This window comes from Sturnus vulgaris, chromosome 29, assembly GCF_052056855.1.
Source record: "Sturnus vulgaris isolate bStuVul1 chromosome 29, bStuVul1.hap1, whole genome shotgun sequence".
In the NCBI taxonomy this organism is placed as follows: domain Eukaryota; kingdom Metazoa; phylum Chordata; class Aves; order Passeriformes; family Sturnidae; genus Sturnus; species Sturnus vulgaris.
In genome coordinates, this window is record NC_142271.1 from 2,207,886 (window position 1) to 2,483,884 (window position 275,999).

The window sequence follows — 275,999 nt, forward strand, 5'->3', positions numbered from 1 at the left end:
AGCTCTGTCCTGCACTCAGTCACGGGGGCTTCTCCAGGAGGGCCAAGGTGTCAAATCCCCCCTGCACCCTCCCCAGCTGCCAACACCCCGGCCTGGGACAGCCTCCAGGAGCCATCATCCTGCCTGGCTCAGCTCCACGCTCCCGTGAGATGAAACCTTGTCATCATCCTCTTAGTGACAGCAAGTTTTGCATTAATTGGCTCATTAAGTGCCAGGCTGATTTTCTAAGCTGCCCTCCCCCCCACCCCAGCACTCTAAAGCAGGATTAGAGGGCACTGCCAGCTTTGGAGACACAGGATCCCTGAGCAGCCTGGGATGGTTTGGGGAGAAGCCCCCGGCTCACAGGAGCACTGGGTGGGCTGGGGGCTGTGCAGGGCTGTGCTTTGCCCTGTGTGTTGGGCAGGTCAGAGCCCAGATGGTCACTCTGATCACGATCATGATCCATGATCAGGGATTGTCTTTGCTGGGGGAAGGCACAGCCGGGTGTTGAGGGCAGGATGAAGGTAATGCCAAGAGCTGGAAACAGCTCAACCCTCCAGGACTTACAACTTGCCCTTCTTTAAAACCTTCTTAATATCTTCAGTGGCCACAGGCAATCAGGTCCCAATTTTATAACCCAGTTTTATAATCCAAGATGCTGGAATTGCTCACGGGAAGGGACCTAGGCTCCAGAAGCCACCAGCCCTGGAATGCTGCCCTAAGGCAGATCCTGACCTCATCCCACCATGCTCGGCTGGAGCAGCGTCCCTGCACGCTGGGTTGGGTTTTTTGGGAGCAGGAACCTCTTGTACAAGGGGCTGGGCAGGCCTGGCTCCTTGTTCCCCCAGCCTGGCTGCCCTGGTGGGTGGGAGAAGCTCCAGTGGGCAGAGGAGAGTGTTTGGTTCAGCTGCGCTATTGGGAAGACCACAGGAGGAGGGGATGGGAGTTTTCCTTTCTGATGTTTCACCTGGCAGGTGCACCCCACGTGCTGATGGAAGATGATACCCTCTGGGACAGAGGATATTTGACTTTCCACCAGGAAGTCAGTGAGGAGACAGAGCCCCTTTCTGCTCCATGCAAATCCCAACCCATCCCTGGCACCGCACGAGCTCAGATGCAAAACAAACGGGGGCATCCTGTGACCCTCCAACCCCATCCCCAGAACATCCCCAGCACCAGCTCACCCAGCCCTGGTCCCAGCCTGGTCCCAGCCCAGCTCAGCCCCAGGGGCTCTGGGCAGGGAACAGCAATGTCGGGACTGTTGCAAACAAACGAGGGCGGTTTCAGTTTCCCCCACAGCAAAATCTCCTGGGTTGGTTCCCAAGCAAAATGAATCGTGGTGCTGATGCTACACTGTTGTTGGCAGGACCCAGGAGTGGGATTTAATGTTTTCCACACTCCTAATTACCCCGGGCTGAATTAGATGGAGCCCTGCAAGGTGCCCCCCTCCCTTGGCAGCCGGTGACTCAATCCTGTGTCTGTCAAACACAGCCCCGGAGGCTCTGGGGATGTGGATCTGGGTAGGGAAGGGCTGCTTCCACCCTTCAAGGGCTCTGCTTCCCCATTTTAATTTACTTTGGGTTTTACAAGGACCGGGAAGGTCAGATCCTCCAGGAGAGGAGGTGCTGGGCAGACCTGGGCTGTCACCACGGCTCATGGCAGTGACTCACACCCACACGTTTGTTTGCCACCACTATCGCCTTCAACCCACTGGAACATCCCTCCTGCACAATGCAAACCCCAAAACTTCATCTCCCTCACCCCCAGCCATGTCCAGCCTTGCAGAGGAGATGCTGCTGCTGGTGCCACCACACTGAGCCCTGGCCATTCCCCTGCCAGCCCAGCCCCAAGCTGCCTTAATCCATGGCCCTACTTAGGGTCTGGGCAAAGATTAGCTGGAAACATTCCCAGTGATTAGGGTTTAAATCGCTTTGGCATTTCACATCTTCTTAGAGCTCATAGGTGAGACCCCAGCTGTAAATCCTCGAGGATGTTACAGCTCCTGCACTGCTTGGGAATGAGCTTTACCCAGTTCTTGGTGTCACATCAAGCTGATCTGGGCAGTAAATCTCCTTCTGTGCAAAGGGAAGGCCTATAAATTATAAAAATGGCAGGACAACACTGTGTATCTGCTCTCTTGGAATTTGGCTGGAAAGGAGCAGCCCTCAGCAGCTGGAGCACAGCAAACATTACTCCATCTATAACAACTCCCAGCAGACAAGCCTGGCTGGCATTTAGGCACCAATTTATTTGAGTTCTAGATTTTTTTCCAAACTGGATTCTTGGCTGGTAGCAGAAACTACAAAAATTATGTTGTACATTCACAAATACATTTAGAAAAGCAGGTAAATAAATACTTATGTACAAACAGCAACAACCCCTGAGGTTCAACATGAGCACTTGGTGGGAGCTAAAATACAAATACAGGGTGAAATCTGGGCTCTGATTTTCAGACTCTTCGTCCCCAGCCAGCTGGGGTTCAAGCATTTCACACTGCTGGCACTGTCATGGGGGTTTTCCTTCAAAGATTTTAAATCCACAGCTCGGAAGTTCACCCCCACATCCAGGTCACCGTCAGGGATTGTTTTCCCACCACTAAGTGTTCATCCTTGGGTTCCCAGGCACCACAGGCCCCTTGCAGCAGCTGCTGTCAGTCTGGGCTGTCACAGTGGTCTGTCCTGAGCTTTTCTCTCGTCTGCTGAGACAAAAGGAAACATTCTTAGAATCATGGAATATTTAGATTGGAAAGGGATGTTTAAAGCTCATCCTGTCAGGGGCAGGGACACCTTCCACTACCCCAGGTTGCTCCAAGCCCCATCCAACCTGTCCTGGAACACTTCCACAGATGGGCAGCCACAGCTTCCTGGGCCACTTGTCCTAACTTGCTGCTGGGAGCTCATCCCAGGCTCATCTTCCTCCTTACCTGGAGAATTTTGCCGTAGGGTGCCAAGGAATCGTCCAGGTAGCGAGTGCCAAAGCCCATGATCCTGTTCACTGCCTGGCTGCAGATCCCTGCCACCGTGGCTGTCAGATGGACTGTGTAGGCAAACTGGATCTCCTGGGGGCTGGCATTGGGCCTGCTGGCTGTCAGCTCCCTCTGCACGTAGGCATCAGCCAGGCTCTTGAAGGAGCTGTAGGACATGTCCCTGAAGAACAGCTGCAGCCGGGCATCCTCCCTCACCTGGGTGGGACACGAGTGACTGAGTGAGTGAGTGAGTGAGTGAGTGCATGTCCCGAGGGAATGGCTCTGAGTGCCACCCTTCACCCTTCACTGCAGCTGGCAGAGGACAGACAGCCAGGCACGATCACACCCAGGCAAGGAATTAAAAGTTGCCATTTCCTTGATTTTCCCGAGTGTTTTCCTGCCCCAGGGAAGTGGTTGGTGTTGCCGTATTTATTTTACAGCAGTGCAGAGCCCAGATTCCCCCAGCCCCATCCAGCTGTCCCCAGCTCCCTCACCTGCCTGTCCAGCTCATCTCCTGCAGTCCGGAGCAGGGCAACGATTCTCTTGATGGCTTCATCTGCAGAGAGAGACACCAGGTTATGTCCAGCCCTTCCTCCAAGCCTCACACATCCAGATGCCCTGTTTAGTCCCCAGGAAAAACTCCTTGAGCAATGTTTACCCACCTCCATCCTTCCAAAACCCATTCCAGCCTATTGCCAAGCGCCTTGTTACCCTTATTACCCTCGGCCAGCAAAAACACTCTCTGACCTCTGAATTTTGTCTTTTGTGTGGTCTAGTGGAAGGTGTCTCTGCCCATGGCAGGGGGCTGGAATGAAGTATTCTTTAAAGTCCTTCCCGACCCAAAAACCATTCTGGGATTGAATCTCCCTCTCCCCCAGTCAAACCCTGATGCTGAAAATCTCCCACAAAGTCTTCGTCCAGCTCTCGGGATCATGAAAGCCCCGGGACCAGGAGGGAAGCAGGGATGGATCCCGTGCAGGCTCTGCAGGACACAAGTCCCGTTTGTTCCCAGCACTCACCGACCCCGTCGGTGCCGGGGGGCTCCGGGGGCTCCCCGCCTTCTCCGGCCCCGCTCCCCCGGCTCTCGCTGCCCTGCCCGATCTCCTGGGACGCGGGTGTGTAAAATCCATCGGGCTCCGCCTCTGCCGGACACAAACACACACCCTGGAGTGAGGATTGGCTTCGGCAGCGCTGACTGATGGAGCAAAGCCGGGGTGCCCAGCCCGGATCAGCGCGTTCCGAAGGTGAAGGAAGGAGCGGAGCAGTTGTGACCTGCCCCAAATGCACCAAAACTGCTCAGAACTCAGAACCCCCTCGGCAGAGCTCGGGCATGGCAAGGGCTGGGCTGGGACCGGAGTCCTGTCCCCAAGGCGAGTGTAAAGCAGCTTTAAATCAGCCCTAGAGCGGCTCAGGATCTAATCTCAGCTCTCAAATACAGGTTTTAACTAAACCACCGTGACCCTTGGTTGCCAGAAGGGGAAAGCTCCTGCTTGGGTGACAACACCGACAGCTGCCTTGGGGTGGCTGTGCCCAAAGCAGGGGCACAACGACCCCTCCTGGGGCAGCAGGTTGGGACTGGAGTCTCCAAAACCCACCCCAGACCCTACAAAACCCTGCGAGGGGGTTAGAAACCAGCACTGAACAGGGTGGCTTTCCCCAGAGCAGCCCAGCAGGGGTGGGTCGGGGTTTTTGGGGGTCCCACCTGGCTGTGCCGGGGCCAGGACGTGCCGCAGGGGGAGGCAGCTCGGGCGTTTGCTCCTGGCCCCGGATCCCGGCTCTCCCCGCTCCTCCTCCCCGTGCTTCTTCATGGAGAAAACCTTCTTGAGGCTGGGCTTCTTCTTCAGGGCTCTGCCCAGCGTTGGGGACGTGCTTGAGTCTACTCTGTGTTTTTTGGCTCCTTCTGATTTGGAGCCCTGAGGAGCTTTGACATCTTTCTCCTTTGCTTTTTGTGCTGTGTTTTCTTTCTGGTCCTCAGGGCTCTTCTTGAGGACGAGATTTAAGAAACTTTTCAGCCAGGCTGGTTTTGAGTGCGAGTGTTGTGTTTTGCCCTGGGAAGAGTTCTTTGTGCTTTTCTTCTTGGCCTTCAGCCCCTCTTTAGGCACTTCCTGGGAAGTTTTGCTGTCTTCACTCAAAGCCTCCTCCAGGTCTGGTGCTCTGAGTCTCTCCTCCTGGTCCTTCCTAGGGCTGGCTTTGGCACATGAGTACCTGCAGAAATCACTTTCTGACCGCTGTAGCCCATCCACTTTCTTCCCTCGCCCTCTGTCTTTCTCCAGAAAGGTTTTTTTAGCCACCAGTGAGTTCTCATGGCAGCTCAGTGAGCGTTTCACATAAATCTCCAGCACTTTCTTGGCCTCTCGCCTGTCCAGGGAGAGGATCTTGCCCAAGGGCTGCCCCCCCACATCTGACTGAGGCATCTCCTCAGCTGCAGCCCACGTGTTGCTGTGGAGAAAAAAAACAACACTTTCAGTCTGGTTTTTGCCTTCCCCAGGCCACTGCACAGTTGGGTTGGGCCAGATGGAGACCTCCTTCATGCTGGCACCCAGGGATGCCGTGGGTGTCTGGGCTTGTTTATGCTCCTGGTTAATGATCAGTCAGTTTTTTATGGTCCTTATCTGAGTGCTCCTCATGCCCACATGGGGTTTTACAGCCACAGACTCGTGATAAAGGAACTGAAACTGTGGAGAGGGGGGAGAGGGGCTGGGCATATCCTGGAGGAGGAGCCTGATCATCACCCAGGGGGTTTTATCCAGCAAGGACAACACCCAGACACCATCCCATTATCCCATGGCAATGTGTTCCCACAGCATGATGAAAAACAACACCCCAGGAGCACCCAGTGAGTCCTGGAACAGAACCCAGAATTTAGAGTATTTCCCCTTCAAGTATTGGCTGCTAAAAATCATTGCAGCCCCTGGAGAGGCCAAGGGATGTGGGCTCTTGCAAATGGCCTTGGTCACCTTGTGGTGACACAGCCCTTCTGTGAGCTCCCAGCAGCACAGGGATGGAACAGAGCTCAGAGCACCAGTCCCTGCCTTTCCCACCACCCTTCTCCTCTACATTCACGAGCAAAATTCAACAAAGATGCTGCTGTTGGAAAACCAGAGAGCCATGGTGGTGCCTCATGCTGGTTTTACCTCCAAAACCAATTTCACCCTTCAAAGAACCAGACCCAAACCAGACTTCTCCACCCCTGAGCAGCACACGGGGAACCTGCACCGAAATCTGGCACACTGGGCTGTACAAAGCACCTTGGAGTTGGGAATCAGCCTCTGCTCAGACCCAAAGATCATCATCACAACACACAGCATGCCCACCCCACCTCAGCCTGCTTTTGGGATCAGAAAGGCAAGTTCCTTTCATCCAAGCCAACACCAAAGCCCACCAAACACTCAACAAAAAATCATTCCACTAAATTTCATCATGGCAAAGCCACAACTCCCATCCTACTTTGATTCCAATGCATTGACTTCAACATTGGTTATTTGCTGGTTTGGTTTTTACCTTTTCATGGGAATTTCTGCTCCTTTGGACATAGTTCAAGAGGAGTCCTGGGCCACAGGCGCTGAGGGATCTCAGGCTCTCCTGGGAGGTGCCTTTATATACCCAAGCTGGTGGCTGAGTAAAGTCCTATTTTTAGCAGCCATTCAGGTGAGAGCAGCCAAGGTTTCCGCCTGGGATCCCTGCTATCACCACCCTCGTGGTGGAGATCAATGGGCGTGAGTTTCACTGGAGGAGAAAACAATTTCCTTATGGCAAGTAGCAGCAAAACAACATAAAATCACCTGTCAGCTGCTGTAAGCACTGCCCTTTGAGACCAGCTATCTCCGGCAGCTGTTTGGCTTTGGGTTTGGTTTGTCACTTTTTACTGGGTGTGATGCCTCAGATGGGCTCTTCTGGGTTGTTTCTGTGAGGGGAAGTCACAGCTTTCTCGGGTGAGTGGGGTTTCAGTGCAGGAAGTTCTGATGTCATCCCTGGAGCTCCCAGGCGGATCCTGTGGGACCACAGTCACTCTGGGACATGGCACTGCCAGGTTCTTGCACAACTCTGGGCACAGCTGGGCTGAAACGTCCCTGGAAACCACCCTGGGGTCCTTCAGACACCCTGTGCTTCCACCCTAAAACATGAACCAGCTCTTGCTCCAAATCCTTCCCACTCCCGTGGCTCCCACTCAGCCTCACCCAGGGATGGAAAATCTCCCAGCAGGCAGATCTGCCCTACCCAACACCTGTAAACTGCACCCGGGCCGAGCAAATCTGACACCAAAGGTGCTTTTGGCCCCACGGCCACCCCAGTGCCCCCTCCCGTGGGTGTGGCATCCTCGGGCAGGTGCTTCCCGCTATTCCCCATCGCTGCTTTGCCATCTGATGGCAAAATTCCGCACTGCAGCTCGCAGGGATGGGGCCGGAGCTGCAGACACGCAGGCTTTGGAAAATCCCTTTTTGGAAAACCCCTCGGGAAGATTTCCACCGGAGCAGCGCTGCTTGCAGCTGATGTTCAAGGTGTCTCCTGGATAAAAATGTTCTTTTCCTGATACGGAGTTCAGCTTGCAAACAGAACACTTCAGGACTGTTTTGTTTCTCTTACTATAAATTCTCCATGCCATAATTTCCTGTGATTAGGAGAGATCCAGACCACATCCCTCCATTTCTCCTGAGCCCACTCGGCTGAATCAGAGTCTGGTATTGATTAGGAATTACCTGGCTCAGTTTTTCAGCATCCTCATCTACTGATAAATGGATGAGGAGCTTCCAGGCTGCTTCCAGCTCTTGTCCACACCCTTCCACAAGCAAGCTGATTCCAGGGGGTGAGGAGGAGTTTCACAATCTATTTTATTCCATAAAACAAAAAAGCCACATCCACTCTGGCCATGCAGTTTGGCCATCTCCAGTTTGGAGATCTTTCTATTGGAAATTACCCAAGGCTGGGTCCAAACACCATCTCTGCTCACGATTCAGTTGTGAATCAGTGTTGATGTGTGGCCTCTTGCAGGCACAGCTCTGGGAATTTCACACATCTCTTTGGGAGGTTGCTCCCTGTGTGCCCAATAAACACATCACTTTCTAACTTTCATAGCTGGAGAGTTCTTTCTGCTCATCACAGCCAGAAGATGGAAGAGCCAAACTCCAGGAAAAATCTTCACCTGAAATGTGATTCAGGATCAAGACTTTTATCCAAGCTCTGATCCTTCCTGGGATTTGGGGCATGTTCAAACCTAATGGGAGAGAGGCACAAGAAAAAGATGCAGGAGACTGAGATTAACCAAAATCCCATTACCAGAGTGGGGGCAAGAGATCTGGACCCAAATTTTTCATCCACCTTTCTTATCAGTGCTGGGAGAGAACGAGGAAGCTGGCAGGAAATGCAGTCATGGTGGGGGAGCACCCAGTGCTGGGGTTGGCATCTTCAGGCCAGTGATGTTGGGGAGAAAAGCAGAACTAAACCCATGAGAACACAGCAGGGGACAAGTGGCTTCTGCAGTGGAAATTTCTTTGTAAGATGGGAAAAAACCAAGGGAGAGGCATTCCCCATGTGAAACTGCAAGGTGCAGAGGGCAACAACAGGTTCAGAAGGCAGGGGGCAAAGCACTTTGGGAAGACACAGGCTGAGATTGGACATCAGGAAAACTCTCCTGTGCACGAGGCTGGGACAATCTCAAATGGGTGTCAGGAGGGGTTGGGAATCACCCTCTTGGAGGGGCTTGGCCAGCCAAAGCCACAGCCAGCCTGACCTGTGTTTTATGTCAACCACAAAGGTCCCTGTGAGCCATCAACCAGCCATGAGCCATCAACCTGGGCACCAAAACACAGCAGCTGCAGGTCTGAGCCATGGTGGGGTGGAGGGGAACACCTGGACAGTGGTGGGGGTGTAGAAAGGAACATCTGGACCGTGGTGGGGTGTGGAGGGGAATATCTGGACCATGGTGGGGTGTTGGGGGCAGCCACTGCTCCCTGCCCCAGCCAACACAGGGCCTCAGTGGAAACCTCTCAGCCCAGTTCTGCAGTTCCTCTGATCCAAGAGCATGGTGTGCACCAGCCCGCAGAGCAAATCCTCTTTTCCTCCAGCCCTGGGTGTGGTTTTAGCTGCTTCCCCCAGCAGATGAGCCATATGCAATGCCCCAAACACCAGCAGATGTGGGGCTGATGTTCTCCAGGGAATGAAGCACCTGGATACCTCTGGGAAAGCCCACATGAGGCACCTGGCTGTGTTTCACAGCCCCTGAACTCCAGCCATGCCAAAAGCCACCAGCAGCCACGTGCTGTCCTTCCCCACAGCCCCAGACCAAACTCCCGGCACAAGCAGAGGTCACTGCATTGTTTGCCGACAGGGATGGGTTCCTGTTCCAGGAAAGCTGCAGCTTTACAGCCCTCCTGCCTCTCTTTGTCACAGGGTATTTCTCCAGGAGGTACACAAATGCTTCCTTGGAGCATGGACAAAGCTCATCCTTCCAACCCATCCTTGCAAAGGTGCCCTTGGATTGTCACCCCTTCCCCGACCCCTCTGGAGCTGCTCAGGGAGGCACAAGGGGTTTGAGGGCTTTTGGCAGCTTCCCAGCCAGGAAAGGAAATCCCCAGCCGAGCCCAGAGTGATCTTTAGTCATGACGGGTAAAAGAGGAGAGGTCACTCCCTGCACGCACAGCACAACCAGGGCCACCAACTGCCACCTGCTCCAACAGAACACACAGATGGAAGGAGCAGTGGGAGCCTCAGGAGCCATCAGGGCTGGTTCTGTTGCAAGAAAGTGGAGTGGAAAGAGAAGATCAGGAAAAATGCACCCATGGGTGCATATCCCAGGAGTGGCACAGGAGTTACAGTTCCCAAGGAAGGAGATCTGTCCCACCAAAACTGAAGGATTTCACCCCAAGAAAGATTTGATTAGACTCTTCCCTGGGACAAAAACATCCTTTGTGGCAGGAAGGATGAGGTTTGGGGGCTTCAGTGCACCTTCCTGCTGTGGGCATTCCCAGGCTGCAGCTGGGTGGGTGTTGGGGAACCTTGAGCCCCCTCTCTTAGCAGGGATTGTGGGGATTCTCTCATCAGGGATCCTAGCCAGGATCTGCCCCAGGCTGTGACCTCACACTCATTTGCCCCACTAGAGCTCCTCGTTTCCTTCTCCCCCACCACTCAAATTTTCAAGCACCTCTGTTCTGGTAGTGAATCTCCTCAGCCATTTTTCCAGAGATGTTTTACTGCTGTTTGCCAACCACCACCCACCCCACCACTGTCTCTTACTGGCATCTCCAGGCTGCAGCTGTAAAGGACTTTTGCAGGACCAAGACCAGTTGCAGCCAAAGGTGCTGCAGTTTCAGGCTGGCACGAAGCACTTTGGGTGGAAACCTCGTGGTGTTTGTGCTGTGCTCAGCCATCAGCTGCTGAGCAGCTCAGACTGGTGACTTCTGGCTTAGGAGCTGCCATAAGATGGGGAGGAGATCTGGGTGCACACAGGAGCTGTTTTTAAATGAGGAAAACTTGGATTTCCCAGTTTCAAACAGCAAGAAGTGGTATTTTCAACCTTACAGTCACAGCATTTTATTTCCTCTGTGGAAAGCAAAGTGAAAATAGTAGTGGGTACTTCCTGTTTTCACACACACACACACACACACACACACACACAGACACTCTGTTCACTTCAAGCATTCCTGCTTCAAACTCAAAGCAAATAATCACATATCTGACCATGGGTGGGGTCGTATTTGTTACTAGCTTTGTTTCTTTTCACATTATTTAATCACAAAAGTAATTACAAAAAAAAAATTACCTGGAGGGAAAGGAGTTAAAGTGAATACCAGCTATGGGCAACCATGGAGCCTGGAGCTTGTGCCAGGCCTAAACCAGGCAGGTATTTCAGCTCACTCCTAACCTTAATTCCCAGAGCAATCTCACAGGAGACAGTGGGATTCCAGCATGCACCATATTTACAATACCAGTCCATGTTGAGCTGGGGAAATGGCTCAGGTTCAGAGCAGGACACTCCCAGCTGGGGACAGCCCTCGCTGCCAAAGCAGAGCAGCAGCTGCTCAGCTCAGCCCAGAGCTCTGCTCAGCACATCTCACTGGAAGAACAGAGGCATCTTTTCCACAGGTTTAGACCTTAAAGACAAGCATCAAAATTTCAGAGCAAAAATATCACATTCCCTTCCAAAGGGCAGGAGAGGAACCAGCAGAAGACCAGCTCACACATCCTCCTGCACTTTTGGGGCTGGGGAACAACTTCTGGGTGTGTTTTGCTAATGACACCCCAGAGATGTCCCAGATTTGGCTCACAGCAGGGTTTGGAATCCAGGCCAGCTCTGTGGCCTTCTGTACAGGAGAGGCAAGAGACACCAGCAGTGCTCAGCAAAGCACAAGGCTCTCTGTCATGCACTGAAGTGAAGCCTCCAAAGATTTACTATGGTGAAACCTCCAGTGGGTCTTCCTTCAAATCCTCATGGTCCTCACTCTCCATCTGCTCCAGTCTGCTGGATTTCTCATGGACAACCTCCCCAGGAGTCTTCAAAAACCTGAAATACATTTTTGTGATGACTTTAGGGCACATCCAAACCCAGCCCCAAACCAAGCTGTAAATGCTGGAGCCTTTGCCCTCAACAAGGCCAGGCTGGACAGGGCTTGGAGCAACCTGGGATAGCTGCAGGTGTCCCTGCCCGTGGCAGGGGGTGGAATGGGATGATCTTTAAGGGACCTTCCAACCCAAACCCTTCCATGATTCTGTGATCAGCTGAGCTCTGGAGCTCAGAGGGGATTTGCCATCCTTGGGCTTTGCTGAGGATCCCAGGAAGCACTGAGGTCCCAGCTGGCACAGGACAGAGCCTGGACACAAAGCCACTGGGGCATGTGCAGGGGAGGATGCTGCTGGATGAAGCAGCTGCCAACATCTGGAGCTCAGCACCTTTCCATGCCCCATCCATGCTGCCCCAGGTAGCTCATTTCCCTGTTCTGCTTCACCTCACCTGAACAACAGCTTCTGCCCTGGCTCCTTTTTGATGATGTTGAGTTTGTAGTAGTGTCTGAGTGCTCGTGACATCTTCTCATAGGTCATGTTCATCCTGTTCTGGAAGGAGAAAAGAATTGTGGGGTGTTGAGCAAAAGCAAGCAACAACACTTGGTGTGGGTCTGTGTGCATTTGAGGTGGTTTGGGGCACTGTGGGTCTGCAGTGTGGCTCCCTAACCCAGACTGCCTTCATGGTTTGCTTTCCAGGGGATAAGAAAGTCCCTCTTTAACCACCAGGCTGGCATCTCTCACCAACCCTGCACCCCCTGGGCCAGCAGCTCTAGGGAACAGGTCATGGAAGGGACATGCAGAAACCCAGGTATGAAAAATTCACTCTCAAGGATGACAAATTCACTCAAAACTGCAATTACCTTGTGGTTGCCCCAGAGCTGGGCGAGCCCGTTTGGGTTGACAACACGGAACACTTTGGCTTCCCTGTCCTCCCAGCGGATGTAGGGCTCGTAGCGGCGGTCGGACAGGAGCTGGTACACGTATTCCCAGAGCAGCCTGCAGTCTGAGCACGGGGGAATTGCTGCTCACAGAGCTCCCTCTGGGCCCCAGCGAGGCTGGCTCAGCAGCAGGATTGCACGTTTAGCAGCGACAATAAATATGAGAAGAACCCAGAGCTCACACATGGCATTTTTACTGTGAGATCTCAGAGCAATTACAATTTTTCAGGTGGGGAAATTGAGGTGGAAAAGCATGGAATGAGGGGAAAGGAGACAGATGGGCAGACAGGACAAAGCACCATCTCATTTCCCCAAGGAACAAGGCTATAAATTCATAATTACCTGCAATTTTCCCATCCACTGGGGCTGACAGGGTAGCAGGAAAAGAGCAGATGGCACCTGGTCTGCAGCTACTCTCTGAGCTGTGCTGGGAGAGGTTCAGTGGCTGCGTGTGCCCGTGGAACAGGGGCTGCTCTGCACAGCCCAGCCACGAGGAAACAACTGGGGCAGCCTCAGAACTGCAGTCTGCACCTGCAAAAAAAACCCTAATAAGCACCCCGTGGTTCACTAGGGCAGGTCCTAGACCTTGCAAAGCCCTGAAACAGGAGGGGAGGGACAGCCCGGGGTGGTTATGAGCCTGGGACCAGCCCAGGCAGAGCAGGAGGGTGCTGAGGAAAGCCTGAGATTTTCCTAAGGCTGGAGCAGCAAAAAGTCCAAGGGGGTTAGAGGAGATGTCAGGTAGGGTAAGGGTCAGATACAGAAGAAAAACTGGAATAGGAAAATGACCCAGAGCACAGGCACCCCCTGGTGAATTGTTGTGGGCACTTAATATGTTAATATGTTAATTACCTTGCACATGAACCAGCAGAAGAGCCCAGGCAAGTACTCCCACATCCACCTCCATACACATCCAGCCTCTGACACCAATCCAACCCCACCCTAACTCCTACCTGGGTCCCCCAAGGGCACGGAGAAGCCTCACTGGCCCCCACCACCCTCACCTGGGCCCTCTCCCCACCCCACCCACTGACCCAGAAGCTCTGTATAAGCTCAGCCCTGGCTCCTCAGTCCTTTCTTTCCCAGCTATGTTGCAGGATTAGTCTCCAGCAGGGCTGTGCCTCCCTGATCCAAATCCCAAACTTCTTAGGCGAGGCCTTGCCAGTTTGCCATGGACCCCCTGGTGCTGCCTGGCTGGTTCTGACCTGCTGCATCTCTACAAACATCCCAGATGACCCGGACTTTGCTGGGCCTGGCTGCCTCTCTCAGGTGTGGGATGGTTTCAGCAGGCTGAGCTCCAAGCCCCAGCTGTGTGCAACCCACTGGGGCTGCAGGCAGGTTCTGCCTGCTGGACACTGCTGTTCTCCCAGGGTATTTTTCTGCCATCATACCTTTCTCCATGCTCCTGGCTTTCCTGAAGGGTGAGTTCAGCAAGGGGCTGCACACCAGAGCTCTTCTCTGAGTCTTAATGAACTGGAGTATTTCATAAAGCACATCCCCTGCAGGGAAGGAAACTGCTCAGAAGCTTTTAGATAATGGTCCCTCTTAGGTGATGTTGCTGAGATTCTGAACTACACAGTGTGAGGTTATTCCCCATTCCAAAGGATTTGCAGTTCAGATGGACCAGAGAAAGGAAGAGTTGTCCTCATCTCCAGCACAAGACCTGGTCTGCTGGGACCCATGGAGCCCTCTCAGCAGAGCACACCTCGTGCTGGGATGATGCTCACAAACCCCTTGTCCTGGGTCTAACCTGAGCTGGGAGCTCGGTGTCTGAAGTCCTCCTTGGTGAGGATGCACAAGGCTTTGCCGTTCATCTCGAACTTGCTCTCGTCACTGGCCCGCAGGGAATATTCCTTCTCAGCCCATCGCAGCCAGTGGATCACATCCTCCTTGCTCCACAGTGAGGGCTGGATTCCTGAAACCAGCAGCAGCCTCTGAAACAACTCTGTCTCCATCCTGAAACTGCTGAGTGGCAGGGTGAGGCTTCTTCTCCATCACCAAGCTTTCCCTCTATATTAAGCACTCAGGAGAAAATGAACCTTGATAAAGCCCTGTCCCCCTCGCCAGCAGGGAATGGTCCCTGGGTGGGACACCATGGCTGTACCCACCCTGTCCCACCCCATGGGAACTCCTTTTTGAGCAGCATTGACTTGCTTAACCTCTACTCACTCAGCCTGCCTGGAAGCCTGAAGATCTCCCCAGTGCTGATGGGTGAGGGTCTGGCCTGGGATGGGGGTGGTAATGGCACTGCCACCACAGGGCTGGAAGAGCTGATGGCCACTTTGCCCTGGGGAAGAGATCAGATACATCAGTGGGGGGAAATTCCCAGCTCTGGTCTTGCCTTTGCTTTGGAGATTCCTCCACCTGCTCCAGTATTTATTTCCTAACTGATTTCTCATAGCAGTGTGATGTGATGTGATGTGATGTGATGTGATGTGATGTGATGTGCTGTCTGCACCTCTTCCTCACACTTTTCCTCACCCTAGCCCCAGGATGAGTCCCTGGTTGCCTAAGTCAGCATTAGTAGCCAGAGATCCCTCTCTTTCTTCAGCTTTTAGCAGAGGAACCTGCCCTCATTCAGGCTCTGGATGGGGATTATCCATCCCCACTCCCCATGGCTGCAGGGAAGTAGAAGATGGAGCTAAGACTGACAGAGCCTGCAGTGCCTGTGCTGGCTCCCTGCTCCTGCAGGACCCTCTGATGCTCAATGGATGCTCAAGGTTTTAGGAGAGCACTTCAATTCTTTAGAGCTGTGAAAATAAAGCTGCCCATAGTGCTTTGATTTTTGTCTTGAAAACACCATATGGAGAGAGATCTCTCTATCTGCACTGATCATTTGGGCATAAGTGGAAATGGCCATCCCATGGTTCAGGGAGATGCAAGATCCTCTTGCTCACTGTCCATGGAGTTCTGGCCCCTCGAGAATTACTTTTGCCCCTCAGCCATGGCATGTGAGCCAGAAGGGAGCTCGGATGCTGCTTCCAGCTACATCTAGATCTTGAAATATTACTGGCAGCCAAGCAGATAATGTTTCTCCTTAAAAACCTATTAATGTGGATCCCAGCCATTTCTCAGCTTCACTCACTGGAAAATTAACAATTTCGCTGTCAAATGGTATTTTCTGAAGCAGTTACCAACTCTGAGCACTTCAGGCTCAGGCAGGCTTTTGCAGGTGATTTAGAGCAGCCACCCCTCGACTGTGTGTGCAGGCAGAGGAGTTGAGCCCTCTGAAAATGCGGGGTGAGGAGATGGGAGTTGGACACATCTTAAATGCAAAGCTGAAGCTCCCAAATTCAGGAGAACAGGAGACAGGAGCAGTCTCAGTCTCTTTCCCTGCATCACCCCAGGGAAAAATGCTTCCCTGGGAGTCAGAGCAGGAGGAAGGCAGCAGGTGGTGAGGGGGTTTCCTCAGCAGAAAGACAATTTGGTGGTCACTGGCTGTCACTGGGTTGGATTTAGCAAAGCAGACAGCTACGTGACACTGCATGAGGAGAACGGTGAAACTCCTGAATAAACTCTGAGCAGACTTGGCAGCAATGCAAACTGTCTTTCAGATTCGCTCTAAGCAATAAGCTATAGGGAAAATAAAAGTGAAAGAAATTATCAGTATATTTTGTCTAGAACTATCTAAAAGTTATTTTAACTTTCTCCCATTGGTCTGACTCTCTTACAAACCAGAACAAATCTGGTATTTTTCTTGCTCTTAAAGATTTTTAAGCCTTGAGATACATTCCAAATTTTTATTATGTTATACTAATTTTATGTTCTTGCTTTTATCCCTGGTTAGCTGCTTTCAGACTTTCCTGAGATGGCTTTTCTTTGCTTCAAGAGGAAATACTGTCCTTGGTTCACGCGTGAATGTGAGGAAAAAGGGGGTAAAAAGGAAAAGGAGCCCCCCCAGATGTGTGAGAGCAGCTTTCTGCTCAGAACCAAACGTGGGGAAGGAACAGAGGCTGCCGGCTGCTCCGGGCTTTGTGAAGCCGTTTGGAGGTGGGGTAGGGGTTCACCCCCCAGGGCATGAACTCCCAGCCCTAAGTGAGGAGGAGAAATCCCGAGGGGGCCGGGGAGGAGGGAGGACAAGGGCCCGGGCCGGGCGGCTCCTACCTGCATGGCCGGGGGAGCCGGAGCCCGGCGCTGCCGCCGTGTCCGGAGCGCTCAGGTCCCGTCCCCGCGGCCGCTGCGCCGCGATCCTCGCGAAAAACGAAATCGAAACGAGCCGGAGCCCCGGGAGGCCGGAGAGAGCCGGGGGCAGCGCCCGGGGCCGGGCCGGGCTCCCCCCGCCCCTGCCGGGACCGTGACCCGCGGCTCGCCCGGTACCGGGACAGCACCGGGAAACCTCCTTGTCCCGGGGCCCCGGGGGCGGATACGCGGCCGAGGGATCCCGGGACACGCCGGGAGCAGCTCCAGGACCGGGGTTCAGCCTTTTTCTCCACCAGGACAGCGGGGGACCCGGGGGAGAGGGGGGAAGGGGGGAAGCTGCGCGCCGGGACGGGAGCGACCGGAGGTAGGAGCGCACCTGGGGGTGCCCACGACCGGAGGTAGGAGCGCACCTGGAGGTGCCCACGACCGGGGGTGGGAGCTCACCTGGAGGTGCCCACGACGGGAGGTGGGAGCGCACCTGGGGGTGCCCATGACGGGAGGTGAGAGCTCACCTGGAGGTGCCCACCTGCCCCCTGCACACGCTGTGATGTGAGACACACACGTTGTGGGGTTCTACGGGTAAGTGGGAGGGGGTTAGATGGGACTGGGAAGGATAAAATGTACACTTTTAGGAACAAAAGAGGCACTGGAAGGGGACTGTGAGTGACTGAGGGGGGTAATGGGATAGACTGGGATGGACTGGAATAGACTTGGAGGGCACTGAGACAGACTGGGATGAGGTGAGAGTGACTGGAATAGATTTGGAGGAGATTGAATAGGATTTGGGAGGGATTGAATAGGACTGGGAAGGACTGTGAGGCAATTTTAGAGACTAAAACGGCACCGAGAGTGGACTGTTAAGGCACTGGCATAGACTGGGAGGCGCTAGGACAGGGTTGGATGGGAGTGGGAGGGACAAGAAGAATACTTTTAGGAACAAAAGGGGCACTAGACGGGCTCTGGGAACCACTGGAGAGAACTGCCATAGACTGGGATATACGGAGATGGACTGGGAGGAGACTGGGATAAACTTGGAAGGGACTGGGACGCACTTTTAGGGACAAAAAGAGGCTGCGGGAGGAGATGAGGCCGGACTGGGAGGAGACTGGGCCGGACTGGGAGGGCTCCGCTCCCCGAAGGCACCGCCCCCTCACGCCCCGTCCCCCCTCACGCTTTCTCGGTACCCATTGGCCAATCGGAAAAGCCAATCACGGAGCTGGTCCAATCACCTGGCGGCGCGGGTGGTGGGCGGGGCTAAGCGGCGGGGCCCCGCCCCCCCGCCCGCCTGAGGGAGCGGCCGCGGCGGGGACGCGGTGAGTGAGGCCTCGGAGGGCGGGAGGGCGGCTTGGGACCCTGCGGGGCTTTGGGGGCCTCTTCCCGTTCTCCCCTTGGTTTCTGGGGTTCTTCTCCGTCTTCTCTGTGCTTTGAGGGCTGTTACGGGCCTGGGGGCGCCCGCAGTGCGCTGTGTGTCCGGAAAAGGGGGTTGGGTGGCGGCCTTTCCCGGCCCAGCGGGCATAGAGGAGGGTGCGGGGCCGAGAGGGGCTTGGGGCTCACAGGAAACGTGGGGGAGGGTGCCGGGGGGCACGCTGGGGGTCACAGGGGGCTCTGTTGTTGTGAATGGGCTCGGAGGGTATCTGGGGATCACAGGGGATATGGATGAGTGGGCTGGGAGGTGTCCGGCCATCACAATGGATGTGGGGCTGAGGGGGTGTCTGGGGGTCACAGGGGATGTGGGGCTGAGGGGGTGTCTGGGGGTCATAGGGGATGTGAGGCTCAGGGGATGTCTGGGGGTCACAGGGGATGTGGGGCTCAGGGGGTGTCTGGGGGTCACAGCAGGCTCTGTTGTTGTGACTGTGGTTTGGAGGGGCCTGGGGAGTTTTGGGGGCTGCTCTGAGGGTGTTTGGGGACAGCACTGTGTGTGCACTGACAGGGGACATGTGTGGGGATGGGCGTGCTGCCACCTTCTTAGTGTTAATTTGCAAAGGGGGTCTTTGGAGTGTCTCCTACACTCTGTGTTTGGCAGGGGGCTGGGACTGTTCTCCCTAGGTTAGCACTGCATCCTCGTGTCCCTGGCACGGTCACATTTTTCTGGGCTGTGCCCTGTGGAGAGGCTGCTGCTGTGCCCACCGCCCCCAGAATGGAACCAGCCTCTCCTTGGGGTGCTGGTTGGTCACACACCACCCTCCTACGCGTGTTCTGGGGCTGTAGGCTGGTGCAGTGTTATTCTTAAACCTGTTTTTAGGTTAACCTTCCTTTTCCTCCCTCCTTTCTGGCCCCACTGTGCTTTGAAAGGAGCAGGAGTTTCTAAGGGGTTTTCCCCTAAATGGGGACCTCAGCCCACCTCTGTTCACATTGTTGTATCAGTTGTGATCCTGCCTGTCACTGTACTGCCTCAGTGACCTGAGGCTCTTCAGGGAAGGGATGATAATAATGCAAACAGTCTTGGGTATGAGGTTTAATAAGACCAAGGTCCAGGTGCTGCATCAGAGTTAATCCAGGCTGGGAATGAAGAGCTGGAGAACAGCCCTGGGAGAAGGACTTGGCCATGAGTTGCCCTGCTCACGTGTGTTGGACCCAGAGCCCTGGGCTGAGCTCCCAGTGTGGGTAGCAGGGGAGGGGGGATTCTCCCCCTGTGCCCTGCTGCTGAGACCCCTGCAGAGCTGCCTCCAGCCCTGGGGAACAGCACAGGAAGGACATGAGGCTGTTGGAGGAGACCACCAAGATGATCAGAGGGATGGAGCAGCTCTGCTGTGAGCAAAGGCTGAGATTTGGGATTCAGGCTGGAAAAGAGAAGGTTTGGGGTGACCTTATTGTTGGCCTTCCAGGAGCTGTAGGGAGCCTGTAGAAAGACCAAGGGAAACTTTTCAAGGGCCTGGCATGACAGGACAAGGGGGAAGGGCTTCACCCTGACAGTAGATTTGGATGGGATATTGGGAAGGAATTGTTCCCTGTGAGGGCGGGGAGGCCCTGGCACAGAGTGCCCAGAGCAGCTGTGGCTGCCCCTGGATCCCTGGAAGTGTCCAAGGCCAGGCTGGACAGGGTTTGGGGCAACCTGGGACAGTGGAAGGTGTCCCTGCCATGGCAGGGGATGGAACAGGATGAGCTTTAAGGTCTCTTCCCACCCAAACCATTCTGGGATTCTGTAAACCTGGGAGGTTGAGAACGTCTGTAAAGGAGAGTGTTCTGAATTGTTTTGCCAGGGTTAGTGTAACCCAAATCCTGTTGTAGCTGTAGATTATGGCTTCAAGGCAGAAAGGTCACCTGTGGTCCCTGTGAGAGCCCTGTCCTCACCTCTGTCCCAGTCCTTCCTGCTGGCATTAGCAGCAGTCACAAACAGCTCGTTGGAAGGAAGTTGTGTCTGGGAATCAACAGGAAGGCTGAGCCTTCCCTGTTCACGTGTGTTCTTGTTTACCCTGTGCAGGGGCTGTGAGGCTGCACTGCTCACGGTCACCAGGCTTTGAGGGTTATAAATACCTCCTGCTCAGTTTTCAGAAGTGTTTTCAGTGATCTGAGCATCAAAACAGTGAATTATTGGGGTCAAGAACTGTAGGTTAGTGTGCTGCTTGTGAGAGTTATTATCCTCCAGACTGGATTTCCATGTGCCTTTATTATTATTCCCCCGTTTAGGGAAGCAGTCACCTTTTGCTAAAATAAATACACTTCATAGCATGACTCTGTATTTACATCACTAACAAATGCTCTTCTGCAAAGCAGCCTGTACAGCAGCTGTCTTTATTTTCCATAATAACATCCATGTTCTGATCTTAGGGCTGAAATGCAACAGCTTATGTAAACCAAGTGAAGCCTGTGCAGACAACTGTGTCTAGACTTACTTCAGCTTATCTTAAAGCAGTTAAAGGTTAAAGTAAGTTCTGTTGTCATGAAAATAGGTGTGTGCTGATTTATTGGTGTTCCTTTCAAGACAGACTAATTTGCAGCACATGAAATGCTTTTTGATATCTTTTGATGCTGTCTTTTGCTGCCAGAATTAAAGGGGATGAATTTTGTGTTTGATTTGGGCTTGAAAGGAGTGCTCTTTCTGGTAGAGAGTTCATTACATCATTTTATTTTGGGGGAGCTCTCTGTTTTGTTGTTTCTCTCTATAAATGAGTGGAGTTCAGTGAACTCAGTCAAGCTGCAGGGGCAGCTGGAAGAAGCTGTAGATGAAAGAACCAAAGTGATTATTTCTATCTTTCTTAACAGTGGTGAGAACCAAGTAGCAAAATCATTTGAGCTGTTTGATGTAAAGTGCATATACCTACAGGCAGAGAAAGTGAATATGGGGTTGTTTATTTTCTGGAAAGGTTTTGAGAGAATTCTTGGAGTGTCAGATAAGATAGTAATTCCAGAAGCCTCATCACTGGTTTTGCTAACAGAAATGTATCATCTAAGATCCATGCAGGGCTGTTGGATGTGTCCAGTATAAAATCACTCACAGTTACTCTTTGTTTTCCTGTGCTCCAGAGGTGGCCTGACCTGAGCTCTGCACACCAGTAATTGATATTTGCATCTCCAAAGTATTTTTAACCAACAAACTTGAGAAACTCTCTTACTTCAACTGATTTGGTCATAAATCTGATCTTAGCTCAGTCTCTTTGAAGTACCTTCATGTTTTGGCATGCTCAGTCCTGCCTTCTCAGAATCCAAGAGGTTTCATAACCACTTGCTTGGAGTTTTCTGTTCAGAACATTGTAACATTTTTTATGTGGTGACTTCATCTTTACAGGTCATGAGAAGTAAAAATCATCATCTCCTTTTATTAGTTGGTGCTTTCAGCCCTGAGTTTGGGCAATGCCAAGATGTGTTTGTCACTTGACCTTGTCTCGAACTTGTTCTGTGTGCCCACAATAGGCAGCCAAGTGTTCAGTTCACAGTGTAACAGTGCAGCCAGGAGACTCAAAGTATAATATTGTACCTGACAACCCATAAGCAGAAAATTGGGGTGTAGAGAAAAATAAATAACATTTCACCCTGTAAATGAATTTGCTATAAGGCTCTAGTGCTGTAGTTAACAACACCTTTGTCCCTCTTTGCCAAAAGCTGTGATCACCAAGGGACATTGGCCAGGCAGTGGGACTGGATTAATAATTGCATCACAGAGTTGCTGAGTCTGTTTGGAAAGTCACTGCATAATGAGAGGCCAACTCATCCAAATAACTGGGGAAAGGAGCCTTGCAGCACTCCTGAAATAGCACCTGTGTGATCTCTCTTTGGTGCCTCTGCTTTCCAAAGCCACTGTTGGGAACTCTTCCTCCTTCTAGAAAAGTCAAATCCTGCTTAATAAATGCAAAATGAGTCTCCTGAAAGCTTCAGCTGGGGATGGACTCTGGAGCTGCTGTGTTCTGCTTGGAGATCCCAGAGGAGTGTGTGGATAATGAGCTCTTTCTTTACAAGAAAAATGCTGAGTTGGTGCCTGCTGATAAAGGTCACTTGAGCTGTCTAAAGGATCTCCTGATTTTTAAATGAGTTTCTTAATAAAAAGGGAATTTAGCCAGAGGATCAGTGCATTCCTGGCTAATTTAACCCCCATCTAGACAAGCAGCACAATAAACACCTTTTCTGTGGGGGAAGATGCCAAAGGATGGGGAGCCATCAGCATTTTTTTCTTCACTTTATTCATAAATAGCATAACCAGAGGTAACATAAAGTTTAGAAATTACCCATTTGGTGTCATTAACATTTTTGTAGAAACAGTGTGATTGCAGTATCTGGTTTTTGGGGAGGCCTGGCCAGGCTGCTGATGAAAGCCACTCTGATTTCAGGTTTCTGATCCCAGTGTCCCCTCCGATTCCACCATGACAGTCGGGTAGCACTGCTGGAACATCTTTGCCAAGGTTGGTAGAATTTTGTGTCTCTGGCTTTTGGATGGCCTTGCCATGTGAATTGTTCACTGAACAGCCTCCCTGCTCTGAGCCATGACAGTGCAGAGGAGCTGGGGCTGCTAATGCAGGTACTGGGGAGGGGATGTGTTTTGGGAGTGTTACAGGGCAATAATTACAGGCACTGAAGTAGCTGAAATCCTGGAACCTGCCTTCCCTGTGTTAGTCCATCCCTTTTCACAACCATTTCTCCTCCTGTGTCTTGCTCCAGTTCTAATTTGCAGTCACAATGTGTCCTCCAGCCTCAGCAGAGATTTCAGACTGGCCCCTGTGGGCTTTGGATCCACTTTTTGGAGTACAGAAGAGGAGTAAGGACTTTTGAAGGGCAGCTGGTCCATAAGCATGGGCCTGAAATTGAGAGGGAAAATCAATGTCTGTTAATCTTGGAAGCAGCATTGAACATGGGCTGTAGTTGCTGAAGCTCAACATTCAGTAATTTCTTCTGCAACTTGTGATTGGTTTTTTTTTTCTTGTTGCCCTCAGAACAACCTCATATGTGTTATGTGCAGCTATTAAAAATTGTGTTAATCCATGGATTGCTCCTGGGAGCAGGAATGTTCAGCCTTTGCTTTGGTTTTGCTGCTGAGCACACAAAATATAGAAATACCCTTGTGAACTATAAAATGTAACAGTCATGTATCCCACTGTCAGAGTGACCGAGAATTACTCAGCTTTTTACTGCGAGAATAAAAAGCTGACTGAAATTCAATACAGAAATAGCCAAAAGAAGCAATAAAGAGGTGATGGAAATGGACTAAAGATAGAGAAATGAAAGTACAGCTCTGTGTCAGGTCTGCCTCTGCAATTTGTGGACAAATAGTCTAGATTAGGTTGTATTAATCAGTCCTGCTTTCAGTGGCAGCAGCATGTGTTCCAAGAACTGGGAAATGAATGCATTTCCCAACCTGCTCCCATAAAACAGTGCTGAGTCCTTGACCTGTGTTGGGTGTCAGAGTTGAGTCCACTGAATCAGGAAGTTTTCAGAAGGAAGCAGATCTTGGCAGCCATAAAAACAGGAGAAGTGACCCTTGTGACAGCAGTGAGAAGTGCTGTGTAACAGTTAATGATTGCTGCTGCCACCTGGTTTGTATGCAAAGTTTTGGCCACGTAGCTTTGCAAAACAGATGAGGAAGATGTAAATAACAAGGCAATGTTCAATAAAAGAGGGGTTTTCAATAAATGTAATTCCTGGACTAGAAATCATAGCTGAGTTCCTTGGAGCCCAGCCCTGTGGCTCGCTGTGCTGGGACAGCAGCTGGTCACGTTCCCTGTGAGTCCACGTGATGCCACTGGATGTCCTGTAAACTGTCAGGATTAAGCATCTGCCCCAGTTTGAGTGATATGCTCAGTTTAATAACCATTCACATTATTTTTCTCTGAGTGATGCCTGTTTTGTAACTGAATGACTGCAGTTCTCAGGTTATTCTGGTAATTCGGATAAATTGGAGTGAGAGGTCCACAAAAGATGTGAGTAGGGAAAAGGCAGAGGGAAGAGAGAAACTGATGGCAGCAGAGTTTCTGGATGGGCTGGAGATGAGCAAGGTGGATTTTCCAAGTCCCTCAGTTCATGTGCTCAGTATCATCTGCTAGTTCAACATGACTGCATCAAACAACAGAGAAAAACGGAATAAGGAAGCTTTAACCTCCATGAAAGTGAGCTCATTTCTCCTTCCTCTGGGCAAGTGGATTAAAAATCGTGGTGTTACATAATCTCTACCCACAGAAAAGCTTCCGTCTGTCTGGAATGTTATCTGCTGTGGCAGTTGCTGTTTATGAATGAGTTCCCTAATCCATTGACACAAACGTTCCGGCAGGCACTTGCAGACTTCCCTGTAGTCTAATGCTTGCTGAGGAGCCCTTGGTCAGATGTCAGGGGCTGATACAGCCTCAGGAAATGGACATGTACATAGCAAAGGCCTTTAAACTGATAAGGGTTTTGGGAAAAAAAAGTCTTTACTGCCTGTATTGGGAAAGGAATCCAACTAAGAAACAGAAAAGAAAGAAATTATTAAAATCTCACGTTTTTATTCGCTGTTAAAATTTGATTTCTTAAATCCATGGAGTTCCTCTCATATACATATGGGCACAACCTTTTTCTATAGGGTCTAATTTCTCTTTTTCCTTTCACACTGAAGTTACAAATACGAAAAATCCTGAGATTATTCAGTCACGTGCAAATCAGATGATTTAGGTATATTTGAAAAGTGGTTCAGCTTTAATGTAAATAAGGTTTTGTCCATATGCAGGCCTTGCTGAGATCCATCCTAATCATGTGTAAATTAGCTGATGTTTGAGTCCTTGGGACAGGCAGGTTTTAGCTCTAAATGCTGCTGATCTCTGGACTCAGCTGTGCTGCCCAGCGGTTTCACAGCTCCCTCGGAGTGCAGTCGAAGGCATCGATTTGGATGCTGCACTAATGGAGAACAATATTGATCCTGAGCATTTCCTGGGCACGTGGGAGTGGAGCGTTCTCATTCCCAGCACTCTGTCCTGTTTCACATCCAGTAATCGGGCTGCAGCCTGCCTGTCCCTGTCCCTGTGGTGACACGTGCTGGCTGGGGTGGGGAGGGCCTGGGACAGCCCTGTCCCTGCTCCCGGTGTTCTGGGGGTGGAAATCTCTTTGAAGCCTCACAGGGCTGAACAAGGTGGCTCTCAGCAAGACCAGATCGAGTGTGTTTGATGGAAGGAGCTGTGTTCACGTGCAGTTTTGCTGTCAGCCCAAGGAGTGATAAACAGCTGGGTTAGAGGAGGTCAGCTGGGGATCTCTGCACAAGATACTGAAGTGAAACCAGTCTAATGATTTCTGTTACCTTGTGCTGGCCAAGCAAGGGAGAAACTAGGTTTGTTTATTGATAATTATAAAGCTGTGAAGAGCTTTGTGCATTAGCACTGTGCTATATTTAAATGGTGTCCTGTCTGTCAAATGTCCCTTTTAGAAAATGTTCTTTGCCAAGATCATGGGTCTCTCCTTTTTTAAAGCTGGTTTTGAAAATCTTTTTTCTTTTTTTTTTTTTTTTTCCCAGAAAATTGGTTAATATGCCAGGGCTGTAGTACCTCTTATGTGTCTTGGCTTTTAAGTCATTCCAAGAGCATTTTAAAGGTGTTATGAGCAGCTCTGGGAAATGCCACTTTACCACTTGGAGAGTGGAATTATTGCATTTCTGAGAGATGAAACAATTCTTAATGCAGAAAATAGAGTGTTCTCCAGCCTCTCACCCTGTGTGCAGCAGACACTTAGTGCTATCTTTAATTACAAGGCTGTCACAGCTGAAGTAAAAATAACAAAACAAAACCTCCTGTGAACCAGAGCGAGAACCATGAGCCTTAAAGGTTTTCCCTCTGGAGCAGCTGGAGCCCTGGCAAGGAGCACTCCAGCCCCCCGTGCTGCCCCTTGTGGCACATGGGACTGGAGGAAATGTTCCCTGCTGGCAGAGGTGCTCCAGGTTTAGCAGCAAGAGCTGATTGATGCATTGTGCCTTCAGCCAGGCTGACAAAAGCCACCTCATTTCATGCGAAGAGCTCTGAAATGTCACCATGTGGTCACCTCTGGTCAGGACTGAGTTGAAGTGCTCAGGTTAGAGGGAGCTGCTTTTGGGACATTTTTAGACTCTTTAATTAGCAGGCTCTGCAGGAAAACCTATCTTCTTGGTAAGTATTTATTAAAGTCACACATCAGCTCTACTGCTGCAAGATGCTAATTAATTTGAGAATCTCTTGGATTACTCAGCAGAAGAGTGACTATTCCTCACAAAGACAGGCTTTGAAGATCATTTCCTTAAAATAAGTAACTTTTAAAAAGTCCTGGCATTTCTTTTGCATGTTATCTTTGAGACAGACACAAAACCAGCTACAGTTTTGGCTGGAATATTGCTGGGTTCTTGCTTGTCGAGGTAAAAACAAGCCAGAGAGGCCTGGAGCTCTGGAGTACACTTCAATTTTAGAACCTTCCCCTTTCGAGAGTGACCTTATCCAATACCCAAATGGGCACCTTCCCTCAGCATGAACACCTCATTATGTCTGTTGAAATAGACATTTTCTCTGCTTTTTCAATTTCATATATTTTTTGTGGTATTTTCCTTTTTTTCCTTCCTCAAAATACGGCTCCAGTGCCTGACTAATTTTGCTGTAATGCAGCACCAGCCAAATATTTTTGTGGAAGAATTATTAGTCATAGAAGAAAGAATGTAATGGAATATTCTTAGAAAGTGTTATAACTATGCTTGACATGTAAAATATTTACCCAAGCATGTAAACAAAGGAAGAGGTGTCTTGCCAATGTCCCCTTGTAAACCTTGGCTGGTTTGAAATCATGAACTGTTTTTCAGTTCTTGAAAATAAGGTATCAGGTTCTCTGCTGACATGAATTGCCAGAGTGCTAATGGTTGGCCTCACCTAGATGAAATTGTAGCCCCTGCTCTTGCCTTCCTCAAAATAAACCAGGAGGTGTTTTCCAAAGAGCTGTAATTGTGCTAAATAAAACTCCTATGTTTATTTTGGTTTCAGATTACTCAGTACTACTTGCAGTTACTAATGTGTGGAAGGAACCTTATGTTTGTTTTGCTTTTTCTTATTGTTTGTATCTTAATGAGAATTATGATTCGGAGAGCTCTGTTCTTTCTTAAGGACAGCACTGATAATGTTCCCTCTGTGCCTCACTCAGGGACCACCTCTGCCCTTCCTTAGGGAAATTCAGCTGTGGCTTTATCAGAACAGGCTTCCAGCACGTGTTGTGTGAGATAGGGCAGTGCCCCTGGGGATGGCAGATAGTGCCCCTGGCAGGGACCCTGTGCCAGCCTGAGCCATCCCAGCCGTGGGGCAGGAGCCCCAGTGCTGGCTGAGGACACCTGGCCTTGCCAAGCCTGCTCCTGCTTCTAGAAGAAGGATGATGAACACTGAAAGAGACACCACCCAAAATCCTCCATCTTGTCCCATACCTGTTACTGGAATATAAAAACTTCAGATTTAAAACCCTTCACCATATGAAAGCACACACTTCTATTTAACTACACACTTGTGATTTTAACTCCATCACTCAAATTTGGAAGCTTTCTCCAAGGCCTCAGGTTAAAAGCAGTGTTCTCCAGGGGCTCAGTGCCAGAAAGCACAGAAAACTCAAAGCCCCCAGGTTTGTGGGATCCAACACACTGGACACAAACTGCTGCTCAACCTCTTTCTCAACGTGGCAATAGTTCATTGCAGATTTAATTGCGTGCCACTGCAGCCTCCCTGGGTTTGTTTCTTGGGTTTGCTTTGAGTTTTGTCATTGTTATTATTTTGAAAGCTCCTGTAACTGCATCCAACTTTCAAAAATGTGCCACCTATTGTTAGTTTGGAGCTGTTGCCGTGTAATTGGTTAGAAATGAATGGCAGCTGGAGTTGTGGCAGATGAGCTGGGAATGAGTGAGCAGTTCCTTGTTGGGATCCCTTCCAGAGAAGGAAGGTGGAGTTTGGAGCTGCTCACAGCCTCTCTAAAATAAGAGTCAGAACAAGTAGGTGCTTTTTGCCGTGGCTGGAATGTCAGATAACTTTTTGTAGCAAAAAGCTCTGTAAATGAGGAGAGGAATTTTGGTTTAGGATATGGTCTCTGCTGAATTTTTCATTTTTACTTAAATTAATTAAAACACATAGTTCAAAACACACAGATAATACGGCAATGCTCATCTCAAGAGATCCACAGTGGACAGGTGCTGTGCTAAAAAAAATTAGGGTAATGATAAAAGCTAATTTATAAATTATACATATACAAATTATATTATATATAAAAATATCTAAGTCTATTCTTTCTCCTGATGGTGGCCACCAGCCCCACCTGGTGTGGGACAGCACCTCTTGGTGATTAGAGGTTCTTGCTGTTTACATTCCCCCAGCCTCTTGACCAGGCCACGGGTGCTTTATTGCACCTGTATCTAGACAAATGAGAGAACTGGACATTGAAGAAATAAAATCTTACCTCCAAACTAAAAGTAGTAACAAGTTTTTGCATACAAAAGTTAATAAATTAGTGACTTGGGGTTTTTTTTCTATGTTGTATTGCTTGGTTTGTTTTTAATGGAGAGCTCTCTAAAGGCATCTTTCATTCAGACTTAGCAGGACATGTGCTTTATCACTGGTATGAGGAAAATAGTTACCTGCCTGTTTAGACTCTCTTTGCATTAAAAATTATATATTATGGATGATATGTGATATATTTAATTCTGTTGTTTTGTGAAATTGTGTTTGGAGCAGTCTCTGAGCAATCCAGCCGTGTCTTAGAGGAAAGCAGTATGAAATAGAATTGATTGGTTTAATATTTGAGCTGACAGAGGGTGACATTTCCAAGTGATATAAACATGTATTGCCTTGACCATGGTGCCAGAGCACTCGAGGGAAAGTGGTGGTTCTTATTGAGGCTCTTCAGCAATGCACTGATAAAATAACTCAGTTACTGTAAATTTGTTTGGGTCCAAGTCCAAAGGTTCCTGGGCTTGGGAATCCGTGTGCACATATTTATGTACATAACCAAAAATTCTGGTGGCTAATTCCTCTCTGCTGTGTGTGGCAGGAGGTGTTTTACCAAATAGCATCAAGGGTTTAATATTTAATAGAATCGAGCCTTTTCTACCACACAATTCCTGCAAAAACTGAATGAGGAATCTGGAGAGAGAGAGAGATATTGAGGAGGCTTTTACTGAAAAGAGACTCAAGGCTGTTACAGCACAGATAATATTCAGACTTTCCATGAATCAGCTGCAGGGACTTTTAACCTGAAATATTTACATGAATCAGCCGCCCAGGCTTTGGGGGAGTGACCAGGGCTGCTCCAAGGGTTTAAACTGCGATGCTTTGCTGTGCCCTGGTGCTTCCCTGTGCTCCAGCAGGATTTCGGATCGGGAGCACCGAGCACGGATGAGCCGGCAGTAAGTGAGGGGTGCTTGGCAGAGGGTTACACCACAGTTACACCAGAGTTACACCAGAGTTACACCAGGACGTGGGGGTGAGCAGTTCTGGTGCTTGCAGGTGGATCAGATTCTCTGATACAACTCCCTCAGAAATGCTCTTGTCCTTATGCTGTTTGCTGCAGTTTATAACTGGAAAACTGGACTTCTCATAATATAAATGCAGGAATTAAGATCCTGGGAATTCAGAACCAAGTTTGATTTAACTGCCTAAGAACAAAAGTTGAGAAAGAAAAGCTTTTTTTTTAGATCCAAAGGGATAAGGCAGCTCTTGCTTTTATGCTTTGCTGAAGTGTGTGGGATTTTCTGAAAGCTTTATAAGTATTTTTGCAGCAAAGGTTGAACAGAGAATACAGCAAAACTGTTGTCTGCAGCACTTACTCCTGTTGCAGGCTTTCACCTGAGTATTTGTAGCTCAGTTTAACACAGGTGAAGAGAAAGTGTAACTCACAGGTGTCACCTGCCTCAAAACTTTATTTAGCTCAGTGTTGTTTATTTCAGCAGGGAACGTTTGTTTTTCCTGTCTCTAGACAAAAATATCCTGCTTATATTTACAACAGCTCATCTTTTGCCACAGTTGTTTTTCCTTCTTCCTGATCAGATCTGCACACTCCAACCTTCTGCCAAAGAAGGAGGTGTGTATTCTACATGGGCATGGCCAGCTTTATTAAAAGTGCTGAATTTAATCAGATAGCACTGGCAAAGCTGCCATTGCCATAGTGTTAAGGAGCTCTTTATGAGGATCAACTATAATTTTTCAGATGACTGACTGTGAGGAAATACCCTTTACAGTTTACTTGGGTTTGCTCTCTAACATGAATACCCTGGGCCTCAGAGGGAGGGAAAGAAAAAAGCAGGAACTTGCAGTGTGAGGAATTTTGCTCCCGTGGTGGAACATTGCTGGATGCATTTCATCTCTTCTGTTGATGAGGCTGCCACGGTGTGACCTTCCTATTTTGGGAAAGTCTGGAGTAGGTTACATCCAGTTAATAAATCTCCATTATTTTTCTGCAGGTGATTGTAAGTTGGCAAAAGAAAAGCTGCTGTGAGCTTGGGGCACTGGTGAGGGGTCAGCTCAGTGCATGAACTGAGCACTGGTGGTGACAGAAGGACCTGGTGACCCCCAGGTTGTAAATCAAGGTGTGCAAGTGCAGTGTTAAACCCTTAAACCCATATTGCCAACTGTAGTTTTGAATTGCATTTGTAGAAACAGTGGATTTTTGTTGAGCCTCAAGTTAATGAGTAAGTCAGTAAACTTTGCTAACAGTGCAGCACTATGCACAGAATAGGAGAAACAATCAAGCATTTCATCAGCCTCCTTGCTGTCTCTTGCCAGCATTTTCAGGCTGTCCTGCATTGCATCAGGCCTGCTGGACATTATTTTCCATCTCTCATTTGAAGCCAGATGGAAAATGAATCCTCTGTATATTGATAGAGTTATTTCATAACAAGGGAAAAGCTTTTTGTCATGTGCCTGTGCTGGTCCAGCCTATAAATCAGCTTTTACTGTCTGCTTGTGTTTGTGTTGGGAAAATGAAATAGGATCAGTAGGAGGTTTGTGAAAGGCTGCAGTTCGATGTTTTCTCTGTGGTGCTGCCCTGGTGAATGCACTTCCGTGTTGTTCTCCAGTGCTCCAGGTGTATCTACAGGTGCCAGGGAGTGGCAACCCCACACCTGCCAAGTCTCAGCTTGTCCTGAGCATCTCTGTGGGTTCAGGTGCACAGGGCAGTGTCTGGGGCTCAGCCTGGAAATGCTGATTTCCCTGGCTGGGAGAGACCTGAGGAGCCAGGCTGGGAGAGTTGGGAATGTCCAACCTGGACGAGAAGGCTCCAGGGAGATCTTAGACCCCCTTCCAGTGCCTAAAGGGACCCTAAGAGAGCTGGAGAGGGGCTTGGGACAAGAGCCTGAAGTGACAGGAAAAGGAGAATGGCTTCCCACTGCCAGAGGGACAGATGGGATATTGGGCAGGAATTGTTCCCTGGGAGGGTGGGCAGGCCCTGGCACAGGGTGCCCAGAGCAGCTGTGGCTGTTCCATCCCTGGGAGTGCCCAAGGCCGGGCTGGACAGGGCTTGGAGCAGCCTGGGACAGTGGAAGGTGTCCCTGCCCATGGCATTGGGTGGGGGCTTTAAGGTCCTTCATAGTTACAGAATGAGCCATCAGGTCTGGTCTAACTTTTAAATAGAGGAGAACATTTCCCTTTTTGCCTTTTTTTCTACTGGATGAGTTCCTGTCACTGCACAGCCCTTTGGAATGCCTCCCTGCAACTGGGAGGTTTTTATTGCAGGTGAACTGAGCTGGCAGTCAGAATCGTTTGTTTTTCTCTCTGGGAAAGTCTTCATCTGATGATCAGAACCAAAGTTATTATGAAAATTAGAAGTTGGATTGCTGCCTACATGCCAATATTATAATTTCTCGTATCAAGTTTGATGGCTGCTTTTTTACTTAACCAGTGTTACCCAGCCCAGGGGAGATCATTGTCTCTGAGCTGCATTCCCTGCTGTGGTTTCCACCTTACAGTGATTCCCCTAATCCTTACAGGAAATCCTTACAGCTACAGGAAACACTTCTTATTTATCTGAAACCCATGAGATTGCCCTTTTTCTCTCCAAAGTAGAAAGTCAATCATTGCTAATTTACTTCTCTGCTTTTATGTTTAGAGAAACTTCTGGCATATTCTAAGGAGACCTTTTAAGAATTTATGCTGGGTTTGGCTGATGTAAAGTTTGTTTTCTTCCTAGTAGCTTACAGGGGGCTGTGGTTTGGGTTTTTTCTGGAAAAAAGAGGTTGATAACAGATGTTTTAGTTACTGCTGAGCAGGGCTCACATAGAGCCAAGGCTGTGGATTTTGCTCCCCACCCACCTGGGGGTGCACAGGAGCTGGGGGGACACAGCCAGGCCGGCTGCCCCAGGGATGGATATTCCTCTCCTTATGGCATCATGCTCAGCATCTAGAGCTGGGGGAAGAAGGAACAGAGGGGGATGTTAGGAATGATGGTGCTTTTCTTCCCAGGTGATAGAGCCCTGCTGAACACATTCCTGCCCATGGAAAGTGGGGAATGAATTCCTTTTTTGCTTTACTTGCATGCACAGCTTTTATGGAGTCACAGAATGCCAAACTGGCTTGGTTTAGAAGGAACCTTAAAATTCATCATATTCCACCCCTGCCATGGCCAGGGACACCTTCCACTGTCCCAGGCTGCTCCAAGCCCCATCCTGGCCTTGGACACTTCCAGGGATGGGGCAGCCACAGGTGCTCTGGACACCCTGTGCCAGGGCCTGCCCACCCTCATAGGGAACAATTCCTTCCCAATATCCCATTTGTCCCTGCCCCCTGGCAGTGGGAAGCCATTCCCTGTGTCCTGTCACTCCAGTTCATTATGAGCAGTCCCTCTCTGGCTTTCTTGGAGCCCCTTCAGATCCTGGAAGGTGCTCTGAGATCTCCACACAACCTTACACAACCTTCTCTTTTCCTTTACCTATTAAAATATCTGGATCTCAACCCATGTGTTTCTCTCCCCATCCCACGGGCAGCAGTGAGCACGTGGCTGTTTGGGGCTCAGTTGCCATCTGGGGTTAAAGCAGGACACAAATTAAAGCCAGGCTTTAGGCACAGTGGAAGGACGTGCAGTTCCATCAGAAATCCATCTTGTTCTCATGCAGGACTGTGGAATTAGGTCAGGCACACCCTGCCAACGCGTGTTTCCTGCTTGCTCATATTTCTGAGAATAATTGTACTTAGCAATGTTTTTTGTAGACTTAAAGGAGTGTTGTCACCTTAAAAATGAGTTGTTTGGAGTTTTATTTCAGTCGTGATGGTTAGGCTGTGGTTTAGGAAGAGGGGAGCATTGTTCACCAGCTGATTCACTCACTGCTGGTCCTTCCTCACCGTTTGCAAACCAAAGGATGAAGTAAAGCCACTCATTTCTACTATTTTTACTCTCTTACACCCTCTCTCTTGCCATGCCAGACTACAGTGAGACCCTGTATGAACTGTCAGGTTTTATAGCAAGGGCTTTACTCAACAATGGATTCTGGCAGCTAGGCTTTTCATGATTTTTCTTTGAAATTTCTATAAAGTTCTTCATACCTATAATTCTCTATAATGGCTCTTTTTAAAAATTCCAATTATAAGGAGTATATATTTATAAGTATAATAAAATATTGTATGTATGTAATACAGTAAATAAAAAGTAGCAACCAGCACATTTGTACTGATAGTTTTGTTTTCTCTTGCTTAGTAAATGTGCTGTATCTAAATGGGTTTTGTCTGCTGGCAACGTTGCAGTATTTGAGTTCCTTTTCATGGCAAGTGAAGCCATTCAGCTCCTCCAGGAATTGGGGGAGAGCTGTATGTTTTGGGAAGTGGCTTTGGATGTGTTTTAGGCTCCTCAGGGTGGGGAAGGATAATGTGCTGAAGATGCCACAGCCTCTTTACATTCCAAAGCACTTCCTTAAGGATTGCAAAGAGCAGGGATCAGCCTCTTTATCTCTGCAAAGCATTTGCAGCCTGAATTGTTTGTACCACTTTGTGATTAAAAACAATTTAAATATGACTTCCATGTTTTTGCCTCAACAACAGACAAAGCTCCAGAGGAGTTCAAATAGAGATGATTTCAGTGGGACCACCAGCACAGAGTCTGGAGAACAGAGTGTTTGTGCAGTTCTTGACATTGTTGTGTTCCAGAGGAAGGAGGGGCCCACACGTTCCAAGTATGGCAAAACCAGAGCCAGATGGGAATTCTGATTTTTGATTCTGATACTTACTCCCTTTAAAAAAAAATTAAATCCTAGCCTTTCTCTGGCTGGGGGAGCTCTTTCTCTGATCTTTAGTGCTGAATGTGACACGGGGCTTTTGCTGCTCCAGATGCAGCTGTGAGGCTTCAGCTCCTGTGTGGACTGGTCCTTACCTGATCCTTCAGGTGCAAACAAGTCACAGCGAAGGGAGGAAAGACATCAGGGTGCCTGTTCACTGCTCCTGAGCCTTTCTGTGGTACCAGGCAATTGACACTTCCCAGAGGGTGGAAGGAAACGTGCATGGAAGGAGCCTCTGAGGAGGGTGGAACCCTTGGGAGTGTTTGTCCTGCTTGCAGAGGGGAAGTGTAGGGCCAGGGAGCTGAGCAGTGAACGTGCTCCAAGTCAGAGTAACACCTGAGTAGGCATCGGGGCTGCTGCTCTGATCCTGAGCATTGGGTCTCTGCCTCTGTGTCCCTGTTTTCTCTCATAAAACACTTCCCTGCAGTGCTTCCCAGGGCTCTCAGGAGCAATGAGCACTTAATATTTGTAAAAAGCTTTGAAGCTGAATGGTGCTAATTATTATTTATAGGCATTCGTTCTCACCACGGGTAGTTCTCCTTGATCCTGGGCATGAAAGGAAACCAGGACATTTGTAAGCTGGTCAGGCAGGAGTTTGTCCTTGAAGTCTTTATGTATTTGTTTCCCCACTGGGTTCTGGGTGTGTTTGCAATATATTTATCACGTTAAACGACTCGTTTGGGGATTTATTTTACCAGCCAGATGTGCCAGAAGATCTTTTCTCATTTCCCTCAATTCTGCTGACACATACATGCAGGATTTGGGCATGCCAAGAGGAGACAGGGAAATGCCATCAGCCTGAGCTGGGTCAGATGATCAGGACTGGATGTTCCACTTCCAGGAAAGAGGAAAGTCACATCTTATGCTTGGGAGAGCCACCACATTGCAAAGAGCAGCTGTTTTCAGCAGGTTTTCGTGGTGCTCAGTTTCATGTAGCAGAGAAGGAGGAGAAAGGTGTCAAACAGCTGGGGCATTTTCCCCTGACAATCCTGCTTAGCAGATTAAGCAGCAGAAGGAGAGGAAGGACAAGGGAAAATTGGTGTATTGTAGTTCCTGTGTAACTGGTGATAGTTCTGGAAATAATTTCTGAGTTGCTGTAGTTAAGGACTCTGCTGAAGGGTGTGCAGGGTCTCTGCATTTAATTCAGAGCTTGAGGTGATGAGCAAAGGTTTCAACATTCACCCAACGCAGTTTGGTTATTGTGAAATTCACTCCGATGGTGTTTCGTGCTATTTGACATCACTTAAATGGGGCTTGTAAGGCAGAGCTCTGGGGAAGTTATGGAGTCTAAGTGTCCCTGAATAAAGCTGCTCTTTGCCTTCATATACTCTGCTTATTGATCTGATTCCCTGCCTAATTTTCCTCTCTGCTGAGTAATGCATTCAATAAGCAAGAGATTGCTCAGGCACTGCAAGGGGAGGTTGTTGGCAGAGCTGCAGAAATTGAGCACTCCTGGAAGAAAGAGGCCCAAGAAGTAAATTTTATGCTTATCTTGTTTTCTTAATGGAGTTCTTGTCAGCTCACAGAGCAAATTCTGTTCCCTGGTGAGTGTGGTAGCATCAGCTTTGTCAGGGATATTGTTTCAATATAGGAAAGTTAATGTGGGGGGGAAAGAGTTCCTGAGCCACAACCCAGGGTGGTGTCTGCTCCTCTGGGCAGCCTGGGCTGGTGGGAAGTGTCCCTTGAGGTGCTGTAGGGTCCCTCCAACCCAGAGCATTCTGGGGGTTCCTCCTGACAGCCAGCAAGTTTCAGGAATGACCCCCTCAAAGGCTTTCCCTTAGGCTTGGGGTTACTATTTATTATATATCTGTTCAACCAGGGTATTCTTTTCTCCATCTCAAAATACTTTTCCCGATGTAAATCAAACTGCATTTTAAAAAACAGGTTTTGGCTTTCAGTGCAGTTACCAAATTTTAAAGCATTTTGGTTTAGATTACAGATTGTAGAATGTCCTGAGTTGAAAGGGGACCCACAAGGATTATTAAGTCCAACTCTTCAGTGAATGGCCCATGCAGGGATTGAATGTACAACCTTGGTGTTATCAGCATCATGCTCCAGCCAACTGAGCTAATCTCAGGGTCAAAACATACAATGTAATAATTCAGTGAATGTGTTTGAAATCACAATATTAGTTGTATAATTACCTTAACATTTGCAGTCTTGAAAAATTCCATTTCCTCAATAATTACAGTGCTGTGAAAGAGGGGAATAGTTCACTTTTTGTTCTACTGGACATATTGTCAATTCTGGAATTGATTTAAAGGCTTTGGGGGGGTGTTGGGCTTTTTTTCCCCCTCCAAGGTGTTTTAGAGTACGTGGGTTTTCATATTTAGATTTCCCTCCACACCCCTGTGTCCCACTGCCCAGCACTGCTGGACTTTGTACCACCCCTTTGCTGCTGTGACACACGAGAGAAGAGGGCAGAGGATTGCTCAGGTTGTCCACACAGACTTTGTGTTACCTTTGTTCAGGTAAAAGATTTGTTCGTGTGTGACCAGGTCCATTCCACTTCAGATATCAGGGAAAGGTTCTTCCCCCAGAGGGTGCTGGGCACTGCCCAGGCTCCCCAGGGAATGGGCACAGCCCCGAGGCTGCCAGAGCTCCTGGGACAGGGTGGGATTGTTGGGCTGGCTGTGCTGGACCCAATGATCCCTTTGGGGCCCTTCCAGCTCAGGATATTCCGTGATTCTCCCTGCAGGGTGCTTGGTCACACAGTTTGGTTGTGGGTGGTCCTGCAAGCACAGGGAGGTGGACTGATACTGATGTTCTCCTCCAGCTCAGGATATTCCCTGAGCTATTCCCAGGTACAAGGCAGCATTCACAGGGGTTTCTGCTGGGACTGCTGAGAGGTTTCTCCAGGGTTAGGCAGCCAGGTCAGGAAAGCAGCCTGGAAGGTGTGGGGAGAGGGAGTTTTCCCACCCTGGGTGTTTTGGTGAGAGCAGAGGGGGAGGCAGTGCTCTGGGTGCTCTTCAGGTTGCTGGGACTGAGATGACCCTTGAGGGCTCCTTGTGTCACTGTGCTGCCAGCCAGAGCCTTTAAAGAAAGAAATGGTTTGGTTGTTGCCAAAAATCTTCCTTTGGATGACCATCACATAATGTGTAAGCAGCAGATTTTCTAAAAATATACAGATATAATAATGCTGGCAACTTAGAATTGGATTTACAGAACAAAAGGAATGCATTTTTATTCCTTTTTTAAATTCTCATTAAGAACAAAATGCTTAATTCAGACTGCCAGTAACGATGGGCTTGGAACCCACCACTGAACTTCTCATTAAGGCCTTCACCCTCAGCAGGTGCTAGAAAACTCAACAACTCTGACTTGGCATTTTGCTGTTTTCTTTGTGCTGTGTTTTATCTGCTTTGTCTCTGCCAGGCGTCAGAGATGGCACCCGCAGGTCCTGCAGTCTTCACTCAGCCAAGGGAAAGACACAGGACAATTGTTCTGCAGGGGGGAAAGTGGAAAAATTCATTAATGAGGAAATTGGTGTTTTATGTTTGAGAGAGTGAAAGGAAACCACTTGAAGCCAAGAAGGGAGAGCTGGTTCTTGTCCCGGGCAAAACAAATGCCAGAGAGAATGAGGGAAAGAGACAGCAAAGAGGTCTGATCTGTTAGGAGATACAAAGGAGGGAAGTGGGTCTTAAAGACAGCAGGAAGAAATTTTACTTGGGGGAGAAAAGAAAGCTGTGTCTCTGCATATTCTGGAAGAGCATTCCAGATGTGAGTGGCAGTGGTTGAAGCATCGTGGGGCTGCTCCAGCCATGGCTGTTCTGCACCATGCAAGTGTTTGTTGTGGGACTGCAGTGGGTTAAATACTAGGGGGAGCACGGTGTGACAGCACAGTATAAATCAAGAAGAACCAAAACCAAGCAATGATTGGGAGCAGGGAACCTCCTGGTCAGACCTCAGAGTGGTTAAGAGGCAATGCCTGAGCTGTTAACTGGGAAAATGTTATATTTCAGGCTGTAACCATGTTACAGAGCTCATTTGGCCAGGACTGAGAGTCAAGAATATAAACATTTTTGAAGGACTGTAGAGATCTGCAGGAGTTGCCAGGAAGGCATTTGCAGGAACACACGTGTGATCTAAAGACATCAGTGGTTTTAGACTTACCTTTAAAAAAGTGAAGATCTATAGATTAAATAGATTTAATAGATCCCTGATTACTTCAAAATCTTTTTTTTCCCCTCTTCCCAGGTGAAAGTAGGGGCATAACTAGCACCATAAGCCTCTGAAACAGTTAAATCCCTGAAGAAATGCCTTTTGAGCCTGAGGGACCTTGTTTGTGGTACCAGATACAGGCATTTGAACTTCATTGCTTGGGAGTTTCTTCCAAAACTAACAACGTGGATTTTCTCTCCAGCTCTTCTCTTAGGAAACGCCACCAACTCCTCACAGCACGGAGGCCCAGCATGAATGGGAACTGTGCTGGGGGCACAGACTGGGTGAGAAATCTGGAGTCCAGTTGTCCTGTGGAAAACAGAACTGTAGCAGCCCATGAGTCAGAAGAAAGTTCTGTGGTGTTAGGAAGTCACAGCCCTGCAGTTCCCAGGACTGAGGGTAAGGATAATGCCCTCAACCTTGTAATCTCTAAGGGAGATTACTTTTTGGGCTTTAAGGGGTGTTCTGTTTTGGAAAAGGGCAGTTTGCACTGGGGAGTATGTGCCCTGCCTGTGCCAGGGCTGCTCTAAAGGACAGAAGTTCACAGCAGAGTTCAGCATCTTGGCAAGCCCATCCCACAGCAATGCCCTGGCCAGCCCGGAGCTGGCCCTGATCAGATTCTCTGCAGCCATCTGGACAGTCCTGTGTGCCCACCAGGGCTGGCACTGGGCACTGCTGCCTTACACCACTCTGGTGAGGTGTGTGCTGCTGCTCAGCTTCCTGTGGGAGTCCTTCCAGCAGCCTGGATCTGTAGTTCTGGCCTTGTTTAATTCCTGTGTTCCTGCTCGTCAGATAAATCTGAATCTGTCTTGCTCTCACAGGGAACATTAAGCCCCATGGCTCACCAAAACATCCAGCTGCTGGTTCAGTTCAATAACAGCCTAGTTTTATGTCATATAACATCACCCTGACAGTTATGGCATCCTTAATTATTGCATGACTCAGTTTTCTCATTTCAGTAGGAAGTGTTACTATGAAATGATGTTTTTCAATTAATTCTCTCCTCCAAAAAAAATGTTTGTTTGTCCCTCAGGTTTGGATTCTGAATGCCGACACAACACTTGCCCAGTAAGTCCCCAGATCAGTGGCATGCTGTCTGCTCCTGAAGAACCTCACAACTGCCATATCCCAGATGGAAATAAAAGACAGCTGGAATATTTTAATACCCAGGAACGCCATGGATGTTGTGCAGTGTCTTCAAGCAGCAGTTCCCAGACAGTAGCTCCAGAGAAAGTGACCCTGGTGGTGGATGGCACCCGCTTTGCAGTGAACCCCCAGATCTTCACTGCTCACCCTGACACCATGCTGGGAAGGTGAGTCACTTCTGGTTACCTTCAAGTCAGTCTAAATGTTTTTTTTAATGGAATAAACATGTAATGTTTGTATTGTGATGTCATCTGTACACACGGTGACCTCAGTCAGAATTTGGCTGTGAGTGAGGCCCAGATGGAGAGTTGGTAGTTCTCTAGATAAGTCTCCCTTTGGTCCATGTCCATGAAAAAATGAACACTTTTAGCCGAAGATCTCCTTTTGCCTTCTCCCCAAGTGTTTGCTTGGTCTGTCAGCTGTACATCTGTCCCCAGCTGATAACCTTGCTCCTGAATGGGGAATGTGATAATGTTCCATCCCCTCCTGCTGTCACCTCTCCATACTCTCCCAAAACAGAAGGCACTCAGCTCCTGCTGAGAGGTTGGAACCTGTTGCTGCACCAAGAAATCCTCGTGTGCTGTATTGCCAGCACTCTCCCCATCTCTGACCAAAGGGTACTGTTGGGCCACTGACCCTTGCATGGGTTATTGTGTAAAACAAGGCATCTAAAGCCATGTGGAGTTATCTGGTGTAAGTCAGTGCAAAGGCTTTATTGACAGGGGATTTTCTGCCCCAGGACTGAATGATCTGTTCCTTTGGCCTGTTCCTTAGAGTGCAGTGGCCACAGAAACAGAGGCCAGGCCTCCCTGAGCCAGCTCTTTCCTTATTTACTGAGGAAGGGGTTGAAGTGGAAGTTTAAGTTACTGTATCTCTGTGTCACTGCTGGGCTTCCTCACAGAATCATGGAATGGCCTCAGCTACAAGGGACCTTAAAGCTCAGTTCATTTCACTCCCTGCCATGGGCAGGGACACCTTCCACTACCCCAGGTTACTCCAAACCCCATCCAGCCTGGCCTTGGACACTTCCAGGACTGGAGCAACCACAGCCTCTGCCAGGACCTGCTCACCCTCACAGGAAAGAATTTTTTTTTAACTCCAGTGCATCAGTTTGTCTCTGGAATAAATGCATTTCCATGTTCTTGTGCACTTACATGCTTCTTCACCTCTTCAGGATGTTTGGGCCAGGCAGAGAATACAATTTCACCCGGCCTAATGAGAAGGGCGAGTACGAGATCGCAGAGGGGATCAGCTCAGCCGTGTTCCGCACCGTGCTGGTAAGGGCAGCTCTGCTCGTGGGGAGAAAAGAAACAAACAATCTGTTTGTCACATTGCACAGCTGAGCCATCTCCAGGCAGCTGCACTCCCTGGGACATCCTAGTTTTACATTTTGCATTGTGATTTCTAAAGAAAAAATATAGCAGGCTTTGGTATTTCACATTTCAGATATTTGCTTGTGTCCTGCTTTTCTGTGTCCTGCTGTTGCAATTCCTGAGCTCTATCCTGATCTTGTGGTTGTACTATAAATACATATTGCATATGAGATGTTAAGAAAGCCTGTGCTATGGAAAAGTTTTAATTGGAGCTCATAATTTATCAGACCCTAGAGGATCTGCAAAATGATGTAGATTCTCGGACCAGCAGGGCTGTTTTACTGTACACACTGAGCTATAAATAGTTTCAGTATCTCTCCAATATTAGTAAACAAAATAAAGGACTAATTAGGAATTATCATAGTCCAAGATGTTCTTAATTCTTCTCTCCAAAAACTGTCCTTTTATTCACAGGATTATTACAAAACCGGAATCATTAACTGCCCTGATGGGATTTCCATCCCAGACCTTCGAGACACATGTGATTACCTCTGCATAAACTTTGATTTCAACACAATTAAATGTCAAGATTTAAGTAAGTATGGAGAGAAATCTGCTCCTAGGAGATCATCTGCAGGGCGTTCAGCACTCTGATCCTGATTCAGTGCAGTTCTTAATCCTGTGCTTTAGTTTAAGCATGAACATGTTGATTTCACTGGGGCTTAAGTTGCATTTAAACAGCTTATTTTTGGCTGCTTCAATCCAAAGTGAAGTGACTGAATCCTTCAGAACACAGGTACTTTGCTCCAAAAGCAAATTATAAACATTTTAGTCTCTTTTTCTAACAGAGGCTGAGCAGAATTTGCTGTTACTGCCAACAAAATGAAGGCTAAAAGCAGGATTATAACCCCTATCCAAAGTGTACCAGAGAATCATGAATAATTTAAGCTAAAGGCTGATGGGCAGAGCACGAGCCAAGGATACCAAATCTGGAGAGTAATAGAATTCCTGGTCATGGAGGGATTTGATTTGGAGCAGCTTTTTGGTGGGCATGCTGGCAAAAAGAAGTACTTTTAACACAGACAAATCTGTGAAAGGCACTCTACTAAAATGGGGTGTGTGGTATGATAACACAGGCTGTGGGTGGAATTTCCTGCCCTGTGCTCTGATGAGTGATCACAGAGAAGGCAGCAAAATGTAGTTTCAAGGGCAGAGGTTGTTGCTGGAAATTCGAGTTAAGTGTCATAATGAATTAATTATTCAGTCTGTTACTGTTTCACTGTATTGATTGGAGCTTGGTGGGTTTTTAATGGGAATGGAGTGGTTCTGCAGTGAAATTTGCATCCCATTTGAAATGCAGTCTGCACTTCTGACTTTGCCAGTTCTGGATCTGGAGGCTGCCAATGTGTCTGAACATATGTTGAGCATTTTGTCTGAAGAGGAATTGTGGCTGTGCTCGTGGATGGATCTGGGAAGTGCAGAGCTGAGCTATTTCCATGCTGTAGCAAAGCTCCTGTGATGTGTGTCTCCTCAGGTGCTCTGTTACACGAGCTGTCCAATGATGGGGCTCACAAGCAGTTTGACAGCTACCTGGAGGAGCTCATCCTGCCCATCATGGTGGACAGCGCGAGGAAGGGCGAGCGCGAGTGTCACATCGTCGTGCTGACTGATGAGGACACCGTGGACTGGGATGAGGATCATCCACCTCCCATGGGAGAGGAGTATTCACAAAGTAAGGGCTCTGCACTCTGTTCCACACACACCCAGCTACTGCAGTTATTGTGTGGAGATGGACACGACTGCCATCATCACCAGTCCTTTATTAGAAAACTTTCCATGCCTTCTTTCGATGGACTCTTTTCAGGCAACCCGAACTCCTTCCCTCATAGGCAGCTCCACACAGCACTGACTCCTTTCCTTACAGGCAGCTCCACAGAGCTCTGTCTCCTGTCCTCTCTGCAAGTTTCCTTCTTCCTTCTGCACAACTGACTAACCCCAAGCTATCCCTTCCCTAACCTAACCCTGACTGTCCCTCACAACATCTTGCCCTCTCTGTCCCTTACATGACTGCATGTCCCTTACCTCCTCACAGCACAGCCAGCAGACTCCATCCCAAACTGCATCAGACTCTCAGTCTTAAGCTCTAACTTGTGGCCAGCTAACCCACTCTTTTATAAAGCCCAAACTCATTGGGCAGGCAGAGATGTTTCCACCATCAGTAATCAATACAGCTCTAATTCACTGAAAGGAATTGCCTTCTGTACTATCCTTTGAACCTATCTTCCCACACCCAGCCATAAGGAAAGGACACGTTCCCAAACTGGCTTCCTCCAGGAGGAAATGCTGGCATGTGGAACCCTGATTTGTGTGCTCTGTATGAGCTGGTGCTGCTGGAGACAGCACCTGGCTAGTTAGACCTGATCCCAGCACTCACTGCACTTGTCCTTCTGTTTCTACCTCCCCCTCAGCCTTTTCCTGGCTCCTTAGTAAGGGAATATTCTTTGTTTTCCACTCCCATCACCACCCAGTCTATCAAGACTGTGATGTGCATCTCTGCCCTCCCACAAGGAAGTGCAGTTAATAGCAGTGAGGAAAACAGGGACCTGAAGTAATTCTTGGAATCCACACCTGGCTTTTGGCATCAGCAGGGCATGTCAGAAGCAGGGAGAAGATTCCTCTTTGTAGATTCTAATCACCCTTTTTATTTCTCAAGTCCTTTACAGTTCCAAGCTGTACAGATTCTTCAAGTACATCGAGAACCGGGACGTGGCCAAAGCCGTGTTAAAGGAGCGGGGCCTGAAGAACATTCGCATTGGCATCGAAGGTAAAGTGCTGCTTCAGGCAGGGAAATGAAAAACCAGGTGACTCCACAGTCAGCAAAGCCTGATTTCTTCTAGACTCCAGGCATTTCCTTGTTTACTCTGTGTTTTACATTTATCTTTATGAAACCAGTTAAAACTCAGCATGTTTTTCCTTTACCTCTACCATGTTCCATTGAAATTGGCCAGGGGGCTTAAAAGTTAAAGGCAAGTAAAAGGTACATAACATGTACGAGAAAGACTTGTCTCCTGAGGAATGAGTAAACAGGAAACAGAGTCAAATGCTTCCACCTGCTGATCCAAGTATTTCCTTTGGGAGCTTAGAGAATGCTGGGCTCTGTCCTGGGAGACTTATTTTTATAGTAGCTGTGTTTGCTCACAGAATGGCTGGTGCTGTGCAGCACCTGCAGTCTGACTACACACACTGCTGCACCCTCTTGTCAGAGAATCATGGAATTATTTAGGTTGGAAAAACCCCCTGAGATGATTGAGTCCAACCATTAACCCAGCACTGCTAAACCCACCACATCCCAAGTGCCACATCCACACATCTTTTAAATCCCTCCAGGATGGTGACTCCACCGCTGCCCTGGACAGCCTGTGCCAGGGCTGGAAAACCCTGGGGAAGGAATTTTCCCTGATAGCCAATCTAAACCACTCCAGCACAATTTGAGGCTCTTTCCTCTTGTCCTGTCCCTGTTCCCTGGGAGCAGAGCCCAACCCCCACCTGGCTGCCCCCTCCTGTCCGGGAGCTGTGCAGATCCACAAGGTTCCCCCTGGGCCTCCTTTTCTCCAGGCTGAGCCCCTTCCCAGCTCCCTCAGCTGCTCCTGATGCTCCAGACCCTCCCCCAGCTCCTTTCCCTTCTCTGGACACGCTCCAGTCCCTCAATGTCTTTATCGTTGTGAGGGACCCAAAACTGAACTCGGTACTCAAGGTGCCTCAGCAGTGCCCAGCACAGGGGGACAGTCACTGCCCTGGGCCTACTGGACAGACTATGGCTGGTACAGCCCAGGTGCCCTTGGCCTTGTTGCCCACCTGGGCTCATGTTAAGCCTTGGCTCCTCCTTTTCTCCTCACATAACCTACGACACCCTCATAGTCTTCCTGATTTATCTGCCCATTTTTCCTTCTCATCCTCACTGGCTCATCTTTTGGTACATGGGGATGACCTGCCCTGGAGCTTTAAGTTTTCCTTCTTGAAGGACATTCAGCCTTTCAGGACTCCTTTGCAGGGGAAAAGAGAACAGTCTTTTGCAAGCCAGTAATGCTAAATGTGAAATCTGAGCATTTGTGTACTGAGCTGTGTGTGTGTCCCACCCTGACCCCTCAGTGACCTCTACCTGGATGTTCTGGAACACTGTTGTCCCTTTGTGAGGTGCAGTGAAAGTGAGTGGCTGTCTGTGTTTCCAGGGTACCCCACGTGCAAGGAGAAGGTGAAGAGGAGGCCTGGTGGCCGCTCTGAGGTGATTTATAACTACGTGCAGAGGCCATTCATCCAGATGTCCTGGGAGAAGGAGGAGGGCAAGAGCCGCCACGTGGATTTCCAGTGTGTTCGCAGCAAATCCCTGACAAACCTGGTCACGGTGGGGGATGATGTGTCAGAGGACCACGAGGTTATCATGCATCACCCCCCACAAGTGGATGAACTGGACAGGCTGAACGCCCCCTTCTCCCACATGGTTGTGAACGATCTGCCGGATTAGTGGGGCTCAGGGTGGAGAATCCTGAGAATGTGGGAACCTCTCACCGTGCTTTCATCCCACTGATGGGACACAGACTCCTGCAAGGTGCTTCATCCTCGTTCGTGCTCTTATTACCTTGTCATATTTCAAGCATGTTAATAAAGAGCCACACTCCATAGTCTTAATTGTGCAATCAAAAGCAACATCTCCTCAGACAAAAAGAAGTGACCTGTTGTTTCTACTACAAAGGCTTCCGGATTGTGGGTGCTGAATATTTTATCTAAACTTCTGAAAGAAGAGCACAAGTGTGTAGGAACGTCTTGTTTGACACGAGAGGAAAATCTGGGCCTGTCAAGACAAAGTTTTCCTTTACAATTAGGCACAGCTTTGTTTTTGTGAGTTACAGAGGAGTGAACGTCAAAGCAGGACAGATGATATTCTATATCAACCAGCAGAAATGTAGCACAGTGTGACAGCAAAACCCTGAGCGTGGAGGAATCTGCTTGCACTGCCACCTGGCTTTGGATCCAGCGTGGTGTACTGCTGCCCTAGGGAAGGAGGAACCAGTTCCATAGGAAGCACATGCCTGTTCACAGGAATTCCCCATCTGTACTTCTCCATGAGATGGAATCTTTGTTTTTAGGGATGTGTTCTGTTAAGTTCAGTAAAATGAGTTGATTATGCTGAAGGAAAACCCAAAAGAGACTGTAGCTAATATTTTACCAATAAAATAAATCTGTTAATAGCCAGATAGATGTAAGAAGCTTTCTAGAGGTGACTGTGCATGCTGAAGACTTTGACCTGTCTTCTCCATCCCCTTACTAAGACAAATAAAGCCAGTGGAGGAGCTCCTCCCAGTTTACTACCTGAGTAAAATCCTTGGTCTCATCAACCTTAGTCAGTCAGAATTGCTGTAGACTCTCCAAGGAGCTGCTGCTGCAGCTTTAAAAAGCCAGCTACTTTCTTCCCAATTTGGAAATGACTGGACCATTCTGCTGTCAGGCAGGTAAGAAATACCAATAGTAAACCAGCCCTCAGAAAAATGCACAAACCTGGGAAAAATTGTCCTTTGCTGCTCTGAGTGTATTGTCCTGATCTGGCAAGTTGGGTTCAGGGCCAACAAAGCTGTGACTAAGGAAAAGCACACTCCAGGCTGCTTTAGCTCAGGTGGATTGGAGCCTCACTGGTCCTGCTCCTGCAGCACTGAATTCCCTGTGGGAGTTCCCTGTAGGAGCTGACTTAACCCTGGTGAGCACACAGTGAGTTCTGCACTGCCCCAGCCGAGCTGAGGGCACCAGAGCAGGGCTGCCTCACAAAGCCATCCCTTCTGATGGCTCTGTACAGGCTCTGTGTACCCAAACCAGAGTTTTTAAACGTGGTGCTGGTGCAAAGAAAAGTTGAAACCATTCAAGAAGAAAGAGAAGGACAGCTCCTCACAAAGCTGGGCAGGTCAGTGCTGCTCTGGCAGAGGTATTGAAATCTGGATTGTGTGGATGTTGAGTTACCTGGTCAGACTGGGCAAAACTGAGGTGTAGGTATCAGTCTGGCTCTAGAAAGTTTAATCCTTTTCTTTGGCAGGGCTGCAGCATCAGGAAAATTTGTATTGTTGTCCTCCTGACTGCCAAGAGCATGGTGGATTGAGCAGTGAAGTTTGCTGCTGGTTGCTGCTAAGGTGTTTGTGGTTTTCAGTGCAACATAACAAAATCAAGTTGAAATTTTTTGTTGCAAGCAACAAATCTCTGCCAAGGCACATTTTAGTTTCCATTAGTATGGATACAAGTTTCATTCTTCCAGTGTTTCTGTTCTTAGCTTCTTTCCCAAGTGCAGCAAATGGATTTCTTCTAAAAAGAAGTGCCTGTGGGAAGATTTCAGGACCTCCTAAGAGTCCCAGGTGTTCAGATGCCCAAATTCCACTTGACTGCTTTTGAAAACTCCTCCCTGTGTGTCATTGGGTCAGTGGAGAGAAGTGTCCTTTGGTGCCTGCACAGAGCTGAGGTGATGTGCAGACACTCCATTATTGCTCCAGAGGAATTGCTGTTCATGTGGTGGAGGAAGGAAGACACATGGGCCATGAACCTCCACCAGGGGCCAGACCAACCCCACTCCCTGCCTTGGTGATGAGCTGTTCCTCAGCACAAACAGAAGCACTGGTGGCCCCAGCAGTGGTGGAATGTGTCCCTAGGCCCTGGGTGCCCAGCAGTGATGGCCTCCAGGCTCTGTGTTTGTTTTCCAGTGTGTATTTATTTCCCCAGCAGTGTCAGGATTAAGTAAATGAGTGTTGGTATTGCCTAGCTGAGCTGGAATTGGAGGTTCCACACATTCTGCTCTAAGGAGTGAAGTGTGGGTGTTGTTCAGAGATCCTCAGGACTGTGTCAAGCATCAGGTGCTGAGATTTGCACCTCAACAGCACCTCTGGGGATCTGACAGCTGAAGTACCATGTCCAGCCAAACCAAATCCCACCCAGTGTGTCCCTGAGCCCAGGGTTAGCTCAGCCTCTGGAAGGATTCAGGAAGTTTATTAAACTGCACCAGGCCCTCTTGGGAGTTACAGACTGCCAGTTCTGTAGGAGCTTGTGATTCCCTGTGCAATCAACTGGAGCTTCAGTATGGAATGGACATTATCCAGATCCAATGATTTCCACTTACCCACGGTAGCTTATTGGCTTTCCCAAGTAATTATTCATTTTGGATTTTAAATTTTGTTAGTAGAGTGAGTTCCACTGGAACTCTGAACCAGATTTTAAAAGTGTTTGCTTTTCCTCCTCTCACAGTCACCTACTTCAAGTACAAGGTCAACTTTTGTCTTACTCTAGATGTACTGAAGTGCTCCTGTGCTCTGTATGAACCCCAGATGTGTGGTTTCTTTTCTCTATTAAAGTATAAATTATATGTGACTCGTTTGGCTCCTTTAAAAATTGTTTTAAATGTGGAGTAAAGAACAAGCAGGACATAGAGAGCTACAAGGTTTTGTTTCCTTGCTTCATGAAGTAAGCGTGGGTTGGGATTCTGGAGTCTTAGGAGTAGTTTGGCATCAGAGCCTGCTTTGGCAGGGAAGTGTTCCCACCATTTGTGCTGAGAGCACCTCAGAGTTCATTTATCCCTACAGCTCATTGCAGTGATGTTCTAAAGGCAGCACAGACAACACTCCTTGACCACAAACTGCAGCATCTCCAACAAGCCCCAGTATTTTTGTGAAAAGTGCTCTCCACTTCTACCTACTTGTCTTCAGAAGAAAACAGCTTTGGAGCAGGTCTGGCTTTGATTTCCATCTTCAGCCTTGGATGTACTTCCAGGCTTCTCCTGATGAAGTTTGTGAAGGGCACTCAGAGTTTGAACAAGTTGGGATTTGTGTGAAGAACTCAGAGCACCTCCCACTATCTGGAGAGGCTACAAGAAAAGTGGAGAAGGACTCTTCGTCAGGAGCTGGACAAGGAGAGTGGCAGGGATGGATGGGATATTGGGAAGGAATTCCTCCCTGTGAGGGTGGGCAGGCTCTGGAACAGGGTGCCCAGAGCAGCTGTGGCTGCCCCTGGATCCCTGGAAATGTCCCAAGCCAGGTTGGATGGGACTTGGAACAACCTGGGATAGTGGAAGGTGCCCCTGGCCATGGCAGGGGGTGGAATGGGATGAGCTTTAAAGTCCTTTCCAACCCAAACCATTCCAGGATTCCCTGATTCCTGTTTGTAAAACACAACATACCAACAGGAATGTGTTTACTAAGAGGATTTTATTTACACAACACAATGAGATCGCTCCATAAAAAGGTGACTATACCTGCCAAATTGTACAGTGCAATTTTGTAACAGCTTTTAAATATTTACAGAACACTTTTTCAACTTAGAGGTTAAGGCAGAGTCAGGGCACAGTGATAAGAAACACTTAGTGCAGCTTTTTGCTAGGCATGATACAGAGATGAACTGGCAGCATAAGATGTTCAGATCCATTGGAAATTCAGATTGGAATTACTTCTACAAATCCAGCAACTGCAGCTTTACAAAAAAAAAAAAAAGAGGTAAAAGATACTAACAACCTCAAAACACAAAAAAATGTACAAATGTTTGGCTACTGTGGGAGATGTAACAGGCATACAGAATCTTTACTGTTAGCAGTGAAGTGTGGATCCTGGGAAGGAGACACTGTAGGAGACATTTTTTTCCCCAACGTTGGTAAAAACCTGGAACAGGATGCAAGCTTGCACTGCACCTGAGATACAGAACCTCCCACTGCAAAGGTGTGTCCAACAGGACTGGGTTCAAAAACGTCCAACTTTTGCTGGAAGACAACAGGAATGAGGTACCCAACTCCTCCTCGTGCCTTTGAAAACTTCACCTTGGACTCCAGTGACACAGCTGAGAGGTCCCACTTCAAACACAGCACTAAAAATGCACAATACACAGTACTAGAGAGTTGGTTTTTCACAGCAACTTATCACAACTTAAAATTGTTTAGCTTTTTCATCTTTGGTATTTACAAATAAAAATGCTGGTCCCTTTCAGTAAAGGGCTAAGAATGCAGCTATTATCTCAAAATCGTTTGTTCCTAATCCACAGCAGCTTCAAAGGATTTTGATTTTAATTTTAAGGCAGTAACTAAGCTGGTAGGAATTGAAAAAAAAAATGGTGTTACATTAATTCCAATGGTTTATAAGGCAACATTTTCAAATGGCTAGAAGAAACTGGATAAGGATGGAACAGTTTGAGAAGCTGGTATCAGTCCTTCATGTAAAGTCATAAAAAGGGAGCAGAATGTGACCTAGGGATGAGTTGATGAAAGCCTGATCCTACAATCATTCCTTCTGATAGTCCTTATTCATCTGAGTGAGCCCTTCTGACCACACAGATCCTGGGACTTCTCATTAAGGCTGGATTTGCATTTCAGCTCAGTAGGATCCAACTGCTTATGGCAAGTCATAAACTCGTAGGACATGTACAAAAAGCACAGGGGTGGTGAGGGGAGGACCCTGACGAGTTCTGTACAGTACTGGCAGTCCCCCACCAGTCCTGCAGGATGGCACTCGAGTCAAGAGACATCTAGGTAAACATTCCCTACAAGCACCTATGTAAAAAACAAGTTCCACTACAAATCCATTTTGTTTCATTTTCTAATCAAGAAAGTCAGGACTAAACAGACCTGGAAGCCTTTTTTTTTCCTGTGAGACATCACTGGAGCTTTGTCTCATCTGTACTCCAGAGTTAGTGTTCAGCACCAAGAGAAACTGGCAAGAATCCAAGACAATTTGTATTGAGACATGCTTTTAGAAACCTCATTGAACTGTGTTTTTAATATCTGATTGTAAATTCCAGACTGGAACCATGCAGGCCCGAGGGTCAATGCCTCTGCCCCTGGAAGTGCAGGGTTAACTACAAATGGACACAAAGTGGAGCTCGTGGCTAGAAAAAGGAATTAGGAAAAGCTCAGCTGAGGCAGAATCCTCCCTCCCAAAATGCTCTCATGTTCTGAGAGAGGCTTAAACAAGGAAAGGCACTTTGGGGCTCACCTGGAGAGACCCTGCTCAGAACTGAATTTACTTTTTATAAATTAGAATAGGCAACAATCAAAGAGTGGACACGGTGGGTTCCAGTGCCCCAAAAGTGAGCCCATGAGGCACCATCCATGGAACACTGTGGGTACAGATGGTACAGCCAGGACAGCAAGAGCAGCTCTGTGAGGGAACACCAGGCAGGCTCCATCAGCAATATTCTGACCCTGTTCTGCTCCAAACCAACAGCAAAAAGGCCACAGAAGATGAGTTTTGGCCTTTAAACCACTGCAGATGCAGCAGAGCTCAGAGGTGGGTAAGAAACAGCAGCAGCCAGCCTGGGGAGCCTCAGGGCTGGCCCAGCTGTGCACAACTTGCCCACCAAGGATCAGGTTCCTGGAATTTCCCTCCCTCTGCTCTAACTCCAGACCCACTTATGTGACCAGCTGTAGTTTATCTGCATTGTTTATAGATCCATCCTGACTTACAGTAACCAAAAACGCAGCGCTTAGTGGAGGAAATGGCCCATTTCTCCTCTATTTAGGAAAGCAAAAAAGTGTTGCAAACTCTTTTAATTTAGAAAAAATATTAAATGGCTTGAGGGTCACTTAGTACCAAAAGTAAAGTGCACCAGAACTGGGGGCCACAGCGACAGAGCTGAGAAATGCTATTGAAGAGGCTTCCATGGAACATTATAAAAACAGCACTACAAAGTAAGGTTAAGGCAATCCAAGTTGTGTCCTTCTGCTAGACAGTTTCCTGGGGAGTTGTTTGTCTCAAGCTTCAATTATTGCTTTGTTTCCTCTGTCCTGGAGTCCTCAGCTACTGGGCAAACAGTGCTGGCAGAATTGGCAGATTGAGTTTGTCACTTAATGCAGGACTGGATGCAGTCCTATAGAATCCCATGCTTTGCAATGCCAAAGGGAGAGCTTGCTCTCATCTCCCGATGGACTGGACAGTCTGGCAAAGAATACAAAAAAAAAAAACCTCTTGCTCCTGAAGCAGCAAAAGGTGCTGGCAGCAGAGATGATGCAAACCTGTGGAATTTTTCAATGGCACAGGAAAAAAAAAATCCTTAATAACAACCAGGTGTGTAACAAAACAGGGTCCTGAAGTCTTCTCCAAGAGCTGACAGCCCTCAAGTTTTCTTAAAAAAAAAAACAAAAACAAGTTCTTTTATGAGTATAAACCCAAAGTACAGCAACAGAATTCCATGGCTCAGCAGTCCCAGGTAAAGCTGTGTTACTTCCCTCCTTTCATGTAGGATGGAATTGCTCCTCGGGCTGTCAGGCCCTCGAAACGCTTGTAGGTGTAATTGATAAAAACCCAGTCCTTGTTCTTGTAGTCAGTCTCTGGGTGGTTGCTTGTTGCCACTGGGAAGACATAGAAGTAACAGAATTATCCTTTGGAACTGCAGAGTTTATTTTCATACAAAACACTAGATGAATGTTTCTAAAGGAAAAAAAAATATCCTAAATGCAGGATGCAGTTTTGGTGCTTCAACCAGCAGGAAAGAACTGCTGGGACACAGGACATGGCACAGGCATTTTAAAATAAAAGAGGGTAGATTCAGACCACACAGAAGAAGTTTTTTATAATATGAGCTATGGAACACTGGCACAGGTTGCCCAGAGAGGTGGTGGATGCCCCAATCCCTGGAAGTGTTCCAGGCCAGGTTGGACAGGGCTTGGAGCAACCTGGGATAGTGGAAGGTGTCCCTGCCCATGGCAGGGGTTGGAATGGGATGAACTTTAAGATCCCTTCCAACCCAAACCAGTCTGGGATTCTGTTTTTAAACTCATGGGGCAAATGTGTGACTATGCTGTGATCCCTCAGAGATTCACACCAAAACATCCCCTTCAGTTCCACCCTTCCCTACCCCTGCTCCAGCAGGAATCAGCACCAAGGGGAACTTGCAGCATTGGGCTCTCAGGCCCTGCTGAGATTTGAACTTTCTGGAAGCTCTACTGCCCTTTCTCAGGCAACTCCCACATCATTTACAAGCCTGCATCTCCTGGAACCCAAATTCCAGCTTGCACCCCCTGCACCACAAAGTGCATGATAAAAAAAAAAAATCAGCATCTAGTAAGATCTGATTAACAGGGAGGATTATTCTACAGGAGAGGAGGGAGGTTTACACAGAGAATCAAACAATCATTTTACCTGTTGGTTTAAGGATATCAGATTCTGGAAATTCATCAAAGTTTGAGGTATCATCAATGCTTTTAATTTCTATTGAAATCGCAGCAGGTCTCTCTCTGCCAAGAAGAGCAGATGGAGCATTGAGATTTCAAAGGCAGACAAAGCAGGATTCAGCCAACTTCTATTTCTTAACAGAATCAAGACTGAAGGTACCTAAACCTCAGCAAGCTTCAGGTAGAGAACAAAATGCTCTCACCCACAGCTGGATATGAGAAATGCCAGGCAGCTGCTCCCTGCTGCAGACCAGGGCTGGCCTGAGCAGTCCCTAGAGAAGAGCAGTTGCTTTTCTGCAAAGCCTCTTACCTGATGTGCTCCCAATCAACCCCTTCAAAGAATGGGTTACTCTTTATTTCCTCCACACCAGATGCACCAATTCTGTGCTCCCATTCACAGCAAAATCTGGGATGGAAGGAAGAATGAAAATGAAGGGAGAATGAAAACGAAAGCACATTCCATCCAGAAATGGAACAGCTTTCTGAACTGATACTGCTGCAGTTTCTTAACATTTAAATGGAGCAGACTAAGAACTTCCACAGCAAAACCAACACACACAGTTATGTATAGGAATGTCATGTCCAATGCCACAGTTAAGATGTGCTATTCCTTCACAACAGGATAACGTGACCTTTCTATTTCAGGAGCAGAGTAGAACAGGAGAACATTTAAAGCTTAAAAAGCCAGACATTTATATTTCTGTCCTGAGAACAGATACTGAAGTACAAATGAGTCAGCAAGCACTGACATAACATTTGTATGCTCCAGTGCTTACAAAGGCAAAATCATTGCTATTGCAAGAAGTCAGCTCTGTCAAAAGGATTGAACTTGTGTCCTTCCATGAGAAGCTTGCAGGCAACATAAGGAACAGAACCATTTTCCCAGAGTAGTAGCACTTCCATGAGAGCTACTTTTTAGCACATTTTAGACAAGGAACCACTAAATGGCTTGAGAGACAGAAGTATTTGACAAGGGAGGTCAGCATTTGATGCATGTGTGTAACAGTTTGTAGCATCAGGGTTTTTCCATGTGAAACAAGCCATGACAGGCACAGAATACAGAGACAAGACAAAAAAAAATCAGAGCTGTATTAACTGGCAAACCATGGGGCTGGCACCTTAAAATAAGATCCTTTGCTTTATCAGAGATTGGAACCTCTGGAGGAAATGTCAGGGTCTCCTTCCAGTTCATCACTTTCTTATATGTCTCTTGAGGAGTCTCAGAACAGAACGGTGGATAACCTGAAAAAAATCAAAAATACAATATTGGATCAAGTAAAACTAATTCCTAAAGTCAGAACACACCTCAGAGACCAGGCAAGGAGTGGATGCTCTGAGATCTTGACCCCAAGCACAGACATAGGCTGCCCAGAGCAGCTGTGGCTGCCCCAGTCCCTGCAAATGTCCAAGGCCAGGTTGGGCAGGGCTTGGAGCAACCTGGGATAGTGGAGTGTCCCACCCAGGGGGTGGCACTGGATGAGCTTTAAGGTCCCTTCCAACCCAAACCATTCTGGAATTCTGGGATTCTATGAATACAGCTGATGTCCTGCTCCACCATTCCCACCTCCAGCCCTGGCCTGCCTGCTCCTTACCAATCAACATCTCGTACATGATGACCCCCAGGGACCACCAGTCACACAGCTTGTTGTATCCAGTCTGCATGAAAACCTCAGGTGCAATGTAATCTGGAGTTCCCACCGTAGAAAAAGCCTGCAACAAACACCAGCACTTATCAGCATCACCATCAGCATCTGCAGGGAAACCTGCCTGACATGGACATCAGAACTGCCACAACAGTGGCTGGTTATTTTGAGGAAGACACCAGATTGTCTCTGAGATCCTGTAGCAAAGGTGTGTAAAGCCTTTCTTCCAAGATTCATAGAGACAAAATCAACATCTTCATGTGAAAGAGTCTTAAAATCAGGAAAACAAGGAAGGGTATCACTGTCTTGGAATGGGTCACCTTGGAATGGGTCAGCAGCCCTTTGTGAGACTGGAAGTGGCAAGAACTGATAATTTTGGCTGGGAGACTTCAGATATCCATGTAAATAATTATGGCAGGGCTGTCTCTAGCACATATGTCACCAGCTGTTCAGCAGATGGATGAAGGACAAACTAGAGTCATTCCTCTTCTTTTTAAAAATGCCTGAATCTTTTCCTTTCAGGATTGTCCAGGACTCAGATGCATTAAAAACTTCCATGTAAATCCATGTTCCATTGGGGTGCAACACCTCAGCAGGAACATTTCCAAGCAGGTGGAACCTACTCACCAACTGCCGGCGATTCCTCTTCCAAGTCTCTGCTTTCCTTTTGGAATTCATGTTCTGGAAAGCTGAAGGAGATTCAATAGCTGTGACTGAATCCTGCTGGCCACCCAACATATTTTTACCCCCAAAACATTACACTAAAGATCTCATTTAAGATGTGTGTCAATACCCCAAACCTAAATCTCTCAGCAACTTCCAAACCTATGAAATATGGGCAACATCTCATCAAGTCTTTCATTAGCAAACCATCCTTGCAGGGTTGATGTAACTCCCTGATCCAAGTTATTCCCCTCGAGAATAATCCTGGATACTCAGAGACTGTGCTGGTTAATTAATTTCAGTAACACTTGAGATCCAGCCAGCAGCTACCAACTCACTGAGTTCTCATTTTATTACACATGCAAAGGGCTACAGCAGAGCCTGTTTCAGAGACAAACTCCTGGAAATGAAAATGGGTTTAAAGTAACTGAAATTAATATTCAACTTTACATCTTGAGGTGGATTTTCATTTTCTGTAAAATAAAAATAGACTCCCCACTGCAGCCACACCCTCACACTGAAATGAGTTGTGTCAGGACCCAAGAGCAACCAATCAGTTACCCTTTGGAGCCAAAGAACTTACTGAAGTCACTGGGAAGACTGTGATTCAAGTTCCTGTAAAATTCTGTCCTGTGGGCTTTCTTCAGTCCAGTACACAGACCAAAATCTGAGAGTTTCACATGGCCCTAGAAATAAAAAAATCCAAAACCAATATAAGACATTATCATAGTAAATCACAGCATCAGCAAGGCTGGAAGAGAACCCAACACCACCATCAACATCTCTAAATGATGTCCCCAAGTGCCACATCCAGATGCCTCTTGAACTTCCAGACACTGTGACTCCACCACCTCCCTGGGCAACTTATTCCAATGCCTGACCACTCCTGCAGTGAAAAAAAAGAAATCTAATATCTCTGAACCTCCCCAGCACAACTTAAAGCCAGGTCCTCAGAAGAGCCTGACCCCCACCTGGCTATCAGGGAGAGCAAGAAGGTCCCCCTGAGTCTCCTTTTCTCCAGGGCTGAGCCCCCTCAGGTCTCTCAGCTGCTCCTGGTGCTCCAGACCCTTCCCCAGCTCCTTTCCCTTCTCTGGACACGCTCCAGCCTCTCAATATTCTTCACCTTCCTTATTTAAACCCAGCACTGGATGTGTACAGGGAATGAAGGCATCAATACTTCCATTGCTACTCCACAGTGAAAGCCCAGTGAGAGTTTACTTCAGGAAACCTCTGCTCTGCAAGTTCCCAACCACTTCAGGGTGAAAGGAAACCACTCCAGAGGCAGCTGCAGTCCCTGGGCTGTGTATTGGCCCCAAGAGATAAAAAACACTCTCAGTTCAGTGACTGAATCTGTCCTGGTGCATAACGTGACCACACTGACTATGTGCAATATATATATATATAAAATACATCTCCTTTTCAAAGTCCTAAATGTATTCATGTCTAGATTCTGAATTGGGCACAATGCTTGGAGAAGCTGTGGCTGCCCCTGGATCCCTGGAAGTGTTCAAGGCCAGGCTGGACAGGGCATGGGGCAGCCTGGGACAGCAGAAAGTGTCCCTGCCATGGCAGGGGATGAACAGGATGAATTTCAAGGTCTCTTCTAACCCAAACCATTCTGGGATTCTGCAGTAATTCCAACAGTGCATTACACAGTAGTGGGAAAGTCATTGTCATTATTTACTGCTGGCAAACTCTTTCCAAGGAATCTTAATTTCAGGCAAACTTGGAGTGAGCAGTAGGAGGACACTGAAACAACTGGGCTTTCAGCAAAGTGCCTGCAATACCCAGGTAGCCTGGCCAGCCCTCAGGACTACACCCTGATCCTCAGGGAGATTCTCCACTCTCAGCCTGGCTACTGCAACAGCCATGTCCTTCACATTTGGTACAACCAAGTGAGAGTGTAACAGATGTGAGAGGAAAGGGAAACAGCTTTGCCTGAGAGGGAACTGAAACCACGTGCTTTAAACTGCATCTGAAATAGCCAAAAATAGTTTAAACAGCTGTCAGAAGAGCTCCAGGTCTGAGTGGAGCTGGGGTCTTTCCTTTGGGGATTTTCCCCTGCAATCTGGCAGATTCCTCAAAAGCTGGAAGGAACAGGGCTAAATAAAGAAGCACCATCTTCTTCCACAAGTGTCAACACCCCTTCAGGTCAGTAAGAACAATCACAAGGCCTCTCTGCCAGCCCAAACCTTGCTGTCCAGGAGGAGGTTGTCTGGTTTGATGTCCCGATGGATGAACCCCAGCTGGTGGATGGAGTCAATGGCGAGCACGGTCTCAGCAATGTAGAATTGTGTCTCCTCTTCTGTCAGAGTGTCCTTCTTCATCAACAGTGTCATCATGTCACCTGCAAACCCCCCAGAGGTGAACACACAGCCTCCACTCTCACTAAGTTTGGAGACATTTATAGAAGAAAGCGATTTCTGCTGCATTCAGGTTAGAGGTTGCCAAACCTGGATATGCTGTGGCTCTATAGACAGCCAGGGCATAGCAAGGGTAGGAACTACAACTAGAAGCATGTTAAAGCTCAGTTTAAATACCTGCAGCCTGAAAACCCAAACAGGAAACCTCAAGCCTGCCCAAACACCTCAGTAGCCTAAAAAGCAGAAATCTGCTTCCCTCCCAGATGTACAAACAGGGCACCCATGTGCACTCTAGTCCCAGACTGCATTTGTAATGAAGAAATTACCAATCCCCCAAACAAAAGGAGAGCAGCCCTTGCATTCCAGAGAGTTACCTCCAGGCAGGAACTCCATGATCAGGTAGAGGTTTAGCTTGTCCTGGAAACTATAGAACATCTTCACAACCCACAGACTGTCTGCCTCCACCAGGATGTCCCGCTCTGCACGGATGTGGCCAACCTGGACACACACAGTGCATTGGATCTGGTTTATTACATGCATTTATTTCACACACAATTCAATTATTATTCTGAACAGCATCGAGTATTGAGAAGACAAAAGTCAAACTTCTGCACAAAGGCAGAAACACTATCAGAACTTCAACATGTGATTGATTATATACACATATTTTATATCAATTATATATACACCTAGTAAACCTATACCTTATATAAACCCTACATAGAAAAATCTCTTTTTTTACAAATATACCTAATCATTAGATCTCTTTTTGAAAACACAAGAGCTTCATCCAAGTGCTGAACATGTGACTGTCTCAGTTCATTATATATCCAGAAGTACTAGCAAAGGAAAGGCTTAAAGATGTTAAATGCTGCTGTTTTATGTCTCTGAGTCTGAATTCCAGCAGTTGTATCTCTGATATTTATATCTAATCCTGTAAGTCAGAAATGCAGTAAAACACTGCCCTTGCAGTCTGCATTGAATCATTTGCACAGGACTTTGTGTTGAAAGAAAACAAGTCCTTGTGAATTCAGAGATTTTTCTGACTTATTTCCTCTATAAGAAAAGAGGTAAAAAACCCAGAATTTTTAGCTACTAAACTAAAGCCCAGATGCCTATTCCTTCTCTGCACACACCACAGTGACCTCCCAGAGTGAGCCATGGTACAATTCCTGCTCAGGGTGTTCCTCACCTGCTCCTTCTCAAGCATATCAGCTTTGCGTAGGATTTTCATGGCATACACGTGCCCCGTGTCCTTCTTCTGGACCAGGCGCACCTGGGGGCACACAAAGGTGGCATCAAATCCAGCATTCCCAGCACAGCTCCTGGCAAAGTTGGCTGTCAAGCCCTTGGCTTCCATTTCATGAAATCCTCTCAGATTATAAACCACAAGAACAGTGCACAGTAAAGGCACGAAGTCCTGTCAATGCTAAGAGCTGCAGTTATTTTAAGTGAGAGGACTCTGAGCTATTCCCACCTAAAGCAGATGGTCCAAAGCCCCTTCTCTGAAGGCCACCAGACTTTGCAAGGGCCCTCCACCTCTCCTTTAGTCCAGTCTCAGAAGTTCACCTTTAAAACCCACTGCCACCCTGCATTTAGCTGCCCATCAGCTCCTTTTCAACATCACTCGTTTCCTTTAAAGCACAGGATTGAACCAGCATTTCTTAGGTAAAAACCAGCTGCACCTGACTGTTCACTAAAGTCAGTCTGTGGTGTTACCTTTTGTTTGTATAAACTGAGCAAGTCTTTAACAAACACCAGAGCCAGTTAAAAACACATGAACTCATTTTTTTTCTGGACTCACCTCTCCAAATGCTCCTCTGCCAATTACTTTTAAAGATTCAAAGTCCTCCAGTCCAAGCCTGGTTCTCTTCAGGCGAAGGAACTCTGTCTCCTTCTGTGCATGTGCCGACCTCCTGAGTCTTTTCTAGAGTTTAAGAGACCCCAGTGAGAGTTCTGCAGGTGGGTTCCACAGGAACCACAGCAATTCCAAGGAAAGATCCCAGATCTCCATTTAGAAAAGAAAATTTCTCATATTTAACCATTAAGATAGTTTTTCTGTATTCATTACCTCTTCATCTTTAAGGCCTTCTTCTTCCATCATTTGTTCTAGTTTCTTTTGTCTAGAGCAGAGACAAATTAGAAAAATAAAGGTTGAATCATTAACCTTACTTTTTAAATCAAATTAGAAAAAAACTCAGGTTGAATCATTAACATTGTTTCTTAAGGTGCACATACCCACCCCTCTGCCCTGTGCCAGCAAGTTACGAATGTAAAATATGAACAGGAGAGACTCAGACAGGAAATTAATTTTGAAGAATCTACAGTCCAGTTTTATAATTCCAACCTTGTCCTCTCTGGTTTTAATAAACTAAACCTGCCTTGAGTTTCACAAGTTCTTCAAATGTACATTTTTGCTGTACACAAATACAAATGGAGAGATCTGGGTTCTGTTCTTGTCTGTCTCTGACAGCTGGGCAAGTCACTTCAGGCCAGAGCCATAAGAAGCATTTAAACACCAAAATTTCCCTTATTCCAGGGAGAATTGGTATTCAAACACATTTAAAATTACTCTGCATCTCAATTCACATGCAAGATGAGGAAAGTTATTTTAGATTTCCTAATCGCTGAGATACTCAAAATATTTGGGAAGAGGAAACTTGTCTGTACATGTTCTCTGCCTTAAAGAATCAGAAATATCTACAGCCTTAGTACAAAATGATTATTTGGGAGAAAAGAAAGGAGGAAGCAAGACTTTATAAGGAGAATGACTTCAGGGGACATTTGTAATTATTATCCTCTTGGAACATTTTCCCAGTCGTATTAACAGCTGGCTGAACTGGGACTGGTGGTTTGGGACATTACAAATGTACTAAAAAATTCCTTCTCTTTCTGCAAGTCATTCTATGCAAGATCCTCTTCCTGTCTCCTGGGGCTCTGCAGCTGCTATGACATGATAATATTTGGGGATATCCCTTCAGAATCAGGCACAATGAAAATGTCCTTGCTCAAGTACCAGTGAGCCCTGCCCAGTCATCCCAATCCACACTCAAACCAGCAACTCCAGTAGCAAATACACAGAATTAAATGGCTCAGCAGGACTGAGTGATGCCAAAGCCATGCTGAAATTCTCCCAACTATCCCTAATAGGCTCAATCTGCACTTCAGGGTACAGTATCAACACCATTTAAACTCCAAATTACACACCCACAGACATCTGTTGTTACAAAAAACATGTAACTTATAAAGTCCAGTCTGTTTGTTCAGACAAGGTCTTGATCCTAAACAGGAAAAAAACATTTGAGATTTTGGGAATACACAACAGTGCTCATAATAAGTAAATAAATTCTAAAGGCAAGAGTTGTGTGAAGAGAAAGAAACTATTTTAATCAATGATATTTTCTGCCTGAATTAGACCTCAGTCTCTCTTTACTCATTTGAAGCTTTGAAGAAAATATCTTTGCATATTAGTATTTATTTCTAAATTGCTTCCTCATTTCTGCAGCCCTTGTAGTGAGCAGGCATTGGGGAGCTCCTCAGGGAGCTCATTACAGCTTTGGCAGCAAAGCCAAACCAACCTTGAACCATTTTCCAAATTCTGGTTATAGACTCCATGGCAAGCTGGGAGAACAGCAGAAATCCAAGTGTTACAACTTGAGGACATTGAGCAAATTAGAGGGTTCCAGCTGAAGAAAAGTCCCACAGCTCAGACCAGTTCATTGCTGGTTTGGACTGGGGAAATTAAAGAGGTGCCACAGGTTCAGGCCAGTCACAGGCAGCACTGAGTGACCCTCACAGCTCCCCCCCTTGGCTCCTGGCATTGTCTCCCTGTACATCTGCACATGGATGGGGGCAACCCCAGCACAAATACAGAGAAGGGACTGGGAGCAGCCCTGGGAGAAGGAGCTGGGGCAGAGCTGGACCTGCCCCAGTCCAGACCCCACCGAGCCCTGGGCTGAGCCCCCAGCGTGGGCAGGGGGGGATTCTGCCCCTCTGCCCTGCTCAGGTGAGACCCCACCTGCAGAGCTGCCTCCAACCCTGGGATCCAGCACAGGAGGGACCTGGAGCTGCTGGAGAGAGTCCAGAGGAAGCTCCAGGATGATCAGAGGGATGGAGCAGCTCTGCTGGGAGGAAAGGCTGGGAGAGCTGGGATTGTCCAGCCTGGAGAGGAGAAAACTCCAGGTAAACCTCAGAGCCCCTTCCAGAGCCTAAAGGAGCTCCAGGAGAGCTGGAGAGGGACTGGGGACAAGGGATGGGGACAGGACACAGGGAATGGCTTCCACTGCCAGAGGGCAGGGATGGATGGAATATTGGGAAGGAATTGTTTCCTGGAGGGTGGGCAGGCCCTGGCACAAGGTGCCCAGAGCAGCTGTGGCTGCCCCTGGATCCCTGGAAGTGTCCAAGGCCAGGTGTGGGGCTTGGAGCAGCCTGGGACAGTGGAAGGTGTCCCTGCCATGGCAGGGGTGGCACTGGATGAGCTTTAAGATCCTTTCCAACACAAAGCAATCTGTGATTTTATTATTTTTGCTTTGGCTCAAAAAAACGAAATTCCTTCAATCTAAATGTTGGCTCTTATCCAGTATGGAAGGGAAACAAGAAGGATTTTTACCTCATCTCTCGCTCCTCGTGCTGGGCAATGAGGTTGCTGTAGAAGTTTTCCAATGTCACCTTTGTCATCGTGACTCTCTCCTTGGTGTGGTTACTCATGGACGAGCACGGCGTGGGGCCTGTCATGGCCATGGCTGCCAGAAAAGGAGAAGGGAGGAACATCAAACATTATAAATGACAAATAATCTTAAAACAAGAGCCCAAACCCATTAAGTGATGCTTAATCAGAGAGCTCAGATTTTAACAACAAATATCACCAGTCTGAGCTAAGCAAGGAAAAGTCTTACAAAATAAAAGGTACAAGTCAAACTTCCTGTTTTGAACATTTTTGATCTGAAATTAGAGGGAAGGAAACTTAAGAAACTTTGTGCCTCAAAAACCACAATTTCAGCCAGTACTGCAAATGTTTATTGCTTCCACCTATCTTTATTCTATCTTTAATGAATGTTCAAAAGTCAGGAATATCACACTGAAACATCTAATCCAGAAGTTATTCTTCCCATAAACTCTGCAAAAATAATTCCAGCAGTTGCCTACTGGCTGTTCTGCTGTGAAATTTAGCTAAATCCCAAAAGTCATCCCAATAAGAGAGCAACTGAGGAATGAGCAAAAAGGGCATTTAGTTGTCCTTAACCACTTTTACTAGATGTTTTCTCAAAGAAATTTGGCCAAATCCTGAGGATCACTGCCTTCGAGCAAGTTGTAGTTTAAAAAATAGCCAAAAAACCCAAACCCTAGTGTAAGTATCTGACATACTTATTTCTAAGAAAGATATATGTATTTTGATATCCTATTTCTGAGAATACAGTATATAAATATTAGAGTGTGGCACCCCCAACCAATAGCAGTTTTAGTATATTTAACACCCCAGCTCCATTTCCTGATACACATCAAAAACCCAAAGATTTCATATATACAACTATGCCTTACCCTGGTTCTCCTGGGCACCACTGAACTCACAGTAAGGTAACAAGAGTTTTGCAACTATTACTAGAAATTGCAGACAAAATAGGTGAGACACTTCCCATTTTTATAACCCTGGGTGCTGCCAACACACTCGAATAACCCTTTCTGTTCACTTTTTACAGATCTTTACAAGGCATCACCACGGGGCCCTGCAAACCAACTCCTTCCCAGGCAGCAGCTACCTGTGTGCTGCCTTTACAGCTTCCTCGTGGGACAGGAGCTGGTGAGGATCTCCAGCTGGGTGACTTCTGAGATGGAATTATGTCTTTATGTAAGATGGAATCAGGGCTTTATGGAAGAGCAGCTCAGAGGGGACACACACGAGGAGGGGGTGACACTCTGTGAGTACCCCTGGATGTGTGAGAGGTTACACTCCCAGCAATGCGGGATTGCACACCCGGAGACTGGGGGGTTACAGGGTTAAACACTCTGTGTTTGTGAGCACGAGGTGTAAAAGCCATGGGTAGTCTTCACTTCCTAGACACCAAACCAGGAAAATTATCTAACAGAAGGGGGTGCAGGGAAACAAAACAAAAAATACAAAAAAAATAAAAATTTAAAAAAAAAAGAAGGGGAAGAAAAGAGAAAGTAAGCACCTGTTGGTGCTTGAGGCCCTTTCCACGGGGATGGGCGCTCAGAGCCCTGTGACCGCCGCGGGACGGAGCGGGGCTGGACGCCCTCGCCCCGGGGCTCGTCCGGGGAGGTGACACCGGCGTGGCACTGGGGTGGCGGCCCCGCGGAGGAGCTCGGCAGCATCCCCGGGAGCGGACAAAGGGGGCCCGAGCCTCCAACAGAGGAGCAGCAGGGGACCCAGGGGACTCTCACCACCCCCGGGCCCGCAGCCGGACGGACCCCGGCCCGCAGTACGGCCACCCCCAGCCCCACCGGGGCCCAGGGCTCCGGGCGGACCGGGCGGCAAAGGGGCCCGCGGGGCCGGAGGGAAGGAGGAGGGCGGGGAGGGGATGCGGAGCGCTGGGCGGGGGGCGCCCATGGGAACAAGGCTGGAGCGGCTTACCCGGAGCCCCCGGGAGGGGCGGCAGGAGCTGCAGGCGAGGCGGGGTCCCGGCGAGGCGGCCGCGGGCAGGCGGGTGGGGGGCTCGGGACCGGGGCCACCGGAGCCCCCTCGCCGCTACCGCCGCCCCCCGCACCGACAGCGACCCGGCCGGGACGGGCGGCCCAGGGACCGCTACGGCAGCGCCTGCGCCCCGAGCCCGGCCCGCCCCGCCCGGGCGGAGCCCCGAGCCCGCCCGCCCCTGCCGGCAGCGCCTGCGCCGGGCCCCGCACACGGCTCTGAGCTCCGAGCTCTGGGCTCCGGGCCCCGCGCACGGCTCTGAGCTCCGAGCCCCGGGCTCCGGGCCCCGCGCACGGCTCTGAGCTCCGAGCTCTGAGCTCTGGGCCCCGCGCGCGGCTCTGAGCTCCGGGGCCCTGCACACGGCTGCGGTCTTCGGGCCCCGCTTCAGGCTCCGTGCCGAGCGATCCGTGCGCGCCCGAGGCCTGCGGGGAGGGGGCACGGCGGGTGCAGCCCAAGGGGGCGGCGGGTGCAGATCAGCCCCTGCTCCCCCCGGGTCCGGGCAGAGGCACCGGCGCTGCGAGCTGTGGGGAGCCGGCCTGCCTGCGCTGCTCCTGGGGTAACTCCTCCCGGCCTTGGAAGCCCTGTCCCGGCTGATTTCCCAACTTCCCTCCTTCCCACAGCGCGCAGCCTGGGCTCACCGTCGAGGACAGGCTGGTTTCTCCCATGCCCATAGAGGTGATACCATCACCCAATACCCGGGGACAGAGGCCACCGAGCCACCAGCAGTCACCTCTGCCTGCCCGGGATCGAAGAAACAACCCCCCAGTCCCGGAGGAAACTGCATCTACAAGGACAGAGAGGCTGATCCACAGTGCTGGGCAGGACAGGACCATTTCCCAGAGATTTGAGCTGTCACGGTCAGGTCCCTGCGGCTCCATCCTCTGACTCTGATGAGGAAGAGCTCCCACATCCCAGCTCAGCAAACTCATTGTACAGCTTGGCCTGTACAACCCATTTTCATCTCGCTCCTCCCAGCTCATCTGAAACCATCAGCTCCAGTCATGGTTTGGCTGGCCTTGGGAACCTAATAGGGAGGTGTGAGGAATGACATAACACAAGAAATAACACATAATGATAACACATCCCAGATGTGTGGTGGAGACACTGGGAAAATGTTCTTTTGCTTCGTTTTTTTTTTAACATTTCTACCAAAAAAAAAACCCAAAAAACAAAAAACAAACAAACAAAAAACTCCACAGCAAATATAATTAAGAGGTTGAAAAGGGTTTTTATTATTGACGACATTTTGATCACTGAGAACTGCATTCAGCACTGTTGAAGTCTATCAGCAACAGAGGAATTTCAGGATTTAAAACAGTATGTAGAGTCCCTACACAATGGAAATGCTGATATATTTGTAACACACATGGCAGATTTAATTTCTGAAAGACTGACTTTACAGTTAAACTGGATCTTGCTTTGCTTAGACAGAGATGGTCAGTTTGTTATCAAAGGTGAACAGCAAAATCCAGTGGTACCTCTCAGGAAACACAGGTGGCCTCATGAATCTGATTTCCTGCTGCTGTGGGAGCTCTTGGAGAGGATTTCACTTAAAGAAAGAAAAGGAAGTGTGGAACAAAAGGCTCAGAGAGGGACCCTGAAAGCTCATTCTCATCTCTTCCACCAGCAGAACAAGGCGGGTGTCTGGGGCTTTGGCTGAATGGGGATCACTGCCAACTTCTACCTGGCAAAACAAAGGAAAACCTGAGGGTCCAAGATGCTTAAAAGAGTCTGCATGCTGAAGGAGCAGGAAAAATCCTTTGTAACTTCAGTATAAGAGAAGTGGTTACTAGAGCAGAGTGTGAAATTACTGCAGGCGGGTGTGAATGTAAGAGAACGAGGTAAAGTTCTTCAAGAGTCAAAAGATCAGGCTGTGAATGAGCCTGTGAATGCACAGATCAATGACCCAAACTAATGCTACTGTGAGCTCCAGCAGCTCCAGCTGGCTGCAGCATCCCTAACACATCCAGGACAGACAGGGAGGGCCCTGGTGAGGGAGGACAGGGGACCCATCTCCCATCACAGCGCCCAGATGGGAGAGGAGCTGCTCTGTGTGAGGGTCTGTGAACACCGGGAGCAGTGAATGCAGTTAAAGGTTTTCATTTTGCTGTTCACCTTTGTGCTGGAGCTGTTCCCTCCAGCAGTGCCCGTGTAAAGCGAGGGACAAACACTGTGGCTGACACTGAATAGTCAGAGGGGGTGGAAAAGGTGCTGTGGGTTCCAGTTACCCTTTGGGATCTTCCCATCCAGCTGCTTTAGCAGGAAGAAGCCCTGAGCTTCCATCGGTTCCAGCAGTTTCACCAGGCTTGAAGCCTCATCTCCATCACTGCTGTTGGAATCTGAGGGATCTTGGCTCTTCTGCACATCCCAGCTGGCACTGGGGAGTGGCATTTCCCTGCTGGCACTGGGGAGTGGCATCTCCCTGCTGCTGGCAGTGTGCACAGCACCCAGGGCGTGCTGCAGCCACTGCAGGCGCTTCAGCCCCTGCACCGCCCTCCCTTTGTCGTGCATGAGCTGGTGCTCAGTCACTGCCCTCCTGCTGCAAGGGAACAAACACCAAGTCAGGGACAGGAGGTGCTGGTTGGCATCCATCCATCATCCATCCATCCATCATCCATCCATCCATCATCCATCATCCATCATCCATCATCCATCATCCATCATCCATCCATCCATCCATCCATCCATCATCCATCATCCATCATCCATCATCCATCCATCCATCCATCCATCCATCATCCATCATCCATCATCCATCATCCATCATCCATCATCCATCCATCCATCCATCATCCATCATCCATCATCCATCATCCATCCATCCATCCATCATCCATCATCCATCATCCATCCATCCATCCATCATCTATCATCCATCATCCATCATCCATCCATCATCCATCCATCCATCATCCATCATCCATCATCCATCCATCATCCATCCATCCATCATCCATCATCCATCCATCCATCCATCCATCCATCATCCATCATCCATCATCCATCCATCCATCATCCATCATCCATCATCCATCCATCATCCATCATCCATCATCCATCCATCCATCATCCATCCATCATCCATCCATCATCCATCATCCATCATCCATCATCCATCCATCCATCCATCATCCATCCATCATCCATCATCCATCCATCATCCATCCATCATCCATCATCCATCATCCATCCATCCATCCATCATCCATCCATCATCCATCCATCATCCATCATCCATCCATCATCCATCCATCATCCATCCATCATCCATCCATCCATCCATCCATCATCCATCCATCCATCAACCATCATCCATCATCCATCAACCATCATCCATCCATCCATCCATCCATCCATCCATCATCCATCATCCATCATCCATCCATCATCCATCATCCATCCATCATCCATCATCCATCCCAGGTGCTTCTCTGCACTGAGGAAGGAGCACTGGAGGTGCCTCAGCCTGTCAAAGCCTAAAGATTCCTGAAAATGGGAAGCTGAATTGCTGTGTTATTCTCAAAGGTGTACCTTGAATCTCCTCTTTTTTAAGAAAGCTGAACTGAGGAGATTGGCAATTTGGTCTTTCCCATATTTAGATTCTTTTCAAAGGTTTCTACAGCAGAATAAAGTTCCCTTTCCATCACCTCAGTGTTGCTGGACTCTTGGGTTTGTTTCTTTCCTTCCAGAATTGTAACTCAGGAGTAATTTACCTGAAATCACTGATGTCCATGTAATAAAACCAAACTCCTATTTTCTTCAGATACACCACGATTTTTGAGTCAACTGTTGACTGAGGAGGGCAGGCTAAATCTCAGATGCAAATATTTCAGGATTCCAGGCTGCTTAGGTAAGGTCTAAGTGCAGCTATAGGCTCCTACTGCAGATTTGGATCTGAATGGAAACCTAAATATGGAATTTCAGCATATGCCATCTCCATGGCTTCTGTTGAACATCCTTATGTGATTTGCTACACTGTGTTTAGAAGTGACAACTGAAATGTGGTCCATGTTATGCATCTAAAAATGCAATGGGTCTAATTTTATACTGCAGAGAGGGTGAGGTAAAATGGTACTGTATCAAATACACTGAATTTTTCTTCTGCCATGCCTGGGGTAACCAAGAGTAATGCAGAACACAGCCCATGAAATCAAAAGTGAGCAGTTTTCTGATGATAATAATGAAGTAAAAAAGTGATGCTGCTTACTTTTCAAGGTCTTGGCACATTGCAAAACAGACAAAAAAAAGAATTGCCAAAAATGTAACTGTCTGCAGAGATCTCTGGGGCAGGAACATTTTCTCTCTTCTTTAAATCAGCTCCACAGGACCAGAAGCTGATGGTGTGATCAGAAATCTTTTCCTCTGTTCTTGCTTTCACCTGACAAAACGAATTTCAGCCTTTAAGCAGAGGTGAGCACTGTGCTGTGGTAAAACATCCCAGGACCTCCCATATCATCCCAGATCTGTGGATTTGTAACATATACCAGGGAAAGACAGACAGGATTTACAGGGTATGTCTACATTTCCTTGCTTAGAGTCCTAAATCTCCTTTCCCACTGTTGCCTATTGATAGAACATTTTCAACTTTTGTGCATTTGCAAGCACAGAAAATTATTTCAGGACTTGGAAGAGACCCCCCTGATAAAAAAACTTCACATTAATTTGATAGGAAGATTAGGATTGCTGAAAATCATGAAACCTGAAAGCTGTTTAAGGCTGGAGCAGGAATATCAATTTAAAAAGCCCTGGGGTTTGAGCCTTCAATAACACAACCTTTTCTATGAGCAGGACAAATGCTGACACCCAAATATCCAGGATTCTCTTAGACTGATGCTGGATTTCTTTTCTGTGAAGAAGTGAATTTCTGGTTTAGGGAAGGGAAAACTAGAAGATGTAATTGTGCAATGATTATTTTAATATATGTTGTAATTTCATCCAGCTCAATATCTGCTCATGGTCTTGGTTCACCCATACCCATCCCTTCAACCCCACCATGCCTTTATTGCCAGGTCTAGCCCTAAAATTTCTGCATTTTTGGTACTAATGGTTGTACCCTGCTTTAGGATTGCCTCCAGTCTGGCCTTTTATTCATTTACCAGCAAATCCTGTATTAATTGTTACATCAAAACCTGAAGGAGCAACAAAACAAAAGTTATAGCATTTAAATTGTTATGTAGGAGTAGTAAAGACAAGTTCCTGTACAATTTTTTGAAGGAATAATGATTTATAATGTGAAGGAGAAATTTGGGATAATAAAATACTCAGCATCTCCTCAAACCACTTGTCTTTACACTAACTTGAATATTGTCAGTGGCTGGATAAAAAAGCAAATTATACATCAATAGAACATAAATACACATCGATTCTGTATTTGTTTGTAACAAGCTAGTTCTAAATAAGCCTGCCTCAGTAATTTGTGAGTAATTTTCTTGGGCAATATGTTGGAATCAAACTAGATGTGAAATAACAAGTGGGTATTAGTTCTAATGAAAAACGTGTATTAAATGCAGATACATGCACATAAATATCCATAGAGATGTGTGTATTAAATGCTGAGGGATATTTTAAGTTATGCTAATGCAGAACTGCACAGACAAAATAGAGCAATGACACTTTGCTACTCTGATCAACAGTAAACTCGACATTAATTAAAAGCATCTCCCAGTTACAAAAGGAACATTATCCACTTACTGATGGTGGTGTTTGGCTCCAGGGAAGTCCTGACCTGCAGTCTCCTGCCAGCCCTGTGCTGATGCTCCAGTGCAGTGACACCGAGTGCCCTTGACCACCTTTTATAGCAGCCCAGGGAGCTCAGGAACAATGGGAATGGGCTCCACAGCCCTCTGTGACTAAGACCTTGTGCCAGGGAAATGACACAGCTCCAGCAATAATAAATCTCTGATTTTAAAATATTCAGCTCTGACTACAGAGAAGATCACAGCATTGCAGGCAGTTTCTTCTTCCTTTGCAGTGTCTCCTGTTTTGTGAGAACTTTTGATTCTAAAATAGTTTTCCTGTGCCCCAAGATGATGGACAGAGGATATCCAGCTGTTCCAGGGTTGATCAGGAAAAGTGTCTCTGGTATAGCAATAGATTTTCTTCTTTTCCTGTCCTTATGGCTCAGGTGTGAGACCCTGAGTTGGGTAAGAGGAATCTAAATTAACAGTACTGGTGCCCTCTGCAATCTACAAAACCCAGTTATTCACAGAAAATCTCAGGAGCTGGTAAATTTTAGAATCCCAAAGTGGTTAAACTGGAAGGGACCTTAAAGCCCACCATCCCTGTCCATGGGCAGGGACACCTCCCACCATCCCAGGCTGATCCAAGTCCTGTCCAGCCTGGCCTTGGACACTTCCAGGGATCCAGGGGCAGCCACAGCTGCTCTGGGTAATGTAAATAAAATCCCACTGGATTTTAATGTTCAGTACAAATTGAATTAAAATCTGTTGGCTGTACAGTAAAGAAATTTGTTTGAAATCTTGGGAAATGGGAGAAACTCACTAAACAATAAAAGTGCAAGTGGTAGTACAGGCAAAAAGCCAAATTCTGATGTGTTTTGAAACTCTGAAAGCGGACACCACACGAGGTTTGATATTCACTGTATGATCTCTAAGCAGGCAATTTCAGTAGAATTTGGATACTAAGGATGTGGCTGGGTCATTAGGTTGAAACTACGTAAGAGGACCAGTTCCTGTTTCTCAAAGTGAAAGACAAAGTGAATGTATTCTCGAAGTGAATGTATTTGTCACCTCTGAAGAGCAATTCTTGCAAAAATTGGGAAGATCATTTGCTCAGTGTTTTCTGAAGTGACAGATTCCTTTCACATAGGGACAGGGCTTCATTCCTGATAAAGCCAGGCTCAGGTGGATGCACACACGTTGTCCTGTCCTTGCAGGGCTTCACAGCCTCATCAGTTCTCACAGCTTCCATGGACACCAAATTGATTTTCATTATGTTCCTCAAGGCAGCCTGTCTGAGCCTACATCTGAGCGCCCAATAAACATTCCTGATTTCATTACCTGAGTCCTGATCGTTAAGGAGAGTGTCACCCATTAGAGTTCGTCACCAATTAAAGCTGACATTCGTTAAATATTGGTTGATCAGGGCCCAGCTCCACGTCTGAGTCTCCAGGGCAGCACTTACACTGTGGTTACACCAAATTATCTGCCGTGGATCCCTTGGTTACATCTTCAAGGATTAATAAGCATTGGCCAAAGTCCTGTGTAAGGCATCTGGGACGATTCATCCATGAACTTTTCAAGTCTCCGGTGTACAATGGGTTTCTATTGGATGCAGTTATCGACATCTCTGCTGGAAAACATCACCTGAGTGACCACAAGCAGAGATGGCAATGTGGGGTAGGGACAGGGGCACTTGGAGAGTGTTCTGGTGGTCACAGCACACTGCCGTGGCTACATCCTTCCAAGGACTCCGGAGAAGTCAAAATAACCATGGTAGTCACTTTGTGACATCTCCCCTGTGCCAGGGTTACTGTATATCCACGGGAGATACAATATTTGTAAAGAAAACATAAAATGTGTCGATTGCACACTCCAGCCGTACACCCAGGAGGAAATGTTCCCAGCTCTAGTGGGGTCAGCGCCAATGTCACAGGGGGAATTGTACCAGCAGCACTCCCGGCTGGGGTTTTTAGCTGGGATAAATTAACCTCTGTGAGAGCACTGAGCTGTGCAGAGTGGAGCAGGAGCCCATTCTGCCGGGAAGGCAATGAGGAATTCGGGCTGACCAGAGCTTGGTCCCTTCGGGGCCTCCCTCACAGCATCTCGGAGCCATCAAAGGTTTTAGCCATGGCTTCAAAGCCTTCGCTCCCTCCCTCCGGCTTTTCCTGCTCTTTGCATAGGAGGGGCTGTCGCTGTTCCCTCACCTTCAGTGGGACTTTTGGAGCAGGAGGGTTGTGCCAATTACAGTTTCCCAGGGAGTGATTCTTTTGTTTTGCTTTCCAGTCCTTCCCCCCGGGAGCCAGGTGGGGGAGGAAGGGAATATGGGCTGCTTCAGAGCATGAAAGAAAAAGGGAAGAGAAAGCCTGGAGGCCCAGTTGAGGGGGAAGAAGGAACTGGGGGAGGGAACAGAAAGCAAAGCAAATGTGCAAATAGCCTTGTTAGGGTAAGGGGGATCCTCTGGCCTGGGATTTGAAAACTTAATTAAACAAAGACTGTGCTGCATCAAAGGGATCCTCTATCTGTGGGGAGATGGGCTGAGAGATCTGAGGAATTTTTTCCTTGTGCTGTTCCCTGTTGCTCACCAGTAACAGGAGTGTGGGCTCCACGAGGCTTCCTGCTTCCCTGACGAAAACATCAACTCTTTTTTTTATTATTATTTTTGACTTGTGGTTTGTTTTTTTTTTTTCCCTTACTGCTCTTAGCCCAACAGGCCCGAAAGCTGTGAGCTGCTGTGCCGTGTGAGCAGAGCCGGGCACCGCCCTGCCCAGAGGAAACGCTCTGAGCACACTCACGGTAAATGGAGCTGCAGCAGCTGCCCAAGGGCTGTCTGCCCTCCCTGGCCTCCCTCGCTCAGAGATGGGAGGAAATGACATCTCACAGCAAACCACGAAGATTTTGGCACCATCACACCTGCACTCGAGGTGCTACAGGGGCATTTCCAGCTCTCTGTTTCCCGGAAAGGAGCCAGCACACCCACGGCTTCCATAACCATTTCAAGAGGTGAAGTTCAGCTGGGTGCTTTTAGCTCTTCTGTGTCACCTCCTTGTTGCTGGGGACAGTCCTGTGCCACCTGGAGAGGTGCCAAGAATCACATTTGGGAGGGGGGCAAACTGTTCCAGGAGCAGTTGGAAATTCTGGCCCCTGTGCAGTATGTACTGCGTCATTCCAGAGAAAACTCCCATCTTCCAGGGAATTAAAATTAGAGTTGAACAGCAGTGACTCAGGCTCACTGTTTTCATTTTCCATTTTCTGATTTCAAGCCAGATTTACAGAAGCTCCTGGGACCCACAGCTCTGTCTGAACATGCTAGCAAGTGTTTTGTCCTCCAAAACCTGCCCTGAAGACAAGCCTGGGGCTGATTCTCTTTTCTGCCTAAAATAGTCTCCAGATGGAATATTTGATGTGTGCAAAACTAATTCAGGTGAAGCTGAGACAAAGCCGTGGGTCCCTTTTGCTGCTTCTGTAACACCCACTGGGCTGTCTGAGCTTATCCCGGGTTCCACAGTGTTGCAGAAGTCTCCTGAGGACCTCACCTGAGTAAAAACAGTAAAAAATAAGAGATGTTTCCCAATGCTATGGGCTCTGTCTCAATGAAAAGGAACTCTCCGGGATCTGCCCCTGCCAGAAAATGTCACTGTGGTGCCAATAGCTTAGACATGAGACCCCAAGAGTGGCAGAAGCCTCATATGTGGAAAGCTGAGGATGAAGGATGAGCAATTAAATGTCATCCAAGTAAAGCAACATCACACTAATTAATCCCCAAGTGCTGAGTCTTGGGGACATGCTGTGCCCCTGTGCTTGGTGCTGTGTCTTACTTTAGGTCTATGACATATAAATTACAGTCTGTTGTTTCACTCTCTCTTTACATGAAGTCTGAGGTAGAGAGTAAAGCTTTCACAGTGTAAAAATATATGTTTTTAAAATGATGAAATAAAGGTACCCTGTAAAGAAAAGAGTGTGTGGGAATGAGCTGATGCACTGAAATATATCTAAAGATCAGGCTTGTGTAAGTCTCTGTTTTTTCAGAAAACAGCCTTCACCAGGGCTGGTCAGTGGGCAGGATGTGAAAATGGGGCGAATCCACTGGAGGCTCAGCTGTGCCTGTGTGCACTGGGGTTCTGACTGAAGATGCATCCCCTCCACCAGTTCCTGTTGTGTTTGGCATTTCCCAGTAAAAGGCCTTTCCGTGGGCAGAACCGTGCCAGTAAATAACTGGTTTTGCTGGTGGCTGGTTTTGCTTGAGGAGCAGCTCTAAGAGATCCTCCTGCAGATAGAAGCATTCTCCAGTAAATATTATCTGTCTCCTGAGGTATCCTGAGCTCCAGGAGTGTTTGGACAATGCTCTCAGTCACGTGGTGGGATTTTGGGGTGTCCTGTGAAGGGCCAGGAGTAGATTTTTGATGGTTCTTGTGGATCCCTTCCAGCTCAGGATATTCTGTGGTTCAGTGATCCCTTAAATTTGGCTCACATAGCTGAGGTTTCTTCCATATCATAACATCTAGAATGTTCAGGAGTTTATTTTCCTCTGAAATCTCAGGAACCACGATAACAGTTTTACTAGAACAGCTTGATCCAGATCAGTGTGGGCTTGGATCCTGGTCTGGGGGTGTTATAAAACATTTAACCAATTTTATTGGACACAAGTGGTAAAAGTCAGTGAGTACAATGCAGCAGGGTTTTCCAAACACTCACAAATTTGGAAGAAGAGGGGAAGGGGAAGTAATGTAGCACAAAACTTCCACATGTGTGTGACATGCAGAGGGCTGGTTTGGGACCAGCTTTGGGAGGACAATCAAATTTGGAATGACACAAAGAACTTTGGAATGACACAAGAGTTGTGTGGCTGTGCTGGCACATCCCAGCCCCAGCTGTGAGGGTTTGGCTGAGCACTCTGACCTCTGCCTTGTGTCCTGCTGATGGGCCATGTTTAGTTTCTGAATAATAACAAAAGCAAACTGAAAACGGGTTATGTTTGGATGCCATGATTTTTGTGGACTGTGGTTTATAAAATGTGGTGACAGGCTTAACCACAGGGAAGAGTAGAGCAGGTAACATGTCCTAGGTGAGTGCTGACTGCTCTGTTTGCTTTGTAGCAGGTGAACTGACTTCTGAATAAATCCTTTGTTCCCAAGTCTGTCACCTGGAATTATCTTCATACATCATGTGTAACTTTGGTATGAAATTAAATGTTCTGTTAGGATTACAAGGTTGGCCAACTTACTCTCTAATATTTGTTCTGTTTATTTTTTTTTAATATCTATTATTGCAAAACTTAAATCATGTTCGAAATGTACATTATGTAATGAGAGGAGGGTCTAGGAACGCTGCAAACCCCCTTGGAGAAGTGAGGTGAGTGCTGGAAATCACCATCTCAAAGAAATCAAAAAGTGAAATGGCTGAACAGATCCAACCTTCAAATTATTTCCTTTGTTTGTGTTGTCTCAGGAAATTAGCCATCAGCTAATTTAGATTACAATGGATTAGATTTCCTTAATTAATAGCAGGTAGCTCACAGATACACACAATAAAGATACTTTGGAGCATTCATTGCCTCAAAATCATTGTTGTGTTTCTGTCCCTTGTCCAGTTTTGACCCTTGGAGGATTTTACTGAGAAAAAGCTCTTAAAAATAATGCAGGATGATGCAAAAGATTTTTTTAAAATTCCAATTAATTTTATCAGCTGGTTGTTTTTAATTCCAGTTGGGTTTCTGTAATTCTGGTAGACAAGGACACCCCATCCTCTGCACAGTTCCTGCTTGGAAAGCATAGCACTAATTTGTACTCAAAATGCCTTTTTGTGTATGATATGATTTAAAGTATCATTAATTATACCTGTACCAGATAAATTTATCTTCTCTGGCCCATGACAAAGAGTTGAAATCTGGATTAAACCCAGCCTGGTTGCGAAGGGAGGTTTTTGCAGCAACAGGCCTGGGTGGGTTTCTTATATTACCTGATAACCAAACCCAGGAGGTATGTTATCTAAGAAAACCCCTTTGGAGCAAGTTAATTGTTTAATTAGAAGTTAAAACCCATGTTGTATGTATAAATGTTATGTATGAATCAGAGTTTGGCAAAGCATATCAAGAGCACTGTGTATCTGTAACTAAAATTACTCCCTTCAAATCCTCTCGTTTTCTTAAACGCTAAGTAAAAAAAAAAAAAATCAATTCTGTCCTTTGTGCCTCAGTAAGCAAAGCCCCGACCTAAAACTTACCAACAACTCTGACTTACGGCAGCTTGATCAACACACTTATTAAACGCTCATGGGTTAGAAAGGGCTCTGAGAGAACTGAAACGTCCATGGGAGTAAACCCTACTTGGACGGACCTCATGGGGCCAGAGACACCAGGAAAAAAAACTTTATTTTCCATGTTAGCCAGAAAAGCAACAGTTCTGGAGCCATTACCGCTCCCGGATTGCAGGGCCCGGGTGGGGCCCCCTCAGCGCTCCCGCCATTACCGCCAACATCCCACCCACCGCGCGCGCGCGCCGTGACGCAACCTGTCAATCAGCGCAACGACGCCCTCTGATTCGTTATCGTCTGGCATCACGTGGGAGAGGGCTGGCCCTATATAAAGGCGGGCGGGGTGGTTGCTGGCCGCCATTTTGTCCAGTGAGGAAAAGCGGAGCTGGGGTCTCGCTGAGGGTCGAGTCGGCTGAGTTTAGCGCGGGCTCCCTTCGCGCGCCCTCCCTCTAAGCACCGGTGAGGATCTTCACCCCGGAGGGCGGGGGGGAGGCGGCAGCCGCGGTCTTGGTGCCTGGCAGGGCGGCTGGAAGCGGCGGCGGCAAACAAAGAGCAGCCGCCATTTTGTAACGCCGGGCCTGGGGCGGCGGCTGCCGCGGCGCTCAGCGGAACCGGGCGGGGAGGCCGCGGGTTGCCGGGAGGAGCCCGTTCTCGGCCTGCTCCCCGCGGCGTGCGAGGCGAGGCGGAGCGGGAGGTGCCGCGGGGGCGGCGTGGCGGCGTCCCGCCCGCCAGTGGCAGCGCTGGTCCCTCACGCCGCGCTGAGGGAGCAGCTCCGGAGCGAGTCCCCGGGCATTGCCCGCGGAGCTCGGCGGGAGAAGGCGCTGCCCCCACCCCCCCATCCCGCTCGTGCGCGGATCGCCCTGATCCTAATCCCGATCCGGGAACAATGGAGCCTCCCCCGCGCAGCGCCCTCTGCAGATCCCCCCGCGCTAAGCACGAAGAGGAGCGCAGGGACCTTCCCTCTCAAATCTTAACTGTAAAAGTAAACGGAATTCCCCGAAATAGTGCACTTTAAGCACAACGCGGCGTAGCAGTTCTCTTTTTTGTGTTGGGTTTTAACATTCTTCGCCAACCCCGCCCGTCCCTTCCAAACAATGTCTCCATCAGAATGTATCACTGCTGAAGTTTCATGGGGAAGCAGCCAATAAAGTGACTTCCTTTAGAAGTGAACGAGCACATGCGCTGTGTTCAATATATGTGAACTTCTTTTTTCCTGTCCTAGCAATGCATCGTGACTCTTGTCCGCTGGACTGCAAGGTCTATGTGGGTAACCTTGGAAACAATGGCAACAAAACTGAATTAGAGCGAGCTTTTGGCTACTATGGACCACTGCGCAGTGTATGGGTGGCAAGAAATCCTCCTGGTTTTGCCTTTGTGGAATTTGAAGATCCCCGAGATGCAGCTGATGCAGTAAGAGAACTAGATGGAAGGTAAAATGTGCTTGTGGGCTTGGCTTGGCTGGTCTAAATATGAGATATTCTAAGAATGATATAGTTTTAAATTGTGAAGCTTAAACTGCAGGACTAAAGTTTTGACACATTTCTTATGCACTGTTTATTTATACGGTACTGTAAGGGTGTTCTTACAGTGCAGCAGTAGAATCCCGGAATGGTTTGTGCTGAAAGGCACCTTAAAGCCATCCCGGTGCCACCGTCCCCATGGGCAGGGACACCTTGCACCATCCCAGATTGCTGCAGGCCCGGTCCAACCTGACCTTGGACACCTCAGGGGTCCAGGGCCAGCCACAGCTTCTCTGGGCACCCTGTGCCAGGGCCTCCCCACCCTCATAGGGAACAGTTCCTTCCTAGTATCCCATCTAACACTGTCCTCCTTCATGAATAGCATTGTAATGGTTAATTTTGCACTTCACAGTTGAACTTGCATCTCTTCGTGTGTGTTAATTAAATTGCAGATTGTGTTACTATAAAGAGGTAAAACTGATCATGGAGACCCTCCTTTACTCTTTTCCTGCCTGCTTTATTGGCAGAGCAGTTTGGAGAAGCAGCCAAACCTTTTGTCTGCCAAAGAATCCCAGAACGGTTTGGGCTGGAAGCCCATTCAGATCCACCCTCTGCCATGGGCAGGGCCACCTTTCACTAGATAGACCAGGTTACTGCAAGTCCTGTCCAACCTGGCCTTGGACACTTCAGGGAAAGGACCCCCACAGCCATGCTGGAGCTGTCTCTGGGCACTGTGCTTGATGACAGAACATTTTTTCCCTTGTCTGGATGGCGTATGCTTTATTCCATGCTGTGTTCTCTGTGGAAACGCTAACCAGCTGACGTCTGTTCCCAGAACCCTGTGTGGCTGTCGTGTCCGAGTGGAGCTCTCCAACGGGGAGAAGCGAAGTCGGAACCGGGGCCCCCCTCCGTCGTGGGGCCGGCGCCCTCGGGATGATTATCGCAGGAGGAGTCCCCCTCCTCGGCGCAGGTACCTGGGCACAACACAATCCTAGAGCTCTTGGCACAGTTACCACGTAGCATCCTAGGAGCAGGCTTGTTAAACAGGCATGTTGATGGATGGCATTCATCTATCTGATCATGATTCGGAAATGACAAATGTCAAAAAAACCCAAAACCTAAATCAACCCCCCCCCCCCCCCCCCCCCCCCACAAAATCGAGGTGAACTTGAGTTGTGTTGAATGTTGTTGGCTTTTGTCCTTAGGTGACTGTGCAGTTGGTAGTCAGTGCCCTCTGTCCTGGGCTTATCCTCCTTCCTCTTAAAACCTGCTCATCTTCTAGTCACACTTTTCCCTTTCTTCCCCATACTTCAACTTAGGCTGTTCCTTTCCTTTACTCCATTATGGCAGAACATGACATACGGCAGTTTAGCATTTCCATACCAATGGGTTTTTCCACTTTGTTTGCAGAACTTAAAATACTTCCCAAGCAGGCAGCTGTGTAATAATAGATTGAATAACAGTTGCTCTAAACATCTGGAATCTTGACACTTTAGTGCTAGCGTGGAAATAAAGCATCGTGTGACAGTCCTGTCACTTGAGGTTTGCAAACCCAGCTCTAGCATATGGCAGGATTTTTGGGAACTGGCACGTTCTTGGACCCAGACTAGTTTGTCTGGCAGTTTAAGTGTGCACCGTGGTTTTTGCAGGACTGAATTTACCTGTGGCAGGTGAGTGAAGTCCTCCCGAGCCAGGGTTTCAAGCTTACCCTTTTGCTGTTGAAAAAAAAAAAAAATAACACATTAGGAGTATTTGTTAGCTAATAGATGGTTGTACTGATGGCTTGTTTTTCATTTTTTTTATGCTTTTTGGTCCATCTATTAATAAAAATGAACCCGTTACAGAGTCACCATCATGTCTCTTCTCACCACCCTCTGAGTCTGCATTAGCCAGCCAACTAGCCCTTTCAGCGTCATGTGACCAGCGCGCCCCATGCAGCTTGGCTGGTGTCGTTTCACATGACCCAGGCATGGCCAGTCGTCAGGTTGCACCGCCCTTTGGTTCCCGAGCATGCTGTTTTCTCTCAGCCTTCTCTCCAACCTTAACCAAATCGGCAGCAGCCACCTCGACCGCCCACACATTCCCGGCCAATCAGCTCAGCTGTTTATTTACCAAATGTCTTCACAACAACTACAGCAGCAGCCTTCGGCTAACAAAAAAGCAGGAAAAATCCACAACACCCCCTTCGCCAACCAACTAAATACAACGCAACATCTGGCAAAACCTTTTCAGCAAATTCTTCTTGGCAGTCAGTCCGGCAGCCTCACCTCACCATTTCTAGCTTGTTGAAACCAAAGACTTGTAAGTTTTTCCTGCTTATACAGTTTACTGCTGGTTAAAATAAGGAGTAAGCGGCTTATAAGTAATTACTTTTCTCAATCAAAGGCTGGCTGTGCATAATTAAGTGGTAACGTACATATGTTGCTTGAGAAAACTTTTAAGGGTGATATGGAAGCTCTTACACTGTGAATAATGTAAAAACCAGGATATTTGCATGTGAGATGCCGAACTAAATTTTTAATAAAGCTCTAACAAATGTAGCTTTTCCTTGCCAGAAAAATCCTATCACCTTTAAATGGTTTTACTAACAGTTTTCAAAACTTAAAACAATTACTTTTTGGGATGAACTGGGCCGAGCTAAGGTTATATTTTTAATTTTTTATTTTTTATAAGAAAATAGTCTAAACACACTCTATGGCATTAAAAATGACAATCACAAATATGCAGTTCTAATGTAGCACTTAATGGCATTATCAATATTGACACTGAGCGCATTTTCACTTTTTTTTTTCCACTTGATATCTCTTATGTCTTGTTATGGACCTTTTTGGCTTGCATGGGTTCCAAAACATTTGCTCTGTGCTATTTTTTTTTTTTTTTTTGAACCACCTGTGGGACTTTGGTGTGGTGTTCTGGGCAGTGTATTTAGTTGAAATGGAAAGTGTTGCATTGGACAACTCTGCTCTGACGCGTTCTTAGTTAAGTGAATTCGTGGTTGGAAACGTGCTGTTCACACTGAGCTTGGTTTTACTGCCTAATCTTTCCATGCCTTTTACTGGATGATGGATGCCAGTTATTCTTGGCACGTTCCCTGGGCCCAACAGTGAGTTTGACAAGTTGGGAAATGCCTCACCCCGTTAAAGCTCAAAGAATGGATAAAGTGCCTCACATTTGGTTTTCTGGTTCTAGATCACCACGAAGGAGAAGCTTTTCCCGGAGCCGCAGCAGGTACGAGTCCCTTCCCTGCCCCATGGACTGCTCCACTCTGGAGGCTTGGAAAGAACAGCCTGAAACAGCTCCACGTGTGGGCTGTGCACAATCAGTAGTTTGGTAAAAGGGAAACAGATTTGCCCCTGTTACATTGTTTGCCTGGAATTACTGAGCTGTTTGAGATTCCTGGGATAGCAGTGGAAGGATACTGAGGACGGAAGTAATTTCCTTTCTGCAGCTGCCTGGGCTCTTCTGTCAGTTTTCCTCGAAGTTCAGGCGTTAATGTGCTGCTCTCTCACAGATTCTGTGAGCATAGGATCATTGAGCCCTGAGGTGAGAAAAGACGATTGAGTCCAGCCATAAATCAGACTCTGATTAGGTGGGATTCTGCAAAAAAAAAAACCAAAAAACAACCAAACTTCTGCAAAGTACTGCATGCCTGTTTGCAGGACATTATAAGCTGTTGGCTCAGGCTGGTTATTCTTCCCTCAAGAATAGCAGCATCAGTAACAGGTTCCCTCTGGTTGAATAGTTAGAAACCTTCACTCCTGAAGGGAAGTTCCCCAGGGAGCCTCCTTGGCCTGATGAGATCTTGCTCTGATGTGGTGTTGTGATCTGTACCAGGTCCCTCTCCAGAGACAGAAGAAGAGAGAGATCACTCTCACGGGAAAGGAACCACAAGCCTTCTCGCTCCTTTTCCAGGTCCCGCAGGTAAGAGGAGTCTGCCGTGTTTGTGTGTTCTCAGTAAATGTAAAAGTGACTTTCTGTGCCTTGCTGGAGAATCACCTCTGGTGTTACAGGAGATTCTTCACCTTCTACAATAAAATACTCCGTTTTATTAAATGAACAGTATTTTTAAAATGCTTAAATATCACCTGCTGGTTGGCTGGGGGGTTAAAGGAAAATCTGCTGCTCCTGACACCTGATCCTAACCTTACCTGTGTGTTTTTCTTCAGTCGCTCCAGGTCAAATGAGAGGAAATAGGACTGTGGGAAGGAGCTGTGTACAGGAAGTCATGAGATCCGAAGCCAGGAGTATGTACAGAACATTGTTTTGTTTTGAAACTTCATAAAGCTTGGTGCATTTTTAAAATGTTTTAGCTGTTGAACTTGCTTTGTTCCTTGTATCTTGTAACAGGTGGCAAATGTAAAGATGTGAATCTGTATATGGTTCTGAGCAGATCCTATGATTTGTAATATTAATGGTTTTCCAATGTACCATTAGACACAGGGGGGTATGTGTGTGTGGAATGGCAAATGGTCTGTGTGGTGTGGCTGAGAGAGCGTGGCTGGGCTGGGGTTTGCTGGGGCTCAGCTGGAGGAAGTGTGCAGGGATGGTGTGTTCCTTGTGGAATCAGGCCAGGAGCAGAGCAGGACGTGGGTGCTCCACAGCCTGTCTGAGAGTAGAGAGCCAGTGGCACAGGGGAGGGCAAGGGTTGGGGTTGGGGGCTGCAGCTTCATCCAGATCCAGTTGACTGAGCTGCTTTATATTCCATGAAATAAAACTTTAGTTATAGGGTCAGTTAATTTTGTACTTGGTGTAAGTAGAGTCCTTAATTAGATACCTTTTGGTTGACCATGTATTCCAGAAGCTCTGAAAAGACCAAATCCACAGCAGAACTGACACCTGGAGTGGATGTGTTGTGTCTAATGGTACATTGTAAACATTAGTTATTAAACATTTCTTTACTGTACAAGAATTTTCATGTCACTTGTAAAATGTCTTTTGTGAGATCCTTGGGATTAAAGTTTTGGTTACAACTCGTTGTTCAGTATTTAACTCGTCCCTGACTGTGACAGTCACCCCACCTGACTGTAACACACCTGTGAATTGTCCAACACAGCTGTACCTGCTCACCTGTCTCTGGTGAGGTGTCACTCCCCCATGGCAGTCTAATCCCTGCTGTACAGGTTCAGCTGGGGTGGTCAGTAGCTGATGCCACCTGACTTCTTGCCTAGCAGTGAGCCCTGTAGTGGTTCCTTGGAAAACCAGCTGGAGATGCCAAGGTTTGCCATGGGCTTTGTATACCAGCTGTGGGTTGGGAACAGCTGTTAAGAACCTCATCCTCTCTTGGGTTTGGAAATTGCTGGTCTGGAAACTAAAACTTACCCTGAAGATTCATTTCCTGTAGAAATGCAGCATGGCTGGAGAGCAGGTGGGGCTCCCACACTGCCCAAGGGCTCCCTTGGATCTGAATCCCAGAGATGTGCTCCATTGGTTCAGTTGTGTGGTTTGGATTAAATCCCTCATGATTAACACTGATGGTGGAGTTTCCTTTGCTTGGTTGTTTCCAGGACATGGTGAAGCTGAAAGGGAAGGATGTGCCAGTTCTACCCCCTTGGCTTGCTGAGCTCAGTGTCTGGATTGATTTATTTTTTAATAACTTAGTGTTATTTGTGGTAGGACTAGGTCTTGAAGATCTCTTCAGCCTCAGTGTCTCTGAGGTTCTGTTGAGGAGTTCAAGCCCGGGCGTTGCTGTGTCACAGAAGCGCAGGGTGGCCGCAGGTGCTGCCCCTGGAGCGGGATGCTCGCTGAGCTGGGGAGGGCCCGGGCCCCGTTTCACTGCGGGGAGCGCGGGTGCGGCCGGCCGGGGCCGTGCAGTGCCCGCCGTGGCCGGCAGAGGGCAGCGCGGCTCCTCGGGCCCGGGGCCTGCCGCTCTCCCTCTGCCCCAGCCCAGCTCCGGGCCCTGCCCCGCTGCCTCCGCCGCTGTCCCTGTGCGGAACCGTCACAGCTCGTGGTGCCTCTGCCGGCACACACGTTCCTCCTGTGGTTACCTGGGGGAACAAGGAGCCTTCATTAGTTCAGCTACTGCAGGGACAGAAATCTGAAGTGCTGGAGACAGTGGGAAGCCGGTTGTGGTTCTCATACGTAACAGTCGTGCAGAACTGGAAGCATTTCCGTTTCAGGTTTCTGACTATTTCACTCCTCAGCTGAATGAAGAAGTTGCCCCTTAGATCAGAAGTGTGCTGGTTTTACATAATCAGGTGGAGATTTGAAGGGGAGCACAACAAGCAGCTTCTAGAGAAAGATGGGAATTGTATAAATAAGTGTAAACACTGACTGGATAGCCCTTCACACAGGTATAAGTAACAAGAACTATTTTTGATATATCAGCCCCTTCATGGAGTTCAGGTGTCCCTTTCTGAGGGAGTGACCAGCCTGGGAGCATTGTGTTTAAAAAGCTTGCTCTCAAACGAAATGTACAAGGAAGTGTTGGTGTTCTAAAGCCGGGGACATCCCTCTCCTCTCCCCAAAGCTTCTGACACCAGGAAGAGTCACCAAGCAGTTTGTCCCTGCCAGGGTAGCACAGAGGGACACTATCCAAGGCTCCTTGGCAGAACCTCAGCCCTGCTCTGGAAACCCCTGGGGTGATGGAGCATTTGCTGCTGCCTGATACCTTCCAGATTGTTTCAGGACCTGGTTTAATGGTGCTGACAGTAATGATTTATGCTGTGTTTCTAATTTGGGGAGAGGTTTAACTGCCCCTGCTTCAGGCAGGAGCATCCTGGGGTTAATCCTCAGAGGTCCTCAGCAGTGCCTGAGCACATCCCAGTTATTTTATACACTCTCCCTGGGGAGGGCATTGTGTGCAAATGGGTTTGCAAAGAAAAGGATCTTGTTTTTTTTCTTTTTATGTACATGCTGCTCCTTGTTTATGACCAAAGATCATGTTAAGAATGTGCCTTGCACTTAGAAAGTGGAGAGGTTAAGGATGTCCTTGCTTTTGTTGGGATTTGTTTCACTGGCCTTCAGACAGTGTTGTGCTTGGGTGAGGAGTTGTGATCGTCCCAAACACTGACAGTGCTTCTGGTTAAGCTGCTCCATGTGCAGGATGACGTGTCCATATACATGTGCTAGTTAGGAAAAAAATGAAGGCTGACAGATAATGTTAGAAAAGCAAGGGAAAAAATCCCTTGAAAAACAGATGAGTTTTTGTCTGTTTCACTTGAATTCACCAGGTTTTGGGGTACCTTATCCTTTCAGAGCTGAGCTGTTCAGAAAGCTGAAGGGAGCCAGTATGGATCATACCAGTGTTGATTTCACAGCTGAGCCTTGGGAGGGATTGCTGCTTCCCTATGCCAGATCCCTGTCCAGAGGTGCAGCCTGGCAATTTCTGGTTTCTCCTCTATTAAACTGATTTGCTTCCCCTCTAAGAGCAGAAAAGAGCTGCAGAAGTCCAAAGCCAGATGTCTTCTGTGAAAGAAGAGCTTTTCCACTCTTGGACAAACAGGTGTGCTGTGTTACCCCCCTCATCCTCCAAACCCAGTCTGGGTCTGGAGCTTTGCTCTTCTGTCCTCAGCACAGTGGGAGCTGCAGTGTGTAACTGATGGAAGGGCCTTGCATTTCATCCTCTGCCTTTGCCTTTCCTTCTTTTTGAAGTCACAGAAACCAGAGAGACACCACACAGTGCTCATGGATCTTCTGCAGCAGCCTGGGGCACGTTATACCTTGTACCTTTGAACCTCTCCTGCTTTGGTGGGGGTCTGTCAGCAGAATCCAATGCTGGAAGGGTTTTTTGACCAACAGATGTTTTCAGGGTTTTGTGTTTATTAATAAATCATGGAATCACTAAGGTTGGAAAAGCATTGAGTCCAACCATTCTCTCAGCAGTGCCCGAGCACTTCTGCAGCTTTTTACTGTTATCACCTCTTTTCAGTTTCCAGTTTTACTTTCATTTGCCATGATCTCGTCACCATGAGCTGCCTCAATGTCTCCTGATAGATCCTCAAAGGGGCTGAATGTTGGACAAATTTATTTCTGCTGGGTTTAATCCCAATCCCTGTCCCTATGTTCGAATCCTGCCCCAGAAACACTGTCCCAAAACCTGAGCTGCAGTCCCCACCACAGATCAACCTGCTCTGGTGCTGTTGCAGTGCAGTCTCTTGGCTAGAAAAGAAAAAAAAAGAAGTGAAGAAACTGGAGCATCAACCCCTTTTGCAAACAAAAGGCTGAAGGGCAGGAGAGCAATTCCAGTTGCTCCGGTTGGACCTTAGCTCCTGCACAGGGCGATGGCCCAGGGCCGGGAGCTGCTGTAAAGAGGCGGCTCCCAGTGCCCGGCTGCTGGAATGCAGCTGCCTGCAGCTTCACACCTCAGCCTGCCTCAAACAGGCACAATAAAGCCAATTCTTGCTTGGCCATGCTTTGCAGTTGGTCAGTCAGGGGCTTGCTGGAGCTGAAGCCTTGTCCCAGGCTCTCACATGAGAAGTGTTCTGGCTTCCTCGAAACACCATCACTGTCTGGGGTTGCTCTTTCATTTCTGCAGTTGCATTGGGGCATGGCCGTGAGTTCCTCTCTTAATGCCTTTCAAACAAACACGGCTGGGGACTAAAATAAACACGAGATCCAGACAAATATAAAATAGACATGCAAGAGGAACGCTATGTTCGTTCCCAAGTGATTCATTTGGCTATTATTTAATAATTTAGTGGCTGACATAACTTGGAGTTGAACAAATCTTCACATTGATTCGGGTGGTGTTTCTGCTCGCTCCTTTAAGTCATTTTAGCCGTCAGATTTTCTGTGGGAGTGAGCCCAGTCAGAAAGGGAAGTGCTTGTCCTTCCCATCTGGATCCTGTCACCATGCCCAGCAGTGTCACCCCACAGCTGTGACTGTGAGGAGGTTCCTCCTGTTGCACTCACACTGTTGTTCGTGGGCATTTTGCTGGATAACACAGAGGTTGTGAAGTGCCACTGCCTGATGGCACCCCCAAAACAGCCCGAGGTGTGTGACAGCTCTGGGCAGCGCTATCGGGGTGCAGCAGTGGTATCAGGGTGGGGCACTGTGTCACCCGGGCTGTCACTTGGGAAGATCACCCCTGCCAGCTGTGAGAGAGGCATTATCTCCTCATGGGCAGAGGCTGTTTAGAACATGCATATTAGAACATGAATATTCAAGAATATTCAGCAGGAAGCCCCAGCGCTGTCCCAGCCCTTCCTGCTGACGGAGGGTTTGCTGTCAGTGTTTGATACAAAGTGTTTGCAGTCAGTGTTTCAGGGAATCCCACAATGGTTTGGGTGGGAGGGACTTCAAAACTCATTTTGTTCCCCCCTTTGCCATGGGCAGGGACACCTTCCATTATCCCAGCTTGCTCCAAACCCTGTCCAGCCTGGCCTTGGACACTTCCAAGGCTGGGGCAGCCACAGCTGCTCTGGCACCCTGTGCCAGGGCCTCAGCCTCATCGCAGGAAAGGATTTCTGCCCAGCACCAGTGTTATTGCACCTCCTGCATTGGGTGCTGCTCTTCCTGGTGCTGGATTGATCAGCTTTTCATGCACTTGTACTATAAACTTTGTGGGAGGAGGTTGCCCCAGCTGAGGAGATAAGCTCCAGGTGTGGTTTGCTGCCACTCCTGCCAAGTTGTCCTTGCAGCTGCCTGGCTGACACGTGCCACTCAGAAACTCGTGGATGAAACTCCGCCAGATTTGGAGTCAGGAGTTCCCCTGTGCAAGGAATGTTTGAGAGGGACCTGTGGGGTGTTTTTTGGTCTATAGATATTTCAGGGTTTCATGTTTCATAGAATCATGAAATTATTTAGGAAAAGCCCTCTAAGATCATCAAGTCCAACTGTTCCCCCAAGCACTGCCATGTCCAGCACTAATCCATGTCCCTAGGTGCCACATCCACACTTTTTTTTTAAATACTTCCAGAGATGGTGACTCTGCCACTGCCCTGGACAGCCTGTGCGTGTGCTTGACAACCCTTCTGGTGAAGGAATGTTTGCTAATATCCAACCTAAACTATTTCTGGTGCAGCTTGAGGCTGTTTCCTCTCCTCCTGTCCCTGTTCCTTGGTAGCACAGCCCAACCCCCACCTGGCTGTCCCCTCCTTTCAGGGAGTTGTGCAGAGCCACAAGGTCCCCACTGAGCCTCCTTTTCTCCAGGCTGAGCCCCACCACATCTCTCAGCTGCTCCTGGTGCTCCAGACCCTTCCTCAGCCCTGTTCCATTCTCTGGACACACTCCAGCCCCTCAATGTCCTTCTTGTGTTGAGGGACCCAAAACTGAACACAGTACTCGAGGTGTGGCCTTAGCACGGGGGCAGGGGTACTTCCCCACCTTTACAACATCCCTCTCCCTTTGTCTCCCTCCTCTCCCTTTAGTGGATTTACAGTTGATAATCTATAAATGTCTCCGTGTTCTGCAAAGCTGAGGTTTGTGCAGAGGTGGGAAGGGCTCTGGTGCAGCATTGCTGCTGGGGAGTGAAGCACAGAACATTTAAAACCCCGTTTCCAGCTTCTGTGGCACTGCTGACCACAACTCCAAGTTCCAACAAATTTTCTTTTTTTTTTTCCTGAAACTGAAAGAGAAAGGTTTTATTTTTGGCAGCTGGAACTCCCTAACTTTCGTTTCTGTGGAACTGGCAAAGCCCCTTTAGTGTGTGGAGCATGTCCAACCCCATGGCCCAGCTCGGGGTCAAGCCCAGTGGGGTGAAAGCTGCTCCTCCATTCCCGGAAATCCTGCTCTGCCTGACAGACATGCAGGAGGAAAAGTGCAATCGACCCTTACCCCGGTGTCAAGGTGGTGGCTCCCATATCAACACCCCTGCCTTTATTGCCATCTGAGCTGTCCCCTCCCATTGCCTCTGCTCTGCTCCGGGCTGTGCACGAGGCACCGCACAAGGCAGGGCTCTGTCTGTCTGTCTGTCTGTCTGTACTCTGGGTCCTGCCCTCCTACAGATCCCATTTCATGACACTTTCAGGGTCTGCCTGCCCCTGGCTCTGCCCCTTCCCCCCCTCTGCCCACGCCCACCCCCCTCCTCGCCCCCCAGCACAAGGGCAAAGTGAATCAGGATGGGGCATTCCCGAAAGGTGTAACTGGAGATCCCAGACATGGTGACACAGGCTGAGCCTGCGGGTGTTGGGATGGGCAGGCAGGGCCCAGGTTTGTGTGGGACAACCCCAAACTCCCAACATTTGAGAGTGGAGACGCCCCATCCTGGTGTCTGCGTGCTCCAGGCAGGGGATGCCCCATGGAGCCAGGCTTGTTTCAGAGGTGACATTGTGAGCAAGTGCTCAGTCAGAGCTGCCCATCCTCACCTCCTTCTCACGGCTATAAAGGGCCAGACCGAGCTCCCAGTGGACTTTAAACCATCCCATGGCTTGGAGAGCACCAAATCCCTCAGCAGCAGCACCGTGCCACACTTTCCGTGCGTTGGGAATAAGTTACATCCATTGACAAGAAATTACATCCATTGGCAGCTCCACGGGCTGGGCTGCACCCAGGGCTGCATGGACAGGAGCAATCCTGCCCCACGCTCCCTCCTTTGCTTATCCTGCTGGCTGAGGTCCTGCTGCTCCTCCCCCTGCCCTGACTGAGATGCCCATGGGGAACCGCTGGCTGCAAAATAACCCGCGGTGGGCGTTTTGGATGGACCTTCTTCCCTGCAGGAAGCTCTGCACGAGGCTGGAGCTGCTCGTCCCGGTTCCCAGCAGGGTGTCCGTGTCCCCTCCGGGCATCTGCCCCTCCTGCCGCGCTCCGGGCCGTGGGCAATGAGGTGGAGCAGCAAGGGAATAAAGGGACAGCCGGGTTTGGAGCCAGGTACTGCGGCCGCCCGGCCGTACTCCGAACAATGAGGCCTTTGCTGCCAGCAAAAAAACCCCACAAAGCTTCCAAGCTGCTCATGGAAAGTCAGTGAAGCAATTACGTTAATGACTATGAATGGGGCTAAAAACAATCTTGGATGAAAATGAGTGAGGGGCCGAATGAAGCGACCGATTCATAGCCCGGCTCCCGCATCCAGGAATATTTCCAGTAAGCAAAGGCCTTGTTTTAGGACTGTCTCATCTCCCATTTGTGCTTGGTGGGACTCTATTTCCACTCTGCTGGGTCTGGTGTCTCATCAAAATGCCTTCATAAATGGGGCAAACAAGGGCTGGATATGGCAGGGGAACAGTCAATTAACACGATCCGAGTTCTTTTAGGGGCAGAGTTAATCAAGCATTCAGCGTTTTGTCATTCTTGTCTTTCTTTCCTGGGAAAATCCTATTAGTATAAAATCACTTAATTGGGCACTTCAAAGAGCTGATGGGAAAACAGGCTTCGCTGGGATATAAACGCCCTCCAGCCGAACACTGGGTTCATTTAGACTTCTGCTGGAGCGTGAGGGTTTCATTAAGAGCCTTCACGTTTCCCACTTAAAAGAAAAAAGCTTGTTAGCAGAAATAATAAAAAAAAAACACAGAAAAAACTCTTGGTGATTTGAATCTTGCTGAAGAGGGTTTTTAGTGCTGGAATACTCAGGACTTTGTCACTGGCAATCTGCTGTCCTGAGTCGAGCAATTTCCACCTGCCTGGGATGTTCTGGCAAATAAAAGCTGTTTGAGGAGGGAAAAAAATCACCCCTGTGTCCTATGGAGTGGGACACAGCCCTTGCTGAACATTTAGGGTGAGGGACAGTGTGTTCTGCAGGACTGAACCCCAACCCCATGTGCTCATCCCCACTCTCCATGCTGGGGCAGAGGTCCTGTGTTAGGTCCCCCCATTTTCAGTGTGTTTCCCTGGGTAGAAATTCACCTCTTTGCAGAGTTTATGTTTATCTCACCTTGAAAAATAAGTGTGTGATCTCTGCCATCTCCATTCCAAAATTCCTGAGGGATGCTCATCTACCTAAATTCTTGCTGTTTTTCCCTCTGTGCTGGTTGATCTAACAGGACTATTAGATATTACTGCCCCAAAAAACCCTCTTCACATAGACCTTTGACCACTAAATCTCAAAGCCGTGTAAAATGCAGGAATTTGGGTGCATTTAAAACAGTCCTGGTGAGCACGGGGTGACCTCAGTGTGTGTTATTCCTGTAAGCACAGCTCCATGAAGCCACATTTCCCTGTTCTCCATCCTATCCAAGGCTGGAGCATTCCAGCCCTGACTCCTCCATCCCACCCAAGCCGTTCCCCGCTCCACGCTGCAACTCCCACCCGTGTCCCCGTGGTTTTTGGGGGTGCTGCTTCCCGAGTCAGAGGAGGACACGGGACAGGGACGAGACTCGGAGTCAGAAGCGCTGTGCCTGGGCACGTTCCCTGACAGATCGCGGCTGTGCCGAGGATGGGCTGAGTCACACTCCGGCTCTGCCTGCCGTGAGTAATGTGTTTGCTTCCGTGTCTGCTGAGCCTTCCACTCCCTTCGGCTTCTGCGGGACCCACCTGGGGAGATCCCCCGGGAATAAATGGTCCCGAGGGCTCCCTGGATGAGGCAGCGGCCGCTGCTCAGTATTGGGGTGCCCCCGGTGCTGGGAAGGAGGTTCCTTTGAAGGCTGTGAAATGTGCAGTCGTGTAATATATTCCTTTTGCTTCCAGGCATTGGGACGGGTTACTCAAGGAAATCATAAACATGGATTCTCCCACGACCACACCCCTCCCGGGTGGGGGTTTTGGAGCCTGGGGAGGGCGAGCCTGGGACAGGGGAGGTGACAGATCCCGCACTGTGGCTATAAATGGTGAGAAGGAAATAGCCCATCAACCCTCGGCGCTGATCCTGGTCCCAGTCCTGTGTCTGTCGCCCTCCTCCTCCTCCTCCTTCTCCTCCGTGCTGTGGGATCAAAAACCATGAATCACCTTTGGGATTTTCTAATTTTTTTGAAGTTCCTGTATCGCCTTCTTAATCACTCTTTCGCCCCCCACCCCCTCCTTTTTTTTCTCTGGTAATGCCACTGCAGACGTGCCCATGGACTTCCTTACATAGGCCCTGACGCCATCCCTGTCCCCACTTCCCATTTCCAATCACCCACTTGGCTGTGGTCTCCTCCGATGCCGCTGCGGCCGGAGCTCCCCTCTCCCGGAGGAAGGGAAGCGAGAGTGGAGTTTGAAAGAGTCAGAAACCTGCCCATAGCCCCATCCCAGGGTGTGGGGAGTGACCCCTCACCCCACCAAAAAATCACTGAGAGAATTACAGAGTTACTTTCCTAAGGGAAAATCTACGTTTGATTGATTTTCTCGCTGGTTTAGTCCTGGGATGAATCCCTGGTGTAACAGGGATGTTCCCGGCAGCCAGGCTGGTTGGTTATCTCACTTTTTGAATCCCTTACTCTTGCATCAGTGACGTGGGCAGCTCTGGGTTGCACAAACTCCTTCCTCTGCCACTTCAAAAAGCTGCTGGTTTGGTCTTCCCATTTCCTTCTGTGTACTGGGGGGGCAGGAGGGAGGGAGCCTTTTATGGGAAATAAAAGAGGGGTGTGTTTTAAGCAGGGAGCATCCTCTGGTAAATGCTGCTCCATCCCAGAGTCCCAGGTGGCACTGGAGCTGCACCGACCCGAGGGATGCCCACGGTGCCACGGCTGGGGCGGTGCCCATTGCATCCCTCACATCCAGAGGGAGCAAACCCACACCTGCAGCTGGAGCAGAGCTGGAGCTCGGCAAAGAAATGATCCACAAGAGCCCAGCACCGCAGCTACCTCTGCAGTGAGGCTCTGAAGGCTGCTCCTTGCACCCAGGAGCAGAAATCATTCCCGGGTAGAAAAACCAGTGACAGCTTCCCTGTCCCAACTTGCCCCCTCCTCTCTCTGCCTGTTACAAACAGAAAGACAGGATGAATTTTGGAGCCTTTAAACCCATACTGCAGCTTTCCAGGATGGATTTTCTGTGGTGTGTAGCATGAATTTAAGGTGATTTCCCATTCCCCATCTTCCTTTCACCTTCCCTGTCCATCCCACTGTGCCTGTTTGGAGGCAAGCCACGGAGCTGAGCAGCCACTACTGATCCCAGTCCCAGCACTCTGACACAGCCAGCTCCACACAGTGGGGATGCACGAGTGATTGCAAAATCCTCCTGCAGCATTTGGCAGCCTCCAGTCAAACATGCCCAAACATATTTTCCAGCTGCTCTGGCCAGTGGGAAGCTGCTGGTCCAGCTGGAAAAAGCAGGAGTGGTCTGCACACCGAGGGTCCTCCTCAGCACCACAGCACCTGCTGCCTCCAGGGGCTTTCGAGGAGACCTGGAATTCCCAATGGATCGTTTTAACATGGCTTTTGTCACTTGGAATTGTGCTGTCACCTCCTTGTGCCCACGGGAGCAGGTTGTGTTTGTTTCCATGTGCCCGAGCCGTGAGGGGCTGCAGGACACGGCCCCCCTGTGCCCTGCTGGGCTGGCTCGAGGGGATCCCTTCCCTTCTCCTGCCACAGGGCAGGGATGGATATGGATGGGCAGGGATGGACATGGATGGGCAGGGATGGACCCTCGGACCAGGCTCAGGGACAGTGCCCTCCAGGCCTGCAGAGTAACCCCAGCAGAAGCTGCTCTGGCCTCACACATTTCCTGCCTGTGGACTTGGATGCATTTTCCAGCTAAGCCACAGATTCCCTCAAATCCTTGCCACAGGTTCCTGCAGGACATGCACAGACTTGTTCCTCCTCCTCCTCATCCCTGCCTGGACATCTGCAGGACTCAGAGCAGCAGATCCTACTCCAAACACTTTTTTCCACCCACAGCAGGTGCTGGGGTTCAGCTGGTGGAGCAGAGCCAGGCCAGGGGGAGACAATCCAGTTGGGGAGGCCGGGGGTGGCCCGGGATGGGTTGGGCAGTGCCTGGGGAGAATCATCACCTACGGTTCTCAGGTTGGCACCCTGAGGGGCTGAGCCACCCCTTCCTTAATCCATTAATCTCCTTCCTACAGCAGCCCTGTGGGTGGGACAGCCTGGCTAGGACTGAACCCCTGCATCTCCCAGCTGGAATGTGGCACCCCGGTATCCATGGCCGGGGGCTCCTTGAATCCTCCAACAAGGAGGTCCCTGCATCCCTCATGGGGGGCGTCTCCCTGTCCCCTGAGCCCTCCAGGACGGGGGTCTCTGCATTTCCTCATTGGAGGGGTCCCTGTATTCCCTGCACTTCCCAGGAAGGACAGCCCTCTATCTCCTGCCTGAGCTTTCCCTCTGGTCCCTGCAGCCACCTGGGAAGGGGCTCCCCCAGTTCCCTGATGGGGGTTTCTCCACCTGCTATAGGGGCGTCCCTGCACTCCCCAAGGAGGGGTCCCTGTATCCCTGACACAGGAAGGGTCCGGTGCCCATGGTCCTGGCATGCCGGGTCTCCGCTGGCACCGCGCACATTCCCGGGACCAGGACGGGAGAGGAAGGGGTGTGAGGGGGATGGGGGCACACGGAGGAGCGGGGCGGCTGCCGTGAGGCCGGGGTGGGGCGGGGCGGGAGGGAAATCCCGAGCGACGCCGGGACCGGAGCCCGGCCCCGCCCCGCCCTCCGTTATAAAGGCGGAACGGGAGCGCCGGGCACCGACAGACGCGGGGAGACGGCGGTGAGTGCGGGCGGGGAGCGAGCCTGGCGGCTCCGGCCCTTCGCTGGCCGGGGAAGGAGGGAGGGCGAGCGCCGGTGTCCCCGGGGAAGTACCGGTGCCTGGAGCGGGGGAAACGCCGTAACGGGAGCGGCTCCGCCCGTGACCTCGTCCCCAGCGCTGAGAGAGAGCGGGGCTGTGCCCCGGTGCCGGTGCGGAGTCCCCGGGGGATGCGGAGCCCCGGGCTAGGTCGCGCTCGCCCCCCGGTGGCGGGGATGAGGTGCGGGGTTCGGTGCCCGGTGGGGGGTTCGGGGTGCGGTTCGGGGTTCGGTGCCCGGTGCGGGGTTCGGGGTGCGGTGCCCGGTGCGGAGTTCAGGGTTCGGTACGGGTGCAGTCCCGGTCCCGTCGCCGAGCATCCCCGCGGCCACCCCCGGGCCCGTCCCCCCGGGCCCATCGCTGTCATGAGCCGGGCGTTCTCTGCGAGGGATCGGCTGCTCCCGGCTGGGAGCTCCAGGATTCGGGTGCCCCCCGCCCCCCCCGCTCGCCCAGCCTTCCCCAAACTGGTGTGACTGGTCCTGGGTGTCCCCCAGGGGTGCTCTCATCACCCAGCTCGGCTGGACGAGGTTTTGGTGTAGCCGTGCACCTGCCACTTCCTCGCCCAAATCTTGGGGTTCCCGGGCGGCTGCCGGGAGCCTCGAAGCTGCTGCTGGGCAGAGGTCGCTGGAAGCAGCAGCAGCCCCATGGGAGGTGACGATGACCGGGCCCGGTCCCTCCCTCCTGGGTGGCTTTGGCAATCTGCAGCCGTGACTCAGGGCGAGGGTGTTATCTCGAGGCTCCAGGGTGGCACCTGAGTCGCGCCGGTGACCTGAGGATGGGGACATCGTGACGCAGGCGGGAGGGCTGGGGGTGTCTGCTCACGGTGGCTGAACGTGTCCCTCTCCCGCCACCTGCCCGGGCTTGCCTGGACATGCTGGGACTTGCCTGGCAGTGAGGTCACCTCTGTGTGCTCACACTGCCCGGAGATAGGAAGTTGGATTTCTATTTTTACTCAGGGATGCTGAGTCCGAGCACAGGGTGCCCACAGGGGTTGCCCCAGGGACTGGGCACTGCCAGCTGCCCACGGGCACACCGTGCTGGTGCCGGGCCTGCTAATAGGATCATTAACTCGTTAAGGTTGGAAAAGACCTCCAGGATCCTCAAAGAGTCCAGCCATTGACTAATCCTCACCTCGTCAGCTAGACCAGAGCTCTGAGTGCCACATCCAGTCATTTGTTGCACGCTTCCAGGGGTGGAATGTGGGGAAGCCAATGTGGCACGGGCAATCCAGAGGGGCTGCAGGTGCTGAATTTGGGGAGAAATCTTCCCTGCGGGAGGCTGACAACTCACTTCTTAGGGAAGTTTGGGGATGGGGAGGATCTTTTGTGGCCTGGCTTTGGGAGTCCCAGATTAGGTGGGAAATGGGAGCTATGAATCTTCCTTTTTACAGCTGATTTAATGAGTGTGGCTGTCCCAGTAGGGGCAAGCCTTAGCTCTGAAAACTCAAATCCCAGAGCAGAGCTGACTCTCATCAGCTGGATTGATGATCTTGGAGGTGTTTTCCAACCTTAACAATTCTGATTCTATGTTGAGGTTCCTCATAAGCATGGGTGTAGTGAGGGGTCCATTATACCCACGTGAGGATAAGGACTGCTCAGATGGAAAGGCTTTGTCACTTACTGGGAAGGTCAAGGCTTTTGGCACCGATTTGAAAAAAAACAAACAAGGTCTTGTTTTTGATTACCCAAGAGCTCCTTGCAGATAAAGAGGGTGGTTTACAAACTGGTCAAGCTTGTGGCATGTTCTTGCAGTTGCTTGAAGGTTTCCTTACCACTGGGTCTGGGTTCTTGTGAGATGAAGAAACTGGCTAGAAAAACATCCTGTTGCTTCACTTACCCGTGTGCCAACTTGCCCTTGCCTGCATGGAAGTGGGAATGAGCAGGTTGGGCAGTGTCTGGGGACCAGGAGAGCATCATCCTGGTGTGGCTCTGAGGTTGGCACCTCGAGGGGTGTTATAGGCAGAGCCTGTGGCAGTGTTGAGGTGCTGGACGACCTGGCAGGGCTTTCCCTGCAGGAGGAGGAATAGGGAATGTTGACATCTGCACCTTCCCCACCCTCCTGTGTCGCACTGGGCTGGCTCTGACCTCAGCCAAGCTTCTGCTAAAACCTCCAGAGTCCAGATGTGTCAGTCCCCTCTGGGCTGCCCCACTGCAGACCCAGCCCAGCTTGTCCCACCTTGGCTACCTTGTGCTTTGTCCTGGTGGCCAGCACTGCCCTGTGTGTGCTCCTGTCATCCCAGCCCCTGTAACTCTCTCTGTTTCCCCCCCAGCCACCACGATGCCGCTGTCCCAGAGCAGGGCTGGGCAGGTCCCGTGCAGCAGCAAGGTGTGCAGGAACCTCTTTGGCCCCGTGGACCACGAGCAGCTCCAGCATGACTTTGAGAACCAGATAAGGCAACAGCTGGAAGAAGCTCAGCAACGCTGGAACTTCAACTTTGAGACAGAGACTCCCTTGGAAGGGCCTTTCAAGTGGGAGAGGATCCTGGAGGCTGAGCAGCCTCCCCAGGAAGTTCACAGCCTGGTCAGGGCTGTCACCAGCAGCGACAGCAGGAGCTCCTTGGCCCACAGGGTCCCCCCCAAGGACCGTGTTGGCAGGATTTGCCCCGAGGAGCCTGAGCAGAGCTCCAAGGCTTACAAGGCTGGTTCCCTGCAGAGCTTGAAACGTGGGCAGACCACGATCAAAGGTGAGTGCTGGGGCTTGGTGTCACTCCCTGGGGGCTTGGTGGCATTGATATCATGTCAGGGACAGACAGGGGGGACTTGGGTGCCAGAGCCCTGCCTGGCTCTTGGGCATGGGGAGGGGTCCCACCCTCTGTGGATCTCTCCTAGGGAAGCAGAGCCCATATTCCAAAGGGAAAAAGGCCACGAGCTGGGTGCTGGGGTTTGTGCATGGGTCTGGCATTGGGCCTGTGGCTTTTGTAGCTGAAGATGCCCCCAAATTCATCATCTTCAGTTCCAATGGCCTGACTCAATCACAGAATCACAGAATATTAAGGGGTTGGAATGGACCTTAAAGATCACCTCCCACTAGACCAGCTTGCTCAAAGCCTTTATCCAGCCTGGCTTTGAACACTTCCAGGGTTGGGACATCCCAGAACCTCCCTGGGCAACCTGTGCCAGTGTCTCACCCACAGAGAAAAATTTCTTCCTCCATGGTCAGGGCCTGAAGTGGAACTGCAGATGAGACAAACAGAAGAGATGGTGCAGACTTACAGCTCTGCTCTCCAGCAGCTTTGGGTGGGGGCTTTAGGGTGAAACCCACCTGGGCTGATTTTGGGGTGCCTCCCTGGGGACACCTCTCTCTTCCTGCCCTGCTGCTCCCAGCAGGCTGGAGACACTTTCCAACCCTTTGCTTCCTTCTTCCTTTCAGACTTCTACAGTGCCAAGAGAAGGATTGTCCCTGCCCGGCCCCGGCCGTGACTCGCTGGGGCAGCGAGTGTGGCTGCCCCCCCTGCTCTGCTCATCTGTACAAAGCAATGTAGAGTCTCTAGTTCCCTATTTATGAATAGCTCTGGGGTCCTGAGGGACCTTCACTGTGTGCAATGTAGAGGAGGAGCCCCGTGGTGAGGCTGGAGGTGAACTGAGATGGGCCTGGTGGGATTAAGGCACTGCCCTGCCTGCAGAGAAGTGCAGAAAAAAGTGCAGAAAAGTGTCCTCTGCCCTGTGCTTGTGGCTCCAAACACCGTCCTTGTGCCGTCCTGCTGTCCAGCCGTGGTCTGTCCCCTGCCTGGGGGCCGGCCCTGGGGGACACTTGTGTCCCAGCCACCTGGTGGCACCAGATCTCTTTAAGGAAAGTCCCTGGTGTGGATTGTAGAGCCCTGGGACACCCCGGCTGCTGGCACATGGGGGTGCCCTGTCCCAGCAGGCTGGACCCCAGCACTTGTCCGTGTGTGGGAGCAGAGAGATGTGGAGGCTGCTCCTTCCCACGGCTCTGGGCAGAGGAAGCTGTTCCCTGGACAGCCCCAGCCCTTCCTTGGGGTGTCTCACTGGGGGACCAGCACTGCCCCCCTTTGGGGTCCCCTGCACTCTGCTGGCCCCAAATCCCACTTTCTTACCTTGTTGTTGGCTTGTTAAGTGGTGCTGCTTGTGCCCATGTCCCTGCCTCCCTCAACACTGACACCAGGCTGGGGAGCCCCTGCTCTGGCTCTGTTGGGCTCCTCTAGGAAGTCCTGCTCACCAGCAGGGATGATGCTGAAATAAGGAATTGTAGCGTATTTTCCTGGACTTTTTCTCCTTTGGGGCTGGCAGGGAGAGGACCCTTACCTGGCTCTGCTCTGGGAACAAGGGATGGCCTGGAGCAGAGGCTGCTCAGTTCCAGCACTGAAGGATGAGTCCCTGAGGGACTCAACACTGTCAGGTATCGGCACTTTCATGGGGTTCATCTCCTGCTCTGCTGGATTTGGACTCTGGAAACTGGTGCAAGATGGTCCCAGGAAGAAAAGGGACAGGGTTGATCTCCCACCTTGCACCACGATGCACTTTGCTGTCCGTGAAGCTGGCAAGCAAGCACTAAATGTTTATTTATATTTAAAATAATGCTATTAAGTGTATGTGGGGAAAGGGGAAATACCTGTTTGTCTGTAAGTGTTAACTCTGAATAAACACCTCTACAAAGGAATTCTGGGTTAATGTGAGTGATTGGGAGCAGGGTTTTCCAGGGGAGTGCAGCCCTGAGCTGGGATCTGCCTTTGTGAGGGCTGAGAAGGATAAAGCCTTGCCACACCCTCTGTGCTTGGCCCCGTTCCCTGAGGACAGTGGTCTGGTGCTGCCACCATGTCCCCAGCAGGAGCTAGTGCCACCTGTGTGGGGTGTCCCTGTACGATGGGGGTTCTTTTGTTGCCCTCATCATTCTCCCTTCTCCACTGTGACCCTGTTCCCCCTAACCCTCAGCACCCTGTCCTGTGGTGGGTGTGGCCATTAGCCACGGGCAAGCTGCTCCCCTCTCTCACCCCTTTAAAGGGGTGCTGGGTGCCCAGGCCCAGGAGGGTGGCACAGCTGGTGGAAATGTGCAGTGGCATTTCCTGGGTGGGACTGAGATGCCCTGGGAGTCAGGGATGTCTCTACCCCTGGCTGCTTCCTTGGAGGACTGAGCAAGGCTTGGATGCAGGCTCAGGTTCTGCTTAATGTGAGACATGACTTGATTTGTGGAGGATGCAGAGGGCAGTGAACAGCCTCGTGTTATTGTTCAGCTGAGGATCCCTAAAGCATCTGCCTGTCCCTGGAGTGTGGGGTGACATCTGTGCAGGCCTGTGGCTCTTGACACACACACACACTCAGCCTTGGAGCTGCTGCTGAGTCAAACCCTACAGATTTAGCCCCTGTAATCTTTCCCCTTACGTCAGTCCTTCCAAACCCCCCTGGCTGCTGCCAGGAGCTCCCCTCTGCTGTCACCTCCCATTTGCCAGGAGCAGTAGCAATGAAGGAAATGAGAAACAGAAATGAGAAATGAAAGCCCTTTGTCCATGTTTGTGGCTCTGGGGAGAGGGAGCTGGGCTTGAGTTGAGTCCCTGGGGCATTCCAGGCCTGTGTCCCCCCAGCTTTTGGGACAAACCAGTGATGATGGGCTCCCAGCAGCTGGGAAATGGATGGAAACCTCCCACTTTCAGCCCAGCCTGGCCTCAGCACAGAGCAGGGATGCTGAGGGTCAAACTCCCACGGGGGGAAGCTCAGGTGTTTCCTTTCCCTTGTCCACATTCAACCCCCTTTCAACGACACCTTCCAGCATCTCATGGGGGTGGGATCATACCCCTCCTCCTGGATCATGTCCTCCCTTCTGGGCTGTGCCCTCCTGTGGCCACTGCTGGTCCCTGTGCCCGATGCCAGAGTCTTGCTAGACAGAGGGCACAAATCAAGCTCTCCGAGGGATATTTAGGATTTTCCCTTCAAAAGGGAAAATTTTCTCCTCAAATCCTTGGGGAAAACAAAGCCAAAATCCAACCCTCTCTGTGCAGCAGCAAATATTGCAGAGGGCTGCAGGGTGAGGGGAGAGCCCCCAGCCTGACTGAGGGGATGCTGCAGTTTAGGGATGCTGCAGTTTGGGGTAGCAGCACCAACTTTGCCCAGAGTGTAGAGAAGAAACAGCTGAGCTTCCAGTTGTCCCAGAAATGCCCTGAAGGACCTGAGCTGGCTGCGGCTTCGTTAGGTTAAACAGCAAATGAGCAGGGTGGGGCTGGTTCCCAGTGAGGGATTGCACCAGTTTAGATGGGCAGAGAGCTGAGCATCAGCTTCCACCCCACAGCTCCTGTCCTGGGAGCCTGGGCTCAGTCTGTTCGAGTCATGCCCTAGAGATAACAGTGTTTCCTCCTGCCTCAGTTCTCTTCATGTTTTGCAGTTAAAGAGCAGGAAAAATACCTGTGGTCCATCTGATCCCCTCGTGAAGCAGAGTGGCTGCAGCCCAGTGGGTTTGGTGCTGGGTTTAAAGCCAAGATTATAATTCAAGTAGGAGCCTTAAAAAACATCAGAGAACAGCACGGGGGGACATCTTCAAATTCTGGGGCCCAAGAGCCTCCACAGGGGGAATTTTCAGGTTGTTCTGTCTTTCAGGGTGCTGTAATCCTGGAGTTATAGATAATCCCGTATTTTGGGTTGTTTGGAGTCTTAAAATAACATTTGCCGTTTGTCTGCTGTTCTTCCCTCCACTCCAAACACCCTCAGCCCTGGACCATTGCAAACCTGGAAAGGATGGGGACCTTTCTGCACTTCCCCATGGCACCAGCAGTGCCTGTGCACAGCAGCACTGGGATCTGGGCATTTTGGGGGCAGCGTGACCCTCCGGATGGGTCCTTCCCACACCTCACTTGCAAAGCAGCAAACAGGAAGTGTGTGAGCAGCAGCAGTTGTGTCAACCCAGAACGGAAAGTGCCTTGAGTAAGAGAGATGAGAGCGGGGCCACGGGGCGGCCTCGGGGTGGGACCAGCTCCCCCCTGACCTGGGCAGCCCCTCGGGCTCGTGTGCCCCAGCACGGAGCATCCCTCTGGCACGTGGGGAGGGTAAGTCCTGCTGCTCCGGGGATAGCTTGGCCATCACCTGAAGAAATAGAAAATGAGGGAAATAAGGGTGTTTTTTGCCGTTGGTGATCCAAGGGGGTTTTTCCTGCTGCCTGTGAGGGGCTGTGGCTGAGGGGCCCTTTCTGAGGGCTGGGAGCAGTGCAGGGAGCTGTGGAGGGAGGAAGGACACTGGGAGCTGGGGATGCCATGGGGGACCCTGCTTGGCTGGGGGGGCACAATTCCCATCCCATCCCATCCCATCCCATCCCATCCCATCCCATCCCATCCCATCCCATCCCATCCCATCCCATCCCATCCCATCCCATCCCATCCCATCCCATCCCATCCCCCTGACTGTTCAGCACCTCCATCACGCCGTGGGCTCAGCTTACCTGCCCTGGGGCTGGGGCAGGTAACCAGGGCCTTCTCCATGCCCGAAACTACCTCCCTGCCCCCCGGAGCTCTCATTTCTGCTGTCTTAGAGGCTGGGACCACCACAAAGGTGTTTCTGGTCCTGTGGGACTCCAGCAACTCCACAAGACCCTCTTGCTTTAAGGGGCTGGTTTTGGGCCCTGTTCCCATTTCTGCTGTACACTGGGATTTGGCAGATCTGTCTCTCATGGCAAAAGGAAGAGGGCAGAGGGCTGGAGGAGCCGGCATCTCCCCAGGCTGGGAGGGGAGAGCTGGGCTCAGGCAGATCGAGCACAGCCCCGGGCTCTGCGTCACTGCTCCCCACGGCTGTGGTTTCCTTCCCTCGGAGTTTCAGCTTTGCCACACAAAGAACAGCCCCTCTTGGGGATGGCACGGTGGCTGTTGGTGACACAGCCACCCACCCAGGCTGGGGACAGGGCACTGGGGGTCCCCAGCTCAGGCCCCACAAGCCTGGGCGAGCAGCAGCGTGATGGAAACCTCCCCAGGGCTCTGCCCGGAGGTGACTCACGGCTGTGAAAGCTGGGGGAGGAATTTTAAAAGGTGCTGCTGAGCTGTGAGAAGGCAGGTGTGGGACAGCACGTCTTGCTCAGCCCTCCAGCATCACCTTGGCTGGTCCTTTGCTGGCGTCACCTCCTGGATGTGGCACTTCCTGGGTGGCCCTTGCTGGTGCCCTGGGCATCCTCCACAGCCAGGGAAGGGCATGGGGAGGTTTGGGATGGCTGCTTGGCTGGTGGCAGGAGGAGCTGTTCAGTGGGTGGGGGCTGGGCTGGGAGCCCCTGGGGTGGCCAGCAGGAGCCCTGGGGTGGCTGACAGGTGGTCCTGGGGTGGCTGACAGGAGCCCTGGGGTGGCTGACAGGTGGCCCTGGGGTGGCCAGCAGGAGCCCTGGGGTGGCCAGCAGGAGCAGCCGTTGCTGCTGCGGATCCAGGCTCCATTCGTGCTGTGCAATCAGAGATAAGGGCTTCCCTTCCTGTTGCCAAACCCTCCTCAGCAACTGGGGTTTGGGCCCTTGACAGCAGCAAAATGAATTTGCAGCTCGCTCTCTCTGTGCTGTGTCCCACCAGGCCAGACCAAAGGTGCCCAGTGAGGACAGGGCTGGTGAGGCTCAGCCCACGGTGTCCCCGCTGGCCAGGGCCATGTCCGAGCGCCGTGCGGCCACCAAGGGCCGGCGCTTGGGCTCCAGCCGGCGCAAGCAGCTGCAAGAGGGCTCCAGGGAGGCCCCGGGGCCAGAGCCCATCCCTGGTGAGGAGGAGCCACCATGGGCGTCTGAAATAATGCAGAGGGTGCAGCAGCTCCTCAGCGACAGGGACACCGAGCAGGCGGGAATGGTCACCCGCTCGGACATGCAGGTGAGGATGGGGGTGTCCCCTGGGGTCCAGCACTGCTGGGGTGACCAGAGATGCTGTGACGGGGTGGGGTTTTACCCTGATTCGCTTTGGTTTTAGAAATTGCAGGAGGAGGGTTTGCCGTGCAGCAGGGAGGAGCTGGAGCTGGTGTTCGATGGGCTGGATGCCGCTGGCACCGGGAGTTTGGGCACAGAGGAGTTCACGGCCGGGCTCCGTAAGTGCAGCCCGGGCTGATCCTGGGCGGTCCCGGGGCTCTCCTGGGCGGTCCCGGGGCTCTCCTGGGCAGTGGGAAGTGCTGCCTTTGCTCTGTGGCACAGGATGGATCGTCCCCATGACCAGCTCTCAGCTCACCTGGCGCTGGTCCTGTTGTGCTGAACTCTTTGCTGAAGCTGTGGAGGGGGAAATGTTGGGGTTTGGGCTTTGCTGTTGCCCTGCCTGGGCACTGAGGATTTGGGATATTTGCCGGCAGGGCAGTTCCTGAGCTCCCAAAAAGCTGTCAGGGAGCACCGGCGGAGGAAGACGGCGTCCCGCAGGGTCCGGCTGGTCCTCCCCACCCCGGCGCTGGAAGTGGGGGACAGCGAGGAGCGCAGACACTTCGCTGCCTTTATGGAGCAGCTGGGCACAGGAAACCTCCTGGAAGAGTAAGTGCCCTGCTTGGCACCCATGGGTGTCCTGCAGGATGGATCGAGGGGGAAAGGCTTGGGGCAGGAGATCAGCACACGGGCAGGGAGGCCAGAAATGCCTTGCAGGTGCCTTTGGCCTGAGCAAAGGAGCAGGGTCACAGTGACGCCAGTGCTCACCTGTCCTCACACACCTCCAAAAGTGCGAGTTAAGTGGCTCAGCTGGCCCGACTTCGGGGGTTCTGGGGGGATGCTCACCCCAAAACACCGCCCTGCCTGCAGACAGGAGATCTGGCAGCTCTGGGTGAAGCTCCGGCAGGATGAGCCCCAGCTGCTGGACAACCTGGAGGATTTCCTGGCCAAGATGAGGCACCGCATCCAAGAAGCCAGGAGCGAGAAGGAGGCTTTGGAGCTGGCTCTGAACAAGTGAGTCTATCCCAGGATAGTGCACAGGGATGGCACAGGAGGGATGGGGACAGGGATGGGACCCTGGAGAGCCACTCCAGCCGTGCGGAGAAACCTGGGTGCTTTCAGCACACCCACCAGTGGCCGGAGCAGAGGATTTGCCAATGTTTGGGGTCGGGCTCCCTCTACAGTCATGGATGGGATGGCAAAAGGGCCGGACTCGGACTGCCGGACACATCCGTGCTGGGTGATACCCTCCGGGCAAACCCAGCTTGAGGCTCCCGAGGGCAGTGCGGGCTCCCAGGGTCCTGCACCCCTGTACCGGGGTCTCAGCCCCCTCCCCGGCCCTGCTGTCACCACAGACGCGTGGCCGAGCACGACAAGGACGTGCAGCAGCTCTGCGAGGTCCTGGAGCAGCAGATCCTGCAGGAGCGGCTGCGGCTGCAGCAGCAGGTGGGTCCTTGGGTCCTGTCCCCTCGCTGTTCCTGTCCCCTCGCTGCTCCTGTCCCCTCGCTGCTCCTGTCCCCTCCCTGGCCGTGCCGGGGGGACCCAGCACCCCAAACCCCATCCAGCTGCCGATGGATGAGTGGGTGCCAGTGTCCTTGTGTCACCCCAGAGGATGTCCCGGAGCCAGCAGCAGGGCGAGGAGCTGCAGCGAATGCTGGATGCCAGCGAGAGGGAGGTGCAGCGCTTGGTCACGGCGCAGATGGAGGTGGGCTGGCCCCAACCCCCCCTTTGTGTGTCAGGGGTCTCTGGGCTGTGCTGCAACCCCACGGTGCTGATCCCGAGGTGTCCCCACCAGCCCTTGCTGCAGGTTATCACACAGGACCCTCTACACCACATTCACCACCCCCATCCCCTCACTCCCCTCCATCCCCAGAAGACACAAATTGACTTTCCCACCCACCATCCTCTTGGGGAGGATGCAATTCAGCCCCGGGTCTAGAGGAGATGGTTATGAATTATTGTGGTGGGGATTTGGGCAGGCTGAGTGTCCTGGTTGTCATCCCACAGCTGGAGCAGCGCTGTCGCAGCCTCCACAGCTCCCAGCAAGTCACCAGCAGGGAGAACCAGCAGCTGGAGGAGAGCAACCGGGCCCTGGAGCATCGCCTGCAGCACCTGCACCAGCAGCTGCAGCAGACCCAGGGCCACCTGAGGACAATGAGGGCTACAGTGGTTTGGGAGCACATAGGGGAGCCCGGGTGAGTATCTGAGTGGCCGTGTGTCACTCATGTGTCCCCACACACATAATTTCCTCCTGGATGGGGAATGAGTTGGATGGGCCTCATGCATGCCATGGTGCAGGTTAATCTTGGTTTGGTGTGCAAGGCGTCAGAGGAAAAAGCAGGATTATCAGCACCGTGCACTGAATGTGTCCCTGGAGGGCAGTGCCAGGGAGATGGGGGTGTCCTTCACCCAGGAGGGCTCAACAGGACTGATCCAAGGATTGTGGGTTTTGCTGACCTGCTCTATCACTGCCACTATCAGTCTGTCCTGGTGCAGGGGTGGATTTGGTGAAGAGAATGGAGCTCCCATTTTGACCCTTTTGCTCTGTGTTTGCAGGGACAGAGTGGTGGCAGAGTTACCCATCGAGGTGCCAATGTCCCCACAGGTACTTCAGCTGGGCGCATGGGGACAGGGCAGGGGACGAGGGCCTTGTGCTGTTGTGTTTGGGACTGCTGAGGAGCTCAAGAGCACAGGGTGCTCCTGCAGCACTGCCTCCCCTAAAGGCTCTCTCAAACGGGGCTGGTGCAGATGTTTGAGAAGGGAGGGGCCTGCAGCACCTTACTTCTGGTACCCCTAAGATTCTGGGTGGGTACAGCTGGATACCTGCCAGAGAACTCCACATCATTTCAGGTGGATATTCTCCCTCACCAAGTGTTTTTCTCTCTCCTCTTCCCACCCTGTTTCCTGCAGCTGAGTCCTGGGAAGAGCGAGAAGTTCCGCTCCGAGATGCGGATCAGGCTGGGATCCCAGAGCAGCGAGAGCAAAGCCAAGAGTTCCCACCAAGTGTAAGGGGTGCTGCTGCTCCCCTGTGTGCCCTGGGGTCTGCGAGCTGGGGCTGAGCCCCAGGCCCTCCTTCCACCCTTCCCAGGCAAACAATGATATTTTGTCCTTTTAGCACTCCCACCCACTCATCTCTCACCCTGGAGCTCACATCTCTTATCCCAGCTCATCACTCCCTTGGCTCAGGAACTTGCTGTACCTGGTTGAGAGTTGTCTTTCCCTGTCTCATAATGTCAATATGGGTACTGGGAAGAGGCCAGGATGCAGCCCCGGGTCTGGCTGCCTGCATGTGCATCCCCCTTTCCCCTGCCCCCATTGCTGCCTGTGTGAACTCTAAGTGGACCCAGAGGGGAAATAAAATCAGGTTTGGAGAGAGATGGGGTGAGGCTGTAGATCAGAGACCCTCTGGGACTGACTGGGGATGGGAGGGAGCTAGAGCCTGACCTGGGAGCTGGTTCATTGCCCCCATTTTCTGTCCTTTCCAGGGTGTGGGAAATGCTGCCAGCAGAAATAAACGTTTCAGGAACCCCACGGAAAGCCAGCTCTGCAGAAGAGGACCCCTTCCCAGAATTTCTGAAAGAGGAAGGTGTCTCTGACGAAAGCTCTTTGCTAAGAGAGATGAATGATGCAATAGTAGCTCTGAGCAAACACCTCACGACACAGGCACTGGGTGCACCCCCTGCCCTGGCAGACACTCCCTGGGACAACGCTGAGCCCCAAACAGGGCCAGAGGCTGCCACAGCCCATGAAACAACCCCTGGGATCCTGCAGGAGACGCTCCCTGGCCAGAACCATCGTGAGCTGCTGGAAGGAGACGTGCAAGAGGGAGCAGCCACAGCTGAGCTTCGTGCTCTGGATGTGACACAGGCTGGTGCGTCCACAGGAGCCGGGCACTGCACGGCTCAGGAGCCAGGGGCAGAGCAGGGAGAGAGCCCAGACGAGGCACAGAGGATGTTATTCCTGCAAGGAAGGGGTGCTGGTGTGGAGGAGATGGTGCTAAATGTGGCTGAGCATCTGGGAGAGAGCATGGAGACAGCAGAGCAGGTGCTGACGGAGGTGGAGGGAGCAGGGTGGCTGCAGGAAAAAACAGCTTGGGCAAAACCACAGCTCTTGGGAGAAGCTGAGGAAGTGGAGATAAGCCAGAGAGAAAATGTGGAGGCAGGTCTGGAGCCACCTGAGGCTGGGCAGGAAGGCGTAGCAGTGGGACAGTGCCTTGCCATGGATGAGCAGCAGGCAGGCAGGACGCCGGGGGAGTGTGTGCAGACCCCGGGCACGGCGCTGCAGGAACGGGCTGAGCCAGCAAAGGGGCTCCCTGGGAAACTGCAAAGCGAGCTGGGAGAGCACCTGGAGCCAGAGCCACCATCCTGGAGCCAGAGCCACCACCTGGAGCCACAGACACCACGCTGGGCTGAGGAACAAGGGGAAGCAGCCCATGGGGGTGGTGTCCCTGAGGTGACAGTGGCTCCTGGCCCAGGAGTGCTGGACGAGGAGCGTGCCAGGAGGGAGGTGCAGCCCCCGGGAGAGACCACGGACTCCAAAGTGCTGGAGGTTCTGCCAGCCCCAGCTGAGCGTGCAGGGAGCAGCAGAGCCGGGGACGAGGAAGAGGAGGTGGAGGAAGCAGAGCCCAGGGAGGCAGAGCAGCAGCTGCAGGGTGAGTGTGCCAGGGGAGGCACAGGGTGGAGAGGGAGCGCGGGCACTCTGGAGCCACTGGCAGAGGCTGTGCCACCCACCCACGGCCAAGGAGGGGTGGGAACAGATGTGGAACTGATGGAGGCAAAGAACAGCACCAACATGGAGCTGCTGGCAGAGGAAGAGGCAGATCTGCAGGTCTGGAACGGGGCTGGAACCCCAGGGACACAGCAGGGAGGGGATGTGGATCCAGGTGTGCAACTGGAGAAGGATAAACCAGAGGTAGGGCTGGGAGAAGAAATGGAGGCTGCTGAAGTGCACAGTGAGGGTCCTTCCCCAGCAGAAACACCTGTGGGCAGCCCAGACTTGTGTGGGCTATTCCCAGTTAAACCTCAGGAACTGGAACTGGTGGAGACAGATCTGCAGCTGAGTGGGGGTCTCAGCCCAGAAACTCCCCAGGGAGGGAAGGGGAGTGTTCAGCTCCAAGAGAATGAGGAAGAGCATGGGGCACAAGGACAGGGTGAGCTCGGGCTGCCACACGAGCCACAGCCTCATCCTGGTGGAGTGACCCTGGATGAGGGAGAAGAGGCTGGTGCAGGTCCACAAGCAGGGAAAGAGGCTGAAAGTCTGGGCACAGTGGAAGATCAGAGCAGTGGTGCCAATGTGCAGCTGATTGCAGAGGGGGATGAGCTCAGCCTGATCCCGGGAGGGAGCACAGAGGCAGATCTGCAGCTCTTGGGTGAGGCTGGATCCTCAGGGACGGAGCAGGGAGGGTGTGTAGGTTCAGATGTGCAGCCCCTGGATCAGGAGGATAAAGAAGAGCTTTTGGAAGTGGAGGCAGAGGATGTCCAGGATGATAGGATGTTCCATGAGGGTCCCAGCCCAGGAGCTCCATGGGCATGGGATGGTGAAAGAGCTGTTCAGCTGGAGGAAGAGGAGGATGGGGCACAAGGACAGGGTGAGCATGGGCTGCCACATCAGCCAGTGACTCATCTGCAGGGATCGGGAGCTGGGCAGGGAGAGGGGGCTGGGGAAGACGTGCAAGAACAGGAGGAGGCTGAAAGCCTGAACAATACTGAGGAGCAGAGCAGTGGTGCCAATGTGCAGGTGATTGCAGAGGGGGATGAGCTCAGCCTGACCCGGGGAGGGAGCACAGAGGCAGATCTGCAGCCCTTGGGTGAGACTGGATCCTCAGGGACAGAGCAGGGAGGGTGTGTGGGTTCAGATGTGCAGCCTCTGGATCAGGTTATTAAAGCAGAGTTAGTGGAAGGGGAGGCAGAGGATGCCCAGGAAAACACACAACTGTCAGAGGGTCTCAGCTCACGAGTCCCACGGGCAGGAGGAATTGGAACAAATGTTGAGACTGAGGAAGAGGACGATGGGGCACAAGGACAGGGAAAGGATGAGCATGGGCATCCACACAAACCTGTGCTTGATCTGCAGGGATCAGGAGCTGGGCAGAAAGAGGGAGCTGGGGAAGACAGGCAAGAAGAGGAGGAGGCTGAAAGTCTGGACACAGGGCAAGATCAGAGCAGTGGTGGCAATGTGCAGGTGATTGCAGAGAGGGATGAGCTCAAATCAGCCTCAGGAGAAAGCACAGAGGCAGATCTGCAGCTCATGGGTGAGGCTGGATCCCTGGGCACAGAGCAGGGAGGGAGATTGGATTCAGAGGTGCATTCCCAGGATCAGGTTATTAAAGCAGAGTTAGTGGAAGGGGAGGCAGAAGATGCCCAGGCAGATCTGCAGCTGAGTGGGGGCTTCAGCCGAAAAACCCCTTGGGGAGGGGAGGGTGGAAGAGCCGTTCAGATTGAGGAGGAGGAAGAGCATGGGGCACAAGGACAGGGTGAGCTCGGGCTGCCACACGAGCCACAGCCTCATCCTGGTGGAGTGACCCTGGATGAGGGAGAAGAGGCTGGTGCAGGTCCACAAGCAGGGAAAGAGGCTGAAAGTCTGGGCACAGTGGAAGATCAGAGCAGTGGTGCCAATGTGCAGCTGATTGCAGAGGGGGATGAGCTCAGCCTGATCCCGGGAGGGAGCACAGAGGCAGATCTGCAGCTCTTGGGTGAGGCTGGATCCTCAGGGACGGAGCAGGGAGGGTGTGTAGGTTCAGATGTGCAGCCCCTGGATCAGGAGGATAAAGAAGAGCTTTTGGAAGTGGAGGCAGAGGATGTCCAGGATGATAGGATGTTCCATGAGGGTCCCAGCCCAGGAGCTCCATGGGCATGGGATGGTGAAAGAGCTGTTCAGCTGGAGGAAGAGGAGGATGGGGCACAAGGACAGGGTGAGCATGGGCTGCCACATCAGCCAGCGACTCATCTGCAGGGATCGGGAGCTGGGCAGGGAGAGGGGGCTGGGGAAGACGTGCAAGAACAGGAGGAGGCTGAAAGCCTGAACAATACTGAGGAGCAGAGCAGTGGTGCCAATGTGCAGGTGATTGCAGAGGGGGATGAGCTCAAATCAGCCTCAGGAGAAAGCACAGAGGCAGATCTGCAGCTCATGGGTGAGGCTGGATCCCTGGGCACAGAGAAGGGAGGGAGATTGGATTCAGAGGTGCATTCCCAGGATCAGGGGGATAAAGCAGAGTTAGTGGAAGGGGAGGCAGAGGATGCCCGGGCTGATCTGCAGCTCTGTGTGGGTCTCAGCCCAAAGGCTCCATGGGGAGGGGAGTGGGAAAGAGCTGTTCAGAATGAGGAGGATGGGGCAGAAGCACAGGGCGAGAATGAGCTGCCACAGGAGTCTGTGCTTGCTCCAGAAGGAGCACGAGGCCGACAGGGAGAGGGGGCTGGTGCAGGAGTACAATCACAGGAGGAGGCTGAAAGCCTGGCCACACTGGAGGCCAAGAGCGTTGATGCTGATGTGCAGCTGTTCCCTGATCAGCAGAAGCCCAAATCAGGCTCAGGAGGGAGCACGGAGACAGATCTGACACCTCTGGGTGCAGCTGGGATGTGGGAATGGGAGCAGAGCCTGAGTCTAGGTTTGGAGGCAGTTCTGGGTGCATCTCCCACTGCAAACCCATGGGAAGGAGCTGCTGCTGCAGATGTGCCCCCTAAAACTGAGGCTGCTTTGTGTCCTGAGCCTGTCACTGCTGCAGAGGGCCCTGGTCTGGAAGCAAAACTGGGAGCATGCATTGGTGCTGAGGGGCTGACTCTGGAGGAATTACTGCAGGGAGAGAGGGCTCCTGCAGAGGGGAAGTCTCTGGATGGAGCTCACGGTCTGGAAGTGGCACAGGGAGAGAGGCTGGAGGCAGGGCTGAGGAATGGAGTGAAAACTCAGAGTCTAGGACTAAACCAGGGCCACGATGACGCTGTATTGGCCTCCCTGGTCTCAGAGGTGCCGTTACAAACCAGCCCCCAAAAGCTGGGAACGATGATGCAGGGGGATGTTCTCATTCCAGATGTGTGGCGGCTTTGTGCTCCGGGACAGGCAGCCCAAAGGGAGCTTCAGGAGCAGGTTTCAGCACAGGGACATGAGGGGAGGCTTCACACAGTGACCCAACAGCCAGAGGGGGAGACACCACCCACGATGGAACCAGAGCACACGGCTGCTGGATCTGCTGAGCATCCAAAGCAAGAGGTGCCAGCATCAACACTGCACACCACAGTGCAGCCAGAAGGTGCTGGGGGTGATCAGCTGGGGATGGACCCCAGAGATAACTCACTGGGGCAAAGGCAGCTCTTGGGAGAACAGAACAAAGACCTCAGTGTTGGTCAAGAGAAGATGCAAGAGCTTGGTCAGAAAATGAGCCAGGAAGGCAAGCCCAGCCCAGGAGAGCCAGGGGCTGTGACTGCAGGTGGGGCAGGAGCTGCCCCAAGGGGTTGCCCTAAAGGTTCCCTGGACCCAGAGCACCTCTACAACGTGCTGTTCGTTGGGGACTCCCACGTGGGCAAGACGTCGTTCCTGTACCGACTGCACGCCGACACCTTCAACCCCCACCTCACTGCCACTGTGGGTAGGTCTCCTCCATTCCCTCTCCAAGCACTCACTTGGATCACTGCAATTCCCTTTCCTCCACCCCAAAAGCTGCTGGAGCTCACCACGTGCTTGTTACAGCTCATGCCAAGCGTGTTGAACAATCAGTCCCCAGGGGCCAAGCAGAACCCAAGTCCCCACGCCTGGATGCTCATGGGCAGGAAATGCTGCTCCTCCCTAGGGCACCAGTGACACGGCCCAGGGCTTTCCTCTCTGCTTTGCCTTTCAGCTCCAGTCTCCTCTCTTCACCAACCTGGTTTTATTCATCATGAGATGAGTGACCTTCCCAAAATCCAGCAATTAAACTTTTAAAAGCCAGAGGTTCACTTGGGACCAACCCCTGTGATGCCTTGGGTTTTAGCTTTTACATTCTTCAGAATATCTTCTGCTTAGTGTGTAACTCTGAAACTTCATATTAGCTGTTGGTAAGTTCTCTTCACAGGGGAGTTGGACAAAACAATCCCTTCCCAGCTGGAGAATCAAGGACAGCTGATATCCAAAGATGAGAAACAACAGCGAGGGAAAGGAGGCAAACCAGGGGGCTGAGACTTCATAGCCTGGGGCTGTGGGTGGATAATTGACCCCAATGTGTAGATGAACCAAAACTTATAAAAGTGTAAAAACTCTTGATCAGGATCCATCTTGGATTTGATTTGGGTGTAGCCCTGGCCAGGCTCTTGCACTGCCCGAGGTGGATCCTCTCAATAAATACCTATTTTATTCCTTTTGCTCTGTCTGGTCTCTATTCCAGGTCAGCCTTTCCAAGGCAACCGCTGGAGCTGCAGCCTCAGACCACCCTGCACCATGTTGCTTCTCCATCCATCTTCTGGCACAGGGCAGAACTCTACAGTATCAAAACATCCTCTTTTGTGTCTTCCAGGACTGGATTATCAGATCAAAAACCTCGTTGTGGATAACAAGCGCTTCACTCTCCGCCTGTGGGACTCAGCTGGTCAGGAAAGGTGAGCTGCTTAAGGACACAACATGGGTGGCTTTTTTTTTTTCCTGTAGTTTAGGGGCAATGAATCTTCTTGGTTTTGCTAAGCAAAGGTGAGATTGCTCAAGGAGGGACTCTGTACAGTATGCGATCTGATAAAAGCATAATAAAGGAAGTAATTAAGATAAAACTGGCACTCAGGCTGTTCCTGCTGCCCCTGCCATTAGGACAAGAGCCAAATCTGGGGGTTGCCTGTTTCGTAGACCTGCATTCCCACCTTTTCCAGTAGGCAGAACCCCCTTAGACCATCCTGTGACTCTCCCAAATCCCACAGGTACCGCAGCGTGACCAAGCAGTTTTTCCGGAGGGCGGACGGGGTGGTGCTGATGTACGACATCACCTCCGAGTGCTCCTTCTGCGACGTGCGCTACTGGCTCGGCTGCATCCAGGTGGGGGAGGTCCCGAGCTCCTGGGACTCACAGGAGTGGCCAAGCCCTTTGGAAAGGGCATTCTGCATTGCTTTCATTATAAAATAATTTCTCGTGGAGGATCTGAGTCAGATACAGACGATTTTCACGCGCTGGCAGGGTTTCCCAGGGTAATTTGTTAATAGCACCAGCAGGGTAATGATCAACTCTAACAATTGTTAAAAAACAATTAGTAACTAGTGCAAAGGAATGGGAAATGTTGCTTTTACATCAAGAATAGTCCACTTTGAGTCCTGGAGAATGGGAAGGGATTAAAGGCTTATTAAAAACTTATTTTCAGACATTTCCAGTTGACACAAAGCCAGTGTTTAGAAACACTGAAACAAAATAGGATATTGCCTGTAAATCCCAGCCAGAGCACCTTCAGAAGGCTGCTGCAGTTGAGCACAAAGTGAATTCATTACATCACATCAGTGCTCTGTCCTGTTAATAGACACAGGCAGATGATTTAGGGGAAAGAAAATAGTTTCTTAAATGCTGTTGAATTTATTTAAGAATTTAAAGTTTTGTTATTAGCCCAAATCCATGGGTGCCAGTCATGGTGTTCCAGGGTATGTGTGGACAGTGTGGCCATCTGGGATTCAGGGAAGATTTTGAATCTGTCCTGATCTTCCTTTCTTTCTCACTCAGGAAGCAGCAGAGGATGGAGTTGCTGTTCTGCTTCTCGGGAACAAAACCGACTGTGCTGCCCAGAGACAGGTCCCTACAAAGGAGGGGGAATGCCTGGCCAAGGTAAGGCAGGGACAGCTGAGGATGGACACCACCAACCTGAAAAGCTGCAGAAAAGGGAAAGCCCTTCATTTACCCCTCATGCATCAGTGCAGTTGACAAAATTTCTCTGAGCCCATCTCTCACCCTTCCCTGCCTTGCTGTCCCTTTGCCACTTTAATTTTGCCTCAGCACCATGCCAGTCAATTGGTTTATGGAACTGGATTTGTAAATTAAAACATTTTCAGCTCTGCTTATCTTTGCTGTGAAGTGTTGAGTATCTTCCCAGAATCATAAAAAAAATAAACCCACTGAGCACTATCCTGGTTTAAAGATACTGAAATGATCAAAGTTGGATTAATCTTTTCAAACATAGATGGCTAATAAAAATTAGGTGAGGAGAATGAGAAGAATCTCACTGTTCCTGACTTAATTTTAAAGCTTATGGGACTTGGGCCAGAATCCATGGACCAGTTTAAAAAATGGAGGTGAGGGATAGATGCTGATTTTCCCAAACTGGTAGGGAACAAAAGAATTGGGAACATCTAGTTATGCCTCTCTCTCTGTGTTCACTCCCATAACCAGAAGGCATCACAAATTCTTCTCTCTGCACAGTCAGCCTTTTCCTTGGTATTAAAATCTGGTGTCGTAGCAACCAGAAAATCTGGATTTCACCCTCATGTTCCAGTAAATGTTATTGAGTTATTTGTTTCCTTGATTCCCTCCTGTTTCCCCTTGACTGGGACTGTCCCATGGCTATTTATTCCCACATGAAGTAATTCCAGTGCAAGAACATTACATTTCTATTTGGGGTTGTGTCTTCCAGGAGCATCAGCTCATGTTTTACGAGTGCAGCGCTGCCTCGGGCCACAACGTCTTCGAGTCCATGGTCAGCTTCATCAGGTGAGCCATGAGCTGGGACTTTTCCAGCTGTCCTCAGTTTAATGGGCTCCCTCTCTGCTTTTTTAACTCCAAATGCTGGCATGTCACTGTCACCAGTGCCCAAATGTCAGGGAAAACTCAGGGCAGCACATGCTGGGATGAGCACTTAGCACTGCCCTAACTTGTCTCCTGAAGAACCAGCATTGCAAGGAGATGAATAAAACCCTCTTGGGGATGCTGCTGATTTCTCCCTGTCTTGACTGAAACAAGTTCTGTCTGTGATTTGATTTAGGCTGGCATTTTTAGCAGCACCCACAGCCCTTGGATCCTGCAGAGCTGGAAGGATCCCGACTCCTTTCAGCTGTGCTGAGCCTCTTGTACCAAGGCTTGTCAAGACAAACAGCACAGAAATACAAAATATGGGGGAAATACCCAGCTGATGTGCTTTCTTTTCTCCCAGGTTGCTCAAAAGTCGTGAAGATGAATTGAAAAATAAGGTTGAAGAGGTACCAAAGGCACCCCAGAAGAAAAAGGGCTGCTGCTGGTGATAGACAGACACCCCACACACTGATCTGAAACTGCACCAACAGCCAGAAAAGCATAAAAATAAACCTTGGACACCTTCTCTTTTCCTGTGTGTCTCCCTTGCCTGATCTTCCTTGGATGCTGAGAGCAAAAGCTGCTGTGGGGGACCCGCTGCCATTCCCCCAGAGCACACCAGACCTCCAAAATACTTCTCAGGGAACTTCAGCACTTTCTTTTGGAGACCAAGAACAGGCCAAGAAAAGAGGCAGAAAAGGAGGGGGTAAACCCAAGCCTTGGGATAGATGAAATGAAAACCTGAAGCCATCCAAGTGTATAAAACAAGGGGGTTTTGTGCTGTTGGTGCTCTGGGCTGTGGGGACTTCTGCTCTGGTTTGCAATCAGATTGGATTTGATCAGGAACAATGAGATATTCAATATATTCTAAATGCACTTAAATCTCTCCAATGAGACAAGGTAAAGCTAATTTTCCCCTTCCCTGGCTTATCTTGCCAGAGAGCAGTGATGGGGCTTGAAAGAAACTACTGACTATTTTGCTCAAAATAAATTCAAAATCCCCAAGAGCACATCCAGGATAAGAAGATAAATGCTTGCAAGAGGTTTTTTTCATTGCAGCCTATCTCAGACTGGGCAGAGATGAACAAGCTGCAGCATCCTGCTCTTCTGCTCTTTGTGAAGTGCTGAATTGGTTCTAAATCCAGCTTGAAAAATCTAAATAAACACATGTCATAATTTCAAGGGAGTTTTTGTTATCTTTTCACGGCTGATTTTTAGCAGAAAAAAAGACCTACAGGCTAAATAAATAAGAATACCAGTGCTATATTTTAGTATTTTTTATGTTCCATGTAAATCCCAGCAGTTCAACAGGTGTATTTAAAGACTGTGCTTATGTGCAGAGTTTGAGGAAATAATTCTGCCTAGTTGGGTTTGCTTTTTGTTGCCATTATTATTAATATGTATATAATGGCAAAGCATAATAGCAGCCAGTTTGTGCTTTAGAAAAATAAAGAAAAACAGGAGTTGGGCTTCTAGCAACACTATATATTTTCATATATAATTATATATCTTTTTTATCTATCAGGGTCCAACTTTGCAGCGACTCTGGAATTTCTGAGTCTTTTAAGGATGATTTATTTCTCCTGCACACCCCAATTTATCACTCTAGTACCTCTGTACCCTAAGTCTCCAACCTCTATGTCTCCCCCCAGCCTATCTCAAATAATTTTCCTTTTGCCCCATCATTAATTTTCTTAATGCAATATATTTAATGCTCCCATTCCCTGTCCATCCCTCCTTACTGTATTTCTTTATACAATATCTTTAGTGATGGAGCAGCTCCTCAGGAAGGATTTATGTGGCTCAGCTCAGAGCTGTGCCTGGGTTTTGTATTTGGGATATCTGGAATGGCTTTTTCTTATTGTTTGGGACCCTCTTCACTATTTCTTCTTTTATTTAAAAATAATATAAATCCAAGTGTACATTGGAAATTTGATCAGTAATAAGAGAAACACCATTTCAGCCTGATCAACCCAAAAACTTCTTTCTGCTGGGTCTGTAACATTTCCCCTTGTAAAGCCACCTGTCAGATCAGCTTTTCCTTTTGCCTAAATATGCTGGGATTGCACGTGGAAGACACTGCTTGGCCGAGTGGCAGCAGGATTGTGCAAGAAATTGTTTTATTTGATTCTAAAATGAAGAGTTGAGGCCGTGGAGGCTGAATTTTCCCATTAGATGGCAGCAGCTGCAGCAATTCCTCCCCACTGCAATATTGCTGCTGCAGGGAAGGACCAGGGAGCTCAAACAGGGCCCAAAGTGGGAGCTGAAAAACAAAAGGCTTCCCAGAACAGGCAGAAAGAAATGTCGATCTGATCCCCCTGGAAATCATCTCTAGAAAAAAAGATGGAGTTTGTGCCCAAAGCATGAGTTACTCCACTCCAAAGCTCCCTGCCAAACATGGAAACGAATTTTTCATTGCCAGGCTGGGAGAAACACCAGGCAGGCAATAAATCACATTGGAAAACATGGGCAGCATGTTGCACTTGAAAACATCTTTCACCTTTAATAATTCACATCCCAGCAAACATTCCCACTCCAGGATCAAAGGCACCGCTCCTTTGCAAGCCATTAAACGCCTGCACGAGTATTTGGAGGAGGATCAAGGCCTGGGATATTAATAGCAAGAGGGAAATGCATACTTGTTTGGACCACAGAATGCTTTTTTTTTTTTTAAATCAGGTGGTTTCCTTTTAAGCTGTTTGAAATTCCTCAAGGCACTCCACAAGAATTAGAGGAGCTGCCTCAGCCAAGCCAAGATTGGGAAGATCTCGGCTAGCAGCCCAAAATCAGTGGGCATTTACCACGTCCTGCTTGGATGAATCCACCTTGGAAGCCAAAAACCCACACGAGCTTCTGACAAGTTGGAACAAATCTTCAACCACGGCTTTCAGTGCCCCAGCCATGGGACTTGGGTTTTGCCCAGGAGTGTCTCTCAAAATTTCACCCCCTGCAAAGGCAGTAAAATCGAGATGAGGAGACAATCCCACTCCCCGGGCTGGGATTGACAGGGCAGGAAATCCAAACCTGGGTAGAGGAAGTCCTTTTTCTTGCAATGTTTAATTCATCTGCAGAACTCAGTGCTGCAGGAAGTTGTTGAGGCAGACAACTTAAACAAGGCTGAAATTTAAACAAGGTTGCTCTAAAGGGGTCTGGTCTACTGGAACAGGGGGAGTGGATGATCCTTAAGATTCTTCCAACCCAAACCATCCTAGGATTCTATGAAAATGCATCGGAGAGATACCAAAAACGCTCATCACACCAAAATCAAGACTGAAAATATGTTTAATTGCAGTTAAGGACTGAAGCTCATGTCTGAGAGTAGGGTGAGGCTGGGATCCCTCGCTCCTGCATTCTCCCAAGTTTTTCATGCCAGGGGTGCCTCTAGAGACCTTCTCTTCCCCCATCTCCAGCCCTTTACTCCTCAAAGCCTTTCTCTGAGTTTTTAGGGCTTTCCCACATTTTTTTAAGGGGTGTTAACTGTGTTCTCAGTGCTTGCCACTTCACCTGTTGGAATGGGCACTCGTGTCCCCGATGGGGCTGGGGATAAATGGGGTTCAAGGGGGAACTGTGTGGGTCTCCCAGTGGGTGCTGGAGGGTCTGGGGGGCTGTGGGGTAGTACTGGGACTAATGGGGTGCTGGGGGGTGGAGGGAGGAGTTAGGGATGCTGTGGGATGTGGCTGTGAAAGATTTTGGGGGTTCTAGGGGGTCTTGAGTGTGCTGAGCTCAGGAAGATGCTGAGAGTTCATGTGGGTGCTGTGTGGGATGTCTTAAGGTGCTGGTGGGGGCCTGGGGGATCGGGTGTTTCTTGGGGGGGGTCTGTGAGTGGCGTGGTCTCAAGATATTTGTAGGTTCATATGGGTGCTGGGAAGGGCCTCGGGGGTCCTGAGGAGCTCTCATAATGCAGGGGAGGCTCAGGCTGGTCTGGGTTAAGGATAATCATGGACTGAGATGGGTGCTGGAAAACGGGGTCTCCATATTCTGGGCTGAAACATGTGCAAGGAGCCTCAGTGGGACATGGGGGGTGCCAGTGGGGAGGGATGCGGGTGTTGGGGGCTATTGGGAGGTACCAGGGTGGCTGGGGGTCCTGAGGGATGCTCGTGGCACTGGGAGGCCCTGGGGCCGGCTCAGGTGTTGGGGGTCCCAGGGCAGTGTTGGGGGATCCTGAGGGGTGTTTGGGGCAGCAGAGGGACAGGTGTTGGTGAGGTCCTGGGGGCTGTTGGGGCTTTGGGCCGAGCACGGTGTTGGGAGTCCTGGGCAGTGTCGGGGGTCCCAGGCTGGGCCGGGCCGGGTGTTGAGGGCCCCGGGTGGTGTGGGGGGTTCCGGGCAGTGCTGGGTTCCCCGGGTGGTGTGGGGGGTTCTGGGCAGTGCTGGGTTCCCCGGGTGGTGTGGGAGGTTCTGGGCAGTGCTGGGTTCCCCGGGTGGTGTGGGGGGTTCTGGGCAGTGCTGGGTTCTCCGGGCCGTGTGCGGGCCAATTCCCCGAGCAATGCTTGGTTTCCCGGGCGGTGCTGGGCTCCCCGGCCAGTGCAGTGTTCCCTGGGCGGTGTGCAGGCCCCGGGCCGGGCCGGGCCGGGCCGGGCCGGGCCGGGCAATGCTGGTTCCCCGGGCAATGCTGGGTGCCCTAGGCGGTGTGCAGGCCCCGGGCCGGGCAATGCTGGTTCCCCGGGCAATGCTGGGTGCCCTAGGCGGTGTGCAGGCCCCGGACCGGGCCGTGCCGGGCAGTGCAGTGTTTCCTGGGCAGAGCCGGTTCCCCGGACGGTGTGCAGGCCCCGGGCCGGGAAAGGCTGGTTCTCCAGGCAGCGCCGGTTCCCCGGGCCAGGCTGTGCCTGGCAGTGCAGTGTTACCGGGCTGGGCAGTGCCAGTTCCCCGGGCAGTGCCGGTTCCCCGGGCAGTGCAGTGTTACCCGGGCCGGGCAGTGCCAGTTCCCCGAGCAGTGCCGGTTCCCCGGGCAGTGCAGTGTTACCCGGGCCGGGCTGTGCCGGTTCCCCGGGCACTGCCAGCTCCCCAGGCCGGGCCGGGCCGGGCCGGACCATGCCGGAAGCCGGAAGCGGGGCCGCGCCCGCCCCGCCGCGGGAGGAGCCGCAGCCGGAGCCGGAGCTGCAGCCGGAGCCGGAGCCGGAGCTGGAGCGAGGCGGGCGGGGCCGCAGCCGGAGCGGGAGGAGCCGCCGGGCGGGACGCGAGCGGGGTGAGGCCGCGGGCGCGGGCGGGGGTCGCGGGGGGCCCGGAGCGCGGCCCCTCACGGCGGGCTCGGCCGGGGGAGCTCCCCGGCTTGCGGAGGCCGGAGCCGGCGTGGGGGTTGGGGGTGCCCTGCTGCAGTTTATTGATTTATTTTTAAGAATAGCCGCCTGGCTGGGGCTCCTCTGCCTCAGGGGAACATGGGCGAGGCCGTGGGGCTGTGGCCGGGTGAGGGTCCCTCCAGAGGGGTTTCAGTGCAAGGCTGGGACCTGATCCCCGCCAGGGCGAGGGAGGCGACATCAAGGGTGTTAAAGCAGATGGGAGTATATTTTTATATCTATGTATATGTACATCATTGTAGGCTCACCAGCAAGGCGAGCAAGCTTTCCATTTTAAAGACTCCTCCAGCAGCGTTTCTGTCTAAATATTTATCTTCTAAAGCCTTGGAATAACCACCCTGTGGTCTGTGGGCAGAGCTGGGCACTGGCGTGCAAACCCTGCAAGCCAAGTGCCATCACTGTTTCTGTTTGTGGAGAGAGCTGCTGATTCCTCCCAGGGTGGTGGAGTTCATAAAAAACAGAATAACACATGGGCTCCTCGTTCACAGGCCTCTCTAAGAGAGGTTTGCAAGGGATGAGCCCTGCTCAGTGTGTGTGGTGGCAAAGAGGGTACAGTAGCCTATTGTTACTTTTTTAATCGGTTGTATCGGAGGGATAGGAAGGGAAATAACGTGTTATTATTTGTTTTTAAGGCCTCATTTGTTCTCCCAACAATGTGAGAGCATAATACCTTATTTCCTAGCTGGAGGATTGAGTTACTCTTGAATTTGTCAAGGAGCTGGATTGGGTTTTCAGTGTCTGTGATTTACAGGGGTTGTCTACAAAGGTGTTTGCTCAGAGCGGAATGTAAATGGAGAGGGATGGGAACTGGGATATATCGCAGTGTTGTATTTTAGCAGGATTTTTCTGTTGTTTGGAAAAGGGGAAACCAAAGCGTTTGACAGCATTCTGTGGGGATGTTTGTTATAAGTGGTTCCAGGCAGATCCTACAAGCAGAAGCTTGTTGAATCTGCAGGAATTCTGCACGGGACAGCTTCATGGAGGAAAGCTTTGGCACTTGGGAGCCAGAGGACACTAGATAACCTTTCAGACCACTTACCACACCACTTACAGTGGCCAGGCAACTAGAGCAACCAGAAATGCTGGAGGGGGAAAAAAAAAAGGCCTTTAATATCCTGCAGATGTGCTGGCTCTTGCTTGTTCCATGAATCAGGATATTGCATGAATGAGTTAGTAAAGCAATGGCTTGTTTTTATTGTCACGTGCACGGCAGGTGCTTTACAGATGAGAAGAAAAAGTCCTTGTCTTGGAGAGGTTAATATGAGATATTATTGACCCAACCTGCTTTGCTTGCCCATGGGGCTGCTCAGGTGGCAAGATCTGGGACAAATATTTGCATGGAACGCAAGCAGTGTTGGTAGAAGAGGGCCAGGAGCTAATTAACCTAGCAATGCAGTGCAGTATGTACTTGGAGTTGGGTTTTAATTTGACATTTTTACCTTTTTGGTGTTTTTCTGGCTGTGGCTAGAAATTTGACACTGATGTTAATATAACATCTGACATTAACTGCTGGAGTTGAATGCTTAGGCAGCTGCTGACCAAACAAATCGGGGTTATTTTTCAGCCAGATAATTTCCCCAATCTGATGCTCCACATAAACAAGTGTGCAAGGGCAGAACAGGGGGGATCTTGTGGGGAGGGAAGCATTCACTGAAGCTGGCAGTCCTATGAAACCTGGGGTTTTTTAAAAATACACCCCAGTGTTGCATTAAAAAGAAGATATTAAAATTGCCCTTGCTTGAGTTGTGACTTGCAGGAGTCCGTGTTTTGGAGGAGACCTGTCAGCCAGTTCTTTAAAGGCAAATCAGAGTTTAAATCTGAAATTTATCATGTGTCTTGTTCTATCCATACATAGAGTTATGGGTGGTTTGTGCTGTGGGAGCTGCCAGAACAAATTACAGCTGAGCAAATCTAAGTTTAGGTGGCTCATTACTCAGGGCTGGTCGGTGTGTGCTCAGGTGAGCAGAGCAGCTCTGTGCTTTCCCAGGCGGGCTGTGCTGTGCAGAGCCCTGTGAATAGTTACAGATCTCACAGTGCAGGGACAGAATTTGGAGAGAAAAGTGGTGAACTGGATGAAGTGGATTCATGAGCTGGTTCCTGGGGCCAGGAAACTGTAGAGCAAAATGGGGACAGGGGCGTGATTTCAGTTTTCAGCTGTGATTATCCATCGTGCTTCTCGTGTTTTTATGTGATGATCCTCAGGCTGTGCTCTCAGGGCAGAGCATTGCTGAACTCTCTCCCAGCTGGCCCAGTTTGATCAGGTTGGTGTTACCCAGCTCAGAAACAAGAGGCAAAGCCAAACTTATAGATTCTGCCTTTTCCCCAGTGTTTTTCCCAGGCAAAGGGAAAATTTTTACAACGTGATTCTCACATTGGCAGCTTGTACCTTGTCCAGCACTTTCTTTGCATCTTTTCTTGAGCCCATCAGCTGCTCTCAAACAGGCCTTTGTGGCAGAGAAGGCAGAGAAATATACTTTTTTTTTTTTTTACAACTTAATGTTGATCTCTCATGGATGTGTTCTTATAAGTGAGAAATAATTTGCTGTCAAATGCCATTTTGTCATCCAGCACAATGCAGTTCTTGCTGGGATATTTAGTTCTGTGGCATCTCTGACCTGCAGGCAGACTTGGAGAAGGAGGTAGGGGCTTTGTTGCCTGCAGAGCAGCTGCACTCACGTTGCTGTTACTCAATAATCAGTTGGCCTGGACATTAGGTTGCGAAAATTTAAACAAATTGTAAACTGCCAAACTTTGCCCCACACATTCTGCTTCTTGCTCTGTGCTGTCCCTATTGCTGACGGAGGATTTAATGAAAACAAATCTGGGTTAAAATAAGCGGCTGAAATTATAGCGCGGGAGGGCTTAGCGGGGCTGCTGCGTGTGATGATCAGCTTTGTATTGTTGGCTTTTGTACTCGGTGAGCAATTGCTTTACGGGATGGATTCATTTGGAATAGATGAATAAATGGAATTTCATTGATTTCTGGAAAGCTTTGTTCATTTACATAAGCTGCGAATCTCAGCCGGTTCTGCTCTTGTCAGGAAATTTCACGGCTTCTTTGAGTCAGCAGGAGATCCTGAGCCAGCAGAGACTATTAGGAGTGCAGCTCAGTGTTGTGCTGGGAGCTCCAGAGGAGCCTTCCTTCTCTCCTGGGCACTGCCACATTCCTGGGATGGCTGTTGGGTTGTGTGGCTGCAGTTGATTGCTGTTAACACACCCCATCTCTCCTCAGGGATTTCTCCTCGGAGGCCATGGAGCTTTCAGCCAACGAGCTCAGCATCTATGACAAGCTCTCTGAGACCATTGATCTGGTGAGGCAGACTGGCCACCAGTGTGGCATGTCAGAAAAAGCCATTGAGAAGTTCATCAAGCAACTCTTGGAAAGAAATGAGCCCCAGAGGGGCCCTCCACGGTACCCTGTGTTAGTGGCCCTCTACAAGGTAAGATGGCTTTTGTGCATGAACACAGCATTTGAGGGTCAGGGTTCTCCTTTGCACCTGAGCTTTTTATTTCCAATTGTGTTTTCTTGATGAATTTTCCAATATCTTTGTTTAAAAATCTGTGAAGTGTAGCTTCCTTCCTTCACTCCTTGAGCTGCTTTGAGAACAGGAGACAGCTGCCCAAGATTTTGAATGGCTTATGCGTGCTGTAAGTTTACCTTGTCAACATCTTCCTCTCCCATAAATTCTTAAATAATGAGATTTGGATTGATTTTTCAGACTAAGATTCCTAGTGTTGGCATCCTGAGGGGAAATGTGAGGAAGGAAAGAGATTCTTGAAGTTCAGGGTTGGTTAATGAAGTAAACATGGTTCTGTTTCTGACCCTGCCACAAACTTCTGCATGTCTTTATTCTCCTTCTGGTCTATGAAATGAACCTAATAGCATCATGCTTGATGGTAGAAAAATGTTTTTAAAGCCTTAACTAAAAGATTCTGTAAAAACTTTTGCAAAGTGGGTGAAAGAATGCTATTGTTAGGTAGGTTTGAGATCATTCAATCCCAGACTGGTTTGGGTTGGAAGAGATCTTAAAGATCATCTAATTCCAATTCCCTGCCTTGGGCAGGACACCTTCCACTAGACCAGATGTTTGCTTCAAGTCTGAAAAGCTTCCCACTGACATAATATTCAGTAATACTTTAGTGGCATCCTACAAATTCATTGCAATGGGTTTTATTTGGAAAAAAATTCAAGCTCTCTTCCTCATGTCCTATAAAAAGCTGTAAAATGAGGCAGGAGAACAGGAAACTGCAAATTTGAACTTTCAGCTTCTGTGCTTGTTTTTACTGTTGATTCAGTTTGACTTTGGCCAGGGGGAGAAATGCGTCATGTCATCTCTTTAGGGCTTATTTGGGATTCTGGTATGGAGGAGGGAGCTGGTGCCAACTCTGCCAAAAGTGTTTCGAGGCTTGACGGATGTTTGCAAAAGCCACAGGGTTTTCCTTGTGCAAGAGGCATGGCAGGAGTGCAAATTTTATTTGATTAGGTAGGGAGGAAAAGGAACTGTCTGTAGATAATCCTGATTGATCTCGTGCTGGATTATTTGCAGTGCTAAAATACAGGAACAGAGTTGTTTGTGTGGCTGGGGTTTGAAGGCTGCTTAATTTCATCCTTGGACAGCCCTAATAATAAAACTGGTGACACCTCTGTGTACATAAATAGGATTGCAGCTGAACGAGGAGACACAGCAAAAATGAGAGTGTTCATGTTGTGGTGCACAGCCACAAATACCAGCAGAAGGCATGTCCTGGTGTGAGGACACCTCAGCTGCCTGCAGTGTGATTAATCGTGTGCCTGTTTTCCCTCACAGGGTCTGCTCACCCTGGGCTTGGTGTTGCTGACTGTTTATTTGGTGATCCAGCCCTACAACCCCCTGCCTCCTGAGGCGCCGCTCTCCAGAGCCCAGGCCTGGGGCTCCCTCGTCGGGCACATCCGGCTGCTGTCCCTGCCCATTGCCAAGAAGTACAAGTTGGAGAGTAAGGAAATGTTTTCTCTGCTGTAACATAAGCCTAGCAAGAAATGCCAACTTAAATACCAGCCACACAAGTCACTCGAGCGTCTCCAGGGCACCACAAATGTGTTGCTGGCTTGGCATCATGGTTTTCTCTTTTCCTACCACTGTACTTAAAAATAGCATCCTTGAGTTCTAGCTTCACTGAGAATGAAGCATATTTTATCTCTAATTTGGTAATTTTGTTCTTGCACTTTCTCTTTTCCTTGCTTTTAACACCTTGGGTGTTTCTTCCACAAGAGTTTCCTTTCCTCTAGAAATCTTTGCACTTCTGAGAACCAGAACTGAGACAGCTCTGCTGGGGAAATGTCACCTTTTCTTGTTTTTTTCTGAGTAAGGCAAAATCAGTTTCTCAACCAAATCTTGATATCTGTGAGCAAAGTGTAAAAACCTCAACTTGAGGCCTGGTTTAAGGAAAAGGAGTTTTGGCTTATTGGGAAAGGCCTGGGGGATTGAGTGCTGTCGTGTTTACGTGACATTAAGGGCAGTGTGTGTGTGTGTGTGTGTGTGTGTGTGTGTGTGTGTGAGGAAGTCAGATAAGGGTTGCCTGTGAGGTAATCCCATCACAGGAGAGCAACATCATAGATTTTCCTAGAATGGCATAATGGAAATGGAAAAGTTTGGCTGTTTCTCATTCTTGGTTAATCATTTCACTGACTTAGACTGGCAGGTGGGTGCAAGCCTGGGCTTTGCCTCTGCTGGAACACAAAGACTGTCAGTGATGATAAAGCTGTGAATTATTTTGAGCAGGGATGTGGCACAATGTTCTTGGTCTGGTGGCTCACTGTAAAAACAAACTCCTGTAGCTGTGCCCTTGTCAGGTTTATATTTAGCTTGGGCACCTCATTGTGTTGGAGTTGTCTGTGTTGGCTCTGACCTTCCTGCCAGAGCTAAAAAGGGCTCCCTGAAATGCCAGCACCATTCTGTCTTCTCTCCCTCCCTCGTTGATTCCAGCTTGTATGGGTGGGACGGGGTATCCCCTATTGTTCCTCTTCTTCCTTATACATTGGGATATCTCTGGGAGTGAAAAACAAAGGTGAGGAGATGGCTCTGATAAGCACTTGACATTAGGAGCCTGCTTATGTACTGCATTCCAGCTTTTCCACGGGTGAACACCCCCCTGCTCCTGTATTGAGATGGAATCCAATGGGAATTTGAATGCTCATTTCACTTTTCACAAGGGCCAGGAGTGACAGGACAACGGGGAATGGCCTAAATTTGAAGGAGGGCAGGTTGGATGTTATTAAGAAGTTGTTCCCTGTGAGGGTGGAGAGGCCCTGGCACAGGTTGCCCAGAGAAGCTGTGGCTGCCCCATCCCTGGAAGCTTTCAAAGCCAGGTTGACAGGGTTTGGAGCAACCTGGGATAGTGGGAGGTGACCCTGCCCATGGCAGGGGGTGAAGTAAGATGAATTTTAAGGTCCTTTCCAACCCAAACCATTCTGTGGTTCTGTTGTATTTGTTCAGTCAGATTTTGCTCAGAAAGTTGACAGATTCTTCCTTTAGATACCACAGGGTCCCTTTGAATGAGAAGAGTCCAGGGAGGTTCCTTGGCACGGCTAAAGGTTTGTAGGACAAGGGTGCCTTAAACCATGAGCATCTCCTTGTGAAGATAAATAAGAGCAGAAACAGTTCTGGCCTTCCTTTGAAAAGCCATCTGAATAATGAGAACATGGGGAAACATCAGAGGAGCAGGGGAAAAGGGAAGGATGGATGGATAGATGGAGAGGAAGGATGCAGTGTTGTTATTTAAATGCACATAAAATCCCTCTTGCCTCTGTAAGTCTTCAGAAGCGATGAGCAATAGGGTGGGCAGCAATCCAGTTCTGGGGAAAAGAGGAGAGGGGGGAGGCAGTTCCTGCTCTCTTTCCACAGAAATTAGGTTGTGGTGGAAGCCACAGCATGCCCCAATTAACAGATTGACTGGGGTTGGCTGGAGTGACTTTGATCCTGCCTCAGCAAAAGGAACTGGCCAAGACCTTGGCTATTTGAAAGGAAGAGTGCAGCACCCAGCCTGAACCTTGGCTGGGTTCCTGTGGGAATCCCTCATGTCCTGGCTTCCCAGCAGGCAGCTGCAGCCACTGACACTGTCCCAGTGACACTGGTGTCACCATCACAGCTTGCTGCTGAGAGGACACTGATCCTGTGATCTGCTGATCCAGCAGGCATCTGGAAAAGGGAGTTCCATGGCTTGGGGCTGAGTGCTCTCCCAAGCCCTTTCAGCCCTGCTTTGTGTGTGTTGTATTATTTTTGCCCCTAATTTTGGCCTTGTGGTCTGCTGAAGGGAAGGGGTAAAGCTGCATTTTGTGCCTTGTTTGTTGATGAGAGTGTAAGTCCAGGAGGTCTTGCAGGTAGGTCTGGTGTTCTCTGATCACAGGATCCCAGAAGAGTTTGGGTTGGGAGGGACCTCTGCAGGTGACCTAGTCCACCCCAGCTGCCAAGGCAGAGTCACCTGGAACAGGTGGGTTTGGAGTGTGTACAGAGGGGAAGACATGATCTTCCTGGCAGCTGTTCCAGTGCTCTGCCACCCTCCATGGAAAAAAATTCTTCCTCGTGTCGAGGTGGAACTTTTTGTGTTTTAGTTTGTGGCTATTGCTCCTTGTCCTCTTGCTGGGCACCATGGAAGAGTCTGGCACATCCTCTTGGCATCCCTTGGAGATATTTATATGCATTAACGAGATAGAAGGGATGTTTGCACTGTGCCTGAGCAGCAGAGAAAACCACTAATGAGGGGACTCGACGTACAGACTCCTCTTCCTTTCCCTACACAGGTCTTGGGAAGAAAATTTTGAGGGGGCTGAGGATGGAGCTTGGAGCTTTCTGTGCTTGGGCACCAGTTCAAAGGCAGCTCGGGCTGTTCCTGTTGGAAGCCACCTGTTGTGAGCTGCAGGCTGTGGCCACCGGCAGTGCTGGCACACATTGCTGTGGTATGGACACAGCCCAGCCCGGCGTGGGCGCTCTGGCTCCTTCCTCTGTGCCTGGGCAGGCAGGGGCAGCCTGGGCTGTGCTGTCCCTCCCGAGCTTTGGGGCAGCTTTCCTGTGTCCGGGGTTGAGGTTGGAGCCCGGTCTGCTGGGAGGTGTGGGCTGAGCAGCCAGGTTTGTGTTGCAGAACAAGGGCAGCTCAGTTGCTGGGTTTCCCCTGAGAGCCAAGAGCTCCAGTCAGAGTGGTGGCGAGGTGTTGGGAGGTGCAGGATGTGCTCCCCACTCCCTCCTGCTCATGGTGACCTGCCCTCCATCCTTGTCCCTTCCACCCCAGAGTTGTGCTCTGGGTGACAAGGGCTGCCTGTCTGTCAGTGGCTGTGGGTGGACCTTTGAGCAGCCGAGGTGAGGAGCAGCATCCACAAAAATATCTTGCATTGTTTATAAGATTGAGTCCAAAGTAAATTTCCTTTTTGCCTGTCTCTGTGCTCTCTTTCTTGCTGACTTTTTCCCCCAGATCAATTCCCATATTAAACCTTATGTTCCCACCCTTTGTTCCTTGATAGCTGACTCTTAGACCCTTGGGTCTGTGCCTCTCTTCCAGCTGTTTTCCCAGGGCAAGGTCCCTGTGGTTGGGGAAAAGGTCTGTGGAAATGTGGTTTGCATTTGCTCTTCCTGAGCTGGTGTTTGTGCAGGGCTTGTGAAAGCCCCGGTCACGTTGGCTGCTCTGGGCCTGCAGTTCTTGGCACATCAGAACTTCATTTATAACCCCAGAGAGACTGTCAGACCTCTGGGTCTACCTGCTGTAAGGAACACAGTGTATTCTGATGGGCACATGGGGTAACTCATGGCTATCTAATGCTAGGGAAAAAGTAGGATCTGTGCATTCTGGATTCATTTCTCACATAGGCTGGGATGGACAGTTCCCTCTGTGTTTCAGTCTTCTGGTGTAAAATAGGGGTATGAGTGCTCCTCTCTCCCTTGCAAGCATTGGGAAGTAATATAGGAGCTCTCAAAGTCTGCAGTAAAACCAAATGAAAAGGGGTTTTCTATTCTTTTAACAGAAATTTTAAAACCACACCGGTTTTAAACTGTGGGTCACTCTACCTGGTTTTTCTTCCCTTCATAGCTGTGTCATCCCTATAGCTTTGTTAATGTCTAAATATGATTTTTGATGTCATCTGGTTGGTAACTATTCCCTGCCAGCCATGCAATGATGTGATGAGCAGAGCATTAAGCTGCTCTCACATTAACTCGTGTCTGCCCATGGTAAATTGTCCTTGCAGCTCAAAAACCTCAGCAGAGCAGGTTTGTCAGTGGGGAGCAGGCTGTGGCCCAACGTGACAATTTGCACGTTGTACTGGTAGCAGGGGTTGTGATGACTTCGAGGAAAATCCAGCTTTGCTTTTAGTAATGACATTTGGTCTTGGGCACACTCATCCTGCACAGCCCAGAATCAGCTGAGTCAGTAACTGCTCAGCACACCTGAAATCAGACAAAAGCACACGTGGATCTCAGTGCTGGAAAGGAGATCTTGTGTAAGTTATCCCCACCTTGGAGAAGAAGTGTTAAATACCCCTTTTTGCCTAGACCAGTAGGGCTAAAATCATGTTTATGGGTTTATTTGTAATTATTGTAGAGAAAGGAGCCCAGCTGGAGGAGCAGTGTTTAGCAACACCTTGTAAATGGCCTGTCACTGTGTTACTAAAGCCTGCTGGGTGCCAGAGCTATTTGTGGGGATGGGTCACAGCAGGCTGGGTTACTGGGGGAGGACAGCAGCTGGTTACTGGGAGAGGGCAGCAGCCTCTGCCTCTTGGCTGGCCCACCTTGGGTTTAGCTGGAGGCTTGCCTTGGCACTTGGCCAGCTCCTGTCTCTTCTCTGATCTTAACCCTTTGCAGGCAAAGCACTTTTCCCTGTGCTTCTCTCGCTCCAACCTTGGCGTGTTTCAATCCTTGGCACAGCTTTGTGCAGAAGGGGAGCATCCAGCATGCCTGTCCTGCATGGAGACTTGCTGCAGAATGAGAGCAGTGTGAGCACCCAGGAGTTCATCCAGCCTTTCCCCATGGGCTGAGCACCCAGGAGTTCATCCAGCCTTTCCCTATGGGCTGAGCACCCAGGAGTTCATCCAGCCTTTCCCCATGGGCTGAGCACCCAGGAGTTCATCCAGCCTTTCCCCATGGGCTGAGCACCCAGGAGTTCATCCAGCCTTTCCCTATGGGCTGAGCACCCAGGAGTTCATCCAGCCTTTCCCTATGGGCTGAGCACCCAGGAGTTCATCCAGCCTTTCCCCATGGGCTGAGCACCCAGGAGTTCATCCAGCCTTTCCCTATGGGCTGAGCACCCAGGAGTTCATCCAGCCTTTCCCTGGGAGCTGAGCACCCAGGAGTTCATCCAGCCTTTCCCTGGGAGCTGAGCACCCAGGAGTTCATCCAGCCTTTCCCCATGGGCTGAGCACCCAGGCACCCAGCCAGCCTTTCCCCATGGGCTGAGCACCCAGGAGTTCATCCAGCCTTTCCCCATGGGCTGAGCACCCAGGAGTTCATCCAGCCTTTCCCCATGGGCTGAGCACCCAGGAGTTCATCCAGCCTTTCCCCATGGGCTTTGCAGCCCATGCTCTGTCTGACCCGTAGGGCTCAGGGATTCCTGCTCTGAATGGAGGGTTGCACAATAAGGCTGCTTGGGAGGTAAGGCAGGATCTGATTTCGAACTTGCTGCCTCTCTTGCTCTCAAAGGATGTTACTTTTTTTTTCCCCTAAGCAAAGTCGAGCTGGTTTTTGCTCTTGTTTTCATGCATGTTCTCGTGCACCCGCTTTGGAGCTGAAGCATGTGGAGGTGGTTGTGGGTCACAGCATGTGCAGGGCTCCCTCCCATCACTGCACAGCTGCCAGTTTATCTGATCTTTTGTGTGTGTAAACAACCCTTTTATGATATAACCTGAAAGTAAGCAGCAGACATGTGTTGGCTCGTTCAAAGGGGAAAGAAACGGCTGACTTTGCAGGGCAAGGTGGTGCCAAGCTGTTCATACTCTCTGTTACTTTGGCCTTGGTTCAGCCAGTGGCTGTTTATTTGAGTTTGCTGGCAGTAAATTAACCCCAAACCATTCTGGTGTTGTGGAACACGAAATACTCTTCCTTTTACTTCTGTATTGTGAAGCCTCCAAAATTTCATGTTTCCTCATTTGCAGAGTGAATCCTTACTTTGGATTCACTTCCCCGGGAAGAGCGTTTGCCATAGGTGGCCTCTTGCAGAGGCATTTAGCAGCCTGGCAGAGCCCTCTTGTGACACAGACACGTCAAACCTTTTACAGGCTGAGGCCACCGTCAGGCAGGTGACAGCAGCTGGGAGGGATTTGTTTCCAAAGCTGTTCCTCTGAGGCAGATTGCTCATGCAGCACAAGCTGTCACTGGGGCAGGTAAGCAGAGGTGCAGCTGGAGTGGACTTTGGATGCTTTCCTGGCAGCTTGGTCCTGCCTTCCATTTTTGAGACTGGTAGGTGCAGATTTCTCCTGGAAACAATTCTCTTTTGCCCCAGTGGACTGTGAATTCCTCTTGGGCTTTGCTCAGCAGACTTGATTTCACAATGTCTGGTTGGATCACAATCATTTTCGTGCTTTGCTCGAGGTTGACTAATGATCCCTGGGCTGGTGGAGCAGCCGTTACCCATTAGTGAGATGAACGAGTAGTTCTTCAAACTGTTCACTTCTACCCAGAACAACAATAAAGGGGTTCTTGATGAGGCTTTTTGTAGCTGTTATTTTGTTTCTAGCTGTTCCTAAAAATGCTCTGAACCAAACTGGGAGGTACTTTCTTCTCATAGCATAAATATATTCAGTATACCCAGAGCTACAATCAGTATGAGGGAGGGGTGAGGTTCTTGTGCTGAACAGGGACAGTCTTTGTAGTATATATTTAAAACCTCACTGTGATGCAGTTCTTAATCAGAACTTGCAGGCTGTAATTAATAATCCTTATGTTTCCTGCCTGACTTACTTAAGAACCCATCAGTTTAGCCTGACTTTGACATGACATTATAAATGATCAAATTAATTTTTAGCCTAGTGAAGAATTTCAGCAAGATAGAGTTTAGGAAACATTGCTTGTGCAGCAAAGTGCTACCAATGCCTCTTGCAAACTGTGCCACCTGGTAACTACCAGGGCTTGGAATTCTACATCTGTAAAGTTGGAATGATGGGATTACCTGTGTTGTAGATTGTGATCATGAATTGATGTCTAAATTGTTCCACTGTCCCAGGTTGCTCCAAGCCCTGTCAGTCCTGGCCTTGAATGCTTCCAGAGACAGAACAGCCAGAGCTTCTCTGGGCACCCTGTGCCAGAGCCTCCCTACCCTCACTGGGAAGAATTTCTTTCCAATATCCCATCTAACCCTGCCCTCTGGCAGTGGAAGCCATTCCCCCTCCATTCCTGACACTCCAGGCCTTGTCCCAAATCCCTCTCCAGCTCTCTGGGATCTTCATGCACTGGAAGGGGTTTTGAGGTCTCCCCAGAGCCTTTTGCTCTCCAGATGAACACCCCCAGCTCTCCCAGCTTGGTTCCAGAGCAGAGGGGCTCCAGCTTTTGGAGCGTTTCTGTGGCTTCCTTAGGACTCGCTCCAACAGCTCCACATCCTTCTTGTGTTGTGGTCCCTGAGTGGAGGCAGCTCTGCAGGTGAGGTCTCACTTGACCAGGGCAGAGGGGCAGAATCCCCTTTTAATGAAACACCCAGGTTTGTACAATGGACCTACAAGAAAGGACAGAGGAATTTTGGGGGAATATTCAGTGCACAGCCTCTCTTGGGAGCCCTGAGTTCATCCAATGCTTGCTGAAGTTGCTTGAATATTCCTAGGATTGGCCCCGGTGAAGTATTTGGGGGGTCTGGGGAGTCGTCCCATCCTCAGAAAGAGAAATCTGGGATTTGGAAGCAGCCTTTGCAGGTTGTGGAGCTGCTCAGTACATGAGCCAGTCCTCTGGGGAGTTTCTTTTCAGTTACTGTGGGTGGTGGCAGCCATAGTCCCTACGGACACAACATCTGTGGGGACTGTGGAGTCCTGGGGGGTCTTCCCTGGGACCAGACTTCCCTGTGCAGACCTGGTGGCACTTGCCTGGTGGAGATTGCTTCAGCCTTGCAGCCTGAGTGCTAGGGACCAAACCAGCTTGGTGAGGAGCCAGCAAACTGCCTCAGCACCTGCAGTGCAACAAGAAGGAGGTTTTGTGTTTTGAACACTTTGTTAGGGTCAGGAGCAGCCCTTGGCTCTGTGTCCTGCAGGAACAAAAGTTCCCCCTGCTAGAGGCTTCCCTTTGAACCTGCTGCACTGGCAGATTGATCCTGCACCTTCCATATGGTCCCTAAAGAAAATAGGGCTTGCTGAGATCCTGCTCTCAGATCCATGTGGGCAAGTTTCCATAAGTTAATTTGCTTTGCTGCAATGGGCAGAAGCAGGGCCAGGTCTTCTCAGGATCCTTGAGCTTACAATCTGATCATCCACACCCAGCATCTCTGGGGCTGTGCACACACACCCCTCTCTAGTGCTGGGGGCAGCCAAAAATTTGGGAGATCCTCTGTGAAAACAGCCAAGAAGGGCGGGGTACTCATTTTTAATTGGTGGTGACTTAAAAATTATTTTTCTGCATAGTGGAAAGTAGAGTCATAAACTCCTTGTAGCATTAATCATAGATGTGTTTTAAATGAAGATTGTTATCTCGGTCTGTGCTGTGTTAGCAGCTGAAAGTGCCAGCCCTGGCTCTGCTAGGAGCTCTCCTGACACGGGGGAGAAGGCAGCTCTTGTTTTGAAGAAATAATAACACATAAAAGGAAATATTAGGAGGTTATGGCCGATGGGGAACTGAAGTTCTGTTGAACAAACTGAAGGCTGCCCCTCAAACAGGGGTGAGAAAGCAGAGAGAAGTTGGCCACACTTCTGTCGTGTAATAGTTGGATGTGTCACTGCTGCAGCTGCTCTCCTGCACTCCAGCTCCACAGGGACAATTGCCCACGCCCAGCACCAGCGAGTGGATGGGACCGTGGTGTGAGGGTTGTGCTGGGATGAAAAGAGCATCTCCCATTTGCATCCCCGAGCAGCCGTGTGTGTGCACAGACAGCGCGCTCGACTTCCACCGGAACAATCCCCAGGGTGTCTGGGCAGGCAGGGTGATAATGTAAAAGGAATGCAGGGAGGGTAAGGAGAGAAAAATCATCATCCTGGGTAAAATCCTGCCCTGGTCCCCAGTGGCAGCTGACTCCTCTGTGCACCATCTCTCCTCCCGCCCTCCCTGGGAAGGGCAGGCGCTGCCCGTACTTGTCATGCCAGTCACACACATGCTGGTGCACAGACTAACACCCTCCACAATAAATCTAAAAGATTAATTACTAGGGGGAAAAAAAAAAAAATCCCACAACCCCACTTGCAGCATTTGAAATGCGTCTCAACCAGTGCTCTGCTCTGGTTATTCATGGGGAAAAGAAATCACCTCCTGAATTGAGCAATTGAGAATGCAAATATCCCAGCCTGGCTCAAAAGAGGAATCAAGCTCTGTACTGTCAAGCTGATTAGCATCCTGTTCCATGGGGTACTGCCCTGAGCCCAGAGGGAAAATTTGGGGACAACTGTGCTTAATGCTTAGGGATGAGGTTTCTGAGTTTTGCCCAGAGAGAAATTACAGTCTTGCTACGCCCCGTCTGATGACAGACTGTAGAGATGTTTTCTTGTTCTCTTCACAGCGACTGCCCTTTCTCTGGTGAGATCTTTCAGCCTTTTGTTTCCTGTCACTGACCAGCTGTTTTTTGTGAGTTGAGTTTTTTTGTTGTTATAAAACTGAAGCTTTCTACAGGCAGTGGAACAAAGATTTTCTTTTTTCTCTTGTGAGCAGGGAGGGAAAGTACATCGGAGCAGTTTCTCATGGGAGTAGGACTTCTGCTTGCAAGAAGGATTTTACACTTTGTTTTGCCTTTTTTCCCCTTTCCCTGAAAGCAATGTAGATGTGTCTTCCAGAAAGACTAGGAATTACATCCTGATCCCTTTCAGTCCATTTCCCAGCAGTAGGGTGGGAAATGCAGCATTTGGGAGTTGGAAATATTCAACAAGAAAGAAACAAAATGAATCCCAGTCTGCTCCTTGTGGTTATGTCCCAATGAACGTAAATCCTCTGCAACATTCCTCGTGGCCTGTTGCAGATGTCAGAGGGGAAAATAAAACAAGAGCTGTCCTGAGAAGTGCTGTTCATCCCTTCTTAGCCCTGTGCAGGAGTGTGAGCGTGGCTGGAAATGGCACTGGCAGTGACAGGCAGGTTGTGTGTGGTCTTTTTTCCCCAAAAAAAGCTGCTGTGCATCCTTGTTTCCCAGCTTGATTTTTCAGCCAGACTTCACCCTTCTTTCTCCCTTTGCCCTTCCCCCTGTTTCCTGAGTTTGCTTGCAGCAATGTCCAGTAGGCTTTGGAGCTATTTTGACATGTGCTGGCAGGGTGGGCCTGTTGGTGAGGACACATCCCTGAATGTTTCACGTGAGATGTGTCCCAGGCTTTTCCTGACCCTGGGTTTTTCCTGACCCACCCTGGCAGATCAGGATGGGATGGGTTTGCTGCCACTGCCCAAGTTAAGCCTCTCCCGTTGGATTAAGGCTGCAGAACCAGAGCTGTCACTGCTATAAAATCTGTATTTGAAGTGGAATTTCCATTAAGCTCTCTCATTTCTCACAACCTGCTGCTGTATCTCCCAATATAAAATTTGTGTTGGGGGTGTTTAGACTGGGTATCAGGGAAGGTTCTTCCCCCAGAGGGTGCTGGGCACTGCCCAGGCTCCCCAGGGAATGGAAACAGCCCCGAGGCTGCCAGAGCTCCAGGAGAGTTTGGACACTGCTCTCAGGCACAGGGTGGGAGTTTGGGATGTCTCTGTGCAGGGCCAGGAGTTGGAATTTGATCTTTGTGTGGTTCTGTGATGCTGTGAATTGGAGCTACATCCTTTCAGCGTGGTGTTTGCTCTGCACATCCTTTAGCATAGAAATGCATGGGGTGTTCAGCATTGTCCTAATCACACCCTGCTGCAACAAGTCCCTTGTCTTAATGTTTCTTTGTTCTTTGGGGAGAGCTGTAAAGTTGGAGGAGGGAAGCCAGATATAGGCATCAAGTTGTGTTTTCATGTAAAGATTGGATTTTTGAAGATGTAAACATATGCAGTGTTCATTGTAGGCCTGATTCAGCTGATTGTGGTGTAACAACAATTTTTGGAATTTAAAATGAATGTGGCTGTGGTCCAGGGGTTGCTCGTGCTGGGACTTTTCTCCTCATTTCATCTTTAAGTCAATGCATGGGATAAATGAAAACAGCAGCAGCATGTCTTGGTGAAATCTGACATTTCCCTGGCATCTTCTGCACATCAGGGACTGGGCAATCATTGCCTGGGACAAAATATTTCTAAATTAGCACAGTGGTAAAGGGGAGGGTGATGATTTCAGGTATGTCCTAGCAGGGTTCATGACACCAGTGCTAACCATGTGGGAGTTACTCTTTCCAACCTGGATCTTTTTTGTGTTATCTCCTGGATAACACTTTGGGTTACTCTTTTGTTTATGGACTTGTTTCAGTTTAATTACACTACATATGATGGTTGCCATCCTTCTGTTGCTCATGGAAGGTTCTGTGTGCCTCATGTACAGAGAAGTGGAATTTCCACAAGCTCTCCCATTGCTCACAACCCTTAGCTGTATCTTCAAAATGTGCTGGAAACATTCCCTTCACCTGCCTGGTGAAGCTGCTTCTTTTTGAGTTACAGCTATCAGAAACTATAAGAAATCTCAATGTTTCATGTTAGAGATAATGAGTTTATCATTGAATTTTTCTCCTTTCCATTCCATTTTTGATCTTACTAAACAAGGTTTCCCTTGTTTCTTCCCCAGAATGCCAGGACTGGTGGGCAGCAGGTTGCAGACAGAACACTTCTGCACTTCCTGCAAACTGCACAGTCTGTTCTGCTGTGAAAAGCCTTCACATAGTGACAGACTTGACAGAGCTATCAGAAAAGCTCCAGAGGCATCAGCCTTTTCTAATCAAGGTAATGCAGGGATTTGTGAGGTTGGGTGATGAGTCCAAACTCTTGAACAGCACGAGCCCAAAACCCCTGCCCAGTATTTTCACCCCTGAACTCAAACTGCTCATTCAGAGCATGTGTCTAAGAAGACATTTCACCCCAGTGTAAAAATGTGGGAGGAGAGAGCTCCCTGCATTGTTTCTCTGACTAATGATCATTGTATTTGGACACTTAGCAATGCACGTGGCTGTTGCTCTTGGATGTTTTTTAGTGGGAGGGAAATGGGAGCAGGGAGCAACTCTGGGGGCACAGCTCCTTATCTTTGTTTCTTGTTTTTTAAGACAGGGCAGCATCTCTCCTATGAAGAACTGAAGCATTTTCAGTCCCAGGATCCAGAACTGGCAGAGGTTATAATAGAAGAAAATTCAGCTGAATTATGGAGCTGCCCATTTTTCTTTCCCTGGTGAGTCAGACAAAACATGGGATGGATGGACACATCCTTTCTGCAGGGGTGCTCAGGCTATTGCTGTGTGAGCCACCAGTGCCTGCAAGTTGCAGTTTAACTGGAGGGAAGGTGTACAGGAGTGGGTTACACTTCTGCTGGTACTGATTTGTTCTGAGAACAAGATTTCAGCACTAAAAATGGAGAGTTGTGGCTTGGCTCCAGGCTTGCTCCCATTATAAGATAAAATTGTCCCTGGGACTGCCTGGTCCTGTTCTTCAGGCTTTAAATGATCTGGGTTGTGATCTGATCCCCTGAGGCAGCTGGTTCATATTTCTATCACCTCTGTCTTCTCAGTGGTGCTGACACTGATCAGTGACACTGAGATGAGAGGCCATGACTTCTGCAAACACTGACAAGTAATGGAAAGTCAAAGAATCCTGCAAGTTGTGTTTGGTCTTGTGCAGAAAATATGGCCAGCTCTAATCCTGTCCCTGTTAACCAAAAGCTCTTTGCCAAAAGCCTTTAGTGTGAGCAAGAAGTGTGAACAACTGAGAGCTCTCTAAGGTCTCAGAGGTAGAGACTTCTAAGGTCCCACTGGTAGAGGGATGGTCAGGATACAGAAGAATTAATCATGTCAGCCCCCTAGACAGGGATGTAAAAATAACAAGCCCCCCCCCGGCCTTTTCCAGTTACATTTCCTGATCTAGAGAATAGCCTTGGATCCTCCCTGCCTCACCATGTGGGTTCAGTTATGGTTGTGTATGATGCCACCTCTCTGCATCTTTTGTAATTAATGGATCTGGTCAATGACTTGACTCATTTTAAAGGAAAAGGAGAGGAAAATGAAGTTCAGGTATCCATCAGGATCTGTTTTTTTCCTCTTTACATGGTCCTGGTGCAGGAGCCCAGAGGAAAGTGGGAAGGAGCACAGATTTAGAGGCTGAGGCTGAATTTTGCTCCTGGCTCCTAGGGCTAGTCTGTCATGCTGTTCGTCAAGTATGAATGTTTGGCAAGAAGTTTATCTGGAAAGAAGCTTTTAAATGCAAACTTTATCATTGTATGATGATTCCTAAATATGGGCTGGTTTGTTTCAGGAGCAGGTCTGTGAATAAATCTCGGATTCTGCAGGAATTTCTCCCTGCTTCCTCGTTGCAGTCCTTCCCCAAGACAGTGTCCCTGGAGAGCTGCTTCCTCATCCACCATCCAGATTTGGGGAATAAGGTGAGAAATTCATTCCAGAGACATTCTCTTCCTGTTTGTGAGTTGTCTCCCAGCAGATCTGAGTTTTTGTGGGATTTGCAGGGTATTTTTAGCTGATACAGTCCTGAAAAGGAGCATTTGGGGTTGTATCAGTTCTGTCCATCTCTGTGTAAAGTGGCTTCTCAAGGTGGCTGTGCCTCCCAGCAGTTGTGTCTGGTTTGGGGCAGGAAATGCCCTGAGCCCATCTCCCTTGGCAGCTGGAGATGTCACAGAAACAGAGGGACTTTAAAGATCATCTTGTTCCAGCACCCCTTGCCTGCTCCATTCATGTGTCTGGCCTTACTCTATAGCTGGGTGAGGTCTTTTTGTGCCCAGCTGGGCAGAATTGTTTAGGAGCTGTTCCTGGCAGTGAGTCTCACTCATTCTGAGACACTTCGGGCTTCTGGCCTGATCTCCTCTGTGTTTTCCTGAGTTTTGGGGACGTGCAGGCCCTGCCTTGCCTTGAAGGAGAGGAGAACCCTTGCATGCAGCTGACCTCAGCTAAAGTTTGTGATCTGCTGGTAACAGGGGGAGCAGCAAACGTGTTGTTTGCTCTGTCTGAGCTGCCTGCAGGGCAGTGACTTGTCCCTGCTTTGGGCAGACAGAGCCAAGGAAAGCTAGCCAGGCTTTTGAAATCCTCTTCTCCCATCCTAGAGCTACAGCCTGCACAGCCTGTTTGCTGTTGGGAGTGGGCAACTCACCCTGACTGTTGCACCTCTGGACACGTGCAGAGGACACTGTGAGATGTTCAAGGTGGAGCTGGAAGCTGGGGATTTGGGTGAGTACCAGAGCTGTGGTGTGCAGGGACTGGGAGGGCCCTTGGAATCAGAAGACTGCTTCCAGCTGGGTCTTACCTGTGTGACACGTGGGATGGTGGTTTGTACCATTGTCACCTCCAGACTGGTGTGTGCCTGCTTGTCACAGCACAGGAGTGATCCTCCTGGACTGGGAGTTTGTGGCCTGGAACACCCAACACTGGGATACCAGGAGATGCTCAAAGCTGAGCAGTGTGGGTACACAATGGGTATTACAAACCCAGTGCCCGCTGAGGGAAGTGTCTTTCCAAAGAGCTCCAGCATGGCCACATCCCTTTGTGAGAAATGGGAGCACTCATTAAGGGTGGGCTTATCTAATAGAGCCTCTCTGTTGCCTCTTCCCAAGGTTATGCCAGCACAGATCACTGGACAATGAGCTTCATGGCCAGAGGGACAGAGCCAGCAGTGATTTGTGATGGAGCTGCCAGCTAAGGATGGTGGGGTGTGAAAACAGAGCTGTTCCCAGGACAAGACTTTCAGCTTTGAAGCCAAGGCAACGTCTTGAGAGGAGCGAGCCCGGGCAACTGGGGCAGGCAGCTTTGCCACCCTGCATGTTTACAGTGTTTAAAAATGACTATTTTCCTGACCCTTGAGGTAATCCTTTGCCTTTCCTCAAATGTATTTTGGGAGAAGCTCAAGCTATTTATGAACCTCCCTGTCCCCTCAGGTAAGCCCTGGGTTTTCAGCAAAGGGTTTTTATTCCAGGAGCAGCAGATGGATTTCTCAGGATGAGATTCACCTTGTGTTCTTTGTGGATTATGGCACTTCCGAAACTTCCTGGGGGGTTTGGGAGTGGATGGGGTGTGTGACATTTCTGTGTACATTCCTCCTGAGGAGGAAGCTTTGAGCCTGTGTAGTCAGGCCAGTTCTATAAAGGGAATGAATTGGTGATGTGTCCCAGCTCTCCCTCACGTCCACAGCTGTGTGAGCCCTGCAGAGCTGATCTTGGCTCCTGCCCCTGTTCTGGGGAGAGCCTTGAGCCTGAGGGCAGAAACTCTCACCCACTGCATCCTTCTTGTACCAATAGAATCCCTTCAGGCCCTTCTGTGTTGTGATCACCCTTCTGCAGCTCTCTGTCAGCAGGTTGTGAGTGAGTCAAATGATAATTGTGCTTTTCTTCACCTCCACTTCCTTTCCTGCAAAAAGACCAACACGTGTTAGTGTGGTGCTGGCAGTGCAGGAGTTGTGGATGGAGCTGGGGCTGGGAGAGAGCAGCTCTGTCCAGCTCTCACCTCAGACACCAAGGGCTGCACAGCCGTTCTCAGCTGCTCCTTGTTTTTGGAGGCACTGCCTGCGTTCCCAGCCCACGGTACCTCTGGGAGCACCTGAAACCTCCCTCTTCCCTGGCATATTTTTGCATTGACTCGTTCCAGATCTGGAACTCTGTCTTCAGAATGAACGTTGGTTTTTCCTGGGTCCTTTCCAAGCTGCCTTTGCGTGTTTCCTGCTGCTGGAGCAGTGCTGCCTCCATGCCCTGAGAGAGGCTCGGGTTCGGTGTTTGCAGGCTGCGGATGCTCCGCTCCCTTCCAAGTGTGATCCTTTGGGTCTGATCCCACTGCTGAAGATCATTTACAGATGTGTCAGGCTGAACTCATAGGCCAGGGCTGGAGTTCAGGACATACTCTCACACTTGTTAATATGGAGTTGGGAGGGGTTTTGGTTGACAGTGAGTTAACTCTGTTGTCAGGAGCAGGAGCCTTTTTCTCTGTAAATATTTTAGGTACATGTAAAATGACAGACTGGGAAAATGTCTGTCCAGCCTTTGTTTTTGAGGAGAATGGGAGCAAACATTGTGCTAATCTGATTAGGAGCTGACAAAAGCTGCCAAGTGGGATGACCACGTCTGGCTCCTGTACAAGAATAAGGCAGAGGACATTTCCTGCTCCAAAGAATTAAGTCTGAGGCCTTGACACTACAAACATTTCTATGCATAACCCTTGTTTTTCTCCTGTCAAAACAATGAGAGCAAGCCCAGCACCTGTGTCAGTGTGTGGATGGCCCTCAGTGCTGGACACACACCAGATCTAGTAGAACCAAAGGGAGAGAGTCTGGCTCTCTCAGGATAGAAAAGGACGAATATAATTTGTTACAAACTATTAAAGGGAATTGGACTAATAAAACTTCCATTAGTATTCTCACTGCTTGGAGTGTATTTCACACTCATGACACTACATTCAATCTTGTACATGCCAAGACACACACACACAAACCAGTCCCCTCCCTCCTCTTAAAGCCTGGGTCTTAGTTAATGGAAATTTGGGAGTTCAGTGATGGCAGAATTAGGGCCTCATTAGTGACTGTTGCTATTTACACTTTGGCAGCTTCTCAAATCAAATTCAAAGGCTGACAAGGTTACTTCACCTCTTGCTGGTTTTGTATCTGACCCATTTTTGTAAAGCATTTGCTCAAAGATGCTGCTGGAGCCATTCTTGCTGAGACTGTGGCGGTTGGTGACACTGTCACTGCTAAGTGTCCTTGACTGTAACTTGTAAAAGAGCTGCGGAGACAATTCCCAAGTGTCTATGAAATGCCTGGATTTTGAGAGTCACACTTAAGCCATTGTGGCTGTCTGGCTCTTTCGGGAAGAAGCAGAGAAAATGGATCTATTTACAGTTGCTGTTTGGGCTGGGAGGAGGAGGGGGAGGAAGGGGCAGGTTTGTGCCTGTTTAGCAGAAGTGTTCTCACGTAGTGCTTCTCCCTTCCTCAAAGCGTTGCAGCTGGTTGGACAGGAGCTGGTGAGTCTGTCTGTTTGCAGAGCAGCCTTCCAAGTGCACTTTATGGGCTCTGCATAAGTTTCCAGCTCTGTCTCAGCGATACATTGCATATGTCCCAACCTCGCTCCCTTCGGAGTTTACATCATTTGTTTTTAAGCTCTCCGGTATATTTTCTCTTCCTCTTCCAAAAGCTGTAAGGAATTAGCTGCTAAACTAAAACAGGAGGGCAGTTCTCCTGCTGATAAAGAGCCGATTTTGGCCCAAGTGCAGAGCCCCAGTCTGCAGCACAGCTTCCAGAGCAGCTCCTGTCTCCAGCTGCCAAAGGAGTGGTGCTCACACCTTCCACATCCCAGGGCGGGTGAGGAGCCACTGTGGGAAACCCGGAGGTGAGGCCACAATGGCAAAACTGGGATGCCCAAAGGGAGGTTTTGATACCTTTACTGCAATTGAGCCCTGGTCATCTTCCACATCCAGAGCTCCAGCTTCACAGAGTCCCTGGAAAGGCTGCAGGACTTCCCTAGAGAGTCTGGTGAGGTGGAACTGGGGGAAACAGGGCTGTTCTGCAGCTATTGAGGTTTCACAGCCATGATCAGATGTGTCACAGAGAGGGTGTCCCACCGTGGTCTCCCTCACCTCAGCTTCCCTTTTGCACTCTGTGCTGGTTTGGACAATCTCCCACTCCCACTCTGCCCAGCTCACACGGGTTCCCAGTCAGCACATTTTGAAATCCCTTTGTGTGCTTCAGAGCTCATTGCCTGTAAGCTGGGAGATGGATTCCTCCTCACCCCACATCCCAAAGGCTGCTCTGAAATCACACCAGAAATCGGTACCACCCACTGGAGGTGAGGAGGGGTCACCTCTGCACTTGCCAGGCTGGAAGGATGGGCTGTCCCCATCGGCTGGGCAGGAGGATCGTGGTTTAAAGCTGCTCCCCAAAGCAGGAGTCACTGACCAGTGCTGTCAGTCAGTCCTGAACTCAGGGTAACTGAAAGGAGGAGAAAGGATTATTATGATTTACTTCAGTACCAGGAAATCAGCGGCCCCCAAGGGAGCCAAGCTGGCAGTTTCTATTGATTCTTTTTTTTTTTTTTTGCTTTCTTTGTTCCTTTTCATTTTTTCCCCTGCCCACTGTTATTGCACACATTGATTCCCCTGAGGGGTCCCTTTGCAAGGCCCTGGAGAGCTTTGAGTCAGATTTCCCGTGAGTCTCCAGACTTCAGCTTCTCCCACCAAGCCTGTTTTTGGAATGTTCTGGAGGAGAAGCTGGTTTGTCTGGGCTGGATCAAAGCACCTCCCTTCCCTCATGGCCTCCTGGGCTCCAGCAGCAGCAGGAGGAGGTGGGGAGCATCTCATGGTAGAGATGTGAGCTCTCTAAACAGCAGTGTCTCAGAAAAGGGGATCCTTCTGCCTTGAAACCCTCTTGTTCCCTCCCTCCAGGAGGGAAGTTTCCCTTCCACACACCCCCATGCCAGGTCCACGTTCAGCCCCGTGGCCCCCAAGAGAACTGAACACTTCCTGGGGTGAGGCCATTTCAGTGGGTGCACACAGAGCTTTTGCTTCCTGCAAACCAAACTTTCTCCTCTTGATAAATTTTATAGGTATCCTCCTCTTCAGGAACCTCCTTCCTGTAAAGGGCAGATTTAGTGTCCTGCTGAGTTAGACAAGGGAGATGCTGGACTTCCCTTTGCTTTGGAGATTCAGAATAATGGCAGGTGATTTATTTTTAGCATTATCTCCTTCTCTTGGGGAGGGGAGCCACATTCTAAAGGCTCAGAGGTGCTGGGAAGTAAAGCTATATATGCATAAAGACTGTTTCAATGCTGAACACTAAATTCAGTGATGGATTAAAAAAAAAGAATGTGAATATGCACTTAATGCAGAATTTTATGGATGGTCCTAATTTAATATATTGCAAACTTTGTAAATACTTGGGAAAAGCCTGTAAAGTATGTAAATAAATGAGATTTGTATGTAAGAAGAATAAAAAAGTTTTTAATTTTTGCAATTAAATACAAGTGTTAATGACCCTTTTCCCTTTTCTTGATTTTTATTTTCATGTTGCATGTCAGGTTATTGAGGGGTTATTTAACCTTTTTTAGATCACCTTTTCTAAGGCAAGTGTAATGTTAAATGAAAAGTCAGAACACTTTTGTTAGAAAAATGTCATAAGAAACACTTTGTGCAAGAGGAGTAGTTTGGGAAATGTTCTGTGGATTTTAGCCTGGTTCTCTGAACAAAGTTGATACAACAGCTCTGCTGTCCCTGCTTTCTTTTCTCCCCAGTAACATCTCCATCTTTCCTTCACAATTCAGTTGATTTTAGCCAAACTTTGAGGCGTGGAAGATGATAAACTCCTCCAGAGCTCATTAATCCGGGCGAGCAGGGAGAAGAGAGAGATCCTGTTCCTGCCCCAGCAGTGCAGGAGCCTGGTCAGACACGGGCCAGCCCCGCTGGAGCCCCCGAGACGTGAGTCAGTAGAAGCCCAGGCTTGGTCACTTGTGTGCTGCAGAGTGGGGCCCCTCTGGAGCCACCAGGCTGGAGCAGAGCCTGCCAGGTGTTGGTGTGTGGCTCCTGTCCCCGTGCAGAGGCTGCTGCTCCCCGGGGTGTGGGGATGGGGCTGTTCTTTGAGGGAGCAGAAGGAAAGCTGCATTCCACACACCCTGTCAATGCAGAGCCCATGCTCTGCTTATTCCAGGCAGCCACAGCCTCTCAACTCCCCTGTTTGGGGCAATTTCAGCTCTGTACCCTGTTCTTCCTCTCCTGCTCCCCCCTCTCCTGATGGTTCAGGGAAGAGGCTTCAACCCTGTGCTTGCCCCCCATTCCCAGCAGGCTGGGAATTCCTCAGCTGCCAAATGCTGTCCCCAGCACAGACACGGGGCTGGCCGAGGTGGCTCTGGCTGACTCTGAGGAGTTCTGTGCTGCAAACTGCTCTCAGCAATTGCATCTCGCTGCCTTTGTTTCTAGGGCAGCTGCATTCCAGGGATAGAGGAGGATCTCTGTGAAAACAGAGCTTTGCTGGTTGCTGTGGGATTATTGTTACAGATTGTGGGTGACACTGTGGTGGCTATTTAATACAAGGCAACTGTGAGGACAAGGAAATTGATGAGGTTTTCCATGGGCAGCTGGAATAGCCTCATGGTTACAGGTCCTGGTTCTTCTGGGGAACTTCAGCCATGCTGATATTTGTTGGGAGAGACAACACAGCCTGGCACAGGCTGGAAGTTCAGGAAGGTCCTGCAGATCATTGAAAATAACTTTTTGATACAAGTGGTGGAAGAGCCAAGGAAGAGAGGTGTGTTTCTGGAACCTTGTACTACCAAAGCAGGGGGGACTGACTGAAGGTGGGAAGGTTGGGGAAAGCCTTTCCTGTAGTGACCCTGTGAAACTCAGGATCCTGAGTGGGAAAGCAAAGCAGTAGCAGGGCTAAAACCCTGATTTTCCAGAGAGCCAATTCAACCTTTCCAAAGACCTACTTAGAGAAATCCCATGGAATAGGGCTCTAGAAGGGAAGGGGGCCCAAGAATATTGGTCAATATTCAAGATCAGTGTATCCCCATGATCCAGAAATGAAGCAAAGGGGGCAGGAGACCTGCATGGAAGAGCAGAGAGGTTCTAGCAATTCTCAAATGGAAGAAAGAAAGGTATGGGATGATGAAAAAGGAACAGGTACATGAGAGATCTATAGGAACATCTTTGAGGTTTGCAGGAATGCAACAAGGAAGGGCACAGTCCACTTGGAATTGGGTCTGGCAAGGGATATCCAGAACAAGAAGGGCTTCTCCAAGTACATCAACAAATGGAAGATTAGGGAAAATGTGGGGCTGCTGCTGAATCCAGTGGGTGTCCTGGGCATAGAAAACACAGAGAAGGTGAAATTACTCAACACCTTCTTTGCTTCAGTCTTTACTGCTGAGAGCACTCCTCAGGAATCCTAGATGTTGGAAGTAAGAGATGAAGGATGGAGAAAGGAAAACTTCTTGGTCACAGAAAGTTGAGAGAGATCAGCCAGGCAGATTTAACAGCCATAAATCCATGGTGGGATGCACCCACAGGTGCTGAGGGAGCTGACAGAGGTTGTTGCTTAGCCACTCTCCATCATCTTTCAAAAACCCTGGAGAACAAGAGAGGTGCCCAGTGATTGGAGAAAAGCCAAAATTAACTCCTGTCTTCAGAAGGGGCAAGAAGGAGGATCTGGGAAACTCCCAGCCAGTTAGCCTCACTTTATCCCTGGAAAGATGATGGAATAGCTCATTTTGAAGATCATCACCAAGCACCTGAAAGTAAACAAGGTTATTGGGAATGGTCAGTATAGATTCACCAAGAGGAAATCCTGCTTGACCAATCTGATGCCTTCTATGATGGCACAGCAGGATGGGTTGATGAGAGGAGAGCTGTGGGTGGTGTCTACCTTGACTTCAGCAAGGTTTTTGACACTGTGTCCCATAACATCCCCATGGATAAGCTGAGGAAATGTGAGTTGGATGAATGGACAGTGACGTGGATCAAGAACTGACTCAATGGCTGAGCTCAGAGGGTCGAGAGCAGAGCAGAATCCAGCTGGAGGCCTGTAGTCAGTGGCATTCCCCAGGGATCAGTACTGGGTCCAGCCTGGATGAAGGCATAGAATGGACCCTGAGCAGGTTTGGTGATGATACAGAACTGGGGGAGTGGCTGATCCACCTGAGGGCTGGGCTGCATTCAGAGGGATCCAGGCAGGCTGCAGAGTTGGATGGAGAGAGACCTCATGAGGTTCAACAGGGGCAAGTGCAGGTCCTGCACCTGGGGAGGGATAAGCCCAACTACCAGCACAGGCTGGGGGTGACCTACTGGAGAGCAGCTCTGCAGAGAAGGACCAGGGAGTCCATGAGTTGCCCATGGAGCCAGCAGCGTGCCCTGGGGCCAGGAGGGACAATGAGATCCTGGGAGGCATTGGGGAGAGTGTGGTCAGCAGGTCAAGGACGTGATCCCTACCCTCTGCTCTGCCCTGGGAGGCCATATCTGTGTTCAGTTCTGGTCTCCAAGTTCAAGAAAGACAGGAGTTACTGGAGAGAGTCCAATAGAGGCCATAACGATTAAGGGACTGGAGCAGCCCTCTGATGAGGAGAGACTGCTGGAGCTGGGCCTGGTTAGTTTGGAGAAGACTGAGAGGGGATTTCATCAATCTATATAAATATGCCCAGGAGATGTCAGAGGATGGTGTCAGACACTTTTTAGTGGTGCCCAGCAACAGGACAAGGAGCAACGGCAATAAACTCAAAACACAAGAAGTTCCATCTCAAGACAAGAAAAAACTTAATTCCATGGAGGGTGGCAGAACACTGAAACAGGAGCTCAGGGAGTTATGGAGTCCCTCACTCTGGAGACATCCCAAACCCACCAGGATGAGTTCCTGTGTCACCTGTTCCAGGTGATGTTGCAGAGGGGTTGGACTGGATGATTTCCAGAGGGCCCTTCCAAGCCCAGCTATTCTGGGATTCTGTGATTTTGAGAAAAGGGACAGGAAAGACCCATAAGTGAATCCTCAGGGGATGGCTGAGGTTTGGAGCAGCAGAGGCTTGGATGTAGAATGCCAGTCCAGGGGTTAGGATTCAGGCATGGGGAGTGACCATGCATGTTTGTTGGCACCAGCCCCAGTGCAACCTCTCCATCACTGCCGATATGTGACACGGGAGTGTCCCACGTGGCTCCAAAACTCTAATAAATACATTTCCTCCCCAGTCTTCAAGCTGTTGGGTGTTCCTGGCTCTTGGGAGGTGCTTTAAATCTGACTGCCAGAGCCGTGGGCTGCTGAGAGCAGAAGCTGCCTGCACAATGCTGAGCTCAGGTCTTCCTCCCCTTCTCCTGGTGCTCTCAGTGCTGGAGCTGAGCTGGTCCCTGAGTGATGAAGAGAAGAAGATCATCTTGGATGAGCACAATAAATATCGCTCCCAGGTCTCTCCTCCTGCCATGGCTATGATGAAGATGGTAAGTGGCTTTTATTACAGAGGAATATTGGGGTGTTTGTGTGGTCCAAGGCTCGATCTTCATGCAAGGAGGGATCAGGGCGTTCCTTAGGGGAGGCAGAGCAATTCTCGTGTAGGGTTACAAGTAGGTGTCAATGGAGGGGTTCCCTCAACTGTCTGTAAAGAGAAGAGTTCCCTTTACCTTTGGAGTTGTCTTTGATCATTTCCTGGAAGTTCCTAAGTGTGGTGTGAGTCCCCAGATGCTTTTCATGAGATTGATGCAGCTCTCACTCACCTGAGTGCCTGCTGGAGCTCCCTGTGATGGCAGGAAGGGCAGGTGAGGCCCTGCCATGAGCAGGTGCCACGACCTGGAGATTTTGCCATGGCTGTTGCCAAGAGCTGGTGGGGGAATCCTGCTGTGACACTGTGACATCACACAGTGCTCTGTGTTTGCATCAACTTCAAACATGTCAGTGAAGTCTTTCAGTTATTTGGGCCCAACAATTCCTTCCTCCTTCTCCCCGTGCCTTGTGCAGGGCTGCCTTGGAAATGTGGGATCCTCTGTTTTGCTTGAGGAAATTGAGTCAGGTCTCACATCACACGTGGCTGCAGTGGGAGCAGAACCGAGCTCTAGAGCTAGTGCTGCTTTTTGTCTTCTTCAGACTCTTGATTTGATTAAAAGCTGGCTATCAAGTTTTATCTTACATCACATGTGATTTTTCCTCATTGATTACAAATCATGGGGAGGAGAAGGACAGCTGTTTATCCTGGAAAGTTGGAGCCCTTTCCTCCTTGGGTCACAGTGTTCTTGGAGGACACCTTGCCAAAGTTGCCCAGGCTGAGTAAAGTCTTTTTGAGCTGGTAAATGAGAGCTTAACAACCAAACAAAGCCAAAAGTTAAATTCAGGGAAAGGAGGCCTAACCAGTGACTGCAAACTCAAAGGGGACAGAGCCAGAACCCTCAGCACTGTGATGGTTTTTCCACACTGAGCTGAGATCTCCATGATGGCATTAGATGAGCTCCAGGGGAGGTTGTGAGAGTTGTGCTGCTGCCCTGACCTTGTCCCGTTTGACCCATAAGCCAAGGCTTGTGCTGGGACTGACCACAGAGATCCCCTCTTGTAAGGACTAGGGTAGGGGTTTGGGTAGGGGGTTGAATATTCCTCATGAATGGGGAAACTGAGAGCACAGGGTCCTTGGTAAGTGCCTTGTTCCTGCTGGAGAGCCCAGTGTCCATCTCTGTGTGCTGACACCGAGCTCCTTTCAGACCTGGGACATGGACTTGGAGGTTGCTGCTGAAAACCATGCAGGGAATTGCAGCTGGAACCGGAACAGTGGCCCAACCAAGAAGAACCTCTTTGCTACCAATTCAACCCTGGATGTAAAATTGGCCATTGAGGAATGGAATGGGGAGAGGAAATTCTATAACTTTTCAACATCCCAGTGTGAGCCTGGGAAGATATGTGATGACTACATCCAGGTACCAGCTGCTGGGGTGGAGGGGCTGTTGGGACAGGAGCTGTACCAGTCCCCCAGCTCCTCCAAAATCTTTGCAAAAGGACAGGGAAGCAGGTGGGATTCACTGACAGAGGCAGACCTGGGCATGGTGTCAGCCATGAACAGCCTTTTGGAGAAGACCTTTTTTGAGACAAGCTCTGCAGCCTTTTTATTTGGCTGCTAGGCAGAACTCAGTGCCAGCTCATCTTGGATAGAAGGATGAGGTCTGAATGTTTCTTCACAGCTTGGGTGGGAGCAAGGAGGAGAAGAGATGGTGGTAGCGAGTGGATGGATGGACGGATGGATGGATGATTCCAAGACCAAAGCAGAGGTGGTGATGCTCTGTCTGAGTAGACTATGTGGTAGGAAAGCTATGGCACTGGAATATATACCTTGGGAAGGTGGTTTAGACAGAGGAAAGAGGAGATTCTGAATGCCAAAGCAACATGGGGATGTGGGATACGGGGAACATGCTGGGAGATAAAAAAGATATTGGAGCAGCCTTTAGGGCCAGGGGAGAAACTGCTTTCCCCCAGTCCCCCCACGTTCAACAGTGGTCTTTGCCTTAGGTGATCTGGTCAATAACAAATCGTGTTGGCTGTGGGAGCAAATTTTGTAAGAAGGTGGAAGACATCAAAGCAGAGAATGTACAGCTGCTTGTTTGCACCTATCATCCCTGGTAAGTACCAGGCCCCAATGCCAGTGCCCTGCTCTGTTCTGAGGGGGTGAGGGATGTGCTCCATGGAGTTCTCTGCCCTGGCTTGAGCTGCCTTGGGGTCAGGCTGGGGAGTAAATGGCCCTGACAGGCCATGGCAGGAGACCAAGACCTGTTTTCTACATTAATCCCAAGTTTTGCCTTGGCTGGGATATCCCAGCTGAATCAGCCCCCTCTCTGGGATGGGTGTTTCCCCTTTCATCGTGTCTTCTTTATCTTGGCATTTTCTGCTTCCAGGAGTAATACAGAGAAGAACAAACCCTACTGGACAGGACCCTCGTGTAAAAGATGTCCCACGGGCACAGTCTGTGTGGACAACCTGTGTGGTGAGTGAGCAGAGCCATGCATGGCCCTGGAGGGGCTGTTGGGACTGACACCCTGGGCTGGGTGTGAGCTCTGAACCCTCCTGGAGCTGCCAGGAAGCTCTTGAACTGCAGTTCCTGGGCTGCACCATGAGACAGCACAACTGCCTTAAGATAAGGAGGGGCTTGTACCCTGTTAGGCAGCACTATTTGCTGTCGTGCATGGCAGGAGGTTGAAGAGGGTCTTCTCTAATTTCACGTTTTCTTCTTCCCTGCATGCAGAAGAACGGAAGACAAACTCGGATTCTCCCAAAGATGGAGCTGCCAGTACCTGCTTGGGGTTTTCACTCTTCCTCCTCCCCAGTGCCATCCTGGTGGGCCTTCTGCTCTGAAGGCTCTTCCTCAGCTGTCCCTGCACCCCTCACCAAGGCTTTTGTCAGCACTGGTTGTTCCACAGCCCTGGTAGGCTCAGGACACTCCTTGGACAATTCCCACGCTCCCTCCTTACGCTGCCTTCTCTGCTGCAGCCGCGGCGAGCCAAGGGCAGCCGGCAGTGCCAGGGGAACTTTGTCCCCTTCCTGAGGAGACCTGAGGGCAGGAGGGTGTTTGCCATCATGCTGGTGACCTTGGACGCTTCTCCTTTTCCCTGGCTTCTGTTCCATTTCCAGGCTGGAAGTGCTGAGCTCTCCCACGCACCCACAGTCCCCTATGGCTGCAGGCCCTGCCACAGCGTGACCCTGGGGACAGCAGGGTGACCTGGGCACAGTCAGACACGGTGCTTGGCTTTGGTGTTTGTGGATGAGGCACGGTGCTTGGCTTTGGTGTTTGTCAGGATGAATTTCCAGCAGAAATGCTCTTTTCCCTCCCAGTGTGTTTCTTTCAATTCTGGACAAGTGTTACCTCTTTCCCTTCTTGTCCACACAGAGTGGCTGTTTGGAGGATTTCTGTTTCCTCCTGGTTCTGGTGTAGCTCTGGCCAGTACTAGCCAGCTGTTCCCCCCTCTCCTCCTCACACTCTGCAGCACTTGCCTCCTCCCTCTCTCCTCCTCCCTCTCTCTTGCTCTCTGGCACATGTCCCATTCCTCAGTTATTCCAGTGTCACAGATTTATTTTACGCCTGTGCCTGCACCTGAGAGCACGCACAGAAGAGAAACCTTCAGAGCTGAGAGAGGCCATCAGCTCCTTCATGTAGCTTTTCCCTGCATGGCTTCATCTCTTGCATCGTTTCAGTGTATTTGAATTTAAATAGAGATCCTGCTTTATGTGTAACTTGTGTGTGTGTGGTCAAGGAGAACGAGTCCCCAGGTGGGTTGGTACAATCTGAGCTCCAGAGATACAAGGGATGCTCTTACAGGTGGCTCTGCTGCCCGGCAGCAGCAGCTGTCCTGCAGGGACCCCGCTGTGCTGGGGTGCTCTGAGGTCACGGCCAGCCCAGCCCAGCCAGGCAGTGACCAGCAGATGGCACTGGGACAGGCACCGCTGGCAACTGGGCAGCTCAACTGGCCCCGCACACCCTGCCCGCAGCTCCCAGCTTTATTTAATCGCCAGCTTCAGGTGCAGTTAAGAATGAGATTAAAAAGAACCTCGTGCCCAGGGGCTGTGGCTGCTGCACGCTCTGGGAGCAGCCTGAGCTCCTGCTGCCCAGCTGCCTTCGGGGACAAATCCATCCCTGCCTTATGGACAGATGATAAAAATACAGCCCCAGAGGCTGCTCCTCAGCCGTGAGAGGGGACAGGGCTCGCAGCTCTGAGAGCATTTCAGGACCTCGTCTGGTTTTGCATCTGCATGCAGGACAGCGTAGCATTCCCTAAAAGTTCCCCAGAAACACCACAAAGAGCAGAAAAGCATTTCTCCTCCCAGCAAGATCAGGACACTCATCAGGGCAAATCCTGAATTTTTGCAGTGCTCGATCCCCCACCCTGCTGAGAGCCAGGAGGCACAAGGGTGCTGCTGATGAACAGCCACCAACAGAATTCCAGGATTTAGGAGTTTTATCACTTGTGTGGGGCTCTGAACCTGGTGAAAACTCTTGGGGTTTGTTTTCCTGAAGGTTTTGACTTGTGCAGACAGGCTGTTGTGCAAGGACCTATTTATAGAGTTCCTTGCAGCAGAAAACTCCAAGCCAGAAGGAAATCCTCTTTCCTCTTGCCCTGCTCCCCGGGACAGCGGGGCTGAGCCTGCCCACACAGGCATTTGGGGGGTTTGGCTTCATCCTGAATTTGGGCCTTTTGGCAAGGGCAGGGCTTGGTGTGCTGCACAGGGAGAACACAAAACATTCAAGGGAGACTTTTGCAGCATTTCCACTCCATTTCTGGGGTTGGCAAAAAGGGGACTCTGGCACTGGGGTGACCCTGGCAAAGATTCTGCCAGGTTCTTACAGCCCTGTGGCCCTGTGTGGAGGGAAGAGGAGAAGGCATTAACCTTCAGCTGGGCTGACTTGGGTTAAATGCTGGGATTTGTGGTGTTTATGAGGCCTGGACTCCTTAGGAACCTCACCTGCTTGGTTCCCTCCATCCCTGGGCTGTTTGCAGCAGGGACAGGGAGGTGTTTGCTGCTGCTGCTGCTGCTGCAGTGAGAGGAGGTTCCTTTGCTTCAGCTCCTGAATGTGCCGTGAATGCAGTGGGTCAGAAAGGTTGGGGTGGGCACACACACCCTGCTGGCTATCTGCATTTGGGGTTATGCTGCTGGCAGATCCATCCAGCTTCCAAATATTCCCTCAGTGTTGGGCTGAAAGTGCTCTCATTCCACAATGTCCTGTGAGGGTCTGGGGAGGACTCACCTGTTTTGATCTTGCTTCCTGGTTCCTTTTTGCTAGAAGGTGTTGCCTATTCCGTGCCATTGCAACCATCTTCATAACTAAAACAGGAGGGCTGTTCTCCTGTTGGTAAGGAATCAATTTTGGCCAAGTCTGCCAAGCCCCAGCCTGCAGTATGGCTTCCAGAGTAGCTCCTGCCTTCATCTGCCAGAGCGGGGTGATGCTCACACCTTCTGCATTGTCAGGGTGGGATGCCCAGAGGCCAGACCACAATGGCAGGGAGGGGAGTTTTGATACCTTGGCCAAAGATCTGCAAGTAATCCCTGCTCATTTTCCTCATCTAGAGCTCCAGTTTCACAGATCTTTGGAAAGGCTGCGGTGGGCTGGGACTTCCCTAGAGAGTCTGGTGGTCCTGGTGACCTTCTGAGGTGAAATTGGGATGAATGGGGCTGTTTCTGCAGCTGCTGAGGCATTGTGGTGACAGACACAATTGGATGAGTCACAGTTGGGCTGTCTCACCTTGGCCTCCCTCACCTCAGCTCTCCTTGGCACTCACTGTATTCAGGACATCGTGTTGTTTGGACAAAACAAATATTGTTTGGACAATACCTCACTCTCACCCTGCCCAGCTCAGGGGGATTCCCAGTCAACACTTGTGTCCCAGCATTTTTAAATAATAGAACAGATGAGTGAATATTGTGGAAGATGATAAACTCCTCCAGAGCTCATTAATCCGGGCGAGCAGGGAGAAGAGAGAGATCCTGTTCCTGCCCCAGCAGTGCAGGAGCCTGGTCAGACACGGGCCAGCCCCGCTGGAGCCCCCGAGACGTGAGTCAGTAGAAGCCCAGGCTTGGTCACTTGTGTGCTGCAGAGTGGGGCCCCTCTGGAGCCACCAGGCTGGAGCAGAGCCTGCCAGGTGTTGGTGTGTGGCTCCTGTCCCCGTGCAGAGGCTGCTGCTCCCCGGGGTGTGGGGATGGGGCTGTTCCTTGAGGGAGCAGAAGGAAAGCTGCATTCCACACACACTTACCTAATGCCGGCTGGACACGAGTGTCTCAGCCCCAGGGTGGGGCTTGGACCTCGCACTGCTGATCTTGATGCTTCAGACATTGGCCCAGGAGTCATGGGAGCAGGTTGGGAGTTGAGAAATGGCCCTGCACCCCTTTGGCAGCCGCCCTGCACTTGCCAAAGGCTCTTACTCACGTTTCTCCATGAGCCACATGCCCTGGTGATGACTCCTCCAGGGCTGTTTGCTTTTCCCCACAAGCTCTGTATATCCCATTTTCCTCCATCCTTGTTGCCTTATCTCCTGCAGAGCTCGGCCAGGGTGCTGTAGTGCCAGGGGCTATGGGGAGCTTGGCCCTGCATCTCCACATCACGTTTGGAGAGACCAGCACCTGCACTGCTCCAGTGGAAGCTGTCCCTGCTTGTGGCAGAGGGGTTGGAATGAGATGAGCTCTCAGGTTCTTCCCAATCCAATCCATTCCATGGCTCTGTGATTCTCAGCACTGCCTTGTTCCTTCTAAGCCAGACCACAGTGAGCTGGCCAGCAGGAGCTGGAGCCTTGTTGATGTTTTCTAGATGTTTCTCCAGGTCTCCAGAGATACAACAGCAAATGTGTTGAGGTGTCTCCATCAAGAGACAGATTTGCCTTAGCAATACATGGGAATCTCTGGTTTGACCATCTGAATTGCAGACCTGGTGAGATGTTGGCCTGAGACCCCACTTGCAGGAACTGTTGGAAAATTGAGGAATGGGTGACCCCAGAGCTAGTGAAGGACAATGCAATACACAGAGCTGAGAGATCTGAGGGGCAGCAGGAGAGCTGTTGTGGTGAGAGAGGTGATCCATGTGGTCCAAAACCAGAGGAAAACCGACAAAGCATCGCGTGGGGAGGGGAGGGGGGAGGCAGAGCCGGCAGCGTGTGATTAACTTGGCTCGGCTGTGCAGAGCTGCCCACCCGCTGCTCCTCTCGAACAGGCTGTGTGTGATCCCAGCGCAGCTCCTGGAGCCGGGCCGGGCTCTTGCACAATCGCAGATGGGGAAACGAGGCTGGGGCAGCCCGGGGGGCTCTGATCCTGCAGGTGTGATCCTGCAGGGCAGGGAGCACAGCCTGTGCCCGCACGGCCACGCTCTGCTTATTCCAGGCAGCCCCGGGGGCAGCCCCAGCCTCTCAACTCCCCTGTTTGGGGCAATTTCAGCTCTGTACCCTGTTCTTCCTCCCCTGCTCCCCCCTCTCCTGATGGTTCAGGGAAGAGGCTTCAACCCTGTGCTTGCCCCCCATTCCCAGCAGGCTGGGAATTCCTCAGCTGCCAAATGCTGTCCCCAGCACAGACACGGGGCTGGCCGAGGTGGCTCTGGCTGACTCTGAGGAGTTCTGTGCTGCAAACTGCTCTCAGCAATTGCATCTCGCTGCCTTTGTTTCTAGGGCAGCTGCATTCCAGGGACGGGGGGAAGACCCGTGTGAAAACAGGGCTTTGTCAATTGCTGTGGGATTATTGTTAATTAGGAGAAATGGAACAGGAGGTAGAAGAGAGGACCCGTAACCGAGGGCTCAGGGGATGGCTGAGGTTTGGAGCAGCAGGGGCTTGGATGAAGAAATGCCATTCCAGGGATTAGGATTCAGGCACGGGGTCTGTCCCGGGGAGAGGACCCTGCGTGTTCGTTGGCACTGCTGCCTCTCCATCAAGGACGATATGTGAGATGGGTGTGTTCTTCATGGCTCCAAAACTCTAATAAATACATTTCCTCCCCAATCTTCAAGCTGTTGGGTGTTCCTTGCTTTTGGGAGGTGCTTTAAATCTGACTGCCAGAGCCGTGGGCTGCTGAGAGCAGAAGCTGCCTGCACAATGCTGAGCTCAGGTCTTCCTCCCCTTCTCCTGGTGCTCTCAGTGCTGGAGCTGAGCTGGTCCCTGAGTGATGAAGAGAAGAAGATCATCTTGGATGAGCACAATAAATATCGCTCCCAGGTCTCTCCTCCTGCCATGGCTATGATGAAGATGGTAAGTGGCTTTTATTACAGAGGAATATTGGGGTGTTTGTGTGGTCCAAGGCTCGATCTTCATGCAAGGAGGGATCAGGGCGTTCCTTAGGGGAGGCAGAGCAATTCTCGTGTAGGGTTACAAGTAGGTGTCAATGGAGGGGTTCCCTCAACTGTCTGTAAAGAGAAGAGTTCCCTTTACCTTTGGAGTTGTCTTTGATCATTTCCTGGAAGTTCCTAAGTGTGATGTGAGTCCCCAGATGCTCTTCATGAGATTGATGCAGCTCTCACTCACCTGAGTGCCTGCTGGAGCTCCCTGTGATGGCAGGAAGGGCAGGTGAGGCCCTGCCATGAGCAGGTGCCACGACCTGGAGACTTTGCCATGGCTGTTGCCAAGAGCTGGTGGGGGAATCCTGCTGTGTGGGACATCACACAGTGCTCTGTGTTTGTCTTTGCAGGTGAAGGTATTTTATCTACTGGGGGGGAATTTCAACTTGTAAGTCAAGGTCTTCCAGTTATTTGGGCTCATCACACTCCTAATCCTTGCCATGACTTGGCATCTTGGAGATAGAGGATCCCTTGTTTTGCTTGGGGAAATAAAGTCCGGTCCCACATGAATGGGACCTGTAGTAGGACCAAAAAACAAGCTTGGTGCTGGTGCTGCTTTTTGTCTTGTTCAGACTCTTGATTTGATTAGAACTTGGCTATCAAGTTTTATCTTGCACCACACGTGATTTTTTTCTCCCTGCTTGCAAATCATACAGAGAAGGATAATTGTTTATCATGGAGAGTTGGAGTCCTTTCCTCTTTGGGTCACAGTGTGCTTGGAGGACACCTCACTGCCTGGCCCAGAAGTTGCCCAGGCTGAGTAAAGCCTTTGTGAGCTTGTAAATGGGTACTTAACAATTAGAAGAAGACAAAAGTTAAACTCAGGGAGAGAAGACCTGACCACTGAGTGCAGACTCAAAGGGGACAGAGCCAGAAGCCTCAGCACCATGACCCATCAAACCCCCCAGGCACAGCAAACTCAGAATATCAGGGCTTTGGAGCCAAAGTCTTAGAGCAAGCCTGAGGGAAATGATCTCTCATTAAGAGAGGTCCTTAAGTCAGTGCAATTCCAAACCTGTGGGGGCTGCTCCTGGCTGAATCTTTGATTGCAGCCCCTGTGCTTTGAGACGCTCCCTCTGCAGCTTCTGCTCCTGCTTAAATACACAGGACCTGCTCTCGATCTGGAGCCAAAAGCTTTTTCATTTTGAAGCCCAGGGAATGTTTAACTCACAGCAGCCCTGACGATTCCTCAGTAGAGGTTTTCCATGAGAACACCGTCCTCACCTCCCTCCTGGGACCTTTGCTTGGGCTGTCTTTGCCTCTGGTTTCACCTGCTGCCGTGGCACTGTGCCTGGCTGAGGTCACTCCGTGCTTCCATTTGGGACATGGGGCTTGGTTGCTTTGGAAATATTTAGTTGAAGGGGGGAATCTGTAGCCTGAAGCCACTTCACTAATGAGGCAAATCTGCAGCTGTGAGTCCCCCGTTTATGGAGCCCAGCTCTGTGCCAGAGGGGTGTGTGCTCCCCACATTGGGTCTCCAGCCATCTCTGTCAGCATGGCTTGGGGCCATAGGGGGAGGTGAACCAACACTCTGTGTCCCATGCAGGTGTTTCCTCCCCCCAGTGCCTTCAGGCTGTCCTCATCCCCTCAACACCCCAATGGTGCCATGCCCTCCTGTCTGGCACCTTTTGGATCCAGCCCTGGCTCTGTCCAGGAGGGTCCCCCCTCACCACCCCCTGTTTGCAGGGCTGCCTTCCAGCACCCAAGCTGTTCTCTCCATCAAGGATGGTCCAAACAGCTGCAGTGTAGGATTCCCCATATGCATGCCTGTGAGAAAACTCTCCACCTTCTCATCCTCCTCCTTCTCCTTGTTCTCCTCCTGCACATCCCTGTGGTTGGGGCTCAGCTGGTGGTGGGGCCACTGCTGCTCCAGAGGGGGCTGCTGAGATGTTTCCAGGAGTGTGTGCTCCCAGGCTTTGTACAGCTGCCAGGAGAGATGTGTCCCATTCCCCTCCTATCCCCATCCTGGATGAGGAGGGATGGCCCCAGGCCCCTCTCGTGTGACCACGGTGGTGGGTTTCCTTCCTTCCTGGAATCCTTCCTGGAATCCTTCCTTCCTTCCTGAAATCCTTCCTTCAATCCTTCCTTCCTGGAATCCTTCCTTCCTGGAATCCTCCCTCCCTCCCTCCCTCCATGGACTTCATGGTTTCTCCATGCTGAGTTGAGGATGCTCCATGATGGCATTAGCGGAGATCCAGGAGAGGTTGTGAGAGTTGTGCTGGTTCCCTGAAAACCAAGGTTTAGTTTGTGCTGGGACTGACCACAGTGCTCCCCTCTCCTGAGGACTGTGTTGGGTAGGGGTTGGAATTTTCCTCATGAATGGGGAAACTGAGAGCACAGGGTCCTTGGTAAGTGCCTTGTTCCTGCTGGAGAGCCCAGTGTCCATCTCTGTGTGCTGACACCGAGCTCCTTTCAGACCTGGGACAAAGAGCTGGAGGCCCTTGCTCAATCCTATGCAGAGAAATGCATCTGGGACCACAACAAGGAGAGGGGCCGACGGGGAGAAAACCTCTTTGCTATGGCTCCAACCCTGGAACTGGAATTCGCCGTGGAAGATTGGAACGGGGAGGAGAAATTCTACAACTTGACAACATCCACGTGTGTCCCTGGGCAGATGTGTGGCCACTACACCCAGGTACCAGCTGCTGGGGTGGAGGGGAGGCTGCTCAGCAGACCTGGGTGCCAGATTTTCTCAGAGAGACAAGGTCTGAGTGTTTCTTCACAGGGAAGAAGCAGAGATGGTGGTGGATCCTGAATGCCAAAGCAGCATGGGGATGTGGGATTTGGGGCACACTCTGTGGGATGAGGAGGTCTTTGGAGCAGCCTTTAAGGCCAGGGGACAGGTTCCTTCATCCAATCCCCTCACCTCCTGCCTGGTCTTTGCCTTAGGTGGTCTGGTCAAACACACATCAGATCGGCTGCGGGGCACATTTTTGTGAGAAGATCGATGGAATCGAAACAGAGAACATGCACCTGCTTGTTTGCAACTATTATCCCCCGTAAGTCCCAGGCCCTGCATGGATTGGTGCATCTCACTGGGCTTTCTGTGGGGAAATGCTCTGCCTTCAGTCCTTATGTCACAGCAGGGTTTGTCCTTGGTCTGAAATAGAAGTTCCAAATAATGCTTCTGTTATCTTGGGTTGGTCCCACAGTAAGGAAGGGTTGTCTGGAAGTCCTGGCCCATGATTGTGAGTGCTGAGGGCTGGTTCAGTTCCTGGCAGACACTCAGGGAGGGACCTTCTTCCCCAAGAGCTGCTGAAGGCTGAAGTGGCCGTAGCTGAGGGTACAAACAGCTCCCTGCCCCGGGCCCTGTTCTCCCCTGCTGGCAGCAGCCGTGGGGTGGAGAAGCCCTTTTGCAGCAGCAGGAAGGGTTGGACGTGGGAGGAGAGCTGGGTGCCCCTTCCCAGCCCTGGCACCGATTGCTTGGAGCTGCTGAGAGCACCAAGAGCAGCCGGGGGCTGCAGACATTGCTGGGGGTCTGGAGCAGAAGTGAGACAGAATTCCCTGTCCCAATGCCCGTGCCCTGCTCTGTTCTGAGGGGGTGAGGGATGTGCTCCATGGAGTTCTCTGCCCTGGCTTGAGCTGCCTTGGGGTCAGGCTGGGGAGTAAATGGCCCTGACAGGCCATGGCAGGAGACCAAGACCTGTTTTCTACATTAATCCCAAGTTTTGCCTTGGCTGGGATATCCCAGCTGAATCAGCCCCCTCTCTGGGATGGGTGTTTCCCCTTTCATCGTGTCTTCTTTATCTTGGCATTTTCTGCTTCCAGGGGTAACATGAAAGGCAAAAAGCCCTACGTGGAAGGACCCTCGTGTACAACATGTCCCACGGGCACAGTCTGTGTGGACAACCTGTGTGGTGAGTGAGCAGAGCCATGCATGGCCCTGGAGGGGCTGTTGGGACTGACACCCTGGGCTGGGTGTGAGCTCTGAACCCTCCTGGAGCTGCCAGGAAGCTCTTGAACTGCAGTTCCTGGGCTGCACCATTGGACAGCACAACTGCCTTAAGATAAGGAGGGGCTTGTACCCTGTTAGGCAGCATTATTTGCCCCTTGCATGGCAGGAGGTTGTGAGGGGCATGAGATGTGTCCAGGCTGGGAACCCCAGAGTGGGGGATGGCCCAGAGTGACCTGAGAGGGGTCAGCTGCTGTTTCAGCCCCTCACTGGTTTCTGCTGGTCCTGCTCAGTGCAGGGGATCCAGTGAGGTCAGCTGAGCCAGCCCTAACCCACAGCACTTTTCATCTCTCACCAGAACTCGTTGTAGAAGAGACCACTCCGGCCTCTGTGACAACAAAGGCAAGGCCATCCACCCCAGCCACAGCCAAACCAGAGCCCACAGCCAAACCAGAGCCCACAGCCAAACCAGAGCCCACAGCCAAACCAGAACCCACAACCACAGCCAAACCAGAACCCACAGCCAAACCAGAGCCCACAGCCAAACCAGAACCCACAACCACAGCCAAACCAGAACCCACAACCACAGCCAAACCAGAACCCACAGCTAAACCAGAGCCCACAGCTAAACCAGAGCCCACAGCTAAACCAGAGCCCACAGCCAAACCAGAGCCCACAGCCAAACCAGAGCCCACAGCTAAACCAGAGCCCACAACCACAGCCAAACCAGAGCCCACAGCCAAACAAGAACCCACAACCACAGCCAAACCAGAGCCCACAGCCAAACAAGAACCCACAACCAAACCAGAGCCCACAACCACAGCCAAACCAGAGCCCACAGCCACAGCCAAACCAGAGCCCACAGCCACAGCCAAACCAGAGCCCACAGCTAAACCAGAACCCACAGCCAAACCAGAGCCCACAGCTAAACCAGAGCCCACAACCACAGCCAAACCAGAGCCCACAGCCAAACCAGAACACACAGCACCAATCCACACCACAGCTGAACCAGAAACCACACCAGTGTCCACCACAGCCAAACCAGGACCTGCAACACCAGCACACACCACAGCCAAACCTGAACCCACAAAAGCAGTGTCTACCACAGCCAAGCCAAAACCTACAACCACATTTCCAACCACAACCACAGCCAAGCCACCACCCACAGCCACACTCCCAACCACAGCCAAACCCAAAGTCCCAGCACAGGCAGCCTTCAGCACAGCCGAGCCAAAACCTGCCAGCACACTCCCAACAACCCCAGCCAGGCCAAAACCCACAACACCAGCAGCCACCACAGCCATGGCCAAGCCAAAACCCACCATGCCAGCAGCCACCAGCACTGCAGCCAAGCCAAAGCCCACCACAACTATGGCCAAGCCTACACCCACCACACCAAAACCTGCCCTAACAACCACTGCCACTAAGCCAACAACCACCACTGCCACCAAGATGACACCCACCCCCCTAAAACCCACCACAACCACCACCACCACCAAACCAACACCTACAACCACCACTACCACCACTATCACCACTACCACCAAACCAACACCTACAACCACTAAACCAACACCCACCACAACCACCTCTACAGCCAAACCAAAAACAACCACAACTATGGCCAAGCCAACACCCACCACAGCAAAACCCACCCCAACTGTAGCTAAGACAAAACTTGCTACAGCCACAGCCAAACCAACACCCACCACACCAACATCTACCACCACTACAGCCAAGCCAAGACCTGCTGCTACAACACTAGCACCTGCCACAACAGCAAAGACACAGGTGAAAACTGCCACAACCACAAAGCCAGAGCCAGAAAGACCTGATCCAACTGAGGCAACCGGGATCACTCTTTCCTTTGAGCCCACCTTAGACACAGATGATAAATTATCTCCAGAGGCAGACACTGGAGAGCCTCTTAGCTCCTTCACTACAGAGGATCCAGCCTTATTAGAAAGCATGGGCTCAGCCTTCAGCCCCAGATCAGTCCCAGAAACAAAGAAAGGTGTCAAAGAGGAGGGGAAAGAGAAATCAGCCTTTTCCAGTCCATCTCCATCCCCCAGCCAAGCTGTTCCAGAGATGAAGTTAGGTTTCAATAGAGCTGAGCTCATAACCCCCTCCAAGTCAGTGGTCCTCAGCCCTGAAGAGCCCACGTTCTTGCGCTTAACATCATCCTCCAAAGACAAAAAAGGGCCGAGCCCCCATTTCCAGAGCTCCCTCTCAGGTAAGGCAACCGTGGAGTTTGTCCTGGCATGGACACTCGGACACTCAGGGATCCCCAAGCAGCATGGAGAGGGCTTGGGAGGAGCAGTGTCACACTGGTCCTTTGGATCCTCCTCTTGTATGTGGCACCAAGCCTTTTCCTCACTCTTTGCATTAACCCTGAGGGGCTGGTTGGATGTTCCTGAAGCATGGTCCTGTTCCCAGCCTGCTCCCACTAACGCACAGCTTCCCTGGATCAGAGCTCTGCTGCCTCTGGTGCCTCGGGACACGTCATGGCACACCTGCATGAGTGGGAGTTTCTCTTCTTCCCCATCTTCTCTCTAACTCCACATTTTCCTCTCTTCTTCCAGCAGGTGCCCTGGACACAGAAGAACTGGAGACAAACTTGGACCAGACGAGTGTGGATCCTTCCAAAGACGGAGCTGCCAGTACCTGCTTGGGGTTTTCACTCTTCCTCCTCCCCAGTGCCATCCTGGTGGGCCTTCTGCTCTGAAGGCTCTTCCTCAGCTGTCCCTGCACCCCTCACCAAGGCTTTTGTCAGCACTGGTTGTTCTCAGCCCTGGTAGGCTCAGGACACTCCTTGGACAATTCCCACGCTCCCTCCTTACGCTGCCTTCTCTGCTGCAGCCGCGGCGAGCCAAGGGCAGCCGGCAGTGCCAGGGGAACTTTGTCCCCTTCCTGAGGAGACCTGAGGGCAGGAGGGTGTTTGCCATCATGCTGGTGACCTTGGACGCTTCTCCTTTTCCCTGGCTTCTGTTCCATTTCCAGGCTGGAAGTGCTGAGCTCTCCCACGCACCCACAGTCCCCTATGGCTGCAGGCCCTGCCACAGCGTGACCCTGGGGACAGCAGGGTGACCTGGGCACAGTCAGACACGGTGCTTGGCTTTGGTGTTTGTGGATGAGGCACGGTGCTTGGCTTTGGTGTTTGTCAGGATGAATTTCCAGCAGAAATGCTCTTTTCCCTCCCAGTGTGTTTCTTTCAATTCTGGACAAGTGTTACCTCTTTCCCTTCTTGTCCACACAGAGTGGCTGTTTGGAGGATTTTTGTTTCCTCCTGGTTCTGGTGTAGCTCTGGCCAGTACTAGCCAGCTGTTCCCCCCTCTCCTCCTCACACTCTGCAGCACTTGCCTTCTCCCTCTCTCCTCCTCCCTCTCTCCTCCTCCCTCTCTCTTGCTCTCTGGCACATGTCCCATTCCTCAGTTATTCCAGTGTCACAGATTTATTTTACGCCTGTGCCTGCACCTGAGAGCACGCACAGAAGAGAAACCTTCAGAGCTGAGAGAGGCCATCAGCTCCTTCATGTAGCTTTTCCCTGCATGGCTTCATTCTTTGCATCATTTCTGTGTATTTTAATTCAGATACAGATTCCTCTTGATGTGTAACTTGTGTGTGTGTGGTCAAGGAGAAGGAGTCCCCAGGTGTGTTGGTACAATCTGAGCTCCAGGGGTACAAGTGACATTGTTAGAGGTTATTGGTGGCTCTGCTGTCCTGTTGCAGGACCTCTGGCATTGTCTGGGCCACTGTGTTTTGTTACCCCACATCTCTCCTCCCTTCACCTGAGGATTCCCAGTCAGGTGTGTTAAATATGTGACAAGCTTTGCAGACAGGTGGAAGGAATATAACGGGGAGATACAGCCCCTTCTCTGGTCATTGCAACCTTTCATTTCTTACAGATGAGGTGGAGGATGTCCTGAAGGCCATTATTCAGATCCTCCACTGCTGCTCTGTCCTGAGCATCCCCAGAGCATGCACTGAATAAATCCTGTTGTGAAAGTCTGTTCACTCTCTCTCTGGAGCATCTGGACACCTGGGAGCCACTTATTATACCTGTAAAATGCTCTTAATTATGTGCTTGCATAGAATTGCTAAAAGACAAAGTGGGTCCTGAAGGGGTTTTTTGGCTTTCCAAAGGCATCCAAGTGCTGCTTTATGTTAAGGGTGTAACTTAATGTTTTAAAACCTGTGCAAAAGCAGCAGGAGGCCATGGGGATTGAGGATGACGTAGGGAAATTTTCTTGAGCATCGAACTGAGTGTAAAGTAAAAATGTGTCCCCACCAAGAATTCTTGGGCAAGGGAAACAAGAGAAAAAAACTCAGAGCAAAAAAAAAGAAATAAAGACTATGGCTGGAGCACTTCTGGTTCTCTGTTTTAGGAAGCCCAACACAAGCCTCTCACACTGTAAACACACACCATTTCAACTTTGCAGCACAGAAAAAAAGTTAAATAGAAGTGTATGTCCCCAAATTCTGTGTTTGTGAATCAGCACCGGAGTGATGCTGGTATCTGACTTTTCCTTTTGCTTTTCCCCATCCTCCTGGCCCTGCTTTTCCCAGCAAAGCTTTCCTGCAGCTCCACATTTCCCTTCTCCCAGAGCTGCAGGAGCCCGGCAGCAGCAGCTGTCCTGCAGGGACCCCGCTGTGCTGGGGTGCTCTGAGGTCACGGCCAGCCCAGCCCAGCCAGGCAGTGACCAGCAGATGGCACTGGGACAGGCACCGCTGGCAACTGGGCAGCTCAACTGGCCCCGCACACCCTGCCCGCAGCTCCCAGCTTTATTTAATCGCCAGCTTCAGGTGCAGTTAAGAATGAGATTAAAAAGAACCTCGTGCCCAGGGGCTGTGGCTGCTGCACGCTCTGGGAGCAGCCTGAGCTCCTGCTGCCCAGCTGCCTTCGGGGACAAATCCATCCCTGCCTTATGGACAGATGATAAAAATACAGCCCCAGAGGCTGCTCCTCAGCCGTGAGAGGGGACAGGGCTCGCAGCTCTGAGAGCATTTCAGGACCTCGTCTGGTTTTGCATCTGCATGAAGGACAGCGTAGCATTCCCTAAAAGTTCCCCAGAAACACCACAAAGAGCAGAAAAGCATTTCTCCTCCCAGCAAGATCAGGACACTCATCAGGGCAAATCCTGAATTTTTGGAGTGCTCGATCCCCCACCCTGCTGAGAGCCAGGAGGCACAAGGGTGCTGCTGATGAACAGCCACCAACAGAATTCCAGGATTTAGGAGTTTTATCACTGGTGTGGGGCTCTGAACCTGGAGAAAACTCTTGGGGTTTGTTTTCCTGAAGGTTTTGACTTGTGCAGACAGGCTGTTGTGCAAGGACCTATTTATAGAGTTCCTTGCAGCAGAAAACTCCAAGCCAGAAGGAAATCCTCTTTCCTCTTGCCCTGCTCCCCGGGACAGTGGGGCTGAGCCTGCCCACACAGGCATTTGGGGGGTTTGGCTTCATCCTGAATTTGGGCCTTTTGGCAAGGGCAGGGCTTGGTGTGCTGCACAGGGAGAACACAAAACATTCAAGGGAGACTTTTGCAGCATTTCCACTCCATTTCTGGGGTTGGCATAAAGGGGACACTGGCACTGGGGTGACCCTGGCAAAGATTCTGCCAGGTTCTTACAGCCCTGTGGCCCTGTGTGGAGGGAAGAGGAGAAGGCATTAACCTTCAGCTGGGCTGACTTGGGTTAAATGCTGGGATTTGTGGTGTTTATGAGGCCTGGACTCCTTAGGAACCTCACCTGCTTGGTTCCCTCCATCCCTGGGCTGTTTGCAGCAGGGACAGGGAGGTGTTTGCTGCTGCTGCTGCTGCAGTGAGAGGAGGTTCCTTTGCTTCAGCTCCTGAATGTGCCGTGAATGCAGTGGGTCAGAAAGGTTGGGGTGGGCACACACACCCTGCTGGCTATCTGCATTTGGGGTTATGCTGCTGGCAGATCCATCCAGCTTCCAAATATTCCCTCAGTGTTTGGGCTGAAAGTGCTCTCATTCCACAATGTCCTGTGAGGGTCTGGGGAGGACTCACCTGTTTTGATCTTGCTTCCTGGTTCCTTTTTGCTAAAAGAAGTTGCCTATTCCTCTCTGCCACTGTGGTCAGGGATGATGTGGCTGCCCCAGTGCCTTGTGCTGTGGGATCCTGGTCCGTGGGTCAGGTGAGTGTCCCACATATCCATGGGTGTCAGCTCAGCCAGGCTGCTCACCCTCCTCCTGGGCAAAGCCTCCCTTTCCTTTGTGCCAGGACGCACTGGAGCAATTAAACATTTCCTGGACTGGTTTCTTAGCCCTTGATGTGATTTATTTGGGTTCGTGGACCCTGGAATCTCTGTGTTCTCCTCTTGCTGGTATAAACATTATAAACATGTTTATAGCAAGGACTATCCAGGGCAGAGAGAAGCCCAACCTGCAGCCCTTGAGCTGACTGAGGGTGAGGAAGCAGGTTGGGCTACGTGTAGGAGTTGTGCTGAAAATGTGTGTCAGGAAAGCACCTGCTGACAGCCAACACAGATGGTCTCAGCTGCTTGGCCAGCTCAGTCTGCCCCACGTCCTCATCCTGTGGCTTCCCTTTCATTCCCAGGATTTTGGTGAGTCAGGAACAGTGACCACCCCTCCAGAGGTCCCAGTTTACCAGCCAAGCTCACTTCAGGACAATAAAAAGACTGTTTTAAAAAAGTCAAACCAAGTTTATTTTCACAAGGGAGTATCTCCAGTAATATTTTATTCATGGCTTCCAGCTCACACAGTTCCACTGTTTGAGATTCTGTGTTAGTATCAATGCTATGGAGGGAGACTGAACAGATTCCATCTGGGACGTGTGGGATCAGCCCTTTTCCAGGGGACACCTCTCCAGATGAAGTGGATTTGCCGTCCTGTTCCCATGCTTGTGGTGCTATTTTGGTACCTTCCAAGCAATCTGTGGGCAGGAGCCCTGCCCCTGAGCAAGCAGCTGGAGGATAATAATGCAGCTCAGAGGACCAAGCTGAGCTTTGCACAGCAAGTCGCCAGGACTGCTGAAAAGCCAGATTTATGGAGAGAGGGCTGCATTCCTTCTCCGCTTGGAACTGCAGCATCCCCACCCACCAGCTGTGTCCCAGCTACGCCCTGTCCCAGCAGAGGGGCTGAAATGAGCTGCTTCATTCTGGGGACTCCCCGGCAGCCAGGGCTGGCTCTCCCTGTGCTTTTGCTCAGGGTGGAATTTGAGGGCTCCAATTTCTCTTTGCTCTTTCCCTCCCACTTCATCTGAGAAGGTGTCCCCTGCTTGCCCTCGCTCCTCGGTGTCTCGGATCTCACACGTCTCCCTGGCAGTAAGATGGTCGTGATAATGGCCTGAAATGTCCTTCCTGACACAGCCCTGATCGTGTTACAGCTCCACTCCTGCTCTTGATCCTACTTACTCTGGAAAACGGCAGAGGGATAGTCCCATCTGCCCCTAAGAAAGAGAAGAATTAATAATTCCCTGTCCCTTGCCATGGGCCAGAGCTCTGAAGCATGACGACTTCTCACATGTCTGCTGTCAGGTGACAGTGCCTGGGAGAACCCACAAGAGTTAGGATCAGCTCCCTTTGGCTCATGTCTCTTCCCTACCTGTCTCCACTTCAGTGGAATCATTGGCTCATCCTATGTAAATACCCAAGATTTTAGTCTGAATCATTGGCTCATCCTATACAAATACCCAGGAGCCCTGAACTTCCCTGTCAGGGTTTGCATGTGAGTGAGTTCAGTTGGTAAGTGATTATCAGATCAGAAAGAACCACCCTCTGACTCTGTTCCACGGGACAGGCTGGGAACTTGTCCAAAACAAAATGCACTTCTTGAGCAGGGGCCAAACAGCCAAATCTGACCAGCTCCCAGGGCTCTGAGTCCACAGGCTAAGCTTGCCCTTGGGTCTGGTTCTGAACCCAAACTTCAGAAATGGGCACAACAAAATTAAATCATGAGCTCAGATCTGTCCCATTTATACCGAAGAATCTGCTCCCCTCCAGACATGAATACAGACCAGAAAAGATCAACAGAAACACTTTGCAACTTGAGCCAACCTCCTGTAAAAAAAAGAATAGAATTGAACACTGGGAGCTGCTGTGCAAACTCATTTCCATGGTTCTCTTGCACCTTAAAGAGAGTTGGGCTCCCTGGAAGCAGGTGGCTCCATTCTCCAGCCCCCGAGGCATGAAGCAATTCCTGGAAGAATGCAAGTCTGGATGCTGTAAGAGAAACACCCACTGAGTTGTTTAACAATGCCACGCTGGGTTTTTGGATCCTCAACAAAAGAAGCCATGCCTCGGGAGCTCCTCCGGTGGTTTTGCTGCTCTTTAAGGAAGGCAATAGACTGTATAGTTATCACCTGAAATGGGATCAAATCCCTCCCACCAAACTATACAACCTACTACCTCACCTCCACAGAGCAGAACTGACGGATCACGGGCAGGGATTGGCTTTGCTTGCACCACCTGCCCCCACACCTGTGCAGAAGTGGATGAGCAGACCTGAAGATGTGACTGTCTCCTTAGGAAAGACAGTAGATTGTATAGTTAGCTCAGAGGGAGGACCGGACTCCACAACTATTCAATCTACTACCTCAGCCTCAAGGACAGCTTGGGACCGTGTCAGCCTAAGGCACTGGGATGAGCCTTATCCAGGCACTGGGATGAGCCTTATCCAGGCACTGAGATGATCCTTATCCAGGAACTGGGATGAGCCTTATCCAGGCACTGAGATGATCCTTATCCAGGAACTAGGATGAGCCTTATCCAGGCACTGGCTGCTCCGCAGGTCCTGCAAAGAGGAATGCATGAAAAATCAGAATTTTTGATGGCAGGAGAGAGGAGTCATATCCAACCTTGTTCTGGAGCTCTTTTTCCTTCTTCAAACCTCCTTCAGCTCACTAAGACTATACCTTGTGCTTGGCAATGCCACTGGCTGCAGTCTCCATGCACCCAAGGGTGCACAAAAGCAGCAGCCCTGCCCTTGGAACCCGGGGCTACACATGGAGATAGCAGAGCTCTCAGGAAGCTGCAGCAGCGCCAAGCACACCCAGCCAGGCTGACCTCACCTCCTGAACACACGGGGTATCTAGAACAAACCTGCCAGACCAGATAAGAGAATCCATCAATTTAGCTGCTGTGCACTCCAGGGAATTGAGCAGATTAGAAATAACTAAGTACAAGGAAGCTTTTAGGCTGCAAATGTAATGGTATCGAGTACATCAAGGCAGATCTTATTTCCTAAACAAATGAGTGCAACATGCAGCCGTGCTGTCCCTCTAATGCTCCAGCCCAGCCAAGCAGTATTAGCATGGATCTGAGACAGACTGGCTTTCCCCCAAGCCCTTGGCTCACCTTCTGAGGCTTCTTCACTCTCTGTACACCCAAATACAGAGACGAGGTATTAGTCTGGTAGTTTGAAAGAAATGTGTGAGGCTCTTTTGCAAGGAGAAAGAATTCCCCTCGGAGATTAAAGCAGCCCTAACAACGAGGGAGCCACGCCAAGCAGGCTGCATGTGCAGCCCAGCACAGACCCAAAGGATAACTTCCCATGGGAGCTCAGCAGGAGATGTCCCCAAGCTCCACAAGCATCTGCTGAGTGCTGTGCTGGGAGAGGAGGGGGCTCAGGCAGAAGGCTCCAAAGGGATAAAAGCTGCCTAATGCTTTGTGCTTCCACAGCTACCAGGCAACAGCCTAAATATTCCCAAAGCTTTGGTGAACTGCTGTAACTGGAATCCTTGTGAGAGTTTAGGATGGCCTTAGGATATCTCTGCAGCAAGGTTTGGGAATTGCCTTCTTCCAGAGCTCTCCACAGGCTCTCCTCACTGGCATCAACACAGTCCAGGTAATTCTCTTAATTTCCTTTGACAAACTGGTCCTTCACAGGGAATGACCCACTGTGCTGGACCATCTGGCCCAGGCCTCTCCTGGTGTAGCAGGGTATGAACAATGTCAAAACCCCAATGAGGTGGAACTGGTTCCTACAGCACTGCAGTGCCCGGCCCATCCCTGGTGCCAAGTGCATCCCAAACAGCCTCCTGATGGGAAATGCTATTTCTCCTGTTTTTATCAGCATCAAAAGTGATGCACAGGGGCTGCACATCCCTCCTCAGCACATGCAACACCAGCCAGAGCGTGGGTGAGGTGACAGCCAGGCTTAAGGGTCCATAAGGTCTGTCACTGCTCAGCTCCTTGGGGACAGAAGGGTTAATCTAAACTAAAATGTTTCAGCTTCCCAAAAATTTAGCTGCTGCCACAAGCATCAAGCAGAAGGGTGGCAAGAAAGCCAACAGATGCTGCACCAGGTCAGAGCCTGGGAGGGTGGGTGTTCCAGATGATTCCTGGGTGATGAATAGAGGCAGAGGATGCCAGTCTTCTCCAAAGAGACTTCTAGCAACTGACCTGGAGGAACTTTTTTTCCTAGTTCCCAATGTGGTGGTTTATATTACTTTAAGCACATAAGCACATGTATCAGGCAGGCATTTCAGAGGTCACTCGTGACACCATTGCAGACAACAGGCATTTGGGCCAATCTCAAAGTGTTGGTGGGAAATTAAATTAAATAAGTCTGTGTTCACATAGATGTAATTATACATGCAGAGAGAAAAAAAAATCCCTTTTGACTTCTATAAGTAAACCTGAAAACAGAAGACTTAATTATAATAATTGTCTTAATGAGTATAGGTTTTGGGAATACCCAGCTGCTGACACAGAATCCTGATTTTAGCAGGATCTGTGAAGAAAGGAGTCAAACAGGGGGATTTCTTAGATTTTTTATGCCCAGTAAGGATGACTAAGAGCATCCTACCCTTAGTATCACTGTCACACTTGTTTGTCCTACACAAATTGCAGTGACAGGAATTCCCTCTCCCCATGGCCCGAGGTCTAAACCATCAAGACAAAAGACGAGGAAGGAAGGAGATGTGCCCAAATTTGCCTGGATGTGATGTAGCTATGCAAAATTCTGGATAAAACAGCCAAAAGGCTTTGTATGAGTCAGAGACCCAGACCCAAAGCCTCTCACTCCCTTCTGAGATTAAACCCAGTTTTGAAAGGTTTTTGGATACTTGATTGCCAAGAACCTCTTCAAAAAACACCATTTTCTCTGCAGGCCTTACGGCAGTGGCCTTGTAATTTTCACTTTCCAGATTCATATAGATTCCTCAAAATTGATCAAATCTGATTTCTGTGAAAACACTTCATTGGTCTCTGCAAGCCACTGCACGAGGGTCCCTATGCACAGAGTGTGTCACTACATGGTCCCACTGTCTACAGGTGCTTGGAGGGGTGAGGAAAATTATCAGGTAAAGGGCTTGTTTTTTTCACAGCAAGATCCTCCAGGCTGGAATAAAAATAGCATTTCCAGTCCAGCTTTCAGACTTGGTTTTGGGAGCAAGAAGTGACCTAAACTGCTCCTCGTTTATCAGGGCTCAGGGTGGCTTGTGATGATCCCAACAGAAAACCCAAGATGATGCCCCCCAAATTCTGAAACAACTTTGCACCAGAGATTCCTGAGCATGGCCAAGTGTCTGCGTTTAAAAGGAGCCCACCTCGGAGAGGAGCTGGAAAGGCTCTGAAGCCTTGAGGAGCTGATCTGGTTTATTCAGGAGCACTGAATGAAATGGAGGAGGGGGGAGGAGGAAACCATAAAACAACAAAGTCTCTGCTTTAAAAGCTGACACCACTTTCAGCCTTTGTGAAGCCGCGGTCCCGCGTCGGTGCCGAAACGTGCCAGGGACAGGGAGGGCTTCTCAGGGGGAAATCAGGACCCTGAGTCCCCAAGAGGATTTTCAGACCCTGAGTCTCCAAGAGGATTTTCAGCCTCCTGGAGCTGGGGCAGAACCGGCCCCGACTCCCGGGAACGGTGGCGTTGGCACAAAATGGCCGAGTGTGGCCATTTTGTTCCCTTGGCTCCATGTCCTCCCAACCTGGCTGGGATGGAAAAATAAAAACCAAACAGACCAAAAAAAAAGATTTAAAAATCAAACCCAGAATTAGCCAAAAGAAGCGTGGAAGGTTTTCAATAACTCCCCAACATTGTGGGGACCCACAACGCCAATTTGAGCCGCTGATCCGGCCGCCAGCGAGGAACCCGCTCACACGAAAAGCAGAAAACAGACCAAAAACCCATCTTGGACACACCCTGTGCCATGAGAAAGCAATAAAAAACAACATTTGCCAAACTAGCCATGAAGACAAGTTGTTTATAACTTCTCCCAGGTCAGGCAAACCTCTCAGCAAAGCAAGGCCAACCGTCTTCGCAAACACCCCATCCTAAAGTCAATATTAAATATCCCACTTTGAAACAGTCAATCAAAGGCACTGTGAATAGGTAAAGAGAAATGGAAGTAAAAATATTTACAGTTCAATCCTGCAACGGCCCCTGTCTCTCAACAATGCTTTTACTCCATATGCTTTGAATGGCATAGGGAATATTTCACAGCAACTTTGCAATTGCATTTATTATTAAACAATTAGCAGGTATCTTTACAAACAGCTGCTCATCACTTAGGGGTTGTCTTGAGTCCTATCAAATGTTTCTAAACATCTGGATCATTATTAATGAATCTGATACTGTTATCTATAATGCAGGCACCTGTAACCTGCTTGTTATATGACTTATCTTTTATTAACCCTTCCTAAATGCATTATTAAAGGTGGCCATAAAGGTGGCCATTCTAAACGTTTGTGTTATTTCCTTGTAAATTTGTATATACCTCACCCTTTCCTGAAGCAAAAAAAAAAAAAAATCCCAGAATTTTTGTCATAAAAGATAGGCGCTACCGGTATTTCCCAGAGTGATTTCACTAAATACTAAAAATAAGAGAAAAAAAATATCCTTCAGGCTTATTTTTACCTGTTCTGCACCTGATTCTACAGGTTAACTCAAAAATACAAAGAAAGAGGGGGTTTTTTTCTGTTATACTCTATAAAACTGTTCTATTAATACTGTTAACCTTCTCAATGTTCAGTTCATGAGCTGCTCATGAAAGGTGTGCAGGTAAAGTCCACCTCTAATGTCGATTTGGACCAAAACATTAAATTTGCACCGTGAAGCACCCGCCCAGCGCCCGCCTGGCTCGGGGACCACCGTGGCCCTGCCATTCTCTCTATTGTCTGCTTGCAAACAAGCCAAGGGGATATGGAGGCAAATCAAATACCTTTCTGTGCAAGGAAAGCCATTTCACCTCTTTCTGCTCTCCTTCCCAGCTCCGCTCTGGAAGTGTCTGCTTCTCTCCACATGTCTGGAAAGCCACTCAAGGAACGGCAGGACGATCATTCCAACACCTTATCAGAGCCTGATCCCCCCCCGTGCCACAGGGCAGGGATCTGCTCCTCGGAGTGTCCACGAACAAAGCAACGTGGCTACTAACGCCAAGACATCCAGGCTACCGAAGGAAATGCAGAATCACTTAAAAAAAAAAAAAAAAAAGCACTTTTATTTGGCGCATGTTCTGGTGTTTTTGCCCTGCTTCTGCGCACAATTTTACAGTAACGCCACCAAGTTGCTTTAAACTTTCAAGGCGTGTTCCTGTTGATGGTGTTTCTGTTGAGTATCACACCTTAACGTGTGCAGGATACACACAGAGTGCAGTAAACAGCTTGTGAGCACAGTAGAGCTCCAGCCTTGGGAGAAAAGCAAGGGCTTAAAAAGCCAAAAACAGCTATTGCTTTAAATATTTAAATTAAGATGTTTTTATTCCTGAGATGAAAACTTTCAAGGGAAGAAGGCAATAAACAAAAAAATCCCTAAAAAAATATCCTCAGGATTACATCAGCTAAATCCAGGCGGTGCCAGTTCGGTGGAAAGGTCAGATCCCGTATGCACCAAAAACAAGAGGACACACAACAGGTTAAAACGCTGCTGTCCGGCAATGACCGGCTCTGGTCATACCAAGCCGATGTGTAAAATCATCCGCCCGTCCAAAAAACAAATTAAGACAACAGTGCTCTCTGGTACTTTATAAATCCAGAAGAAAGGAGGGCTGTTTTATTGAATATAGCGAACAAACCTTTCCGTCCGGCTATTCCGTGCAGCCCCGCGGCTCTGCGTGCACCGAGTAGCCCTTACGCTGCTCATACAAAAGCTCAGTTTGGCAATTCCAGGCATTTTCAGTGCTCAACATACGCCAAAACTACCCACTCTCTGCCTTTGGTCTCGTTCCAAAATGTCCTTTTTTTTTTTTTTTTTCCTCTTTTTTTTCCCTTTTCTCTCTCTTGCTACAGCCGGTGCCACGTAGAGACGGGAGAGTTGGGCTCGGACATGGCCGCAGCCTCCAAAAAAAGAGCCAAGTCCCGGCGTCCCGGCTTCCCCCTTCCAGACGGGAAACAAAATGGCCATGGAGCAGCCATTTTGTTTGCTGCGGGATGGGAGGGAGAAGGGAAGGGAGGGGAGACGCAGGCCAGGCGGGAAGGATGAGGGGGGAGAGGGGAGGGCGTCAATTCGGCAGGAACCCAAAAGCTCGGCAGCCATGCCCGGGCGCGTCCTCCTTCCTCCTGCCGGCCCAGTCCAGTCCCACAGCAGGACTGAGCAGCAGGGACGGACGCAGGGTTGGTTTTCCAGCCCTCCCGAGCTGGTTAAGCCTGAGCTGTCTGGCCTGACATGGGTGACACTTCGCTCCCTGGGCCTGGCTGGCACCTCCATCCCGCCCGTGGAGCCCGGCCTGGCCTGGCCTGGCTGCTGCCGGGCTCTGCCAGAGCTCCCGAAGGGAGGAAACCAAACCAGTAACGTCAAAGTCCTGAACTTCCCCGGGCAGGAAATGGTGTAAATAACACCCGCGGAGAGGGGACAGGAACCCGGCCTTGGGGACAGCGTGGCCTGCACAGCCCGGATCCCAACGGCACAGCTGTCCTTGCTTGCTCCTGCCTCAGACACAGAGGCTCTCTCCAGCAGGACCTTGTGCCCAGCAAAAGCCTCGTGAATTCCAGGACTTTTATCTTCCTGCCTTTCCACAGAGCAGCACCAGAGCTGCCCATCCGGGCAACGCACCCATGGCTTGAGGAACTGGAGACGCCTCTCACTGGACCCTCCTCTCCCAAAAGCACAGGGCTGAAGGTCCAGTTAGCATCCAACACGACACACACATGAATCCCACTCTCCACCACATCATGGTCCTCCAAATCCTGACTAAAACCAATGACAGGCTTTTAGAGCAAGGCAAACACCTCACAAACCTGTCTGGGAGTACCTGGTGTGGGAAGACCCTTAGGAGGACACAAATCAAACACTCCCTGGGCTTTCTGCTCCTGTAGATGGGACAAGCTGTGAAAATCAGGAGTATTCCCACGATTTAGGACTGGTAAGATCTCCCCATTAGAAGTCCTATCTCTTAAGGATGCAGGGAACTAGAAATGCCAAAACCAGCTTTGAAGCTGTTACAGGACCTGTAGGAAAATCCTGTAAGGAAGGTTGTCAATAGGATGAAGCACTCTGTGCCATATTCACATGGGATAAATTTAAGCACATGAGGCTGGACCTGCTCAGCTTTCTGGAGTCAGTGGGGAGGGTAATTCCTCTGCAAAGTAATTCAGAGCAGAAACATAATGGCAATATCTTGAATTATCCTATGAAAAAAAGTTAAATCTTCAGATTTTTAGCAACCACTATTCCTCACTGCAATTTCTGGCAAAGTAACCTAAGACCGCCAGGTGAAAATTGTTATGGATTTATTAGTAATTTGTTGTGATTGATTAGGCTTATTAAAATGTCCCTAAAAATAAGCATCACCTGTAACAAACTCCACTGAGAGCCTGCTCAGGATATCCTGATTTCTGGTATGGGTTTGATGTGGAGCCATGTGACCCCACAGATAGGTTTGTGCACTTTGTATTAACCTCAAAGTCTGGGAATTTTGAAGATATTTGAGAGATCTAAGTCTGGTTTATTTTATTATGCTTTGAGAAGACAAGGCTTGCTTGAAAATGCCTTTGCATGGAGAGAACAGTGCATTTCTTGTGCAATACTCTTCCAGGAAAACCAGCAAGACAGGTTGGAGAATGATGACCAAGGGGCTCTAGATGTGTACAGGAACACAGCATGTCAGGCTGAAGCTAAGAATGAAAACCAATTCCAGCTGCTCTAGCACCAATGCTCTCTTCTAGAAACCCCTGACAACCTGAGGAACTCTGTTTTTACCCTCATTCTGAGTGAAAATGAACAGAGCAGGATGAGACACGTTTACAAGACACATTTACAAGATGGGGGTTTTTGCCTTTCCCAGTAACAGGGCCCCCACATCAGCAGCACCTTCCTGGTGGTCCTGAGATGGAGAAATATGGAACTGGGGACATTCATGGGGCTGGGATTGTTCAATCTATCAACAGCACACCCAAAACTGCACGTAGCTGATTATTCAACAAATAACTCAGCACTAGTTGGTTATTCAACAAATCTTAGTCAAATGAGGGTGCATGGGGGGAAAGATGGGAATAGAGAGAATAAGGAAATGGGGATGTTTGGGAAGCTTATGGAGGGGAGAGTGTCTGACATGTAAGCAAGGGAATGAGACCAGGAATGCACAGGTTTTGTGGACCTGGGAGGGAGCTGAGATGGTTTGTGTCAGAAGAGGGAGGTGTGAACATGATTAAAATGCTGGAGCTTCACAAAGGACAAGGGAGGAGTTGCTGAACAGGGATATTTTTGTAGCCTCCAATCTGGGCTGCTGTGGGCTCAGCAAACTGGTGGTGGATTAAGCCATGGTCACGAAAGGAGCCCCTTCTACTCCACAGGCCACTTGCTTTGGGGCCTTCTGCTTCTGTGACCTCACCAGGTCCCTCATTCCAGGCACTCCCTTGACATTCCAGTGTTGAGCAGGGCTGCCTGGGCTGGTTGGGAGCCAGCACACTGGTAAAGCACGTGGCCCCAAAATTAAACCCTGTGAGATTCTCCTCCTCAGGGATGGATCCCTGCATGCAGCAGTTGGTTCTCATTCCTCTGCACACTCATCCTTGCTGCTGAGAATTGTCATTTGAGAGCAGGTAAAGCACAAAGCTTCAGGTCAGAGCTGGGTGGAGAGAACAAGCCTCCCCTTTCTGTTTGGGATCAGTGCTCATGACAAAGGTTCTGTGGTGCTGTCATGGGTCTTGCAAGCCAAATAACTCCATCCTTGTGCTTCAGCTCAGGGGTTTTTCCAGCCACACTGCAAAGCTGTGGAAATCAGCTGCTCATCATCATGTGCTGGAGTCAAAGAACTTCCTCAGCATCAAAGTTCCCCTTCTGGCTGTTTGTTTGAATCTCTTCAGGTCTTTGATCCCATCCCAGTGAGCCTCTATTGCCAGTCCTCATGTGCTCCTTCCCACACTGGCCATTTGCTCATGAAATTTAGAGTACATGAAGATGTGAGTGAAAACCCAAGCCGGTGAGAAAAACTTTCCTTGAAAATGAGGAGAAGTGGTTTTGGTTTTATTCCTTAGTTGGTGCATGTGGGTGAGGCAAATTGCCTCCTCTGAGTATTTGGATGGATTCAGTTCTTCTCAGGTTTGTCCAGTACCTTCCCTCACTGGGCCTGAGCACTCTCTTGGGAGTTTTTAGGATTCCTCCATTTCTGTCTCAGGGAAATTATGTGCATAAGGCAGCAGCAGCCACACAAAATCATTTAGGATGGAAAAAAACAGATTTCACAGCTGCATTGCTAAGCTCCTGCATCCAGTCTTAGTGAGTCACTTTGCCTCTGTTTTCTCCTTTGGGAGACAGCTATTCCCTACCTGGGATGCTGAGAAGGTTATTAGTTAATGTACTAATTAACCAAACGTGCTTTGAACAATGGGATTGCTTGAGGCAGTGGATCTCAGGAAGGTCTAACACTGGCTTTAACAAGACTGGGCTCCCAATTCTTACCAGCTGGGACACTGTGCCCTCAGCCAGGGAGAGAAGAATTGAACTCCTTTACATTATTCATAAAGGCCAGAGTCCATCCAAGCTCTTTCCTGTCCCACCATGGATGAAGATGGAGCTGTCATATCACAGACAGAGCTCTGGGGCTCCAGAGCTACAAAAAACCCAAGCCAGGGTTTTTGGCAACATTGCTGGCCTTTTTACAGCAGTCTGTGACCTGCATCCCACCCTGCTCTGGAGCTCTGCTCACACCCAGAGCAGCTTCTCCTCTCTCTTCCAGAAGCTGGATGGTGGCAGAGAACTCTCTGAAGTGAGAGATGGCTTCTCTGTGCATATCACTGGGACCCATCCCAGGCTGGGTCTGGAGCTGCAGCTGCCATAAATCCTGCAAGCCAAACCAGTTTAGACTTTGGCCTGAGCTCATCCAAAAGCCATTTTGTGCAGCTTCAGACACCTTATGTGTCTATTGAGGAAAGTGAAGAGGGAAGACAAAACCCATAGTGGAGATTTGAACCTGCTGAAATGTTCCAATAGAGATGTAACCACTGGAGCTGATGAAGGTTGTTTGCCTTGAATTCATGTTTGGTATGAATACAACAATCCTGCTCAACCCTGTACTGCCTCAGGGTGCCAAAGTTACACCTCAATAGTGACACTGTCCCCACACCTGGGGGTGCTGGAGGAAGAGAAATTGTGACAGTTTAGATTACTGAAAGAACTGAGCTTGATTCCCAAACGTGAAATTAAGTTCTTCTTCCACACCAGCTCTGCAAGCTCTGAAACCTTGCAGGTTTTAGCTGGTTCTTCCCTAGCTGGAGCAGAAAACGCCAGGCAATGTCACAGCTATTTCTTCTGTGTCACACTTACACAATGAAAAAACCAAATCATAAGAAGCTGAAAATCATAATTAGGCAGGCAAGAACCTACAGTCTGAAAAATTCATCCCTCTTTAGTCTAGTCTGAGGTTTGTATTGTATGAGACTCTTAAGAGCTGAGTTTTCAGAGCTGCATTTTCAGAACTGAACTGCTTCTGAAAGCAGGGCCCCTAAAATAAGCAAGATTAGCAAATGTTCCCACCTCCAGCAGTTCTGACGATGACACCAACAGACAGATTTTCATCACCCTTTTGGCTGAGCCCTTCTGGAACTGTGGACATATTTTCTACAGGCAGAATCTTTTCTAAAACTCCTCCTTTGCAACACAGAAACTGTACAGATTCCTAATTGCAGCCAAGTTTGACCACAGATCCAGCTCTCAGCCCTCTCTGTGGACACAAAAATGCTTTGGAGAAACAAAATCAATATAGCTTTGCTAATTGATGGTCTTGTGCTGGCTTTGACCCATCAGTTGATTGACCATCTTCAACTGTCATTTCCTAAACCCATTTTTTTTTTTCTGCTTGTTTACCTTCCCTGGCCTTGTCTGCACACAGCCACCACCCAAAAAACCTCTGTCCAGGGAGTGGATTTATCACCCCTGTTTCAGTAGCAGAAGAGCACAGAACAATGTAGGGCCTATGCAAGCAAGTACTGCTGTTTTCTTTTGCTTTTCATTTATTCCTTATGGTAAATCAGTGCATTCCAAGCCAAACAAAAATCAGAAGATTTAGGACCCGAAGAGCAGCCCAGAGCAATATAACAGGGGCTGAGGACAGGTTGCATTTAGAAATGAAGCAACAAGTAGCCCTTGAAAGCAAATGAAATGTTTAACCTGTGCTGCATTCCTGAGATTGTTCCTGGCTGTAATGACATTTTGGCACTCAGCAAATGGCAGGAGCTCGGGTGCCTGGAGCCCTGAACAACACACATGGGGGAGGACTGGGCTGTGCATGTAAACTCCCCTGGGTAGGGACCATCTTCATCTTTACATGGACAGCACTTGTTGTGACAGATGCCCCAGGACACTCCAGTGACACCAGTAAGAGCTATTTCAGTGGAGGTCGACACCAGGACTGGGGATTGTTACCTGCAGCTTTGTTCCAACTCTGTCACCAAGCTGGACCTTTCAGAAGACCCTAAAAGACCGTGCAAGCTTGAGCCTTGCACAAAAAAACCCACTGAACCACACATCAGGTCCTCTTTTGATTTCATTTCAGCCCAGGCTGGTGCATTACCTGACATTTGTAACCCACTGCAGGGCTGTCGTGTTTTTTGCACAGTTGGAACAAAATTGCCAAGGAAAAGAAGCTGAAACAGAACTTATTATGTTACAGAACCTATCCTAGAACCTCTTATGTTACCAGTGTTCTCACAGAGCAGGGCTGAGAGCTCAGTCCCTCCCTCCCCACGAGGGGCCTGTGTGTCCTGTGCTCAGCATCCCATGGGATGAACAAGGCTTTGAAGCCAGGCAGCCAAACATAATCCACCTTTACCTGCTTGTGGTAAAGCTGAGCTGGGATGAGCAGGCAGAGCCTGGAAAGCTGAGCTTATCTGTGTGTCACAGCGATCCCTTTGAACTGCTCCAAGCCCTCTGGAGAAGCCATCCTCCCCCAGAGCAGCTGATTTTCCTGGGCTGGATCCTGCTGCTCGCTGGGATCGTGGCTGTGCTGGCTGCAGCTCCCCCAGGATCACCCCAGCCCGGCCCAGGCTGTGAGCCCAGGGCAGAAGGGATGGAAACAGTGCCCAAGTGGCTGCAGCTCCCCCAGGATCACCCCAGCCCGGCCCAGGCTGCGAGCCCAGGGCAGAAGGGATGGAAACAGTGCCCGAGAGGCATCTGCCTGCAGTGGGGCGTGCGTGGCTGATGCGCAAGGATGAACAGATGGGTTGATTACACAGGGAGAAATGGACACTAATCGTATCCAGATTCACCAGCTGCAGGATTTCCTCCTGAGCCCTAAAGTACAGGAAGCCCGTACCTGCTTTGTTATCCTGTCTCTGTTCATTAGCCCCTTCCCCCGCCCTGGGAACAGCATCCCCGCTAATCCCCTGGGCAGGGGAGGGCCTGGGCTGCAAAGCTGAGATCCAGATGGGATCTCCCACCGTGCTCAGGCACGGCTGGATGCAGCCCCAGGTCGGGGCAGATGCTGGCTGCCAGCTCCAGCATAGCCAGGCTCCACCAGCTCAGCTCTCCCTACTCTGGCAGTTTGCTGCCAGGCTCTTCTTTTGCTGCTGCCTCTCTGAAGAGCCAGAAAGAGTTCAGGGTTAGCAAGGTGAGCAAAGACTGTTGGGGTTTGACACATCATTCACTCTGTGTCTCCTCATCTCTGCTGAGATGCAGCTGCTCCTAGAGTGGAGTTTGGTGTGTGGTCACAGCACGTGGCTGCTGGGGACATGGAGAGAAGGAGGTTTTGTGGATTGAAAACAGCAGAAGCAATTCCTCACCATGCTGTAGGATGACTGGCCAGACTGAGCTGGGAGGTGATGTTGGAAACCTCATCTGTATTCTTGTATCTGGAACACTGAAATATGCCAAGTGGCTGGGTTTCATCACTTGCCTGGATTTTGTGCACTGCCACCTTGGAGGAAGGAGCAAAGCCCTCCCAGGTGCTTCTATCCATGTCCCTCTGCACTCATCCCAGCTCTCTCCAGAGGCAGTGATGTGCTCCCAAGGCACAGCAGCTGGAGGGATGATCCCAGGCATCCTCCCTGTGGGGCTGCTCAGCTCCAAGGGCTTTATCCCAATCCTCCTCCCACAGACAGGAGCTCTGGGAACAGATGTGCAGACACTGAAGCTGTCGATCACATTGGCATCAGCAGCTGCCCTGACTTTTGGTGGAGTCTCTGTGAGGAGTTTCCTGCTCAGAAAACTTTATAACCCAAGTTGCTGCTCCGAGTTGGCCTTTTGAGACTTTCTCTACTTGCATGCCCAGGATGTCTCCACTGCCAGCCTGAGCTCACATTTCTGTTGTCAAAACTGATGCAAGCAAACTAAACTGTTCCCATGCTTGTGCCTGCACCCATCCTGCTCCCCATCCAGACTCACTCTGGCTCCACATGCCAGGATGCCACATGCTGCCCCACAACCTCTGCTCCCCCCATCAGGGCCAATGCCCAGCACTGAGCAAACCAAGAATGAAGGATGAGAGAACCTCAGCTCTTGGTGTTACTCACAGAAGCTCCCACACCTTGCAAATCTGCTTCAGGTCTGCACACCTGGCAATAAAACACCAGCATGGACCATCCCATGAGTCCAAACCGGACCTGAAGACTGAGATAAAGGTGGCTGTGGCTGCCCTGCAGAGCCTCAAACTGGGGGGAAGAGGAAGAGGAGGAAGGAGAAAGGAGGAGGAGGAAGAAGTTTGTTGTTGTCTTGCAGATGAGGAGAAACATCCTGCCCAGGGACGTACAGCCACCTCCCTTGGGCTGGGCCTCCCAAGCCCAGGAGGATGGTGATGGGCTGGCAGGGACCACCGAAGAGCAAAGCCCTGGTGTGGGAATGAGCAGGAGAGGTTCATGTGAAGCCACCCCCCACAGACCCCCCAGACCAGGGAGATATTTGGTTGCCATCTCAACAACACAACCCCCACCCCTCTGACTCCACACCTTGCCTCCTGCAGCCTGTTGGTTGTGTCCTTTGCTGGGCTACTTCTCTTACACTTCCTGTGGCCAGGACTATCTGCAGAGCAACCTAAGCATGCCCAACCCTGTGTGTCTCATGGTTTTCCAGCTGCAGAGCCAGACAGCACAGCTCAGTGCCCATGAGCAACCCTACAATAACAAACTGGTCACCTCCGAGCTGTGTCCTCCCAGACCTCACCTTTCACAGCAGCCAATTATCACCAAAGTTAAACAGTAGCTATGAGCAACTCCAATATAAAAAAACAGTACCACAGAAAAAAAGCTAGAGAGAAATTAGGGGTGAGAGAGAGAAAAACACTGCAGGGAGAAAAATAAATGGTATTGATTCTTCTGAGGCCCAGCTGTGGGGTGGTACAGAGGGTGAATCAGATCTGGCTGTGTTTGGACACCGTGATCCCCATGGTGCACAAGCCTGCCAGCATCAGCTCTCCCCTGGATGGGCTTCTACAAGGATCTCACGAAAATTGTACCCCCAAATCCCTTGGTACAATTAGTGGAAAAGCTGAGGGTGGAGCCCACAGAGGTCAAATTAGTCTCATTGCGTTTTAGCCCTTCTTTCCCCACCAGAAGTGGTTCCTGGAGTGGTGAAGCTGCTTACATGGATGGTCCAGCATGGGGGAAGCTTTGCCCCTCGGGTCTGGCCTGTGGAGACACAGAGCTCAGCATTTTCTGCAGCTGTAAATCAGGCAGTTCTCACCAATATAAATTTGGCTCTGAGTTGTAGGGGACTAAGAAAAAAAAAAAAGAGAGGAAAAAGAAAAAAGGAAATCACAATTCAAACTCTGCCTTGGCCAAACTTGGTCCTTTTAAGGAAAGGAAATTTCCCAGAGCCACCCTCGACAAACCTGGGGGCCTGATCCTGCTGTGAGGAATGTCTGTGCAAATCCAGAGTGGCTCTGCTGCCTGCTGGGGGTTACAGCAGCTGAACAAGGCTCCAGCCTCAGAGCAAAGCTCCTGGTCTCCTGCCAGGAGATGGAGCAGAGCTCACACCAGAGCAGCCTGAGAGCAAACTGGGGATTCAGAGGCAATAAACAGCACAAAGATCTGACTCCCCCTTTCAAGAATTTACCCTTTCTGCTGAGCCATGTTCTGGAAGCATGAGCCCTGTTTTGCTGTGAGCTGCGTGGAATAAAACAGCTGTGTCCCTTGGCTGGACGGCTCTTCCAGGGGTGCCAGATGTTTTACTTAGGACACGTCAGAAGAGCCTTGAGTTCAGACTTTTTTTTCCTCTCAGGCTGTTTGCAGAAGGTTCAGTGGGGTTTTGGGTTTTTTTTAGTATTTGCTCTCCACCAGATTTTCACAGGAAAGCAATAGGGATTGGGAGCAAATTGGGAAAGGTCTGGTTTCACCCCAGCCCCTCTTTGTATAAATAATCTGCAAGGGAAAAGCTGGAATGATGAGTAAAACACTTGTGCTGCCTTTTCACTGGAATTAAGGGTCTGCATGTAACCCGCTGTGTCCATGCACTCTGCTGAAGAGACCTCCTGGCACATTTTGGGGGTCAGACCCCACAAATGCCTGACTGCCCTCACCTCCCACAAGATGGGAATTTCAGCTGCCAAACCAGCCGTCGGGTGCTGTGGAAACAGCACAACAAGCAAGGTCCAGGACGGGACCCCAGCATCCCAGCCACCAAAACAGGGTGCATGAGGCCACACAGCTCCCTGCAGGGTCAGGAAGGTGTGAAATGCCCAGGACAGCATCTCAGGGAGGCTGTCACCATCCTGGTGGGTGAGGCAGTTTTTTGGGAATGTCCCCAGAGCAGGGCTGGGACAGCCAGTGCAGGCTGGAGGGTCACAGAGGCTCACAAGGGCCGGGGCATTCGGGTGCTTTGTGGCCAATTCGAAGGTTTTTACTGTAGGGCCATGCACTGAAAAAGGGTTTTTTTTTCAGAGAAAGGAGGAGGAGCGGGGAGGCTGGGCAGCGGGGAAGAGGAGGAAAAATTTGGTGAAGGAGGAGGGGTGGCTTTCATGGCTCCGAGCGCCTGCGGAGCGCGCGGCAGCCGGGAAGGAGAACCCTGCCCTGCAAACAAGCTGCTTTTGTTGTGTCCCAACCAGGCCTAAATTAAGTTTGACAGAAAGAGGGCAAGATTCCCCGGCGCTGGGGCAAGCCCTGGGCTCGGGTAAGGCCGTGCCAAACCTCGGTGCGAGGCGCGAACCTGCACGAGGCTGGAGGGACGAACCATCCCGAGCCTTCTCAGGGCTTGCTCCAGAAACAGCCGGGAACATCCCGAGCCTTCTCAGGGCTTCCTCCAGCAGCAGCCGGGAACATCCCGAGCCTTCTCAGGGCTTCCTCCAGCAGCAGCCGGCCCGGCCCCGAGGCCGCCGTGGCTCCAGGAAAAGCTGCCCCTGGAGTGCCCCGTCCCGCCCCGCTCCGGGCATCGCCCAGCCCCGCGCCCGCCCGGGCACGCCGTGCCAGCCTGGGGAACCAGCCAGCTTCTAAACAGTTAATGCCGACAAAACCAGGCGGCTTGAGTTCCCTCCTTCCCGGACCCGCTCCTGGTGGAACTCACCCCCTTTCAAATGAAATTAAATTAAATTATCCTCCTGGCTCTGACCTCGCCCCGGTGTCCTCCCCGCTGTCCTCTCGTCCTCCCTGTCCGTGCACGGTCTCTTGCCGTGCCCCCACCCTGCGCTGGCAGGAGTGCCCGTGCCCAGCGTCTCCCACCACGTTTCTCCGGCTGCCATGTTGAATTGCAAATCCGACATGATTCCACACATTCTCCCCGGTCCGTGGTGCCCGCTGGGGAACTAAAGAGGCACGCGGGCGACAACGCCCAGCCCCGGGTGGCTCTTGGGGACGTCCCGGGTGCTGGGGCGAGGGCACGGAGAGAAATCGCCCTCCAGTTCTGCTCCAAATGCTGCACGTAGGGACCTGCCTATATGCCATACATCCCTCTCTAGGAGACCGATTAAAGTCGGGTGTTTTAGCACCAAGGGCCGGAGGACTCGGCGAGAAGGGATTTTGGGGAGAAGGCAGGTTACAGCAACAATAAAGCGACGGAGCAACTGGAGGAACAAAACATTATTTCAAATCAAAGGCAAAAAAACCCCAACCGCACGGACTAAAAAAAAAAAAAAAAAAAAAAAAACCAAACCAAAAAAAAAAACCAACCAAAATTAAGAGTGAGGTTCGATTTCGTACCAAGGCAGCAAGAGAGACGCACCGTGGAAGAGAGTGGTTTTGTTGTTGAGTAGTGGCTGGATTTAGCTTCGTTTATCCGGACAATCATCGGGGAAGGATCCTTTTCCGAGAAAGGCCAGTTTGAGTGAGACAGCTTTTTTTTTTCCCTTCTCTCGCTCGCTCTCTCCCCTTTCCTTCTCGCAGCTCAATGCCAAGAAATGGGCGGTGCCTGGATGCCAGGCTCCATCCGAACGAGACACCCAAGGCCAACGGAGGCTGGCACAAAGGCGAGCTGGCAGGAATTCCTGCACTCGGAGCCGCGCGCCTGCGGGACGAGCCCTCCGCCTCCCAAAAAATCAACCTCCGACACCGCCCGCTCCGGAAAGTTGCCCCGTCAGGCTCGAAAATGCCCCATGGGGCTCAAGCACAGGGCGAAAAAAAGGACAAGGGGAGGAAAAAAACCCCAAGACCCCTCTTTGCATCGACGCAGGTTAAACAAAAGGCCTGGGGAGGTGGATTATTTTTTTCCCGCCCTCCCCATGCTTCTTTTCCCGCCTTCCCATCCCTCTCCTCCCTCCTCTTGTCCTCCATCGTTGTCTCCCTCGCCCGCCGCCCCGGCGTCCAGGCAGCAACGAGCCCTTGGCTCCCTCCTTCCTGGTTTTCGCACGACAGGAGGTGGCGGGTCCTTGAATAGGAACACACACACCCAACGCGAGAGGGACCCGATGGGGGCAGGAAAAAAAGAGGACAAAAAAAACCCCACATATATATATACAAACAACCCACCCGCCATGGAGGCCGGTTGGGAGCAGTTGCTGCCGAGGGTGGCAGATTGGGGGTGGTTTGGGTGCCAAGGGGTATTTTTGGCCTTATTCTGTTGCTGCCCGAGCACCTGGGTCGTGCCGATTGTAAAAGGGAATCGCGGCGGGTTGGGGAAGGGAGCGGAGGGGGGGCAGCTGGGGTTGGTAGCGCTGCTGGGGAGATGCCAAAAAACCAAAACAAAACACGTTTTCATTTTGTCTGCACCAGCCTGGGCGCAGGCGAGCACGGGAGAGGGAGGGAGAGGGAGGCGCACGCCAACAGAAAGCCGCCGTGCTCAGAAGCGGGCCTGCGGCCACGTCCCTCCGCAGCCGCCCCAGCAGCCGTTCCCGCTCCCTCGTCCCCCTCTCCCTGCCCACCCGGCTTCGCCTGCCAAGTCCGAGTTGGCACGGCTCCCCAGGCTGCGCCGAACAAAGCCGTCACCCATCCCCGAGCCGGCGCTGACAGTAAGCAAAGTGACAGGCGCATCTTCCGCATGTTAATCCAAACGGCGAGAAGGCGAGCGAGCGGCGGAGCCCCCCCTTGCCATGCACACACAGCCCCCCCCACCCCGTGCCACCGAGCCACCCACCCCACCCTTGGCACCCGACGGCCCCGGTGGCCTCGTGCGGGGATGGCGAGGCCCCCGCCGGCGGGAGCACCGAAGGCTCCTCGTCGGCGAGGTTTAAATCGAGCCGAAGCCCCGCTCGGCGGGCAAACGAGGCCACTCGGCATCTGCTGTACCTGTTCCCGCTGCCTTCATCTCGCCTTGGAACCGTGACAAGAGCGCACTCGCCTCTGGTGGGCTCTCAAAGCCGCGGGTCTGTAACCCTTTGCAGGAAGTTGGCACCGATCCCAGGTAGGACTTTACTCCCCGGCTCTCGCTCTCTCCCCCCACCTCCGCCTCCCGCTCCCTCCCCTCCGCTCCCCCACCCATCCTGTCCCTTGGGCCCCTCTTGCGTCCCCCCAAAACACCACCCGGCCCCCGCTCCCCTGTTCTGCTCACCCGCCTCGTTGGCCGGGGGTAGCGCGGGGGGCGGCCGAGGCTGCTGGGCGCCCACCGAGCCCTCGTGCCCACCGCCCTTGCACACATACCCTGGAAGGATGACCTGGGCAAGACAGAGAACAACAACTTCCTGCTCCGGCTCCCTAAAACGCCTGTTTCCACGCAGGGGTTAGGCAGCACGGCGAGACGGGGGGAGCTGGGAGGAGGTTTGGGGGTTTGTCGTCATTGAACCAGGCTTTTTTTCTTTTCCTCTTTTTTTTTTTTGCTTTTTTCTCCTTCCCCCCCCTTTTTTTAAAAAAAAGCCTTTTTAATATTTTTCCTGCCTATTTTCCCTTTTTTTATGCCTTTTTTTTTTTTTAACATATATTTTTGCCCTGCAGTCCCAACGCGAAGGGAAAGGAGGGGAAGAGAAATCAAATGGGAAGAGAATAGCTCCAAGTCGGCAGGACAATGCACGGGAAACGGGGAGATTAGCGTAGCTCTCGAAATCCATCACGCCCGCCCCGTTTCTGAACCGTTCGCCCCCGCGCCTCGTCTTTTTTAATTCTCCCAGCTCCTGAATTATTCCAGTCCACGAGCGGGAGGGGAGCGCACAGTCCGGAGTCCCTCAGAGCTGCCAAGAGCATTGCAACAGGAAAGAAAGGAAGCGGGAGAGGGAGAGCCAGGCAGAGCCCTCACAATCGAGCAGCGAGAAGAGCAAGGAAAAATTAACATCCAATTAGTGCCGTGTTTAACGAGGGAGACAGAGGCGGCTGTTGTTTTATTGCCCTGTTCTTTTCAGGCGCATCTGACAGGCAGCAGGGAAGGCACCCCTGCTCCGAGTGACGTCATCATATTTTATTTTTTAATTATTTCCCCCCCCCCCCTCCCCCGTCTTTCCTCCTCTAAGTTTCGCACAGACAATCTCGGCAACTCGGCCAGGGAAATTCGGGACTTTCTCGCATTCAAGCCCCCCTCCACCTCCAGCCTCCCCCCGTCCACCGACAGCAACCCCGGAAAAACAACAGCGCCAACCCACCCCAAAGTCTTTGTTCTTCCAAAAAGAAAAGGGAAAAAAGGAGGAAAGAAAAAAAAAAAAAAAAATCAGCGTTGTGATGAGAGCTGGAGGAGGTTTCTCCGCGTGTGCGTCCGGGTGTGTGCGTGCGGCGCTCGGTCCCTCTCCCGTCCCTCTCTCCCCAGACGCTCGCTCGCCTTGTAAAACTTTGCTGCATGTGACGCTGCTCCGGCCTCCTCTGGCAGCCTGACAAGAGCCGCCCGGCCGCAGAGCGCAGGCGGCTTTTCAGGGAGAAAGAAACTCCATTGCGAGGGATGGGAGCATTGACATTCACATGTTTGCAGCGAGGGCCAGCGCCTCCAGCCAGGGCCGCGGCCGCGGCGATGCCGACCCAGCCTGGCCTGGGGTCACAGCGGGGGAGAGGGGCCGAGTTTAAAGCTGGGGCCGAGTTTAAAGCTGGGGAGACTTTCCCCCTCCTGTTCCTCCCCTGGGATGGTGTAAGTGCCGAGGGAGGCGTGCAGGAGTCTCGGCTGACCTTGTGCTGCCACCTCTTCCCCGAAATCCCCAGATCTCCTCAGGGTGGGATGAGACAACACCGGCTCCCCTGAGAGCACTGCCCAGGAGGGAACAGGGCTGCTCAGTTCAGGGGGATTTGGGGGAATTTACCCTAAAAAAAGCCCACACCAGGCAAACAGGAGCATGGAAAGCAGCTTCCCCACACCCTTCCCATCTTCTTACCAGTGATGGATGGAGCTGTCACTGTCAGCGTGGCCGAGCTTTGCCACTGCGCTCTTTGTGGCCTCTTCTTGTTTCCAGACGGGATTTCCCTTATCCAGGGGAAAATCCATGAGAACCTGGCTCCTCTGTAATCCCCCATTTCAGGTGAAGGCCATCCCAGGGGATGGGGCTGTATGAAGACAGGGACGGGTCCAGGGCCACCGTGCTGCTGGCGCCTGGGCCCAATCCAAGTCCCCACCCTGAGCATTTCCTGGCACCAGTCGGCCCCACCACCCCGGCAGCAGGATCTCCTCTGTGAGGGTTATTATTTTTTACATATCTTTTTTTTTTTTTTTTTTTAAGGAATTATTTGCCTACGTGGAGCTCGGCGCTGCGGGAGAACAGAGCAAACAGCCTTATCGAGGGCAGCTGTGCCACAGGGCACTTCCTCATGCATGGCTGCAAGATGGGGCCCTCCACGGCTGCGGGGGAGGGCTGGCAGCCCCTGGCCTTCCCACTGACCAGACACCAGGGACACACCAGGCACCATCGGGAGAGCTCTCAGGGATGCTTCCCTCCCGCTCCACGGCGGGAGAGCAGCACGGCCAGGAGGGGTTTGGACTGAACTGAAGGGTGTTCAGCAGGACAGCTCTGCAGGGGAAAGGGGAGGATGGAACAGTCGCTCCGAGCTCAGCTGCACTTCCCTGGGCACAAAAGCCCATCTCGCTGCTTCCCAGATCCTGCCAGACTCGAGCATCCAAAGCCCAGTGGAGAGACAGACCAGCCTTGACCTGAGATTCCCTCTCCTGGCTGCTGTCGCTGCCGCCCTTCTCCCCCAGGCAGCTGGGAGCAGATGAGGCCAAAGTCTCGGCAATCTCAGTTTTCCACTGGAGGCTGATAAACAGCACGGAACAGCAGCGATCCCCACCCAGCCTGGCTTTGTGCAGGAGAGTCAATATTTAAACCAGGGTTTGTTTCCTGGGCAGACAGGGGAGCGCCAGTGGGAGAAACCCTCGGCTCCATCCTGGGTGCCAGATCCAAACCTCCTCCTCCACCCCTTCATTTGTTCTCCCGACCACCACATGTTCCAGTCTGGATCTCCTCTCCTGTGGGAATGGGGCCCCATTCCCTACAGCTGGGATACCTGAGCACCAGCTGCAGGGCCAGGCACTGACTAATGGGTAGCAATTTCAGGGAGAGGGATGCCCAGCCAGGTTTGGGTTGTCTCCTTGCCTGCTCCTCGTGCAGAGTCCTTGTAGTGGGGCCCCTCAAATGAAGCATGGGACAAGAATCAGGGATAGAAACAGGAGGTGAGGAAATGTTCAATCATCCTTAGAATGGCAGCCCTTTGCTTCAAAGTAAGGCAGTGCACTGAAAGCTTTGAAACCTGATTTTCATTTAAACTGAGCAAAAACTACAGTCAACTGTTGGGTTTTCAGCCAAGTTTGGGAGCCCCGATGAACTGGGCAGAAATTACTGGCAGGATGCATGCACTGGTGCAGCTTTAGGTAAATCCCTTAGGTGAATTCCTTAGGTAAATTCCTCAAAGGACAGGAAATAGCACTTTCCCTGCAGTGGCTGCAGTCAGGCTGTGCAGAGGCTGCAGGTTTCACAGGCATGTGAACAGCAGAAGGTGGCTTTAATTTGGAGGGTAAAGATTCATGTACCTGAGCAGGTGCTGTGTGACCTGGCAGATGCAATGCCCTGTGTTGGAGCAGGTCATAAACCAAGGTGATAAAAGGCCAGTGGGGAAGGATGGAGTTCTGAGGGGAAAGATGGAATTGCTGAGCCCACCTGACTGGTCTGACAGCAGCAAAGGGTCTCCATCACCCCTTCCAGATCTCAGGGTCAATTTTAACTCCAAAAACCGAATTCCACATCTATTGTTTCAAGCACCCAAGCCCTCTGCTGCCTCCACCCTCACTCCAGGCATACCCATTGCAGTTTGCTCTGCCTATATATGCCTACCTTCCATGGAGGTGAGGAAAATCAGAGGAAATCTGAGTTTTAAACAGCTGTTTTAGGCCCTCAGTTGAAGAAAAAACCAAAGGAAGTGCCTGTCTTAAACTGAAACCTTCCCTGAGGGAGCATGTTATACAGGAAAAAAAACAAACAAACCTACCAAAAAATCCCCCAAAACAACCAACTAAAAAAACCACCCAATAGTTGTTTTATAACTGTATTTTGGAGCATAATTAAATCCTCTTTGAAATTATCTCTGGTGTTAGGGAGCAGGTCCATGCATTATTTAACTGTAACACAAACTGGGAGCAAGGGAGGACAGACAGAACCGACTTCACGACACTGAAAGGAGCTGGGTGGGGGCTGCCAGTCCCAGCACATACCCAGACAGCACCACCACTGTCCTGCAAGCCCTGCCTGGGGTGTGCATCGAGCCTGCCTGCTGGAGTAAAAACCCTGTGTGATGGCAGGTCCCCAGAAGGGCAGGATGAGATGCTCAAGGAATGCTAAACCTCTTCCCAGAGAGTGCAGCATCACCTCTGTGCAAAAGACTGCTTCGTGGGGAACTGATAGGAGGGGAAAATGCCTGGCTGCCATCACAGCACAGACTGGTGCAAAGAAACTCTTGTCTGGGGAACTGAGCATCAATCCTGCCCTGGTGCCACTGGTGAGCTCTGCTACAAACAGAGCCAGCCGTGCTCCACTGAGCACCAAGAGCCTTCGACCCTCATGCCTTGCCAGCTTTTAGCCAGCTCCAGGTGTATCCCTTTATTGCAGACAACCCTGGACAGCTGCCCCTGCTGCAGGAGAGCCCTTTGTGTGCAGCTCCCAGACCCCAGCAGCTCCGTTTCCATCAGCAACGGGATCAGGAGCCCAGCAGGGCTCGTGGTGCTGCTGCCTGGGGGACGCCCCTCGGTGCAGCCAGGCCAGTCCCACCCAGCCTCCCCCGAGAGTGTGTGCAGGCTGCCTGCCCAGCCCTCAGCTCTGCTGGGTGTATCCTAAACACAGCCCATTCCATGACTGAAATGCTGCCCAAAGCAGCAGCACTGGCAGCACGTGTCCCTTGCCAAGGGCTCTCTCTGTGTTCACATCCCATCGCTGCCCTCAGCTGGGCTGGACCCGTCTCTTTGGGACTCTGCTGTTCTTTGCAGTGGGATTCTTGTTTTCCTTCCCTGTTTTGATCCTATAATTTCCTTTTCATGCCCCCGGGAGGTGAGATGCTCCTGGGTGTTCACGTACCCTCAAACCTTAAATATGGATGCCAGGTTGATTTTGCCCAGGCAAAAGTGGTCTCTCCAGAAAGGATGAGGCAGGAGGCTGTCACCTGGCATAACATTCCCAGGGAGGTGACCTTGGATCTCCTGCTGCTTCCCAGCTCAGACAGAACAAAGCAGTCTTTTGTCCCTGCAGCTCATGGCTGGCTCCTTTAGTACCTGGGCACTTTCTGGATTCCTGGACTTCCCCAGCAACTCCAGAGCTACAGCCTGGAGCAAAGAGACAATGGCTTTCTGCTCTCTCTGCTACACATCCCAGTCGAGACAGCCATGAGGATGAAGCTTTGGTCCAGCTGGAGCCTGAATCCAGACGTCCAAAAGTCTGTTGCTGGCCTTGCTGGAGAGGAGGTGTCAGTTCTGGCACCACGGACTTTGGATCAGAAAATAGAAATATACAGATATCGAAACAAGCTCGGGGTTTCTTGAGGAGTCCAAGTTGATGAGCTCTCCCTGCAGAGGCGTCAGTCCACGGGGAAGGAGGCAGCTGGGATGGGCGCCCTGCGGAACAGGAGGCTGGAGCCACGGAACAGCTGCCCCTGAGGAGGAGAGCCCGGGGTCAGGGCAGCCTGACACCTGGCCAGGGAACTGCAGCTGTTTTAGGGCTGGGCTGTAAGGCCTGGGCATCCTGGGCTGTTCTGCAGGACAAAGTGGGGTCCCAGCCCTGTGGGTGCTGGAGTTGGGCATTTCCCCCAGGGGTGACAGCTGCAGAGGGGCACAGACCCTGCTGTGTGCAATGCGTGGGCTAAAAGCTCGGGGTGCAGAGCACAGCAAGGATGCAGCACAGGCACTTTTGGGGAATGCTGGAAACTTGGGGAAGGAGCAGAGGGAGCCCAAAGCCCAGCATGTGCCCTGCTCCCTCACCTGAGCACTGAGATACCTCCAGCAGTGGATCCAGGATGCAAAGGCGGGAGCGTAGGGAGGGAGGCCCGCACGTAACCTGCACGGCAACAGGGAACAGCTGAGGTGGAAGTGTCACCTTACCCACACAGGTAACAGGAGAGCAGCAGGAAGTGTGAGTGAGGACACAGGACAGTGTCCACACCGGGCTGGTGGCCAAGTGACAGCTCGTTATTTACAATGCAGATCTGTAATTACCCCGGGGTGCACAAACAAGGAGCGTTACCTGGAGACCTTGAGAGTCCAGGACTGTATTACACCTTCAAAAGCCAGCAGATACTGAGAGAACACTACACCAGACTTGGATCCCATCCCGTTCCCAGGAGCACACATGCAGACGACTTGCAGCAGTGCAATTGGGAAGGCAAGCTTGGTCCTGCTCCTGTCTGCTCCCACTGCTGCAATACGAGCTCTGCTTCCCTCGTGCTGCTCCCTGGAGCCAGCAGTCCCTTTGATCCAGCTCAGCTCAGATCAGACCACACCACCACAACTCTCCCGATCTCTCACCACCTGAGCTTTTCTGCTGCTCGTGTCTGTGCCCTCTGATTTAAAATTATAAGCAACCTGGGACAGGAAACGAGCCAGCTCTTCGAGGTGCCACAGAGTTTACGGGGCTGTAGGAAAGCTTTACGGTCATTAGCAGCCCATTCAGACAACAAGGGGCTGCAAGAAAGGAAGGGAAAGCTTTAGATCTCAGTGTGAAGGACATACCCACAGTTGTTCACTGCCATGAGATCTCCCACGAGAAGGAACGGGTAGGTCAGCATGCTCACAGCGATCTGAAAGCACAGAAAACCAGCAGCCTCTCTAACGCTCCCCTTGTCAAAAACGCTATTTCCAGATTTTGCACGTGAGCAGAGTTATCCTTAGTTAAGGGACGTCAAGTACAGAGCAGCCTGTGCCCCCAGAGCAGGAACTCTCAGCCCAGAGGTGACAGGAGGAGGGGAAAGGACACAGCAGCTGCCTACGTACCCCCATCACGAACTTGGTGTAGCTCCGGATCACCGATGCCTGGCTGAACTGCAGAGAGAAACCAAAGGCGCTGTGGAGGAGGGGGATGACACCAGGCTGGCACTGTCATTATGTGACACTCCCAGAGCCCGAAGCGAGGGGCAAGGGGCAGGGGACAAGGCAGAAACCAAAGGAGAGCAGCTGCATTCAGCTGAGAGTCTGGGAAGGCATTTGCTGTCACCTGTGATCCCCCAAAGTGCAGGTGAAGCACGGCCCTGAGCAGACACAGCACCTCCAGCACTCTCACAGGGATGTCCCCAAAGCCTGGGGTCTGTATTAAATCAGCCCCTACCCCAGTAACTCCTTCCCACTGCAGGTGCTTGGTCCAGACCCCAAGCCCTCCCTCGGCACTTCCACTCACGTTGTCGTCCACCGCATAGGTATTGATGAAGTGAGCCAGGAGATTGCAGCACCAGAGGAAGATGACATCCCCCAGGATGTGAGGGACTAACCCACTGCAAGGGCAAAAGGAAGGGTGAGGTGCAGGAGGGTCCCAGTGCCACCTCCCGAGGTGCCCAGCCCTCCTTCCCTCCATCAGCCCAGAGAAACTCCACTCCCCCAAAATGAAATTTTTACTTCAGGAGGAACTGAAAAGGGAGATTTCAGGGAAGAGCTCTCTGAGCCTTCAAACTTGGTGCTATACGTGCTATGGCTGGAAAGTTTTTGGGATCTGTTTTTTGGGGATGACTCAAGACCCCTTGTTTTATCCCACAAGAAAAACCCAAGAGAAACCCAAGCCAGACACAGAAGTTGTTTCCATTTCTGAAGGTCCTCTTTTGTATGCAGAATGAGAAGTTCACCCCTTTGTGGAATCTCCCTTTTTTTAGAAATCAAAATGAGGGGGGTTGTTCCTGCACAACCTGCTCCACTGAGAAGTGGGAGTAACTGGGGGAACACTCAGGTCGCTCTGATTTTTCCCAGTCCCTGCTACCCCCAGGAGCACAGTTCTTTGGTTAATGCCTCCCACTGACACACTGGAGCTCCCAGCAGCACCAGCACTGCCAGGTTTTGCAGATAATGGGACTAAAACTTTAACAAAATATTCCAGAGGGTTTCTCCAGTTTTTTGGTGCTTCTGCAGCATCTGCTGCGCCAGGAACTTTTGCAGGGGTTCTTCCACTGCAAAAGGATCCAGGTGTGTGTAAAACCTCTGTTTGACCAGATGTGGTCAGTTATGAAAAGAAGCCTGTCAGGAGCCACACGAGTGTTTGCTGTGCTGGAAAGAGCCAACTCCAGGCATCTGAGTCATTTGTTTCTTCCCAAACACAACGCTGCCTCCTCAGAGCAAGGGACCGTTTGTTTCCTGCTGTGGCTGCTGCACAGCAGCAGGGACTGGGACTGGCTTTGGGAACAACCTGTGCATTGTCAAGGCCCCAGCAGTCCTGGGGATGCAGCTGAGGTCTCAGAGGACAGGCACAGCAGAAACCTTCAACAGAAGATTCACTGGCTTCAAAGATGTGATACATGAGAGCAGCAGACAGGAGAAAGAAATCAAAGCTCTCTGGCCCCAAAGAGATGTTCTGCTTTGTGTTTGGTTTCAGCCTTTGTAAAAACCATCATTTCTCTAACTCAAAGTTAAGTCTGAAGCTCCTGAGCTGCTGCAGATACAGCAGAGCCTAATAAAGTCCAGAAGCAAAGGGCTGGGCCAGGGCAGCCCCATAAGGAAAACCTCACCCAACTGTTGATAGGGAGTCAGACTGTTTATTCCACTTCCAATAGGGAACCCATCCCTCTCTCCCCTCCAAAGTAACAACAGCTGCTGGCCCTGAGCTGGACGACTGGAAACAGGGGTCTGAGAGATGCAGAAAAGAACTAAAAAAAAAACAACAAGCCAAAGGGATCAGGCCTGAAAACCCCTCCTGGAATTCCAGCGCTGCCTTTACTACTACTGACATAAAAAATGAGTACTGCAATTCTCACACCTTCTGAGATGTCCAATATCTGAACTGGGAATATTTTTGGAAGATGTTGAAAAGCTGGAATAGCAGCAGGCAGAGGAGGAAGCCTGAATGACGTACAGTGATGTGACCCAATGGCAGAAACCAATGGCAAGGGACCTGGGACGAGCCATCCTTGAGCTGACCATGCCCAGCAGTTTTGGAGCTCACCTTCCTGGGCTGGCTGCAGATTTGAGGGGAAGGGAGATAAATCCATCCTTGAAAGGTCTTTATTTCTAGCCAGGCACACACCCAGAGAGAGTGTGCCACTGTTATTGCTGGGGGTGGTTATAAGGCCATGAGAAACAAGTGCACTGCCATGATTTTAGGGCTGTGGATGTGCTGAGATTGCACCACAAGGACTGAGAGAAAACAAGCAGTTTGGTCCTTCAGATGCAGTTTGTGCTCCCCTCACAGCAGTGAGATTTCCTAACAGGGTTATAGAGCATGTAGAACTTCAGAGCCCTCCTGAGACAATTTGGGTTGTGTTAAAGTTTTTCCTGTGAACCATTAAGTTTCATTAGGCTACCAGCAGCGTTTATTTTATGTGGATGGAAGGGAATGTGGCAGCTCCTTTCAGATCACTTCCCTGGGAGGTGGAGGTGTTGTGAGCAGCCTGCTCCAGCCATGCCCCACTCACAGGGACCATCCCAGAGGATCCTATATTTAGTGGAGCTGATCTGGAGCTGCACAGCTCAGCTGAAAGACTGTGGGCTGCCAAAGGAAGAAGCAGTGACACTCAGTGGGTGAGGTCTCTGCAGACTCCATTTCCCCTTGGGGCAGGACAGGGTGAGACCCCCTGTGATTGCTCCCCTCTTCCTCATGCATTCAGGTTTCATCTGGAGGCCCAAATTTTGTGATTGCAGAGCCAAAGGCATCCTGAAAACCCCTACTGAAATTCCAGAGCTGCCTTTACTATTATTGACATAATAAAGTGAGTTATCTCCCCACCACGGGCAGAGACAGCAGGTGGTTCTGCTTTTATGTAGATGTAAAAAAGAAAGGCAGGAAGCATTAATTAAGGGTTCAAGCAAAACAGTGTCCACTAAACTTCCATTTCAGTGATGCACCAATTTGCCACGCTCTGTAAGCAGCTGGAAACCTTTCAGCTCCTCTTGGTCCAGGCACCACCACACTCGAAGCACACAGGTAAACCTGCTCATTACAAGCACCCACGGTGCTCTGCAGAGGAATATGCTGCTTATCCAGGCCCTGGCTTTCATTTCAACAAGGGATCTTATTGTTGCACTCGATTTTGGTGCCTGTTGCACAAACAAATGCTTTAAATGGCCCTTCACTGAAACACAAAGAAGCACCAAGGGAAAAACAAAGATAAGAAAAAATACAGCTTCCTTTGGGCTCTGAAGGTTTGATTGAAGATAAGATCTGGGGCAAACTTAATGGTCAAACTGGAGTGCTGTCAAAGGCAGAGCTTTAATTGTGGGAGTCCCTTGGTCAGACAAGGTTTCAGATCAGTGTGACTCCAGCTGGGGTTGGCAGAGCTGCTGGGAGAGCCATCAGTGCCTTCAGGCTACAGGAGAAAGTATTTAAACAACAACTCACGTACACAAAGAATCCCAGGATCCCTTCTTCCTTAAATATCCTGCCAATGGCACTGAACACACCACTGCCAAGAAAGGGAAAGAGCTGTGAGTGTGCAGAGCTGTTCCACATCTGCCCTGTGCAACTTCACACGCATCCTGCAGCCCCCAGCCATCATTCCAGCAGAAGGCAGCCTGTTCTGCTTACTCTGCTCACACCAGGCAGCTTTGAGGGAAGGAAGGTCGTGTGTGCACTCTGCCAGTCTGCAGTGACAGCCGGGAGAACACCCAGCCTGCACACAACTGTTCAATGCCGAAGGTACAAGAGCTCTGTGAGGCTTTGTGACTGGGTACAGATGTTGTGTGATATGGTTTCATTTGGCTGATTCTAAGCCCAAGAACCCGGTCCTGCCTTTGGGAACTCGAGCTGGCTGTCGTGGGCTGCCTGCAGTTCTGTCTAGCGTGCCTCCACATTGCTCCACAGGCAGTTTTGCCCTGCAGAGAGGCAGCTGGCACTGCAAAAGTCTTGGAAAAATTTCACAGACTAAGCAGGGCTGCAACAAAGCTTTGTGTTATCCTCTCTGCCTCCCTGCTGCCTTCTCTTTCCATTAATAGCCAAAGGAAAAAGGCAGGAGACTCACTGTGTGATCAGCAAGGGGTGATACAGCCCCAAACTCCCACAGGCACAAGGTGGAACAGAGGCACATCAGGGACAGAGCCCAGCCTTCCCACATCACTTCAAGCCCCAGTCACCCACCCTCTAACCACAGCTCAGATTCATTTTCCAGTCTCCCAAGCCTCCTGGATATTCCCCATGGCACAGGAGCTCCTGGCAGCCCTGACCCCAGGCCCCCCCAGGCTGCAGCCACTCACCTGTATTTGACTTCCCGGCCTACGAACTGGACCATGCAGCGCATGGAGATCACTGAGAGGAAAGAAACACAGGGCTGATAGAGAAACAAATCCAGTTTGGGTTGTAATGAATGTGTCAGAAATGAAACATGACCCTTCTGCTCTCCCTCAACTCACAGCATCTCCAGCTCCTCTCAGTGGTCACCAGCACTGCAAGACTCATTAGAAACTGGGGCCTTTCCTGAGCCTTTAAGTGGTTAGAAGGATTTCAGAGGATCACAGAGAGCTTTGGGTTGGAAGGGACCTGATAGATCATCTTTTTCCAAACCCCCTGCCATGGGCAGGGATGCCTTCCACTCTCCCAGGTTGCTCCAAGCCCTGTCCAACCTGACCTTGGACACTTCCAGGGATGGGGCAGCCACAGCTTCTCTGGGCACCCTGTGCCAGGGCCTTGCCACCCTCACGGGGAGGATTTCTTCCCAATAAGCCATCTAGCCCAGCTCTCTGGGAGTGGGAAGCCATTCCCTGGGTCCTGTCTGTCCACAACCTCGTCCAAAGTCCCTCTCCAGCTCTTCTGGAGTCTCTTTAGGCACTGGAAGGCTGCTACTTGGCCCTAACCCCAATAAGATCTCTAGGACAAAGTCCTGGATGAGAGGGAAGAGAGAAACTCGTTCCTCAGCTATGTTAGTGCCTGAAGACAAACCCCAGCATCAGCCTCACATGATAGAGAAGTATCATAAGTATCATCCCCCTGAGTAAACAGGGTTTGGGGTGATCCCCAGTCTGGAGGGGGCTGCCAGCCAGGGGACAGGACTCACCGTGCAGTGGGTGTGACACAACCCGGGACACACACTGCATCATCATCTCGTGGGATGTCTGGGAAGGAGCAGAAAACACCTGTGAGAAAAGCTGTGCTGCTCCTCCTGCACAGCCCAGGCCCTTGCCCTCAGCGTGGGGAAACCCAATATGGGCCCTCCTTTGAGATCTTTTCTTGTGGTAAACCTCTATGCCTGTGAATTATTTCATGGAGGGACACAGAATGGCCACTAAACACCACAAACTTCTCACTCCAGTTTCTCTCCAAGTAATCTCACCCACATCCCCAGGGACCTCCCCAGCCACTCATTAATGGGCAATATCCACTCCTCACCTCTCTGACCACTTTCCTCAGTGAAGTTTTCACATCATCCCTGTTAGACACGTGCTCCATGTCTTCCAGTGGAAAAGCCTGAGTGGAGGGGGAAGAAACATGGTCAGAACTGATGGAGATGCTGACCCACAATGTCTGAGGACAGGGGGAAACCATGAAAAGCCATGCTTTAGATGTAAGGACAAACAGGCAAGAAGGAACACAGGAGAAGAAAGGATGGAAAGTAAAATAGAGGAATAGAGGAGTCACAAAACTGCTGACAGAGGATACAAGGCAAGGGGATGACAAATCAAATTAAAATGGTTTATAAATAAAAACCTGCTTTGGGGATAAAGGCACTGGAGGACTATTCCCTTAGGAGACAGAGAGGGATGGATGCATCAGTTCTCCTGTTGGCTGCAGGCACTTGCTGCAGTAGCACTGACCCTGTAGGTGATTAATGGAGAGAGAAGCTGACCTTTACCTTCTTCACACTCCCCCTGGTGATGGTTGATAAAGTGCTTGAGATGAGGCGAGGAGCCAGGCCACGGAAGAGGCCTCTTTTCCCATCCACTTCCACAATGTGTCTGGCTGGGTGGGACAACACCAGGCTGCTGTCAGTCAGGAAGGGGACAATGCATGGAGAACACCCCAAAGAGCCCCAGGGTTCAGCTGAAACCATGCCAGGCTCAGCTCAGCAGCCACTCCACGGCCCCAAAGGAAGTGATTTATTGTAACAGTCCTAAATAAACTTCATACTAGAGGACAAGAATTCTTACTCTCTGCAATCTGCCTAATCTGGAAGGACAGCTCCAATATTTTGGGCTATGTTTTGTCTTTTCATGGTTTTGCTCACCTGAAAGGGCTCTGAGGCAGTACATGGACCCTCCCATGTGCTCTGTGCTGTCACCTCCTCCCTCCACCCCAGGAAGGTGTGACTCAGGGTTCATACGGATCTCACAAACCCATGGTCAGTTCCTGCCCCACCACCTTCTCCCAGGCACACTTCCTCAGGTCCCCAGTTGCAAAAAAAAGCCCAGAGATCCCATTTCTCCCACATATAACGAGGTGGGATAGAACCCACCATGTGCTGGTGGCTGCTGACTGTTCCTGGCTCCTGTCCTGTGCTGTCCAAGAGAAGCCAGGTGGGCTCTGCACCTCTCCATCACCCAACACTGCCCATCTCTTTGGAATTTGCATCTTCCAAAGGGCAGCACTGGAACATTTCCAGCCTTGGGTGTCCCAGGATGGGATTCCAGTGCTCTCATCCTGCTCCTGTGCTGATTCCACACCATGGATACCACTGGCTGATTTTGGGATTGGCCCAGCTTGGCTATCAAGACAGTGCATTCACCTTCCCCACAGCCAACCTGCTGTGACAACAGGTCACAAAGTGTTCACCTACCTCTCCCATGCTGCTCTACCCACAAAAAGAGGAAAATACTGCTTTTTTTTCCTTCTAAACATATTACCTGCCCTTTTCTTGGTATTTCTGTCCCTTTAGGGTTCCATCTACAACACAAATGAGCAGGGCTGGGGGCAGGTTATTCCAGGGCTGTTTTGGAGCAGTAAGCAAATATTGTGCAATCTCCAAAACACACAAAACCTTCCTGCAATAAGCCTACACCACCTAAAAGCCCCCAACCCCCTCCACCACGGTGCAAACTCAGAGCAATGTGCCACAGGAACACGATGCAGCACCAACACTGTGGTCACCACCTCCCTGTTCCCAGCAGCAGGTACATAAATCAGCACTGCAAGGAGTTGTGGTGGTTTATGCCTCACTGTAGCTTCAGGATGATCCCAAAGGGATGTGGGAGTGCTGCTGGGGGTTAGCTCAGTCTGCCTGGCAGCTCCCAGCCCCGATTCCCCAAGGGCAGGACCTCGTGCTGGCAGGGAGGGACAGTCACTCACCGTAGGTGAAGAAGCCAGGCAGGTACAGGACCTTCCTCCCCAGCACATTTCTTCCAATGGTTGGAGGTAGTGGCTCATGCCCAACCTGAGAGAGAAACTTCGTGAGCAGGTCTCTGTTCTGGTGCTCCCAAAGTCCCTGGGATGAAGAGGATTGATCCTAGCATCCTCCCATCACTCTCAGGGCACTCCCCCATTTTATGGTTTCCCTAGGCTACAGGGGATCCTACACCCTCCCATTTTAGGGGATCTCTGTTACTGAGAGGGTCTTGGGGTTTCCTATCTCCCCTTATATGGGAGGCCCCAAGGCAGAGGGGTAATTTTATAGGGATTCCCAGATTACTGGGTGTCCCCATTCCCCATCATAGGAGGTGTCCCACTGCCCCACTACAAAGGAGCCCCTGCTGTATAGGGGGCCTCACCCCTCCATTATGTGGTGTCCCCTATTCCCTGTATAGGGTGCCCCTGTTGTAGAAGGCATCCTCACCCTCCTATTACATGGGACCCCATTTTTATATAGGGTCTGCCATTGTATAGGAGACCCCATCCCCTTGCATATGGGGGACTCCATTACCCAGATGTCCCTCATTCTACACGTGCTCAGGAGGTCTTGTTATAATGGGGGGGCTGTGTAGAGTGACCCCCAGTGCATGGAGGCCTCCATAGGGGCACAAAACAGGAACCCACTTCCACCCATTACACTGGGGTCCTGATCCCGCACCACACACAGGGACCCCATCCCCTTACATATGGGGGTCTCCCGCTCTATAGGTGCTCCCCATCCTGTCGATGCCCTCATTTCACAGGGAGGGGGCTGTACATACTGTATATACAACCCTAGCACATGGGGGTTTCCATAGGTATGGAAACACGCAGGGATCCACCTCCTCCCGTTGTCCTGGGGTCCCGATGCCCCATTAGCCACTGGGACCCCATCCCATTACATACACTGAGCCGCCCCCATCCTATAGGTTCCCTCACCGCTCCGTTATACGGGGCAGGGCTGTACACACAGTAACCCCCAACGCACAGAGGCCTCCATGGGCGCATTATCCAGAATTATCCTCCCGTTATCCTGGAGTCGCGACCCTCGTTACACACGGGATTCTCACCCCACCGTCCCCCTGCTGTCCCAACCCCCGCTTCCCCTCCGAGCGGACCTGCACGAGCAGCTTGACGTAGAGCAGGGGGTGGCTGGCGGCGGCGAGCCCCGCGCCCAGCAGCACGAACAGGCCCTCGGCGCCCTCAGGCCCCGCCGCGTCCGCCGCGCCCCCGCCAGGCGGCGACAGCGGCCCCGGGGGCAGCGCCGCCATGGCCGCCATGGCTCGCGCGTCACCGCGCCGCGCGCCGGCCGCCACCACCGCGGGGGGGGAAGGAACCACGGAGGGAGGAACCATTGTGGGGCGGGAGGAACCATTGTGGGCCGGGGGGGGGTATGGGGGGGCCGGCCTGAGGGGCGGCGATGGCGGCGGTGGGGCCGAGGAAAGCGGGCGAGGTTTTTAGGGATTTGGCTGGGGTTTGTGAGCACACGGCAGAGGGGTTTGGGGAAAAGGGAGAGGGAAAAGAGGATACGAGTTAAAGGGGGAGAGAGGAGAGGAAAAGAAGGAAGGAAGGAAGGAAGGAAGGAAGGAAGGAAGGAAGGAAGGAAGGAAGGAAGGAAGGAAGGAAGGAAGGAAGGAAGGAAGGAAGGAAGGAAGGAAGGAAGGAAGGAAGGAAGGAAGGAAGGAAGGAAGGAAGGAAGGAAGGAAGGAAGGAAGGAAGGAAGGAAGGAAGGAAGGAAAAATTCCCAAATTCAAGGAAAATAAAAGAAAAAATGAGAAAGGGATGATCTCCAGTCCTAGTTCAAGCATTGGTCTGCCTGATGGGATGTGCAGGGCACAAGCTTTGGGATGGGTTTCTCACTTTCCGTCCAAATTGGTTCTCATGCACAGTGCAGTCTTTCAGACTTTTCTGGAAAAGTGTTGCCCTACCTCCACGTGGCGCCTTCTCCAGCCACATCTTGTTCATTCTCATGGTCATTACCGGCAATCCTTGGCTGCTGTTACCAGCAATGCTTGGCTGGCCCCACAGCCATGCAGCTGTTGGTGTTTGGGACAGACACATCAGCCCTGCCTGGGCACCAGGGTCCTGCCAGCCCATTCCTGTTCCCTCCAGCCATCTGCACTGTCCAGACTCCCATCCCAAATCCCAGCCTGGAGGGACACAGCCCACCCCACCTGGGCTGCACAGCCGGGAGCTGTCCCAGGTCACACCTGCCCTGCACCATCCCTGCTGCTTCTCTGCCCTTGGCTGTGCCACCACTCTGATCCCTCCCAAACTGAAGCAATTCCCAATGTTTTCTCAGCGTTTCTCCTACCCACAAACTGCCATGCTTCCTCTTTCCCTTCCCTTTTGAGGCCAACCCAGAGACAAGCTCTGCTGCCACAGAGAGGGCAACGGATGGGCTTTGCCTCGTGCAAATCCTCATTCCCAAACTGCAGCCAGAAACACTTCAGAGCAAAGAGGGGCAGGAGGAAGGAGCTGCAGCCCCCAGCACCTGCCCTGCAGCTCCTGGACACCCAGGACCTTCTCCCAGCCATGGAGGGAAAGGCAGATATTCAGCAGAGTGTGGTGAAGCTGGTGGCTGCATTTGAAGAGCACTGGTAAGGCAGGAGGGCTCTGGGTGCTGAGGGTGTGTTAGGGCTCCACGTGGAGTGGGTTCGGGAAGGAAGAAACCCACTGTGGGGGTGGTTTGGAGTCTGTGGAGAAGCTGACAAGGTGATTTGTAACTCTTCACCACTCGGGTCTGCCTCAGTGTCTTCCTCCTGCTGCAGGTCATGGGCAGAAATCTGAAAACCTCAGTGGGGTGTGAGTGGTTCTGCCTGGCTGAGGATTAGGCTGTGGCAGCCCATTCCCCCACACTCAGCATCTTCACACTCAGCCTGCCTGGTGCATCCTGCTGCTGCTGCTGCTGCTGGGGAAAGGAATCCTGGTTTGCAAATATGTAGGCAGGGGTTTTCACTGGGAATTAACTGCCTGGATGTCTGGGAGGGTCCCAGCCTCAGACTGTCCTGTTGTTTGCAGAGATGTGGTTCCTAGGAAAGGAAACATAAAGCATTAAGTTAAGGGAGAGAGAGAATTCCTTTCTTAAAGCAGCTCCTTCCCTTGGAGTGTGAGTTGGGACCCTCGGACAATGTGTACTGGGGTCTGAGCAAGGGGTTCTGCCCTGGCTCTGGTGTAAAAGTAATTCTGAGGCTTCAGGTGAGTTATTTTCAGGGCTGTGCCTCAGTGTCTCCATCTCTTGGATCAAGATATGGAATCCTGCCACTCCTTGTACCCATGAGATGCTCTCAGTGAGCCTTGGAGAGGTGGGTGGTTGGACAGGTGAGTTTTGCAGCAATTCCTAAAGATGCTCAGGCACGAGATTTCCTTTAATTCCAGGAACTCCTGCATCTCTGCTGTGTGCTTTTCCCCAGGCATTGTGGTTGTCCCCACCATCTATCCCACAGTGATGTTGTGTTGGAAGCACTGCAGTGTTTGATCTGCCACCATGTCACTGCTGCAGTTGTTTCTTGTTTGCCCTGGAGTGCGAGTTTGATTTAGAGGAAACAAAAGTAACTTGGGACTTTCAGAGGAAGCTGGGGAACCTGGGAATGAGCAAAGCATTTTGGAACAGGCAATGATTTGGCCTAAGTCAGCATAAACAGAAAGAGAGACAGAAAGAGAGAAGTTGCCTGTTGGGACTCAGCCGTGGCTTTAGGCTGACACAGATTTGGGAGGCACCAGGAGAGATGGAAAAAGCCCTTTTGTCTCTGAAGGGTTCTGTCAGTCCCCCGGACAGGAGGGGATTTGTCCATGGCTGTGGATGCACTCCCAAGCTCACAGATATCCTGAGCATGGGATGGAGCTGACATCCTCTTCAGATGGGTCTCTGCCCCTCAATCAGGTCGTATCCTCAACTTTGCAGTTTGATGTCCAATTTCTTCATGTCTTTCCCACCCTATCCATCCCATTCCTGTCTGCAGGCCAACAGTGGATATCTTTCCAGTTTCTGCCCAGAGCAGTTTCCTGCAGGGACCAGCTCTTGGATGACAGACAGGCCACTTGCTGTCACCTTCACGGCCTGGCTTCTCCCTCATGCCTGCTCTGGATCTGCTTTCTTTGTCTTTGCCAGAAAAGAGAAGAGAGAACACTTCCAAAAAACAACCTGTCTGCAAAACCACCTGCACATGGCCTGCTCTAGGCTCAAAACTCTTGGTTATTGGCCTTCTCCCTGCTTTTCTCTGTGGTGGCAGCAGACAGAAAGGCCGAACTGTGGATGGGATAAACGGCAGGATCCTGCTTTTCTAGAGCAGGAGAGGGACTGGGCACAGCAGCAGGGGGCTCTGGGAGAAGAGAGGCTGGATCCTGGCCCCGTGGAGGATGCTGAGGATGTTTGCACTGCAGTGCTGTGGCAGAGCAGTGTCAGTGCTGGGCAACTGCTGCTCTTGTCCCTTTTGGTGGCTTTAAGCTGGGCCTGGGGGCTGTGCTGGGGAATGGCTGAGCTGATCACATTCCTTTGCAGCAGGGACAGCATATCTGCCCAGAGGGACAAGCAGGCAGGCAGCCAGTCCCAACAGCTTCCAACATTCCCTGCCAGCCAGAGCCGCTCCCTGACCAGAGAAGAGAATGAGAAGGATCAGCAAGGTCGGCGTGGGCTCAGCTTCAAATGCCTCCGCTCACTGCGATACAAAATCTGTGAGGACAACTGGAGGAGGCCACAGGGCCCAGGCCTGGAGCCTGGCAGCCAGGTGAGCTCCAGAGGCTGCTGGGTGCCCACACTCAGGCAGGGCTGGCTCAGAGTCTCATCTCTGCCCACGAGACTGACCCTGTTCCCCATACAGGAACCAGAGGAAAAGAAAATTGCACTGGAGCTGCTGGAGACAGAGCAGGCTTATGTCAATCGCCTCCACCTCCTTGACCAGGTGAACTGGGGAGTGAAGGGACCAGTGCAAGGGATTTTGGAGAGATTGAAGCTGTAAAAATGAGAAACACATAGGCTGCTGGTCTTTACAGCCAGAAATTGGGTCTGGCCTTTGTCTTTTCTACACCCCACACCTCTGGGAAGCACCCTTGTCACAGCAAAGCCTTCCATTCCCCTCTCCCCTTGGAGACTGGGATTTCCCTCCTGCACAGTCAGGCCTTTCACTGAGTGATGTGCCAGTCTCAGAGAAGGAATGGGATCTTCAAGCATTTCCCTGGCCCTTTTTGTTCACCCTTCTTTCTTCCAGGTATTCTATACAGAGCTGATGAAAGAAGCCAAAACTGGGAAGACAGTCCCAGAGGAAGTGGTGAAAATGATCTTTTCCAACATCTCCTCCATCTACCAGTTCCACGCTGAGTTCTTCCTGCCAGAGCTGCAGAAGCGCATGGAGGATTGGTGAGTGCAGGAGGGGAGGACACCACACCTGGGGGGCTTGGCCAGAATGGGGGAGCAGCAGCACTGAGTTTGGGCTGCCACCACGACCAGAGCTCAGCCTGTTTTACTCCAAATGTCTTGTGCTGGAAAACACTTCCTTAAAACGCTCAGATCAGAGTATGGAATGTTGGGTGACATCTCAGGTGGCTTGAGGGCATGCCCAGGTATGAACAGCCCAGGCTGGCTGCAAGATGGGGACACTCCTGTTCTGCAGAGCAGGAAATGGTGTGGGGATGTAGCAGGTTGCAGCAGGGAAAATCTCAGTCCTCCACCATGGTCCTTCAGTTCATCCCTCTCTGTCTGTCCACCCTGACAGACTGAGGAAGCTGCTGGTCTGTGGTTCCCTCCTGCAGGAACCGCAACCCCCGCATTGGGGATGTGATCCAGAAGCTTGCACCCTTCCTCAAGATGTATGGGGAGTATGTGAAGAACTTCGACAAGGCCGTGGAGCTCATCACTGCCTGGTCAGAGAAATCACCCCCCTTCCAGGAGCTCATTGCTGACATCCAGGTAAGGGCAGGGCAGGAGAATGGCTCAGAGCTCCCAAAAATCTCCTGGGAACGGGGAAACAGCAGAGCGTGGGAGCTGCCTTGATCACAGTTCCTCTCTGTGCCTGCTGTCCCTGCCAGAAGAGGAAGGTCTGTGCTAACCTGACGCTGCAGCACCACATGCTGGAACCTGTGCAGAGGATCCCGCGCTACGAGCTCCTCCTGAAGGATTATGTCCGGAAACTCCCGCCCCAGTCCCCCGACAGGGGCGATGCTGAGAGTAAGGGCTCTGGGTCTCCACGGTGGGGAGGGCAGCGTGGGTTTGTAGGGAAATAACATCCCCTGGTGTTGTACATGGGCACCAGAATACCTGGATTCACTCACCAGCTGCCTGTGTCCTTGGATAAACCTCTCAGTCCGATCCTTCTCTAGCAGGGAGAGGGATTAATCTGCTTTTTCAGGGGCTGGGGAGGGGAAGGATGGTGTGTCAGGTGTCCACAGTATCCCCTAAAGCGACCTGTCGCAGCTGGGGGAGCTTTCAGACCCCTGTGGATAACACAGTTCCAAGTCCTGCTGGAGTGGAGGGATACAGGAGTGGGCTGTCTGTCCCTCCAAGACCCCTCCATGTGCAGTCCAGCTGTACCCAGACTCCTGCACAGCATTTTCAGGGCCACTTGGGTTGTGTTCACAGAAGGGCAGCAGCTGCTACTCATGTGCATCCATGAGGGACAGAGCCAGAAGCTTCCTCTCACAGCTCCAGAGCAGGTGTTTCACCTCCAGCCTGTCTGTTCTCATTGCAGAGGCCCTGGAGATGATTTTTATGGTGGCCAAGCACTCCAATGCAGCTATTGCCGAGATGGTGAGGCCCTGTCCCAGCTGGAAATGCTTTGCAGCTCATGGCACAGTCCCCATGAAAGGGACAAGAGCCCTGTGGGTTCAGCTGTGGAGCTTAGACCCTGCTCTTAATGCCCAAACCCACCACCCCAAGCCTGGGAAAATCACATCTGTAGCATCAGCTGGGATGTGACCGGCTGGTCAAGGCTGGGAGCTGCTCCCAAAGACTGGTCTCAGCTGAGAGAGCTGTGCCACCTTTCCCAGTACCCAGCAACTGGCTGGGAGGTGGGCATGGAGGGGCCCCAGCAGTGCCAAGGTTGTGGCTGCTCAGCATCCCACAAAAACAGGTCCCTCTGCCCGCCCCAGGAACGGCTGCAGAACCTCTGGGTGGTCTATCAGAGGCTGGGCCTCGAGGATGACATCGTGGATCCCTCCAATGAGCTGATCAAAGAGGGACCAATCCAAAAAATCTCCACTCGCAACAACAGCACATCGGAGAAGTACCTGTTCCTGGTGGGAGCTGGGGTGCTGGGACAAGGGGAGGGAGGGAGCAGATGGGATGGGAGTGGGGAGAGGCACAGCCTGGCTAGGGTGTTCTGGGTCACCTTGACACTGAGGGGATGAATTCAGAGCTGGGGGGGGTTGACCCCGCTCAGTGCAGGACACGGTTGGGAATCTGCTGATCCCTGGGCATGGCAGCCCCGGGAGATGCTTCACCTTTGCAGGGTGGGAGGGGGCTGAGGCAGAAACAGTCAAGTTTTAGGTGGGATTCTTCCCAAGGACCAGCTCAGCCCTGGGGAGTGGAGGACCCCATACCCCAGGGAAGCTCACAGCTCTGAGCAGGTGATGCTGGGCTCCAACCCACCCTGTTCTCCCCTCCCAGTTCAACAACATGCTGCTGTACTGCGTGCCCAAGGTCATCCAGGTGGGCGCCGAGTTCCAGGTCCACCTCCGCATGGATGTGGAGGGCATGAAGGTCAGAATGACACCTTCTCTTTGTGCTTCCCCCAGCTCCTGACTCCTCCAAAAGCCTCTGCTCTGGGGTGTGGCTGCTGCCCGAACTCTCTTGGAGGGAGGGAGGAGCTGGAGCCAGGGGTGGCTTTGTGAGTGGGGTTGATACTCTGATCTTGGGAAATGCCAGTAAAATCCTGTGCATGTGGCATCTGAGGGGCTGAAGGGCTTGTGCCCCAGGGACATGCCTGTGCCCAATGTCATGAAGAAAGGTCCAGGTGTGCTGGAAGTGGGTTCAGCTCCACATCCTTCCTCTGGTCTCCCACAGGTGCGGGAGCAGAAGGACACTGAGTTCCCTCACACCTTCCTGGTCTCGGGAAAGCAGCGGACACTGGAGCTCCAAGCCAGGTAAGGGGAAGGGTGACATCATGCAGACCCTCAGGGAGCAGGGACAACAGCTCATCCACCTCCTTTTTGTACCCAGGTCTGCAGAGGAGATGAATGACTGGATCAAGGTACCACTTGAGTGCTGAGAGAGGGGGAACAGCCCCCCCCCATCCCAGCTGGATGCCCTGGGTCAGGCCACCCCCAGTGCCCCTCCAGCCCTGCCTTCCCCTCTAGGCCTTTCAAGATGCCATTGACAGGAAGGAGAAGAGGAGTGAGACCTTTAAAGCAGCAGTCCATGGACTGGACCCAGACACTCCTGCACTGAAGGTAACCCTCGTGTTCTCCCTGTGCCCCACCTGCCTCCAGCTGCTCAGGAGAACACACCTTGCTGTGCTTCGGTGTCTCAAGCTAAACCGACCTGGGAGGAGGCAGGGAAGGGGTGAGGACAGAGGGGCTGGGACCACCCACCCTGTGGTCTCCCACCCCAGACAGAGGAGCTGGGCCGCCGAGCCCCCCAGTGGGTGCGGGACAATCTGGTGACCATGTGCATGCGCTGCAAGGAGCCCTTCAACGCCATCACCCGCCGCAGGCACCACTGCCGAGCCTGTGGATATGTGAGTGCCCCCTGCCCCCTTCCCTCCCTCCTGGCCTGCTCAGGTGGCCACTGGGTCAGGAGTGCACCTCTCCTACACTTTGTACCCCTTTCCTAGGCTTAGGGCTCCTCACGGAGCTGTCCCTGGGTCCCCTAGCCCTGCCCCAGTGTCACCAGTGTCCCTGTCTGGTGGCTGCAGGTGGTGTGTGCTCGCTGCTCCGACTACAAGGCCGAGCTGCAGTACGATGGGAACCGCCCGAACCGTGTCTGCCAGGAGTGTTTCATCTTCCTGACCGGCCACACGGTGCTCGAGGACCGCGAGGGGAAGTACAAAGGCATCCTGGAGGTGAGCTCCGCCCCGCTCTACCCGGCCTCCCGCCTCCCCATACCCTCTGAGCATTGTCACACACCCCGGTCTCCAGCCTCGCTGTCCCAGCCTGGCCCTGTACCCGCAGCGGGAGGGGTGGGAGTCACTCCCACAGCAGTCAGAACGTGCATGTGTTGATCTCCCTCCCTCGTACCCTTGGGACCAAGCAACCAGGGCTCCCTTCACCACAGGATGTTAGCAGCACCGTCATAGCAAGGACAGCCCCTCACCTACCCCTGCTTTGGGGGGTTTTCTGGAGTGGGCAGGGAATTTCCCAGGAAATTATCTCAGTGCCCTTTCTACCATCTGCACTGGGTATTGAGGGATTTGTTGGTTATTTTGGCAGAAAGGAGCTGCAGAGGTATCAAGCAGGAGTTTGCTCTGCAGTTCCCTGCAGCTGCTGGACAAGAACGGCAAGGGGGGCACACGGGGCTGGTTCGTGATCCCACAGGACGATCCCCTCGTGCTCTACATCTATGCAGCCCCGCAGGTGAGGCCTGGCTCGGATCCACCCCCAGGGGACATGTCTCTGTGCCCCAGGGACATCACACTGTGCCTATCCCCTGCCTCTCACCGCTGTCTCTCTTCTTGGCAGGATGTCCGAGCCCACACGTCCATCCCCCTGCTGGGCTACCAGGTGCGGGACATGCCCCAGAGCGAGTCCCGGCACCTCTTCCAGCTGGCGCAGTCCCGGCAGGTGTTCACCTTCATGGCCGACACTGAAGAGCTCAAACAGCGCTGGATGAAGGCCATGGCACGCTCTGCCGCGGGGATCACACACCCAGAGGAGGAGGAGGAGGATGCAGCCCCCTGTGATGAAGCAGAATGAGGCCATTCCCCTCCCTGCGCTGCCTGAGGGGGTCACAACTCCCCTGCCTGCTCTCACTGCTGACTTTGGGCAGACCCCCGACATCTCCGCAGTCTGGTTTTCCATCGTGATAGGGGCAAGATGGGGACACGTTTGCCACCACACGGACAATCTGGATGCCCTTTCCCTCCCTCCTCGCTCTCCGCTCTGGACAGAGGCGCTCCGAGTGGAGGGAACGGGGGATTTTGGGGATTTTGGGAAGCCCGCGCCCCGCAGAGCCCGGCCCCGGGCGCTGTGCGGTGCCGCCGGCGGCCACGCGAGGGCAGCACGGCCCCGTCCTTCCGCAGGGGTGCCCCGGGTCGGGCGCGTCTGTGGGATGGGACTGCTGAGATAAACCCCCCTGCGACCCCTCTCTGTACTCCCTGCAGCCGTTCTTGGGCGTGTGTTTTCCGGAGAGCCCCGTGCGATTGTCCCCATGGCTCCACATTGCCGTATATGTCACAAATATGTCAGGCATCCAGCTTGTAGCTCAGCCTCACAGCCCAGGGACCCCAGTGCTGGATTCAGGGTGTCCCTTTTCCAGCTTGCCACTAGTCGTGGCCTCACACTGCAGTCCATGGTGTGGGGGTACCCCTTAACCACAGACAGCCCTCACCTGCCTCACTGAGCCAGCCCACAGTCCTGCCTATCCCAGACTTTCCCTGTATTCTCTCCTGCCCCAAAAGCACCTTCCACACTCAGTTTCATGTTTCCGGGGGGGAAAACACTCTGGGACAAGGTTGAGTCCATACAGGTGCTGCTGTGATGCTGGCGAGACACGGGGGATCCCCCTCTCCATCATCAGCATAACGAGCACCCCTGACTCATTTCAGTCAGTGCTTTAGGCTGCAGCCCCACATTTTTCTCTCTGCATCCTCTTTAGCTCCCCAAAAATGTTGCCCAGGCAGAAGTTGCCACTTCTGAGCCTGCCAGGGGCCTCATGCACAGAGCTGGAGGAGCCCACGACCCCTGGCAGGTAGGGCTTGCTGCCTGTGCCTGGCCCGTGCAGCAGCTCCAGCCAGGGGTGTCACAGGCTGAACAGATCCCTGCAAACTGGGAAGGGAGGTGGAGCAGGACTGCAAATGGGAACAGCACCTGGGGAAGGGATAGGGGGGTGTAAAGATGAACCACAACTGTCACCACTCTGGGGGACTTTGGGGACACATGAAAAAGCTGTGAGCAATGTCCTTCCTCAGTCTACTCTACTCAGCTCATCCTGGGAAAGGGCAAACTGTGGTGGCTTTATCTCCATCAAGGAAGGGGGAGAGGAGCTGGATGCCAGAGAGGGAGCTCTGCCAAAGCAGTTGCCCCTCAGAGTGCCAGCAAGCCCAGATGCAAACAGCACAAACAGGGTTTTCCAGAGACGCCCTAAAACAGGCATCACCCCGTGGGAAGGGGAAACCCCAGCAAGCCCTGGAAAAGCCAGAGAGTGCAGGGTGCTGCTGGGAGGAAAGAGTGAGCAAGGGGAAGCCCACGGGGCTGGAAGGTTCTGCGTGGTGGCCCTTCCACCTCGGCGTCACCCCTGTGTCAGCGAGGAACAAAACAAGCCCCGAGCAGGGAGCTGTCGTCAGCCCTTGGCTCATGAATGGCCTAAGAATAAATTTCCTGTTTACCCAGTGAGGAATTGCTCCTGGGGCAGAGGGCACCTGGGGCTATTTTTACCAGCTCCTCCTCCAGGAGGTCCTCCCTCCTGACCCCCCAGCACCCTCGGCATCACTGCCCCACTGCAGCAGCCAGGAGTGCCTCGGGAAGGGGCTGCCACAGAGGAGAGGTGGCCCAGGGATGGAGGGGGTGGCAGGGCACTTGGGCATGTCACTGACATGGCTTTGGCAAAGACAGGGAGACAGCATCATTGACCTGAGCATCCCAAAAAACAGGGGGGTGGGAGACTGAACTTTAAGGGGTTTGCATGATTCCCCAACTCTGCTTTCCTAAAAAAAAAAAAAATATATATATATAAATAAAAAGAGAGAGATTTTTACATGTGCAGAGAATACACTGATGAATTTTCTCTGCCATCCTGTCTCAATCCCCAGGCAGTGCCACAGCAGCAGTGGTCAAGCAGAGCAGTTTGGCCTCTCTCCTCCAGAGCAGAAAGTGAAACCCCCATGCAGAAGCCACAATTTCCTATTCTCGAGAATGGGGAAGGCTCGCAGGCCATTTACCGGCATCCCCCCCGCGGGCCCCCCCACGCCTCTTCTCGTAAGCGCTGACCAAAATACCCTGTGAAACCCACAGTGCCTGTGCTGGCCCGGGACACCCAGCACAGAGAGCACCCAGCCGGGGCCCAGGGGAGCGTGTGTCCCTGCAGCTGCGGCCCTGCAGAGGCTCCACTGTCCCCTGCTCATCCCAACCCCCGGCTGGCTACCACACCTCCATCCACCCTGCGGGAGGGGCATGTGGAGAGGTTCAGGGCCATGAGCCAGCAGAGAGGGCTGGCAGGGGCACACTTGTCCCCCCTGCAGGGCTCTGTGCGGTGCAATCCCCCCCTGACCCCCGGGAAGGGCCTGGGCTGGTGCCCCTCCAGCTGTGGGGTGGCATGGGAACCATCTGGGCCCACAAAACCCCATAGTCCCAGCCTGCAGGGCTGCTCTGGGAGTTGCTCTGTGGGGTCTGGGCTCTTGATGCATAAGGACAGGCTGTAGGGGAGTTGTCTACACGGTTGGCACTCCCCCTCTGTGGGGACTGTTCCACTGGGCGTGTTCTCTTGCTCTGCACTACACGGGATGGGGTTTTGTGTGCTCTGGGACTGTTCTTTAGGGATCTGCTCTGCGGGGGCAGCAGTTTTTGCTCTATAACCCCTGGGCTTTGGTTGTATGGGTGCTGGGCTCCATAGGGGCCAGCCCCACAGAGTAGGGGCTCTTGCTTGTAGGTGTTGAGTTCCATGGGGGTATTCCCTGGAGGGGCTGTGACCCTCAGAGTCCCTGCTCGGGGGCAGCACATTCCTCACTGTGAGACTCTGGACAGGAAAACCTTGCCGTGGGGCAGCACATCCCCCACAGTGAGATTTTGGGTAGCATACCCCTCACTGTGGGGCAATGGGGCAGCTCCTCCCTCGCTGAGGGATTTTGGGCAGTTCCCGCCGCAGTGCCGCGGTGCTGGAGCTGCAGCAGCTCAGCCTCTCCCACCATGCAGCCTCTGCAGCCCGCCAGGGCTTCCACTGCTCCCGCCAAGCGCTTTAAATAAGAAATAAATTGAGTTGGGAGGCAGCCACAGCAGAGCCCTGCCCCGGGGCATCGCTGCCCGCCGTGCCGGGGCTGCAGGGACACCTGTGTCCCCCGAGTCTGGGGACACCCCCTGCATGCGGGGATTTAATGATGTGAAATGATGCTAAATGATCTAAAATATTTGTGATATAACCCCCCCAAAAAAACCCCACAGCCAGGATTGTGTAACCTTACGACTGGGGTACCCCACCCTGCTCTTCACCCCCCAAGCCCCTCAGGGAGCAGCTCAGATCCGGAGGGGGATCCCAGGATCCACCCCATGCACCCCATGTTTGCAATGCACGGGCAGGACCTCGCTGTGGGGGTGTCCCCGTGCTTGGGGGAGTGTTTGGGGGGGGGGAAAGCTTCCACCTGCTTTTCGGTGGCCCCCGCAGGTGCCGGCAAAGCGCATTTCGTGCAGTTGAGCAGCAGGTCGTGCATCCCGGCGTCTGGCGAGGCGGGAGGTGTTTCCCGGTGGCGCAGGAATTCGCTGTTTGCGCCTGTGTTGCAGGAGGTTGGGGGAAGGAAGAAGGGGCGGAGGTGGCGGGGGGGGGGGGGGGAAGCTGGCAGTTGTTATTATTTAATTTTATTTTCCTTCCTCCATCCAGGAATCTCTGCAATGTGCCGGCTGTTCCCCGGGAGGCTGGGGTGGCCGTGAGTCACTGCTGCCGCTGGAACGTGACTCAGTCCTGCTGCTCTGCCGGCAGGACATGACCAGACTGCCAAAAACCGGGAGAAGCCCCAGCTCCGACTGCCGCCCGCGCCGGCAGCGAGACCACGCGAAATCCCCTCGGGGAGCTCAGCCCGCACTTCCCAGGGAGACGACAGCCCCTTGCCGTGGGGCAAAGCTCAGCATGGGGGGCACAATGGGCTTCTTTATTTGTTTGTTTATTTATTTATCTGCCTTTTTTTTTTTTTTTTTTCCAGTTAGGAAAACCCTCTCCACCCACTCTGGCTCACTCGTCCATGCGTCACTGTGGGGCTGTGGGGGGAGTCCCTGGAGTTTTGCTTCCCCGTCTTCCAGGCTTTATGGGTGAGCAGGGAAAGCTTCTGGCACGGTTCCTGCCCCAGTTCCCGTGCCTCAATTTCCCCATCCGGTAGGGAGTGGAGATTTCCCCATCGGAGCAGGATGGGGGTTACTTCAGGTTGTGCTTTGAGGTCAATGAATAGCAGCTGCAGGGGGTTATTATTAATATTAATTAATAGCCAGGCTCGGTCAGGGCTCAGGTGGCAGAGAGGGATGAAGCAGCCCTGAGTCACAGGGCGGGAGCAGGGGTGGCCCAGCCCTGACACACTCACTGCAGCCTAGAGTGGGGCAGCCAGGGGCTGGGTGATGCTGGGCATGAGCCCTCCTCATCCTCACACCCCTGCTTCTTGTGGAGCAGGAGGGCAGCAGAGTGGCCACGGGGCAGCGCTGAGCACTGGGATGCTCGCCACACCTCGGGCCTGCCGTGCCCCATGGCTGCAGCTGCCTCTGTCTGCCGTGATTGAAAGCCAAGCTGGGCTGGCAGGCCTTCTCTGTGATCTTGTTAATTAAGAAATACATTTAATTAGCAGCACCCCAGCTGTGACTCAGCTAATCATCATGATCGAAACAAGAGCTGGACTCAGTGCTGGAGCACAGAGCCACCAAACCCCCTCACCTGCCATAGGACCCCATCACCCACCAGGCACATCCCAGTGTCCTCCTGGGGCTTTGGGGTGAGTTTTCCCCTCAGGTGGAGGCAGGTTGGGTCTGAGACTCCCCATGCAGCACCTCACACACGCTGATGTTGTCCCCACCCAGGGCAATTACCCATTGCCACACGGCAAATAATCATATTAATAACACATTTAGCAGGCTATAAATAGCCTTGATAATAACACCCTGGGTTTTCCAGGAACGGATTGTCAAAAATGTGGGGAAAGCCATTCCCTGTCGCCTGGGTTGCAGATGGGGAAACTGAGGCAGGGTTGGTTTCGGGCATGACTCTCACCCACTGCAGTGAGCGTCTGCCAGGCAGCTGTGGAATTTGCTCCCGAATAAACCGTCATGTAAATGAGCCTTTATGTATATTTATAGGAACCATCCTGCCAGCTGGAATCTAATAGGGGAGAAAATAAACTGGGAAACTGCCTGGAACAGGAGGGCGGTGCCTCACACATCAGCCTCATGCCCCGCTGGCACTGCCAGGGGTGTCTGTCTGTCCCTGGTCCTGGGAATCCTGCCCTGCATGCATCTGGTCCTGGATGCTGAGCCCTGCACCCTGGGATGCCCAGCCCTGGTCCTGCGTGCCCAGATCCTCATGTGCCCAGATCCTGGGGTGTCTGGGAAGCAGCCACCGAGTGCTTGCAGCTGTAGGCTGTAATGGGCTTTGGGGTATGGGAAATGGGGTGCGTTGTTGCCACTGGGGTTACGAGGGTCACAGGAAAATAAAACCACTGAACGTTTTGGGGGGGCTGGCACAAAGAGCTGCTCAGCAAGGCCTGGATGGATGAGCCCAGAGATCATGGTGGGTGCTCTTTCCCTGCCAGTGATGCACACACGGGTGTGTGTGGCAGTGCCACACGGGTGCTGCAGAGCACCCAGCCACGGGGACAGGGGGGAAAGCAGCACCCACCGCAGGGACAGAGCACAGGGGGTCCCCAGCCCGGTTTTCCCGGAGTCCCCGGCCCGGTTTTCCCAGGATCTCCGGCCCGGTTTTCCCGCAGTCCCCAGCGCAGCGCTGGGAGGGGGAGCGGGCGGCGGAGCGAGGCCGATTAGGGATGCAGACAGTGCTGCTCTCTAATGTCTTCCTGTCTCGAGCAGACAGCAGCAGCCTGCACAGCTCCTGTGCTGCAGCCGCTCCCGGCTCCTCGGTGCGTGCCCCAGCCTGCAGCCCCCGCTTTTCGGGGCTGTCACGGGGACCTGGTCCCTCGGGTCCCAGCAGGCCATGAAGGGATGCGACAGCGCCAAGCCCAGGAGTGACCCCGCGGCCATCCTGGAGCGGGGTTTCCTCCCTGGAAAGGGTTTTCGGAGCAGGAATGCTGGCAGGGCTTCGTGCTGCGGCACCTCTCCCTCTCTGCCTCCCTCCTGCTGCTCCCGAGCCCTCGCCGCCGTGATTCCCTGCAGCGGGCTAAAAATATCCCCGGGAGCTGCCGCCGCACACCGGCACTTGGAGCTGGTGATAAATAACCCGGGGGAAGCTCCCACCGGCCCTTCCCGGCTGCTGCGGGAGGAGGACGGAGCCCCCGTCCTCGCCTCGCCGCCGGAGGGTGAATGGCGCATGGAGGCACACGGGGAAATGGGGACGGAGCAGCCTCTGCCCCTTGGCTGCACAGGGAAACTGAGGCACAGGTGGGGCTCTGCTGGGGGGGATAGGGGAGGTGATGGACCCGTTCTCCTGCGATGCCGGGGCGGGAGAGGGGATCAGCCCGGGGAGGGGGACACACAAAACCCTGCACTCGTGTCACTCTGAGTCACATCTCTCTGCATCAGACTCGTCCCTTTGCAGCAGCTCCATCCCCTGCAGCAGAACCAGCCGCCCGCATCCGATCCATCCCTCTGTGCTGGATCTGTCCCCTCGCAGCAGCTGCATCATTCTGCTTTGGCTCCTCCGCTTTGCACCAGATCCATCCTGCTGCCGTGGATCCATCTCCCTCCATGGGACCCAGCCCCAAACCCGAACTACCTCACTCTCCCCACACCATCCTCCTCAGGGTGCGGGATGAGCTCTGCAGACCGGCTCGGGGATGTGCCTCCTTCTCTCCCACCTCTCCATCCCATGGGCCCCCATTCCTGCCTCTCATCCGTGGGCTGACCTGGGCAGTTCTCATGCCCGCGTACCTCGGGCAGTTCCACATCATGACTGGCCTTCTCCAAAGCAACGGAGAACAGGCTGCAGGAGGGGGATCCCATTCAGGAGGAGGGTCCCAGTTCAGTCCCATCACCCTGCTGGGGCCAAGCGTCCCGGGGGGAGCCCCTTCCTGCCATCCCTCCCTCCTCGCTCCCATTCCCGCAACGTCCCAGCCCACCCCGGCAGAGCTGCCAAAGCACAGGGCAAACGGGGACAAGCCGGGAGAGAGAGAGTGATTTTTGTGAGCGTTTATTTTCCTCCATCAAAATCCACCAGCCGGAGAGAGCAGCGGGAGGGGGAGGATGGGGAAACCCATCAGGTTTCACGGGCGATGCTGCCGCCCCCTGCTCCGTGTTTGTTCCCCCTCCCTGGACCACATTTCATGTCGGCCCCGTAGCGAGGCTGAGTAATAAATATCAGCTGCTGGGAAGCGGTGAATCACCGCCCGCTGCCGGCGCTGCTGCTGACACACCGCGGCACTCGGCGCTCCTGTCCCCAGCGCTGGCCCCCCGCCAGCCCGCCGGGTCCCCGGGCAGCGGAGCCCCCGCTGTCCCAGCCCCTCGCCGCAGCCGGGCCACCGCCTGGGCACTTTCGGCCACGGCACAAACACGTCTGGTCACATTCTCCTGGCTCCCGTCTCGACCGGTGCCAGGAATCAGCTCCAAAACCATGAATTTTGGGAAGGCACCCGCTAGGTGGTTACATTTTGCCAGCTGAAAGGAGGCTGGGGGAGATCTGGGGATGCTCCTGCCCCCCCGGATGCTGGGGCTGATCCTGTGCCAGACCCCATGGTCGTTCACCCCATCCCCAGTGTGTCTAACTGGTTCCAGTGGATTCATTCAAGCCTGGAGCAGAACTCTATTTTCCAGCACCCCACCCAAACACCCCTGACACCCACCAGGCCCAGGTCCTGCCACCTCCCTGCTGCCTGCACCCACCCTACAGCCTTTGGCCCAGCCAGCCAGTTCCCATGGGATGGAGGGGGACCCCAAACCAGCTCTAGTTTCCCGCTCTGCCAGGTCAGCATGTCCCCAGCTGAGGAGCCAAAGTGACACATCTGTAAAGTTCAACCCCCAGCAGGATGCCCTGGTCTCACGGAGCCGTTCCTGCCAGCCCCCCAGCACTGACTCCCCCCAAATCAGCTCCCCAGGGACCCCAAACACACCCCAGGCCCCAATCACAGCCTGAAACCCACTGCTGCAATGGGGCCAGCACATCTGGGAGGCACATCTGGCGCCGTGCATCCCCCCTAGCTCAATGTCACACTGGCGAGTGACACAAGTGCCACCACGGAAGCCGCGTGGTCCCGGGGAATTGGAATTCAAAGTCCCCCGGAGCGCCTGATCCCCTCCACAAGTTACAGAAGGTCCTTGGACCTCGTGAGCAGCTGGTGTGAAGCTGTAATTACCTTAATTAGCTCTGGGATTGCATTCCCTCCCCGTGCTAATTTCGTTTCTACAGTAACCAGCCCAAGAGGTGTGCGTGCGCTCGGAGCGAGACGGAGACAGGAGCCTGAGCAGCCACACCAGGCACCCCGAAACCAGCCCGAAACCGGGGCCACCCCCAAATCTCCACCCCCCAGGGGCTCAGCCAGCCCCGGGCTCTTCGTGCAGAGCTTCTCAAGAGTCCTCGTTGTTTCCCAACATGTCAAGGGAGTCATTTGTTGCTGGGAGCATCCACCCGGCTCTGGGGGAAGGGAGTGGCTGGGGGAGAGAAACCGGAGGCTGGTGCTCCCCAAATGCACCGGCGGATTTAGGAGCAGCAAAGCCTGGGCTCGTTGCTTGCTGCTGGTATTTGCTGTAACCCAATATGCCCCTGATGTAAGAGCCATTTGGGAGGAAACCATAAAAGCTTCAGGAAATGGGTATTAATTCACCTCGTGGCAATAAAAGGGAAGGAGGGCTCCCGGGCACTGCGGCCACCTCGGGGGAGTGAAGGCGAGTGTGCCTGGGATCACAGCCCTGGACAACAGCCAGGCAATCTTGGAGCCATCCCCCCCTTAATTGGGAATTAACCCTCCCTGAGTGTTCTCAGATGGAAAGGGGGCGGCTGCAAGGTAGGAGCAGTGAGGTCTCACCCGGGTGAATCATCGCCGGCCCCTGGAGCAGAGCATTTGTTTGGAGCTGGAGCGTGACTTGGGGCGATTTTCTCACCCTGGAAATTTGGAGCAGGTCCAGCTCTTCCCTTGCAAACACCAAGCCTTCCTCTGGCTGCATCCCTCCCTGATGCCAACCAGCCTTGGCATGGGGAGGGCAACTCCCCAACACGAGCAGAGCCCGGGGCTGCTCCTGGCCCACAGAAGGAGCAGGGGGCAGTGAGGATGGGGGAGCCCCACGCTCCCACCCTGCACAAGGACACGGACCCGGCGATTCTGCTGCTCCCGTCCCTGCACCGCGGCCATTGCTGCAGCGAGCACCACCCTGACATAAAAATGTCCCTGAGCCATGCAGAATCACTTCTCCTGCTTGTGGAGGGAGCAAGGCCATGCTTTGGGGAGCCCCGAGAGATACATGCGGGGTGCCCCGGGCTCACCATGCACGTGGGGCTATAAATAGCAATGGGAAGCAGGTTGGGATGCTCCCGTAGCTCTGTGGAAGATTCGAGAGCCCAAAAAGGCCAGCGGGGCCCGGGGAGGGAGCCCGGAGGCTGTGGAGCAGGGCCCACGCTCCCTCCCCGTTGCAGGCATCCCAGAGCAGCGTTTCCCGGGACGGATCTCTCCCCGGCGGCGGGCAGCAGCAGCAGGACGAGCGGCGGAGGCGAATTTCGCTGAGTGGTTGTTTTTTAAAAATAACTTTGCCTTTGTCAGCAGGTCAGGGTTGCTCCAGATTGAATAATCGCAGCCGCCCAGCCCTCCCCTGCTCCCGGGCGCTCGCTGGCAGCCCCAGCCCGGGATGTGCCGGGTGGATGCTGGACCACAGCCCCTTGGACAGCACCGCTGTCCCCGAGGGTTGGACATCTCATAAGGGACGGACGCGCTGCATCCCTCACCCTGCTGCCCCCAAAAACTGCTGCTGGGGATGCCCTGAGCTCACACCCGCAGGGCTGGGGGGGAGCAGGGAGAGCTGCAGGAGGAATGGGAGCGCACGGGGACGGAGCCATCGGGTGTTTGCCAAAACGGCTGAGTCACGCAGTAATTACTCCTTAAATGTGAGCACGTTCGTTGCAGGGATGAAAGATGCTCACATGAGCCCAGGCAGGGACTCACCCGCTCTCCCCCCGCTGAAGGGAAGGAACAGATCCAGCCGCCTTTTGTCGGGAGCAGGGAACGTGCCCCAGCTTTGGATGGACAGGAGGGAGCGTGGGGGCGATGGGAGAAACCCGGGGCAGAACAGAGGAGCAGCAGGGGCAGGAAAGTGAAACCCTGCAGAGCAAACCCTGATGGCAGAGTGGTGCCTCCCGATGAAGCAGCAATGCCAGCAATGCTCAGACCAGGCACGGGGATGCCTGCATGACACAGTTTGAGGGCTGGGCTGACTTCCAGGGGGGCAAATTTTGGAAAAAGATTAAACAATTCAGCAGCACCGGCCTTGCTGGGAGCCTGCAGCACTAGGAGGGAGAATAAAGGACGTGAGAAGGATGCTGTGCTACCTTGGGCTGCACCACACCCAGAAGATGCTGAGGAAATGGGGAGGAGGGGATTGAAATCCCTCCAGACTCATGTCCTGTCCTGTCCCAGGCAGGATGGGGACAAGGTGATGGGACACTTGCAGAGACCAAAGAGCCTCTGGACATGCAGGGGCTCCCCAGAGAGCCGCTGTGCCCATCCCAGTCTCTCCTCGGGGCAGCTTGGGGGCCAGTGTTGGTGTTGCACAGACAAACCCTGGTCTGGGAAGGGAGTGGGTGCACTGCGGGGTCTGTGGTGCCTTATTGTCCCCTACAAACATCAGGGCAGGGCCCTGGCAGGTGGAGAGACACCTGCTCGGCTGGGGCTCCATCAGCAGGACATGGGAGGGTAGGAAACAGGAGAAACACGACTGAGGAGGAGTTCAGGCTGCCAGGAGCTGCCGTTCACGCTCCTCTGGGCTGTTTTCCCCCCTGGCACGTTCAGCATCCTCTCGCAGACGTCCTCACGCGCCCTTTGCCGGGCCGGCGGGGACACAAGGTCTCCCCGTCGCGACGCTCTCACCCGAGCGAATGCCAACAGCGAGGGCAGATCTTGCAGAGAAACCCTCAGCCTTGTTCAGGTCTGATTTACACCCTGGAGACGCTGCCGCGCTCGGAGGAGCCGGCGCTGATTGATGGCAGCGTGACAGGACCCACCCCGGCCATCTGCATCCTCCCCCGGCTCCCGGGCCAGCCCCATCTGCCCGCCGGGGCATCGCCCCACCGAGCCCTCCCCATCTCCGGGGTGCGGGCAGGATGCTCGCAGCACCCCGAGGCCCCCTTGGCTGCCTCCATCCCCACGGGGCTGCAGTGGGATTGTGCATCCCGATCCAATCCCTGCCTGCGGGAAGCATCACCAGGATCCATCAGCCCTCCTGCTGCGCTGCCTGGTGGGTACCAGCTCTGCCAGAGGCTGATCCAGCCACTGGGGTCTTTTTCACATCCCCATCGTTCATCTGCAGTCAAACCCTCCCTCGTTGCAAAATGCCTTCCTGATCCCTCCCCATTAAAATCAAACCCTTTGGTGTGTTTGGGTTTGGGGTCAGTGTTGGGGTTTGGGTGACTTTGGCCTCCCACCCCCCTCCTCAACCCCCCAGGCCATTTCGGAGGTGAGAAAGGAAATCGAAGCCTCGGTTTTTTTCGTTTTTTTTTTTCCCCTAATAAAGGGAGCAATTTGGGATTGTGCTGCTGGCGGCGCGCCGGCGCTCTCCGGGCTGATGGGGGGAAACGGGGAGGGGGGATATAAAAGGTTTCATGCGGTGAGCCGGGCACTCAGGGAAGAGGCTGAAAGGGAGTGGTGAGTGCTTTGTATTTCATGCTTGAAGGCACTGAGGCTTTTACCAGCCTTCCCGCGATGATTTAAGAGCAGCTCTGCAGTTCAGGAGGGGATCAGAGCTGTGTTTGGCAGCTCTGTAGGACCCCCCAGGTGTGCCCAGGGTTTGCTTGTCCTGACTCAGAAATGCTCCATTATGGGCAGGGACAGACCAGGGATGCTCATGGGGCATCTTCAGGACCCGAGCCTGGTTTAGGCACCTGCCTGGGATGTGCTTTATGGGAGCAATGACAAATCCCAGTGCCTGCTGTCCCCCTGTCCCTCACCTGCTCAGCACCTTGTCTGCAGCAAGAGGGGTCTCATCCACCTCTGCCCAAGCAGCTCAGCCCTTCCCAGGGTGTTAATCCTATAGAGGATGGTGGACATGGGCTGTGGGTTCCTCTGTCACCCTCAGATCCTCCTGAGTTGAGACCTCAAAGGGAGACCCCAAAGCAGGTTATTGCCTCCCCGGGCTGTGCAGAGGAGCAGGGAGTGTTTGCAGCCAGCTGCTCCCTGGCACGGGGATCTGGGGAGACTCAGCCATGGCCCCAGGCCCGTTTGCTCTGGGGCATGGGGTGCAGCCCATGTTTTGGGGAGTGCAGGGGTTCAATGTCACAATTCAGCCATTTAGGACTGAGGGTTTTGCTGTTCTCACTGGCCCCAGCAGTGTGGGCTCCATCAGGTGGGTCCAAGCCCTGGGACAGGGTCCCTTGGGACCCTCAACTGCAGCCCAGGGCAGGAGCATTTCCTGGGGACCCCCTGTTCCCCACACTCCATCTCAGCCACTCCATCCTGCAGGTCCCACAGTCTTGTCCCTTCCCATCTCCCCAGGTGACCTGAATCCAGCCTGATCCCCCTCTTCCCATCCACTCAGGTCTGTATAACCCTGAGCAGCCCCAGCCGATTTTCTCCTCTATGGACTTTGGATTTTTTTTTTTCTCCTTTTAAATTCTGCCTTAAGCCAGGCCTGTGGATGCTCTTTTCCTGTGCCAAGGCTCTTGTGCCTCATCCTGGGAAAGATGTGGTTGGAAAAAGGATGAAGGATGCTGCAGGGTCAGCTCAGATCATGGCAAGTTCGTGGTGTGAGCAGCAGGGCAAGCTCCTGCCCCAGTGATGTGCGTGGCTGGGTGGTGTCAGGGGGTGAGAGAGGCAAGAGGCTGCAGGTCTGTCTGCAGGTCTGGGGGAACTGGGAAGGAGAAGTGAAGGTGTGAGGGATGGTCATGCAAGGCTGGGGAATGGAGGGGAGGAGTGAGCTCCAAACCCAGATTTGAGAGTGAGTGGCCAAGGATGGGGCTGCAGCAGGGATACAGGTGGGAGCCTCAGCCTGAGAGTGCAGGGGAGCACCTTGGTTTGGGATGCATGAGGACTGGGAGCAGTTCAGCACCGTGGGGAAAAGCTCCTTGGTATCCCCCTGGCAGTGCTGGCTTCTGGAACAGGGGGGTGTCAGTGCCCCCCAGCTTTGGGGCAGGGCCACAGCCATGCCTGCCATGACCCTGCAGTGGAAGGAGCCCTGTTTGCCACAGCCAAGCCAAGGGCTCTGTTGAGGAAATCCCAAGGGAATTAAATTCCAGGCTGCTCCTTGCCAGCAGCTCAGCAAGTGGGAGAGCTCCTGTCCACCTGAGCCCCCTGAGTGTCTCTGCAGGGTGGGGACACAGGGACCCTCTCCGGGTGGGAATGGAGCCTGGTCAGGGACAGGCAGAGCTGATAACCCCTGGCTGCCCTTCCCGAGCAGAGGGAGCTGCAGATAAAAGCTCTGCAGGCAGAGCAGGGCTCAGCTCCAAGCCTGGCTTGGGCTGATACCAGCCCCAAAGGGCAACCTCTCCCTTGGGCTTGGCTCAGCCCCATGGACCAGCCACCTCCCCCTCTTCACCCCCAATTCCCCCCGATTAGCAGCTTGTACCACTCTGATGGACCCGAGTGATACCCTAGGCGTGCCCTGCTCCTGTTCAGGTTTCACCTCACTTTGGGGAGGAAAAAAATCTTATTTATTATAAAACTGCAGCAATGCCCAGATCTGCTTGCAAACCCCTGCTTAAAGCCGCCGGCATCGCAGGTTGGGAGGAGCTGGAGTGGGGGAGCAGCTGCTTTGGGGATTATTAATGAGCAGCAAGTGATGGGAAAGGCGAGGATCAATTGAAACAAAGGAGTTCAATGGTAAAAAGAAACGTTTGCGGAGTAATGGGAGTCCATTTCTCCAGCGACTGTCGGAAACGCATCCTGTTAAACATCCATCAATTATCCCAGCTTGCAAATGCATTAGAGTAATGAGGAATTATCCATCAAATACACTTAAAGCCAGTGCCCCCCTCTGCCAGCCGCCCTGCAAAGAGCCACTTCAGTGAGGAAAAATAGCCTGAAGGTGGGTGGAAATTCAGGGGGGGCAGTGAGGAGGCTCCGGGGCTGCATCCTCTGGAGTCTGATCCAGTCCAGAAGATGCTTTCCCAGCTCCAGGAGCAACTCCTGGGCTTGCTGGCTCCTTCAGTACCCGTGTTTTCTTTAGAACTGTGATGACACCACAGGCAGCCCCAGGTACCTGCTCTGTGCCTCAGTTTCCCCATCCTGCCTGTGGTGCTGTCTGCGGCCACCCATGGGTGCTGCTCATGTCCCTGTCACCTCTCTTCCCAGGAGCAGAAGTAATGGTGAGCGTGGTGTGTGGTCTGGTAGCCAAATTCCCAGGAACTCGTGGGTCCATCACCCACACCCCTGTACCTGGTCCTGGCTCAGCAGGAGGAGGGGGTGGGGAGGCAGAGGAGACCTTGCAGCCCTTTGGGCTGTCAATCCCTGGGCTGAGCTTGATGCATCAAGCAGAAAATAACAGGATCTGGAGGCAGGATCCTGCTCTGCCATCAGGGGAAGGGACTCTTGTAGCCCCCACAGCCCCAGCAGGGTCTGAGGGGCTGCGGGTCCGGTCCCTGTGTGCTGGGATGAGGGTTTGGAAAGTGGCTGGAGGCTGCAGGATCAGAGCAAACAGGAACATGAGGGATGAGACTCAAGGCAGGAGGGTGTGGGGTTGGTGGTCCTGGGTAACTCAAAGGATTTGATCCCTTTGGTGGTGAATTCAGGACTGATCCAGGAGTTTTCCAATCTTGGTGATGCAGCCTTGTGACAAACCCTGATCTGAGGTTTTGGTGCTGTGATCCGAGGGCACACATCCTCCTCCCCACGGACAGGGATGGATTTATCAGGGCAGGATTTGGGGAGCCAGGACTGCTGTGTTGTGTTTAGGTGTGGATTCTCCAATGTCTGGTGCTGTGGTTGTGGGCAGGTCCAGCCTCTCCCATCGTGTTGGGAGAGGACTGAGGAGCAACAGTGAGAGCTTCTGTCTATACACCTGCATGGTTCTTCTAGGCTCTGCATGCACCATTGGGAGCTGGAAGTGGTCAGCAGGTTCAGAAGTCCCTGGGAGGAGACAAAAGGACACCCAGCACATCACAGCCAGCGTTTCTGTAAGGAATGAGGTGAAAAACAACTCCCGGGCTTGTCTTTCCCAGGGCTGATATTTCCATCTCCCAAACCCCTCTGGCAGCCCTGTCCAGGCCCAGGAGTACCAGGCTGGACTGGGAACGGAGATCCCTTGATCTGCAGCTCCACGGCGAGATGAGCCTTCCTGGGAGAGCGCTGGGTCTGATAACAGCAGCTGCCATTAGGTGTCACAAGAGCATCAGGTCTTTGCTCTTCCTGGGACGATAAGCAGCGGTGTGGGACAGGAGGAATGGGGTGCTGAAGTGGCCCTTGGGGTGGCACCCTGGGACAGACGTGCCCCAGGCAGGGGAGATGAGTTCTGTAGTGCTCTGGGAGAGCACCACATGTCCTTAGTGATATCACAGGCTTCTCCAGAGGTCACCGTGCTTCTGCCTCTGTATGATCCCTTCTGTCACCTCCTGGGTGTCCTGCCCTAGTGCTGGGGACAGGCAGGAGGTGGCACCAGGTTCCTTCTGTCTCACACGAGTCCCTTCAATAACCCGCTCTGTTGTATTGCATGGAAGCAAAGGCTGCTCTCGAGGAAGGGCTGGTGCCGGTGCCTCGCTCAGCATCGCGGCTCCCACTGCAGCCAGTGGCCTCCAGAATCCTCCCAGTGCTCGGGAGAAGCGCGGGGCTGACACTTTGAAAACACAGGACATTCCTCCCCTCTAGGATGTATCCAGCTGTGAAGGGTGTGAGAGCACAGCTGGGCAGGCTCTGGGTGTTCACCCACAGAGGGACGGATGCTCTGGGATTTGTCCCCTGCTGGGATTCCAACTCCTGGCCCCATGCCACCTCCCACTGCCCCACACCAGGGGCAGGTGCCATGCTCAGATACTCTTCCAGGAATTTGCAATTCTTCCCCGAAACGCCGTTTGCCTCTTTTATTTTGCAACGTGACCAGAAACAATGCAGCGTCCGAGGCTCTTGATAAGGCGCCACTGGGAAAAGCCTTTCTCTCCTCTGCAACGCCGGGCACGAATCTGCGGTGAGCTGATAAAGTGTAAAACACTCTTCCTTGTGGGAAGGACCGGAGCAGGAGCCGCCTCCGCGAGAATCTCCCCCTCCCCTCCCGCTGGCCGGAGGGGACGGAGGTGGCGGAGCGGGAGAGCCCTGAGCGCTGGGCTGGGACGGCGGCCCGGCCCCGGGTGACCTCCCAGCATCACGTCACCTCTTTCCTCTCGGAGAAGCTGAGTTCATGTCTGGCCTCCCCGGAGCTGGGGATCGCTCCTTGCCCTGTCCCTGCCCGTGTGCCGGGGTGACCGCAGCGTCGGGATGGCGGCGGGGCTCGCCCCTGGCTGGGCACTGCCCGTGCCCAGGGCACCTCTGCGGGCTGTGACGGGGTGTCCCGGGCACCGCGCACCCCAAAGGCCGACGTGCCGGACTCGTAGGCAGCGGCACGGAGGCACGGCGAGGGGCTGGCGGCGTGGGGATGCTTTCCCGGTGACTCACAGCATTCCTCGCAGGTCAGCGGCGGCCGCAGGACACCCCGACAGCTCTCGCCGCCCCGGCCTCTGCCTGAACTCCGCTGGCAAAGCGAATTTCCCCCCGTGCCAGATGCCGGGGTTCCTCCAGCTGCGGGAGGGCAGGGGGACACAGCGGGGTCCCCCCGGGTGGCCCCTGAGAGGATGGGGACAGAGCTCATGGGAGTATCTGCACTGATAAACTGACCTCTCTGTGCCCTGGGCTCTTCCTCCTCTGCCAGTTCTGCAGAACCGCGAAGAGGAACGGGCTCCCCACAAACAGCCCTGGTGCAGCCCCGACTCCGAGCGCTGCCCAGCTCCGTTTCCCTTTGTTGGGGTGAGGAGAAGCGGTGCTGACCCCTCTGATGCACAGACATAAGAGGGCTCCCACTGCTTCTCCCCACCAGCTCTTTTTAGGAACATCCCAGCCCATCTACTGCTTGGATTTTCCCCCCACCCAAACAATTTCCCTTTATCTTTTCAATTCTAGCCCTTTGAATCCGCTCCTGGCTTCCCTCAGGGTGCTTCCCCAGCACAATTCTGTATCCCACCACCCTCAGCCATGCTGTCCTGTTGCCACTCGTGTTTCATGTCACGAGTGGCTCAGTCCTCCGCAGCTGGGACCGGGGCAGGATGAGTGCGGCGCTGGTGGCAGTGAAGTGACCCCGAGGCACAGGAGCCCCCGGCGTGGCCGTGGCCGCTGCCCGGTGCTCAGCACACAGGAATGCCGTGAGTTTGCAAAGTGGTTTCAGCGAGACGTTATCTAATGGAGGAGGAGGAGGAGGGTGGATTAAGCCAAACCCACAGCACCGGCTTTCAATTAAACCAAGTGAATTTACGGCTTCTCCTGACACAGTAAACACACGCTGCCGAGGTCCTGACCCGGCATTTCCCCTCCGTGCCCCAGCAGGCTGAGGGAGCAGCCCCCCTCTGCTCGTCCTGTGGCACCGAGGAGCTCTCCGGGCTGGGCTCTGCATTATTCATCACCTCTCAAGGGGCAGGGAAATGCAGGTGATGCTGCGGTGGGCACTGAACCCCAGAGCTGCCCCACCTCGGGCCTGCAGGGATGGGGAAGTGGTGGGGGAGAGATGGAAACCTGGGAAAAGAAATCACCCAGCAGTGTCCACTGGCTGAGAGTGGTGCAGCCCCGGGGCTCTGGGTAACAGCAGAGCCCCGGGATGGAGGGTGCTGTGGTCCCATGGGTGGGGGATGCTCGGTGACCTTTCCTCAGCAACTTCACTCCATGTTCCTGCATCAATCCTGCCCTTCCCGTGCCTCGGTTTCCCCTGGGAGCAGGGAAGGCTGCTGGGTGTGGTGGCAGAGGGGTGAGCTGGGCAAGCTGGATGAGCCAAGACAGGATCTCACATCCGGGGCTGGGAGCATCCTGGTGGCACTGCAGACCAGGGCTGGGTGTGAGGTGCTCCAGCACGTGTGCCAGGGCATGCCTGGCATCCTCTGCCAGCCACCTCTGCTGCCTGGGCCAGGGGAGTCAGCAGCAACCCCACACCCCTGCTCTGCTGCAAAGGGGTCCAGTGAGGCCAGGGCCCCTCAGCCCAGCACTGCTGGGCACCTGAAGAGCCACAGCTCTTCTGGCTGTGTTAGAGGAGCCCTGGGCATCTGCAGGTGCCTGGCTGTGGGTCAGTGACACTTGGAGCAGCCTCCCAGCCTCACTGCAGCAGCACCCTGGATGCAGGCACTTGGCCAGGAGCGTGATGGAGGAGCCCGGCAGGGCTGCTGGGGTGACGTCCTGGCACGGCTGCTGACGTCCAACAGAGGGAAAAGCTCTCCCTAGAGCAAATAACATCGGGGCTGTGCAAACCCGGCTTGGCGGGTGCCTCTGGGCAGGTATCTGGGTCCCATCTGGCCGCTGTTTACCTGCCCGCTGGAATCCACCCTGCAAACTTCCTCCTCGGACGGCCCGAGGAGCCAAGCTCGGCCTCACAGGGACGACCCTGGAACCCCAGACCCTGCTGGTGACCCTTTGTCCCTGCACAGGGTAGTGCAGAGTGGATCCCAGTGGGGTTTGGGAGGATTTGAGCACCGGCCCCTGCCAGGTTTCCAAGCCCACAGCCAAACCCTGTTAGCACCAGCCCAGCTCCACACAGCACCCAGAGCTGCAAACCAGCAGTGTCCAGGGAGATGCTGGGTCCCTTTCCAGAAGGGTTCAGGCAAGTCATGGCGTTCCCACCACTGCCTCAGTTTCCCTGTCAGCCTGTCCCTCCCTGACCCGCGGCAGTGGCTCCTGCAGCGTGCAGGGACCTGCCACCATGCAGGGAGGGGACCGTGCTGGGTACACCTGACTGAGGCAGGACCCTGCTTGCCACTCCCCTGCGAAGGCAGCTGTGATTTCTCAGCCCCTCGGTGCACACAGGAGCCACTGGCTGCTCTGCCCTGGGCACAGGGGGATCAACCAACCCACTCCTGTCCCATCCTGCCCCTTGCACTGAGGTTCTCCATCCACCCCAGGGAACAGGGGGACCAGAGAGTGCACGGCCATGGCACTCCGTGGTTCAGCACAGCCCATGCGCCCTTTCCTGGTGCTCCCAAAGCAGTGAAGGACACCCTCACTTCTCCTCACTCCCCAGCCCAAGTGCTGCAAAAGGAGTTTTCAGCACAGCCCTTACTACTCGGATGGATGGACAGATGGACGGATGGACAGACAGTGAGGCTGAGGCCCAACACACTCCATTACACCCTGCAGTGAAACATATCCACACTCTCACTCTTGCAGTGCTCAGGGCTGTGTTACCACCCCTGGAAAGGGGGGAATCTGAGGCAGGGAAGGCAGGTGATGGCAGCTGGGCGGGAAGGATGGTGCCAGAGCAGGGAGGGAGCCCCAGCCCTGTGCTGGTGTTGTGAAAGCAGCTGGTTATCAGAGCGCGGGCGTCACACTCGGGGTGAGCAGCTTCCAGGAAAGGAAGGAAGTGTGGGGTCACCCAGCCCCGCTGCCGCCCTTTTCCAGCAAACAGCCAGAGCCTGCTGATAATAGGGCCGTGCCCACTGGCCACCCAGGAATTCGGAGCCAATGGCCACGCATGCTGCCCTAAATGTGGGATTTTCCCCATTTCCTCTCCCACAAAAGCAAGAGTGGTGCTGGGGCAGCAGCGCATTGTGCTGATGCCGCCTGACTCTTGTGCAGGGTACAGAGCAGCATCACGGCAGCAGCAGCCCAGTTCCACCCCAGAGACTCTTACTTGGGAGTCACTGGGCTGGGTTTGCTCCTGTGCCATGCCAGGGGGTGTGGAAAGGTGCTCTGGGACATGTTTCCCACTGGGCTGCCCCAGTACAAGGTGGAGAACCCTGGTGCAAGGCTGGACAGGGATGTGGGGTGTGATGGGGAACTGCTGCTCCCACACGCCTGGGCCTCTCCCAACACCTCCCACTGGACACTGGGCTGTCCCACTGGGTAGTCTCACCCAAGTAATGGTGCCCTGCAGCAGCAGCAAGGCAGGATCAGACCCCCTGACACCATCCTGCCATGCAAAGTGGCCCAGGAGGAAGCAGGAGCCTGGAGCCTGCTCCTCCCCGATACTGGGAATAATTACATGATTATGCGATTTGGAAGCAAAGTGCAGATTAATCTCTGATCTTGTTAGTCCGTGTTTTACCATCTGTTTTGTGCAGGCAGGAGAAGCCCTCGTCCCACACTGGGGAAAGGCAGAGGGAACCCCTGGGGAGTCCCACAGAGCAGTGGGTGCTTTAGGAAACGGGTGCACATCAGGACAAGCGGATGCCACTCCAGGCAGCAGCTGTCATGCACAGCCGCCCGCCACAGCCCCAATTCCTGGAAGCCAGACTGGATCCGGCTCGGCAGGCACGGGGCTGGGCTGCGCTGGGACTCCTCCTTTGGCCAACAAGGGCAGGTGACAGCGATGACGATGATGGAGGGGGGCTGCTGGGAGGGAGATGGCAGAGTTCAAACCGCAGGGAGAGGTTTATCATTGTCCAGGTGAGATACAGAGATACAGAGGAGGGACAGCATGCAGCGGGTCCGTGGCAGAGGCAGGATGGCCCCACATCTCCCCGGCTCCTCGGGGGCTCCCCCTTCTCCACTCAGGAGGTTTTGCGAAACAGGGAGGGCAAGACCTGTCTTTTATTGTGCTCATGCCAGGAGATTTTTTCCTGCCGCAGCAGCCCAGGTGTAGAGTCAGGCCCAGCCTTTGCAGCAGTGTCAGGTCTCTGGAGACGGGGATGGGTTTCCATTGGGATCTCTGCAGGATGGGACATCAGCAGTCCGAGTTTCTGTGGAACTCAGAGCTCTCTGAGGTGACACTGGGACAGTGATCTGTACCCAGGAACCTTTGTGTCACCAACCGGGCTGACCCACCAGCACTGAGAGCTGGTACCTGTGTGCCATGGGCACCGTGGGGTGTGGGGATGCCCCTTTGCCCCCTCGCCCCCGCGTGTGCCAGGTCCCAGTGGCCGCTGAGCTGCACAAGGGGATGAGCCCCAAACCCATCGCCCATCCCGGGGCTCGCCGCTGTGACCTGGCCAGCCCATCTCCACACCACGTGGGATTCAGCCTCCTCCAGCTTGGAACCAGCATCCGTCCCTGCAGGAGCCTCCCGGGAGCCTCCTCTTTTCCAGCTGCAGACAAAACCCTCTCCGCTCTCCCCACGCGCTCCGCGGCCGCGTGTCGGCCAAGGCCCGGGAGAAGATGAAAGGGATTTCCCGGCTGACCTCCTCACCCCGCACTATTTGCACCTCCTTTCCCGCACGCAGACAGGCATTTTTCCCATGCTCAGGGGGTCATGGCCCTCCCTGCACTGCAGGACGGAGTAATGCCAGGAATGTACCTGGGAATAGGCAGGGTTTTGCAGGGTGGAGGGGGAAGAGGAGAGCATCCTCCTGTCCACAGTTAGCCATCAACATTTGCTCTATAACCTTTAAAAGGTGCTTTTCTTGTGCAAATGCTCTGCAGGAAGAAACCTGTTAAGCGCGGCAGGTGGGGCTGCACTCAGCCTCGGGTACAGATGTATTTTGTGTCTCCCAGGTGCTGCCAGTCCCTGATGCTGTCACTGGGCCAGGTCCAAGTCCCCAGGCACGGTCAGGGGTCTCACCTGGGCACGAGGTCTCACCGGAGTGACCAACAGTGCAGGTGCACCAGCTCAGCCTCCTCCAAACAGCACTCAGCTGATTCCCACCATGTCCTTTCATACTCTTTTTGGGGTGGAATAAGCCCATTTCCCCACTCCAGCCTCATAGCGGCTTCCATGTGCCTCAGTTTCTCTGGGCTAAATGAGGGAGAACAGCCTGTCCCTAGCACACACCCCCTGGAAGTGGAGCCCGGTTGCCCACAGCACATTCCAGCGTCTCTGCCATCATCCCAGGTGGGCAGCTGGGTCGGATCCTACAGTTTACCTGGGCCCAACTTGGAACCTGCACTTCTACCCTTCAACAATCCCTTCCCAGCTGTCCTAAGAGAGATGGAGGATGATATGGAATAACACAGGAGAAATGTGGTTCCCTTTACTCCTCCCCATCTTGACCTTGCATCACCCAGGATAACAATAAAGGGGAAATGAGAATGAGGTGTTTTGGGACAAAACCTGGGCCCCAGCTCAGGGGGTGGTGATGCCAGGAGATGCCCAGATCTGGGGGCTGCAGGGTACAAGCCCCACGTCGGGCACTGCCCCCAGGCTGTGTCTCTCCCCACTCCTCATCTCCCCTCTCCCTGCTCTTTCTCCAGGGGGTGACACAAACCCTCTCGTGGATTCTCCTGCCTGTGCACAGCAATGATCCCGGTGTCCGCACCTCAAGGTGACACAAAGGTGGGAAACCTCCTGGGGCCACAGGAGGACACGTGGGGAAGCCAGGCTGGGCACCCCAGGACACGCCACGTGTGCAGGGAGCGGCTGCTGGGACCCCTCACCCCGCTGTGCTCTCGGGGAAGGGATGTGGGTGGCACATGGCGTCCCCACCATCACCCCGATGCATCCCACTTTCCCCTGGTGCTCTCGGTAGGAGAGTTTGCTTGTAAACAGCAGCCCCTGGGTAACACTTCTAATCCCTCTCTTGGCTATTATTCATCCCCAGCTAACCTTAAAGCCTCCCCCTTTTTCTCTGCGAGGCACCCCCAGAGCAGAGGAAATTCCTCAGCCCTGACGTGATGTGAAACACGAGCGGCTCGGCCCCAGCCGCCCCCTTCCCTGCCCCAACCTACCCGGGCCATTTCCCAACCCAGGTTTCCCTGTAGCATCCCACTCCCCCCCGCTCTTTTTTTTTTTTTTCTTTTTTTCTCTTTCTTTCCCCAACCACCCTTTTCTGCTTTAGACATTGTAACCCGAGAGGCTGGAAATGCAGCTCCTTTCATCTTCCATTTCCCACATCCTGAGAGTCTGGGGAGAAGGAGCCCACCCAGATGATGGAATCCCAAATATGCGGCTCCTTCCACCTCCCCATCCCCTCCGCCGCCCCCCGTGAGGCTCTATTCACAAAGCAGATTAGCCATGCTGCCGCCTTCCCGCACACCTCGCCCCAAAAAGCCCGCGAAAAAGCCAACATACAAAAAAAAAATCTGCAATTGTTAAGAACAAATGCCCACGGCTGCTTCTGCCGGGGAGCAGGATAGGTCTCAGCATCTCCTGCCCCGCTCTCAGGTCCCATCACTCTCCTAAGCCGGTGGGAATTGGCACCCAAAATCCTGGGACTGGGTGCTGGCTGAGAGGGGTTTTGGGGAGCTGCAGCACTCCAGCCAGGACCTTTCTCCTCCCTGTGCTCGGGTGATTCCAGCCCCAGGATGTGGCGTGTGGCTCCCAAGCTGCCACCGCTGGGTCTGGGGGGACCCTGAGGATGAGGAGAGGAGGGAAAGCAGTGCTCAGTGTGCCCTGTGGCTGCACTGGCTCCTAGAATTCATGATCCAACCCCGCGGGATCCCAGCCCTCCTCTCTTGGGGGGACACCGTGTACCCCGGGATCCGTCTCATCCTGCGGGGATGTCCCTCACCTGCACTGCCAAAACTCTGAGGAACGCACACACATTTTATTACATTTATTACATTTCCAAATGTGATGTGAGACCCCAGAGCACCTTATTGTGGCTGTGGGGGTGACTTTGAGCAGGTGATGACACACTGGGGGTCTCAGCACTGCCCGGGTGAGGGCAGTGCCCGCTGCCCGGCCGGTGGCACCAGGGATTGCTCACTGCGTGTAGGTGGGAGCATCCTCGCTTCCCGATTCTCCTCATTTCTCCCCTCTCTGGGCTCCCACTGCGAGGCTGGGACAAACCTTGGGTGGGCAAAAGGCTTCGTGCTCTCGTTATGGGAAAGTGGGCATTGCTGAGATGCCTCAAATGCCTTTTTTCAGGTTCTGTCAGGGGAGGTGGAGAGAGCTGGCTGCTCGTCAGAGCATCAGGAAGAGATAGAAGAAGGTTTCGGGCTTCCCCCGGGGACCCGCAGGTCGGTGCCGTGCTTTGCCCCACGCCCTGGGCCAGCCGGTTCCGCGGGCGACCGAGCCCGAGCCGAGGGAGCCACGGGCAGACTCAGCCAAGGTCACGCAATGACTCAAAGCTGCTGGTGGAAAACCACAGCCCTTGTGTGTCACGGCGTTAATGGCCCCGCATCCTCCCCTCCCTGCCCCAGCCACGTCCCCTCCGCCGGGGGATGCTCATGGGGCTGACACGGGGCCGCGCTCCTGGCGTGGCATTGACCTTGCTGTTTTCTTCCAGGACATCGGTGGAAAACCTGAATTATAACCCCTCACCCCAGGCGTTCCTGGGCAGCAAATCGCCTCTTTCTCCCCGCTGGGTATCGCCCTGGCCCTCCCCGTTTTCACCTATTTGCTAATTGTGCTGGCGGGGAAGGCGAGGGGGAGGAAACACAAAAAGTAAACTGCGAAAGCAACACTGCAGCTCCAAGGGCCCAGCACAGCAATCAAGCGATAAAGCAGTAATTAAGCCTGATTATCATGCAAGGCAGCCCCGGTTAGACTGGAATGCCACTGAAGAGCCTGAAAGCTGCCGGGATTGTTTGCAGGGCTCAGAACTGATCTTTTGATGTCTACTGGGAGCTCCTCTCCCCCAGACCTGCCATCAGCTCCATATCCCACCCCAGGGTCCTGTTTCTCCTCGGGCATGGTCCTGGTTGGGTTTTCCCTCCTTGCAAGCCCTGCGGAGTCTCCTCTGGGCTGCAAACTGCTCCCCGAGGGCTCACGACAAGAACTGGGGCTGCTCCAGGGATGGACGGGGCAGTCCTGGCCAGGGCAGGACCCGCAGGACATCCCTGTGTCCATGCAAGGGCAAGGTGTACTTGTGGATGTGGGCTGCTCTCCTGCAGCCACCCTCGGCGGCTTTCATCCCAGGGGAAGAGGGTTGGGAAAAGAAGCGATCCCTAGGGATGAGGGCAACGTGGGTGAGAGCAACAGGATGGGGTTTGTTTCTGTTTAGTTTGAATGCCTGACACATCCCGATGGCCTCGCCCGGGCTGGCAGGGGAAAGGTGAGAATTTGGAACGGGCTGAGGAGAAAAGGTGACTCCTAGGCCTGGTTTAGGGTCATTTTGGGAACAGGAATGCGTCTGGGTGGGTTATTCTGGACAGAGATGGATACGGCCGGGAAGCGTGGCTGTCTCCCAGCTCCACGCAGCCAGGGCATGGAACAGGGAGCTCCCCTCGCCTCCAAGGAGGGGCTCCCCCAGTCCAGAGGGGACCCAAGCCCTGCGCCAGCAGGAAGAGACGGCGGCTGACTCAGTCAGGGGTAAACGAGCAGCTGGGCAGGTTTACGCACGAGGATGATTTGGCCCCACATCATCCCGGTTGCAAGACACGCTGCTCCCTCCGACGCTAATGAGCAGGTTTGGGCAGAGCTGCTTCTCCCGAGGAGTCAGGGACAGGCAGCCCCCGGGAAAGCCCGGCCGCTCCGGGCGAGCTCTGTTTGTCAACAGGTTTCCAGGGCAGCCCCTTCGGTGCCTTTCATCATCCTGGTAAAGAATTTGATAATGAGTTCGGGGCCAAATGCTAAGTCACCTCATCCCACGGCTGAGCACCGACTGGCAGAACCAGTTGTCCCAAATGTGCCCAGGCGTCGGGTGGGAATACGGCAGGAGAAAGGCGCTGCCTGCCCCTCTGCCCCACTCTCAGCTTGCATCACCTGCAATTGCAACAGCAATACATTAAAAAAATTTGTATTTTAAACAATTATATGTTTTAAAGAGGAATAGAGGCGCTGCGTCAGATTCTCCGCACTTTTCCCTAAATAAACATGTCACTTTCTGGTAAAACGGAAAATATATTTCCCAGTTTTTGGTTGTCTCAGCCCCTGAAAGAGGATGTGTCACATTCTGGGTAAATCTAAAAGCGGCAGCGATCGTGGCGAGTCCTTCCCGGCCGGTGCAAAGGCTGGGCTGCAGCTCCAAACCCCAGTTTGGGGGTTGCATCTTGGTTGTATTTAATCCTTTTTCTTAACACTAAAGGGGATAGAATCTCACCAGCATTTCCAGTAAACCCCATTCGATTTCAAGCAATTCATCCCACAAGTATGTGTGGGATGCCAGGAACTCCTCGGTCTTGCTTAGGAGCAGGAGCCCAGATGGGCTTTGTCTGGAAAAATTCAGCTCCCAGTGGCTGGAGCTCTTTGCTCCAAATGCTAATAGAGTGAGTAATCAGAGATCTCCATCCAGTAAATTATTTATCTTATCTCTGGAACTCGGGGAGGCATCTCAGCCAGCGACTTCTGCGGAAATAAGAAGACGGGGCGGGGGGGGGAAAAACCTAAAAAATAGGGATGTTAATCAAGAGTCCCCAGCTGGAACGGCCACATGGCCACTTTTACTGGAAAGGGGAAAAGTTCACTGTTTGGCCCGTGATGAAGCAACAGCGGGGTGAGAGCGGGGGACGCCGAGCACGCGGGGAAGCGGCGATTCCCGGGAAAAGCCGGAGCGCGCGAAGGAGCGGCCCCGGCGCGGGGCGGGGGGCGGGGGGCGGGGCCGCCCGGGCTGCGGGACCCGCGCGCGCCGCGGCCGCGGCCGCTCCCCATTGGCCGCGGGGCGCTGGGGGGCGGAGCTCAGCGCCCCGGCCCCGCCCACGGGGCCGCCCCGGCCCCGCCCCCGGCCCCTGCGGCTCGCGGGGCCGGCAGGGGCCGCGCGCCACACGCGGCCGGGCCTCGCGCGGAGCGGCCGCTCGCGCCCGCACCCCGCCCGCTCCCGCTCCCGCCGCCCTCACAGCCCTGCCCGGCGCCCCACCGCAGGTGCCGCCACCGGCTCCGCCACCGGGATGCTGCTCTCCAAAATCACCTCGCTGGCGCATCTCCGCTCCGGGACCGCCGGGGAGCTGCACCCCGCCAAGCTACAGCCAGGTCAGGGACGCCCGGCCCGGGGGTGCCCGCCCTGGCTCGGGGCCGGCCGGGGCAACGGGCAGAGCGCTGACGGGCGGGTCTCGTCCACAGGAAAGGAGAAGGAGCCGCTGGAGCAGCTGTACCGGGTGGGCCCGTTGCTGGGGAGCGGCGGCTTCGGCAGCGTTTACTCGGGGATCCGCCTCTCGGACGGCGCCCCGGTAAGTGGCGGGAGGAGGAGGAGGGGGCTCGGCGGGGCGGGCGCCGAGCTCATCCCGGCGCCGAGCTCATCCCGCCGTTCCCCTTGGCTCGCAGGTGGCGATTAAACGCGTGGCTCGGGACCGCATCTCGCAGTGGGGCGAGCTGGTGAGTGAGCGGGGCCAGCGGGAGAAGCCGGGGCGTGACGGGCGGGGATGAGCCGAGACGCGGGAGGGTGGAAACCGGGACAGCGCGGGGGGAGCGGGTGTGGGGTCACCGGGGGACGCGGAGCATCCCAGACTGGGGAATGCCCAGCGCCGTTGGGGGCGGGCAGGGAGACACCGGGATGCCCAGAACCGGTGGGAGCGGGCAGGGAGACACCGGAGCATCCCCTGGGTAGGGGGACGCCCAGGACCGGTGGGTGCGGGCGAGGCGACACCAGAGCTTGCCGTGGGCGAGGATAGCCAGCCCCGCTCATGGCAGCGTGGTCGCCCCACAGCCCAGCGGCAGCCGTGTGCCTCTGGAGATCGTGCTTCTGAACAAGGTGGGCTCCGGCTTCCACGGCGTCATCCAGCTCCTGGACTGGTTCGAGCTCCCGGACAGCTTCGTGGTGGTGATGGAGCGTCCGGAGTCGTCGCAGGATCTCTTCGACTTCATCACGGAGCGGGGGTTCCTGCCGGAGGAGATGGCGCGGGGGCTGTTCCGCCAGGTGCTGGAGGCCGTGCGGCACTGCAACAACTGCGGCGTCCTGCACCGCGACATCAAGGACGAGAACATCCTGCTGGACCTGGCCACGGGCGAGCTCAAGCTCATCGACTTCGGCTCCGGCACCTTCCTCAAGGACACGCTGTACACGCAGTTTGACGGTGAGCCCCAGAGCCGGGTGACGCTCCCGGTGCCGGGAATTGCGCGGCCGGGCCGGGCTCCGGAGGTTTCCCCGTGGCGGAGGGAGGGGGGACGGCATGAATTCTGCAGCCGCTGCCAAGTTGCTGTTTGGCACGGGGAGGATGTTGTGAAACGGGAGCCGGCTCCCGGCCCTGCTGACAGCCTCCGTCACCCAGCCTGGCTCGGGCTGGGGCGGGGGAAGCCAGCGTGACAAAAACACTCCGGGGAGGGGGAGAGCAGAGTGGGGGTTTACAAAATCCGAGCACCGGCCAGTTTGGTTTGCAGGTGCGGAAGGGTTGGGGCTGCGCTTCTCTCCTTGTTTGCCTTGGTTTATAATTTCAATTTTTTTTTTGCCATTGCGGGGGGGGGGGGAAGGCGTGGTTTTTCCCCACCCGTGGGTGGGTTTTTTTTTCCCTCGCATGTAACGGCCGGGCCTTCCCCGGGCCCTGCTGCCCTCTTCTGGCACCGGCGCCTTCCTTTTACAACCCAAAGTTTGTAAACAAGAGTCACGTGCTGGCGGGAAGGCGGGCGGGTCACGCCGGGTGCCAGCGACGCCCAGGGATGCTCGGGCGAGGGGCTGATGAGCTCGTGTGTCCCGCAGGAACGCGGGTGTACAGCCCCCCGGAGTGGATCCGCTTCCACCGCTACCACGGCCACTCAGCCACCATCTGGTCCCTGGGTGTCCTGCTCTACAACATGGTGTGTGGGGACGTCCCCTTCGAGCAGGACGAGGACATCATCCGGGGACAGCTCTTCTTCCGCCGGCGCATCTCTCTCGGTGGGTGCCCGGCTCTGGGACGCGGCTGCGATAATGGGCTGGGGGAGGCAGCAGCTCTCAGGGGGCTGTGGGGAGGGGGCTGCATCTCCCTGGGTGGCTGGAGGAGGTGGCACATGTGCTGCCATCCTGCTCTCCTCCCAAACACAGCGTGGGTGGGGAGGCTTGGGCACAGCTCGGGCACTGCCCAGGGTGGACAGGAGCCTGCTCTGACTGACCACAGGTTGCTGCTTTCTCTCCCCAGAGTGCCAACACCTCATCAAGTGGTGTTTGTCCATGCGCCCCTCGGACAGGCCGTCCTTGGAAGACATTTTCAACCATTCTTGGCTGCAGGACATTCACCTGGAACCAGCTGAGATCCACCTGCACAGTTTGATCCAGGAGCCTGACAAGTAACAGCTTCATGCAGCTCCTGGTCATAAGAAGCAAAGAAAACCAGACTTTTTCATCTTGACCATAGCACTGAGCAAGGATCCTCAGATGTTCTCAGATGGGAACATACACATCTTGTTCTGGAGCTGGGCTGGGGACCTGCTCTTCCAAGTTCTGGTAGCCACCATCCAACCCGGCTGTCCTGGACTCCATCTGAATGACCTTGTCTCTTCTGAGATTTTACGAGTAATTTTTTTGGACTGGTTTTGGAGGCTCTCAAGTGTCGTCTTAACCTACTTAATTGGATGATGAGAGGATTGGAGACCTGATTGCAAGAAAAGCTTCAATGGGGGAAAACTGTGAGGAGAGCAGGGCCTGTGGCCAAGTGGCTGTTCCTTCTCACTGTCCCTTCTTGCTGTCCCCGTGCTCGTGTGCCTTCTGTTTGATCTGAGCTGTGCTGGAGGAAAGACTTGACTTTTCCTACAGTGCTGCTTTTCTGAGACTTGCCTGGGCCTATAGTTCCTTTTCCCTTTTCAAAAAGGAACTGGGTCAGAAGATGCTTGGGAACCAAGTGGGTTATGCCTCGCCTCCTGTGCCTCCATCCCACATGGGTTTTCTCTGGGGTTCTTTGCTTCTCTGTGCCCTCACGAATGCACAAACAATGCAAACCAACAGCTGTAAATGTGTACATAGTTCTACAGGAGCAAAGCTTGATGTACAGTTGTGAATAGTGATAACATTTTGCTTTTTTTTTTTTTTCTCGTTTCCAGGTTTTGTTTTTAATTTATTTTCATGAATTTGTTGTTTGTTTGTTTTTTAAAGGAAGAGTTCTAGCCGCTAGGAAGAGTTCTAGCCGCTAGGATAACTTATTTATTTATTTATAATTCATGTGGGTTTCCAGCCCATGCCTTGCTTCTACAGCTGCTGATCCCCCGGTTTTCCATTTGGGTTTTCCCTCTGTTTCTGTCCCGTGTCCATCCCCGGGCCCGTCGTGTTTCTGTTGCATGTCTGGTGGAGGTGTGGGGTGGCTGCTTCTCCACAGCTGTCTGTGTACATAGTTCTGGGTGCTGTTCTTTCCTTGCCACGTGCAGATCTCAGTTTGCAGATGAATTTGGGTTTTCTCCACGGGTGTCTTGTTTGGGGCTGGGGAGGGGGGAGCTGGCCCAGGCTGTCTGCGCTGTCCAGTCTGTACCTGTAACCAAGTGTGTAGTCAGCGGGTTTTGTTAATAGTTGATATTGTACAGGGGAATTGAGAAATCTTATTTTTTTTATGCGGTTTTAAATAAAAACAAAAAACTTGATGTGATGGAGACATTCCTTTGTTGCGGGGTGGGATGGAGGATGTGCTGTGAGTTGTGGGGTACCAGTGACCACACCATGGCTGCTCCAGGGACCTTGTCTGCAGCCAGACTTGACTCCAAAGATCCCACCCCAGCACGAAGCAGGACCAGCCAGTCAAAAGCACCACGGGGACAGCCGGATCCATCCCTCCACGGGGTGTTTCCAGAGCTGACTGCTCCTGGCAGCTCTCCTGGGAGAGATCAAAGAGGTGCTGAGCCCTTTTCGTTCCCATTCATCCACAGGCTGGTGCGGAGCATGTGCTGGAGCTGGCGAGTAAACAAACATCAAAGCGGCCTTACGAAACGCCGGATGTTGTCAGCCAAATTCAATTTTGGTAAGGCAGAGCCTGTTGCTCCGGCTCTGTTGAGTGTTGCATGCCGGGGGCTGGTGGGTGCAGGAAGCTGCCAGCGGGCTGTCCCCACCTCCAGCCCGGCCGACGCAGAGGAGCGGAGGAAGCTGATGTGCGGATTACGAGAACTCGGTCGCTATCAGTCAGCAGCGGTCGAGTTTTTTACCCTCCAAACTGTCAAACCCCATTTCCAGCTCTGCGGCACTTCAGGGATGTTTGTTTGTGTGTTTTCTTATCTTGGTTTGGGTTGCTTTTTTTTAAAATTAGTTTACATGTTGAATTTTGGAGCTCTGTTTACATGACCTGGTGCAGCTGCTGCTGTGTGCACAGGGCTGTGTCTGCCCCAGGGAAGGAGCAGCTTTCCCTTTCTCTAGGTGACTTTGCAAATCCCCAGGCCAGATCTGACACAACAGGACCCTCCTTTCCTTGGCTTGCTCCAGGGCTTTTTCCTTAATATTCCCATGTCCAGTGAGCAGTCCCCTTCCCCAGCTCACCCTGGGCTCTCTTGTCCTGCTTTACAAGCAATGGGGGTGCTAGGAGGGAATGATCCCAGCCTTGTGGAGTGTCTCTGCCTTGGTGAAGAAAGCGTTAAGTTGGTTTGTTTGTTTTGCTTTTTTCTTGTTTTTTTATTTTTTTTTCTATTTCAGCTGCATCTTTCATCTCTTTGGGGGTGCTTGAAGCAGGAAGTGTAGCTCCAAACGCCGTCAAAGCTTAGGCCTATTTTGAGATGTGGTTTGGATCTACCCTCCTCTCTTTCTTTCCCCCTCAAGACCGTCCAGGAAGCTGCTCTTACACGAACACAAACATCCCCACCACATCTCCTGCTACCCCACGGAGCCCCTGAGCCCCTCGTGTGGCCACTGTACCCCCTGGCACCACCAAAACCCTATCGTGGCCTCACTGTGGGCTGTGCCTGGCCCACCCTTCCCGTAAGCGCAGGCGACTGTTGCGGTGTTTCTTAGAAAACTGAGCAGAAAGGCTGAGCAGGTCCCATGTGGAGCTGCGTGCTGATAGTTCCTTGCCTTCCGCCTGTGGCTGGTGATTTTGTCACCCCCAGGCTTGTGCTGCAGAGCCTGTGTGTCCCCAGCAAGATCCCACTGACACAGGGATCCTGTGCAAGGGCTGCGTGTTGGATTGGTGTGTGTTTGACCCGCAGTGCACCGACATTCCTGGGCAGTAATACACACACAAGTCTAAGTGCCACCAGATCTGTGTCCCAAGTCTCTCTGGAAAAGGAGCAGTGCATGTTTGATTCCCTGAGCAGTAACACCTCCACAAGGACAGGAGTCACCAGATTCATGTGCCAGGTGTGTGCCACAGGGAATGGATCATGGGAGACCAAAGATGGGCATTTACAGCATCAGTTTGCCTGTTCTCCCCTTCAGGCTGCCCATCACTGTCACACTCAGGGCCTGGGGGAAACAATAGCCCTTTTCACCCCTCATTTTTCCTCACTGAAGGGATATTTCCTGCACTTTGGGACCATCAGATATGACAGGAGAGGATGAAAACACAGGAGTTATCCATTGGGAGGTGACTCATTGCTCTACCACCTCCCTTTCACAAATTTTTCTTGCTCCCCTGTATCAGCAGGCAAAGCACCCACAATGCAGAAATTGGAAAAAACCCCAATGAAACAGGAAGAGATTTCAGGCTGTTGGAACTCCAGTTCTGGGAGCACTGGAATCCCACGGATGACTGAAGTCTTTCAAAAGGCCAGCATTCATCACACCTGTGCTTTTCTGTACTCCATCCCCAGCTAAGGTGCTTGGTGATGCAGGAAGGACCAGCCAGAGGAGTCTGGAGCCACAGCAAAAGGGACATTTATATTTTACACATCCCTTTCTGGGAGTGGGAGATGAGCAAATTCTGCCATGGCTGGAGAAAGGTAGATGAGCACCAAGGAGAAAAAGCACCTGGGGAGCAGGGGTCAGGCTCACTGCAGGGACCTGAAGAGCCAGAAACTCGGAGGTGGCACCTCACCACCTCCCTGTCCTGAGGAAAACACCCAGCTGCCCTCGAGGCACTGCCTCAAACCCTTTGGCCTTCTTGGCACAGTGAGTCACAGGAGCTATTTTGGACTCCTGCCTTAAGTCGAGGTGAATTATCAGCAAACCATGTGTCCCACGGCTCCAGCTCCCCGGGAATGAACCCTTGTGGAAATCAGTCTCTGAGCACTTTGCCAGCGGCCTGTGTGGCAATAGCATCATCTCCATGTGGGGAAACTGAGGCACAGTGACCCAATTCATTGGAGATCTTTTGTGGTGGAACTTGGGCTCACCTGCTTTCCCCTGCCCTCTTTCCTCAGGCTGAGATTTGCTGCAGGAGCTCCCAGCTTTAATCCCTCGATGTCCCCACATCCCCTGGGCTGGGGATTGAATCCTGCAGGAGCCAAGACCAAAGCCCTGCCCCCTCTCAGTGTGAAACCAGGGTGAAACTTGTCCCTTCCCGGGCCTCCTGACACCCCCCACCCTGCTGGGACAGCAAGGGGGGGCCAGGTGCTGGTTTCAGGCACCTGGAGCCCCACTCAAGACTAGAGTATCATGTTTTGGGGTTTACAGTGACTGTTCCAAGAGCAGCTCTGCACTAACCCTGCCTCCGTGACACATCGAAACTGCATCACTCAGCCTGCGAGTTGGTGGGGGTTTTAAAGAGGAAAAAACACTTTATTCACCATAAAAAACCCCAAACCAACCGCAAAACCTTTCCAGCGTGTAAAGTTGAGTCAAATTTAGCAGCTTCAGCTAGAGAAACATATTTTGAAAGCTGTAATGGGAGTGTTTCTTTAATCTCTTTCCAAGCTTTTGGTCCCCTACCTCAAGGGTAATATTTTTGTGTCCTTACTCACTGGGTTTATTACGGTTAGGAGGGGGTTAAGCAACCCCAAAAATGAAACAACAGCTCTTGTTACAAACTGCAACAACCACTTCAGCGGCCCTCTAATACCACAGAGGCACGTGTGTGAATATGAGGGGCAAGCGGGTGTCGGGACGGAGATCTCACCCACTGAGAAAGCTGTGAGAGAAACAGAAGCGGCAGAATGTCACTTCAGGTCACCCAAAATTCTCCATCTCTCTCCCTGAAATGGGCAGGCAGGGCTGGGGCCCTTCAGCATCAGCAGCAGCCCCAAGGGAATCCAGCCTTGCTCTGCCAAGCGTGCAGCACGGATGTGCCGTGGCAGCCCCGGTGCCGGTGCCAGGCTACTCCGAGGAGTAATTACTCCCTGTAGCCCAGGGTGTGTGCAGATCCCCCACAAAACACACAGATCTGGCTCCATTTGGGCCAGTTTGGCTCCTCGTTAACAAAGGCCTGACGTTATCAGGGTGCAATTGTGAATGCCAAGCACTTGGATCTCACTCTCCGGGTGGGTCTTCTCGCCTTTGGGGAGCGGAGCAGGATGTGGGCAGAGCAGACAATGAGCCCCCCACCCTCGCCAGGGCGGAGGGGTCACTCCTCTGTTGCTCTAGCAGGGTGTTTCCAAACAAAACCCTGATAAAGGCAATACGTGAGGCAGGAGAAGATGATGTGTGAATTTCCGTGGAAAAGAGGGAGGGGAAACTCCAGGAAGGATCCCTCCTCGGGCAGGGGAGGAATAGCAAAGCCAGCCCTGCAAGAAGGGGACGGCAGGAGCCAAAGGAGCTCTGCAGGGATTCACGGATGCTAAAAATGACCCTCGGACAGACGGACGGACTGTCCGTGCTCAGCCCCCCCCGGGGATGGCTCTCATTTCCCAGAGTCTGCAGCCGTGTTACGGGATGAGGGGATTTGTGATAACATTGTTGGATGTGTTATATGTGATAAATATCCCAGGGGTTTTGAACTCCGGGTGGAAGGAGCGGCGTTTCCACCCAGCTCCTTCCTGGAATTTTCGCTAGTCCAACACAACCCCTCTGACAGCGGGGCAGTGCTCTCCCTGCAGCTGGGTACCCTCAAATTTGCTATTTTTGCCAGCTCTGAAGTTTCCTTTCTCCGCTTCAGCTTCGGGATGGGAAAAGGAACTGATTCTTCTGTCTCGAGTTTCATTCTCATTCAGAATCGAAAGCTGCTGGAGTTGCTGGGCTCGTTGTCAGAGAGCCAGGGCTCTCCCTGTCCCCCGAAATATCTCCCTGTACCCTGGGAACGGGTGATGGAAAGAGCAAGAAGCGCTGGCTCGGTGAAAGCCGGCAGGTGCCGGTGCTGAGGAGCCGAGACGAGCCCGTGCCGCCCTCTGCTGTCAGCCCCAGCCTCCCCAAACGGGCGGGTTTGCGGAAAATCCCCGCATTTTGAATATTTCTTCTTTTTTTTTTTAAGTGCTTCCAGCCCTCCCGTGTCCTGAAAGGTTTCTTCTCCCCTAGGGATCGGTCGACCTGGCCACGGGCAAGGTGAAATTTGTGTTCAAGAAAGGACTGGACTCAGTGCTCTGGTCTAGCTGTCGAGCTGGGGAACAGTCAAAGGTTGGACTGGATGATCTCAGAGGTCTTTTCCAGCATAAATAATTCTGTGGTTAAATTCAGTCGTGGCACATTCCTCTAGACTCAAAGTGCAGGTGAGGCCACCATGCTCTGGAGGTTCCCCCTTGGCTGGGGACGATGGAATTAATTCTTCATCCACTGCCAAGTTGCTGTTTGGCAAGAGATGGATGTTGTGAAACAGGAGCTCCTGGCTCTGCTGACAGCCTCCGTCACCTACACTGGCTCTGGTGGGGGCTGGAGCTGGAGCCAGTGTGACAAAAACACCCTTGAAGGGGCAGCAGAGGAGGCTTCAGAACCTGGGCTCTGTCTGGTTTCATTTGCAGGCACAAAGGGCTTGGGCTGCTCCTCTCCCCTTGTTTGCCCTGGCTCATGATTCGAGTTTTTGGCCAGTGAAGGGGAGGATAAACACAGGGATTTTTCCCCATCTGTGGGTGGGTTTTTTTCCTTGCATGTAAAGTCCAGGCCTTCCCTAGGGTCGCATTGCCCTTTTCCAGCACTGTGAGCTTCATTTCACACTCCAAAGTTTGTAACCAAGACCCAGGAGCAGGAGAGAAGGCAGCAGGTCCTGCCACGTGTCCCTGGGCAGCTCCTGCATCCCCAGGGAAGCCCAGGAGAGGCTCTGGAGCAGCAGCACCTGCCCATGAGCTCGTGTGTCCCGCAGGAACGCGGGTGTACAGCCCCCCGGAGTGGATCCACTTCCACTGCCACCACGGCCACTCAGCCACCATCTGGTCCCTGGGTGTCCTGCTCTACAACATGGTGTGTGGGGACGTCCCCTTCGAGCAGGACGAGGACATCATCCGGGGACAGCTCTTCTTCCGCCGGCGCATCTCTCTCGGTGGGTGCCCGGCTCTGGGACGCGGCTGCGATAATGGGCTGGGGGAGGCAGCAGCTCTCAGGGGGCTGTGGGGAGGGGGCTGCATCTCCCTGGGTGGCTGGAGGAGGTGGCACATGTGCTGCCATCCTGCTCTCCTCCCAAACACAGCGTGGGTGGGGAGGCTTGGGCACAGCTCGGGCACTGCCCAGGGTGGACAGGAGCCTGCTCTGACTGACCACAGGTTGCTGCTTTCTCTCCCCAGAGTGCCAACACCTCATCAAGTGGTGTTTGTCGTGTTTGTCCATGTATAGTAAATTAATAAATGAAAGAAATTTTAAAAAGGAAATATTGTGTGTAATCAGAGTGCATTTTTAATCCTTTTTTTGAATCCCAGAATGGTTTGGGTGGAAAGAGACCTTAAAGCTCACCCAGTTCCACCCCTGCCATGGCAGGGACACCTTCCACTGTCCCAGGCTGCTCCAAGCCCTGTCCAGCCTGGCCTTGGACACTCCCGGGGATCCAGGGGCAGCCACAGCTGCTCTGGGCACCCTGTGCCAGAGCCTCACCACCCTCACAGGGAACAATTCCATCCCAATATCCCATCCAGCCCTGCAATCTGGCAATGGGAATCCATTCCCCCTTGTGCTGTCATTCCAGACCCTTGGCCAAGCTCCCTCTCCAGCTCTCTTGGAGCCTCTTTAGGCTCTCAGGTGCCCGCGGAGCCTCCCCTTCTCCAGGCCGAACATTCCCAGCCTGACTCCCGAGCAGATTTTAACCTTTTTTTCCCGCGCGCTTTTCCCGGGCGGTTTCCCTGTCACCGCCCCCGCCCCGAGCCAAGATGGCGCCGCCGGAGGCGCTGAGGAGGCCGGGGAGCGCCTGCAGCACCCACTGAGATCGCTAGGCGGCGCCAGCGAGAGAGGGGCCGGGCCCCAGTGCGCATGCGGTCATTGCCCATGCAGCAAAACTACATCTCCCGGCATGCACTGCGAACGCCGCCTGGCCGCCTGACGGCTTGGAGGCGAAAGACTCCAGTTCCCAGCATACTTCAGCGAAGAAAATGTGAGCACGTGACTCCAGGCTCCCAAGCTTTCTGACCCTGCGAGGACACCGTCCCGCCCGATGAACCCGGAAGTGCTGCCGAGCCCCGCGTGGATCCCATATGGCGCCGCTCGGCCCAGCCGCCCTCCCCGGACACCCCTGGCTCTCCCCGCCCTCCCGGTGAGCCCCCAGCGCCCGCCCCACCCTGCTTCCATCCCTTCTCCCTCGGTGTAATGGCAGCCCAGCGCCATTGGGCCTTTCCGCCTCTGCCTTGACTCACGCCGGCCCCGGTACTGGCATCCCCGGTCCGTCCATCATCATCCATCCCTGCACAGGGCGGGAGCGTTACCCTCAGCTTCCCACAGCCCACACCGGGGCTGCACCGGGGGCTCCTCCAGCCCCGGTCACAGCTGGAGCCCGGCAGGAAAGCGCGTCTGTCGCTTGACCCCTCAGTGTCACCTCCTGTGTCACCTCCCTCACAGCCTGGCCCGGGGCAAAGGGAGGGCAGAGGAGCCCTCGGGTGTTTGTTCAGCCCTGGGGCAGACCCGAGGGAAAAGATGCTCGGGGGACACCAAAACCCACGGGGCAAACAGGAAAGGGGAAGAATTCACCTGGAGAACTCCGGGGCCGCTGCTGGAGAAACACCGGAGGTCTCTGTGCCCAGGGAGAAACGGGCTCAGGTGGCACCAGGGGAGCTTTAGGTTGGATATTAAGGAAAATTTCTCCACGGACAGGGTTTTCCAGCCCTGGCACGGCTGCCCAGGGTAGTGATGGAGTCCCCATCCCTGGAGGGATTGAAAAGCCGTGTGGATGTGGCACTTGGGGACACGGGTAGATGGTGGCCTTGGCAGTGCTGGGGAGTGGTTGTGCTCTGATCTCAGAGTGCTTTTGTAGCATTAACGATTCTCTGTATTTTGTGGACCCAGCAATCTCCCTACAAGACAGTTTTCCTGTATCCAGTTTCCAGACAGTGTATCCAGTACAAGGAAAAACACTCCCCTTCTGACTGCTGCCAAACAGTCCTCTCTGGTTTATTATCCTGCATTTCAGAGTACTGAAGTATTTATTGTATTTGTTTGTATTTGCAGTTGATTTGCTTTAATAAAATACATAAAGCTTGGCTTGTATTTCCTCGCAAAACCGATTTTGTAAAGAACAACTGTCTTATTTCCACATGACTGCAGTGTGTGCTTAATTATAGAAATGAGAACTTCGCATATTGGTGCATTTCTTTGGTATTAGTTTTTTTTCCTTCAGTACAAAATTCTTTGTTGGCAGTTTTTAATGTGTAACTGAGCACCAGAGCAGCTTCCAGGGAACCCTGCAGAATTCCCAGGTATGGGATTTTCTGCAAAAGAACTGGAAAGGCGGGAGAATAAGATTTCCAAAGACACTCAGGTGCTTTTGGGTAGCTGGGATGGTTTCTAGCCAGGTTGTCAGAGCATCCCTGGGACTGGCAAACCTTGGACAAGCTTCTGGAGCCCTGGGGAGCGAGGCAGGGACCTGCTGGAGGCAGCAGAGCACTTTTTAAAGCACTGCTCTGAGAGCTGAGAGTCTCCAAGGTGCTTCTGCCCAGGATTTCCTGGGGCATCTGGTGGGAATGTGCTTTCAGAGGAAACCGGTGCTGTTCAAACTGTGGCATTTTGGGGGCAGCCTGGCTGGGTCGAAGGCTGTGGGGACATCATGAGAGCGTTCCCAGGTCTCCCCACTGCCCACAGCACGGGGGAGGCTTTGGGTGCATCCGAGACCCAGCGGATTTGGGCACCCTGTCAAATGTTCTCATTGTCTGCCCCTTGTCCAGGCGCTAATAAATCCCTTTGGGGCATTCCCGCAGCGCACCGTTTTTAATCACAGGAGGGGAATGGGGGATGCAAAGCGCCTCTTCCTTCGGCTGCCACACCGAGGGACACCGGGGGACACCGAGGGTCACCAGAGGACACCGAGGGACACCCAGCCTGCCTTCAGTGAGCACGGTGTCCTAGCTCTGCCCGTGGGCAGCGCAGCAGGACCTGGGCCGGCTCCTCCTGAAACACCCAAGTAAAGAGCGTGAGCAAGGTCCAGTAAGTGCAAAGTAAAGTGTAAATCGCGTAAATCGGGGCGAACGAGGGTAAAGAAACGCCAAGAACGGGAAAAAAGGCTCAGAGCGGCGGCACCGCCGGCAACCACCAGGGGGAGGCAGAGCGCGGCCGCCGCCAGCGGGAGCTGCCGCACGGGGGGACGGGGGAACAACGGGGACACCGGGGGACACCGGGGAAGACCAGGGACAACGGGAGACAGCGGGAGACAACGAGGGACACCAGGAATACCGGGGGCCAGCCGTGGCTGTCCCGCGTCCCCTCCCCTGCAGCCGGGACACGGCGGAGCCCGGCCCAGCGCCCCGAGGTGCTGCAGTACCGGCTCCGGCCGCGGGAGGGCGCGCGGGGCCCGGGCCGGGGGGCGCGGAGATCAACGGGGAAACGCTCCAAAAACTCTGAAATTTTACACCAAAAACTCTGATTTTACACCAAAAATTCTGAGATTTTACACCAAAAATTATGATTTTACACCAAAAACTCTAATTTTACGCCAAAACCTCTGAGATTTTACACCAAAAATTCTGATTTTACACCAAAAACTGATTTCACACCAAAAGCTCTGAGATTTTCAACCAAAACCTCTGAGATTTTACACAAAAAGCTCCGAGATTTTACACCAAAACCTCTGATTTTACACCAAAACCTCAAAGATTTTGCAGCAAAACCTCAAAGATTTTACACCAAAGACTCTGAGATTTTGCACAAAACCCTCTGATTTTACACCAAAACCTGAGATTTTGCACCAAAAACTCCGAATTTCCACACCTCACACACCTCTCAAACATTTCTTGCTCTTTCCTTCCCTGTTTGCTCCCCTTTCTATATTTACACATTTCCTTGGAAAAATGTCACTGAAATGAACAATTCTGGTCACATCATTGCTTCTCTTCCAGGTTGGTCCTCAGAGGTTTATCCTGAAACCAACAAATCTCCCTCCCCCACCTGGCCTTGCTGTCTCAGAGGCGTTTTGGGGACACTGAGGTGGGGTTTGGGTGTTTTGGGGCAGGATTTTTAGCTGGTGCTCATCTGAGTTGGTGATTAAAGGGAGAGGTGGCAGAAAGAAGAGAAAGGGGATGCAGAAAGAAAAAATGAAGAGTGATGGGAAAAGGGAAGGTGAATTTTTTAGACGGGGAGGAAAAGGGAGAAGGAGAAGTAGGGGGCAAGTGTGAGGGGAAAGGAGAGAGAAAGAAAGGATGGGCAGGAAAAATGAGGGTGAGACAGAGAAGGGAACAAGGACAGAAATCAAGTGGGGAGAGGAAGGGAAGAGGGGAAAAGGTGCTGTTTAAACTGTGGCACAGGTGGGAAGTGAGGAAAAGAGGGAAAAGGAGGAAGGGAGGGTGAGGGAAATGGAGGAAGAAATCTGTGAGGCCAAGGAGCTGCCCTGTGGATACCCCAGGGAGCATCTCCCCCTCCCAGGGCTGTGCAGGGACACGGAGGAAAAGATGGACTGAGTGAGAATCCAGAAGAGGAGGGGAGAGCCTGGGGTGGTTTTTAAGTAATTCCAGGAGAGGATGCCCAGAGTATGGAGATGCCTTTGAGAAATCAAAGGTGGGGAGCTGGGAGGAAGCACTGGCTCAGTGTGGGATCCCGTGGGAGAGGCTGGGGAGGGTAAGGAAGTGAAGGAAGAGGGAATTCCAGTCTCCAAGAGCTGCAGTGGGGCTGTGACTGAGGGGTGCCAGGTGTTCCCCATGTCCCCACTCCAAAGGTGTTCCCTTCCCTGCAGGCTGCCCCTCAGGGTGCCCTAAAGACACCCACACCTGGCTCCATCCTAAAGCAGGTCCCACCTGGGATCTCTGGGCTTGTCCAGTGTGGGATCTCCTCTGCAGAGAGATTTTTTTAATGGATGTTGGCAGTAAGGCTGTGCAGGGCGAGAGCCAGATGGGCATCTCTTTAATGAAATAAAAAATACAGTCTGAAAAACCTAATGAAATTAAAAATACACACTTTCAGGTGGAAGCCAGCCTTTAACTTGAAGAGACAAGGCACAGTAAGTTCTAACAGTGTTAGGAGATTCTTGGTATTACAAAGCAGCTTTTCCTTTTGTTGCTGGCATGAAGTTGTGGAGGAAGAAATGAAGACCTTGGAGGGTTTGTGTCACACTACACTGACTTTGGAGTTGTCCACTCACTCTCTGTAAATATTTCTTCCACCACACTGCCCAGGGTATGACAGCAGCTCTGCCCAGATTTTGTGAAAAATCTGTGCAATAAAAACCACAAGTTAGTGCAGAGAGGAAATACATTAAGTCAGATCTGAAAAACACACAGACTAAACAGAAAATAAAAGAGATTTTCTAACAGAGGTGAGTGTTCTGCTTCTGCTTCTGCCAGGGCTGTATCAGACAAGCATTTTGAAATTGCTGTCAGTTGTAGAGGAGGCTCTGCATCTCTTCCTTTGTGTTTGATTTGAGGTTTGTAGGGTTTTGATGTTTTATACGGTGTACTTTTTTTTACTATGTTTCTTGCTTGCGCCATCTTTCGTGCTTAGGAAATTTACCATAAACATTTGGGTTTTCTTGTAATACAAACCCTTTTCTTCTCCTTAAGAAATAATGAGCATAAGGAAATCATCACCAGTGGGTTAGGCTGAGTGAACTCAAAGCCACTGCATCCACACCCTCTCCAAAAAGCCATAGAAACCCACCTCATGTTCCATCAGAGGTTCTTCCTTCCCTCCCCTTCCAAGTTTGTCCCAGATGAGACAGCTCAGGGCAGTCCAGCCCCACCTGCCCTCCCAGGGCTCTCCCTTCCCTGCAGGACCACAAACATGCCCTGGTCCATACTGGGAAGGATCAGAAAGGACAGAGGAAAGCTGGGGAGGAGCGAATTGGCCACCCAGGCTGACCTGAGGCTGCTGCAGCCTCTGCTGGGTGGTCTCAGCCTCCCCCTTCCCCAGCACCTTCAGGCCGGGTCATTCTCAGTGGGTGGGCAAGAGAAATCCTGGTCACAAAGAGGAAAGTGTTTGCCACAGCCCTTGTCCGAGGAAAAACTCACCCCAGGCTCCAGCAAGGCTCAGTTTTGAGTGCTTTGTGCTTCCTGACCTAAAGGGGATCAAATAAACTGTAGTGTGTGTGTTGGATTATTGGAATGTGGCTGCTGAAGGAGGAAGGGCACTACGGGGAGATAGGAAAGATTCTGGCCTGAAATGACAATTCCTCAAGTTTTCCTTCAAAATCATCGAATTTTTACAATTTTGAAGCTTTCTGTGGGTGAGGAACCACCACAAACCCTTGAGGTGCTGCCCTGCCCCATTCCAGGCTCACGTGTCTGTGCTCTTACCTGGCTCTGCAGTGCATGGAACCACAGAAGTCAGGGAATCCTGGAATGGGTTGGGGGGAAAGAGACCTTAAAGCCCATCCAGTGCCACCCCCTGCCATGGGCAGGGACACCTCCCACTGTCCCAGGCTGCTCCAACCTGGCCTTGGACATTTCCAAGGATCCAGGGGCAGCCACAGCTGCTCTGGGCACCCTGTACCAGGGTTTCTCCACCCTCACAAGGTATAATTTTCCCCAAAATCCCATCTAAACCTCTACTCCTTTAGTTTAAAACCATTCCCCATCATCCATCACTCTCTGCCCATGAGTATGGATTTCCTCATGGCTTTCTCCAACAACTTAGACATTTCCTGAGAAGTTTGAGTGTGTGGAATGCCACTGTGAGAACCATGCCCTGAATCAGAGCACAGAGAGAATGAACCCTGGAGATGAGCCCTGAGGGATGGCGATTCCAAACCTTTCCTAGGGGTTAGAGTTCCAGAGTTGTGTCTTTCACGAGTTCAGCATTTACTCTGCCAACTTCCAAAATGCTAAAAATGGGGTGTGAATCCTACAGTGATCATAAACCACAGGCCCTCAAACAGAACAATATTTCAGTCAGAAACTGGCAAAGCCATCAAACCTGAGCAACAACCACTAAAACTGGGTGAAAACCTGGAAATGCTGTTAACAGTTGCTTTACAGCTACTTTGGGGGTGATTTGGGGGGGGATTTTTTTTATTCTGCACCAAGGCAAAATAGTAGATCCTGGCTGCAAAATGGTATTCCTGAGAAGTCTTTTACACTAAAAACACATTTAACATGTTTACAATTCTAAAAACCCCCTCTCCTCAATTAAGGCATTGAATGGTGCTTCCTATGATGAGCCTCAGGAGAAAGGGGCCAAAAACAGTCTTGGATGCCATGTGAGGTAATATTAAAGAAATCAAAGGTCACTTTAGGGTGCAGAATGAGCAGGTTGGGTGTCAAAGGCAGGACAGTGAGTGACTGAGAGCTCTTGCTGGTGTTCTGGGGCAGATCTGAGATGCTGCAACATCTCAGGGGGAAAAGATATCACAGTGAATATTCCTAAATGTGCTATGGAGAGAAAGCTGAGAACAACCACAGGAGGAAAAACCCAACCAGCACAACAGCTTTTATAATCCTGTGTAGCTGATGCTTTCAAAATGAAGCTGAAATGAAAATATCTGAGCCTTTACCTCTGCAATAGGTGATATCCCAAATTCAACCCGATAAAGAGCAAGTGAGGATTTTTGCTGGGTCACTGATTTATGATCTGTGCAGGCTTGGGGGAGTCTGACAGAGCTCCCAAATGGCCACAGACACAAACCCCACATTGTGATGAACGTGAAGATAAAGCCGAGCTGTGACCCAAGAACACTTCTGATGAAACACAAAGAATTCAGGCAGACCCAGTGGTTTTCTGATGGTCCTTCCCCTCCAAACAATTCCTTCATTTTTCACCAGGCAGCACCATCCAGCCTCAACAGCTAAACTCGACAGGCATTTTTGCCTGCTGGGGTTTTGCAGGGGTTACTTTGACTACTGATAAAGCCTGTAGTGTTATGAAATTAAGTGACATTAAATGGATTGAACAGAGAGCATTAATCTGGACAAATTACTCCCAACCTTTAGAAAACCGTGGCTGTGGCAAAGTCGGACAGTGGTTTTCATTAGAGAATAGACAATTAATGCCATATATAACCTCCTTTCTCCTAGACCCTACAGCTCAAGGAAGCTTTTTGTTGTACTGTGATACAATTTAGAAAATATTTCCTACATCTCTGGTAGTGCAGAAGATTCCTTTTCCCTGTGCCATTACTGTGAGGGGCTGGGATGATGGGTGAGAACACTTTTCTTTTGGAGAACCCTGAACTCCAGCTGAGGGGAGAAGGTGTGGGAAGCAAAGAGAAATGTAGCATTCTTTTATTTGTTTTGCAGTGTCACTGGAGGTTACACCAGGCTGGTCACAGTCCTGGTGTGCATTCCCAAGCTCTCTCTGGCAGAAGCTTTGCTATCTGGGCAGGAGAGAGGTGTGGAAGAAATTATTCATCCTGCAATTAGAGGGGAGATAATTGGGAAATAGGAGAAGTTTCCTCACGTCTAAAGCTCCTCTTGTCCCCTGAACTCCCTCTTTGGAGAGTCTTCTCCCATGTTTTAGCCATCCAGTAAAATCTGCTTCCAGCCAACCACTGCTCAAACACTGTTTTTTCACCTATTCCCATGTTCTCATCACTTAGGGATCCTGACACCTGCTGTGCCTCTGCTGCCTCCAGTGCTTCCCTCCTCTTTTCCATGGAGAAGAATATTTGTATTCTGCTAGAAATAGCGCCCTTATCTTATAAAAATACATCAGAGACACACAACCATGGCTTAGACAGCCCTTATTTCTTCTTATAGTGGCCCTTCCTTTTGTCCGTTTGTGAGTTTTCATTTCAATTATTTATCATCAAAAGATTCTTTTTGCCCCCACATTGAATCCTTAGTGCAGCAGAAAGTTTAAAAAAAAAAAGAGACAGCCTCTTATCACTGTGTTTGTTATCTCTAGGGCCCATATTCACAGGAAATTAAACATCTGAGCACAACAGTGTAGACTGAAAACAGTCACCCATATTATTTATTTTATTATTAGGAAGTGCTTTTGAGACAAATATTAGAGGAAAATTTAGAGGAATAAAGCCCCTTGAGTAAGTGTTTCTCTCCCTGAGTTTCTCTGAATTACCAAGGACAGACTTGAGCAGTTAAATGCACTTTGTATGCAGTACAACAGTCTCAAGCATCCAAAAGGACACTGAAAATTCCTCAAGTCTTACACAGAATATCAGAATGATCTTTATAAATGTTATAAATAATCATTATAAATAATATTTATAAAGCTTTGTTGGTGAGACACACTTGGAGAAAAAAATCCAGTGGTTTTATCCAAGTGCTTTCCATCTCTCAGCTCCATCCTCAGTCAGCAATATTCCTGAGGATAAAACTCAGCATTTTTCATTCTGATCATCAAAACCCTTGTGCTGAATGTTGAAGACCAAGACAAAGCCTTCATTGAGGGAAACGGGGAGAGTTCATGAGGGCAGGGAGAAGGAGTCAGGAAGATAAAATGACATTTTGCAGGCCTGTGGACAGCACTGAATGGTGGCACGGGAGCACTTGGGAGCACATTATCCACATGGAATTCCCTGCACGGAGCGTTCACAGCTGCCTTTGCTCTGATCCCAGCTGTCACCACACACTGGTGACATCCCCAGGGCACTGCCAGCACACAGGGGCTGTCACAAACCCTCTCTGGGCCCACAGCCTGTTTGGTTCCAAAGGTGGCACGGGTGGGTTCAGCTCAGTCTGAGCTCAGGAGTTTGTCCTGCAGAGCTGCAGAGCTGGCTGAGAGCAGGACAGGAGCAGCATTCCCTGCTGAGCACTGAGCTCAGCTCATCCCAGGGCTGCAGCCCCTGTGCCCTGGAGCCTGGCTCAGAGAGCTGGGGATGCTCACCTGGAGAAGAGAAGGCTCCAGGGAGAGCTCAGAGCCCCTGGCTGGGCTGAAAGGGGATCCAGGAGAGCTGGAGAGGGACTGGGGACAAGGGGTGGAGGGACAGGACACAGGGAATGGCTTCCAGTGCCAGAGGGCAGGGCTGGATGGGATCTTGGGAAAGAATTGCAGGGATGGGTGGGATTTTGGGAAGGAATTGTTCCCTGTGAGGGTGGTGAGGCCCTGGCACAGGGTGCCCAGAGCAGCTGTGGCTGCCCCTGGATCCCTGGCAGTGTCCAAGGCCAGGTTGGACATTGGGGTTTGGAGCAGCCTGGGACAGTGGGAGGTGTCCCTGCCATGGCAGGGGTGGCACTGGATGGGCTTTAAGATCCCTTCCAACTCAAACCATTTTGGGATTCCACAAATCCATCATTCTGGAGAGTAGGGAAATGGATCACACCAAAAAACAAATGGTTCTGTGTCTTGAAAAGCTCTTTGCTTGCAGGACCTGTAGGTGCAAAAAATGATGAACAAAACAAGTTTAGGGAATTCCCTTTTATTCAAATTACCCACAGAATCTGAGAAAAAATGGACAAACAGGGAATGTTGCCTGGAAAGTTATTAGGAATGAAAATTTAATAAATTTACTAAATTAATTGCTTCCAATAAGAGCAGCAGTCAGTGCAGCCTTCTCACTGCACATTGACCAGATGCCATGAAAGTAGCTCCTACAAAAGATAAATTAATTCTCATTTGGCTCAGTCAAACACAGCAAGTAAATTATTTTCTAAATAAAAACAAACATAGTCAATAAACATAAGCACAGAATGTTGTAGTCTAAGGCATGATACAATTTGGAATGTTGTTTTCTGTCATTCTTGGAGCTGTTGGTGTGTTTAAGGTCCCTTCCAGCCCAAACCAGTCTGTGATTCTATTCCGTGATTCTCAGTCATATTTTTAAGTCCACGACTTCTGTGTGCTTAAAAACAGCTGGTACAGGGCAGAACCCACCTCAAAAATTCTCTGGAGTGTTGTTGTGTGAGACCCAGTCCCCAGACTGGTGATTCCTGAGGAACATCAATTCCACCTTCCCACACATCAGTCCCACTGCTCAGTCCAAGTGATTTGCTTTCCCTGTGCACAGGTTGGGCTGTACATCCCAGAACACAGAATTTGCTCTGCTGGTGGTTTCAGGAGGTTGATTCCCTGCTGGAAATCAATGGATGACTCAAAGCCAAGACAAAAGGCAGCCTTGTGTGGCAGCCTGGGGGCTGCTGTGTGATCCTCTGCTGCCCAAGGCACTCACACACAGCACTGCAGCAATTCCAGTTAACTTGAAAGACTGCAAAGGATATTTTCATCTTTATTTTGCTCTGCAGGAGTGAGTGGCACTGTTTATGTTTAAATAATGCATTTACTCTTTCAAAAAGGAGTTTGGCATGCACAGAGATGAATCCAAGTGGCTGTAACTGAGCAGATGGGATTGTGCACTCCTCCCCTTGGATGCTGCTGTTGCAAACAGCTGGAAAGAAGAATTCAGGTACCCTCAGCTCCAGGAAACTCCTGTGGTGTTGGGGACACTTGCCTGTTTCTGGGGCAGCTCTGTGTGCTTCCCTCCCCAGAAAACCCCTCACATGGTGGGGAGATAAATTCACAGAGCATGAAAATATCTCACTGCTGTGTTTCCTTCCATCTGTGACCAGTCCACTTCAAAACACTCATTGACACAATTCTCCTCAGTGAGCTGGTGGCTCCTCAGGAGCAGAGCAGTGAATTCACTCTTTATTTCAAAGACATTTCTGAATGGAAACTTAGATTTTAAATGTATTGTGTAAAAGTGCCTGAAAGGGAGTGACTTTTTGTTTCTTTTCCCAAGCATCAGGCATACAGAAAACACACATTGAGATGAGCATTGATGAGAACATTTGGGAGATCTGTGTCCAAAACTATTTCTGTGTGTGAAAAGTGTTTCTCACCTGGGAATGAGCTCTTCCTGTTTGTTCCATTGGTCAGGCAGACAGGGATGAGATTTTACCTCACTGAGAACCCTGCACTGGGCTATAAATGTGCTCCTAAAGCCTGCAAGAGCCAGAACTCACCTGTCCAGCTGGGTCATGGTGCAAGGAACTTTAATTCTTATTCCCAAATACACACGTGCACAGGAGTAGGGATCCTCATTGCTAAGCCTTGCAATAAACCTTGCTGAATTTTATAAGAGATACAAGAAATTTCCTTTACAAACTCACTGTAACAAATAAACTTCCCTTTGGTTTCAATTTACAAATCCAATATGTTTGTAGGACGTGTTTAAATTCCCCCATTATTTCTGTGGCTGTAACTCCATGCTGTTTTTCAGCTGTTGCATAAAAGAAAACCAACCAAAAATCCCCAACAACCCCAAATCTCTTGTTTCTTGCTGTAAATTATGACATTATGCTGAACTGGCACTGATGAAAACCAGGATCACAGGTACTGAATACATTTGGTGCATGAGATTTGGCTCTGACATATTTATGAAACACTGCAGCTCAACTACTTCATGTAGTGTTTATTTCAGTCAGTGTTAGAAAGCAATGGGATTTTGGGAATTTGGTGTTACTGGGAGAGTGCACTGGTAAACTGGTCTGTGTCCTTTGTTAACTGTACCTGTAAACTTGTATTTATTCAGGATTTTCTATAGGGAATGATGACAAAGGGGAAATGTCACTGGCAGAATAAATTTTGAGCACTGCAATGCAAACACTGCTGTTTTCAATGGTGGAAAATGCACATTTAAATTGTACCTAGCTCAGAGTACAAAGATCTGCATGCTGGTTAATCCCAAATTATTGATCAAATTTAAATAAACTGAGGGTTTTGAGGAGGTCAGCCTGGCTGCAGCACCCCAGAGCAGCAGACAGAAAATGCAAAGCTAAATTGCTTTTTCCACTCAACTGATCTGAGTGCAGCCCATGGACCCAGCAAGTGCAGTTTGTTAAAAGTGGGTGTTTGTAAAGAAGTAGTCACCAGCTCAGGGGAAAAGCCATGAGCTGCCTCAGGTGGGAAAGTATTTAAGAGTAAAGTGAAAAGACAGCTTAATTAGCCCTGAATTGTGATGAACTTACAGTCTATTAATTCACAATGAACACAGAATACCACGAGAGCATCAGCACAGCCTCTGGAAAAAACTCTTCTCTCGTGGTGACCTGCTTTGATAGTTATTTTTGGCAAGTTGTACCCAATCCATAGACTGACAATAGTGAATTGACTCATGGATTATAACCAGAAATGGGGTTTGGCTACAGCTCTGCATCAGCAGGTTTTTGTGTTTAAAGCTTAGTAAAGACTTATTTAATATCAACATATTTAACTAAGATTCCTGCAGGATTCACAGTGGATAAGGAACTTCCCGGGTTTTGTTTCCAGCCCTTTCCCTGCCAGTAGCCCCTGGCACAATCTGTCACCCTGTGGGGGTCGATACAAACCCTGCCCCTGGCTGCTCCATGTGCTGGTCCCTGCTCTGAGCAAGGGACAAAGCCATGGAGAGGCTGGAAAAGCATCCATGGGATGGCAGGAAGGGGGGAAATGAACAGAGGAACCTTGCAAGAATATAAATCCATGTGTGTGTCCCTTCATCCAGGCAGAGCTCGGCAGGGATGGACACCTCCCCACGAGGAAACCCTGGGAGAGCTTGGGGTGTCCAGCCTGGAGAAGAAAAGGCTCCGGGGAGAGCTCAGAGCTCCTTCCAAGGCTTAAAAGGGATCCAGGAGAGCTGGATAAAAACTTGGAACAAGGCATGGAGGGACAGGACACAGGGAATGGCTTCCCATTGCCAGAGGGCAGGGATGGATGGGATATTGGGCAGGAATTGTTCCCTAGGAGGGTGCTCAGAGCTCTTGTGGCTGCCCCTGGATCCCTGGAGGTGTCCCGGGCCAGGCTGGATGGGGCTTGGAGCAGCCTGGGACAGTGGAAGGTGTCCCTGCCATGGCAGGGGTGGCACTGGATGGGCTTGAAGGTCCCTTCCAACCCAGACCATTCTGGGATTCCAGGACATCCCAGATATTAAACACCCCTCTCCTTTGAGCACAGTCCCACAAAGCCCAGCTCTTCCACGCTTCCTGTTCCCTGCACTCAGCCAGGTTCTCCCAGGCCCAGAATTCTCCTCACCACACATTCCTCATCATTCACCCAGCACCTTCTCTAGCTGCTGATGGAGCTCTTACAGCTGCTCTCCACGATTCATCCTCCCAGCCACGCATTCCAGCAGGACAGCCAGCTGTCCCACAAATCCAGTTCTTCAGGCCAAAACCAGCATGGCTCTGGGAGAACAGCAGCATTTGAAGAACACTCTTCAAATAAACCCAGAGTCCTTCCTCAGGAGACGAGCACGAGATCTACTGGCCACAGTCTGTGCCTTCATAATGTTAATAAAGTCAAAAATAAAATCCAGGAAGCTTTAATACTGAATAGTTTAATATTAAAAAATCATCCTTACTACCAAAAACCTTTCAAAGTTTCAGTGCCCCTTCCAGGGCTGGCTAGGCACAGAGCAACCTGCTGTTCCTGACTGAGCCTTAAATGAGTTTTCCAGCTCTTTTTCCAAGAGCAGAGCCTCCAGCAGTGCTGCTCCTTCCAGGTGCAGCTGTAAGGGGCAACCAGAGCCATTCAGCACCTACTGGCAAGGGGTTCTGAGATATGACTTAAATATTATCTTGTTCATATAGGCACGTTAAGTGGAGATGACAGCACAGTGTATATATAAAAATATTTTTATATAAATATATCAATATAAGCATATAAATATAAAAATATACAAAATATAAATCTATAAATACATTTTAAATGTATAATAATACATATTAAATACCTATGTGTGTATCTGTATATATCTATATATATAAATATACACACACCCCAGCCTCAGGGGCTTAAAAAAAGCTGTTAAAAGCCATTACAGACCTTAGAACACGCAGTAAAAACACTCATGAAAGGAGCAGTGACAGGATCAGTGCCAAAGCTGGGTCAGGGAAGCCCAAAGGGAAGGAGCTGCTGCTGTTCCAAGAACCCTTTTCCTTTAAGTGCTGGTCCCCAGCCTGGCTCGAGTCAGCAGGGCAGAATTCTCTGTGCCTTATATGGCTTGTTGCAAATATTTTTTCTTTTAATTGACTCCACGGACTTTTTTTCATCCTATAATCACACAAAAACCCCCCTTTTTTCACATAATTGTCTTCATTAAGTGAAATCATCAGGGCGCGTGAGAAACATCCTCGGCCTGACGCTGCCGTGAAAATCTTCCCATGGAATCCTCACCACGTGAATTTCTGTTTTATTTTCATTTCCAGTTTGGATGTCAGTGGCTCTCACAGGGCCTTGCCCAGCACTTCACAATGTCCTGGGCCTGGAACTTGAATAAAGTGGGTCCCAATTGTGAGGCTGCTGGTCTGGGGCTGGTTTGGGCCTGGTTTGGGCCTGGTTTGGAGCTGGTTTGGGGCTGGTTTGGGCCTGGTTTGGAGCTGGTTTGGGGCTGGTCTGGAGCTGGTTTGGGGCTGGTTTGGGGCTGGTTTGGGCCTGGTTTGGAGCTGGTTTGGGGCTGGTTTGGGGCAGATTTGGGGCAGATTTGGAGCTGGTTTGGGGGTGGTTAGGAGCTGGTTTGAGCCTGGTTTGGGCCTGGTTTGGGCCTGGTTAGGGGGTGGTTTAGAGCTGATTTGGGGCAGATTTGGGGCTGATTTGGAGCTGATTTGGGGCTGCTTTAGGACTGGTTTAGGACTGGTTTGAGCCTGGTTTGGGGCTGGTCTGGGGCTGGTTTAGGGCTGATTTGGGGCTGGTTTGTGACTGGTTTGGACACATTTGAGGCTGATTTGGAACTGATTTGGGACTGGTATGGGACTGGTTTGGGGCTGGTTTAGGTTTATTCTGGGCCTGGTTTGGTGCTGGTTTAGGGCTGGTTTAAAGCTGGTTTAGGGTTGTTGTGAGGCTGATTTGGTGCTGCTTTGGAGCTGGTTTAGGGCTGGTTTAGGGTTGTTTTGGACCTGGTTTGGGGCTGTTTTGGGGCTGATTTAGAGCTGGTTTTACACCCCCTGGATAAACCCAAGCGGGTTAAAGCCAGCCCCCTGAGGGACCCAGGCCCTGCCAGGCTGTCACAATCCCCTGCCACCACCTTGTTCAGAGCCCCAAGTGCTGAAAAGAAACTCCCAAAGTCTTCCGCTCATTTGGCAACCAGCAGAGAAATATTTCTGTTTGCACTTAGCAACACCCTGAATCAGAATTTTTAGTTCAAAATCAGTTTACAGAGCCTTCCCTTTTACTCCACACTCTTCCCAACATTTTCACTCTGGCTTCTTGCCTCTCAGAAATCTGCAGGGCTGAGAAATTTTTCAGGGGACTCCACTCAGGGGAAGATGTCCAGAGCTTCCCTTTTGTTCTTTCAGAGTGTCTTGCTTGGTTATTTAAAAATAAATTTATAGGAAAGCCAGGATAGCACTAAAAATACCTCCAAATTAACATGGGAGCAGGGAAATAACAGTAGATAAAATGACTGTATTATGTTGGGGTTTTTTTTGCTTTATGACAGAAAACAGAGCTGTGCTGTCTGCACACAAAAATGGGAACTTTACTATTTTCTGTCTCAAATATGAGTTAGATAGTAAATATTTCATATTGTATATTACATATTACAATTAGAACAAATATAAATTATCGATTAAATATTGAATATAAAACATTAAATACTCCAATGATATTATATTGAACTGTGTTCTATCATAGCATGGAGTATGATATATAATACTGGAAATATTTTTAAATTATGAGCTCAATTAATGCACTTATTGAAAGTAATAATGTAGAAATGGGTAAAATTTGTACCTTCTCAAAGCAAAGTTGCCCTCTGAGCCATCTGAATTCACATTTTCTCATCTACTTTGGCTTAGAATTAGAGCAAGGAATTTAAGATCTGACCTTGCTGCAATTGAATAGAAAAACATTAAATATGGATCTCAATCCTGAATATTGTCTGTAACTATCTGAAAAATTCTTGACTTATTAAAAACCAAAGCAGGGCAAAAGGGAAAACTGGTAAAACAGTTTCAAGGCAGCTGCCTGAAATTTTTCCTGGTAATTAGCTCAGTTTATAGACTTCAGAACTATAAACAAGACTCATTAAATACAGCAGAACGACATTGTCTGCACTTACAAAACTACAGATCAGCATTTGTGAGCCCTCAGGAAGGCATTTAGCCCTCATCCTAATTAGATATAGTGGTTTAAAACCCCCCAAAAGGGATGAGGTGGGTATCTATTGTTGTTTTATCAATGATAGCATCTTTAATTAGAGTAAAATGGTGCACACAGGCTTTGAAACACAGGATGCAGTGCTGGTCTCTGTAGTTGTGCCAACAACAAACTCAGTTCTGTGTTCTGGTGTTGCACTTGACTGCCTGTCTCCTCAGTTTAAGGGATGTGGCCTGAGGCCACAGCCATGATAGAGAACTATAAATAACCCTGGCAATAAACTGACTCTGGAATTCTCACAGGAATGGGAGAAAACAATTCTAGATCTGCAAATGCATTAAACTGCATTTGTGCTGCACCTTTGGTGGGACCTTTTGCAGAGTATTGAACCCTTGAGCCAAGGTTCACATGTGGGTAATCAAAATATGGAATTATAGAATCCCAGAATTAGAGAGTCCCAGAATCCCAGAGTGGGTTGGGTTGGAAGGACCTTAAAGGCCATCCCATCCCATCCCATCCCATCCCATCCCATCCCATCCCATCCCATCCCATCCCATCCCATCCCTGCCACTCTCTCAGGTTTCTCCAAGCCCCATCCTGGTCTGGGACACTTCCAGGGATGGGGCAACCACAGCTTCTCTGTGCCAGGGCCTCCCCACCCTCACAAAAGTACATTTTTTGGAACATGGCTCTGTGTTTTCTGTGGGAAAATACAAATATCTGTGGGGAAATGTTATTTTTTTCTCTGTCTAGGAGTGGAAATGAGGAGCAGGAGCCATCAGACCTCAGGCTTCCCTTTTCCCCAAGGCAGAAACTCAGCAGCTCTCAGAGAAGAGCTGGGGATCCCTTGGCTGGGGGTGCAGCAGCATCACTTCCCTGAACTGCTGAAAAAAAAGAGAAAAATTGCTGTGCCCTGCTACTGCAGGACAGGGGATGCTAACTGGGAAATATTTACACAATATTTGTAATTTAAAAATAAAAAATTACTGCAGTGGGAGCTCTGAGAGCTCCAACACTGTCAACAGATTAGAAGCTAAATACATTTTGAGTAAAAGTATTGGATTTTGATGAGCTTTGTGAGCCCCTTCCAATTTAGGGTTTTCTATGTTTTGCTATTTTAACTATTTCATTTACCACAATACTGCAGAAATGGCCAACCTAGCACAGAGCAGGTATGTTCACACCAGAGCACAGGTTTGGTACAGCTGAGCTGATCTGAAATCCTGTGCTCTGATGCAGATATTGATCTATTGAGATATTGAGGAATTGTGTGGGCTCACCTTGTCACAGGTGGGGGCAGCTCAGACCCAAGGCTGTGCTTGCACTGGTGGTTCTTAGTTTGGCTGAATTGGAGCAAAAGGAGAGGAAACCTACAATAATTGTTTAGAAATAACAGTTTATGAGAGGGGAAACCATAAACAGATAAACAGCTCAAGGTATTGAAGGGAGATCAAAGCTAAAATCACAGAATATCCTGAGCTGGGACTCACACAGATGATCCAGTCCAGCTCCTGGCCCTGCACAGGACAACCCCAAAACCCCACCCTGTGCCTGAGAGTGTTTTCCAACATGTTGATCTTTTTAAAGGATGTGATGGACACAGGTAGATCATCCAAACCTCAGCACCACAATATGAAAATTAATTCAGTGTTGGTATTGGAGTTGAAAGGATGACCTGGCAGGTCTGATTTCTCTTTACTAATGCCCATCTAATTTCCCTCTCTCCTCAGTTTCAGTTGTATTAGGATGACATTTCAAATCTCAATGCTCTGCATGAATTCCAGAAGCAGCCTGTGCCAGTGAGAAGGGAGAATTTAGCATCTGAATGAATTTCTGCCTCGTGTTTTGTCCTGAATGCTTGCTGCTTCCTTTTCAGATCTGGAAAGTTGCAGAGTGACATATCTCTGGATTTTTTATGTTTTGATTCTTTTCTCCTAGGATCTATGCCCTGCTGGTTCTGGGAAACTTGTGACCTCTGCATTTTTAATTAGAACTTGTAACTTTTTCCATAGCAACATATTTTGATGCTGCAAATACTGAATCTGTCAAATCAAACAACTCCTGGTCAGATAAAATCCAAATATATAGAAATGCTGAGTAGTAAGAAGATGTAGGATATGGCACAGCTAAGCAAAAAATTAAAAGAGACAATAAAAGAAGGATGGAAAGTTTTGCTTGATTTATAAGGTTGATTCTAGTAATTAATTAATCAATACAAACTATTAAATTGTTGTGTCAGTACCCACCTGGTACAAAGGAAGGAACTGTCCTCAGGAAATATTTTAGATGTGTCAAAGTCTCACTCATAGGGGTGAGCAGTAGAAGCAGGTGATGAAAGCAAAAGAAATCCTCTGAAACAAAATTCAAGCTCAGATATTTACAGAGGAATGGAATTCAATAGGATGAGTTAAGGCAAATAATTCAGTAAAACACAGCAGTTCTAGATGGATTTTTTCAAAACCATTGATTTATGATGCATACCTTGCATGTGCCAAAAAATTATTTCCTTCAACAAAAAAGTTCTGGAATTTTTGTCATTTGGCTTTACTGTTTAAGGGTTACTGTAATTCATTCACTGATTCTCAATTACAGACATTTTTTGGTATTATTGTTTTTACTATATTTACTACAGTTTGATATTATTTACTATAATTTGGTATTACTGTTTTGGACATCTCTGTGAGCTTTTTTAAGGTATTTCTGTGTCAATAGAGACCTGTGCAGAACAGTGTCATCTGTTCCTTGGACTTACCAAGCAAGGCACTACTAAATTTCCTCTCAAGCATGAAAAGTCTTGGCCAAAATTATTATTATTTCCTGATTAACCAGTCTTATTCTCACTCTCATAGTCAGTTACTTGGGGCTCCTTTTCCTGTTTTAAGCAAAGATTTTGTTTCAGACTAAGAAATCATCCTGCCATTCCTAATCCCACACCAGTCCCCCACCCTTCTGCAGGGCCATCCCTGTGGAATTCCCTGCCAGGCCAGCAGCCAGGACATATCCATGGCCTTGTTAAGGTTTTTAAACAAATGTTGAAGTGCAGGAACATCTTCTAGAAGCAAACACCAATGTGGGAATAGCTGCTTTGGTTTCTTCCCTCTGGTTAGTGTTAGACACATGATTACTGTGCCTTTGTCTAGTCCATCTGTTTCCACTTTCCATAAAAAATGCTGGAATATGAAGTAAAACTTGGTGTTTTAACCTTGCATTGCAAACAGGGGGTTCCTGGGTGCTCACAGACACCCTGGGGGTGTGTCTGGGCAGGGAGGGCACAAAACCCCAACACTTCCTCACAGATATCTGATATTTTCCCTCCGAAAAACTCAGATCCACAGTCCAGAAAATGTCCTTTGTAGTCTGCAAGGCTGTCTAAACAGAGTATGAAAATAGATGACATCACTTACACAATTTAGGCTTTCTCCACGAAAATGAAAAGCTCCCTTCGTGTGAACTCCCCGACAATTGTCAGAGGAGGGAACTTTTCAAATGAAATGCTTCATCTCACTAATTTAGAGCAACAAAAACCACAACACTGCTCTGAAAGCTTTGATTTCCCGAATCCATGACGTTTTTTAATTTATTTAGAAGCACGATGGAACAGTTTCATAAATCTCCTGCCACATATACCATCCACTTAGGCAATCTGACAGCTTGTTTGCTGGAATACATGGGACACAGAAGGAGCATCACTATATTTATGTGTGCCCAAAAAGGACACAATATTATTTTTAAAAACCAAATAGAAAAAAAAAAAAAAATGGAATGTTTTGGAGTCTGAGGAATGAAATTTCCCGCATTTTGCCTTCCAAGTTTAGATTATTCAAGGTTCTGCTCAAGGAGCTGGGACTGGCACTGCTTGGACCAAGCCAGCAGCATCCACTCACTTTCTGTGGCTGCAGTTTTCCCAGCTATTTCCACACATCCTGGCTGCCTCCTGGGTCCTGAGGATGCCACAACCTCAAACACTCTTATAAATCCAGAGGGGGAAATGATTTGTCTCTGGCCATAACAGAGAGCCCACGAGAACGTCGGTGGGGTTTTACCAGCAAAGCTGCTGAGAAAAAAGCCAAGATGGGATCCCTGACCTTTCCCAGCCCTCCTCCACCCAGATCAGCCCACAGCCTGCTCTGGAAAAGCTGCAGCTCACCCAGGGAGCAAAATTAGAAATCTTCTCCAGGGACACTCTTACTCTCTTGCACCAAAGCTCTGCTCAGTGCAGGGGGATGGAGAGCAGGGAAGAGCGAGTTCAGAGTGTGTGTCCCTCACGGAGGGGTTCCCACAGCACACTGGGAATGCCCAGACACGCTCAGGCAGAGCTGCAAGGGAGCTGTGGAGGGGTAGGAGCAGAGCCAAGCCCTGGCCTGTGATTCATGGAGCAAGAAAATCACGTTTGAGCTGAGTAACAGCAGCACTTCACAAGTGTCCAGATCCTCTCATCCCCACTGCTCACACAAACCTGACTGGCATTCCAGTAATGGAGTATTTTTTTCCAAAATTTTTTTGATTTATGACTGTTACTTAAGGCTTTTTGTTTAAAAAAGTTTATATAGTCTAGTTACTTAGAGAAAACCCTGGTTATTATAATCTTGTTTTTATCCTAAGTCACTACAGCAAGGTGAAATAATAAATATGGAGAATTGTCCAATAAATTAAAAAACAGATATTCCAATGAACTAAACCACAGGTATTTCCAATAATCTAAAACTCAGATAACCAGCTGCAGGACACTCATGATTCTAAGTTCAGGTCAATAGTTGTTGGGTTATGATTAGAGTTTTTAGGTGAAAGCTACCAAACAGTTTGCCCAATTTTTGTTACCACTTCCAACTCCTGTTCTGCTCTGGGAAAATGTGAGGACTGGGGAGGTTTTGGGAGGATGTGAGGTTTGGGGAGATTTTGTCCCACATGGTGCAGAACCTGACCCTGCATCAGCCAGAGGGAGAGCAGCTGCTCCCAGGGAGCTGCAGGTGTGTTTTGGATGTGGAAAACAGAATCAGCACAGAATTCCTGGAAGGTTTGGCAGTGCTGCCCCACAAACACAGAGGTGCTGTTATTTCAGCAGATTTCCAGCTCCACACCGTGAGCATCTCTTTTGTGTGCAAAACCTCTTCTGTGCTGGTGTTGGCCCTGACAAGCCTCTGTCCCTCTGCTGCTGGGGGCAGTGATGGCAGAGCCGTGGAGTCATGGAATCATTTCGGTTGGAAAAGCTCTCCAAGGTCACAGAGCCCAGCCAAAGCCACCACCAGCCCTTGGTGCCACACGTTCACTCCAAACGCCTCCAGGGCTGCTGCTCTGGGCAGCCCAGCCCAGCCCACCTCACCTCACAGCCCTTTCAGTGCAGAAATTTTCCCCAATATTTAACCTAAACCTCCCCTGGCCCAGCCTGAGGCCGTTCCCTCTCCTCCTGTCCCTGTTCCCTGGAGCAGATCCCAAATCCCCCCGGCTGTCCCCTCCTGTCAGGGAGTTGTGCAGAGCCACAAGGTCCCCCCTGAGCCTCCTTTTCTCCAGGCTGAGCCCATTCCCAGCTCCCTCAGCTGCTCCTCACCAGACTTGTGCTCTGTAATGTGCACAGAAATCTGAAATTACAGCATTTTCCTGCACACAGACAAAAGCCACGGTGCCCAGTGGCTCCCAGTTCACCCCAGGAGGGAACAGCCCAGGCCCAAAGTGCCTGATGAAAGCTCAGCAAGGCCATACCGTGACTCTTCTCTGGGCTGTGACCCCATACAAGTCGTAATATTTTTCCTTAAATCATCATAAAATATCTCAAATTAAGAGGAACCCGTAAGGATCATCATGTCCAACTCCCTGTTCCATGCAGGAATACCTAAAACTAAGCCATAAGACTAACAGCCTGACCCAGAAAAAAATAAAATAATGATAGAAATATATATAAGAATGCACATCACCTATACTAGATTGCAATACATATATTGTATTATGTATGCAATACATTGTAGAATACATAAATGCAATCAGCAGAAACATAACAGGATGTAAAAATTATTCTCTCACCTTTATAAATCTTTGTATTACAGCAACTATCCACTATTATTCTGTGCCCTTTTACTGGTTTTTGTGCTTACACTGACAGTCTAAGGTATCTCAGGTAGGAAAGTGCTTTAAGTGCTGTGTTTATCCAGAACTGAAGAGTATAAAAGCCATGCACAGGAAATAACTGACATAAAAGCAGGTTTCCCTCCTCCACTCAACTCTCTGTAGAGGAAAAAAACAAAAAACAAACAAACAAAAAAAAAAAAAGGAGTGGAAAGAAAAGAAAACATCTACTTTCAACTGCCTTGCTCAATGTAAAAACTTCAAAACTCAAAACTTGGCTTCCTTTCTCAATAAATTCCATATTACATGGTGGCAGATAAAGGGAACAAATATTTAACACAAGCTGCCTTCACACAAGCAGTGGACCAGATCAAACACAATTTAATTAAATATCTTCCCTCCTAATTAAATATTTTCCCTACAATCATCTAAAGGACATGGAAGTGTATAAGATTAGGACACAGGTGTGTTAAAGGGCTCCAGTGTATTCTGTCTTCCTCCAGAAAGTTGCATTTTAGGGGTTTCTCAAGTCAGAAGTCAGCATTGGTCCTGCCTGGGTTTCCTTGCCAGGAATGGCTTCATTTTCCCCCAAATCTCCAGAAATTTCCCACATTCACGTTCTACAGCAATGGGAAGAACAGTCATCCATCCTCTTTTCTGAGAGTGGATTTTGTTGCCCCCTGCTTCCCATGCTGTAAAAGCACACAGCATCACCTTGGCCATGGCTCTCAGGACTCAGTTCCATCAAATCCCTCCCATTTTCCACATTATTTTACTCCTTTTCCCCATTATTTTACTTATTTTTGCCATTATTTTTCTCCTTTCCAGACGAAAGTATTCCATGTATTCCTCTCCTTCTGCATGAAAAACATCTTCACTGTCCTTCTCAGCCTTCTTCAAACCTTTCCCAGCTCCACTCCCTTCCCCTGGAGCAGTGGAATAACTGCACATGTGCCCAGGGACAGAATTCATTCTGCAGGTCACCTCACATTAGAGACTAATTAAACACAAATCATTCAAAGGTATTTTTCCTGATTCTGAACAATCAGCTCAGAGCAAATTACTCCTTGTGCAAAATTAGGTTTTTGAAGGGGTTTTTGTTCATTTTTTTGGGGTTTTTAAAAAAAATGTAGTCCTGGTGCATCACTTTACATGCCTACAGTGACCTTTACCTTTCCTTCCATTTGACAGAAAATGTAATGTAATAACATCCTCCTGCAATTCCTCAGGGGATTTGAGGACCAGAGCCCACCATGAAAACAGAGTCTCCTTTTTTAATTTTTTTTATTTTCCCATTCCTAATCACTTCTGAGTACCACAAGCCCGGGTTCAGACCCGAGGGCCTCCTGGAAATCAACTCTTTAATCCCATCTTTCTTCCAAACTTCTAAAAGATCCATAAGGAATTTCCTCTCCTGGATCTCAAGAGCCCAGCAGTGTCAGCACAGAAATTGGCTCTCTGAAATGCATTGCTACGATTTGGAGATTGTTTCAGACAAGAGAATTTCATGTTTTTGTTTAGTTCCATTTAAGTGAAACCACTTAAAGAGTGGAAGACTTTAAGGAGGCTCAGGGGGGACCTTGTGGCTCTGCACAAGTCCCTGACAGGAGGGGACAGCCAGGTGGGGTCGGGCTGTGCTCCAGGGAACAGGGACAGGAGGAGGGGAAATGGCAGGGGAGGAAAGGATGGATGCTGGGGAATATTTCTTCACTGGAAGGGTTTTCCAGCCCTGGCACAGCTGCTCAGGGCAGTGGTGGAATCACCATCCCTGGGGGCATTTGAAAGCCATGTGGATTTGACACCCGGGGATGTGAATTAGTGAAAATGAGGAAAATGAGGAATGCCAAGGAGGCTGAAGAGGAGGAAAAGAGGGGAATGTTCACTCAACCCAGATTTGATGTAATTTCCATTTATACAGTTACAGAACTTCTGTCTGAACACTTTAACAAGAAAGACATTACAGCTGTCTGTGGTTTGACTTCACAGAGCCCAGCATTAAATATTTATATCTGTGCAGGTACAGTTCACCTGTCACCAGACTAAGATCAGTTCATGGAGACATCACACCAAGGACAAGGGAGATTTTATTTGAAGGTCCCTTAAAACAAGAAACAAAAACAAACCTTAGCAGTAGATTGCTTTGTCACTACTAGAATAAATAGTGAACATCCTGATCATGTCAGAGAAAAGAAATAATAATATTTTCCTGAAAATAACTGACTTTACAGTTGTCAGTAAGTGGAAACTAATGGAGTTTCCTCAGAAAAAACCGCTTGGATTCCCCCACAGCCTGGGGCTGTAGCTAATGTTCTGTGGCAGAGGGGAAGGGGAAGAGGAAAGGAAGGAGAAGAGAGAACAGGACAGGACAATGAAGAGGAATTGTGGAGCTCCCCTGCTTTCACTGCTTTTAGATTTTGTTAGGAAAACAGAATACATAACAATTATCAGCTTCAATTCTATTTTATAAATTTACCCATATTTTTACAAGGCAGTTAAATCCTTAAACAACTCGATTAATGAAAAAACAATGATACCAACATTTACAAGTATTGTCTATAATTCCCAGAACATTTTGCCTCTCAGCTGATGTCAATAACCATAGTTTATCCAATTCTACATGTCATCACTTTAAATCTTTCCAGACAGCTTTTGATCCATGATGGAAACGCTGAAGTTTTCTGAGCCATGTGTTGGAGGTGGAATAAACCAACCCCAGGGAACGAGGCCCTTGGAGCAGGGACTGTGCCCCTTCCATCCAGAGCCCGTGGCTCAACCCTCCCAGGGCTGCTGGGAATTAATTAACTTGGAAATAAAAGAGCAGGATGACAGCTGATGGGAGTGCAGCAGATACACAGAGGTTTTTCCACATCCCTGTTTTAAATTTAGGTGACCAAACTTCGACCTCTGATTTCTGCACTTGGAGTCTGGCTCTCTGTAGAAGTCTGTGAGTGCAAGAGGCCACGTACAAATGTCACCTTTTCTCTGGGCTGGATGGGAGGTGATATTTTTGGCAGCATTAAGCTTTTTTTCTAGAATTTCTTTATGTCCCATATTCCTCTGTATTTATTTTATAGTTCTGTGTCCATGTCCCCTGGGAGCTTTGGTCTGAGAACTTTCTGCCGTGGTTTTGGTCGGTATTTGAATGAACATTTAGCTCCTTTTTTGTGTCATTCAGTCACGTTTCCCCCCTCCCAGGACTGAATTTGGGTTTCTTTACCCCTCTTTGGAGAACTTATTGTCTGACATAAATTCCCTGAGGCTCCCGATTAACCACCCTGGCATATTTAAAGTCTAAAGTTGGAAATCCAATGAGAAATAAAGGTGAAAAAGACACAATTGGAGAATAAAAATTATATTGATCATCTGGCAATATTTCAGGGGCTACATAGAATTTGGTCTAATCTCTTAGTGGAAGTCAATAATCTTAGTTTTCTTTTCCAGAGAATGACTATAGGAAATTATTTTTTAATGCTAGATGGTTAAAATGTCATAATACCAAATAATACCCCATTATCATAATTTCAAACATACCAGCCTATTAAAAGTTGAACCTGGTGATCTGCTACTCTGCAGCTTAATTCTGCAGAAGGAAAATCACTGTTCCTCAGAATATTGACTCCTCAGAAAAGGCACTTGATTGGATTTTCCTTGCTGAGTTCCAGCTTTAAGCAGCCTTTGTTTCTCTACTGGGAAGACCCTGCAGAATTCCCTTTGCTCAGCTCCGTGTGCCAACAAGCAGCCAGACCCCAGAGTCTCCAGAAAAGGGGAAAAAAAGGAAGAAAAAGGGAGAAAATCCCACACTTGGTGTGTGTGGAGGGCTGCAGGCCATGGAACCACTTCACCCTGGATAAAAAGATGGAAAAGAAATAGACTCCAGTACCTGTGATAATAACCAGGCATTTACACATCAGTCTAAACAGTTTTGAAGAGCCACAGGTGTACTCTAGACCACAGACTTCTCCTTTTCCCAAGATAAAACATCCAAAGAATACCAGGGAGTCCTGTACACCAGGATTGTATCCTTAACTTCATCATCATGGAATATCCTGAGCTGGAAGGGACCCACCAGGATCATCGAGTCCAACTCAGGACACTCCAAATCCCACCCTGGGCATCCCTGGAGCAGTGTCCAAACTCTCCCGGAGCTCTGGGGCTGTGCCCATTCCCTGGGGAGCCTGGGCAGTGCCCAGCACCCTCTGGGGGAAGAATTCCTTAATTCCTCTGACTGGATCTGAAATTCCTTCGTATCCACTGCTGACCATTCTCACTTCTAAGAATTTCAAGGCACAGCTGAATACTGAGAAAAGGGATTGCACTGGTGATGAAAATAAAAGCAATACCTTCCAAACAGCCCTGAACAGCTCTGGAGCAGATGCTGATCTTTGCCTTGAGGTTAACAGCTCTGTGTTCAGCATCTGTTGGTGAGTCAGAGATTAGAACGCTGTGTTTGTGTTTAGATTATCTGCTGTAAACACATCCGGGTGACTGTCCTGGGATTAATCTGACATTTGTGTACTATCACCTCATTGTTATCTGCTCCTCACAGGCTTTGTTGGCAGTTCCATGACCACCTCCCCCATTCAGCTGAGGAAGAGGAATAAGAAAGTGGAAAAGGTCAGATGTCCAAAGTGATCTTCACCATGTGCTTAGCATTTACATACAAAAATTAATGGAATAGCTGCAACCCCAAGAGCTAAAGGACAAAAGCTCTCTCTCCTTTGGGGTGCAGCCACCTTCTCACACACAATTTGTGTCTGATTCTTCTCCCGGCTGTGTAAGACAGTAACAGAAAAACGGGGAAGAGTTTTAAACTAAAAGAGGAAGATTAGATCAGATATTGGGAAGAAATTCTTCCCTGTGAGGGTGGGCAGGCCCTGACACAGGGTGTCCAG

The 275,999-nt window shown here is 51.4% G+C and overlaps 13 protein-coding genes and 2 long non-coding RNA genes across 32 annotated transcripts; 10 read left to right on the forward strand and 5 right to left on the reverse strand.

The window, feature by feature from the left end:
• Positions 1–2,213: 2,213 nt before the first annotated feature.
• On the reverse strand, positions 2,214–10,311 carry BNIP5 (BCL2 interacting protein 5). 2 transcript variants are annotated; one of them, XM_014872597.2, is made up of 8 exons: positions 10,175–10,311; positions 7,642–8,156; positions 6,446–6,670; positions 4,647–5,383; positions 3,964–4,086; positions 3,439–3,500; positions 2,903–3,160; positions 2,214–2,674 (listed from the first exon to the last, which is right to left on the reverse strand). In XM_014872597.2, the coding sequence occupies exons 3-8, from the start codon at positions 6,475–6,477 to the stop codon at positions 2,630–2,632; spliced, it is 1,257 nt and encodes a 418-aa protein (XP_014728083.2). In that variant the 5' UTR covers positions 6,478–6,670; positions 7,642–8,156; positions 10,175–10,311; the 3' UTR covers positions 2,214–2,629. The 2 variants fall into 2 exon arrangements, with proteins under 2 accessions (XP_014728083.2, XP_088036495.1); XM_088180369.1 differs by lacking the exons at positions 6,446–6,670; positions 7,642–8,156; positions 10,175–10,311 and having other exon boundaries at positions 4,647–5,507.
• Positions 10,312–10,455: 144 nt separating this feature from the next.
• Positions 10,456–16,877, reverse strand: ETV7 (ETS variant transcription factor 7). Of its 3 annotated transcripts, none has more exons than XR_015808750.1 (8): positions 16,480–16,611; positions 14,545–14,662; positions 14,126–14,290; positions 13,767–13,874; positions 12,721–12,909; positions 12,301–12,495; positions 11,889–11,989; positions 10,456–11,441 (listed from the first exon to the last, which is right to left on the reverse strand). XR_015808750.1 is itself a non-coding variant. In XM_088180370.1 (8 exons), the coding sequence occupies exons 1-8, from the start codon at positions 16,483–16,485 to the stop codon at positions 11,330–11,332; spliced, it is 942 nt and encodes a 313-aa protein (XP_088036496.1). In that variant the 5' UTR covers positions 16,486–16,611; the 3' UTR covers positions 10,456–11,329. The 3 variants fall into 3 exon arrangements, 2 of the variants coding, with proteins under 2 accessions (XP_088036496.1, XP_088036497.1); XM_088180370.1 differs by having other exon boundaries at positions 12,301–12,443; XM_088180371.1 differs by lacking the exon at positions 14,545–14,662 and having other exon boundaries at positions 12,301–12,443; positions 16,480–16,877.
• Positions 16,878–16,999: 122 nt separating this feature from the next.
• On the forward strand, positions 17,000–48,156 carry KCTD20 (potassium channel tetramerization domain containing 20). 5 transcript variants are annotated; one of them, XM_088180365.1, is made up of 9 exons: positions 17,000–17,828; positions 38,505–38,701; positions 39,336–39,370; positions 39,473–39,615; positions 40,623–40,725; positions 41,236–41,356; positions 42,296–42,493; positions 43,475–43,585; positions 44,991–48,156. In XM_088180365.1, the coding sequence occupies exons 1-9, from the start codon at positions 17,599–17,601 to the stop codon at positions 45,281–45,283; spliced, it is 1,431 nt and encodes a 476-aa protein (XP_088036491.1). In that variant the 5' UTR covers positions 17,000–17,598; the 3' UTR covers positions 45,284–48,156. The 5 variants fall into 5 exon arrangements, with proteins under 5 accessions (XP_088036491.1, XP_088036489.1, XP_014728297.2 ...); XM_014872811.2 differs by adding an exon at positions 22,278–22,349 and having other exon boundaries at positions 17,720–17,828; positions 39,336–39,615; XM_088180367.1 differs by lacking the exon at positions 17,000–17,828 and adding exons at positions 20,279–20,380; positions 22,278–22,349 and having other exon boundaries at positions 39,336–39,615.
• An 814-nt stretch (positions 48,157–48,970) lies between these two features.
• On the reverse strand, positions 48,971–64,328 carry STK38 (serine/threonine kinase 38). Of its 2 annotated transcripts, XM_014872808.2 has the most exons (14): positions 64,195–64,328; positions 62,215–62,347; positions 59,677–59,728; positions 59,410–59,532; positions 58,798–58,881; positions 57,980–58,103; positions 57,435–57,589; positions 55,826–55,928; positions 55,207–55,268; positions 54,529–54,646; positions 54,055–54,178; positions 53,247–53,342; positions 52,905–52,999; positions 48,971–52,114 (listed from the first exon to the last, which is right to left on the reverse strand). In XM_014872808.2, the coding sequence occupies exons 2-14, from the start codon at positions 62,343–62,345 to the stop codon at positions 51,984–51,986; spliced, it is 1,398 nt and encodes a 465-aa protein (XP_014728294.1). In that variant the 5' UTR covers positions 62,346–62,347; positions 64,195–64,328; the 3' UTR covers positions 48,971–51,983. The 2 variants fall into 2 exon arrangements, with proteins under 2 accessions (XP_014728294.1, XP_088036494.1); XM_088180368.1 differs by lacking the exon at positions 53,247–53,342.
• A 12,179-nt stretch (positions 64,329–76,507) lies between these two features.
• SRSF3 (serine and arginine rich splicing factor 3) lies at positions 76,508–82,611 on the forward strand. The gene is made up of 6 exons (XM_014872807.2): positions 76,508–76,640; positions 77,404–77,611; positions 78,477–78,611; positions 80,831–80,869; positions 81,476–81,562; positions 81,808–82,611. Exons 2-6 carry the CDS (start codon positions 77,406–77,408, stop codon positions 81,833–81,835), a joined length of 495 nt encoding a protein of 164 aa, XP_014728293.1. The 5' UTR covers positions 76,508–76,640; positions 77,404–77,405; the 3' UTR covers positions 81,836–82,611.
• Positions 82,612–94,000: 11,389 nt separating this feature from the next.
• On the forward strand, positions 94,001–98,774 carry CDKN1A (cyclin dependent kinase inhibitor 1A). Of its 2 annotated transcripts, none has more exons than XM_014872806.2 (3): positions 94,001–94,085; positions 96,427–96,840; positions 97,527–98,774. In XM_014872806.2, the coding sequence occupies exons 2-3, from the start codon at positions 96,435–96,437 to the stop codon at positions 97,574–97,576; spliced, it is 456 nt and encodes a 151-aa protein (XP_014728292.1). In that variant the 5' UTR covers positions 94,001–94,085; positions 96,427–96,434; the 3' UTR covers positions 97,577–98,774. The 2 variants fall into 2 exon arrangements, with proteins under 2 accessions (XP_014728292.1, XP_088036371.1); XM_088180245.1 differs by lacking the exon at positions 94,001–94,085 and adding an exon at positions 94,092–94,341.
• A 1,136-nt stretch (positions 98,775–99,910) lies between these two features.
• Positions 99,911–115,926, forward strand: RAB44 (RAB44, member RAS oncogene family). 4 transcript variants are annotated; one of them, XM_088180275.1, is made up of 17 exons: positions 99,911–101,145; positions 102,637–102,921; positions 103,018–103,132; positions 103,388–103,559; positions 103,821–103,964; positions 104,306–104,396; positions 104,560–104,655; positions 104,958–105,145; positions 105,507–105,555; positions 105,861–105,955; positions 106,436–106,821; positions 110,974–111,528; positions 112,429–112,510; positions 112,820–112,934; positions 113,604–113,705; positions 114,508–114,584; positions 115,024–115,926. In XM_088180275.1, the coding sequence occupies exons 2-17, from the start codon at positions 102,709–102,711 to the stop codon at positions 115,109–115,111; spliced, it is 2,568 nt and encodes an 855-aa protein (XP_088036401.1). In that variant the 5' UTR covers positions 99,911–101,145; positions 102,637–102,708; the 3' UTR covers positions 115,112–115,926. The 4 variants fall into 4 exon arrangements, with proteins under 4 accessions (XP_088036401.1, XP_088036402.1, XP_088036400.1 ...); XM_088180276.1 differs by lacking the exon at positions 99,911–101,145 and having other exon boundaries at positions 102,060–102,921; XM_088180274.1 differs by lacking the exons at positions 99,911–101,145; positions 102,637–102,921; positions 103,018–103,132; ... (6 more) ...; positions 105,861–105,955; positions 106,436–106,821 and adding an exon at positions 107,609–110,079.
• Positions 115,927–119,745: 3,819 nt separating this feature from the next.
• Positions 119,746–144,131, forward strand: C29H6orf89 (chromosome 29 C6orf89 homolog). Of its 3 annotated transcripts, none has more exons than XM_014872801.2 (8): positions 119,746–119,844; positions 123,186–123,393; positions 124,762–124,927; positions 136,763–136,917; positions 137,235–137,356; positions 138,433–138,559; positions 139,232–139,355; positions 139,739–144,131. In XM_014872801.2, exons 2-8 carry the CDS (start codon positions 123,205–123,207, stop codon positions 139,822–139,824), a joined length of 969 nt encoding a protein of 322 aa, XP_014728287.1. In that variant the 5' UTR covers positions 119,746–119,844; positions 123,186–123,204; the 3' UTR covers positions 139,825–144,131. The 3 variants fall into 3 exon arrangements, with proteins under 3 accessions (XP_014728287.1, XP_088036451.1, XP_014728288.1); XM_088180325.1 differs by having other exon boundaries at positions 138,439–138,559; XM_014872802.2 differs by lacking the exon at positions 119,746–119,844 and adding an exon at positions 120,044–122,214.
• A 154-nt stretch (positions 144,132–144,285) lies between these two features.
• On the forward strand, positions 144,286–154,133 carry PI16 (peptidase inhibitor 16). Of its 2 annotated transcripts, none has more exons than XM_088180326.1 (6): positions 144,286–144,572; positions 147,825–148,070; positions 149,316–149,528; positions 150,115–150,224; positions 150,498–150,586; positions 150,845–154,133. In XM_088180326.1, exons 2-6 carry the CDS (start codon positions 147,918–147,920, stop codon positions 150,952–150,954), a joined length of 675 nt encoding a protein of 224 aa, XP_088036452.1. In that variant the 5' UTR covers positions 144,286–144,572; positions 147,825–147,917; the 3' UTR covers positions 150,955–154,133. The 2 variants fall into 2 exon arrangements, with proteins under 2 accessions (XP_088036452.1, XP_088036453.1); XM_088180327.1 differs by having other exon boundaries at positions 147,961–148,070.
• Positions 154,134–155,211: 1,078 nt separating this feature from the next.
• LOC106864703 (uncharacterized) lies at positions 155,212–164,655 on the forward strand. The gene is made up of 6 exons (XM_088180200.1): positions 155,212–156,315; positions 158,818–159,036; positions 159,291–159,400; positions 160,170–160,258; positions 160,652–162,526; positions 162,876–164,655. Exons 1-6 carry the CDS (start codon positions 156,163–156,165, stop codon positions 163,016–163,018), a joined length of 2,589 nt encoding a protein of 862 aa, XP_088036326.1. The 5' UTR covers positions 155,212–156,162; the 3' UTR covers positions 163,019–164,655.
• Positions 164,656–166,949: 2,294 nt separating this feature from the next.
• Positions 166,950–186,653, reverse strand: LOC106851076 (uncharacterized). 2 transcript variants are annotated; one of them, XR_015808774.1, is made up of 3 exons: positions 185,789–186,653; positions 173,433–173,683; positions 166,950–169,063 (listed from the first exon to the last, which is right to left on the reverse strand). It is a non-coding gene; the product is annotated as an uncharacterized LOC106851076 (long non-coding RNA). The 2 variants fall into 2 exon arrangements; XR_001402826.2 differs by lacking the exon at positions 185,789–186,653 and having other exon boundaries at positions 173,433–173,784.
• Positions 186,654–186,867: 214 nt separating this feature from the next.
• On the forward strand, positions 186,868–191,475 carry LOC106851077 (uncharacterized). The gene is made up of 2 exons (XR_001402828.2): positions 186,868–187,402; positions 189,624–191,475. It is a non-coding gene; the product is annotated as an uncharacterized LOC106851077 (long non-coding RNA).
• MTCH1 (mitochondrial carrier 1) lies at positions 191,427–203,114 on the reverse strand. Its single transcript, XM_014872803.2, has 12 exons — positions 202,934–203,114; positions 201,777–201,861; positions 200,347–200,453; positions 199,884–199,961; positions 199,552–199,609; positions 198,755–198,806; positions 197,908–197,967; positions 194,766–194,859; positions 194,366–194,413; positions 194,105–194,172; positions 193,358–193,433; positions 191,427–193,032 (listed from the first exon to the last, which is right to left on the reverse strand). Exons 1-12 carry the CDS (start codon positions 203,093–203,095, stop codon positions 192,958–192,960), a joined length of 963 nt encoding a protein of 320 aa, XP_014728289.1. The 5' UTR covers positions 203,096–203,114; the 3' UTR covers positions 191,427–192,957.
• A 403-nt stretch (positions 203,115–203,517) lies between these two features.
• On the forward strand, positions 203,518–213,407 carry FGD2 (FYVE, RhoGEF and PH domain containing 2). The gene is made up of 16 exons (XM_014872795.2): positions 203,518–204,415; positions 206,317–206,542; positions 206,636–206,716; positions 207,023–207,171; positions 207,564–207,720; positions 207,840–207,978; positions 208,499–208,557; positions 208,899–209,045; positions 209,416–209,508; positions 209,812–209,891; positions 209,968–209,998; positions 210,105–210,197; positions 210,359–210,484; positions 210,662–210,808; positions 211,176–211,319; positions 211,425–213,407. The coding sequence occupies exons 1-16, from the start codon at positions 203,598–203,600 to the stop codon at positions 211,656–211,658; spliced, it is 2,724 nt and encodes a 907-aa protein (XP_014728281.2). The 5' UTR covers positions 203,518–203,597; the 3' UTR covers positions 211,659–213,407.
• Positions 213,408–238,588: 25,181 nt separating this feature from the next.
• Positions 238,589–242,330, forward strand: PIM1 (Pim-1 proto-oncogene, serine/threonine kinase). 2 transcript variants are annotated; one of them, XM_014872794.2, is made up of 6 exons: positions 238,598–238,823; positions 238,914–239,020; positions 239,115–239,165; positions 239,497–239,863; positions 240,484–240,660; positions 240,902–242,330. In XM_014872794.2, exons 1-6 carry the CDS (start codon positions 238,742–238,744, stop codon positions 241,051–241,053), a joined length of 936 nt encoding a protein of 311 aa, XP_014728280.1. In that variant the 5' UTR covers positions 238,598–238,741; the 3' UTR covers positions 241,054–242,330. The 2 variants fall into 2 exon arrangements, with proteins under 2 accessions (XP_088036383.1, XP_014728280.1); XM_088180257.1 differs by having other exon boundaries at positions 238,589–239,020.
• Positions 242,331–275,999: the final 33,669 nt, after the last annotated feature.

Coding starts and splice junctions, on each gene's coding strand:
- STK38 (XM_014872808.2), bottom strand. CDS start 62,345: ATGGCCATGACAGGCCCCACGCCGTGCTCGTCCATGAGTAACCACACC. Junction 58,104..58,797: donor ATATGCTTGAGAAGGAGCAG/GTGAGGAACACC, acceptor GTGTGTGTCCAG/GTTGGCCACATCCGTGCAGA. Junction 53,343..54,054: donor GCAAAGGATCTTATTTTAAG/GTGCCAGCCCCA, acceptor CTTCCATCCCAG/ATTTTGCTGTGAATGGGAGC.
- FGD2 (XM_014872795.2), top strand. CDS start 203,598: ATGATCTCCAGTCCTAGTTCAAGCATTGGTCTGCCTGATGGGATGTGC. Junction 209,509..209,811: donor TGGATGTGGAGGGCATGAAG/GTCAGAATGACA, acceptor GGTCTCCCACAG/GTGCGGGAGCAGAAGGACAC. Junction 210,809..211,175: donor AGTACAAAGGCATCCTGGAG/GTGAGCTCCGCC, acceptor TTATTTTGGCAG/AAAGGAGCTGCAGAGGTATC.
- RAB44 (XM_088180273.1), top strand. CDS start 107,718: ATGGAGGCAAAGAACAGCACCAACATGGAGCTGCTGGCAGAGGAAGAG. Junction 112,511..112,819: donor GACTCAGCTGGTCAGGAAAG/GTGAGCTGCTTA, acceptor CAAATCCCACAG/GTACCGCAGCGTGACCAAGC. Junction 114,585..115,023: donor TCCATGGTCAGCTTCATCAG/GTGAGCCATGAG, acceptor CTTTTCTCCCAG/GTTGCTCAAAAGTCGTGAAG.
- LOC106864703 (XM_088180200.1), top strand. CDS start 156,163: ATGCTGAGCTCAGGTCTTCCTCCCCTTCTCCTGGTGCTCTCAGTGCTG. Junction 159,037..159,290: donor TGTGTGGCCACTACACCCAG/GTACCAGCTGCT, acceptor TCTTTGCCTTAG/GTGGTCTGGTCAAACACACA. Junction 162,527..162,875: donor TTTCCAGAGCTCCCTCTCAG/GTAAGGCAACCG, acceptor CTCTTCTTCCAG/CAGGTGCCCTGGACACAGAA.
- SRSF3 (XM_014872807.2), top strand. CDS start 77,406: ATGCATCGTGACTCTTGTCCGCTGGACTGCAAGGTCTATGTGGGTAAC. Junction 78,612..80,830: donor AGTCCCCCTCCTCGGCGCAG/GTACCTGGGCAC, acceptor TTCTGGTTCTAG/ATCACCACGAAGGAGAAGCT. Junction 81,563..81,807: donor TCCTTTTCCAGGTCCCGCAG/GTAAGAGGAGTC, acceptor GTTTTTCTTCAG/TCGCTCCAGGTCAAATGAGA.
- PIM1 (XM_088180257.1), top strand. CDS start 238,742: ATGCTGCTCTCCAAAATCACCTCGCTGGCGCATCTCCGCTCCGGGACC. Junction 239,864..240,483: donor GCTGTACACGCAGTTTGACG/GTGAGCCCCAGA, acceptor TGTGTCCCGCAG/GAACGCGGGTGTACAGCCCC. Junction 240,661..240,901: donor CCGCCGGCGCATCTCTCTCG/GTGGGTGCCCGG, acceptor TTCTCTCCCCAG/AGTGCCAACACCTCATCAAG.
- KCTD20 (XM_088180363.1), top strand. CDS start 17,599: ATGAGGCCGGACTGGGAGGAGACTGGGCCGGACTGGGAGGGCTCCGCT. Junction 39,616..40,622: donor CCTGACACCATGCTGGGAAG/GTGAGTCACTTC, acceptor TCACCTCTTCAG/GATGTTTGGGCCAGGCAGAG. Junction 43,586..44,990: donor CATTCGCATTGGCATCGAAG/GTAAAGTGCTGC, acceptor CTGTGTTTCCAG/GGTACCCCACGTGCAAGGAG.
- ETV7 (XM_088180370.1), bottom strand. Junction 13,875..14,125: donor ACACCGAGCTCCCAGCTCAG/GTTAGACCCAGG, acceptor CCTTCCCTGCAG/GGGATGTGCTTTATGAAATA. Junction 11,990..12,300: donor AGCTCTGGGGCAACCACAAG/GTAATTGCAGTT, acceptor TTCTCCTTCCAG/AACAGGATGAACATGACCTA.
- CDKN1A (XM_014872806.2), top strand. CDS start 96,435: ATGCCGCTGTCCCAGAGCAGGGCTGGGCAGGTCCCGTGCAGCAGCAAG. Junction 96,841..97,526: donor TGGGCAGACCACGATCAAAG/GTGAGTGCTGGG, acceptor TCTTCCTTTCAG/ACTTCTACAGTGCCAAGAGA.
- C29H6orf89 (XM_014872801.2), top strand. CDS start 123,205: ATGGAGCTTTCAGCCAACGAGCTCAGCATCTATGACAAGCTCTCTGAG. Junction 137,357..138,432: donor TGCCCATTTTTCTTTCCCTG/GTGAGTCAGACA, acceptor GGTTTGTTTCAG/GAGCAGGTCTGTGAATAAAT. Junction 138,560..139,231: donor ATCCAGATTTGGGGAATAAG/GTGAGAAATTCA, acceptor CTCCCATCCTAG/AGCTACAGCCTGCACAGCCT.
- PI16 (XM_088180326.1), top strand. CDS start 147,918: ATGCTGAGCTCAGGTCTTCCTCCCCTTCTCCTGGTGCTCTCAGTGCTG. Junction 150,225..150,497: donor GTTTGCACCTATCATCCCTG/GTAAGTACCAGG, acceptor TTCTGCTTCCAG/GAGTAATACAGAGAAGAACA. Junction 150,587..150,844: donor CTGTGTGGACAACCTGTGTG/GTGAGTGAGCAG, acceptor CCCTGCATGCAG/AAGAACGGAAGACAAACTCG.
- BNIP5 (XM_088180369.1), bottom strand. CDS start 5,475: ATGAAGGAGGTCTCCATCTGGCCCAACCCAACTGTGCAGTGGCCTGGG. Junction 3,161..3,438: donor GAGATGAGCTGGACAGGCAG/GTGAGGGAGCTG, acceptor TGTCCCACCCAG/GTGAGGGAGGATGCCCGGCT. Junction 2,675..2,902: donor CCTACGGCAAAATTCTCCAG/GTAAGGAGGAAG, acceptor TTGTCTCAGCAG/ACGAGAGAAAAGCTCAGGAC.
- MTCH1 (XM_014872803.2), bottom strand. CDS start 203,095: ATGGCGGCCATGGCGGCGCTGCCCCCGGGGCCGCTGTCGCCGCCTGGC. Junction 194,860..197,907: donor GGGATCCTGGGATTCTTTGT/GTACGTGAGTTG, acceptor TTGCCCTTGCAG/TGGGTTAGTCCCTCACATCC. Junction 193,033..193,357: donor GGAGGTATCTCAGTGCTCAG/GTGAGGGAGCAG, acceptor TCTCCTCCTCAG/GGGCAGCTGTTCCGTGGCTC.